The sequence below is a fragment of the Mastacembelus armatus genome, chromosome 10 (assembly GCF_900324485.2).
Source record: "Mastacembelus armatus chromosome 10, fMasArm1.2, whole genome shotgun sequence".
Lineage (NCBI taxonomy): Eukaryota > Metazoa > Chordata > Actinopteri > Synbranchiformes > Mastacembelidae > Mastacembelus > Mastacembelus armatus.
In genome coordinates, this window is record NC_046642.1 from 13,637,952 (window position 1) to 13,892,799 (window position 254,848).

At 40.6% G+C, this 254,848-nt stretch overlaps 19 protein-coding genes and 3 long non-coding RNA genes across 33 annotated transcripts in view; 12 read left to right on the forward strand and 10 right to left on the reverse strand.

Annotated features, from left to right (window-relative positions):
* Nucleotides 1-1,615, forward strand: part of LOC113144774 (uncharacterized) — a 7,995-nt gene extending 6,380 nt beyond the window's left edge. The window contains exons 2-4 of the mRNA XM_026330998.1: nucleotides 589-771; nucleotides 959-1,216; nucleotides 1,368-1,615. Coding sequence (XP_026186783.1) covers nucleotides 589-771; nucleotides 959-1,216; nucleotides 1,368-1,555 — 629 coding nt within the window. The 3' untranslated portion in view covers nucleotides 1,556-1,615. The remainder of the gene's footprint in view (nucleotides 1-588; nucleotides 772-958; nucleotides 1,217-1,367) is intronic.
* Nucleotides 1,616-9,368: 7,753 nt separating this feature from the next.
* Nucleotides 9,369-11,189, reverse strand: LOC113144047 (uncharacterized). The gene is made up of 3 exons (XR_003297127.2): nucleotides 10,676-11,189; nucleotides 10,321-10,432; nucleotides 9,369-9,431 (listed from the first exon to the last, which is right to left on the reverse strand). It is a non-coding gene; the product is annotated as an uncharacterized LOC113144047 (long non-coding RNA).
* Nucleotides 11,190-14,461: 3,272 nt separating this feature from the next.
* Nucleotides 14,462-18,195, forward strand: LOC113144046 (uncharacterized). The gene is made up of 4 exons (XR_003297126.2): nucleotides 14,462-14,640; nucleotides 17,367-17,553; nucleotides 17,737-17,994; nucleotides 18,078-18,195. It is a non-coding gene; the product is annotated as an uncharacterized LOC113144046 (long non-coding RNA).
* Nucleotides 18,196-30,949: 12,754 nt separating this feature from the next.
* On the forward strand, nucleotides 30,950-36,984 carry LOC113144044 (T-cell surface antigen CD2). 3 transcript variants are annotated; one of them, XM_026329715.2, is made up of 6 exons: nucleotides 30,950-31,181; nucleotides 31,775-32,092; nucleotides 32,276-32,533; nucleotides 32,617-32,811; nucleotides 32,937-33,053; nucleotides 33,201-36,984. In XM_026329715.2, the coding sequence occupies exons 1-6, from the start codon at nucleotides 31,133-31,135 to the stop codon at nucleotides 33,371-33,373; spliced, it is 1,110 nt and encodes a 369-aa protein (XP_026185500.1). In that variant the 5' UTR covers nucleotides 30,950-31,132; the 3' UTR covers nucleotides 33,374-36,984. The 3 variants fall into 3 exon arrangements, with proteins under 3 accessions (XP_026185500.1, XP_026185502.1, XP_026185501.1); XM_026329716.2 differs by having other exon boundaries at nucleotides 30,951-31,181; nucleotides 32,617-32,727; XM_026329717.2 differs by lacking the exon at nucleotides 32,617-32,811.
* An 89-nt stretch (nucleotides 36,985-37,073) lies between these two features.
* On the reverse strand, nucleotides 37,074-41,211 carry cdx1a (caudal type homeobox 1a). Its single transcript, XM_026329718.2, has 4 exons — nucleotides 41,165-41,211; nucleotides 40,605-41,100; nucleotides 39,465-39,613; nucleotides 37,074-37,779 (listed from the first exon to the last, which is right to left on the reverse strand). The coding sequence occupies exons 2-4, from the start codon at nucleotides 40,945-40,947 to the stop codon at nucleotides 37,594-37,596; spliced, it is 678 nt and encodes a 225-aa protein (XP_026185503.1). The 5' UTR covers nucleotides 40,948-41,100; nucleotides 41,165-41,211; the 3' UTR covers nucleotides 37,074-37,593.
* A 3,391-nt stretch (nucleotides 41,212-44,602) lies between these two features.
* On the forward strand, nucleotides 44,603-68,174 carry pdgfrb (platelet-derived growth factor receptor, beta polypeptide). Its single transcript, XM_026330305.2, has 23 exons — nucleotides 44,603-45,032; nucleotides 53,723-53,797; nucleotides 54,174-54,473; nucleotides 54,843-55,100; nucleotides 55,768-55,904; nucleotides 56,385-56,550; nucleotides 57,370-57,550; nucleotides 58,462-58,577; nucleotides 58,798-58,921; nucleotides 59,062-59,270; nucleotides 59,751-59,845; nucleotides 59,967-60,099; nucleotides 60,767-60,871; nucleotides 61,192-61,302; nucleotides 62,025-62,181; nucleotides 62,294-62,460; nucleotides 62,934-63,046; nucleotides 63,245-63,367; nucleotides 63,524-63,635; nucleotides 64,337-64,436; nucleotides 64,528-64,633; nucleotides 65,459-65,745; nucleotides 66,636-68,174. The coding sequence occupies exons 2-23, from the start codon at nucleotides 53,749-53,751 to the stop codon at nucleotides 66,781-66,783; spliced, it is 3,297 nt and encodes a 1,098-aa protein (XP_026186090.1). The 5' UTR covers nucleotides 44,603-45,032; nucleotides 53,723-53,748; the 3' UTR covers nucleotides 66,784-68,174.
* A 455-nt stretch (nucleotides 68,175-68,629) lies between these two features.
* Nucleotides 68,630-79,560, forward strand: csf1ra (colony stimulating factor 1 receptor, a). 3 transcript variants are annotated; one of them, XM_026330322.1, is made up of 22 exons: nucleotides 68,630-68,792; nucleotides 69,145-69,234; nucleotides 71,066-71,350; nucleotides 71,537-71,824; nucleotides 71,916-72,052; nucleotides 72,484-72,649; nucleotides 72,762-72,963; nucleotides 73,333-73,448; nucleotides 73,630-73,741; nucleotides 73,895-74,094; nucleotides 74,308-74,399; nucleotides 74,485-74,611; nucleotides 74,803-74,907; nucleotides 75,038-75,148; nucleotides 75,287-75,446; nucleotides 75,539-75,621; nucleotides 75,753-75,856; nucleotides 76,118-76,240; nucleotides 76,352-76,463; nucleotides 76,555-76,654; nucleotides 77,642-77,753; nucleotides 78,084-79,560. In XM_026330322.1, exons 2-22 carry the CDS (start codon nucleotides 69,183-69,185, stop codon nucleotides 78,264-78,266), a joined length of 2,970 nt encoding a protein of 989 aa, XP_026186107.1. In that variant the 5' UTR covers nucleotides 68,630-68,792; nucleotides 69,145-69,182; the 3' UTR covers nucleotides 78,267-79,560. The 3 variants fall into 3 exon arrangements, with proteins under 3 accessions (XP_026186107.1, XP_026186106.1, XP_026186109.1); XM_026330321.1 differs by having other exon boundaries at nucleotides 69,165-69,234; XM_026330324.1 differs by having other exon boundaries at nucleotides 69,165-69,234; nucleotides 78,120-79,560.
* A 2,720-nt stretch (nucleotides 79,561-82,280) lies between these two features.
* hmgxb3 (HMG box domain containing 3) lies at nucleotides 82,281-91,489 on the reverse strand. 2 transcript variants are annotated; one of them, XM_026330890.1, is made up of 21 exons: nucleotides 91,304-91,489; nucleotides 90,691-90,853; nucleotides 90,342-90,516; nucleotides 89,297-89,800; nucleotides 89,074-89,181; nucleotides 88,790-88,924; nucleotides 88,437-88,690; nucleotides 87,951-88,054; nucleotides 87,779-87,859; nucleotides 87,448-87,521; nucleotides 87,251-87,358; nucleotides 86,974-87,114; nucleotides 86,262-86,575; nucleotides 85,942-86,069; nucleotides 85,550-85,681; nucleotides 85,243-85,427; nucleotides 84,924-85,146; nucleotides 84,404-84,537; nucleotides 84,120-84,239; nucleotides 83,805-84,014; nucleotides 82,281-83,582 (listed from the first exon to the last, which is right to left on the reverse strand). In XM_026330890.1, the coding sequence occupies exons 2-21, from the start codon at nucleotides 90,831-90,833 to the stop codon at nucleotides 82,944-82,946; spliced, it is 3,912 nt and encodes a 1,303-aa protein (XP_026186675.1). In that variant the 5' UTR covers nucleotides 90,834-90,853; nucleotides 91,304-91,489; the 3' UTR covers nucleotides 82,281-82,943. The 2 variants fall into 2 exon arrangements, with proteins under 2 accessions (XP_026186675.1, XP_026186676.1); XM_026330891.1 differs by lacking the exon at nucleotides 91,304-91,489 and adding an exon at nucleotides 91,023-91,181.
* A 1,150-nt stretch (nucleotides 91,490-92,639) lies between these two features.
* On the forward strand, nucleotides 92,640-93,924 carry LOC113144067 (SLC35A4 upstream open reading frame protein-like). Its single transcript, XM_026329772.1, has 3 exons — nucleotides 92,640-92,696; nucleotides 93,013-93,111; nucleotides 93,297-93,924. The coding sequence occupies exons 1-3, from the start codon at nucleotides 92,682-92,684 to the stop codon at nucleotides 93,492-93,494; spliced, it is 312 nt and encodes a 103-aa protein (XP_026185557.1). The 5' UTR covers nucleotides 92,640-92,681; the 3' UTR covers nucleotides 93,495-93,924.
* Nucleotides 93,925-93,927: 3 nt separating this feature from the next.
* Nucleotides 93,928-95,224, forward strand: LOC113144065 (probable UDP-sugar transporter protein SLC35A4). Its single transcript, XM_026329769.1, has one exon. The coding sequence runs from the start codon at nucleotides 93,967-93,969 to the stop codon at nucleotides 94,942-94,944; it is 978 nt and encodes a 325-aa protein (XP_026185554.1). The 5' UTR covers nucleotides 93,928-93,966; the 3' UTR covers nucleotides 94,945-95,224.
* On the reverse strand, nucleotides 95,142-102,168 carry LOC113144064 (chromosome-associated kinesin KIF4A). Of its 2 annotated transcripts, XM_026329768.2 has the most exons (18): nucleotides 100,003-102,168; nucleotides 99,835-99,889; nucleotides 99,689-99,756; nucleotides 99,562-99,612; nucleotides 99,325-99,453; nucleotides 99,169-99,243; nucleotides 99,007-99,089; nucleotides 98,752-98,862; nucleotides 98,389-98,523; nucleotides 97,641-97,777; nucleotides 97,351-97,562; nucleotides 97,197-97,262; nucleotides 96,992-97,112; nucleotides 96,789-96,913; nucleotides 96,503-96,622; nucleotides 96,139-96,306; nucleotides 95,521-95,671; nucleotides 95,142-95,385 (listed from the first exon to the last, which is right to left on the reverse strand). In XM_026329768.2, the coding sequence occupies exons 1-18, from the start codon at nucleotides 100,027-100,029 to the stop codon at nucleotides 95,312-95,314; spliced, it is 1,908 nt and encodes a 635-aa protein (XP_026185553.1). In that variant the 5' UTR covers nucleotides 100,030-102,168; the 3' UTR covers nucleotides 95,142-95,311. The 2 variants fall into 2 exon arrangements, with proteins under 2 accessions (XP_026185553.1, XP_026185552.1); XM_026329767.2 differs by having other exon boundaries at nucleotides 95,143-95,385; nucleotides 96,789-97,112; nucleotides 98,401-98,523.
* A 156-nt stretch (nucleotides 102,169-102,324) lies between these two features.
* cd74a (CD74 molecule, major histocompatibility complex, class II invariant chain a) lies at nucleotides 102,325-107,089 on the reverse strand. The gene is made up of 9 exons (XM_026329770.2): nucleotides 106,870-107,089; nucleotides 105,544-105,713; nucleotides 104,918-105,018; nucleotides 104,723-104,779; nucleotides 104,546-104,629; nucleotides 104,372-104,450; nucleotides 103,575-103,784; nucleotides 103,396-103,449; nucleotides 102,325-103,270 (listed from the first exon to the last, which is right to left on the reverse strand). Exons 1-9 carry the CDS (start codon nucleotides 106,956-106,958, stop codon nucleotides 103,263-103,265), a joined length of 852 nt encoding a protein of 283 aa, XP_026185555.1. The 5' UTR covers nucleotides 106,959-107,089; the 3' UTR covers nucleotides 102,325-103,262.
* Nucleotides 107,090-108,038: 949 nt separating this feature from the next.
* ndst1a (N-deacetylase/N-sulfotransferase (heparan glucosaminyl) 1a) lies at nucleotides 108,039-146,931 on the reverse strand. 2 transcript variants are annotated; one of them, XM_026330406.1, is made up of 15 exons: nucleotides 146,748-146,931; nucleotides 120,003-121,023; nucleotides 118,172-118,654; nucleotides 117,339-117,426; nucleotides 116,833-116,987; nucleotides 115,860-116,045; nucleotides 114,584-114,712; nucleotides 113,432-113,614; nucleotides 112,952-113,048; nucleotides 112,598-112,721; nucleotides 111,296-111,470; nucleotides 110,971-111,141; nucleotides 110,544-110,653; nucleotides 110,119-110,221; nucleotides 108,039-110,002 (listed from the first exon to the last, which is right to left on the reverse strand). In XM_026330406.1, the coding sequence occupies exons 2-15, from the start codon at nucleotides 120,546-120,548 to the stop codon at nucleotides 109,883-109,885; spliced, it is 2,670 nt and encodes an 889-aa protein (XP_026186191.1). In that variant the 5' UTR covers nucleotides 120,549-121,023; nucleotides 146,748-146,931; the 3' UTR covers nucleotides 108,039-109,882. The 2 variants fall into 2 exon arrangements, with proteins under 2 accessions (XP_026186191.1, XP_026186192.1); XM_026330407.1 differs by lacking the exon at nucleotides 146,748-146,931 and adding an exon at nucleotides 123,747-123,823.
* A 1,973-nt stretch (nucleotides 146,932-148,904) lies between these two features.
* Nucleotides 148,905-153,541, forward strand: rbm22 (RNA binding motif protein 22). The gene is made up of 11 exons (XM_026330532.2): nucleotides 148,905-149,008; nucleotides 150,067-150,120; nucleotides 150,204-150,233; nucleotides 150,342-150,474; nucleotides 150,596-150,696; nucleotides 150,828-151,000; nucleotides 151,165-151,365; nucleotides 151,523-151,687; nucleotides 152,037-152,125; nucleotides 152,361-152,489; nucleotides 152,734-153,541. The coding sequence occupies exons 1-11, from the start codon at nucleotides 148,955-148,957 to the stop codon at nucleotides 152,886-152,888; spliced, it is 1,284 nt and encodes a 427-aa protein (XP_026186317.1). The 5' UTR covers nucleotides 148,905-148,954; the 3' UTR covers nucleotides 152,889-153,541.
* Nucleotides 153,395-158,338, reverse strand: LOC113144461 (myozenin-2). 2 transcript variants are annotated; one of them, XM_026330534.2, is made up of 6 exons: nucleotides 158,181-158,338; nucleotides 157,647-157,734; nucleotides 156,449-156,612; nucleotides 155,758-155,839; nucleotides 154,891-155,074; nucleotides 153,395-154,077 (listed from the first exon to the last, which is right to left on the reverse strand). In XM_026330534.2, the coding sequence occupies exons 2-6, from the start codon at nucleotides 157,720-157,722 to the stop codon at nucleotides 153,894-153,896; spliced, it is 690 nt and encodes a 229-aa protein (XP_026186319.1). In that variant the 5' UTR covers nucleotides 157,723-157,734; nucleotides 158,181-158,338; the 3' UTR covers nucleotides 153,395-153,893. The 2 variants fall into 2 exon arrangements, with proteins under 2 accessions (XP_026186319.1, XP_026186318.1); XM_026330533.2 differs by having other exon boundaries at nucleotides 155,686-155,839.
* Nucleotides 158,339-159,936: 1,598 nt separating this feature from the next.
* Nucleotides 159,937-169,261, forward strand: LOC113144775 (soluble guanylate cyclase 88E-like). The gene is made up of 18 exons (XM_026330999.1): nucleotides 159,937-160,056; nucleotides 160,245-160,385; nucleotides 160,977-161,116; nucleotides 161,270-161,404; nucleotides 162,140-162,263; nucleotides 162,343-162,462; nucleotides 163,783-163,867; nucleotides 164,693-164,779; nucleotides 165,356-165,473; nucleotides 166,066-166,195; nucleotides 166,377-166,523; nucleotides 166,961-167,107; nucleotides 167,193-167,349; nucleotides 167,447-167,556; nucleotides 167,729-167,818; nucleotides 168,537-168,695; nucleotides 168,799-168,936; nucleotides 169,109-169,261. The coding sequence occupies exons 1-18, from the start codon at nucleotides 159,937-159,939 to the stop codon at nucleotides 169,259-169,261; spliced, it is 2,301 nt and encodes a 766-aa protein (XP_026186784.1).
* A 3,974-nt stretch (nucleotides 169,262-173,235) lies between these two features.
* Nucleotides 173,236-175,867, reverse strand: arl3l1 (ADP ribosylation factor like GTPase 3, like 1). Its single transcript, XM_026329601.1, has 5 exons — nucleotides 175,533-175,867; nucleotides 174,253-174,369; nucleotides 173,855-173,905; nucleotides 173,523-173,708; nucleotides 173,236-173,367 (listed from the first exon to the last, which is right to left on the reverse strand). The coding sequence occupies exons 1-5, from the start codon at nucleotides 175,734-175,736 to the stop codon at nucleotides 173,320-173,322; spliced, it is 606 nt and encodes a 201-aa protein (XP_026185386.1). The 5' UTR covers nucleotides 175,737-175,867; the 3' UTR covers nucleotides 173,236-173,319.
* A 1,272-nt stretch (nucleotides 175,868-177,139) lies between these two features.
* Nucleotides 177,140-180,341, reverse strand: LOC113143977 (uncharacterized). Its single transcript, XM_026329600.1, has 8 exons — nucleotides 180,282-180,341; nucleotides 180,112-180,159; nucleotides 179,951-180,013; nucleotides 179,763-179,807; nucleotides 179,436-179,459; nucleotides 179,039-179,296; nucleotides 178,770-178,868; nucleotides 177,140-177,800 (listed from the first exon to the last, which is right to left on the reverse strand). Exons 2-8 carry the CDS (start codon nucleotides 180,155-180,157, stop codon nucleotides 177,721-177,723), a joined length of 615 nt encoding a protein of 204 aa, XP_026185385.1. The 5' UTR covers nucleotides 180,158-180,159; nucleotides 180,282-180,341; the 3' UTR covers nucleotides 177,140-177,720.
* A 2,526-nt stretch (nucleotides 180,342-182,867) lies between these two features.
* rgs14b (regulator of G protein signaling 14b) lies at nucleotides 182,868-192,059 on the forward strand. Its single transcript, XM_026329599.1, is given in 16 exon segments — nucleotides 182,868-183,006; nucleotides 185,167-185,188; nucleotides 185,349-185,500; nucleotides 185,623-185,715; nucleotides 186,249-186,392; nucleotides 186,477-186,653; nucleotides 186,735-186,813; nucleotides 186,944-187,044; nucleotides 187,262-187,480; nucleotides 187,726-187,802; nucleotides 188,159-188,285; nucleotides 188,897-188,978; nucleotides 189,743-189,795; nucleotides 190,449-190,545; nucleotides 190,955-191,157; nucleotides 191,159-192,059. Coding segments are annotated over 16 exon segments (1,734 nt in total). The 5' UTR covers nucleotides 182,868-182,961; the 3' UTR covers nucleotides 191,222-192,059.
* A 5,479-nt stretch (nucleotides 192,060-197,538) lies between these two features.
* Nucleotides 197,539-198,091, forward strand: LOC113143979 (uncharacterized). Its single transcript, XR_003297123.1, has 2 exons — nucleotides 197,539-197,597; nucleotides 197,703-198,091. It is a non-coding gene; the product is annotated as an uncharacterized LOC113143979 (long non-coding RNA).
* A 1,673-nt stretch (nucleotides 198,092-199,764) lies between these two features.
* On the forward strand, nucleotides 199,765-226,937 carry slc34a1b (solute carrier family 34 member 1b). 4 transcript variants are annotated; one of them, XM_026329597.1, is made up of 13 exons: nucleotides 199,765-199,903; nucleotides 200,981-201,054; nucleotides 201,155-201,337; nucleotides 201,785-201,931; nucleotides 202,211-202,354; nucleotides 204,124-204,235; nucleotides 204,745-204,940; nucleotides 205,266-205,361; nucleotides 205,506-205,572; nucleotides 205,754-205,921; nucleotides 206,071-206,187; nucleotides 208,727-208,851; nucleotides 225,976-226,937. In XM_026329597.1, the coding sequence occupies exons 2-13, from the start codon at nucleotides 200,994-200,996 to the stop codon at nucleotides 225,985-225,987; spliced, it is 1,428 nt and encodes a 475-aa protein (XP_026185382.1). In that variant the 5' UTR covers nucleotides 199,765-199,903; nucleotides 200,981-200,993; the 3' UTR covers nucleotides 225,988-226,937. The 4 variants fall into 4 exon arrangements, with proteins under 4 accessions (XP_026185382.1, XP_026185380.1, XP_026185379.1 ...); XM_026329595.1 differs by lacking the exon at nucleotides 225,976-226,937 and adding an exon at nucleotides 211,390-214,912; XM_026329594.1 differs by lacking the exon at nucleotides 225,976-226,937 and adding an exon at nucleotides 209,391-211,180.
* An 18,343-nt stretch (nucleotides 226,938-245,280) lies between these two features.
* adra2db (adrenergic, alpha-2D-, receptor b) lies at nucleotides 245,281-247,771 on the reverse strand. Its single transcript, XM_026331296.1, has one exon. It carries the CDS (start codon nucleotides 247,360-247,362, stop codon nucleotides 246,091-246,093), a length of 1,272 nt encoding a protein of 423 aa, XP_026187081.1. The 5' UTR covers nucleotides 247,363-247,771; the 3' UTR covers nucleotides 245,281-246,090.
* Between the last annotated feature and the right edge of the window lie 7,077 nt (nucleotides 247,772-254,848).

Consider the following 254,848-nt stretch of genomic DNA (forward strand, 5'->3'; position numbering starts at 1 on the left):
CCTCTCCGCCACATTCCTCCCGGCTACTCCGGTAACAGTTTCTCTTGGACTATCTATGAATTCAATGACTCTCAGCCCCGTTTTCTGTTGTACGAAGTGACGTCTTGGTGAAGGACTATTTGCTGTGTTTTGCCCTCCAATTCCTGCTTGGAGTTTTGTTTGGAGGTGTTTTGTTTTTCTCCGTTGCCCCGGAATTCTGACCAAGAATACACCGCACCGTGAGATTCTGCTCTGCGGACCAAGACCCGGTTTCATCCTCCTACCAACCTAGACCCCCGTGGAGTTACCAGGCGCGGGCCTAGGCATAAACCAGCCTCCTGTTGACTACGTCCGGATTCTCCCTTCCATTCTCCATGGTCATCATCACAGCCTTCAACTCCCTCATTGGTTATTGTAAATAAACTCTCGTTCAGTACTTAAGTGTGTGGCATTTTTTGGGTCCTCTGATTCTCCGTACCTGACATGCAGGTGAACTGATTATTGAAATATTCTAAATATCTTCATCATGTTCTGCATATTTTGAAATGAACTTTCCATCATTGGTCAAAGGTCTGTGTAATTCTCACATGCACAACTGTCTATTTCCAGGAGTGCAAACCTGTGATGGCAGGAAGAATGGAGCTCAGTGTTATGGAGCTTTGGGAGAAACAGTGGTCCTCCAGCTGATGAACGACACCTCAGGAATATTTAGATTCGATTGCACAAAGAACAAGACAAATATACTTAGATGGGACCAGACCAAGATTGTGTATAATCTGATAGAAGACCATTGAAGGTGAATAAGTTTTTTATCCTACTGAGGAATTGAGTAATATTGATAGACCATGTACATCTCATTATCTACATATATCTCACATATAACTATGTTCTTTGCCTGCCCTGTTCTGTGTCAGAAACTGTGAAGAATGACAGAGATTGTGTTATGATGAGAAAAGTCATCTGAGTGTGTTTCCTTCAGCTCCTGTGTCCTCTGTCCGGCTGGTCTCTGAGTGTCTGTCCCAGGGACTGAAGAAGGTGTCCTGCTCCTCTGAGGGAGGGGACAGTCCTCAGTACAGCTGGACTTTGGATGGACACACACTGACAGACACTGAGCTTCTCTCTGGAAATAATGAGACCAACGTCATCGTTCTGAACCAAAACGTCTCAGGACGTCTGGTCTGCTCAGTCAGGAATCACGTCAGTCGTGTTTCCAAAGAAGAGACGATTTCTACCTGTGGTGAGTGAGAAGATGAAGAGACAACAGCTTCATGATGTTGACACTGATGATGCCGATCACTTTATACATCATTCATATCCAGTTATGTCCAAATATATTATTTAAATAATAAACAATAAAAACAATAATATTTATGTTTTTATCCAAACAGATTTCTCTCTGCTCATATGTGGTGTGAAAGCAGCAGTGGCAGTTGTTTCATTTGTTGGGATTGTCGTCTACTTCACTTGGAAGAAAAAGAAATCCCAGAGAGCTGAAGGCTCCACTGTCCCTCCAAAGATGGAAAATCCAGACAGGTCTGTTTTGATGGTTGAAGTGAATTCTGAATATGAACTTTAACTTCCTGAAACTTACACATGTATGAACATTTGGTTTAGAGTAAAAGATTCTACAAATTCATTATAAAACAGCTTCTGCCTATTGTGTTCACAGCTTTGCAACTCTCTATGAAAATATCCCTATAAAAATGCTGTGAGTGTTTTCTGTGTTGGTGTCACTGTGGAAGCTCTAAGGTTATGCAGTGTAAACCTGTATTCACAGGAAGAGCTGTGTGACTCTTTTCCTGCAGTGACTTGGTGAATGTGGGATCACAGTGTCAGACGCCTGCAGCTCCAGCTTTAATCATAGAACAGAGATCACATTTACAGTAAATGTCCAGCTGATATATTGTACAATAGTTTTTCTGTCATTACAGCTGAATGAAATCATAGAGCCTTAAAGAAACATTTAAAGGTGTTGGGTAAATTCTTTTAATTCTCAGAGGATGAACTTCGGTAAGATTATATAGAAGTTTTACTTGCAAGGAGTAACAGTCACACAGCACCTTGGTACAGCATGAGGATCACTGGCTGCTTGCTGCCTAACTCATCAGTTTTCATGGAAATACAAAAGGGAGGTGATTTCTCACAGAAAGACATCTGGGCCCTTATCAAATAGTTAACGCAAGCTGGGCTCACTGAGAGCAACAATTATGTTTCCACAATACACAATAGGCCCTATTCAGAAGTGTTTCAGTTACTAAAGTAAGGTGGATCAGGTCATAGGAGGGTAAACATTTTAATTTCTCTAACACATCCCTCCTGTTTATGCTCAGCATAACTACTATATGAAAATGTTTAGCAGATCATTAATGATTATTATTCTGGTAAAAGACACAGAAAGATCAGAATTATTACTATTATAGGAAAAACAGTAAAATCATAAATCATAACTATGATCAAACAAACAAACAAGATCACAATCACAAATCTAAAATGTTTAGCATGCTAAATATAACTTGTAGAAGTGTCATAAATGTCATAACTTTCTGTCTTTATGGGCAAACAGTCATCACAACAGCACTTCCTGTAGGAATTTTCAGTGTTGGAGTCATTTGTGCCTTACAGTTCAGAAGTTAAGACAAATTTATCATAGTCAGTGAAAGTCACAGTCAGGTCTTCCTTCATTGGCTCTGGAGGAGTTTCAGGGTCCTGGTCATCCTGTGAAATGGACTGATACATTGTTTGTTATTGCTGTATCAATAAGGTGTTAGCAATGGCCTCTAATACATGAATGCAACAGCAACCACAGGTAACCAAAATAGCAGTGATCACAGCCATTGAGATGAGTACGGACTGGATCAGACCGCTCCATTTACCAAACATTCCCTCCAGCCAAGAAGTGAAGTTGTTGTCAATACCAGCATTCTCAGCGAGCTCTTCAGATAAGGCTTGGAGTCCTTGTAAAGCTCGAGTGACAGATCCATCTGGGGAAGTGTTGTTAGGAATAAAGGTACAACAGGTAGATCCAAACATTCTACAAACACCTCCCTCCTTAGCCAGTAACATGTCTAATGTCATCCGGTTCTGCCAGATCATAAGACTAGTTTTACCTAACTGCTGTGCTAAACCTCTGACAGCATCTCTAGTGTAGTTAATGAATCTCTGCTGGTTATAATACAAATAATTTATCCAGTTAACATTTTTATTAATGGTTAACCACCAAAACAGAAAAGATTCAAACCCTGCTGCAACTTGGTTTCTAGCTTTATACTCGTCGGGGACTCCTCTGGGCTCTGATGGCATCAATATAGACACTGTTATCAAAACTGCCGGCTGCTGCAGTGTCTCTTTTCACACGGTGTGGGCTGTCTAGGGAAGAACCAGACAGTGGCAACACATAAAATGGCATCACCAATTGTATAAGAGCACAGGTTCCCTGCCAATCAGGTGGGAGCACTGGTCTCAATTGGTTTCCCCCACAATACCACCACAGGTCGGCACGTGCAGTAACATGGTCCGTGAACCAGGAAGGGTCATAGCCTGCCCCAGGAGTGGTCACATTGGTGGTAGAGCTGCACCAGTGGAGATACCGACCTTTCTCCCTGAAGTGGAATTTCTCAAAAACAGGTATGATTAGTACTATAAGGTGTAAAGAAAGTTATACTAAGAGCAGAAATAGGTGGCGTCAAATAATGCAAAGACATTGTTTACTGGCTGGATGGCAGGTGGAAGTAAACAGCTGCAGTGTGCAGTTCAAGCCTGTTGGATCATTGTGTGGATCAAGTCTTATCAGTGTAACCTACATATTTTAGTGACACAAATATACTTGTCTGCTCATGTCAGCTGTTCCTGTCACACATTACCACAGTTAACTACTTTACAAAAATCAAACTGGACAGTTTGAGTCTCATTGGCCCAAAAGATAAAAGTGGACACATCATTAGCTCTCTTTGTCCTAGGTTTGGTTTTGGTGTTGTTCATGGCATTACCTGGCTGTAAAATCTGTGGTCAGCGATATGACAGTCAATATACTTATATCAGTGTCACCCCACAAAATAGTCTAAAGGGGTGCCAGGGTCGATATATTGGACCCTCCATGGCAAAATGTACTTCTGAGCAGTCTTCTCCCCAGGTCACTCTACTCCTCACTCACCTAATTCCCCTGGGTGTGGTTGGTTTCTTCACTGGTTTGAGATGAGTGGTCCCTATTGGTCCCACCCCCCTTTGTAGCCAGACTTCACCACAGGTTAGTTGGAGTTTAGAGTGAGTCCCTGCTGGTTTGACAGAATTACTCAGACAGTACTTTTAACTCTTTACAGTGTGTTAAATGAATCCAGGAAGGTCTTTCAACAATTCTCACAACCATGAGTATAGACTGCAGTACTTCCCAGCACCAAGAAAACCAATACTTCCTCTTGATGATTTTTACAAAGACCCAGTCTCCTGGTTTCACTCTAGAGTCAGGTTCAGGCTCAGGACCCTCCTGTTGTGCATTAATACAACATTGACAACATTTTTATTATTCAACATTTTCGCCATGTAATCAACAATGGTCTCAGTCATGTGAGCATCATCCTTAATGAATGGTTTTAACTGAGGTAGATGGTAACACTGCAGTAAGATGTTTAATTACCTGGTTTTCAAAATGTTTACCATTATTACAATAGATTTTCTCTGTAATTCCAAATCTGGGAATAATAGTAGTTTTAGTTTTTTAGTCAGTGTTTTATCTACTCTTAGTGCATCAGGATGCTTTGCTGGAAACACTTCAATCCATTTAGTTAATGCATCAATGATCACTAAACAGTATTTCTTTCCCTCACAGTTATTTAGTTCAATAAAAACCATGCAAATGTGTTGAAAGAATATTCAGGTAGTGGAAACTTTTCACTATTTCTTGTCACAATCTGTCCTTGTGGATTATTTTTTCACATATTTCACATTGTTAATTTTTTTAGAGTAGTTTGTAAAACCATATGTTGTAAACACTGTTTACTAATCTACCATCCCTCCTGCTGACGTATGCACATTAGCATGCGTCAGTACAGCTTCATATCTAAATAAACTTTTAGCTAACACTACTTTTCATCTTTATGTAATTTACACTTTTCTCTTTGTTTTTGTTGTTACTCATGAGTCTTTTCATTTCTAAGGTTCACTGTTCTGCATGTCTTTAAGTATCTGCTCATCAGGATGTTCAACTGTAACTGTAGCTTGTAAAGGCAGTGGTTTCTGTGCTGCTGATTTAGCAACTTCGTCAGCTTTACAATTACCAAAAGAAATCATGTCTATTCCTCACATTTGTGTCACACTTACAATTAGTAACCTCTTTAGGCAGCTGCACAGCATCTAACAGCTGGAAAAGAAAGTCTTTGTGTGTGATGGTCTTACCAAATGATGTAATCATTCCTCTGTTCTTCCACTGCTGAGCAAACACATGTACAGTTGAAAATCCATAATTGCTGTCAGTGTAGATATTAACTACTTCTCCTTTTCCTAATATCCTCCTGAGACCCAGCCCACTGCCTTGTGTCCCTTGTAGTGGACAGTTTGTTCACATCCAAACGGTCCTATGGTCCACTACAGTGGACATGTTATAAAATTAAAAATAAAAATAAATTTTAAAAAGTCTAAATTGTAACATGTTTTTTAAACCAAAAATAGGTAGGAAATTACAAAAAACAAGAAATTGGAATACACTTATTTTCCTTGGGTCTCAGGAGGATATAGAAGTTTATGTTAAGGTAATACATTTCACTGCCTGCAATGATAAATGAGATGGTAGTGATTCAGCTTTAAAACATCTTTAAGGGTTACAACAGTATCTCCTGTAGAATTAGATCAGTCTGAGTTTTTTTTTTTTACAAGATCCATCTACAAACATTGTCATTTCAGCATCTTTATAAGGTGTGTCAGTTTGGTCAACCCTGGGCAACACTCTATTCTCAGTTACAGCAATACAATCGTGGCTCACCATCCTCAGCTATAGGCATTAATGTAGCAGGATTAAAGGTTGTACATAACTCACTAATGAAATGTGGCTGTGAAAGCAATGTAGTCATGCAGGATAAATGTCTAGCTGGTGACATGTATGCTAATCTTGTTTTGCAACAACAGGACAGAGACTGCATGTGGAACCTTTAGTGTCAGAGGATGGAAACAACATGTTTGCTGAAGCTTGGACTGTCATGGAGGCTGCAATAACAGCTTGAATACACACAGGCATTGGTCTTGGATCCAATTGGGCAGAATAATAAGCAATAGGCCTGTTTTGTCAGCACTGAAGTCATGTGACCTACAACTAGTTTGCTCTTACTCACTCTGTGTCCCTGTTCTGCTAGAAACTTAAGCAGAGCTATGGTGTCTGTTTTGCATTGTTCTTGTGTTTCAGACCATATCAAAATTTCATTTACATACAAATATGTATTTGACTTCTTGCAGGAGGTGAAAACTTAGCTAAGTTAGCAGACATTACTTGGGAAAAGATGGTAGGAGACTCACAATAACCCTGTGGAATCCACGTCCAAGTCCATCTTTTACCCGAAAACTCAAATGCAAATCAGAATTATCATTGTTTGTCAACTTCAATAGAGAAAAATGCATTTGCCAAATCAATGACAGTGAACCACTTTGAGCTGGGCTCGACGTCATTCAGCAGGGTGTGTGGGTCTGGTACCAGTGGAGCTCTAGGTATCACTGCTCTATTTACAGCTTGTAGGTCCTGCACCATCCTCCAGCCGGTGGATGGGGCAGACTTTTTAACAGGAAACAGAGGTGTGTTGCATGGTGAATCTGGACATTCTCTGATAATGCCTGCTTTTAGTAATGAGTCAAATACTGGTTTAATTCCTTCAGCAGCCTCAGGTTGTAGTGGATATTGTCTTTAAAAGGGCCTGAAGGTTCCTTTTGGTGTTATTTTAACTGGTTCTACTCCTTTGATTTTCCCTACATCTGCTGCTCCTGTAGACCATAAATATGAGGGAATTTCCTTTAATTGATCTTCTTCCTCTGTTGTTAGAGTGAACACTTCTACTCATTCTTTTACACTTAGATGTTTAGCTTTTGTTGTGATTGTACACCAGTTCAACTTTTTGCTATATGTGTCTACAGAGCGGTTGTAGAAAACATGAGGGTCACCTGGGACTGGCTCCCAGGCCGTCCCCACCTCCTCAGCCCTGGTTACAAATGCTCCTAAATCTTTCCTGCATCTTTTACTAAAATGTGTTCTTTTGTAGTCAGTCTGAGTTTGTCTGGTGGATTGTTAAGAACTAACCTACAAGCTCCTGTGTCACACAGGAATTTTATTTTAACTCATTGCAACAACAATGTTACTTTTGGTTTTTCTTCATACAGCATGAGTTCAGTTACTACTTCTAAGCTCAAAATGTTAGCTTCAGTCAGATGTGTGTCTCATATCTCTTTATTCTGTTCAGTGTGTGTATTTTGCATCTGACCTTTTTTGCTGTCTAGTCATGCAGAGTATCCTGCTCCTCCCTCCTGGTGCTCAGGGCGTGTCTTTCTCTGTGGGCAGCTCTTGGCCCAGTGTCCTGCTTTTCCACAGACGTAGCAGTAGTCAGGATTAACTATCTGCTGTCTGCCAGGTCTCCGGCCACCACCTTGTCCCCGCCCCGGCCATCAAGCCATAGCTTGTCCCCCTGAAAATAACACTCAGAAACCATTTCATTATCACAGTCAGTGAAAAACACTTCAGCTGTTTTTCTAACTTTCTTTTGTGCTTTTGCTCTTTGTTGGAGAACAGTGGCCACACGCACAGCATAATTTTTTGTATCTGTCAGGGCACAAGTTTGCCAGCCAATCTGATGCTTTTGAATAAATCCTGAAATTTCAGGTTTGAAGCCTTTAATGAAGGCATTTCTTAACTGCTGTGCATAAGGCCCATCCCCATTCTGTGCAGCACCTTCAGGTACTGATATTCCACTGTGAGTGTTAAACACCTGTTTCAGTCTGTTAAAATAAGCCAGCACTCCCTCACTGTCTTCAGCATAAGGAGGTTGAAGGAGCTGTGGGAGGAAATATTGCTCCACCAACAGCACCCTCTGCTCCCTGGGCGTACGAAGGAAGCTGAGCCGGTGGTGGATTATTAGGATGAGGTCTACAGCATGACATTGTTCATCTGCAAATTCAACAGTTTGCCCTAAATACTATGTTGGTGAAGAGGCTTTTAACTCTGTTTCTTTTTGCTCCTGTCTCTCTTCTTTCTTTCTCTCTCTCCCTCGCTGTCTCTGCCTCCTTTAACCATTCTCTGATCCTTCTGATTTCCCTTAGTCTTACTCTTTATGTCCTTTACTAAGTTTCTACAGTCCTCACAGTTTAACTTCCCCAAAAGACCATATTTATTTTTCCATTTTTCTAATTTTTCTATATTTCTTAGGATCCTTTTGATGCATCAAATTTTTGTTACCGGTGACTAGTTCTTCTAATTTAGTGTTCTTATTACCCATTTTATTATTATTACTTTTTTTATATTCAGTTACTATTTGTTTTTAACTCACTACTACTCATTTATTTATTAGTATTATAATTATTGTAGGCCTACACTTATTATTTTAACAGGCTCCTTATCCCCCCCTTTTTTGTTTTTTAAATTATTTTAATTACTGTTATTGTTTAGTTACTGATCTGATTGGAGGAGATGGAGCAGCTGATTAACTCACTTTATGTCACATTATTATTTATATGCTTTTACTATATATATATATTTTTTTAATGGTACCAATATTCTGTTTTGGCCTTATGCTCAAAAGCACTATCGACACACACCGGGGCTCCTTTTTGTTCCGGGTCCCCCACAGACCACGGGGGGAGTTTACTTTGGGTCTCCCACAGACCACGGGGTTAGTTTACTTTGGGTCCCCCACAGACCACGGGTTCATCCTGAGTTTCTGATTTCCTGAAAGCCCTGCTCGGATTTACCCGAATAAGTTTGACCCAGTGTCCCGGAGGCCACACAAATTTTGGTTTTGTTTGAATTTCAGCACTCAAGTCAAGTCAATGATATTTTTAGTCAGTGATCCATTTTGTAAATCACCAACCTCTCAGCCTGATATGAGACCGCAATTCACTGAGACTCTACTCAGCTTGCGTGACCCGAAGGACCCAGGACCACCCGGGGCTCCCAGAGAGCCAGAAACTCCTAGGGACTCCCTACACACGGTTTTGTTTGGGCTCTAATTCCCTGAGACTCTAACTCAGGTGACGGTTTTGTTCGAATTAGACCCACTGAGACTGTACTCAGTTTTACCAAATTAAAATTCTCTTACCTTACAGGAGTCCGTCTCTGGTCTCTCTTTTCAAAATTCAATCGCGTCACTCCTCTCCCCTCACAGCAGATCCTAGCCTCTCAATGCTCCAAACTGTTCCCTTATGGGACCGGGGCGGAGGGCTTTCAGTCAGGAGTCTTAAGACTCCCCCGTGCACGGTTTTTAGGTCCAAACCTGGAAGGAAGGGGAGATATTGCGATCCCGGACAAGCCCCCAAGGTGTTAGGTAAATTCTTTTAACAAATAGACTCAGAGGACGAACTTCAGTAAGATTATATAGAAGTTTTACTTGCAAGGAGTAACAGTCACACAGCACCTTAGTACAGCATGAGGGTCACTGGCTGCTTGCAGCCCAACACATCAGTTTTCATGGAAATACAAAAATGAGGTGATTTCTCACAGAAAGACATCTGGGCCCTTATCAAATAGTCAAGGTTAGAGCAAGCTGTGCTCACTGAGAGCAAAATTATATTTCTACAATACACAATAGGCCCTATTCAGAAGTGTTTCAGTTATACTAAAGTAAGGTGGATTAGGTCATAGGAGGGTAAACATTTTAATTTCTCTAACAAAAGGTTAATATTGTGTTTATGTTGTCAGTGTTCTAGTGTGTTACTTATTTTATCCTAAAGTAAAATGTGACATTTTAAACAGAAATGGTAAAGAAATGTAACATTCATCATACACTGTAGCTGGAAATTATTGTATTAGAGGTCATCAGTGTCCAGTTATGTCCAAATATATATATATATATATATATATTTTCTTACATAAGATGAAAGATTTACTGTTTGTTTATGGGCTGAAAATACATTTTCTCCCTGTTTTTAAGGATTTTCTGAACATTATTTATGATTTCATTCTGCATTAATCATTATCTGAAAGCTGCATTGTCACAAAGGTGAAAACAGGGATGAATTCTTAAATAAGTTGAGATTGTTCTCACTTTTGTTACCAGTCTGCAGCCTGGATGTCATTATAAATATTTTTAAAATGCAATTTTGCAAAAGCATGTTATGTTTTTTTAACATTAGTGTAGTGAGGCCCAAACAGTAATTTCATACCATTGAAACAATGAGGCCAACGTCATCATTGTGAATCCAAACGTCTCAGGACGTCTGGTCTGCTCAGTCAGGAATCACGTCAGTCGTGTTTCCAAAGAAGAGACATTTCTACCTGTGCAGGTGAGACAGAACAGCACTATAAAACACATTGATATTGATCATTATAACACTGATAATTATGAGCACACTAATCTTCCTTATCCAAGGGGATTCACATATTACAATCAGTAACACCCTGTGTCACGAGTGTGTTACAGAGGAGACTTCATCCACAAATTACACCAAAGGATTTGAAAAGAAAAGGGCTTTATTTTAATACTGAAAATAATAATGAACAGATGACCAGTGGAAGTACATGAAGGGCTAGTTCAGACATGAGACCAACATCCATCAGCATACAGATCAGGAGCCACTTTTCTCCGACGTATCTGTGAGCGGGATCTCCGTTGCAATCTCCAAGTCTTAAAAAAGCCGACTCCTGTCGGAACAAAAAGGGGCACTGCGCTCCCTGCTCCGGGGATAAGCAATCCGTCCAGGTAACAGGTCAAAAACAGTGTACAAACAAAAGGGTACTTCCCTGGTTTAGTTGAGTCTTTGAGGGGAGTGATGGCGGAAAGAAGTCTTAGTCGCTCCTCGGCGACTGGAAAAACATGACGTCCTTCAACGTGTGCAGAAAAAGGAAAGTCACAGTCGCTCCTCCGACGACTGGCATACACGCGTTTCCTCACTACGTCCTTGACAAAAACTAACCGTGGGTAACGGGGAGGTTGCTCGACAGACAACCTGGCGCCCGTCTAAGGCACCGCCAGGTGTATAAGAACCCCTGCGGAGCCAACTAGGCGCAGGTGAAAACAATCAAATCAAAGTACTGAAAAGAAAACGAAAACAACAAAAACCAGTTCCCGTCATGATCCTTCAAAGTAAAATCAAAACGGAAGTCCCGACTGCGGATCATGACACCCTGTAATTCAATAAAGCTTCATCTTCACACACTGTATGATCAATGGGACACGTATTAGCTGATTCTCCATCTACATGTGTATAAGAGATAAATGGCATCATAGTTTCCCTTAAAATGAACTTTGCTCTCATTGTGCTAACATGACCTCTGGTTGTGGCTCTTGTCTGAACAGATCATGCTCTGCTCATATGGGGTTTGCGTACAGCAGTGGTAATTCTTTCACTTGGTGGGATTGGCATCTTTTTTTATTGGAGGAAGAGAAAATATGAAAAAGCTGCAAAGGAGTGTTTAGAAAACTTCCTTCCATGGTCGAGGCGAGGACATCATCTGATTTGTAATATTTTTCTAATGTTGTGATGTTTATTGTCAATGTGAATATCAAAGAGAGCAACTCTTTGTTACAGTGTAAACTCAGAGTAAAGGTTATGTATTGTACCGTTAATGCAGTATGCTACAGTCTGGAAATAGTAACATTTTATTCTTCGGTGCAGTAGAATTAACGTGCACGTCACTAACACAGTGATTCTGGATCTCCTCTTTTTTTCAACAATACAAACATGGATGTGACGAGAAAATTCCATCAAACATTTACAAAGAAACAGTGACTTAGTGAAGGATTCATGAAGAGTCAGATATATACACTACTGTTCAAAAGTTTGGGGTCACCCAGACAATTTTGTGTTTTCCAAAAAATGTCACACTTTTATTTACCACATGAGTTGTAAAATGAATAGAAAATATAGTCAAGACATTGACAAGGTTGGAAATAATATTTATTTGAAATAATATTTTTTTTCCTTCAAACTTTGCTTTCGTCAAAGAATCCTCCATTTGCAGCAATTACAGCATTGCAGACCTTTGGCATTCTAGCTGTTCATTTTTTGAGGTAATCTGGAGAAATTTCACCCCACACTTCTTGAAGCCCCTCCCACAAGTTGGACTGGCACTTCTTGCGTACCATACGGTCAAGCTGCTCCCACAACAGCTCAATGGGGTTTAGATCTGGTGACTGCACTGGCCACTCCATTACAGATAGAAGACCAGCTGTCTGCTTCTTCTCTAAATAGTTCTTGCACAATTTGGAGGTGTGCTTTGGGTCATTGTCCTGTTGTAGGATGAAATTGGCTCCAATCAAGCGCTGTCCACAGGGTATGGCATGTCGTTGCATAATGGAGTGATAGCCTTCCTTATTCAAAATCCCTTTTACCCTGAACAAATCTCCCACCTTACCAGCACCAAAGCAACCCCAGACCATCACGTTACCCCCACCTTGCTTGACAGATGGTGTCAGGCACTCTTCCAGCATCTTCTTCTGTGTGATCTAAACACCTCAAACTTCGATTTGTCCATCCATAACTTTTTTCCAATCTTCCTCTGTCCAATGTCTGTGTTCTTTTGCCCATATTAATCTTTTTCTTTTATTGGCCAGTCTCAGATATGGCTTTTTCTCTGCCACTCTGCCCTGAAGGCCAGCATCCCGGAGTCGCCTCTTCACTGTAGATGTTGACACTGGCGTTTTGCGGGTACTATTTAATGAAGCTGCCAATTGAGGACCTGTGAGGCGTCTATTTCTCAAGCTAGAGACTCTAATGTACTTATCTTCTTGCTCAGTTGTGCAGCGGGGCCTCCCACTTCTCTTTCTACTCTGGTTAGAGCCTGTTTGTGCTGTTCTCTGAAGGGAGTAGTACACACCGTTGTAGGAAATCTTCAGTTTTTTGGAAATTTCTCGCATGGAATTGCCTTTATTTCTAAGAACAAGAATAGACTGTCGAGTTTCACATGAAAGTTGTCTTTTTCTGGCCATTTTGAGCGTTTTTATCGACCCCACAAATGTGATGCTCCAGATACTCAACCTGCTCAAAGGAAGGTCAGTTTTATTGCTTCTCTAACCAGCTAAACTCTTTTCAGCTGTGCTAACATGATTGCACAAGTGTTTTCTAATCATCCATTAGCCTTCTGACACAATGAGCAAACACATTGTACCATTAGAACACTGGAATGATAGTTGCTGGAAATGGGCCTCTATACACCTATGTAGATATTGCACCAAAAACCAGACATTTGCAGCTAGAATAGTCATTTACCACATTAACACTGTATAGAGTGTATTTCTGACTAGTTTAAAGTTATCTTCATTGAAAAAAAACAGTTTTTCTTTCAAAAATAAGGAAATTTCTAAGTGACCCCAAACTTTTGAACGGTAGTGTATATATAAAAACAGTAGATGAACAAGGCAAAGACCAACCTCATGAAAACTGTTGATTTCCAGTCTAAATTTTCATGTATTTCCTAGAGGAAGTGTTGAGACTGCACTTTTTCTGAAAGAACACATGAAAATGATCAGTGCACTGCTGTTGTTATAGCTGCCTTATATTACAAGATATTTGTTGTATACTTACTTGTTATGTGAATAATATTTTTTTTGGTATTGCTTTAAACAATTAATTAAATTTCACAAAAAAAAGAACAACAAAATGCATTGAATACTTAATGTGCTAATAGTGTCAACTAAACTGTTTGACATATGTGATTGAAAGATTCATGATTTATTTCTCACCTCACCATAATTGGAAATAAGGTCCCAGACTGCTGATGTAAACAGCTTTACTAGTTTTCTGGTGTCATGTTTTAAATTCTAAAATCATCAGTCAACCATTCATGTGCTTTAAATTTGACTGAATTACACTTTCAGCCTCATTCACAGTAGCAGGTGTGAAGTTTCCCATTAAAAATGTAGAATACTTTCATGCTAAAGTCAAAACAAGGGAAAATCATAACTGAGGTGTAAAAACAAATGACTCCTATTTGTAGGAGTAATGTGTTGCATTGTATGGCTGTTACTCCCCCTGCAGGATTCAGTGAAACACTTTGTACCTGGGCCTCTAATAAACATTCATGTGCCAGAAACATTTGACTGGACCTTTTCTTTCCTCAGTGAAGTGATGAACTTCAGCTGCTGGGTGGGAGGTGGACATTGTCTCTCCTCCTGTTAAGCACAAATAAGCAGTTTACATGTAGGATTATCTGTGTACAAAAGTAAAAAATCCCATAGAACAATTGAACAGTAATGAAAAAACCAAAGAACTGAGGAAGTAAAAACAACAGGGGGTTGATGGTGGGCTGGGTTTATGTTTCTTGGCTTCTGTAATCTTTGGTCGTGACTGTGTTGGACTCACTTCCTTGTTCACTTCACACATATTTACTGCTGAAAGACATATATGAGTGTTCAGGGTAAGACTTATGTGCTTCCTATTAAGTGAAGGTGTTTGAAAGCTGCTGACTGGGTAAACAGGCTGAAAAGTGAGGAGACATGGAAGCTGTGGTTGGACTGTTGGTGATGCTCCTAGGAGTCTCTCATGGTGAGCTGGTTCACTGTTTCAAATGTTACTTTGGGATTTGGGATCGTGTGAATGAGAAGTTTGGAGCTAAACAGTCAATATTGATTATTTCATGCAGCCACAGGATAAGTTCTAATCAATAATTCAGGCTGCTCAACAGTTTTGACCAAACTGATCAGTTAATAAATGTAAAAGTCTAAATCAGCCTAGAAGTAGTATTTCATTCATTTGTGTTATGTTCTTGGTCTGTCCATTTGAAATGAATGAGTATAAAACAAATCACATTGTTTAAAATGTTTCATTGTTCAAACATACAACACTCTGTGGGTTAAATTAGAAATTGTGGGTTCTGGACTAAATAAATACAAATCAGATTATTAATCACATCAGAAATTATTTTGACATGTTACCTTGAGAACATAAAATTAAAACATGAAAATACTTTAAGTTTATTTGGCCAATAGCACAACTCAAACATACTCAATTAAAACTGAGATAATATGTCTCACTGAAAATGAGTCAGTCACAGGAAGTTTATCAAATTGACCAAAGTGAGGATATAAATATATATAAGTTCAAACAGGAAGAAGTTAATGTAAGTTCCTGTTATTGGTATGAGGATGGACATTATGTTTTTGCATATGTTGAATACATTTTCTTTTTGGATAAATTATTTTCAGATGAGGTCAACAATAAATTAATCATAAAGAGCAGTCAGAAGTTTTTTTTTAAATGAGTAGTAGATCAATCAACACAGAAAACTGTCATGAGCTGGTGTTGGAGCGGATGTTGGAGCAGAGGTGCGGGACAGAAGGTAGGACCCAAATGCAGGAAAACAAAGGTTTATTATTCTTCCTGGGGTTTCCAGGGCAAAATAACATAAACCACACAGGGAAACGGATGGGATGGTAAAACTAGGAAATGACCGGATGGGAACGGTCATCATAAACTAACATACGTAAAAACTACAGCTAACAAATTACAACTAATGCTTCAGCAGGGAACAAAGAAAGTGAGGAGGTATATATAGGGAGAACACGAGATAATAAGAAACATAATTGACACAGGTGAAACTAATGAACACAAATTGCAAACGTGAAGCTGCTGGGGACCAGTGCAAGGGGAAAAGGAAGTCTTTAAACAATAAAGGTCGCCCGGCAGGAAGTTCCAAAGGGGAGTCATGACAGATAACAGTGAGAAAGGAAGAAAGAAGAATTTGCTCTTCTCTGAAACAGCATTTATACATGAGATGGATGTGAGGAACTTTATGGGAGAAACGTAATTGCAGCAACATGCCAAAAAGCCTGTGCTGTTGGTGATGTTTGATCTCACAGCGGCTTTTGACACTGTGGACCATTCAGTGCTCCTTTCTCGACTAGAACAACACGTTGGCCTCCGTGGAACAGTTCTGCAGTGGTTCCGCTCCTACTTAACCGATAGGACTTTTACTGTGATGATTAATGCCCACTCCTCCCCACCAGCCCCCTTGTCTTCAAGGGTGCCACAGGGGTCCATTCTGGGGCCACTGTTATTTTCTCTGTACATGCTGCCGCTTGGTTTTATTATTGCCAAACACCATCTCTCATTCCACCTTTATGCAGATGACCTCCAGGTCTATCTGCCTGTGGTACACAACGACAGATCTGCACTGGACTCTTTATTTAGTTGCATCTCAGACATTAAACAGTGGTTGGCCCAAAATTTCCTTCACCTTAATGAAAGTAAAAGTGAGTGTATTTTGTTTGGCCCCCCAGGATCCTACCGCAACACTGATCTCAGTGCTCTGACACTGCATGTTAGTCAATCTGTGAGGAACTTGGGAGTGATTTTTGATAACGAGCTGAAATTGGACAAACAAATAAATGCTGTGGTCAAAGCCAGCCTTTTCCAGCTGCGTCTTCTGGTCAAAGTGAAACCCTTTCTATCTCGCAGTGATCTGGAGAAAGCTGTTCATGCTTTTATTAGTTCACGCATTGACTTCTGTAATGCACTGTACTTTGGGATTACACAGTCCCTAGTTAATCGATTACGATTGGTGCAAAATGCAGCTGCACGCCTTTTAACGTGCTCGTCTAGATCTAATCACATCACTCCCATTCTTTACTCTCTTCATTGGCTACCAGTTCGCTACCGCATCCAGTTTAAAATTTTGACTTTTGTTTTTAAAGCTCTTAATGATCTCGCTCCTCCTTATCTATCGGAGATTTTAACCCTCCACCGCCCCAGTAGGGCTCTTCGTCTGGCATCTCAGACTGTACTGGAGGTCCCTAGATCCCGGTATAAAAAGTGGGGTGATCGTGCATTCGCTGTTGCTGCTCCCAAACTGTGGAATACTCTGCCCCTGGAGCTGCGAGCACTCACTGACCTGTCTCTTTTTAAGTCCGGACTAAAGACTTATTTGTTCAAGCTAGCCTTTAGCTCTTAGTAGTACAACTTATTACACAAAAGTATGTTATGTCTCTTTCTGCTTATTGCATTTTATTATTGTTTACTTGATGTACAGCACTTTGGTCTTCCTTGTGTTGTTGTAAAGTGCTTTATAAATAAACTTTGATTGATTGATTGATTGATGATGAAAACCCTGAGTGAAATATTCAAACCTATGAATAATGTTTTTATAGCTGCAGGTGAACTGATTATTGAAATATTCTAAATACCTTCATCATGTTCTATGTGTTTTTAAATGAACTTTCCACCATTGGTCAAAGGTCTGTGTAATTCTCACATGCACAACTGTCTATTTCCAGGAGTGCAAACCTGTGATGGCAGGAAGAATGGAGCTCAGTGTTATGGAGCTTTGGGAGAAACAGTGGTCCTCCAGCTGATGAACGACACCTCAGGAATATTTAGATTCGATTGCACAAAGAACAAGACAAATATACTTAGATGGGACCAGACCAAGATTGTGTATAATCTGATAGAAGACCATTGAAGGTGAATAAGTTTTTTATCCTACTGAGGAATTGAGTAATATTGATAGACCATGTTCATCTCATTATCTCCATATATCTCACATATAACTATGTTCTTTGCCTGCCCTGCTCTGTGTCAGAAACTGTGAAGAATGACAGAGATTGTGTTATGATGAGAAAAGTCATCTGAGTGTGTTTCCTTCAGCTCCTGTGTCCTCTGTCCGGCTGGTCTCTGAGTGTCTGTCCCAGGGACAGAAGAAGGTGTCCTGCTCCTCTGAGGGAGGGGACAGTCCTCAGTACAGCTGGACTCTGGATGGACACACACTGACAGACACTGAGCTTCTCTCTGGAAATAATGAGGCCAACGTCATCGTTCTGAACCAAGACGTCTCAGGACGTCTGGTCTGCTCAGTCAGGAATCACGTCAGTCGTGTTTCCAAAGAAGAGACGATTTCTACCTGTGGTGAGTGAGAAGATGAAGAGACAACAGCTTCATGATGTTGACACTGATGTACAGTGATGGTTGGTCTGTTTCTTTGCCCGTAGCCTTCATTGACTGCACCTTATCCAATGGGACACACATATCACAGTGGGTGTTTAGAGACACTAACACACTGTGTATTGAGCCAACAACAGTTCCTACAGACACTACTGTCGGCAAGGAGACCAACATCACAGAGTCATTTAAACCTACCACTAATTCCACACCCTTCAATCAAACAGAGGCCCCATGGTCCAGTAGTAAGTGCAAACTAACACAGCTGCAGCAGATTTACTAAAGTAATTCTCCTTTTTGTCTCCATAAAAACACTTAATATGCTTCTGCTTTTTTCTTCTCTCGTTTTTCAATGAGTAGTAGTTAATTTTCACTAACATCATTGCTGTTAACCTCCTAGGACCTGGCGTCCACATACGTGGACATCACATTTTTCATTGTCTGCACCATAATACTTAACTCTGTGTAACTGAAGCCTGTTGTACACAAATTACAAGTGCTTTATGTTCAAAGATAATATCTGGTTGTTATATTTATTGGTTCTGCCTAACCCCAAATAGCTAGAAGAAATCTAAAATGCAAGCCAAACCAAAGCTCAGGTCTTAGGAGGTTAATGAAAACTAACACAGCTGTGACAACCTTACCTCATGGTGAAGGTTGTCACAGCTCTGTTAGTTCATCAAACTGCTCTCACCAGTTAGTAGCTGTTGTGGTGGGGGCACGGGTGTGGGCAAAGAGGGGGGTGGTTCTGGGATGCTGGAACACACCGCTGAGCCTTCTTGGTGTTGTGGGCCCAACTCAATGAAACACCATTTGACGAGAGGGTGCCCACCTGATGACCCTGTGGACTTGCCTCCACTCTCGCACCCGCACAGGAGCTACAGGGGGAGTAACACTAGGGTTAGTTGTGGATGTAGTGTATGAGAGGGTGGTTACAACAGGGTAGTGTAGGGGAGGGCATTGCTGTAGGGCCCTCGAGATATATGACGGCATGGCCTGATAACCTCCTCTTTGGGGACACATGGCAAGACAGGGAGCTTCCATCAGAATGCTCACCATTTCTTGGCACATTCCAACATGTATTACTAACTACCTGTGATTTTTGTATATTATTAGTTCATTTATTAATGTTTTTATCCAAACAGATTTCTCTCTGCTCATATGTGGTGTGAAAGCAGCAGTGGCAGTTGTTTCATTTGTTGGGATTGTCGTCTACTTCACTTGGAAGAAAAAGAAATCCCAGAGAGCTGAAGGCTCCACTGTCCCTCCAAAGATGGAAAATCCAGACAGCTCTGTTTTGATGGTTGAAGTGAATTCTGGATATGAACTTTAACTTCCTGAAACTTACACATGTATGAACATTTGGTTTAGAGTAAAAAGATTCTACAAATTCATTATAAAACAGCTTCTGCCTATTGTGTTCACAGCTTTGCAGCTCTCTATGAAAACATCCCTATAAAAATGCTGTGAGTGTTTTCTGTGTTGGTGTCACTGTGGAAGCTCTAAGGTTATGTAGTGTAAACCTGTATTCACAGGAAGAGCTGTGTGACTCTTTTCCTGCAGTGACTTGGTGAATGTGGGATCACAGTGTCAGACGCCTGCAGCTCCAGCTTTAATCAAAGAACAGAGATCACATTTATAGTGAATGTCCAGTTGATATATTGTACAATAGTTTTTCTGTCATTACAGCTGAATGAAATCATAGAGCCTTAAGGAAACATTTAAAGGTTAATATTGTGTTTGTGTTGTCAGTGTTCTAGTGTGTTACTTATTTTATCCTAAAGTAAAATGTGACATTTTAAACAGAAATGATAAAGAAATGTAACATTCATCATATACTGTAGCTGGAAATTATTGTATTAGAGGTCATCAGTGTCCAGCTATGTCCAAATATATATATATTTTTTCTTACATAAGATGAAAGATTTACTGTTTGTTTAAGGGCTGAAAATACATTTCTCCCTGTTTTTAAGGATTTTCTGAACATTATTTTCTGAATATTATTTATGATTTCATTCTGCATTAATCATTATCTGAAAGCTGCATTGTCACAAAGGTGAAAACAGGGATGAATTCTTAAATAAATAAGTTGAGATTGTTCTCACTTTTGTTACCAGTCTGCAGCCTGGATGTCATTATAAATATTTTTAAAATGCAATTTTGCAAAAGCATGTTATGTTTTTTAACAATAGTGTAGTGAGGCCCAAACAGTAATTTTATACCATTGAAACAATGAGGCCAACGTCATCATCGTGAATCCAAACGTCTCAGGACGTCTGGTCTGCTCAGTCAGGAATCACGTCAGTCGTGTTTCCAAAGAAGAGACATTTCTACCTGTGCAGGTGAGACAGAACAGCACTATAAAACACATTGATATTGATCATTATAACACTGATAATTATGAGCACACTAATCTTCCTTATCCAAGGGGATTCACATATTACAATCAGTAACACCCTGAAATTCAATAAAGCTTCATCTTCACACACTGTACGATCAATGGGACACATATTAGCTGATTCTCCATCTACATGTGTATAAGAGATAAATGGCATCATAGTTTCCCTTAAAATGAACTTTGCTCTCGTTGTGCTAACATGACCTCTGGTTGTGCCTCTTGTCTGAACAGATCATGCTCTGCTCATATGGGGTTTGCGTACAGCAGTGGTAATTCTTTCACTCGTGGGATTGACATCTTTTTTTATTGGAGGAAGAGAAAATATGAAAAAGCTGCAAAGGAGTGTTTAGAAAACTTCCTTCCAATGGTCGAGGCGAGGACATCATCTGATTTGTAATATTTTTCTAATGTTGTGATTTTTATTGTCAATGTGAATATCAAAGAGAGCAACTCTTTGTTACTGTGTAAACTCAGAGTAAAGGTTATGTATTGTACCGTTAATGCAGTATGCTACAGTCTGGAAATAGTAACATTTTATTCTTCGGTGCAGTAGAATTAACGTGCACATCACTAACACAGTGATTCTGGATCTCCTTTTTTTTTCAACAATACAAATATGGATGTGACGAGAAAATTCAGTCAAACATTTACAAAGAAACAGTGACTCAGTGAAGGATTCATGAAGAGTAGATGAAAAACAGTAGATGAACAATCCAAAAGACCAACCTCATGAAAACTGTTGATTTCCAGTCTAGATTTTCATGTATTTCCTAGAGGAAGTGTTGAGACTGCACGTTTTCTGAATGAACACATGGAATTGATCAGTGCACTGCTGTCGTTACAGAGTAGTAAGCTACCATGGCCCACATATCTGCCTTTTATTACAAGATATTTGTTGTATATTCACATATTATGTAAACAATATTGTTTTCTGGTATTGTTTTAAGCACTTAATTAAATTTCGCAACAAAAACAATATCAAAATGCATTGACTACTGAATGTGCTGATAGTGACAACTAAACTGTTTGACATATGTGATTGAAAGATTCATGATTTATTTCTCAACTCACCATAATTGGAAATAAGGTCCCAGACTGCTGATGTAAACAAAGCTTTCCAAAAAAAACAAATGCTTTACTTGTTTTCTGGTGTCATGTTTAAAATTCTAAAATCATCAGTCAATCATTCATGTGCTTTAAATTTGACTGAATTACACTTTCAGCCTCATTCACAGTAGCAGGTGTGAAGTTTCCCCTTAAAAATGTAGAATATTTTCATGCTAAAGTCAAAACAAGGGAAAATCATAACTGAGGTGTAAAAACAAATGACTCCTATTTGTAGGAGTAATGTGTTGCATTGTATGGCTGTTACTCCCCCTGCAGGATTCAGTGAAACACTTTGTACCTGGGCCTCTAATAAACATTCATGTGCCAGAAACATTTGACTGGACCTTTTCTTTCCTCAGTGAAGTGATGAACTTCACCTGCTGGGTGGGAGGTGGACATTGTCTCTCCTCCTGTTAAGTACAAATAAGCAGTTTACATGTAGGATTATCTTCCTCAGTGCTAGTTTGATGTCAGACTACAGATGAGTTCTTTGAATAAATCATCGCTCTTCTGTGTCTGAAAAGATCCTTATGCCTGTCAATAACTTTGGCACTGATGACATGTTATTCAGAGGATTTTATTTGGTTTCTGTTGTCCTGATTAGTTTTACTATCATGGAAGATGAAACATCATAATTAGAGGTGTTGTTGTTAGAGGTAATGTTCTTCCTTAATTCTTAATGGAAATAGGTATATGTACCATTTTCACCATAAAATGAATATTATGAGCTTTATAAAATGGTCATTGACTGGACAGTTGCTAGGATCCTAGGTTTCTGTTTCCTGTTTGTCCTTTATTTTGGTGCCTTAGTTCCTCCTGTCCCCAGGTTAACCCCAGGTAGCTTTGTTTCGTTAGTATGATTACTTTCACCTCTGTCCTTGGTTCTGTGTATATATGTCCACTGCATTCCTTTGTTCTTTGTCAGAGCATTGCCCGGGTAACGTGACGTGTGTATAGCCTGTTAAATGTATGTGATGATTGATGCTTTCTGTCTGCCTCTCTGCCTGTCTGCCTCTCTGCCTGCCCGCAGAGTGGCATAGATAATTATGATTTGTACCTGAACCCGAGGGAGAATAAAACTTGTTCGTGTCCAGCACTTGGGTGCTCACCTCTCCTTCCTCATCACACACCACACCAAAACCTTAACAGACAGTACTGAGTATAGTAATAGAGTCATATTTGTACAGTAATAGTGTATGTACAAAAGTAAATAATCCCATAGAAAAATTGAACAGTAATGAAAAAACCAAAGAACTGAGGAAGTAAAAACAACAGGGGGTTGATGGTGGGCTGGGTTTGTGTTTCTTGGCTTCTGTAATCTTTGGTCGTGACTGTGTTGGACTCACTTCCTTGTTCACTTCACACATATTTACTGCTGAAAGACATATATGAGTGTTCAGGGTAAGACTTATGTGCTTCCTATTAAGTGAAGGTGTTTGAAAGCTGCTGACTGGGTAAACAGGCTGAAAAGTGAGCAGACATGGAAGCTGTGGTTGGACTGTTGGTGATGCTCCTAGGAGTCTCTCATGGTGAGCTGGTTCACTGTTTGAAATGTTACTTTGGGATTTTGGATCATGTGAATGAGAAGTTTGGAGCTAAACAGTCAATATTGATTATTTCATGCAGCCACAGGATAAGTTCTAATCAATAATTCAGGCTGCTCAACAGTTTTGACCAAACTGATCAGTTAATAAATGTAAAAAGTCTAAATCAGCCTAGAAGTAGTATTTCATTCATTTGTGTCATATGCTTGGTCTGTCCATTTGAAATGAATGAGTATAAAACAAATCACATTGTTTAAAATGTTTCATTGTTCAAACATACAACACTTTGTGGGTTAAGTTAGAAATTGTGGGTTCTGGACTAAATAAATACAAATCAGATTATTAATCACATCAGAAATTATTTTGACACGTTACATTGAGAACATAAAATTAAAACGTGAAAATACTTTATGTTTATTTGGCCAATAGCACAACTCAAACATACTCAATTAAAACTGAGATAATATGTTTTACTGAAAATGAGTCAGTCACAGGAAGTTTAGCAAACTGACCAAAGGGAGGGTATACATATATATATATAAGTTCAAACAGGAAGAAGTTAATGTAAGTTCCTGTTATTGGTATGAGGATGGACATTATGTTTTTGCATATGTTGAATACATTTTCTTTTTGGATAAATTATTTTCAGATGAGGTCAACAATAAATTAATCATAAAGAGCAGTCAGAAGTTTATTTCTTCAAATGAGTAGTAGATCAATCAACACAGAACAGTGAGAACGAAAGAAAGAAGAATTTGCTCTTCTCTGAAACAGCCTTTATACATGAGATGGATGTGACGAACTTTATGGGAGAAACTTAATTGCAGCAACATGATGAAAACCCTGAGTGAAATATTCAAACCTATGAATAATGTTTTTATAGCTGCAGGTGAACTGATTATTGAAATATTCTAAATATCTTCATCATGTTCTGCGTATTTTAAAATGAACTTTCTACCATTGGTCAAAGGTCTGTGTAATTCTCACATGCACAACTGTCTATTTCCAGGAGTGCAAACCTGTGATGGCAGGAAGAATGAAGTTCAGTGTTATGGAGCTTTGGGAGGAACAGTGGTCCTCCAGCTGATGGACGACGCCTCAAGAATACATAGATTCTTTTGGACAAAGTACCATACAAATATACTTACATAGAACCGGAACAAGATTGTGTATAATCTGATAGAAGACAGATCCTTGTTTACCCCCATTAATGGAAGATTTAGGATCAATAACCTGATCAGTACTGACAGTGGTCAATATGTTCTTGTAATCTTTGATTCAAGTGGAAAGCTATCAGAGCAGCGGACTCTACAGTTGACCATTGAAGGTGAATAACTTTTTTATCCTACTGAGGAATTGAGTAATATTGATAGACCATGTACATCTCATTACTGTACCAAGCAATTTCACATTTCACACTCCACTGTGCCCTGAGACTCTTGATTGCATCACCGACAAGATGGCGACCGACAAGATGGCGATCGACACAACCAGCCAGGCTCCTACAACGCCACCAACACCAAGAGCAACAACAACAACGCCAACACTACCTGACAATACCAACTCGGACAATGCCAATCTACTACTCCGTCTAGCAAACAATGAAATCACCAAATTAAAGCAGGAAATACGCCGCCTCTCTCACGATCTCCAACAGAAAGACTCCATACTGACTAGCTTCAGGGACGTTGCCCTCGAGCAGTCGAGGAAGATCTCCACACTTACCTTCACTCTCCAGGACACTGCCCCATGGGACCCGTCAACCTGTCCTCGACCCTCCTCCTCTTCTACACCATGTCTTCGGTCCTCCTGGACCGAGGTTGCGGTTCGTGGGCGGAAAAGATATCACCACGGGTCTCCGCGTCCCTCTCTAGACCTCTCCAATCCATTTGCACCTCTGTCTTCTGCCACCCCGGACCTACATACGGCCTCATCCGCTAACCACGTACCGGATCGTTCCGCTCCGGTTTCCCAACAACCCCCGTCACCCGCCAATGTCGTTCAGCGCCGTCACCTGCTCTCGCTCCCCTCTGACGACACCCGCCGCCCCCGCCTTAGTCCAAGTGCTCCTCGCGGAGCCCGTTGCCACGGCGGAAAACAGTCTCCATCCCGCTCAGCTACTACATCAGTGCGCCGTAGGATCCTTCGCGAGGCCGTGCTCAGGCACACTCACGGGCTCCCTAGCTACGGACCAACCGAACTGCCGCCTCCACCTTCCACCTCAGCACCCGATGTCGCCTCCCCGCCAGTCAGCAAGACGACACGACTCAAACGGCCAACTACTGGCGTCTTCTCCACGCCCCCTTTTCCCCCCAACCACGTTAATCATCGGAGACTCAATTATAAGGAATGTACGCTTTTTCAACGCCACTACTCACTGTCTCCCTGGAGCTATGGCCTCTGACATCTTGGCCATGCTTCCTGGATTACTGCCAACACTTCCGTCTTCCATCTCTAGAGTGATTGTTCATATTGGAACTTGTGACACGTCACTCCACCGGTCTGAACTGACTAAAAAGGATTTTATCTCTCTCCTCCACCTCCTAAGCAACTGTGGTAAGACTATTTTCATGTCTGGTCCCATCCCCACGTTTGGAAGAGGCTCTGGCCGCTTCAGTAGAATCCTCAGTCTCAACACTTGGATCAAGTCTGTCTCCCTGTCCTACAATCTCCAATTCATTGACAACTTCAACCTCTTCTGGAACCGACCTGCCTTCTTTGCAGGAGATGGTCTGCATCCTAACCGCCTGGGCTCCCATATACTTTCCACCAACATTCAACATGCAGTTCACTGTACCCCACACACTAACACTGGACAATCTGTCCATTCTGTCCCACATGCCTGACTATCTGACTCCATACTACCAATCCCCTCCATCTGGTCATCCTCCCGACCTCAGCCTAGAAAATCAGGTATACGCCAGATCAACCACTCTGTACTAGCTAACATCCCCAGAATCATGGACTCGACACCTTTCCACAACACTCATTTTGGGCTTCTTAACGTTCGCTCCCTCTCTCAAAAAGCATCCCTCATCTTTGACATTATTCTTAAACACAATCTCGACATCCTGTGCTTAACTGAAACCTGGCAGCAGCCCAACGACTTCACTGAACTTAATCAATCTATTCCTCCTGGCTTCACATATCTCACCCATCCACGCCTCTCGGGACGCGGTGGCGGCCTCGCCATACTGTACAACCTTAAATACAAAATATCCATCCACCCCACTATCACCTTCCAGTCCTTTGAAGCTCTCATAGCACGTATTCATGGTCACACACCAACCTTCTTGGCCACTATCTACCGCCCACCAAAACCTAACCCGACCTTCTTGGACGAACTGTCTGACCTCTTAGCTGACCTCATCTCTCTGTCAGCCAACATAATTCTTCTTGGTGATTTTAACATCCACTTCGACAATCCCAACAACACCGCTACAAAAGACCTAATTTCCTGTCTGGACAGCTTTGGGCTCCAACAATACATCACCTCCCCAACACATTCTCTAGGCCACACCCTCGACTTAGTCTGCTGCTCTGGCGTCACAGTTCAGTCATGTTCTACCCTCGACACCTTCTTCTCCGACCACAAACTAGTCTGCTTTAACTCCAAACTACCTCTCTTCAAAACCCACCTCTCCCGCACCATCACCTTCCGTAACTTAAAGAACATCGACCTCCCCTCCTTCACTGCTGCTCTCAACAACCTTTCATGTACTAATTACACACCGTCCCTCTCCAACATGTTATCCAATTTCAACTGTGAGCTACGAAATCTACTCAACACCTTCGCCCCACTCAAAACTAGATCTGTATCCTTTACGCACTCTGCTCCATGGTACACACCCGAACTCCGCCTCCTCAAAACCCAAGCCCGCCGCCTTGAACGTCTCTTCAAAAAAACCGGTTCATCCACCCACAAGGACTTATACCTAAACCACATACTGAAGTACAAGCAAACCATTACTCAAACAAAATCTGACTTCTATGCCTCGCTTATTGTATCCGCCTCTGGCTCCACGCGTTCCCTCTTCTCCACTGTCAAAAATTTATTGGGCCCTCCCGATACTCCTCTCTTCCCCTCACTCTCCACCACCTTGTGCAATAACTTCCTGGATTTCTTCTCATCAAAAATCGAAAATATACACCAGCAATTTCCCCCCATTTGTGACACTGCGAACTGCCTCCACTGTACCCTTCCCTCTCTACCAGTATCCTCCCTGCTTTCGAGTTTTATCATTCCACCCACCACGGTTATCTCTTCCCTGATCCTCAAATCCAAACCCTCAACCTGCAAACTTGACCCCCTACCAACCAACCTCGTCAAGCTCTGTCTCCCCTCTCTCCTTCCTCATCTTACCCACATTATTCACACTTCCCTCAGTTCTGGCATCGTACCCCCATCACTCAAGACAGCCATCATCTCACCAATTCTAAAAAAACCTGGTCTCGATCCTGCCGACCTTAACAACTTCCGCCCTATCTCCAATCTCCCGTTCCTCTCCAAAATCCTGGAAAAAGTTGTTCACCACCAGGTCCATACCCACCTTTCCGCCAATAGCCTATACGAACACTTTCAATCTGGTTTCCGCCAACTTCACAGCACTGAAACTGCCCTGGTCAAAATCACCAACGACCTCCTAGTAGCCGCAGACTCTGGCCTTGTCTCCATCCTCATCCTCCTTGACCTAACTGCAGCTTTTGACACCATCTCACACAATATTCTCCTCCATCGCCTTGCTTCCATCGGCATAGCCGGCTCGGTCCTCTCATGGTTCACCTCCTACCTATCTGACCGCACCCAGTCCGTCCATCTCCAGAACTTCCACTCCCAGCCCTCTACTGTCAGTTGTGGCGTGCCTCAGGGCTCTGTCCTGGGGCCCCTCCTCTTTATTATTTATCTCCTTCCTCTCGGAAATATCCTTAGGCTACATAACATCAATTTCCACTGTTATGCAGACGACACCCAGCTCTACCTCTCTGCTGCTCCATCTTCTACCCTCCCCCCTCCCTCCCTCCTTACCTGCTTACATAATATCAAATCCTGGTTCACCCATAACTTTTTGAAACTCAACCCTGACAAAACTGAAATTCTCCTCGTGGGCACCAGATCCACCCTTTCTAAAACCAGCACCTTCTCCATTCAAATTGACAACAATACTGTCCCCCCCTCCCCCCAAGTTAAAAGCCTGGGTGTCATCCTAGACGGTACTCTCTCCTTCACTCAGCATATCAATACCACTACCCGGTCGGCCTACTCCCATCTCCGTAACATAAACCGCATCCGTTCCTCACTCACCATCGATAGCACGGCAATACTCATTAACGCCTTTGTCAACTCTCGTTTGGATTACTGTGACTCACTCCTCACTGGTCTACCTCTCAAATCACTTCGCAAACTTCAACTTGTCCAGAACTCTGCTGCCCGAATCATCACCAGAACTCCATCCTCACATCATATCACCCCTGTCCTTAAACAACTTCACTGGCTCCCTGTGTCCTTCCGTATAAACTATAAAATCCTCCTTCTCACCTACAAAGCCCTCCACTCTATTGCCCCACCATACATCACTGATCTACTTCATATCTATTCTCCGCCTCGTCCTCTCCGCTCCTCCAGTTCCACTCTCCTCTGCACCCCTACAGTGCGCCTGGCCACCATGGGCGCTAGATCCTTCAGCCACACTGCGCCCCGCCTTTGGAACATTCTCCCTCATCGCATCCGGTCGTCTCCGGACTTATCAACTTTTAAATCATCACTCAAAACATATCTGTTCCGTATAGCGTTTTCCACCTAACTCTCTTAACTTCTCAAAGCAGCCCGTGATGTCCTACCACCCTCTGCCTATTTCATATTGTCTCATACTGTTTCATATTTGTTGTTCTGTCATCTGGGTTTCTGTATTTCAATTTACTTTTACTGTACTTCGCCCACTTCCTAGATAATCCACGCTTTTGCCTTTACATTCTCTCCCGCCGTTTATGCATTCTTGTTACTGTTGTTTTAATGCACTCTATGTATTTCATGCTGTATGCTTCCTTTTCTATCTGTAAGGTGACCTTGAGACTTTGAAAGGCGCCATGAAATAAAATGTATTATTATTTATTATTATTATTTATAAACTGGCAGTCCTGTGTCATGTATTATGAGATAAAGAACCCTATTCATTTTCAATGTTAGTAGTTTTGATGTTTCTTGCTGCTGAGACATTACTGTACGCTACTGTGTCATTTATTAAGAAAAATTTGGATTAAGTAAAAAAATGTTTGTCGTACATCATATAGTTGAGATTTTGAGAGTAAAATCCACCTGTTCATTGCTGCAAATACAGTGTCAGAAGTCTTAATATTTTTTGGTATTTGCCTTTGAATTGCCAGTAGAGGGCGACAGAAGATAACAGGAAAACGAGAGAAGGCGAGAAATTTAACTGCTGGGCTTCAAACCAGGAACATTACAGAGAAACATAATGAGCTTCAGGCCACAATCAGACACAGGCACAGTACGAAGATGCATATTTGGCGACATGTATATTTATTTCCACTACAGCTCGACAGGTTGAAGAGGTGAAGTGCTGAAAATAATGTTTCAAATTTCAGATGTAGCTGCAGCTGTGAAGGCCGCCCATAATCTAGAGTCTCAACTGTGCTAAACTGGCTTATAACCAGGTCTAAGTACACGTATACAGCCCAGGTGTTGATCGTTTATCATCCCCAAATCTCCAGAAGTGTTTCAAGTGGCAACTGGACTTGGTTGAGACTCATTTTTCACCTATGACCTGAGAAACCATATAATAGGATTGTTTTATCTCTAATAAAGATAATGTGGTTTTAGTTGTGAAAATGTCTTCGAAGCCTCAACAAATCCAGTCGTCAACTATCAGTTTTATGATCTACTATGACCTGGATTACTGGGAATCTGAACAGAAATATGTAGAAGTCTCAGTCCAGGATATATTTACAATTATCATGATTATTATTATTTATACCTTATTGACATATTAACCTGGAAGAAAACAAAACTATTCATCTGACTGTAGATTGTTATGAACAAATAGAAACATGTTTTGAGATCTTATAAATATAATATTGTAAATACTGTAAAATAAATAAATAAATAAAGGCAGTAATACATTAAATGATCAATAATAATGTATGAAGCTGTTTGATAGCCTCTATTTGAAAATGACATTATGTAAAATTACAGAATAATGACTTTTATCATTGCATCATCACTGTAGTATTGATATATTCAAAATCACATTTTAAAAACAACATTTATTCAACTGTTTTATTAGATCATGATCTTTAGTTTTCAATTAATTTCCTTTAATGTTTTCTATATTTATTTGATATTTCTCCCTCTGTAGCTTTAAAACAGAATTGGACAATATTGTCCATTATATCAATGTAATGTACAAAATTATAGAGATCTTTAACTTAATTTTAATATTTTTAAAAACTCTTCACAGTTTAATCCAGAAATAAATACACAGTTTAGTGACTAAATAATTTCAATAAACTCAATAGTTTTGGGGCCGTGTGGGAGGTTGAGCCAGAGTCTACGGCTGTGACTTTTGGTGAAACATCACTTGTTATTCTACATTTAGCAATTAGAAATACGAGCCATGATATAATATATGTTTATTTTGACACAAATGAGATGTAGAGACAAGAGGTGTCAAAGTGTCACTTGGAAATTGGAATTGGAAAATCCTTTGGTAACATTGGAAATCAAACATCTTGGAAACATCAATGATCAGTCTTTATTCCTTTTTCAGTATGAAGGACAGATGCTTCCTTCTCTCCCACTCAGCCCATCATGCACACTAAGGCCTTCGTGTTGTTGGCTAAAGGGGAAGTGAAGCTGATATCACTTCCTTTTCTCCTCTCTGCTGTGCCTGGCCAATATTTTCACACATTCACATCTGAGACTGATATCACGACACATTTCGGCCTGTTCACAGCAGGATGCACATGTTTCTTCTCTTTTTGGGTGAAATACTGAGGCTTGACTGAAAGCTGCAGGGTCACAGAGGCTCAACTGTGGGGAGACATGGAAGCTGTGGTTGGACTTTTCGTGATGCTACTCGGAGTCAGTCATGGTGAGCTGGATTGTGATCGACTATAGTCAAATCTTTTCTCTACTCAGCTGTAAGCACCAGTTGAACAACTATGACTCATTATAAACTAAAACTAAAAAAAACATTTCAGTTATTCTGTATAACATGATAATCATTTAATACATTTTCCTATAATACAGCAGGACACATATAGTTTAGTATCTTTGGCAAACTTTGGTTGTAATGTGATTTAAAACAAGTTTCTGTGTCTTTGAACAAATTTTGTACAGCAGCATGATTTTGTAATAACATGAAATACGACATGACAGAGTGAGAGTGAGGCAGCATGAACAGCAGCATGAACAGCAGCATTAATCGTGTTAGCTGAACCTGTTCTGGTGTTTTGTAATCACAGACCTGTGTAACATTTCAGCTACACAACAACAAATTCCTGTTTGCTCAATGAGATTTGATAAAGACCCAGTTGCAGTAAATCCATGATCTCTATTGGGGATCAGTATTTTCACATGTTTAATACATGACCATGGTCATTCAGATAAATTAAATTAATATTGCAAAATTTATATTAATATGGTTATGATTTTCTTTTAAAATATATTTTTATGAATTTCCAGGAGTGCAAACCTGTGATGGCAGGAAGAATGAAGCTCAGTGTTATGGAGCTTTGGGAGGAACAGTGGTCCCCCAGCTGATGGACGACGCCTCAGGAATATTTAGATTCACCTGGTCAAAGAACAAGACAAATATACTTAAATGGAACCGGACCACGATTGTGTATAATCTGATAGAAAACAGATCGTTGTTTACTCCCATTAATGGAACATTTAGGATCAATAACCTGATCAGTACTGACAGTGGTCAATATGATCTTCAAATCTTTGATTCAAATGGAAAGCTATCAGAGCAGCGGACTCTACAGTTGACCATTGAAGGTGAATAACTTTTTTATCCTACTGAGGAATTGAGTAATATTGATAGACCATGTTCATCTCATTATCTCCATATATCTCACATATAACTATGTTCTTTGCCTGCCCTGTTCTGTGTCAGAAACTGTGAAGAATGACAGAGATTGTGTTATGATGAGAAAAGTCATCTGAGTGTGTTTCCTTCAGCTCCTGTGTCCTCTGTCCGGCTGGTCTCTGAGTGTCTGTCCCAGGGACAGAAGAAGGTGTCCTGCTCCTCTGAGGGAGGGGACAGTCCTCAGTACAGCTGGACTCTGGATGGACACACACTGAGAGACACTGAGCTTCTCTCTGGAAATAATGAGACCAACGTCATTGTTCTGAACCAAAACGTCTCAGGACGTCTGGTCTGCTCAGTCAGGAATCACGTCAGTCGTGTTTCCAAAGAAGAGACGATTTCTACCTGTGGTGAGTGAGAAGATGAAGAGACAACAGCTTCATGATGTTGACACTGATGTACAGTGATGGTTGGTCTGTTTCTTTGCCCATAGTCTTCATTAACTGCACCTTATCCAATGGGACACACATATCACAGTGGGTGTTTAAAGACACTAACACACTGTGTATTGAGCCAACAACAGGTCCTACAGACACTACAGTGGGTAAGGAGACCGACATCACAGAGTCATTTAAACCTACCACTAATTTCACATCCTTCAATCAAACAAAGACCCCAGGGTCCATTAGTAAGTGCAAACTAACACAGCTGCAGTAGATTTATTAAAGTAATTCCCCTTTTTGTCTGCATAAAAACACTTAATAGTGCTTCTTACTTTAAAGATCTCTCTGTCTCTTCTGTCTTTTATTATAGATGGAAAAGGCGTTTTGCCCATAGTAGGTGGTGTATTCTCAGCACTGCTAATTTTCTTACTGATTGGAGTGGCAGTCTTCTATATTCAGAAGAAACCCCAAAACAACAAACCTCAAGGTAAAAAACAAAACAATCCTTTTTTCCCAACCTACTGCATTCACCGTTTGGTGCTGTTGGTCTATAAATGGATTAAACGATGAGAATATCTTGTCATGTTGTGTTAAATGTGATGTATCTGTGTCACTTCTTTCTTCTGCACTGCAGGGCAAGACGATGAGCAGGAATTAACGTATGCTGACGTCAGGGTTATGCAGCGAAATGAGAGGCAGGTGAGGACAGAGGAGCAGGTGGAATATGGCCAAGTCAGGTTTTCGGAGCGACCTCAGCAAACTGCGGCAGATGCTTGTGTGTACGCCCAGGTCCGCAGAGGCAGGTGATTCAGAGTGGTTGTTTCCAAAGACTGCACCTCTGAAAGCAGAAGTTGGTCAAGATCAATTTATTCTGATTTCCCATAAAAAAATTCAAGTCACAAAAGCTCAGAATTATTCTAGCTTTCTTTACTTTTACTGTTCTTCTGGGTTATGAACAGGCATCCAATCATAGACGACCTTTAGGCTTAACATTACCAACTGCCTCAGGACATTACACTTCCACTATTTGAATTTATTGGGTTTTACAGATTATTGAATCTTGTCTTTCCATCATTTTTACCATCTTTACATGACAAAGTACTTATTTTTACTATTTGTGAATTTGTGAATATGTTTCTTTCATCATTAAAATATTAGAAGATTGTAATGATGTTTATAGTATATATAGTTTTATTACTTTACAATGATTTTAATACATCGTCAGTTCTCTGAGGTGTAGCTGACTTTAGAAAAAGTCCTGTCAATACATTTATGGTTGTTAGTCAGCTCATGTTAATATGTAGTGTAATTTTTACCTTGTGAACTATTTTAACTATGTTTAAGGGATGTTTCCATTTACTTCAATGAAAAGTATTTATTAAGCAGCTGTGGATGCATTAATAGAGGGTCAGAGTATTCAAAGGTCATCACAGTGTGTATATTGCAAAAATGGATTTTTTTTTTAACAGTATGATACAGCATTAGATTGTTTGTTAGATTTGAATTTGATCTTCTTTTGCTTTTCTTGCCGGGAGATTAATTTATAGAGAAGTGTTGTGTCTCTCGGAAAATTTGTAATAAGCAAGAATTTGTTTCCGTGATGAAAACACTTCTTCTTTTTCCTAGACTCTAGCTTTGTTAACCTGAGTGTTCACACCATTTGTGTCAGTTAAAGCTGATATATCTTAACTGCAATTTAAAAAACCTGAGTATCATTTTAATCATCAATAAGTTAATGTTATTGCTAAACCTAAACATATGTGTTCATTTTAGTAGGCGCAGACATAAATAACATACAATAACTAAATGAATTAAATTTAAGAATTGCCTGCAACTACAACAAATGCTATTGCTTCTGACACTTGAACTGGCTACACTTCTGCTTTTTCCACTTAGTGTTTCCAAATACAGCAGCAAAGGAGGAACGTCTTTTAAAAGAATGTTTGTCTCCTTCACTGAAACAAAAGTTAAACTGAGAAGGACAAATGTAGTGACCCTGCAGAACCCAGTAAACTCAGCTTTAATTATAGGAAAAGGAGACTTGCAATGAAAAAGTTTGCACCCGCTTACTTTGAAATGGCAAAAGGACTATTAGAATGTTTTTCATCAACATAATATTGAATGGACATTCAGCCAGTTCATATGTGCTAATCATCATCAGATGGTACAAAAAGAAAGTTATATAGTTAAAAATTATAACAGTAGTAATGTTTTCAGCCCCTTTGATAATTTATTTAAAAATTTACTTTAATTCAATTTTGGGGAAGAAATGTGTACTAATTAAAAATTGTGTTTTTGCCTTTTTTTTTGCCATTTCAAAGTAAGGGAATGCAAATGTTTTTCACTCATGTATAACTATAACTGTTCATATTCAGAGAGCATGAGAGGTGTTTATCTTATAACCATCAAGTTGTTTTCTATATTTAGTATGAAGCATTTCCTGTCTTTACACGAACAGAAAAATAGCCAGATATAATGGAGACTCAGGTGTAAGACTTAAATCTTATTGATGAATGATAATTTTTTAGGCTCCAACTTTCAAGTTTGGAGAAGAAACATTATGGATTTATTTGTATCAGAAAGTCAGTTAAATAAAGTCCAGCAGACTATTTACTGGCTATTTTTGGATCTTATATTAACCAGTAGCTAAAAATTACACAAAAAATGATAAAAAAAACTAAATTTCTCAAGTGAAAATTAATTGTAGAAACTTACAGTATGTAATTTATAGCCATTGATAATAGTCATGCATTGTTATGCTGTGTAAAGCACAAGCTGGTGCAGTGAAGGAAATATATCCACTGCAGCTATCACTGTACCGAGCTGACCCTTAGACACAGAGAATGTACAAAGTGAAGCGCATATATTTTTATATTGTCAGCTATAAACAGATGCAGGTTAAAGCTAAATATAATCATGTGCCAACAGCTTTTTTTGGTTTGGGTGTGACATGCATGATCAAACCTTTGATCATCAGGCACGACACGCTTACTTTTCAACTTTGGAAACAGCATAAGAGCTATTTGTAGAAATGTTCTTCTCTTATGCTCTGCAATACCTTCAACACCCCTTATTTTGCATGTATCTTCTGTTTTAAGTGAAATATATAAGACAAGTTTAATTATGTACATGTTTGGTTTGATTTGATAGTTTGGGGTTAAAGGTTGACAGCCATGGTGAACCACTCAGCTGATTCACAGTGCCATAAACCTGCTGTTTATGGCCCATAATAGTCGTAGTGTCCTTAAACAACCACCTGAGATCCTTTTTCAGTTGAACCCTCTTGCTGAAAAGTACTTGAACTTCTGGCTGACATGATCTTCTGAGCAAATAATTGACAACACAGGAGAAGTGTCATTAAGCTGTTAAAATATTTTAATAGCCTTTTGCCATTTGATCAGTCAGCCAGTGCTACTTTGTACAATGCAATAACTGTAGGGCATCAAATTGCTCAGTTTTCAGGTAAAAAACTTTTCAAATGTAAATAGCAGAAAATTCAGAGATATGATATTAGTCCACCTGAACCACAACAGCACCTGCTTGGTTGAAACACAATTAAACATTTATTGTTTCCTCATAAAAAGCAGGCGGTTTTATCGTTGCCGTGACACTTTCATGTGACGGTACTTTGCCGTGCCAAAGCTGTTAAACTGTAAAACCCAGACTTTTGACTGGTGCCTCTTCTTTTGGATATTTATTTATATTTTTCTTTGAATCAAGGTTTTTTTTCAGGTGACTTATAATTTAATATTAAACAAATCTGCAGAATAAAGAAAATGCTTTAGTTTTAAACTTGTTGCATGTAATGTATTGGTTACTGTACGTAATACTGTTGCCAATTTGTGGAAAGGGTGCAAAAGACTGAAACACACAGAGCCACAATTTGTGAGTGTGATCAGTACTGAGTTGCGCAGAGCTTGTGTGTACAGTGGTTAATTCTGAAAACATTTTATGGTTTGTAAAGCTTTGGCTTGTTCTCATTGGGACTAGATTTACATTGCTCCATTTGCCACTTTCCTTCCTCTTCTTCCTCTTCTTCAACCTTATGTAAAAACAGGAACATTGAATGAGTCTACACGCATAGTGCACATGGAAACATTTCACAAATGATTAACTCTATATACAAGAAAGAGGAGAGAGATGGTTTTTTTTTTTAGTCACCAAATACTTTTCCATGAGAAGACGTCACTGAATGTCTGTTTAATGACTGTAGATCCTGAGTCATGTGGTTGAGCTGTCTGCAGCTGTTTGTCAGGATGTGGCTAAATACTGCCATCTGAACAGCTTATTTGGTGGTAATTTTAAACGTGTTTGCTTTCAGTACCTTGCTGTTACCGTGGTGTTGTAGATTAAAATATGCTTTTTTTTTTTCATGTCATATTACATGTCTGGTGAAAAATAAATGCCTCCTGACAAAATGTGTGAAATCTCTCTACTTTTACTTAATACTGTTTCACCGTTTTGCGTAGTCACCCCTGCAATTTCAAAACATAACTGTTTTCTCCAGGTTCAGTCTAGACCTAAACTTCAAATTCACTTACCTAAAAATAAACAGATGTGTGGTTTTTTTGACATTCTGATAGAATCTGCATTAGTCATTTTTATTAATATGCTTGTGTGATTTTGAGGCGTATTTCTTCATACTGTTACAACAAAGAGGAGGTACATACCGAAGAAGATAGCGTGCACACTGTCACACTACTGAACACATTATCAACCAAAAGATTTTGACATAACTGCGTTAAAAATGAAGAACCTTCATCCAGTTCAGTGGGTTTGCTACATGCCAGTGATGAGTCTAAGGCAAAGTGTGCCGTATGTTGTACAGACTGTAAAGCACCTCAAAGCTCATTGCTGATGTATGACATCTACCTATATATAAATAAAATCTGACATGACTTCAAGTGATCATAATATATGTAGTGCTTGTCACTGTGTCGATCATCTTTTTTTCATTCAGTGGTAAACTTATAAAAACTAAACACTATGTACACTTCAGATACTGCATCAGTCCATGTGAAATCCACCTAGTACTCCTCCGATATAGTATCAGACAGAACGTTGCTGCTGGGGCTGGCGGTGATGTGGGGGTCAGTGGGAACACCCAGTACAGGCAGAGTGGGTGTAGTGGTGGAGGCCTGCTGGGAATTCTGCAGCCTCTTCCTGTTGATCTTCCTCTCTTTGGCACGTCTGTTCTGAAACCAGATCTTCACCTGTAAACCAGACAAAACAAAAGAATTATCAATTAGGCAAAGGCTCTTATCAGATGTATAATATAATATTATATATAACATATAATATTAGTAAAAAGAGAAAGTGATCACCAATGAACCCTGATCATATTTCCCCTTCCTGTGTTTTGCATAGTCATTATCTCAGAAAAGGCGTCGGTCTTAAGGTTAAACTAATGATTTAGCTTTTTATCTGAATTTAATTTGCTCTGCCCCATCTTCTGATTATGTGTAGCAAATTTCTCAGAAGTACTTTAGGTGCTGCAACCACTGCACTCAACTGCGGCTTTAACAAGCTATATGAGTAGATGGAAAGAAACAACCACAATAATAATTATAGCATCATGAGAGCGTGACTGGCGGTTTTTTACCATTAACCATTAACGCTACTTATGTGAAATGAAATAGAAGTTTGGCCCCGTAACATTATACTTTATGGACGTTTTCTTCAATAAAGCTGCTTTCTCCAAATGGAATTGATTTGATGTGTGGTGTATTAATACTAAATGTACATGACTTGTTTGTCCATTTTGACCATGAAAATAACAAAAATAGACAATCATCCTATTACATGGAGCGAAGTTACTGAACGAATTTGTGTATTTTTAGGAACTGCGCTTACTTTTCATTACAACTAAAGATTTAACAGAAAACATATAAAAACAAACACATAAAAATACAGGCTAACGTTCTCCTAACTCTTACTCTTCATCAGCCCCCAAAGTGGCGGAGAGACAGGACGTCTTTTGTCTTTACAAAAGCAATGTAACCTTGTTGGCTTTGCAGCAAACTGTCCTGTCAATCGCTTCTCGTTATGTACTTCTTTATGAATAAATATATCTGTCGAGGCACCAGGCTTTCGTTATAGATGAAGTAACAGATTCTGTCTTTCTGATGAATTGTTTATTTAAGTGATAAAGCATGTTCTTGCTCAATCTAGTACATTCTGTACATTCGCTGTCACAACCTTACTTGGGCTGGTGTAACCATGAACAGTAGCAGTTCCCAATTTTTTATAATTGCAACAGTGGCTGCTTCTCAGCAAGACTTTCACAGTTCGATGGTAAAATAAAACATCTTACTAGCTTTAACTGGCACTTCTGACTGTATCTTACAGCCCTCCTCTCCGCACAGATGTAGTCGAATGCTCAGGGAATAATCTAGTTTGTTTTCAAAAGTTTTGTGCTCAGACGTTGCATAATGTCACTTTAAGTGATTGTGATGATACAACCCCACAGACTCATGGAAGGAGTCTGTGCAAAGGTCGGTACTAAAATAAAAGATATTTTTTTAACACTGACACAAACCAAAACCAAAAATAACAACATCAGGTGGATGTCAACAACACCATCATGACGTTAGCCATCGTTTATCAGGCCGAAGGCTCTGGTGAAAGACATTACATGACAACCCTCACAACTCATCCTACCTAGGTTGACGAGGCTGGTCTCTAAGACAACTATGAAATCTAGATATAAAAAATAACCTTAGCACCATTTTAAAATAGATAAAGACTTTCTACTGATGTTAAGAGTTAGGGACTTTTTCCTTTATGTATCACCTGCTTTTTTCAGTTTTGTCCCTTTGATTCTTGCTTGTCCTAAAAACAAAACTACAGACACCTGCTACACTTCCTGTCTTTCGTCTGCCTCCTCCTTACATCTCACCTGTCTCTCAGAGAGGCTCAGTGCCAGTGACAGCTCAGTCTTCCTCCTCATGGTGATGTAGCGGTTGTACTGAAACTCCTTCTCCAGCTCCAAACGTTGGTGGTCAGTGTACACCACCCTGTACTTGTCCTTAGTCCGAGTCTTTGCTCCTGAATGACAGAAAAAAAACAAAAAACAACAGTGAATTAATAAAACGATCAATACACTTTCAAATAACTGACTGAGGAAAAAGCTCTTGCTCACACTTGTAATGCAAGAATGATTTTTATGCTGGTTTGTCAAATGCAGTGTGAGTCATGACCAAACAGACGACTAATGTGAAGACTTCTGGTGCCATGTTCAAGTTCAGGCGCCACTTAAAGCCTCATCAACTCTATTAATCACACTAACTATAACTAATGTAAAGACTCCCCACTGCATTGCGTCAGTAGTTCTCCAGAGGTGTTTACATAGGTGTTTACACAGGCAGCTATTCATTTACACGCGTGTTCTCACACACATACACACACATACGGTACACACACACATTTAGGAAGAAGTGAGCCACATTTATTGATCTAAAATCTCGACTATGTTAGAGCATCGATCAGCTCAGGCCGACACACTCACAGGGACGCTCCCTAAACGTCAGCAGGGCCTGAGGGGTTTTTAAAGTTTGACTTCTGCAGACTTCCTGCCTTATCAGTTTGTCACTCTCGTACACCCACCCAGTGGACAGAGAGGGTGGGGAGAGACACACTTCCTGGCCACCACTGTTAGCTTTGCATTGACATCTTACAATATGCTGGAGGAAAAGGAGAGGCATAAATAAATAAATAAATAAATAACTTTGTGTGTGCAGTCTGGTTTAATGTTGAAATTGTTCTTGTCTGAGTATGTGTTTTAGCTTTACTGTCATTTGTACACACTTAGGGATTAGTTTGTTTAGTTTGTCATGTGACTGCACCAACAACCAACAATGATGATTATTTCTGCATCACCATGGGTGTCATCTAGACAACACAGATGCATGAAACGTTTAACTACATCTCTACATGGATTATTTGAGCCCAAAGCATTATTTCTTCATACCATACAGCCTGTACATGGTGACCTCTAAGGCTGAATCCAGTATTTGTGTTTTTGATGTTAGTCCCCCACCTGAAACGGGATATCTGATGGATTCGTTAGGTCTCCTCCTCGAGCTGAATTGTTCCTGCGCAGAGATAAAGTTGTACGGGGTGAACGACCCTCCTCCAGAGGCGAGGGGTGTGCCGCTCAGCTCAGTAGAGGTGAAGCTGACCTGCGCGGCGCTGGGGCTCGACCCCGGGAAGCTGTAGGGGTACTCCTCCCGCGGTGCATAAACCGAGTTCCAGGCACTCGTCGACGGGTCACCGAGTCCCGGGACGTGATGATAGCCGGTGAAGTCATAGGGAGGAATGTACTGACCGTTCAGTGACAGTGTCTGAGCCGGGTGTCTGGCCGACTGTGAGTTGGGGTACATACCGGTGTCCTCGTCGACAGGTAGGGTGACGCAGGTGAATCAAACTTCCTGGTGCATGTTAGGCCTCCGCGTCTTTTCCAAGTTGGCTCTGGCGCTCTGTCTCCACTTCAGTCTAAGGTCCAGGCTGACTCCCGGGCTACCTGTGCAGTCAGACTACACACCTTTATAGATTTACTGCCAAGGAGTTCAAAAGTATCATCATGACGTCACGTTTTACCTGAGACCCAGATGCCTTCTGGTCTTGGGCAATAACCCTAATTTACCCAGTCTGCCATGGTGGATCATTTTGATAAGGGCGTCATATAAGGCGTCATATAAACTATATAGGTGCGCGTGTGCACGTGCACAGGGCGCATGTGATCTATGCAAAAGACGTTTATTAAAACCAATACCACAAAATATTCAAAATGTCACTCAAGCACATAGTCTTGTCTTATCAGCAGGGCAGGAGAGGTCATGAGTGTGAGTTGCCCAGCATCTCCCCAGTCATGCAACACTGCTCCAGATTTGACAGCATTTTTTTAATTGAGCACCTTGTTTTCTCTAGATGTTACATATACATTAGGGCTGAAACGCTGCGTACATTAAGACCCTTAAAAATTGAATAAGTGATTTACTTTTATCCCTTGAAAATGGTCATGATTAAAATAGTTAGACCAGAGTAGCTTAATATAAGAAATGCAACACATGCAATGTGTGGGCAACACTTGAATATGTCATTGTTTCAATGTCACACAGCCCTTGAAATGCCTAAAAATATTATTCAGATGATGACCTCTTCAACTGTAAGCTTTCAGCCTGTATAGTTCCTAAAAACTGAAGTCAGTTAGATTCGATCGTGGCCTAAAGCACTGCCGGACAAAAGTGTACCGACTTTATTTTAAACAAAAGGTAAGTTTTCATAAAACAGTTTGATTTAAGTAAAATATTTTCTTTCTTTCTTTCTTTTTTGTTGTTGTTGCTATATTCCTTGATATAATTGGCCAAAATGGACTGTGTGATAATGAAAGTAGTGAAGATAAGGAGAAGTTTATTTTGTCTCTGCCTAAAATAACCAGATGATGGCAGCAAAAACCTGAATATGGCAGGTGATTTACCAAGTCTAGATTCCTTCTAAGATACAAACTCACAGTTTCCAAACATACAGTATGATCCTTTGGTATAAGTTCAGATTTCCATATAACTTGCTGTTTGCCGTATAACTTCTGTTCAGGAAATCATGCGGTGAGCTGCATATTGTACTCACCAGTCTTCATCTGAATCTGCCCAAACATTCATAAAAGATTCATGCTACTCAGAATATACATTATGAGATATAGCAGCTGTTAGCATGAAACAGGCTGGTGATAATGGATAGAAAAGTGCTACAGGCCCTAACATTAAAGCAAGTGCAGCACAACCACTGAACACACATTGTAAAACCTTAAAATACATTCGATCATAACCATTGGTTGGCATAATATAAAAGACTGTGGTTTTAACGCTTAGATGATACATTAGAGTATTAATCTGCAAAATAAACTGTACTGTGCAATCTATCTGAACTACGTGACCTTAAACCAGTACAACAGTATCACATCAGACAAATAAAATAGCAGATCTAGCTTTTGCTTTTTCTTGAATATTCTTGTTTTATTTTTCTGCGGTGTTGAAAAATGATAATTCACTTCGAAGTATGAGAGACATCCTGTTTTTGTGTCTCATTATGAATCAAGCCAAGATCCATATAGCCTGTATCAGTACAGCTCACAATGGATTTGATTCCAGATCAGATACTTTATGGTTTCATCCAGCTTCATTCATCAGAGGATGGGAGAGTTGGGTTCAGCTTCAGGTCCACTCATCAGACCCGAAGCTCCCTCTTCTCTCCTGGGGGCCTCGCTGAGCCCAAAGAGATAACTTCTAGCCTTATCCAAAACACAGCAAGAGACAAACTTGCGAACCTCCACAGAGAGTGGTTGTACTAGTTGCACTCCAGCTATGGCAACAATCCAGATCAGCAGAGAGAGAAACCACTCAGGCTGAATAGGCAGGGCATTGTTACAGTGATATGACTTGGAGTCCACTTTGTTGAGCAGTTTACCACTCAGGGTTCCTATCTATAGCTTACTTTTTATTTGAATTTATTTATTGTTCTTATATTTACATTACATATTATTATTACATCACATATTGCTTTTAATATTTCTGTTGTTGCGAAGCACATTGCTGCATAAAGAAACGTCACTGACATACTACACTCTGTCAAGCTGTTTGAATAAAGGATAACAGACGTATAAAGCAACAGAAACCTTGTGCGTTCTCTTTCTTCGATGTTGTGACATGCTAAAATTGCAAAGGACAACAAAAAGCAATGTCCGCATCAGACACGTCTGTCTTCGCCCTTAAACAGATATTTAGATATTTCCACCCAGTGTGTCCTGTTAGAGCCGTGGTTCACTGCAGGATGTTTAAACAGAGTGTGTCTTATCTCCAGTTGATAAAGGGCCGTGTATGGAGGAGTATTTGCATATATAAACACGAGGTGTATTATTGCTGCATTATTGTATGTTATCTCTTGTGTCTGCATTTTAATTGGCATCACAAGGACCAAAACATCCAAGATTAGATTCATGGGGTTAAAAATTGGTGGATTTGGAATAGATTTATTGCACAGAGGTGTTAATTACATGGATAGACTTATATAGATGTTAAGGTGGCACGGTTCTGTGTGGTGTTACTTCCCTCCTATCTAATAACCATGCCTTCGTTGGGTCTCTAATTACTGCTAGTAGGGCTTTTATATTTGCCCCCACAATTAGAGGAGAACATGGTTACTGTCCAATTTAGCCCCCCCCCGTCTGCCCTGAGCCCTTATTAGAGAGAAAAGCCCTTCGTCAGCTGCAGGGTTGTGATATGAATTTCAAGCCATTCACTCATATCCTGGGAAAGGATGAAATTAGGAAGAGAGCCAATATAGAAGACAGACGCTCTGAATGGTGTGTGTATGCACGTGTTTGAAAGAGAGACTGAAAGAGGAGAAAAGAAACAGACGGAGGCAAACAGAGGGAGGTGTTGGGTTATTTTCTGTGGGATATATGGAAATAAAAAAGGAAATTAAAAAGAAAGCTGGAACAGAGGTTCACTCAAGCTAAAACTATCCTGTCTTTAACTTCCTTTACACCTGATTCCAGCAGTGTGATTGTGTAACTGAGGTTATTTTGCTGAGAAGCTGAGACTTCCATGTTTGTTTCCAAAGCAGGTCACCATGAGCTCTGCCAAAAACTTCTTTTTTTCCAGTCTGGACCTCTCACTCACTCTCTCTCTCTCTCTCCTCCTCTCTCTCTCTTCCTTTTTATTGTGTTTGTTGTTTTATGGAGGGGTTAGATGCGGTCCAGATTGCTGTTGCCAATAGAGACCGACTCAGTTCACCTCCAGTTTCTCGCCACTCCATTCATAAACAAATCACTCCAGCTTGGGAGCTCTGAGCTGGTACCTAAGAACAACAAGCAGAATTCGATCTGTGTTTTGAAGTTTTCTCCCTGTGCCTTTTCTTTTACTCACTTCACTCCTTTTTTTTTTTTTTTTTTTTTTTTTTAAAAACATCCCTCTCTTGCTTTTTGCTCAACTCCCCTTCAGTATTCCCTCCCTCCTCTTCCTCTCTGCTCACTCACAGCTTCAGCAGGGCCGGACCGCTGACACTCGCCCCTTGTGATCCTGTCGGGGAAGGAGTGTGTATGTGTGTGTGCAATTCTCCATAGGGAACAATTTTTTTTTTAAATGTAGCGCACACTTAGGGAGCGGTGGGCAGTCTTTCTCAGAGTGTGAGAGAGGAGAGAGAGGAGACCCCCATGGTGCTGTGATTTGACTAAACAAACAGACGGCCTCAGAGCGGTACCTCCTCCAACGGACTCCTGGGACAGCAGAGATTAACCTCAGACTATGAACATCTGAGGGATCTATACCTCTGAAGCAGCCAGCCCCTGTAGAGACAACCAGCTGGAACTCTTTCCTCTGATTTCAGAAGGAGGAAACCAACTGCTGGCCAGCAACCTCTGTGGACACAGTGGGAAGATCTGTCTGTGTCTTCTAGGATCACTCTGAAGGTAAGAGGTCTTCTTCCTTCTCTGTCATGGTCAAGGATTCTAGTTTTATTCACGGCAGCTTTTGGCCGAAGTGAAGATGTACTGTATAAAGCTGTACAAATTCTCTAATCCTCAGTGGGACACATGCAGAATTTCATAGCTGTCTGTGTCAGAGAGGATGCACTTCATCCTTACAAGGCTGTTAAACCAAACTGACTGTAGGTTTCTTTAATTTACTCTGATAAAAGGATTTGATTTAATACCTGAAGACACAATAATGTCTGGTTTTAACACTGAAGCCAGTTTTGCTGATGTGATGTTCCCAGTTAATGACGATGTGCCTCTGTTGGTGGTATTTGTTCCTCACATGTTTTGAATGTGTACCCAACAGGAATTACAATGTCAGAGAGTGTAAGTAGCCTGTTCAAATACCAGCATGGTCATGGCTTGCACCTCTGTACATAGACACCTTTTCACTCTTTGCATAGTGCAACTTTAACAATGTTTGTCTTCTCACTGAGAGAACCAGTTTGGCGAGGGATCCCGGGGTCCCACACACTGAGCTTTATAGTACAAGCTGTTTGTATGTGCTCCACTTTGTGCTTCACTGCTAAAGGACTTGTTTTTACAGCCCTCTTCAGTCACCCTGAGTGAACCGACGGTCCTCGCCGCTAAAAACCACCCTTTTTTTTTTTCTTCCCCTGCGAATGACCCTAACAGAATCAATCTTCTCTGCATAGCTACGTAGAGAAGCTAATTGAAAAGCCATGGCCGTGCAGTGATAGCAGACCTGTCGCCAGCATCCTCTTTAGCAGCGATGGATTATGTTTTAGAGATAACACACACCAGTTTGAATTTATTGTTTTATGCCCTAGTCTTTCTTTTTTTCTAATGTGAATTCAGTTTTTCAGTTTGTTGAATCATCTCCTCGCCCTTCATCGCAAGAGAAGGTTTTACTACATGGAATGAGTTACTTCATAGTAATGTTATTTCACTGTGGCGGAGACACATGTGGCATGCCTGTGTTTTCACTCCAATCCTCCATATGTTAAGCACCTGAAAGCTTTCCCATTTCCTTGCCATGTATGGCTACTGTGTTGGTTGGCTTAACTGCACATATTTCTTCGGTTTACAGATGATCTTTTTGATATGAGAGCATCTGAATTAACATCAATGTTGGCATGTGTTGTTGTGTCTGCCGCTCATACTCATCTACTGTCAGGAGTTTCCTTTTGAAGTTTTTTGATCTTCTCTGGCCCTGTGGATATTTTGGTCCGGGCATTTTCTTGTACTGTTATTGCAGATGAGCTGTCAGAAAATCGCATTCATGTCATACTTTTACCGTCAACAGCAATAGATTGCGTTGCATTCATTTCATAGTTTTACCATCTGGATGTTTCTAGTGGAAGGTTTTACAGCACTCGTGGTAGATTCACTTTGACAAATTGTTATAGCACAGGTTTTAAAAACATAATGACGTTTCATTTATCTCTTAACCAGCGGGGATTTTTCACCCCATGCGTCAGGGTGCTGGTATGTACTGCAGCAGAGCTCTTCTCCCCAGGCCTGATGCAGCACGGCCCAGTTGACTCTGTTCTCCCGGCCCAGACTTAATCCTTCACCATCAGCTGTTTCCTCCTCTCCGGACTCCCTGCATGCCAGCCGCTCTGAGAAAATGTGCTTCACATTATGACCATGCAGAAAACATGCCAGGAGTCTGATTCAGCTCACATATGCTCCATAGCACCGATATGTAACAGTTCAGATCAGCAGCAAGTTTGGAAACACACTGATCCCAGTCTGTCCTCTTCTGTGTTTTATCATCAGTGAGGTGAACACACAGCTGCCTTTGGAGACAAATATGACATTCTTTATATCAGGATTGAATATACAGTAAAAAAAAAAAAAAAAAGTTTTTTTGAGCCATCAGTCACCTTAGGCCATGATGATTTTTTATGCTTATTGATGAGCATGTGTTTTATGTTTAAATAATTTAAATGTAGCAGCCTCTGACTCATTCAGAGTGATCACTTACTGTCTGATTCATTGTCATGTTTTGGAAATGAGCTGTTGCTTCTTTGTAAGGTTCATGCCCTTCGTCGCTTCGTTAATGTTATGCTTATACACTATACTTGAGCCATATAGTTTTAATGAAGAGCGCTAAGTGGCACTGCTAAACAGCATCCTGCATGGCTGTCCATCCATCTGGCCTCCCCCTCATTCCCTTCTTCTTCCCCTCCCACCCACGCACACAGTGCTGACAGGCAGCTGCATCTCATCTTCAGCCATAGAGCACAGCCACTCGTGCAGCACGGCTCCTCGTGGAAATGGCTTTTTTAATATTTGTAATACCAGACTTTAAGGAAATCAGCCTAAAAATGCAAAGAAAGGTGTCATTTTCGCACATGTAGCAGAGAAGCTATCTAAACACATGGTTAAATAGGCCAGCAATGTAAAAAACACTGTGAATACTGTTTTACATTGTATTTTTTGCTCTGTAGTATTATAACTTTACTTGAGCAAATCTGAATCCATCTTCCAACCCTGTATAACTATAATAGAATGATTTTATAACCTTCTCTCTTAATTTACTTCTTAAGGAAAAATAGAGATTTTCCGTAGGAAGTTTTAGTCTCCATCACATTCTTTTACAGCACCACACTTTCTCTCCAGGGTTTGTGCTTTAGTCCAACAAAAACATGCTGAAATTGGTGATATAGTGCAGCTAGACTGGAGGACAAAGAAAAAAAGCATGTTGCTTTTGCAAGATAATGGAAAATGGAGACTTATTTGGATTTCTCTGTTTTAGAAAACAATACTTTTTTCTACAAATGTTAAAACGTAACTCTATTTAAAAGATATTTTAGCAAGCATGCAAAAACTGCACAAATACTAAAAATGCTGTAATTATCATCCAGATTGATCCTTGATCTCTGGAACTGTTATCCTTCCTTTTAGTTTTATTGTTTTTAGGGAAATGAGAGAAGATTAAAGCCAATCTGTCCTAATAGTGTTCAGCTGTTTCTGCTTCTATTTTTTTTTTTTTTTTTTTTTGTTTTGGGTGTGGGTGTGTTAGAGTCGAGGGAATTGGAAGTGTGTGTAGGCATCCTCAGTTTCTCACAGAGCAGGTTATATCCACAAGCGTTCATGAGATGGTCGGTGTGCAGGAAAAAAGCTGGGGTGGGTCGGACCATAGAAGAAAAACCTGGGAGGATGTAGTGCAGCTTATAGCAGCAAATATATCTGATATCCCTGAATTATCTATGAGCAGAAACACATTGCATCGGCTCAGACTAGGGAAAAACACACAAAATTGCAGCCTAAGTAGCAGCATCCAAAAGATTTACTGCTCAAGAAAATGGGAAAAATTGACATGACTTCAATACAACAACAACTATTCATGACAACTGCTTTAGTTTTTGCTATCTTTTCTTTCATTTACGTTGCCAAATGAGTAGAAAATTAGATCATTAAACCGATATCAAACACTAGCCACATCTAAGGCTATCATTCTACAACCACTGGTTTTACCCAGAAGCCCTTCACATCCCCCTTCCACTACTACAAACAGCATTTACAACCCTGTTTGAAAGCGCGCAAACCAAAATCCACAGTTTTCCAAACATGTGTTGCCTCAGCATGAGTACAGGGTCATTTTGGTTGCTGAGGAAAGACCTCACAATCACTGTGAAAACAAAACCAGAGAGAAATTTCTGAACAGGAATAACAGTAGGGGGATTTTTTTTTTTCTTTATTACAGCAGAATTTGATAATGCAAATACTGCAAATTCGAGATGGCTTCAGCGAAGCTTCAAGTTCTTAGCTTACAGGAAACAAGCTGCTTTTTTGCCGATACTGAAAATTTGAAAGTCTCCTGTCCAGCTGTGTTAATGCAAAATCTAGCTGGGCTTCAAAGTAAGTCAGCCAGAAATCTCGACAAACTGTTTCTGTCAGCCAAATCACAATAACCTCTCTCCACCCTCAGTCTGCCCCAAAACATAGTTACTCAACACAAAGTTTCTAGAGTGGTGAAATGCAGTATGCAGGGTGTTTTTGTGATTGCGTGTATAAATATCCTACATATGTTGTTTGACAGTGAATTAGTGTCCTACTTTAAATTTGCCTACAGGAATATATCTGCTAAAATAAACACTTTTTAAAATTTTACAATAAATCAAATAAAGACATGTAATGCAAAGGGGGCACACACGTAGTGACAAACACACAAGAGATTATTGCTCAGCCCTGTGGTTGACCTCAGCTCTCCAGAACATTTTAGTGGCTCAAAACTCATTGTGTTGTTGTTCTGCACCATAACTTTATTGTTTTCATCAGTGTTGTTTTCAAAAAAAAAAAAAAAAAAATCACTGCATGCTACCTGCTCATAATCACTCTGCTCTAGTAATATAGAGTAAGTGTATTAATCATGTTGAGGGATGATGGGTTTGCCTGGGCAGGGTAAACAGTGTATTGTGGGTCTTGTGTGCAGCACCAGAAGGTCTTCCTCAAAGGGGTTAGTCTGTCCAAGACAAGTGATAAAAATGGAGGTTTGTTTTAACAAAGACACACTGGGTCATTTTCTTCCCACAGACCTCGCCAGATTCCCGCCATTTAGAGACATCTCACAAAAGCTGACATCCTTCTAAAACACGAAACTAAAAAAAGATCAATATGGCACACACAGTTATTTTGCGCTGTAGCTGTTCCCGTGCCATGATTTAGTACATGTCCTAATAAAGTGATAAGTGGTGTCGGTGATAGCTCGTATTCTGTCTTTTCTGAAGTTTTAATTGTTTGCATTGGAAAGAAGTGACTTTAAATTTAAGATGTTTGTTTTGTAGATCACAACTTCCTGTATAGTTCAGCAGAGTAAACATCACTGTCTGTGATGTAAGACTGTATGTGTGCTCCCTCTGCTGTCCCACTCTGTCCTTTGATGTGGTATTTCCCATAAACTGTTTTCTGTATGTCTGCGTGCTCCCTTTGGTGTTTTTTTCCACTGTCTGGTGCTCTCTGTGGTGTGTCAATACTTTGTCATGCTTTGTTGTTGGTCTGATTGGTCTGCTCTTGCAGGGTGATTGGTTTTTTGTTGTTTTTTTTTTTTTGCTGATTTGTTTTTCTCTTTCTATTCTCCGTGTTCTTGTTTTTCTCGTTTGTGATTATGAGTTTACATTTTTTTGGGCTTTGCAGTCTGTTATTTAAAGCACTTCTTCTCTTGGTAGAAGTTTCATTATGTGCAACTGGTCAGCTACTCATTGTGGCATCTCTTATATTCATGAGTATTTGGTTAGTGGTTGTGTTGGTTTGCTGTGTCATTGATGCATCACTTGCTTACACCCACACAAGGACAGAAAATTTCCCTGTTCAGGAAGCCAGAGCTCTCCAGCTGCACCTGGGGGAGCTTTTTGGACATCTTTCTCTCTTTTGTTACATTTGCTCTTTTTTTCCCCCCCTTTTTCCATGTATAACCTTCCCCCCCCTTGGGACATACTCAAGCAAACACTTGACTGCGAATGTGGCTCAGAAAGCAGTTCCCACCTCATCGAGGGCTGCTTCATCACTGCCAGATGTTTAAATAAAACATGCAGCTACAGTATATATAGATAATCCCAGAAGTGGCATTACAGGCTGCTGAGGGACTTGAGTTTGCACGCTCGAGTCGTATCCTCAGGCTGTGCGTGGGCCGCGTGCATCCCGCTGAGGTTGATTTTAGCATTCTTCCTCAAAAGCTGGTGACACTCTGAGTGTAGCCGGGTTGTTTATGAAAACCGGGAAGGGTCAATCAGGCACCTAATTCCCAGCATCTGTGGGAAAACTCTTATGATGGGATAGCAGTTTATCCCTTACAGTGATTATTGTGCCATCACTTACATAAACACTTTTTTTTTTCCAGACCCCTGCAATTATTGTGGGACTGCAGTATTCCATTTCAATGATTTAAAAGACAATAATAAACATCTGGGTTAGAAAAATATTTTGCAGCTCCACAAAGTCATCCTAATGGCCAGATCTCATCCTAAGACTGAGAACCACTTGACTCAACTTGATATTGTGGATGTTTCTTACAGTAAGTGGTTTTGAACACCACTCCATACTGTCTCTATGGTTCAAACAAAGAGCAATGTTGTGGTTGTGGGGGTCAAACTGCTACCAAGTGTTTTTCTATGAAGCGGGAAAGAGTCTTCTGCCAAACATTCTTGTCAGATTGACTTGTGCCCTGATCTTTTAAACGCTTCATAACGTTGTTTGGTCGCTTCTTGCACTGGGACAGAAATTGGCATGAAAACAGGGAAATTTTTGACAGCACTCAGAATTACCCCTAAGTGTCCCCTCACACCAAGACTCCTATTTTGATGTTACTGTTTCTGCTTTCTGAAGCAGGCTCCTGGCTCCTTTTGGTCCTCTGATCCTCCTTCGCTCATCCCATTATGAGGGTCAGATTCCTTTTGAGTCTCTTACTGCCCGTCTGTCAACAAAAAACCTCATCATGTTGCAGTAGCCAAACATTATTTTTCCTTCTTTTTCAAAGACCCAGAAATGAAATTTGCACACACCTAGATTTTTATTCAACAAAGAATGTTTTCTAATGTAAATTCACATCCTGCAGTTGCTCTAGTACCAGTTTTTGTATTTTCTTTTAGCAGTGGCCAAACACATTCAGATCTGTTAGTTCTCATGCTGCCAAGTGACACATATCCTTGGCGTCACTGTTTTTGGCTGTTGTCCCTCAAAGTCACCATCACTGACACTGAGGTTACTTGTACCCGTAATCGCTGATGTATGGCTTCCTCAGTGGACGGTCACTTGTTGCTGTTTGCTGGGGCCCCGGGGGAAGAGGTGACCCCTCCGCTCCCGCCGACATCATCAGCAGGGTCCCCAGTGTATCAGTGGTCCTGGGAAAGTTTTAGAGCAATACTGTGGGAATGTGAACTATACATGGACACCAGTGACAGAAAGGGGAACAGTGGGGAGAGGGCTATGTATGTGTGCGTGTTTGCATGTGGAGATAGTGTGTGGAAGGTGATGGAGGGGGGTTGCGGTGTGATAGAACGTGTGTCTGTGTGTTTAGTGGGAGTTTTTGCATTATGCTGGCATGCAGCGGGGCATTATGTGCCAACAAGATTCTTTAGACATGCGTGTGTGACATGGAAAAGTCTTTTTCTCTCTGCCTCTCTTCACCCCCTTTTCCCTTTTTATTAGAAACAGAAGGCGGGGGAGGAAATGGACCAGTCATGTTTTGAAAGCAACTCAAGAGCTTTTCGTTTTGGGAACGGAAGTGCCAAAGGCAGTTAATTTAGGGAGACAACGTGTATCTGGTTTGAGTAACAGGCTTTGGGTTAGTCATGGAACGTTTTGTAACTCGCCACCACTGCCAAATTGATCCAGCCCATTTTCTCCTCTTAACACCAGGATACACAGCAATAAAACAAGTTCAGTAATTTTGGCACATTTTCATAGATCCTCATAGGAGTGAAGTGGCCAAACATCTTCAATTATTAAATTACAAAGTTCTCTGAAGTTAAAGAGCACATAGCGAAATCTAATCTTCAAACCACATGTTGAGTTACACAATGCATATAGAGAATTCACCCTCTTAAAATAGAGATTGTAAAATTGGATTGCATTATCAAGTTAGTGGGGTAGCATACATTTCACAATTTTTCCACTGGCTCCGTCCTTCGCTTCCTCCTCCACCCTCGCTCTTCCCAAGGCTCACTCTTCCGCCCTCTCTCTCTTTCCCACCCTCTCGCAAACAGGCCTGTGATCCATTCTTAACTGTTTCCAGACATCTGTGTGCTGCAGGCCCTAACCCCCCCATCCCAAACATATCAACAAACCACTCGTCCCCTGCTCAATCTTTTCCTCCACCCTCTTACTCTGCAGTCAAATTACTGATAGAACATTTTAAAGGCTTGTCTAGTGGCTAAAGTTGGTAGTGGGAGGCTCATAAGGATTTGCTACCTTCGATATCAATACCTGCTGAATTAATTTTGTGATGTTACATTGGTCTGAAACGTGATATCCCATTAGCATCACAAAACCATAGCGACCCCCCAAACTCACTCCTGTGTCAGCAGCTTGTGCAAATGCCTTCATTTTTACTTTTGTTTACACCAAAACCAATTAATGGCTCAGCATGGCACCAGAATAGCTTGGACGCATTGCATTGTTGCCAGCGAGCGTGTTACAAAGCCGCACACAGTGACCCGTTTGTTAGTGGGCAGAATGCTGGTGAACCAGGAACACAAAGAGCCAGACATTGTCGCTCTGTCCGGGTGCAGTGAGGCATCAAATACCTCCAGAGTGAACAGCATCTGCACCTCAGATTCTGTGTACAAGCCAGAAACCATTTGAAAAAAAAAAAAAAAAGCATCTTGACTATAAATGATATGCTTTTTGGGTTTTTTTAAATTTTTTTTTCCTTTTTGTATGACTAGGGCATAGTTTTGTGTCGTTTCAATGATTGGAAGCAGATTGTTTTGACATGCAATGTGATTTAATTCTCGCTTAACCTGACCTGCTGGGTATTCTGAGGTCAGGATTCAATCCATTTTGATATAAGGACTGTCTCCCATGGACAGGACATTGGAGTTTTGTGCTGATTAGGCTGGTGTCAAACTAGGTGCTCCAGCTGGTTTGTTTATTTTGGCGGATTTTTATTTTTATCTGGACTTTAAACAAAAAATGTCATCCTATTTTTTTTCTTTCAGAACGAAGTGGATTGAGGGCTTCCACCATGAGGAGGGTGATGGCACCCATGTTCCACCTGACAGTCACAGTGACAGGTCAGAACTCACTTTCAAACAATGAAAATCTGTAAACAAGTGATTTTGCAGGGAAGTGAAGAGTGTGACACATTTGAAAAAGTATATAAAGTATTTAACATCTAATTAAAATCACACTGCTAAACTTTTTTTTAAGATGCCTCTTATTAGTTTCCCAGCCTGTGACATACTTTTAGAGTAAATGCAACAAAGGAATTCAAAATGACCTCTCATCTTAAATACATACTATATATACACAATTATTCTGACATATATCTTTTCCAGACAACTCATATCCTTCATCTAATAAAGATAAAACTGGTCTGATTTAACCTTTGACCTCATGCTTCTGTCTTCCTGACCTCCAACCTGACCTTTTACCATGTTGCATCAACAGCTCTCCTGTGTATCTGCACTGAGATGTGTTGCCTGGAGATCACACCTGAGCACAAAGAGTTCATCCTGGACCAGGGCTCTTCTCTCAACCTTACCTGCTCCGGCTCTGGAAATGTGACCTGGGAGTTTAAAATGGGTGACCAACCATTCTTCCAAGTCCAAAATGATTGTCTGAGCAACCAAATTGACGCCTCATCATGTGTTCTGACCTTGTGGAACGTGAGCTGGAGTGACACCGGGGTATATCAGTGCACTGACAGTCACACTGGAGAAACTAAAGAGCTAGCAGTGTTTGTCCCAGGTGAGCTCTGGTTTGCGTGCCCTTCATTTAAAAAGCTGCAAGACATAAACATCGAAATTTAAATGGACTTGCTGTTTAGCCCCATACTATATAATAATTCTCTGCAAGTACTGAGAATGTAGTATGTTAATTGTATGAATTTAAATTTACTCAAAACGTTGCTCTAGATGGTCACGAAAATCAAAAAGAACAAAATAAATTGTGGTATTACTCAGCTGCTAAAAATGTTTTAAAACTGTGAATGGTGGTTAGCTCCAAAGAGGTCTTAGAAAACAAAAAATTAGCAATATTAATGGCAATAATAATAAAGTATAAAGAAATGTAAACAGTGAACAAAATCAAACATGTCCACTGAACTCCCTGTTCCAGACCCTGATGTTTGGTTCATAGAGAGCTTCCATGGCATGGTCTCTAAGACCAGTGAGGAAAGCATCGTGCCCTGCATGGTCACCAACCCCAAGATCAATGTCACCCTGTATGAGGGGGTCAATCACTTGCCCGTCAGGGGGCTGTATGTTCCCAGTGAGGGGTACAAGGCACGACTGGACTACATCACCTACGTGTGTCGTGGAGAACTAAATGGGGAAGTGAAAGAGTCTCAAATATTCAGCGTCTACAGCATTACCGGTAGGTGTTCTGGTTGGAGAAGCAGCTCCTCCCAAATTAAAAAATCTGCTCATTATCACCTCACCCCCATGTGTACTGAAACTCCAGAGAAGCCACAAGCACACACTGAGCTGGCCCCTTTAATTTATTCTCAGCCTACACCCAAACTATTAAAGTTAATGAGCCTGTCTTTTTAAACTATTAATAAAAATGACAAAAAAAATGTCCATCACATTTGTACAAACAGCATAAGCAGCATAATTTCAAATTTTCTAGCCAAAACATCAGCACAAAAGTATAATTCGTTCCCATAATATCACTAATACTGTACTCACCTTACAAATTTCTAGTGGAAGAGTTGCAGCTGAGGAGATAATGAGGTAAACACTGTATTTTGGGACATTATTTATTTATTCTTTGGCTTGAGAGAACTTTACTGAAGAAACTGTTGGCAGATCATCTTACAGTTATGTGAACCTGTAAACTTCTGTTTGCTGAGATGGAGCAACAGGAGCCAGCTACGAAGATCAGTTTTGGCTAATATTAGGGAAATTGGACCAAAATACATATTTCATACAGGTTTATTTTTTAACAGTTTATTGATTACTTAGTCACGACCGTTCCACATATGTTTTTTATAAATCATATCACCACCTCTTCCTTCTCACCCCCATATTCTTCTTTCCAGTCCCAATAGCCGAGGCCATTGACCCCTACATCAATGTGTCAAAGTCCGTTCTGAAAAAGGGCGAACCGCTGACAGTAAACTGCACAGTGCACGGATTGGAGCTAGTGACTTTTCACTGGGATATTCCCAACAGCGAGGTGAGTGGGAGTGGAGCAGAACAAACGCTTTTATTCAGCTTTCCCTTCGTGATCACACTCGGGCCTCATGAACGAGCCCAAATTGCATCAAGATGTAGAGACACACCTCAGTTTTTATCCCCTGGGGAACTGTACTCAAAACACATGGTGTTTGTATTGTAGTATGTAGTTTGAAATGTGGAAACTTCAGCTATTGTTCATCTTCAACTGTAATTTGTTGGCAAACTTTCAGATATAGAGTTTTCCGAAAAAGTAAAATGTAAAATGAGTAATTTAAGGATGTAGCCTTACCCAGTTTTATGGGTGAATCTGTCATGTAGTTTTTGCTTAGGATCATGCAATGTTTCCCAACTTTTTCCAGTGTTTGGTACCTGGGGTTTATAAAATAACTAAACTCACGAAGCGTCACTCAAACTGTGATCATGGTTATTTTGATTATAAATGCCCCATTCGGATATCCATGTTGTTTCTGTCTCCAAGATTGTTAAAGTCGACATGCTGACAGACACCCTCACCAACACGGACGTGCGCTCCTACCTGATCTTCCCTCACGCCACAGTGGCCCATAGCGGAAACTATGTCTGCCATGTGCACGAGAACGTCCAAGACCAGACTGCCTCTGCCAGCATCAACATCACTGTGCTCGGTGAGACGGACCCACGCATTCACACATACGCATGCAAACTAAAACAAACTGATGTTGGGACAGATTATTATTGTGTTTCGCTGACTGCGAGATGACTGCTTATTATGTAAACCTTTGCAAGTCCAGGTGAAAGAGGTGCTTCTTTTAAAGGAAACAAAGATCAGTTCCATTTATTTCTGTTCAAAGTGTGAAATAAACTTTGACATGGTGTGGATGCCTTGAGTGGTACCTTGAAAAACAGAACCTCACACCTGGGAGCCAGTCTGAATTTAGACTTTTTTTAAAATAAATTTCACGTTCACAAGACGTTTTCCTTTGACCCGTTTTGACCCTTAACATACTGTAGGTCAGCATCTAAGCAACTAATTCAGTGGGTTGAGAGCCAATGAAAATAGAGTTCACCATACTGTAATTTTCTTTCTTACATTAAAGGTGTTTGGGTCTATGAATGCTTATTCTATCTGCAGTGAGGTGTGTTATGTTTATGAAATCCTTGAATAAGTTGAACCACCATACTCCTAGGAGACTAGGACGATTTAGTAGTGCTTCCTGGACATCTTAGTGGAAAAAACTGCTACTGTCTGACCACAGGAGTCAAGCAATGAACAGCAGTGGTACATTACACTGTCTCTAGCCTCTTGTCCAGTGAGGTAAAATACAAAAAGTTATTAAACACCTAAGAAATGTATAAAGTGTATAAATTTGTAGTTAATTAAAGGTTTTAAATTCAAAGCAAAAAGTATATTTTTATTCTTTTTGTCCGTATAATTAGTTGGTATTGATATGTAAAATATGTTGTTTTTTTTTTTTCTTCCTCAGAGCAAGGTTTTGTGGACGTGAAGCCTACTCACCAGCAAAACATTTCAGCCAGGTTGCAAGAGAACGTGGAGCTGAGAGTAGAGATTGAGGCCTACCCTCCCCCTCAGGTCAGCTGGAGCAAAGACGGCGCCACCATCAAGGGAGACAAAATCATCTCAGCTAGACAAGAGCAGGAGATCAGGTGAGACATCCAAGTACAATCTTTGACTGTCTTCCTATCCTAAAAAAAAAAAAAAAAGCTGTAAATACCATAATGGATTTGAACACCTCTTCGGCCTAGATACATTTAAGCAATTAGCACCAGACCTCCGTTAGGGCGAAAACCTCTAGAGGCATCTCGCCTGTGTCAGTCATCACCCTGATAAGGCCTCCACAGAGAGAAACACAATACCCTCTAGAGGGCAGGATTCCATCATTCATCACACAGGAACCATAAACACAAGATACCTGTCACAACTCACGAATGTCTGGGTGCCAAACAGAGTTTTAATTGCAAGATCATGTTTTCACATTTTTTTCAGCACATGTTGAAAATCAAGAAGATGAAGTGACATATTACCCATAAGCCCGAGTCTCTCCAGACCCTTCACCACAAACAAAGCAAAACATTTATGTGCTTAACTTAACCCCCACCCTAACAGTCATCTTTAACACTAAACAGACATATAGTGTTATACTTATAATATAACAAGGTGGTTGGATAAAAAAGGACACCAACACAAAAAATATGAATCAAAAAATAAAGTTGCAAAGATTATTTGATAATTAACAAATTCAGTTGATTTTAGACAGTCCATTTGTAAACAAATAGCAGGAGCTTATCAATTCCAGGCACATTCCCTGAAGGATATACTTAAGAAACACCCAGGCTCTTTATTATTTTTTGTTAAATATCCTACATCTAGTTCCCTGGAAATCTAGAAATTTCATCACCAAATCTGCAACACGTTAAATGCATGGAACATGAGCACAGTACATCCTCCAGTATCTTTATTGTACGACTCTCTCTCTCAATTGTACGAAGACTTTGGAAGCCTAAACACATGGAGGAAAACAGCAGTGAATCCTTTTGTGTATATTCTTCTACTTCAGGTACATCACTACTCTCACCTTGGTGAGGGTGAAGACAGAGCAGACAGGCCTCTACACTGTCCTTGTTTCCAATGGAGATGACTCAAAGGAAGTGACCTTTGACCTGGAGGTCCTAGGTGAGAGACTGTCTTAATAAATGTAATGTCACAGTATTCAGGGTGTATTTGTACACTTTCAGCCCTTAGGCCTCATTGTAGGTCTTGAAACTTACAGTAGACTAACTAAAGACTAACTAGACTAACTAAAAACAACCTTTTTGCACAGGAAATGTCAACGACAGACTCGTGTTGTTATTCATTTCAGTAATGATAAATGACCACTGCACTCCCTGTGTAGTTTCCTCTCAGATTAAAGACCTGACTGACCACCACCTCCCAGGGGGCAGACACTTGGTGACCTGTGTAGCTGAGGGGGTCCCAACCCCAACTATACAGTGGTACAGCTGTGACAGCATGCCCAAGTAGGTGAACTATTCACACAGTGAACACTAGGGGGGCTGTCAGTACACAAAACTTTGAAATTCTGTGCATCTAATTTGACTTTGCACCGCACTACTTTAACTGAAGTAACTCAAACCTCTGATCTCATGTCCTGCTGCAGGTGTAGCAACCAGACGCTTTGGAAGCGGCTGATACCTGAGCCAGATCAGCTAAACATTCAAACCAACGTGAACTACAGTGAGACCCGTAAAACCAGTCAGGTGTGGAGCCAAGTGACCTTCCACAAGCCCCAGCAGGTCACAGTTCGCTGTGAGACCAGCAACGAAGCCGGATCAGTCGACAGAAGAGACGTCAAACTGGTGTCCAGCCGTAGGTGTCATGTGAAGCATGTCCTATTGTTGTTTTTTTATATTTCCCAATAAGGCCGTGTCTAAAGGGGTGTTAAAACTATAAAACATGTATGTTTACTTACGAATGTGCAGTGTATCACTTCAGTGTAAAATAATTAAAACATAATAATAAAATACAGAACTCTCATATTTGGGCTAAACTAAACTAAAATGTGGTGGTCTGGCAAAAACACATCATTAATGTCTAAAAAGTTTATATTTCAGAGACAGAGTGTGTTTTGATGACAAGAAACAATTTTCTCTTTTAAAGCTTGAAATATCAGTCTAACTGTAACTTTATTTGGAAAAACCATATCAATATGTATATGAAGTGCAGTTGTGTGGGTTTTTCTCAGTTTCTCAGGACTATGTGTGTGTGTGTGTGAATTTCTTTCCTTAAATGTTTGAAATTACTACATTATCTTCATTCTAATGTTCTATATTGTTTTGCCTGTTGCAGCGCTGTTTTCCCAGGTGGCTGTACTGGCTGCTGTTTTAGCTCTAGTGGTCATCATTATCCTGTCTTTCATCATCCTCATCGCTGTGTGGAGAAAGGTAAGATGGACACATTCAGACGGGGCACAAGTGTTGTGTAATTACATAGAGAATGAAAATATGACCTGTGGAAGACGTTGTCTTGGTGAAGCAGTTTCTCTGTTTTTCTCTGTGTTCTCAGAAACCTCGCTATGAGATCAGGTGGAAGGTGATAGAGTCTGTGAGCCAGGATGGTCATGAGTATATCTATGTGGACCCCATCCACCTGCCTTATGACCTGGCCTGGGAAATGCCACGAGACAACCTGGTGCTGGGTGGGTCTTTAGACAGAAATGACACGGCTGATGATGTGAGGAGGTGTTGCTGATGTGAACCTGTGAAACACTGTATGTGGTAACAGCTGTGTGCATAGTAATCATGTTACAAAAAAAAAGACGCGCAGTACAACATAATTACATACATAAATACATGAACAAAAATAAATAAAACTTAATTAATGAATTTGATCAAAATTAAAGGTGTAGTGTGTAAAATGCAAAAAGATTTAGAGGCAGACCTTTAATCAGAAGTCTGCCTGTTGCTTAGTCAAGTGCAGACAAATTAGACTGCGTGTCTTGCCCGGTGACTTCAGTGCCGTGGGTGGTTTGGATGGTTTGAGTCATCTGGGGATAGTCGACACTAGAATACTAAATGAAGTTTGTGAACCTTTCCTCCTTGGACCTGATTCCACCTCATTTTTAAAGCTCCTTTTTAACTTTTGTGTCTGATGGCCTGCTGTTGGTAGTCAGTTTGACCTCTACTAAAGAAAAATAAACTTAACCATCTGTTTTAACCTGCTGTAAGACAATTACTAAGCTTACTTTCACTAGGAAGACAGTTGTTTAGGGTAATATTTTAATGAGCAGAAATGTCCACCCTGTCTGAGGTTGAATGTGTGGTCTATTCAGACTCTGTCCTACTAAACCCTTCTTTGTGTTTCAGGTCGGACTCTTGGATCAGGAGCCTTTGGCAGGGTGGTCGAGGCAACTGCTTATGGTCTCACTCATTCCCAGTCGAGAACAAAAGTGGCAGTAAAAATGCTGAAATGTAAGACACAATGTAAAAACACCGTAGAGCGCCATGTGTGTGCTTGTGTGAACAATGCAGGGACCACATTGGAGTCTATAGCTGTCAAATATTGTGGCACCAGTGCCATATTCATGTGAGCATGGAGAGAGCAGGCACCTGCTGAGCTTTAGTTTAGTTGCCAGCCTGGTTGGCGTTTCAGCCAACAGGTCACTGAGCAGTTTGGCAAGGACACAATGTGTCCTGGTCTCAGTAGCTTTAGTTCTCCTGTTCTCATATCTACCTCACACTGTCCTGCTTTTATATATTTCTCCCTTTTGTTTTGCGTTCTCTCCATCCAGCCACAGCCAGGAGGAGTGAGACTCAGGCCTTGATGTCGGAGCTGAAGATCATGAGCCACCTGGGTCCTCACCTCAACATCGTAAACTTACTAGGAGCTTGCACCAAACACGGTACGCATCTCAGCGAGCGCCACGATGTATGTACCCAAACACTAAGCCGAGGTGCTAATCTGACAACTTGTCGTCCACAGATATTCGTTTTGTTTATTTTTCACTGCAAACTCTTAGAGTAGATCTTCCATTACTGTGTCTTTAAAAGAAAAAAGGAAACTTGCAAAACAATGCTATGACATGTCAATGCCCTTGTTGGAAAGAAAATGATTTCCCTCATTTGTGGTTCATTGAGGTTAATGTCCGAAGTGTCCAAACTAAAAACTGGATAAATGTATTCACTTTACAGCTATAAAGGTCAGCATAGTGCATAATGAGATAAATACATGACAGGAAGTTTCTTTTTCTAATAACGTTTCCATTTCCAGTGTGTAGAAAAAAGAAAAATGAGTAGAATGGTCACAGCCCGCTTTATATGATTAAATAAAAATATGCCCCACACATCCTATTTGTACTTTCAGTGCATAAGAGAGGAAAACAAGTCATTTGTGATTTCATGCAAAGGGTGAAAACATATCATGTGGTTTCATAGTTTGCTGTAGTTGTGCACCACAGATGTAAACATGTTGTGTAAAAGCTGATAAGTTCTATTTCAATTACAAAATGCTTTTCCTTTCATGAAGTGTTAAGCAGCTGCCTGTACAACACCCAATTATATATGGTAATTTATTAATTAGTGTTTCTTGGTTTGCTGATCCCAATATGTGATTTTCACCAATCAGGCCCTCTGTACCTGGTGACAGAGTACTGTCGCTACGGTGACCTGGTGGACTACCTGCACAGGAACAAGCACACTTTCCTGCAGTACTACGCCGAGAAGAACCAAGACAGCGGCTGCCTCATCTCAGGAGGAAGCACTCCCCTCAGCCAGAGAAAAGGGTGAGAAAAACAAACTGTGGTGTCGCGTGCACAGTTACCATGAGGGTTCAATATCCTGAGTTATGTCCGTGAAGTGTGTTACATTTTTTTCTCTCTTCACATATACCTCCAGATATGTGTCCTTTGGAAGCGAGAGTGACGGAGGCTACATGGACATGAGTAAAGATGAGCCGTCAGTCTACGTGCCCATGCAGGAGCAGACAGACACCATCAAGTATGCAGACATCCAGCCCTCTCCTTACGAGTCGCAGTACCAGCAAGACATCTATCAGGAACAAGGTTTGATTTCAGCCATGCATGTGTCCGTGATGTTGTTAGTCTGTAGACCCTCTTGAGTATTGACAGTAATTTATTTTCCAATGTTTTGAATGAAATGAAGCAGGAAAATATTGAGCACGTTAAACACAGAAAACAAAACACAATATGATGTGGGGCCACTCAGTAACTAGTTGTCAGCTGCAGCCATAAATAGATGTAATTAAGTGTAAAAGGTTTCAGCGTCCAGTGGTCTTAAGGTTCATGTAGAGATGAATAGTTTTAGCCTCATGAATCAGTGATTGCAGTTTGCCTTTTGTTCAAAGCCCAGAGAATGTACAGAAATATGCTACAACAAATGAATGTCAGTCAGACCATGCAGTCACAGGACAGCTGGCGCTTCCCAACAATAACAAGACCATGACCACATCTTCTTTCATTAGGTGTTTCTCACCTCCTTATTTATGTTGAAAGTCTCACCTTGTCATCGTGTTCAGGTGGCAGCAGATTGGACCTGGTCATCAGTGACTCTCCCACTCTCACCTATGATGATCTTCTGGGCTTCAGTTACCAGGTGGCGAAGGGGATGGAGTTCCTCGCCTCTAAGAATGTAGGTGCAATACTCTTATGAACATGTAACATGTTTGTTCAAATTGTTCCAAAACTATGCACACACACACACACACACACATAAGCCTGGTTCATGTAGAGGAATAGTGATGCATTTTAAATATGTGATTTGTTTAGTCTCTAGAAATGTAGGATGTAAAAAAAAAACAAAAACCAATTCAATCTTATTTCACGACAGTGCGTCCACCGTGACCTCGCTGCCAGGAACGTGTTGATCTGTGAGGGGAAATTGGTGAAGATCTGTGACTTCGGTCTGGCCAGAGACATCATGCATGACTCTAACTACATCTCTAAAGGCAGCGTAAGTGGCATAGATAGATAGATAGATAGATAGATAGATAGATAGATAGATAGATAGTTACTGGAAAAGCATCTGTAAGTGAGTCCATGTTGCCTGTTTAACTTTTCTCAATAGGTCTTTATTTTCTCACATGGATTGCTTGTTTTTTTCATTCAGACCTTCCTGCCCCTGAAGTGGATGGCACCAGAAAGTATTTTCCATAATTTGTACACCACCCTGAGCGATGTGTGGTCATACGGCATTCTTCTTTGGGAGATTTTCACACTAGGTCAGTTCACACACACACACACACTTAAACAAATAACCATAAACACACAAAACGTCAGAATGAAAAATCAAAGCTGGTTTGTGTACGTGAAGATATGTATGCCTGAAGATATGGAAGAGTGTGCAAATTTCAAATTCCATGTCTGATTACATATCAGTTTGTTTGAAGACTCATGTGAGGTCTAAATCTTATTAGGGACAGTCAACCTTTGAAATTAGCGTTTCCTTGATCAGCATATTATGAGCGTTTCTTTTAATCCCCCTCTCCATGAGTTTTAGAAACTACCATGAAAGTAAAAGCATCAGTTTATAGCTTCTGCAGTGTAGGCCTGAGTGTTGGAAAACAAACTCACAATCCAGCCTCTGTAAGTGATAACCAAAGATTCTCTGTGCTTCACTACATCATTAGGACATCTATTGGACTTTTCAGACCCGTTTCCCTTACAAACATGGCTCAGGACAAACATTTCATTTCACAAGACGCGATTCAAATAATCAGTCAGTGTTGTTGTGTTATTCTAGGAAAATGATGAATAATGAATTTAATACGGGAAAAATGTTGTTGCTTAAGACAATATTATTCAGTGTGCAGACTTAGTTTATCTAGGTTAAATTTATTTGTGATTTAGATCTAGTTGAGATTCCTATGATGAATTTTGATTTCTAGGTTAGCTGTTGAATTCTTTGAAATGCTTTTTGCAGGAGGAACTCCCTACCCTGATTTGCCCATGAATGAGTTATTCTACAGCGCTTTGAAGAGAGGCTACCGAATGGCCAAACCAGCCCACGCCTTGGATGAAATGTGAGTCTCACCTTGCTGACTTGAAAATAAGTCTTCTTTGCTGACATATGGAACAAGACAAAAAACTAATTTTATGTTGTTTATATTCTAGCTATGATATTATGAGGAAGTGCTGGGATGAGAAGTTTGAGAAGAGGCCTGAGTTCTCCTTTCTGGTGCACAGTGTGGGGAATATGCTGACAGACAGTTATAAAAAGGTACTTTATTTATACATCGCCACTGGCTGCAGGCCGACTGAGCTCACTTATTTATGTTAAACTGTTAGTTTGGAGAACCCACAGCCTGTTCCTGATAGTCAAATGTTACTTTATGTTTGGACAAAATAATATAATCATTCACTCATTCACTCACTTATAGTCATCCTTTCTCTTTCTGGTTGGAGGCCTGGAAATCACACAGACACTTACAGATCTTACTCAACATGTACATTTACACAAGTATTGTACTGAAATGAAAGGTGGCAATTCTGGATAACAACTAATTAAATTTAATTTTGTGGTATTACTACTTTTACTTACCTTTTTATTTCCAGCACCGGTAGATGATGCTTTGCTCTATACATACCACCATTTTAGAGTGTGTGTGCGAAGTATAAATGTTGAAAAAGTGACTGAATAAATAAACACTTAAGTAAAAAAAAGGAAAAAAAAAGCTCAAATTTGAGATTTTAGAAACAGGAATTTTGGACAGAACACTTTCATGTTAATTCATGATCTCTCTTTCATGTTAATAAAACAGTAATATATTAAATAAAACCCAAAGCCTCGCAGGGACTGTGTGGAGTCTGTTTTGGAGCCATAATATACTGCAACAACATATTAACTTACTAAACTGTCCAGGTTTGTTCAGCAGAGACAAAAGCTTTTAAGATAATTACAGTTAATTTAATGGAAACACTAAATCACTAAATCACTCCTCTCTGACACTTAACTCTTTTCATCTGCACTGTTCTTCCAGCTCTACAGACAGTACCCTACTTTTTATTCCAATAAGATAACCAAACTATTGTTCCCTAACAACAGAGATACAACCAAGTCAGCGAGAACTTCATGAAGAGTGACCACCCGGCAGTTGCCCGCACCAAACCCCAGCTCACCTCGCCCTTTCCAATCGCCAACCCGGCATTTGGCTCTCCGATCACCTTGCCCTTCCCTGGGGTCCCCTACGACCAGAGCCTGAATCACGGAAGCCAGGCACAAGAGACAAACACAGAGGAAGTCGTACCGCCATACAACGAATACATAATTCCAATCCCTGACCCTAAGCCGGAGGATGTTTTCATTAATGCGCCATCGGAAAGCCCTGCAAGGTACAGAAATGCTGAAGATGCTGCAGATATGTTTCAAAGAAAGATGAGGGTATATTTGCTTAACAGAAGTAGTTTTTTTTTTTTTTCCCACCACACACCCACTCTCCAGATGTTGAGCTGAGACAATGGCTGCATTATGGAGGTGGACATGGAGACATGTTTTTATAGCATAGATAAACACGCAGCAAAGTTGACTGTAAAGCAGCAAAGTCAGTTTTAAAGGCCAAATAAATGTTTGACCATAGAAAATCCAGGTATATTCACATAGAAAATGAAAGAGTTGCCTTTTCATAACTTATCATTAACTAGGTTTCAGTTTCTGTTTTGTGTGCTGTAACCATCATTCAGTTTAGGAGTGATTCCAGATGTGTGTTTTGAATTTTGGCAATGGGGCGATTATTTTTGCTTACATTCAGATCTTTACTGTAACTGTTCCCTTTGTACGTTGTAGTTTGGGTTTGAGGACTCTGTTCATCTAGGATCTCTAACCGATGCCCACAAAGACCACCTGCATAGGCAGAGTAGTCCCAACGTCTAAATAAGAAAGATATAAATTATAGAAATGAAAACAATGCAATGTCTCTCAATGGTTTATATGTTGAGTTTTAGCTCTTCCAATAGGCCAGCTGATGTTATTTTTTAAGTTTATTTAGGATTTTAGGCAAATGCACCTTAACATTCTAAAAAAGTAGTGCCTCTTTTATCTTGCATCTGGCATTTAAAGCAAAATATGGACCATTTTTTGAAATATGATCAAAAGGTGGAAAATCTATTACCTCTGAAAGATTAAAAAACCTAGGAGGATCAGCACCACTGTTATGTTTTGCTCTGTAAGTCGTACGTGACTAAGAGCACAGTGTAAATTTGTGTTTTGTTTTTCCTGCACTTAGCTCTCTGGCTCTGGGGGAGGAGACTGACTCCATGTCTCAGGACACAGCTGAGACACTTCCAGAGGAGGACAGGGTGGAGGAGACCAGTGAAAGAGATGCTCTGCTGGGCTCTTCTGGGACACCTGAGGTAGAGGACAGTTTCCTGTAACCACATGTAGGAAACCTCACAAATCAGAGCCCATTTAAGGGGATTTGTTTTTTTTTTAATGCCTGAAAATGGGATTGTGACTAAACTAGAATGTAGCAAACTTGAGACTGAGAAGGCAATCTTTGCATTTCCACTGAGCACTCTAAAGGGTTTGCCCTTCTTTCAGTTTTTCTTTCACAATTAATACTGTGCCTGTGAAACTACAGTACAAAATCATTGTACTTATCGTAATATAAATATGGTACTCTCCTCACACTCCTATAGAATCAGTTTACAGTACGTAGAGATGCCAGAGACTTATAAGCCCTTAGGAGATGTTTGCTTTATTGTTTATCATTTATGGTTTAGACATATGTCCCCTTTTTGCTCATATCATGTTATGCCACATTTACTTTTCACCAGTGTAGACGTTTGAAAAGTAGGTGATTTTCAGTTGAAATATTATTGGGTATTACTAATATTACTTTAGGTACTAAAGCACCATAATACATGGGAAATGGGCTATGGAATTAAAAATTTTCTGTTGGATTTTCACCTGACTGTGTGTGACCAATAATAATCATAGTATGTAGTGTCATAATTTTCTAAAATGTTTCTCCCAGGATATGAATTGCAGACAAACACTGTTTTACTTTTAAGATTTGTCTTTTTTTTTTTTTTTTTTGTTAGTTTTATGTTTCTCATTTTTGGGGGGGGGGGAGAATTATATGAAATGTAGGTTATATATCATTTGTGAATTTTGTATAGCGACTTTTTTGAATACTTGTTTTATGTAGGCTTATTTCATAGAGTTGTGCCAGATTTGCACTTTATGTAGAAAAATGTGGATATTCATTGTGGAGATATGTATTTACACTCTGTGGGAGCTAGAAAGGCATAAGTAAGTCATCAAGAAAATTCATCAATCAAGAAATTTGTCCGTCGACTTAAATATGTGCCTTATTATGACACAGAGCTTCTGCGATAACAGATGAACTCAAGTGAAAATAATAAATACAGCATATCACTGCCTTAGCACAAGATTGGCACACATTAGTGCCGTTGTGTAGACTGATTTGTGTCTTGCTAATATGAAGGGCTACTGTACTCTAAGAAACATAGATAGCCATATGTGTACATGTAAAAATGATGCTTTTATTCTTCTGTTGCATTGTTTAACATCCACTTACACAATGTTTCAACATTCAGTATTTAGTCTTAACATTTAAAGCAGCACATTTTTTTCTATTTTCTGTAGCAGTCGTTACACAGTTTAAAATGCACAAAATCACTGTATCACATGCTATGGTACCAAAGCTCTTCTTAACGTTTACATATGTATTTTTTATATATGTGTCATTTTATATGTTGTAAATGTGACAATAAATGTGCATTACCGTAGTATTACTGGACACACAACTTTTTTTTATTGATGATGTGACTTTACTGGCTGTCAGTGGCTGCCTGACTGTATCTTGTATATATTATCTGACACCCCCAACAGCTCTCTACACAAAAAAACATCCGGGTTGAAAATAATTCTTGAATGAAACATTCACTAATTTCTGTTTGATAATCTTTTTCTAATTAATTATAGAAGAAGCTACTCTCCTGCCTGAAATCTGACTCAGAACAGATCCACACAGACATAATGGCTCTCCTTTGATCCGGACATGGTTTGATAGTGATGAAGGTGATTAGTCTCACTTCTATGGGTGTCTTGAGAGAATTGGACCCATTTGTTGGCAGATTAGCATTGGCGCATTAATTTGTTAAGCGTGATATGTTGGTCTGCCTCCCCCCTCCACCCCCGCCCGCATACACCAGACATTTCCCTCCGCCTTCCTCCACTCACTGCCTGAAAGACTTCATGTTTGCTGTGTGACTTCTGGGGTTAAGAGAGTAAACAAGTAGAGGGGAGAAGAAGGGCAGAGGTGAAGACAAAGAGAAGATCCGAGTTTTGTGCGTTTTTTTGGGAAAAGATCAAACACTGTTATTTTGTCCCTCCAGTTAAACTGAGGCATCTCCAGGTGAGTACATTTTTTTTATAAGACATTTTGACGCTTCCATGAAGCAGGACACTTCAGCTGTAGTTTGAAGTGCAGTGATTTGTTCGTTTTTAATAATTTATTAATCATAAAATGCTTCTTCATACATACATTCTTCATAGTCTGTTTTCCAGACTATTACTACTATTACTGAGGAGATAAGAACATAAACACTGAAGTAGAAAAGTTATTCAGCACAGATTCATATTTATGGGCAAAATTGTTCCGACCACTCAGAAAAAGGGAAGTTATTCAGGGAGATGAGTAATAGCACAACTTCTGAGGTCTTTTTTTTTTTTTTTTTTTTTCTCTCTTCAATGGCACAAAACAAAAGAAGAGAAGATCAAACTAAAGGCTTGGAGTTGATCCAGGATGCAGATCTACCTTGCTCTGCTGCTGGGGACTGTGGCCTCGGGTGCTTCAGGTAGGGGCCTGACAAACACTGACTCTCAGACATACAACACTGAGGTCTAGTTGTTTTGCGACTGTAGACATAAATTTGAATCCACAACAATGTTTCATTATTTTTGAACAATGTGAAGTTGAAAATCTGTAACATTGGGTATGTACTGTGAAATCTATGGTTTGGTTAATATCCAGTTAAATCAAAGTTCAATGTTAAACTCCAGTAAGATGCTACTACTAACAAATTATTTATATAGTACTATAAAAAGATCTACTCATGAGTCCTCAAACCCAGAAGATGTATGATGCTTGTATGATTTTAACATTTTGCAAAAAAACTTCTGGTCAGTGCAAAGAAGCTAAGAAACGCCATACTTCTCTATCTGTTGTGTCTAATCAGCAGACTTGTCTGCTGCATCATGAGCTAATTTGAGGTCATTCTACAATATTTTCTTCCTCTTTTCTGGATGAGTAGGTCCTGTGAAACCTATGTGCATATGTGTATTGTCCACTGAACATCAAATTATAAATTCCTGTAGTTGTATTTGAGCACATAAAAGAATCAGTTGTTTGGTTTAATTATAGCTGAGTGAATTAGTTTTGCTTTCTGGTATGTTACTGTATAAAGTGTAATAAGAGTCATTTTGAGATTGGGGGAATATTTCATTTAAAGCACTGAACAGGGAGTTTGGTGTTCGAAACTAAAATGCTGATTTCCAACTATGCATTCCCAGTCTGTCTGCAGTATCTTGGGTGTGAAAAGTAAAAAAATGCTGAACATGGAATCTCAGTTCTGCTTCAAGCTTCCAAACACACGGCACAAACATCTCAATGGCATAAAAGTGGAGTTTCATTACTGTTTAAGAGAAAACTGCAGATTAACAGAACAGGCTCTCTAAGTGGCTCTGGTTTCAATGTGTTTCAAAAAAACAGTTTGAACCCCAAACAACCCCTAAGAATATCCAAATCCCATCAAAGAGACCACTGTTCAGTACTAAAAGTTGCTTTAGCACTCCCTGAGGGTTGGGCTGTTTTTTTTTTGTTTTTTATTTTTTTATTTTATTACTTTTTATTTAGTTAGTTTTTTTGGTCATAGATTTGCCATTTTTCATGGTTAAAATTCAACAATACATACCTTCAGAGATTTGAAATATTCCATCCTTAGTGTTTATGTGAAAGGCAGAAGTGGAGGGATGTTATTCAGGTTTGAGTCTTCAGTCCATCCATCCATCCATCCATTATCTATACCCGCTTATTCCTTAACCAGGGTCACAGGGATCTGCTGGAGCCTATCCCAGCTCTCTTTGGGTGAAAGGCAGGGGTCCACCCTGGACAGGTCACCAGTCCATCACAGGGCCACATAGAGACAAACAACCTCACACACTCACACTCACTCCTATGGGCAATTTAGAGTCACCAATCAACCTGACATACATGTTTTTGGACTGTGGGAGGAATCCAGAGTACCTGGAGAAAACCCACACAAGCACAGGGAGAACATGCAAACTCCACACAGAAAGGCTGGGTTGCGAACCCATGACCTTCTCAACCACTCAGCCACCATGCTGCCAGTCTTCATTCTATTTCCTTAATTCACAAGATTATTTCTAAAATAAAGACAAATCCTGGAGCAGCTGAGACACTTCTGTGCCCTCAGATGTCTTTGACCAACGCAGAAACAAAATTTTCAACTTTCAAGCAGTAACAACAAAACAGGGCAAAATTACTGTCTGAGACTTTCTGCTACAAATTCTATTCTTTTGTCTCATTTCTTCTCTCTCTTTTTATCAAATGCCATAAAAATCAATAAATGCCTAAATTAATTGATATTTTATCTCCATTATCAACAGAATGGAGGCGTCCGGTGATCAAATTCAACTCTGAGGTTGTAGAGAGTCCTGAGGTGGTGGTCAAACCTGGGTCCCCTCTCAATCTGAAGTGTGAGGGTGATGGGCCTGTGAACTGGCAAACCAGACTGGCCAAGCACAGGCGCTATGTGTCCAAGGGCAACGTGAACGTCCGCACTTTAAAGGTGGAGCGTCCCACTGCAGAATTCACTGGAACATACAAGTGTTTTTATACTGTGGGGTCTCAGCATCAAGACCTGACCTCCTCAGTGCATGTGTATGTAAAAGGTGAGCTCCGATACACGAGACTCCTGCTGTTTTGTGTACAGAACAGTGGGACAAGCTTCTTTAGTCCTTGACTGGATCATTGTTGAAATTATCTGATTAGATTCCCTTCATTTTCCTCTGCAATTCATTTCCATGTTATTCAGTTGTTCTTTGCTCTGATAAATTCTCATCGTCTCTTTCTTCTAGATTTAACCCGTCTGTTCTGGACAAGCAGCACATCCCTGCGGGTGGTGAAGAAAGAAGGTGAGGACTATCTCCTGCCCTGTCTGCTGACCGACCCAGCAGCCACAGACTTTGGCCTCCGCATGGACAATGGCACCACTGTGCCACCGGGGATGAACTTCACCATTTATTGGCACCAGGGCATTCTCATCCACAACCTCCACCCCAGCTTCAATGCTGACTATGTCTGCACAGCCAAGCTCAACGGAGTCGAAAAGACCTCCAAGATCTTTTCCATCAATGTCATTCAAAGTAGGACAACTTGGCTGAAGCTGTCGTTGAATTCTTTGAAGTGATAATTGCATATATTTTGACCCTCCTCTTCGCTTTCCTCTCGCTCTAGAGCTTCGTTTCCCTCCATATGTCTTCTTGGAGACAGATGAATATGTGCGCATTGTTGGGGAGGAACTCATGATTTATTGCACCACACACAACCCCAACTTTAACTACAACGTCACCTGGAAATACTCCACCAAGTCGGTCTGTATGAGGCATATAGTTTTATTAACTGTGGGACTGATTGGGAATTTTGTTGTGGCAAAATGTAAAGAGCAGGCAGAGTGAGGTACACAGGATGGCAAGTTTAATCAGCATGTAGCAGGATCACAGACAGAACCTGTCGCCCATAGGCGGATCCAATTTGATTGACAAAGCCTGCAGTGAGTCACATGTAAATCAGGCTTACACAACATGTACACAGGTGAATGTATATTGGTCCAGAATCTAATTAGCAAGTCCCTGTGACTACTTCTTTTCCCTGCTGAAAGACAGAAAGACGTGTCATGTTAGCACATCAAAAGTTTTTTGTTGAGTTCGCACAGCTGTCTGTGATGGAACAAAGGTGGCAAATTGTATCTATATGAAAATTTCAATTTTCATTTTCAATTTTAACACTTTTTGTGTGTTTGCAGAAACCAGTCATCGAGGAGAAGGTTCGCTCCAGTGGAGAAAATCGCCTGGACATACAGAGCATCCTGACCATCCATGCTGTGGACCTTGCAGACACTGGGAACATTTCCTGCATTGGTACAAATGAAGCAGGGGTGAACAGTTCAACCACGTACCTGCTGGTTGTGGGTAAGCCACAGAGATAATCACACTCGCCGTGACTGATACGGAAAAGCTTGGAGCGATTACTGAGCACCACTTAATGACAGTGAACTGAAACTTTCTTGGTTTTGTTTTATAGATAAGCCTTACATCCGACTGTTGCCCCAGCTGTCCCCTAAACTGGCCCACCAGAATCTTTCAGTCGAGGTGAATGAGGGAGAAGACCTGGAGCTCAACGTGCTCGTCGAAGCGTACCCCCACATTACAGAGCACAGGTGGCACACGCCAACATCTCCCAACATGCCAACACAGGAGCGCAAATTCATCCGATACAACAACAGGTACAAGACTAAGTCCTGAGCTGGTGTGGTCCAAACAACAGTGGTATCAAGTGAAAGCTCCTCTCTTATATGCTAATAAGTAAATACAATTAAAAATAATCAGAAATAACAGGAAGGATATGAAAAATGCTGATGGTGCATTATGGGTGAATTTGACAGGGAACACACAGGTCATAACATTTCCTTGGGTCTTGAAACTGTTGCTAGAGGGAAGAATGGGTTTGTCTTTTTCATTTGTTGACGCGCCAGTCTATGATACATAGAAACCATCTGAATTCAAACCGCAGAATTAGTCACATCTGAGTCTGTGGACATTCCTCTTTTTTTTCTCAGTTCAAAGATCCTTTTTGGTATTTTTTTTTTTTTTAGATACCATGCAAGTCTGCAACTGAGGAGAATGAATGCGCAGGAGCAGGGCCAGTACACCTTCTATGCCAGGAGTGATTTGACCAATGCATCCATCACATTTCATGTCCAAATGTATCGTAAGTGATTCTCGAAATCAAAATAAACTCATTAAACTCAATAAACTCATGGCCTAAATAGTCTTTTTTACAGTGTCCTAAAAAAATACATGTTTCTTTGTAGATGTGACAGCAGAATAATCTGAAGACAATTTAACAAACCTGATCATAAACTCTCTTCTTATTTTTTTATCACTGACAGAGAGACCTGTTGCTGTGGTGAGATGGGAAAATGTAACCACACTGACTTGCACCTCATTTGGCTATCCTGCTCCCAGAATCATCTGGTACCAATGTTTTGGAATACGCTCTACGTAAGTCTGACTCCACAGGGAATAGTGTTTCAAAAAAGTCCTTAGTTTTGTGCATTGCAATGTAAATTGAAGCCAGTGTTAATATTTTAGTACTAATGTTCCTGTAATGTTATGTCATTTGTCTAACTGTCTCTGTGTATTACAATGAGGCAGGTGCAATGAAAACACCACAGGGCAACAGATGGCGATCTCTCTCCAGGCTGCCACAGTCGAGGTCCAGAGGGAGGAGTACGGGGCTGTGGAGGTGGAGAGCGTCCTCACAGTAGGACTGTCCAGCCAGAGGATGACGGTGGAGTGTGTGGCCTTCAACATTGTTGGCGTCAGCAGTGACACTTTTGCCATGGACGTTTCTGGTGAGCATTTTATCACATCCAAGGATTCGATCATATTTTGCTCTTTTGGTCGGTTAATAACTTTAGTGTTATGAGTCTAAGTCTATTGTACAGACAGTTTGTATGATCAGAATATCGTATCATTTTTGGATGTTTTTTTAAACATATTTAAAAATCTGAAATCACATTAAACATGTATTGTGTGTTTACGCTGAACTTTATCTGACTGGGCAGACCACCTTTTCACCTCCACTCTGACCGGAGCAGCAGGAATTCTGGCCATCCTCCTTGTGCTACTGGTTTTTCTGTTTTACAAATATAAGCAGGTATGGTACATTCACATTCTTAAAGTAAATATTTGAAGATTTGTTGTTTGCTTTTAGTATCAGTCTCTCGTGCTTTTGTTTTCAGAAACCCAGGTATGAGATCCGTTGGAAGATCATTGAGGCTAGTGATGGAAACAACTATACCTTCATTGACCCCACTCAGCTTCCTTACAATGAGAAGTGGGAGTTCCCAAGAGACAAGCTGAAGCTAGGTTTGACTGAAATGCTCTTTAATGCTCACATTAATCATTGCATTAGAAAAAGATTAAAAAATATAAATACTACAATAGGTACAATTCTATGTATAACATAATAATATTAATAAATTATTCCATGATGAGATCAATAGCAACAACTACCAGGTTTAGGTTATACTCAGTGCTAATATTTTGGGTCCCACTAGGGAAGATCTTGGGTGCTGGAGCTTTTGGAAAGGTTGTTGAGGCCACAGCCTATGGTCTGGGAAATGAAGAAAATGTGACCCGTGTGGCTGTGAAAATGTTAAAAGGTGAGATGATGTTTGTTAGTCGGAGTCTCTGGAAAATCTCAAAAGCTTCACATGAAAAGTACATCTGATATTAGCTCTGAGTAAACAGCAGAATGGTGGCATGCTGACAGTCTGTATTGTGTTTCTACAGCCAGTGCCCATTCAGATGAGAGAGAGGCCCTGATGTCTGAGCTGAAGATCCTGAGCCACCTGGGACACCACAAGAACATTGTTAATCTACTGGGAGCCTGCACCTACGGAGGTCGGGTGTCATCTTCTGTTTGTTTTTGAAAGTTTTTTTAATCATCCAGTTGATGGAAAATCTCAAGTAAATCAGTCATTTTCAGGCAGATACACATTCTTTGTTGAAAGGTTCATAACCCGGTGTGTACCTCATCAGGGCCGGTGCTTGTGATCACAGAGTACTGCAGCTGCGGCGACCTCCTGAACTTCCTTCGTCAGGGAGAGACATTTCTGAACTTCGTTACGACCACTCCTGACTTCACAGAGAAATCAATTGACTACAAGAACATCTACAATCAAAAAAGTTTCATTCGGAGGTACATCTCCAAACTATATGTGTGTTTAGTGAAAAACATTGTCTGTTGGCATCTCACTGTGTCTTTCTCTTCTTGTTTGTTTTCATCCACAGTGACAGTGGGATCTCCAGTGAGTCCTCAAGCAGTTATTTGGAGATGAGATCCAGTCAGCTGCCAAATGTGGAATCATCACGGGGTATAATCCTTTCCTAATAAAACCTGGTCTAAGTTACATAGGTTCAGTCATTATGCAGCAGCATGGTAATAAAACTTTAGTTCCTGGCCTTGGGTGCTACTGACATTCAAATCTGTCCCATTCGTGTTTAGACTCCGTGTGTGAGGAGACTGGTGACTGGCCACTGGACATTGAAGACCTGCAGAGATTTTCCTTTCAAGTGGCTCAGGGCCTGGACTTTTTGGCTAGCAAAAACGTAAGTGATTTTACCGAGCATCTAAATGTGCCAATATCTAAAAGAAAACACTTCTGTGACAGTTCCAAGCTGCAGATGCTGTATTGCCTCTAAACAGGGGAAATTGCTTAAACAACAAGCAAAATAAACAAGCGACATATGACATGTATTTCTTATTACATTTCTTATGTATTTGAAAATAATTCAATGTTATTCCATCTATTGACCTTTTTTATTGTACAAGACTTGCCAGTCAAAGACAAAGTGTGCATGTGCGTGCAGTGTATTCACAGGGACGTGGCCGCTAGGAATGTCCTCTTGACTGACCGAAGGGTGGCCAAGATTTGTGACTTTGGCCTGGCCCGTGACATCATGAATGACTCCAGCTACGTGGTGAAGGGCAATGTAAGCTCTTGAGTAGAGTAGAGCCAATTTTCTTAACAAAAATCTTAACAAAAAAAAAAAACAAAAAACAAAAAAAAACACCTTCTGTTCCATTGATATTGTTTTTTGAAGGCACGTCTGCCGGTGAAGTGGATGGCTCCAGAGAGCATCTTTGACTGCATCTACACTGTCCAGAGTGACGTCTGGTCCTATGGCATCCTCCTGTGGGAGATCTTCTCTTTAGGTCAGAACCACAGGCATATGTCCCCTATGTTTCTTTACATTTAATTCACGACTGTCCTGTTACATTTTCAGTATATATGTTTACCCATTAGGCAAGAGCCCCTACCCCAGCATGGCTGTGGACTCCAGGTTCTACAAGATGGTGAAGCGCGGCTACCAGATGTCCCAACCAGACTTTGCTCCGACTGAGATGTAAGCGCAGCAGCACGAAGCCTGATTCATCCAAGCACGGATCACTGCTGCACTTTGCAGCCAGTGCGTCTGTTTTACTTAGTGTCACCTGATTATCAGTGGGATTTTACTGGAGTACCAAGTGACTATCAGCTGGATTTTTAGAAATGAGTCATCAGCAATTCTTGCTGTTTTATCAGTTAGTAAAATGTTATAACTCAACTTATCAGACTGATAGGGAAAAATAGTGGTGAGACTGTGCCAAGTGGTGAAACAAGCATTGAATAGTAACATTTAAGCTGATAAAAAGACTAATTTATAAAAAATGAGTCACTCATACAATCAGATAGTTCTAACAGCATGCTTCCCATCATCACAACCAAACAAAGGGCCCCTTTTTTTTTTTTTTTCACCCTATCTTACATCTGAAATAACTGACACACGAGGTAACCTCATGAAGTACTTCCATTATGCCTCGTTTTAATTTACTTGCTTTGGGTTATCTTCTAAAACCTGAACTCCAAACTTAACAAGCCCAAACTTAGCAAGCAGCTGAAATGAGATAATAAAGAGAGCGTTTTTCGCAGTCTCACAGGGGCCTAACATCTGTGTGTGCTGATTTGGCATGGCTGTCACACCACCCAGAATAACTGTGCTGTGAAAAAGGGAGGGGGCTGAATCTGAGTCAGGGCCTAATCATCTGTTGTTCTGCTGTGAGTCAGGCCTCAGTTCTGCCTGTTAGCCACATGATCACCAAGCTAGGAAGCCATGTAACTGATATTTTATGGCAGCCAAATGAGACTAGAGGGGCAGGGGTTCTTATGAACAAGCCTCTCTTATCAAACTGCGTCACAGCCTCCATAAGCCTCTCATTATTTGCCTAATTTGGCTTTATACAGTTATTAGATTTTACCACAAAAGTTGAACAGCTTGCAGTGAGAACTGGGTGCATGGCCTTGTTTCTAAGTCTTTGAACATGTGAATTTGTCTTAACTGTTCATGTTTCAGCTACATGATCATGAAGATGTGCTGGAACCTGGAACCTACACAGCGTCCAACGTTCAGCAAAATAAGTCAGATGATCAAAAGGTTACTTGGGGACCAGCATGAGCAGGAACAGGTAAGTTAGTGTTGAAGCAGCAATTTTGGTGAAACCTGCGTTACTTCACCAAAACCTTCCATGGAGCAATGTGATGTGCAATGAGCAATGTGACCCCCCAGCAAAGCTGTCCTGCTTTGCTCCCCTACAACAAATCAATTCAATGAATTGGATTTTGCAATAAAACTTTACATGGTTGTATTTCTAAAAATAGATACATCTTTTTAAAGTGCTACCATTTATAACAAAAAGATATTAAACAAGGAAGCAGTAAGGATGCTGTACAGTATGTATGTTGTAATGCAAGACTTCTTTCTCTTTAACCAACTCAAATGAAGCAATAAATTGCAGATCAAGTCTCACCATCTCAATGATGTCACTACACAGCTAATCTACCAGAATGTGGAGCAGCAGGTCACCGAGGGAGAGGAGTGTGGTGAGCCCCTGTGCTGTGACAGCCCATCTGACCAGACTTGTGACCACGAGGAAGAGGAGGTGCCTCTGATGAAGACCAACAACTACCAGTTCTGTTGAAAGTCCTAGCCACCAATCAACCAGTTAATCAATCACACATCAACAAGCCTAAGTTAAGTGGGATGAGCTGTTGTGCAGTGGCCAAGGCGCCGTGGCTTGTTCCAACCTGATGGACAGTTGCAGAGAGTCGCCTTCACAGCTATTTTTTTTTTGCCTGTCATGTCTGCTCGCCAGAGTGACAGCAGCTGCGCCATATGACTCGCTTCTTTGCAGACCATGACTAGAAATTGCCACGTCTAACACTGGGTGCAGACACGAAAGGAGGAAACGTCAACAAACCACAAGCATCCAAAGCTGTTTCTTATCCTAAACATTTGCTCCCCTCAGAAACTGTTTATCACTCACACAGTTCTATATCACAGTTATAAAACTTTCCTCCTTTCCTTTGTGAGTATTCTTAACTATATATTGTACACTATATTGTACTGTTTTATTACTGCCTCTTCAGTCTGAGTGTCTTGTTTATGTGGAGATTTTAGTCACTTTGGTCAGCAGGTTCACTTCCTTTTGCATCAGTTTATTGCATTTATGGTTTCTCAGAGGAAGCAAACCACAACACACTGGATACAAAGCTGTGCGTGTTTATGCGATGCAGACAATGTAGCTTTTATTCTCTGATCACCTGAAAAGAACATTCAAACAGTGCAAACTAATGCTTTTTGCTGCTCTAAATCTACCATGGAGAAGGCGAAGAATGGCCATGCTGTTATCCTCATCGTGCACCGGTCATAGTCTTATTTCTTGCGACACTGAACAGTAGCTATGTAGTAGTGGCAACATGTGATTCTTCCATTTTGGTCTAATTGATTAACCAGTATTATTTAGGGCACAGCTGAAATGAGGAGGGATATCTGTGGATCTGTGATGGAGCAGATGTACAATGTGAAAGCTTTTGTTTGTGTGTGTATGTGTGTGTGTGGTAAAGTTTAATCCCATTCCTTCCTATATGTAGCAGTCAGCCAACACTGCCAAAGGTATGAAGATTTCACAGTGATATTTAATAAGCTATGTGAGAGCTACAGACTGCAAATTCATGTGACTTCAGGCATATCAAATGTTCTCAAATGTTCTTCCATTCGTATGGAACACGGGTGAAATGTCTAATAATGTATATATATCTCCTGATGTAAATCAAGAATTATCTTTATTTTCGCTGAAATATTGTAGAGTCGTACATCAGTATTTCATGTGTTGTGTGTTTTTTATGCACATGAGACAATCAATGCAAAAGCTGTAAATCAAATCACTGAAAAAAAAACTATGAATTGAATAAAACATTTCAGTGTAAACTAGAGATTCAGACATTTCTAATATAAATTTATCTCTCTCATACATGCTACATGCTTGAGACATGCTGAGAGAAAATGTAGGGCCTTTGTGGTCTTCTCTCTTCACTTCCTGTTTTTTATTGGATAATGTCCAATCTGCATTTCCTCTCGGGCATTTACCAAAGTCAGTATTGCACAACTGAAACCTTTGTGGGGAAGTTTTTATCCCATCGCTAAGTGGACAAGAAGTGAAAATGTTTTTTTCTCTTTTAAGGAATTAGTATTTTTATTCTATTTTCTTCTGTATGTTTTTTTAATATGCTACTATGTTGAGGACTCTGAATACTAATCATACCTTTTAATATAGGACATCACTCTCCATTAGTGTTTAATTGGCTAACAAACCTTTGTGGGCGTGGCTAAATAAAACAAATTGACTAACTAGTGAATGAATCCAGCCTGTTGAAACAGATTTGGCTGATATTCACAGACCTGGATGGTAAATGAGTCAGTACAGTTTTGTTATAGTTCACGACCAGGAGGCACTAAAGTAAAAATAATAATTATTTGGGTGCAAATCACTACGCTTCCCACTAGAAGCATTGTTTTTAATTGCATAGGAATATTTTAAGAAATATTTCTACAGTTTCCACAGAGATAATAGAGAATTACTGATAATTAAAGTGGGTGTCATGAGTAAACAATCCCTTCAGAAAATGATTTATTACACAGGCTTTACTGCAGAAATTCAATGAATCACAACAATACAATGATATTATGTTAATCTAATAAAAGAAAATAATTACTGATGAAATGCTAAAAGGTGGAGAGTCAGCCTCCTGCTGGTGCAGCTGTGGTTCTCTGTCCACGGTGCTGAAAGTCTCCTACAGCCTTTCACTGCTGGCTTGATCCATGCAATCTTTAGGGTATCTGAGCTGAAGATTCACTGTTATAGACACAGCTGGCTGATTAACTCAAGCCAAGAACAAGCATCAAGTCACTTTACACCACTAGCACCACCATTGCTAAAATATCTGAGGTCACTAAGTTTATTCAGTGGCCTTGTTGTTTTAAAGAGCTGAGGATATATTGATATTTATATTCCACAATTATACACAGTGTAAATCTTTATTTGTTCTTTGTTCTTAGATTTGATAGTTTTTAGGAAAAACAGATGTTCTGGCCTATTTTTGGCTTCAATTTATACTCTGTGTTGACTTGGCATTACCCATATCAAGCAATCTAGTTAGAACACTATTAGTTTTGGCAGTTATATTATGATTAATGTTAAAATATATTCTGTAACTTAAACCTGTAGAAAGACAGAGAGAGAGAGAGAATGTGTTCTTCATAACTTTATTTGTGATCCTCTGCTGCCCCCTGGTAGATTAACTGAAAATCTCAATTAGATTTTTATTTGTGAGTTCACTTTCCTATTCCACTTGGTGTTCCTTTACACACAATTCTTGTAGCTCCACAGTCTTTATGACTTTGCTTTAGGGAAAAATGTTGTATTGTGATGCTGAACTGGGGATATTACAGGAAGTTCAAAAATCAAAAACCATAAAATCAAATAAAATACGCAAGATTGTGAGTGTATTGAAAAACAATATAGCTGTTAGGCGGACAAATACAATCATGATCTAAGATCTGATTAAACTTTAGTACTGAGCTTTAGACAGAGTAACTAAGTACTCATATTAATACAACATAAACAATGTATGTGCCACACTTTACTGCATATTTATGTTTCTCCACCTCAAGTAATTTCCAGCCCCATTCAAACAATCTGGAGCTCTTTCAACCTGGTGTTTAATATAACTGTAATGGGAAAATGAGTTTCAATGATAGATTACTCTTACTGATTATGGTTTTTATTGTTTCTTACTATATTCTTGGTTTTTCAGGTTTCACAGGTTTTCATTTACAGGTTGATTCACAGAGCTCACCAAGGCTCATGTGTTTTTCATAATCATATTTGATGTTTATGTTCTTCCTGACCTAGTATAGTAAGACACTAAGGGACACAGTGTTCTCAATGATGTTGGTGAGGAGTACTTGGGAGAAAGGTTCCTTAAGACACCAGGTGTGAGGAAGGGAAGAGTATAAGGGAGCACGCTCAGGATGGAGGGTTAACCGTCGAATGAGAATATAGTTTTAGAATATAGCCTTATTAGGGAATCACTTTGTACAACAATAAGGAAGTACAGACTTAATTATCTGATTATGTGAATGATTATTTGCATTTACTTTGCATGTCTGTATAAGTAGCGGCCTCAGCGTAATAGGAGCTGAGCAACAGGGGAACAACTGGGGAAGATTGATCGATTGTGTTCTATTCTGGTTTGCTCCTTTCTTGCGAGAAATATATTCTGAAAAGACAATCGGTCTGCACTCTCTTTGTTGCTCATCCAATGGGTTTTACCACAACAATAACCATGATGTGTTTCTATTTGCATCACATGATTTGTATGGGAATAATACTAATTTTGTTATCTAGATGAAGACAAAACAACTTAAACTGTATTAGCATATGTAGTAGCCTACACTACACTACAGTTTTGTGGATGTACATTGTATGTTCAGCTATAAAAGTTTATATAGTCACAGTCCCATTAAAAAAAAAAGCATTGTGATTATTTCATCACAGAAATATTGCTCTTCCATAAGTTTATGGAAGCGCATGTGAGGGTGCGACCGCATTATAGAGTAGTAATGTTAACATTTTTACCACAAAACTGACCAGTTACAATTTTCTTTATATTTATTTTTTATATCTGTAGTTTAATTTACATTTAACTTAATTTCTAAAACAGTTCATGGCAGCTCCACTAAATATCTTCATTTCAGTCCCCAAGACTGATTGCTGATTGGTTTACCAGTTAATAAATGCATCCTTGAATCTTGAATGAATCTCCACTAGAAGATACTGCAATCAAAACTAAAACAAAAGCATAATGTCCACCCTCCTTATTACAATACAGTACAATCAAAAAATGCATATCTTATTAATTTTCAGCGAACACCTGTCCAAAAGGCAACAAGTGGCAGGTGAGAGGTACAAGTGGAAAACATAAAGTTAAAATGTCTCTGGACATAAAAGGGCAATAAAAACACCTCACCATCCATGGTTAAATATCTCACCTTTCTCTTCTCTCACCTCCTTTTTCACTACTTTTCACTCTTGGATCTATATTGCTTAAAAAGAAAAAGCACAAATGATTCTCCCATTCTTTTAGTTATTTGCATCGAACATATTTTAACCTCTACAAATACTGATGCATACTTACTGTCACATTCAATGTCATTTAGAGATGGCTAAAGAAACTGACTTGCAAGCTATGATCTGAAATTTATGTTTTAGTGTATTTACAGTAAACACTATTGATCACTCTACAACCTTGTTGTTTTATGTCCCTGCCTGTGGATTCATCTGGTCTGAACTTTCAGGCTGAGCAGCTTCATATGTCTCTGTCCCTCCGGCTTGTGTCTGTCCTTCCGTCTCACTTCCTTCATCTCCCACTTTTACTGTGCTGATCTGTGCCACGCCCAACAGGTACAGTGCATCCCTAATCACCACCTCTCCAGGCTGGCAGGCCTTCACCACCTGGTTGACCTGCTGGCTCACAATGTCCCTACTGCTGAGGAAATCTACCAGACGGTTGTACAGGTAGTAATAAGCTGTGTTGTTGAAAACAATAGGTTGCCGCCGTGCACAGTTCACTGAAGAACAGTCCTCAGACCTCTCTGTGGAGTCTTTTTCAGCTCTGACTGTCTGTTCTTTCTCTTCAGCCTCTTCCTGTTTCTCCTCTTCCCTCTTTTTCTCCAGCTCAGCTACCATGCTGACATAGGGCTCCAGGTCTCTGCAGAGGGACATTGAGTGGTGCTCTAAAGGAGAGGCTGAACACTCCAGGGACTGCTGCATTCCAGGAGGGTGAATCAGCCAGCAAGAAGATGATTTAGTGATGGGATGGAGCTGCTGGTTCTCCGCTAACAAGGACAGGTCAGCACTGCATGGCTGGTTTTGCAGCCCAGCACAAGATACAAACTGAAAAACAAAATGAGAGGTTTTCTGAGACAGCAATATACATTTATATGTGAATTACAAATTTATAGAAAATGGAATGTTGTACAGCTTCAACAAATGTGTAATTGCGTGTATATTAACGTTAAATTTCATACTGGGATTTGAATTATTTTCATTTTAAATTCTCTGCAGGTAAGAGATGACTCTATTGACAGATGGCTGAATTTTATTTCAAACACCCACCACTGGCTTTTCAAAGGGGTCAGAGAAGCAGCCTTGGTTCCTGCCCCACATCTGAGTTGCCAGTTCTGGATACTGCATGTCAGTACAGAGCGCCACCTGACGGGCACAGTCACTAACATAGACTGGAGGCCAGTAGCGAGAGGACAGCAGCAGGTCTACGTGGTCTCGAGCTGTCTCTCCTCTTACCAAGTACTTTGAGCCGCACACCACCTGCACAGAAGTATGACACAGCAAAAGAAAAAATAAATAGCACACACATTTGAGCTTTTAAAAACACTGTCTTGTAAATATGCCTAATATGGCTGTTGTTTTTACCTTGTGAGGGCAGACCTTAGACAACTTGCCAGCGGTGAGATGTGGAGGGGGCTGGGGGGCAGTGGAGAGGCCACTATGAACAACCGTGTACAAGGAGACCAGAGAGGCCAGCAGTTCATTCTAGCAGTGAGGCAGACAAAAAAAAAAGAAACATTTATTTAAACAAACGTCCACACAGATATGACCATGTCAGAGTGAATGTGCGCGCGCGCGCACACACACACACACACACACACACACAAACACGCACACGCACACGCACACACACACACACACACACACACCTTGGTGGAGCCAGGGGTGATGGTTGCCCCGCAACGTTCAAGTATTGTTCTCAGCTCATCCTCACTGTGATCCTTAATCTTGTCTAATCTAAGCTGACCATCATGAATAAGACGCACCAAAACTGATGGATCTCCTGAAACAGACGAGGAAAACAAGGGAAATTAAAATATGTTATGGCCCACATAAGCCACAGCCACCAAGACAAAGCAAATATTTATGATGTATAAAGACTATAAATAATCAGAAATGCATGGTACATTAACACATAACACCAACAATACAATTAGCTGCATCACATGTGTGGCATTCATCTAATCTTATCTACCCAAAAAAAACAGAAAGTGTGTAATTTGTGAAGCTACATATATGTGATAGGTGACATGTGACATATCAGAGGTAGTACTACTTCTCGTCTTAATTATCATTTTCATCCTTGTCACAGGATTAGTTCATATTCAGATTCAGATTCAGATTCAGATTCAGATTCAGATTCAGTAGTAGTTTAAAAGAATCAGGTACCTGAAGGCTGCTGTGCATGTGAGAGGACCTTGTCCTTTTCTGTGTTGATAACAGTGGGACTCCTCATCAAAGGAGGGATGAAGGGAGCAATGATGGAAGCATCCACCCGTGTAATAGGGATGTCTGTGGGGAAAGCGGCCTGCTCAATAGCCTCACTCTCCATGGTCAGCCAGAAATCATCCATGTGTACTTCATCTGAGACGGAAACCTCAGGCCAGGTAAACTATGGAGACAGTGTGGTTCAGGGAACTGTGAGATGCTATTGATGGTGAAGAGCTCTAAGCTATATTTTGGAATCATTCTTCAATAAATATATCACCTCCACATTCTTGAGCTCCAGCACACTGTTGGTGTCTCGCTGTGCAATCTCCAGCTTGGGAGCAACACCACAAATGCCACAGATCATATCGTTGTAATCTCGTACTGTCAGACACTCAAAGGCCCAGTAGCCGCTTAGGAGAAGCTCTTGAATTTGAGAAAACTCCTCTGGACTTAGACTATGGACTAATGCAAAAGTGGAAAACAGTGAGAGTCATGGAAAACGTACTGTAAAAAACATAAGGAACAGTATGGAGAATTAGAAATGAATATCAATTCATGAATGTATAATGGAGTCCATTCTATACCAGGGTGGTTGGGGATGTGGTCCAATGCAGTCATGGCTGCCTGAAATGGAGGGTGGCCCAGCTTGATACTGGCCCTGATCTTCAGGAACAGGTCTATACTCACCAGCAGTCTGTTCCCAACGTTAAATAAGCCTGATAAAAAAAAAAAGTGTGTTTTTTATTCACAGAGAAAAGTAGCCATAGGCCATATCACAGTTCAAACTGTCTTTTAGTGGACAGGATGTCTACAATTCAATAAGCTGAGTTGTGTTTTTGATATACTCTATATATAAAACAATTACAGAGCAGTGGACTATGCAGTGAAATGAAAGTAAAAAAATCTGCAAGGCTGTTGATGTTTGATTAAAGAGTGTTAGAACCGTGTACATGCTGTTGTAAGATGTGCTGTTTACCTGGATGCAGGTCAGTGAAGCTGTGCAGCGCCAGACACTGAACATTGAGACACACCTTGAGCTGTAAAGAAACTGTCTGGAGCAGTGTCTCAGTAAGAAGCCAGCAGTCCTCCTGTCCTGCAACAGTACTAGGATGCAGAGGCACACACATAAGAGCATACATTAGCTAAACAACTGAACTTTGTAATAAACACAGGAGCAAGATACTTCGACAACTAATGAAAACTACAAAAAAAAAACAAAAAAAAAAAACACCTAGACCACCTCCTCTCTTCTACCAGACCTAAACTATCTCTTTTGATCCCAGTTTCCATCTTCACCTTGGACCTCCTTTGAACAGAGGGAAGTTACACAGCACACAGTGAGTAGCTGCTGATTCATAGAACTGAGGCCACTGTGACTCGATCAGTGTTTCCATTTCTCCGTTGTCTCTATGCTCCTGGTCACTAGGCTGGATCCAGACGATCTGGAAGCTGTTGAGCTCCTGGATGAGGAGTAATGTTTCCTGAAGCTCAGTCTCACTTTCAGGGATCTGCACAGAATGGCGCAGCAGCTGAATTGTATTCTGCCGCTGGATGTCCCTCTGAGCTGGACTCAAGGCCTGGTATGGATCTAACAGAGTCCCAGACTGAGCCTTGGGAAAATATCAATAAATAAATAAGAGGGCAATTTATCTATATTAGACAGTATGAAATAGACTGTATAGTGTGATATATAATTGACTAATGGTTAAGATAAAATATATATAAACAAAAATAGAAAGTGAAAGAAGAAACAGGATGTTATGGATGTAAAAGATTACATCATTTCTGCTTGCTTGTAGGCCTTGGAAAAAGTGCAGAGAATAACGACTTGGCTTCAAAGGCCTGTTGTCATCAGTGTTAAGCCTGGATTTATGAATGCTAAGAGTCTACTGCTGAGGGATCTCAGGTTGTGCTGGCGATCATAAAACAGGTCAAGAAGTCAAAGACACAGCTGGAACCTAATCCTACAGTATTTTTATTTTAGAAAAAGGAGGACATAAGCTTTTACCTTTGCTCCCTTGGGATTTTTCTGGGTCAGCTCACAATTACACTTAGGACACACTGCAGGTTTGTGTCTGTTCTTATACATATAGTCACAGGATGGGTTCTTACACCGACCCCGGCCTCGTGCTGTGGATAGCCCCAAGTCCTAAGAATAAAAAAGAGCATAAATCATTCAAATATCAAATAATAATGGACATCCAGAGACAAAATATAAAGAAACCAACATTCAGTGCAATCAAATTAAAGCAAACTGAAGTGTAAAAGGACAGTAGTAGACTCACAAAGCTGGAAACAGTGTGTTGTTTCAAAGGCACGACTGACAGGATATTAACTCTCCTATCTGTCCCTGAAGAGAGAGGCTCACTCCCATCTGCTAGGAAAGGAGAATCCTATGGAAACACAAGCATTCAGTGAGGATGCTAGATGAAATCTGCATCTTTACTGTTCTCTATTTATGTGTTTGTGTGTGTGTGGTTACCTGCTTGGTTGTGGTTGTTGGGACCATGTGACCAAGCTGCTTTAAAGTGCTGGGTTTGAGACCTGAGAAACTCTCTTGGGGCATTGTGGTTATTTAAAAAAAAAAACAACAAATAATAAAAAAAAAAAAACATTTCAACTGACAGCAGAAACCTCAGAAAGTAGCCACTTATACAGATTTATCACTTACCCTTAGCATGACACAGTTATGTATAAGTCAATAATAAGCAGTGAATTAATATAAAATGAAATTATATACATAATCATGCATGATATATAAGTCACATTTAATACAGTAAAATTAAAAAATAAAATTAAATATGATGCAGTACCAGTAGATGATCTGTTGTTGTCTGAAGGTTGAAGCTTTCCTTTGTCGGGTGGGACAGTTACGATCTGGAAAAAAGCACGGCCTAGAAACACAAACAAAAGCAAATATGCAAATCCATATGATGACAGCTTTACACTGACCATACAACAATGTGTTCTGTATGCTTCTCTCACCTGTGTAAGCAGGGAGGATGGGTCTGACAGGTCTCTTCTGAACAGTGGTGTTACTTCTGTCTTGACCTTGGACTATCGTACTTTTAACGCTGTCTTTCAATTGTCTACTCAAAGACAAAGTTGTTGTGTAAGAAACAACATTCTCAAAATCTGCACGGGCTGCTAAAAAATAAACTTCATTTTACATTTAAATACAAATAAACAAAAATCTTGTCAAAACAAAGGAGTGAAACAAGGTATGTGTATGTTACTAAAAATTATATTTAGAACACAGAGCTAACAGATACAGATGCACCTTTTGCACTTAATGTCAGCATTAATGCTCTATTGTGCAAATTGCATACAGTACAGTTTTTACCCAAATATCAGAGTCCACAAGGTTAACATGCTATTAAAGTCAACATCCATAATGCACATTTGAACTGGGTCCTGAGTACTCAGCTCTGTACACACAAGGGACAGCATTAAAACTTCACAGATGCTCACTTTGTGGGTTCCTGTTGCTTGATGCTTCTGCCCTCTGGTGGCTTTCCAGTTGGAACTGCACGCTGTTTTCTGGAGCACTGCTGAGTTCGCCTCTCTCTTTTGTTCTCTGTGTAGTGTTTTTTACTGGCATCAGCATTCTCCTCCTGAGCAGGGGGCGGTGTGGGTTGGCAGCTTTCGATAGCCTTGGTTTCAGCTTTCTGTAGCAACTGCTTTGTCGTTGCTTCGTTCTCATGTGTCTTCATTGCCTTCTTTGCCTAATGCATGAATGCAGCCAAACCACAGGTCACAACTAGAACTTGAATCATTGTACTCCTACAACAAGTTTGTTTGTGCAGATATTGCTTTGTACTTACAATGGGTATCCATTTTCCACCCAAGTGGTTCCCGCATTCAGGGCATGTCGGGGGCTTGTGGCGGGTGACATACACAAATGAACAGCCAGGATTCAGACACCTGCCACGACCTCTCCTGGTGTATGTCTTCACAGACTGCAGAAAAAAGGAAAACAAGTTCAAGTGTCTGTTACTATCACAACCACTAATAAGACTTTTCAAATCTAAATAACAAGATACTTGAATTTCTGTGTACAGACCGCCAGTTTTAGTTCTGACATTTCAGGAACAGTGTGGGTGCTTACCATTTTATATGAAGGTTTGGCACTCTGTTCTACACTGGCGCCTACAGAGACCATCATCACTGGGCCCACAGAGCTGACACCTGCCAAAGATTTAGGCTCCTGCAGGCTCTGAAGTTAGTGAGAAATTACTTCACTGTATTAGTTACGAAACTGTGTTGTGGATAAACAACCAGTTACACCGATTTTTCTTAGGATCAAATTATAATCTCACATATAATCTCACCTGGGCAGGTATGATGGCAACGACTTGGGTAGTTTCCCCTTGCATTTGCTGCACCATTGTACCACCAAAACTACTGCCAGCAACTCCTGTCTCGCTTTCTTTCAGTGTGATTCCGGTTGCTGTAAGGTCATCCAAGCCCTGAGAGACATGGACTTCTGTAGAGACTGGGACATTGGATGTGATGGAGGATGAAGAGGAGGGTGGGATCTCTTGGAGAGTCATGGGACAAGACACCACTGCCATTTCCTCTCCAATGTTGTCCACAACAATGGGCTGCTCAGAAAGTTCCACCTCACTAGCCAACACATCATTTGGAAACTGGGGATCTTGGATGAGGGATACTAAAGGCAAGCCTCCTTCAGCTGGAGGATCCAGAGACTCCATAGCCACCTCTGACTGAAAGCCTGCCAACTGGCGATTTAAGGGGCAGCCTTTAGACAAGTAACTGGCTCTGGGGAGGATTTTGCGGAAGCCTGGCAGATCTTTGGAGGGGCTGATAGATGACTGATGAAAAAAAGCACAATCAAAAAGCTTGTTAATGGGTTTCCATAGAATAATTATGACATTATAGAACACACCAGCAAATTAGGCTGCTGCAGAAATATAACAGGAAAAAGCTCCTTTATTGCTGCTGTAATAATTGAAACTAACATCACTTCATTTGTATTTTATCTGTAGTTATATGAGCCAAACATTCATTACAAATGAAATCAATTCAGTTAACTACATGAGTGCTCAGCTGTGTGTAATCATAAAGGAAAGGCTGTGATATACTCAGCAGCTTATAGCAGAGCCAGCACTCCATAATCAAGAAGCCTTTTCAAAAAGCTTGGGTTGACAGCTCTGTGCCATCATTAATTTACTGGTGTAGCTGGTTTTGCTCTCGTTTTGGCACCAGGAACGATGCAGATTGTCAAAGAACCTAGTATATATCACATAACTAATTTAGTCTAAATGAGCACTTGCATGACAAATGTTCATATTTTGAATGAATCATAACACGTTCACTGATTTGGGAAACAATAAAAATGTCAGTGTAGCTTACTGTACTGATGCCTTCCTTCTCAGACCTGGCCTTCTCCAGATAGTAGCCTTTCTCAGCCACACTGAGCCTTTTCCAGCTCTCACTAATACGCTTGTTGATCTCTGACTGTGGCAAATTAGGGACTTCCTTTTGCAATATCTGGTGAACATCAAAGTAGTACAGCAGGTAGGCAGACCTAAGACAGACAGATTTATGAATTTCATAAGCTAAATCCTTGATTAATAATAATATTTTGATAACAATTACAATATATTTAAATCAGAGAAGCACTTTGTGTCATTATAGTAACTTATATTAACTATGATGAAGTTGTGTGAGATAGTTCTTTGGGCTATGTAGCCAACATTACCTCGGCTTCTTCATTTTCTCAACGCTGTCTTCTTGAGCTTTGCTCTTTCTCTTTTTTGGGGGGGTCAACTGGATTTCATTGTAGCAGATCTCCACTTCCTCAGTCACTTTCACAACCTCATACACCTCCACTTTCTCCATCATTTCCAAAGATCAAGGGAAAACTTGAAAAACAGATTGAGATCAGTTTGTTGTTATGGTTTAATCTTTGTGAAGGATAAATTTAGTGTAGGCCTGTTGTATGAGACTGCATTAGTTTGAGCTAAGCATAAAAGAGAAAAGTGGCAACTGAGTGTATATTTCATAGCATTGCATTTGCATGCATTTACCAACCTATTCTTAAATAACACAATAATGCATGATTATGCAGCGTTATTGTTCCGTGCGTTTATGAAAGCACTTGATTTCTTAAGCTTATTACAGTTCAGTGAATAGTCAAAATACAATATAACTGAAAACCGCCCTGCACCAGACATAGTGGGACAGTACTAAAGCGCTGACATGTTATAAGCTCTGGTCCTTCCCTGCTTCAGGAGGCAGATTTAATGGCGTGTGTTTATACTGCCTGCACAGTCCGGGTTGTCCAATGAAATGCCTTCTTATTGAAGCCTTACCTAACATGGCCCGAGGATCCACAAACTGCTCTGAACAACCTTCAGAAGTCGCCGAAAAAGTCAGGCATTGCGCCAACGGTCAGCGGTGCTGAAATGTGTCCATGCTTCACGTCAAATAAAGGATTTATTGGTGAATAATAGTCAGTAAAGTGGCTTCGTTTTTCTCGTCGACTTGTAAAAAATATGGCGGTTTGTTGCTATGGTTTTCGACCAATCAAATTAAGGAATAAACCTGCAAGGACCAATCACAGAAGACGTTTTTAACACGTGTAAGTGAGGCGTGCGTCCCCTAGATCTTCAGAGTACAGATTGTGGCCACAAGCAGGCGCATTTTCTACATTGTGTTCATCTACAGGCAGCTAAAGTGGTTGGATAATGTTTCATAAACCCACATCAAGTTACAAAGCCAGGTCTGCACGAACTCTTTTTCACGTTATATGCACAACTAACAACATGACAGTGTTTGGCCACAGAGGAAGTAGAAAAAATACTAGCCTACTTAAAAAAATGTAGAATGAAATATTAAATTAAAGTAAATGAAATTAACTAAATTAACTAAATTAAATTAAATTAAATTAAATTAAACTATATGAAGGTATATTAAATATTAAATAAAAAACTTAAATAATGTATTAAATACTCACATTTATAAATTTACCAAACAATATAACACAAATATCAGAATCAGAATCAAAATCAGAATGAGCTTTATTGCCAAGTGAGTGTGCACACACAAACACACAAGGAATTTGTTTAGGTACGGGGGGGTACTCCAGCGCAAAGAGACATAAATACAAATGCTACAAAGGTCAAACAGTAAACATAAATGCTACAGAAATGCTACAAAAAAACTAAAAGAAAAATGCACAGATAACCTGAAAAACAGGATGAAATGGGAACAAATTAGTGTGCAAAAAGCAAAAACGTGCCAGTGTCATAGTATAGATGACATAGATATAACACACATTCAGAATGTTTAGCTGGAAATGGCTTGAAAAGATAAGTAATAAAATTTAAACAGGTTATTTTTTACATTTTCAATCATTTTTCTTCCATGGGTCTATACTCAGCTGTCATCTGACTATTGTGGTCAGGTGTATCTGTTTACTTTATCGTATCGAGAACTTGAATAAAATGTTAACGATATGCAATTCTATGAAAAACAAAAAATAATGAAAAACGAATCTACAATACAATATTTACATTACCTGTGTCTCCATGAAAAAATCAAATTTTAGCTACAAGGCGATAAAATTCCTGCTAAAGACAAAATTACGGGTTCAAACTCACTTTCTCCTTCAGTCCAGACTAATCGAGCGCAGCCTGGTCCAGCATCACAGGCTCATGTGTCGAACACCGATCACCCCAGTGAGCAAAGATGGCGGAGGATAAGGTGAGTGCGCTGCTTTCAACGCTTTGGCCTCAAACTGTGTTAAACATATAAAATCGCATGTTTTGTCAGATACCGTAGCATCTGTCAGCTCTGTGGTTAAAGGTAGTTACCGGGGCGAGGATCGTTTTTAAACGAAACTGATCGACCGTGGAGCCGGTTGAGTTACTGTGTGCTGCTAACTAGCGAACTTAGAGACAACTATTGAGCTGTTAAAGCCAAGATCTTCATCTGTCAGTGACTTTAGATTAGATTTACAGCAACTCTTACGATTCTGACTCTTACCTAATCCCATTGTGAACTGCTGGTTGTGTCCTAGGATCCTTTCAGGCAGTTGAAAGATCTGACACAGCTCAAAAATCAGCTGGCGGAGATCCAGAGGCGCGTGGAGGGCGAGGTGTCTGCAGGAGTCCCTCAGGTGTGTTATTTCCACAGCACAATAAGTTTTCAGATGTCAACCTAATCTAGCAATTTGTTTATTTATAGTGTATTTTCATTTGTGATATTAATGTATGAAATGAGGAGCATTGGCCATTAAAGGCACAGCGTGTAATATTTACATATATATTTATTTTTATTAATTTATTTGTTTCTCTTTTATAGGGAAGCTCGCTGTTGGGATCTCCATTTCTGAAGGGATTTCTGGCCGGCTACGTGGTGGCCAAGCTACGTTCCTCTGCCATCCTGGGAGTGCTGCTGGGAACAATCACTGGCATGTACGCTGCTCAGAACTACCAAGTACCCAACATTGAAAGGACAGTGAAAGACTATATGAACAGTTTGAAAAAAGGACCAAAGTAATTTGTGCTGATGGGTAGCCCTTATAGTCCTATGCCAGGGATATAACAAGATACACCAGTGCAGCTGGTGCTTGTCAGTGGCTTGTGATGGGACACCCTTCAAGATTTCTACATAGACTGGATTGATGATTATAAAGACAGAACTGGAATTTCACTGGGGACTCAAAGAAAGAGACGTTATTTTTGTTACAGAGTCAGTTAACGTTAACACGAGATTTAAGATTTGTACATCACAGTTTATAACTTGTTTTTGAGCTGTTGCCTGGAGCAGCTGTTTATCAGGTGTCACACACGCAGTAATCCGACAGTTTTATTAGATATACATAATACAGATTTAAACAGAGAATGGTGTTGTCTACGTATATTATGATTGGTATTGAAATGGTCGAGCTTTATACCTGTTCATTTTATAAATTGTTATTGTGTATTGAGATTTGTTTGAAATTAATAGTGTTTATGTTGTATCATTGAGGATGATTGTGATCCAGAATGTGGGTGCCAGTTCCCCGTTAAGGAGTAGGAGACAGTGGGTGGAAAAGGTTCAGTGGAGTGTGCTCCTGGGGCTGATGATCCTCATCTATGGCTCTCATGCACCGCTCATCACTCTAACCAAGATAGACGGTCAAGTCCCTTTCAACCCTTCATCATGTGTCGTCATGATTGAGTTTGCTAAACTCCTTATATCTCTGGTGACTCTTGTTCTAACTGGGGGTACATCTGCCTTACACGCTCCTCCATCTGTAGCCCTTGTGGCTCCCTATGCAGTCCCTGCCATACTCTATGCCCTCAACAACAACTTGGTAGTTTTCATGCAAGCTTACATGGACCCAAGCTCATTCCAAGTCCTCTCTAATCTTAAAATTGCTTCCACTGCCCTGCTGTACTCCCTTTGCCTGGGCAAGAGGCTCCGGCCTGCTCAGTGGTTAGCCCTGGGGCTCCTCTTGTGTGCAGGGTTGTGCCACAGCTACAGCAACCTGGATCTAGGGGACCCTGAGAGAGCTGAACCCGTGGAAGGTGTAAAGCTTCATATCACAGCCTGGGGTCTTTTCCTCGTGCTGGTGTACTGCTGTGTTTCAGGGCTGGCAGCGGTTTACACAGAGAGAGTGCTGAAGAGCCAGAGACTGCCCCTCAGCCTACAGAACCTCTACCTCTATGTGTTTGGTGTGGCTATCAATGGTTTGTCTTCGTCTTCCTATGTAGCAAGTGAAAAGAGCTTTCTGGAGGGATACTCTGTGGTGGTTTGGGCCATTATAGCAGGGCAGGCACTTAACGGACTCCTGATGTCTGTGGTTCTAAAGCACGGCAGCGGGATCACCAGACTGTTTGTCATCTCCTGCTCCATGTTGGTTAATGCCCTGTTGTCTTGGGTCATCTTAGGGTTACAGCTCACTCCTTTTTTCCTCCTACCTGTTTTTATGATTGGACTGGCAGCCTATCTTTATTACAGATAATCACCACCAAACTTCTATCCTCATTTAACCCCAAGACAACAGTAAACCTAACTTGTGGTTCCTAGATTTTGAGATTTCACATGCAATTGATTATTTGCCTTCTGTCTGTCTGCCTTCTGGACTACCACATTATGTGTGAAGAGTCATGTCAGCTGGTGCTCAATTTGACAACATGCATAATGTTTCAGAGTTTAATTTTCAAGTGTTGCACTTCTTTTGTGAAGGTATCACAACTCTGCCAAGAACAACTTTTAAAGACAAAATAAAGTGTTATACAGTCTGTTAATTATACTGAATTCATTCTCACTTTTATTTCTCGTCATTTACAGTAAGCACACTGCTCCATATGCATCTTTTACTCATGTATTCATTTTTGTTGGGAAAACATTTCCTCCTTAAGATCACCTCTCACAGCTAGAACGTCCTTTAGCTCTCCCAGAGCTGTAAAATTAAAAGAATAGTTAAATACTGAGTACAGGTAATATCCTCGCTGGCTATTGCTTCCACATTTTGCTTCAGAGTTCTAGTTCTATCTCAACCAGCAAGGCAGTGAGAGGTTAATGAAAATACACTGACCTTTGTGGAGTTGTTTGTTGTCCGCCTGTAGCTGCTGGTTCTGGGCAGACAGGTAGATGGCATCCTGCACAGCCTCCAGCAGTATACTTCTGTACCTGCCCTCTGACATTTTCCTCTGTTCTTCGCTTACCTGACGAAACTCTCTGAAGACCTAGAGAGCAGGAACACAGATCCAACAAACAAAAAAAAAAAAAAAAAAAAAAAAACACACGGTTTAATGCTAGATGCTTCTTTTTTCACACATTTGATCAAGTTTCTGTAACTTCAGCGAACAATGTGGTAATAGTACAATAAAAAAAACATGTATGTTGTGTTAATCGACAATATTATTTTAATTATTTTACTAGTTTTATTACTTTATTTATTTAAACTGATCTAAAAACCTTTATCCAAGTGTCATTCAAGAGCAGACAGCAGTGACCTCTGAGTGTAAAATATTGGTCTGCAGTTATGTCTCCTCTAAATGACCCCCCTTCAAGCAATGAATCATGCATTGAGGAGCCTCTAGGCCGTGATGTGTCAGTGCTGCATTACATTAATCATCACAGCACCACTATTGGTCACTCCTGACTGACTGAGCTTTAAAAAAAAAAAAAAAAAAAAAAAAAAAAACCCAACCTGCAGGCTCTCCTCCCTCAGACACTGCAGCTCTCTTTGGTGCCTGTGATGTTGATCCTGCAGGTCTCTCTCAGCCTGCTGGGCCTCAGTGCGCAGGGCCTCTATCTGCAGCACCAGGATCTGCCTCTCTCTGGTCAGTATCAGCAGCTCTCTCTGGGGGCCTTCTGTCTAGGAGAAGAACAGTTGACACAATAATGAATAATGCAATAAAAATGCAAGGGAATAATATTAAGTTGCAAATGCAGTGGTTTCCCCTGCCCACCATAAATCCAGCCTTGCATTAATTTAAGGTGAGTCAGCATCGTTAGCTAAGATAGATCACAAACAGAATAAAGTCAAACAACAGTGTATCTCATTATCTTACCAGTAGCTGTTCCTGTGCCAAATCTCTTTCCATCTTCTCCACCTCATCCTGAATTAATCTCCCATGATCCTCCTTAAGTTGCCTCCTCCGCTCCTGTGCTATGTTGTACTCCAGCTGAGACTGATCATTAAATTGGCAAAAAAATGGCTTAGTGTGGGCAATTCCTGCACACATAAATCTCATTTATGACTTTTATAGGTATTTCTCCCCTTGTAAACATGCTATCCAATGAAATAGGTATAAAATATTATATTTAAAATGGCGGCAGTTGAACAAAGTGTGTTACTTGTTGACGGAAGTCTGATTTATCTGCAGCAACCCCGCACTTGAGTGCCTCCTCCCTGACAGCCTCCTTCAGCTGCTGGATTCTTGCCACTCTGTTCTGGACTTTCCCTACACTCCCTTTACCCTCTGTGGATATGAGAAAGGCTCCTAACACACTGTCCAAGGTTGTAGCAGTTGGCCTATTTTTGGATGCCAGAATTTTACCTCTAATATGTTCTTCCACTTCCCGTCTCAGCTGATCCTGTAAGGATTTCATTGTGTCTGTACTCTCGTTGCAATCGGTGCTGTGGTCGCTTGAAAGCTGCTTATTGCTATTTAAGGATTTCTGCCAAAAATGCAAAACATTAAACTCATTTTATCATGTTCATCTGTGTTATAATTTTAGTAGCTAAATTACTGAGTGAGAAACCTTTATTTTGAATTTGATCTTCTTTGACTCTTCCCTCCTCTTCTCCCATGACTGCTCCTTTACAATCTGTTCAAAAAGTCACAGAATTCATTTTTGGTGTGAATTCAATCAGTTCTTACAGAAGAGGGTGAGAGAGTCCCATTTAATGAGCTACCTGCAGATTTTGGATCAGCTCTGCCAGCCTGTAAGTGTTGTGAACATCATCTCCCCCTTCTGACATCATTATAGTTCGTAGATCCATGACGTTATCCCTGATCTCTTGCTCAGATGCTCTTGGGTGCCAGCAACCAACAGTGGGCTTAGTTATCAGTCTTCTCACTTTCTGAGCCAAAGCTAAGGCAGACGGGGTCTCATCATCTAGAAGACCTGATGGAAAATCAGAGGCATTTCTAGGGTTAAAGGATAATGGTAAAGCTGGCATGTTTGGACCCAGTAACCACTCACCCTGAGGGTTAATACAGTAGATGAGGACTGTCCTGTTGTTTCCTGTTAAGGCGTCATGTAAAAGGAAAGGGAGGAACTTGTCACTTGTTGTGGCTCCATGTGGGATTTGATCCACAATCTTCACCAGTGGGCTGACTCTGCAGAATATTCAGAGTCCAGCACACACACACACACACCAGTTATATCTTATCTTATCTTATCTTATGCTTTAAATCCACATACTTTACTTTTAATACAAACAGTAAATGATACAATATGTACAAATGCAATGAAACTGTAACTTCAGAAAGCCACTGCCAGTTTTTCCAAATGTTTACCACTTATTTTTTTTTTGTTTTCTAAGGTGTTACTGGAGCTGTTTCGGCACCAGCTTATTTTTATTGTTTCCATCTGTAAGTAGCACCTCTACTGACTGTGTGTATCATATTGTGAGCGAGTAGTGTGCATCAGCAGCACATTCAAAATTCATGTTTCATGTTGTACACATACAAACTGCAATTGTTTTGGGTATTTTGGACACATTTTCAGTTTGAATACACTACATATTTGAAAAGTGGTTTTGAATTAGGGTGCTGTATGGATTTGGCATGCAGAGTGGTTTGTAAATGTTAGAAAAGGGCCACAACTGAGAATGATTCGTGTTAAGTGGTTGTTAAAACAAATACAAAATTCAACTGGAATAAGGTTCTTTCACAGCAGAAGAGCTTAACTTTTAGAAGCAGCAGGCTGCATGTAACAGATAGTTCACTGTGTGACTGACCCTCTGAGGTCAGCTCTGCTGGCTCCTCCTGCCAGGCTGAACAGCTGCAGCCTGCTGCGGCAAACCTCTAAGTCCTCTGGATGATGTTTCCACTCAACAGCCAGTGAGAACAAGGAACTGCATCTGAAGGACACACACCATGAATATGTAGAGAGAATAACAAACTCATTCATTTATAAATCTGAGGAGAGGCCATCATGAATGATGTAGTGTACAACAACCGGACTGGTAAATTTGCCAAATGATAAAATCCAATCATTTGTGCAGTTAGTGTAGTTGTGATCAACTACTGTTATGAATCCCTTCAAAGTAATAGAGTTAATGGATTACACAGCAGTTTATTTGACCTACCTTTTGTAAATGGAGTCTGCACTGGACTTCAGTGTCTCCCTGCATGTTTTATACAGTGTGTAGGCTTCTTCTTCTGAACACACACACACCTCACATAGACCTCCTACAAGACTAAAACAATAATCATTTGGATTTTATTTTATACACTTAAATGTACATCTGAGGTAAAGGTTTTGTTTGGATACTCCATGGCAATGTGTACTTATTGTATATTTACTGTATCTTGTTATATCAGTGGCCATCTTTTGGACTCACTTTCCAAGCACTGGGTGTGTTACAAGTTTTAGAGGCTGTCTACTAGGGCTCAGGAGATCCACAGCACTGCCATCTGGATAAAACTGACATTGAGAAACATTAACCTGCACCACACTGTGTTTTATATGATTTATGCTTAAGGTGTTTTACACAAGGACATACCTGAAGGAACGACATGGAGATGAACAGCTCGTCTTTCACTTGTGATGACATGCAACTAAACAGATTTGCCAGTAGCTAAGACAAAGTCAAGGGTAAGATTAATAGTGAGAAAACAGACGTGACAATATTGAGTGTTGGTTTGGTTTTGGGCTCCACCTGTTTGATGATGCTATGATCAATCAGGGTGCAAATCTTCTCTGTGGAAGCTCCACATATCAGCAGTGCTCCATTATATCCGCTGGATATCGACGCAGTGAGAGGCTGCAGGAGCTCATGGTGGAAATTCTGCAGATTTATATTTTGATTTTTTTATGTTATGGTATAATATTTGCAATACTACAATACAATACAATATTTACTTATTATATCAATAATAATAACGCTTATTTGTACCTGCATGGTGTCAGCAGTCTCAACTTGGTCAAATACGAAGGATTCTGCTTCCTGTGTGAAGAATACATTTTAATAGTGAGAGCTTGAACAGAACAAAAGTGAGAAGTGAGAAAATGTAATTATTTACCTCATTTTTTCCTGATGTGTACCTCACAGCATGTCCATCTTCCCTAGTAACTACACAGTCTTTACCCTCTGAGTGTACAAAAATGACATTTCAAAGCAAATCCCAAGCTACAGCACAGCAAACTTACATTTGTATCCTCACTTTACCTGGGGGTGTAGTAAGTACAACTCCCACCCTTACTATTTCAGCTGCTTCACACATCTGCAGAAACATGGAAATCAAGTCACAGAGATTACAAAACACTGTTCATCTCCTTAAATTCCACTAGAATCTTTCATTATACAGTATCACAGCTGTAAAAATATTGTACTTACAGGTGCATTCACATTGACAGTAGCCATCTCGTGCTTATGTCTACCATAGTCACTGGGTCAGCTGGATTTCATTACACTGGGCTCAATTATTAATGAGACAGAATCTACTTTCATTTGTCTAAGTGATGTGGCTACGGTTACCAAGCTGGACAAAAAGGTTATTGTTGAGGGCTGTTCATGTTAAAATAATTTCCTTCAACCAGCTTTATTGTGCCATTTGCCTACATGGAGCAGAAACACATCAGACTAACATTGCCTAACATTACTAACAAGTATGACTTTGTGAAACTTTTTTCACCATTCTGTGTAAATCATGTCGAACCACAAAGATATTGCAATATTAAATCATGGTGAGCTAAAAAAACAAAAAAAAAAACCATGACAGTGTTATTAGAAACTATAAATTTTACATTTTATGACCAACAATGGTACCAGTAGCTTGAGGCAACCTTTAGAATGGGCCATGAGTTCTGTACAATATATGCAAGACATTGTGCATAATTCATTATAGATTAGTTGTAAGCCATTGATAAGGGCAGATTTGAGGTTGCCAGGTTGTGAAAGTCCCTTTGCCTGGTGTTTTACCCCTTCTATTTGGTAACAGTACAGCTATAAATATTGGTAATCAATCAACAAATAAGAGTTTGGTCCAGAACCTATGCAGCACTTTACCAGAGGGTAAATGGCCATGCAGTCAAATTAGTAATAGTCCAGTCCAAAGGTTGTAATTGTCTCACAAATGATCAGTAACATTAGTAAATCATTTATTGATTAATAATTGAACATATAATTACACTACATAAGCCATTTACAAGGAATGACTTATTAGAAAGTAGAAAGGTAAACATCAACAGAGTAATGATTTGAAAATAATCCAATAAACAAAAAGGTGATTCATGGTGTGTTCCACTGGTTGGTTTACACATCATTCAAGAGACTAATTCATTCAACGAGGTGCCCACAAGTCCACTGGTGTGTCACATGCTTAAATGCTCAGGCAAATTAATCTATGGGTTACTCAGAGCGGGCAGCATGGGGGCTGAGTGGTTAGCACTGTTGCCTCAGAGCAAAATGGTTGGGCCCTTTCTGTGTGGAGTTTGCATGTTCTCCCTGTGCTTGTGTGGGTTTTCTCCAGGTACTCTGGTTTCCTCCCACAGTCCAAAAACATGTATGTCAGGTTGATTGTTGACTCTAAATTGTCTGTACTCATAAATGAAAAAGAAAATCATGAAATTACTGAAAATTAGTCTATTTGAATTAACATTAAAAAAAAGTTAGAGCCAACATTATATCCATTTCAGATACACGCAATTTATCATCTCTAAGCTCCAGCTCCAAAGCCTGGATACAATTCAGACTTTATGGAAATGTGGATTAATTTAATGTTGCATAATGTTGCGAGTCCCAAAGGTCTTAGCACAACAGGTCTCTAATTCAGTGTCATTACAGCCAGGAGGACAACAGCAGCAATTCCTGAAACATCACGATCCAGAGAAGCTTTAGCTTAATACACCAGTTTCAGAGCATCTTCCAAAAGATCCTTCCAAATAGGAAGAGTTAAATAAAATAGTCCTGAAATAGTAAAGCTACAACTCTATAGCTTCAAGTGGTTCTAAAACTACATTAGAAAAATGTGAATTCAAAAATGTATACCCATACCAGTGTTGTTTTGCTATAGATTGCCATCTGCTGCAAGAGCTGTTTACTAAGACGGAAGTGGAAATCTGTGAGTTGATTCTGTGTCTATTCTCAACTGACTTCGATTTTCTTCTTCACTTCACACTTTTTCTCACACCTCTAAAAAAAGAGGAAGATCGGTGTCTAGGACACACAGTGCTTCCTCCGTGTACAACTAATTTGCCAGAAATAATCTTTGAATGTCATCATCACTAGGGGAACAGGACAAATAAAACCTAAATTATTGCTCACAGATATGCCTCTCTCCAGAATATGAGCACATAACATGACCAGCAGCTCCGGGGACTGTGAAAACACTGAGGAATGTCGGCTGGGGCAACTTTTTGTGTCCCAGATGGGGGACGTGACTGTTGAATCACGTACGGGGAGAATGAGTTAAAGAACTAGCAAATTAATATATAGAAATTGAAGCAATTATAGATTCTTGAACAGGAAATGTCTTGAATGACTCAGTCTGGAGACTTTCAGTGAGGGGTGAAGCCTAAAACCGGAAACACCAGAAAATCCAAGTGACTAATGCATCTAATCATCTTGTTTATTCAGGCCTTGTTTAGTCTATAGCTTTAATATTTAATCTTAAAGACAGCATGAATGGAGTTATAACAGGTATAACAGTTAAGATCTTGTTGTTGGGAAAACTTTATTTAGCCTTCTTAACACAAGCATCTTCATAGAAAAATCACTTTTCATAACATTCACATCCCTTTAAAGGGCTGGTCCACTCAAATCACATAAACGACAAAACCCACAACTCTTGTAGTATCTATCCTGCAAACAGTCGTGCTTTTTAGTCAAGTTTTTATTAGTGGTGCACACAGCACTAAATAACATTGAAAAAATGTAAAAGCAGCATTTCTTTCAAGAAACAGCACCCTAATTACTCTGAATAATCCACAGAACTCACTGAGCGCAGTTTTCATTGGAACTACTTCCTGCCTGAAATAGCACCAATGAAAACTGTCACCCATGAGGTCTGTGGATTATCAGAATAACATGGGGCACTGTTTTGGAAAGTAATCTTGGCTGGCCACATTTTTAAATGTATATTTTTCAATGCTGAATGTGCCATAGACCAACTTTCATTGTGTTGAGGTGAAAGCAGATGACATCTTTTCAAGGAACACCAGAACTGCATCCATATTTTGATTCTAGTAAGGGTAAGGGAGAAACTGTTTTTTATTGTTTTGTAATTTGGCTGAACCAACCTTTAAAGCATTCTGCAGAAAAAAAAAAACAATTAACACTCACATATTTTAATGTACTGTAGATATTGTGGTTATCTAGATTAAATTGTCAATGAGAACATCCCAAAATAAGTCTATCCAACATTTATCAAACTTACAAATATTAAAAGCAATACACTGTAACAGGGCTCTGTTGATTTGATTTCAAAGCAGCTAGTAAAGGGAAAAATCAAGAGATTGCATGGCAGGAAAACTGATCAGGAGTTAAACTATTACTGTAAGCAGGTCAGCATCCACCACAAAAGAACTGATTGCTCATGTCTGTAAAGTCTGCTGGATGAAAAGAAACACCTCCCTTCACGCGTTGCTGAATTTTTTTCAGTTATCTGGAAAAAAGAGAAACACAACGAGTGATGATGTGTAACAACAAATACTTAAGAATAAAAACACAGTGAATTTGTAGAAATTATCAAAAATTTAATATTTTGCACAAAAATTTGCAGCCTCTCACCCTCAAAGCTGGTCTTCTGCATCAGCCTGGGTGTGAGCATTGTGCGGCGAGAAACTGAGGGGAAAATTGAATGAGAGAAAAAAAAGAAAATTAAGTTAATTGCGTCATTTATGCCAGCCATGCATGAAAAGCTACAGAGTCAGCTTTGAATCATCACGTCTGTAATCCGTGCCCTCTACCTGCTCTACCCCTCTGACAGTCAGGGTGACCACGCATCTGAGTGCCCTCGATGACTTTGCCATACTCGTCCACACACCAGCAGAAACCGGTGGCGTGCCAGCACTGCATGGGCAGGTAGCGGCCCTGCTCGTCACACTGTGGCTTGTAGGTACCGACCTTGCTGGATCCAGGTGCAGCCTCTAGCTGGCATTTGGTCTTAATCATAGTGGCTGAGGGAAGGAAAAAGTACGGGACATGTTTGGTGTTAATGACTAGTGTCTGTATCATGCAAGTAACAGTATGTTCTTGTCAACAGAGCTGAGTGTAGAAAAATACAGAATTAATTAAATTAATAAAATTACTATGAGATCTTTTAAAATACATTAAATTACTTTCTTGCAAAGACTTGAGATGACAGCTGGTGGTTGTAACCTTTACCAGACATGACAGGGACAATGTTATTCTCATGCCAAAAAGTTAATAAGCATGTTTATTTATGTGTCAAACTACTTCCTTAAGTCTAGAGTTAATCTTTGTTTCACCATCGGTAGTGTAAGAAATGACACATGAACCAGAAAGAAGGTTTTACTCTTGCAAGATGTAACAAAATAATTTCGCACCAAAATAATGAGCATTAGCAAACGTTACCTTATAAACTTCTGAACTTATTTAATCTCTTTTACAGTAACATTGTTATACAGTAGAACAGGCTTATGAGCACCCAAGTAGCTACTGGAAATGTAGGAAATCCAGCATTTACTGTCACAGCACCAGTCAGGATCAGAACATCACATAAAGGAAAGAAAGTTGCTGTTACCTGTCTGAGGTGTGGGGGTTGCAGGCTTCTCCTGGGCCATCTGGAAGATCAGCCAGTAACGCATCCAGGTCTCAAAGCTCTGCAGAGTACAAAGATAAGATACAAGATAATTTAATTTCATTCATTTCTATTTTAGCTTTATTAGTCCCAATTTGAGTGTGTGTGAGGCCTTACGATCCACTCGGTGTCATTGAGCTGCTGCTTGAGTCTCTGGACGTTGGCAGAGAAGGTCTCGTTGAACTCTGGGAGCTGGAACTCCTTCAAAAAAAAAAAAAAAAAAAATTACAGATCAACAACACAACATCAGCAATATGATGATGCAACATGGGATAATGAGTGCAATATAGCTACCTTCATGAGATCCTTCAGCTGTCCCTCCACACTGACAACAGCATTGTCCTGCAGTTTCTGGCAGGAAGGAGTAGAGAAGTGTTTGTTTATATTCATGTCAAACTGTATTGTGATACAATAGTTTAATTCTTACTATGTCACCATCTAGATACAGTTAGCTTAATTTTAACTGGCAACATTGATAAGTGAACTCACTGTCAGGGGTGTCTTGGATGACTTAGAGTCCTCATCCGAAGTGAAGTCCATCAGAAGAGGCAGGCTGTTCATGGGCATGGCCATCCTCACTGGAGCCACAGCTAAAGCAAACAAATATAATTCAATAAATGATTATTTGAAAAACAAAAAATAAAAGTAGAAACTAAAATAAATTACATATTTTCACTCAATGATCATAATTATGGACAAATGTGGACAAAACAGAAAAAAAAAAGATTTATATGCAGGATAAAATATATACTCACACAAATACCTAATATACACTACACTACAAGTACAGGTAAACGTAATCAAACTTAGCCTAAATGGATAATTTACCCTTTGCTAATTCCATTGTGTTAAAGGTTTTATATATATATATATATATATATATATATATCGGCCCATATGACACTCCTCCCTATGAATCACCAGCCAAACTTTCATTTCTCTGTTGGGTCTTCAGAGTTAGTTCCTTAAAGCAAACTCTTGCTTCCTTTCTCATTTCTTCATTCCTATAGCCTCTTCCTCCCCCCTCCTGTCTGACGAAGACTATTACTGATGATGACACATCTCTAGGGGCTACTGCTGTGCCTCATCAACAAGACTTTAATCCCCTCTTTTACCTTTGGATGAGCGGGTCAGCTGTTTGCTCATTCTGTCAGAGTTCTTCTGCAGCGTGTGGATCTGCTGCTTCTGGTTGAAAACCATGTAGGCAGTGAAGACCTGGCTGGCCAGCAGGAGGCATGCCAGGGTCACCAGGCCTGCCACCTTCAAAGCCCGACTGTTGGAGCCCCTTAGAGAGAAAAACAGAAAAAAGATGTCACTTGAAGAGTATAAAGCAGCAGGGGGGTGGGGATAACAACTGTGGAGGAGAGAGACAATAAGACACACATCAAAACTTACAAAGAAAAAGTGGGATTTAAATTTTACAAAAGCCACAGTGATATTCAAGTGAAATGGGGGGATTTCCAAAAAATGCTGTGTTGGGTATTTTTGAAGCATGGGTGACTTGGTTTGATACTGACACGGGGCTGTCCTGCTAACATTAAAAGCCCCATGTATAAACACAGAAGCAAAGAAAGCAAAATTCCACACAGCATCTCTTTCACTTATGATAATATTACCTAAAATAATAAACTGGTTAAAACATAAATAGTGACTTTTTTTTCTGCTGCTCATCAGCCAATAGCATGCATGCATCACTTGTTACTAGGCAGATGCCTTCAACTAGTGTTGTGAGGAAGTGCATACCCAACTACACCGCAACCACATCTTCAGAACATATTTAAGACACATAAACTATGTTATCTTCTAAAAAGGTCCATGGCCACAACAACAACTGCACATTCCTTTATTTAATAAACAGACCTGCTTACTTGAACAATGAACCTTGAATCCATAAACTCTTGTGTACTACTTGTAAACAATGTTTTATATTAGCCTGTTAATTCTAATTTATTCACTAGTATTCTGAAAAGTAAACACATTTATAAGAACAACACAGTCAGTGTTGTGAGAAACACTCAGTTTATTCTCTCATAACTAATTTTAAAGCGCTGGACATCATCATTTAGAGCGTTTCGAATAAAAAATGTATTGGCCAATGTTTTTCTCTGTAGGTAATTATGGACCAATAAAATTGCTGGATTAAATTGCTGCATCATCAGTTACTAGGCAGACGCCTTCTCCTGCTGCAAAGGGAAGCAAGTGTTAGTGCTGGTTACTGAAGATGCTTGAAGCCTGAAGTTGAGGAAAAATCTTTGAATCACATAATTTTGTTCTATAGTATAGTACAAATGCATCCTCTTATTATTGCATAAACTTCTCTGCAAAATTTGAACTGCAGAGGAAAAACATTGAATGTATTTAAGAATAAACATCAGATGAAACTGTATCTTAGCTAATTGTGATCTAGTTAAATGTGATATAATAATAATTGTTCTTCTCACCCTCTGGGTTGTACAGGGGTAACCAGGGCCTCTTCACTGCCTGCCAGACTCCCTGTGTCCAGGGTTGAATCTTCTTGAGAGTGGGCCATCTGTATCAGAAGTTTTCCTCAGCTTCTTCACAGAAACACTGGAAAAAAGTCCGGCAGGACAAGTAGATAAAATGCCTTGAGAATGAGGAAGGACAACCAGACAAGTTCCACAGAAAGGTGAAGGGATGTGGGAAGTCCCTGTCTTTAAAGAGCTGCTGGACGGCTCAGTGGAGCTGTGAGAGGGTGAGAGCTCTGATTGGTCAGAATAAAACACCATCACTTGTTGTTAGAGGCAGACAAGAAGGAGTGTGGACTTTTTGACAACCAGAATTATATTTTATCTACTGTTTTTGCCGATTCCAAACTAAAATGGTTTATTTAGTGAACTTGTCACATTATTACTACTTGCATTATCACTTAAACTGTACCAGCAATTTATAATAATAGACTCTTTTAGTATAATACTTGTGCGGTTCCTTTTTGTGGCATAGTTACAAAGTGCTTGACCATGAAAAGGATTGAATAATAAAGCAAAAAGCAAGAAATACATGTATTACTAATTCTCACATTAACAGTCAACAAATGAAACACTTACCTGCTCTTTTTTTCCTGAAATACTTGTCAGTAATAAGTGTAAGGCGGCGAATTGTGTTAAGTAGTTTGAATTCTATTTATTATTTTTAAAAGCAGCAATTCATCTTTATGTTCGCCACCATTTTCCTCCTAGAACAGCGGAGGATTGTTTGCTTTGGTGATTTTTGGTGTTTTTCACACTCATGCAAATAAACAGATCAAGCATGAACCACATATATACAGTAACTCGACTCTGGGTTATGTTAAAACAGCAGAAAGATCCACTTCAAAAATATATAGTTTTAAGAGTTGAATTTGTTATCTAAAAGACCAATACTTTGTACAAATGTGAGTGATTTAAGTTCTTTGTTTCTCAAAATGAAGTCCCTATGAAGTGAAAGCAAAAGGCAAACCGATCAAGCTGCATAACAGTGATCCAGTTTTCTAGAAATGTCTGCAGAAAGCAGCCACCATCATCCGGCTGGCCTTGAATTCAGAGAGAGCATTAATTCATTTCAATAAAAGGCAGTTTGTCCAAATCCAACTGAAAAGAAAATGGTCCGACAATTGAAAAATACAGTGGTGTTTTATTTGCAAATTAAAAAGCACCGACAATATTAGTTACACTGTAAAAATTATTGACAACAATTACAAATCTTTATCATACAGTCCAGGAGATTAGTACCATCGTTGCTGTTATGTGTTATCACTTAATACTTTATATGGAGAGACTCAGTACCTCTTTACAATAGTTGGCAGTGAGAGGACATGAGAGAAAACAATCTTATGAACACACCTCCACACAATGAAAGTATCCAGGTTTCCCCTCAGTACAGCACTGACATTTCACACTATGGGAATGGACTGACAGGAGAGTGTAAACCCAAACACATTCAATAATTTAGGTCTACTGAGGGTTGCGTATTATGTACATTAAAAAATCAGGAAATAAAAAGAACATGTGCATTGTTATTACATCAGAACATTGTACAAAACTATTGCAGTAAGAGCAGCTTTTTGTTATCTATGCTCGACATCTAGTTGCAGTGGTAACACTTCGACCGACAACCATATGTCTGTATGGGCATACTGTTGGTTTGCCTGGCGACTTTACATGTTTTTCCCAGAGACGGTTTTCCCCTCAAACTTAAACTCCTATAGTAAGTGAAATGAAACAAAATCTAAGACAAAATATACAATTTTGATGATAAAGAAATGCTGAAAAAATGATGCACAATCTTACTCTGTACACTAAATCTCTCAGACCAGAGTGCTTCATGAAACATACAGTAGCTAGCTTATGATCTTCTTCACAGATTGTAGTAGGAGCATTATGTGTGCTTTCCAGTAACCTGTACGCTCAGAATCGGTGTTCACTTGAGTACCTTAAATATTGTGCTTTCAACATTTTTCCTACGGTTCCTGCTTTAGCTGGTTCAGTAGTGATGGAACTGACTAAAGAGGAGAATGAGCCGAACACTTAAACTAACTGTAATGTACATCTGGCCCGTTTGTAAAAACTGAACTAGGATGTTTAGTTTTGGTACATTCTACAATAATGCATTTCCATCAGCATTATAGAAATGTTAAAACAAAATCTAAGAAAACAAAACATAAAACTTTAAAAAAAAAAAAAGACCCTCAAATGTCCATGTGGTAATAGTTTAATGACGATTCTGTCCTGGCACTTTTAATGCGATAACTAGTTTCTACCAAGGCCTATCAAGTAAGGCTGCAACATGCAGCCAGATGTCCCATTCTCTTCTCATACAAACACTTCATTCATATCAAAGGCATTTGCAACCAATGTCGCTTTTCAGTCAGGCTGTCATCCATTTAGTCAATGTTATGTTGCCTCTTGTGTTATGTGCTCCAAATACCAAAGCTCATAGCTCAACATACAAGTGGTACAGTGTGTTCACATCCTTCGTCACTCATTTTCCAGAGCCATTAGTGTGACAAAAATTGACTTTTGTTTTTTTCTTCCTTTGATTTTCAAAAATGAAGTTCATGCCAAGGAGAGAAGGTTTGATTAAGAAGCAGGGATGTGATTATCAATGAGCCTTTCCTTCCTTCTTAGGGATACAGTGGAGACCACCATCAGGGCCTCCATGTACCTTGTTTGTCCTGCAAGAGGGAGTGCCGGCATCTCGCAGGTTAAGGAGAGAGGGGAGCTGCTGGAAGCAACTATGCTCTCTTCTTGTTCACCATCCACTGTTTGCCTGTTAATTTGGGAAGATCACTTTAATTGGAGTTCCAGTCTGGCCCTCTATCCTTACATCCCAGCCCATTTTCAGTTTCTTCCAAAGCTATTTGGGATCTTCAACATTTCAGGCATCTTAACCAGTGTCCTGCAGCAGGTTCGAGCAGTGGTTCAGTGTGTGGAGCTGTGGTTTCCCCCTGTGGTGCTGCTACCTGGTGTGGACCAGCTCTTCCCTAAGCCAGCTGGGTAGTGGCTGACCCATTCTGTAGAGCAGCTTGGACAGCTCAATATTGTGATCCCTATAGTACTCCCTGAGGAACCCCTGCGACTGAAGGAGAGAATTAAATTTAATGGAATAACATCTAAAATATCAAAACAAAACTGAAGCAACACATATATGAAATATCAACATATGGCACAGTGTATCTCTTAAAATGAGCATACCTCGGGGTCCATGTCAGGGTACCTGCGCCCTTTACTCTTTCCCAAACACTTTGTTTTCCCTCCTTCCAACAGCTGACACCAAAAACCTTTCTTAGGGTCAAATCTGTACATTAAAAAAAAAAAAAAGGGAAAAAAATGAAATACACTTTTCAATTCCTCCTACAGTTTTCAAATAATTGAAGAGAAAGATTAGTAGCAAATCAGTTTTCAATAATAAAAGAGGAGCAGGAAATAATTTATACTGGGAGAACAAAACAAAGCAGTAGATCTTTGCCTTGTGTGATCAGCTGCACACCTGGAAATCCTACAGATGGTGAAAAAAGGCCAGTGTCTACCCGCCACAGCAATACAAATCAGTCTACAAATTAATTGTAAACCCAACAGTTGAAAAAATAAATAAATAAATGACAGTCAGAGTGACTCACGCTAAGATCTTGTGGTAGTTGATGATATTGGTGAGGCCTAAAAACTTCTGGATTTTATCCATAACTGACGCAGGCTCAGTCTTCAGCATCTGTCCATCCAAAACCAACAGCTACGTGAAACACAAACAGTACTAAATGTTAGCAGACAAAGAGGAAAGTCATGTATGTACAAGCATTCCCTCAAGCAGATTTAAAGAAATTGCCCATCAAAGAAACATAAAAAAGTAAACAACCTCCTTTGCTACAAAACTTGCTAGAAAAAAAAAAAACAAAAAACTGGCAGTCAATGTGTAATATTTAATATATTCACTGGGGAAGGTTTTAATATTGCATGAGCTAACTTGGCTAGTGAAGAAAACTGAGCACTGGTACTGGTTCTTCTACTGAATAGTGCCCACCGCTATGTGCATGAAAACACCCATGGTACCTGGCTGGGGTGGTAGTAGTTCAGCCAGCGCTCCAGGTGGATGGCATACCAGCCTGGTACCAGACAGCGATTCTGGAGGACCCGCAGTTTGACTGGTGAATCATGGCCTGCTGTGATGACTTCATGGAAGGTGTATTTCAACGCCACCGGGTCATCATGGGCTCTTTGGTGCTGTGTATACACGAAGATGTGAGGAGAGAATCGTTTAAGGACGATATGTTGAAAATCAATTACTGATTATGTAACAATAACAGAGCAGTGAGTAACACTTTTAAGAGTTAACACTTGACATTGCAGGTCATTTAACTGGTTGCCTATGACGGACCTGGTACCAAGAGTAAGCTCTGTCTGCTGGGTTGATGAGGATGGTGATGATCTTGGCTTTGGGCAGGAGAGCCGCAGCCCTCTGAGCAGTCACCTCGGAGTCAAAGTAGTTGGCACTCTTCTCAAAATAGTAGTCTGAACTAGTGTTGGAGGGCAGAGGGAAGTACTCCATATACCTTATGGACAGCAAACACAAACACACAAGTGTTACAAGCAGCCGCAGCTGATCTGGTCCCATTTGCTCTGTGTTGATAATTTCTCTGTGCTGTGTGGGTGATCGGCTGTGTGCAACAGTTTGGCACCTCACGTAGAAAAAAAAAAAAAAACATCTAAGAACACCATACAACATTAATATTTGCGCAGCCCACTCATAATTTCCACTGTGTCAAGTAAATTGGTTGTTGGACTTTTTTCTAAGTGTTATTTGTGTTGCTGGTTTTGCTCTCAGGACTTGTTCACTAATGAGGGGATTTCTTGTGTGGGGTCCTGGCATCATTTGCGTTTTGCATTCTTGATTTCATTTGCAATTGATATAAACATCCCTAACATCTTTGGGACTGACATTTAATGAGAAAGTCACACTAAAATTTGTCACTTCAAGTTATTATACAGTAAATTCAATTGCTATGAACAATATTATGCCTGAATTTCCACATCGACATACAGAAAAAAAACTATTTTAGATACAAAAAGTTCCTGTTTATATTATATTGCAACAAAGTGCTAAAAGCTGTTACAATGAAGGTTTTGTTACAATGAAGGCTACAATGTGGCTAAGGTCAAAGTCAAAAGGTTGGGGTTACAATAATATATCAGAGAACTTTCTGAACATATTGCAAGTTAAAGATGCAGTGTGTAAAATGTAAATGATTTAGTGCATCTAGTGGTGAGACTGCAGAGTGCAACTTTCTCAAAAACCCCTTACAAACTACTCTCTCTTTTCCAGATGCGTGGGAGTGGCAGTCACTTTTAAAACGAAATGTGATTCCCTGTCTAGAACCAGTGTTTGGTTTGTCCATTCTGGGCTACTGTAGAAAAACGGCAGTGCAACATGGCTGCCTTCATGAAAGAAGACCCACTCCCTATACAGATTTAAAAGGCTCATTCTAAGATTAAGAAAATGTAATGGTTGGTATTTTTTTATGATTACACACTGATGACACCATAGTAATGAATACTATATTCTATGTCTGCTGATAGATCACTCTAAATATTAATCCTCAAATGTAGTTGAGGAGTTGCTTATCACTGCTCCAGGACTTCCACATTAGCAAAAACTGAGGTGCCACTGAAGGTTTCTTACCAGTCAATTCCTCTGTGGTAGTTGTGCCCATTGAAGAACTGGATTTCCTCAAAGGTCTCCTTGCTGGGGTAGTTACTGGTCAGGTCAGGGTGCATGCCAAGAAACAGGTAGAGTGCTGTCGTCCCTGATACGTCAAAATAAAAATGAAGCAAAATAAATTAAATAAATAAATAAGAACTGAGAAAATGTGTGGTCAATCATTTATATAGTGAAAGTTAACACACACTGTTAAAATAATCAAAACCTCATTTAAACTAGTAAAACAACAAGAATTCTGCTTTGAACCGAATGACAGAAACTCATATTTGATTTCTAAGTCTGTCCTCTAGGGGGTGTTGAGGTACTGCATCTCACCTGTTTTTTGAGGCCCGATGACAAGCAGTTTGGGGAAACGGTCACATGTTTTCTCTTTGGACCAAATGTCCTTGTGCCTTTTGTCCTCACACGGATCCTGTAGCCAGAAAAATATCAACAGCGCTTTGTTTTGACAGCAGCTCAAACCAAATTGTCACAAATATGCAAAATTACAAAAAACAGATTAACAAAGGAAATGCCTTTAATATAACATCTATCTAGGTGCAGCAAACAATGTATGATTCATCACACATTCATACACTGACTGCAGATGGCATATATGCAAAGTATTAAAGCTATTACTCTGTCATGTCATTTCAGAGCTCATGCTCATGTCACATATTGCAGCATTCGATTAGTGGAATGCAAACTGTGTCAAACTGTGTCACAAAAAAAAAAAAAACACTACCAAATGTAAACTTCAGCTGTAATAAATCTTTCAAAAAATGCATTTTGTCATTATCAGCATCTTTGTCTCACCTGCCAGAGGGGATCCCTCTCAGAGGGGAACAGGCTGAAATACTTCTGGGCCAACTGAACAGGTGGCAGGGTCTGCATCTTCAGGTTAGTCCATGTCTGGACAAACGTCACCAGGCTTTTAAATGTGTACAGGCCGAGGCGATCATTCCCATAGTTGGACAAATGGGTCATGAAGATACTGATCTGTGGACGGGTAGAAACAAGCAGGGTAAGCTTTATTACAGGAGACGAACATAAATGGTTTAAACTGTGTACGCTATTAGAAATACATGCCATGAACTTGACTAGAGCTGAAACAATTAGCTGATTCACTGACGAGTTAACATTTGATGCTTCCTGCATCTCAAATTGTGAGAATTTGATGCTTGCCATGCATCAGAGCAAATTTATTATACTTGGGTTTTGTTGTCCAGATAAAACAAATTACTGAAAAACATAACCCTGAGCTCTGGAGCATTATACTGAATATTTTCTATTATATCCCGACATTTATAGCATGGAACACTGAATTATTTATTCAAGAGAATAATAAGCAACTTAATCTACGATGAAAATAATCATCACCTCCGACCCTAAATCGACTAAAGCATTTGTATGGCTATATAATGTAACAAATTTTCATGTGTCATCAGCATTAGGGCAGCGCTCCTGTCACTGATAAGCGACTTATTAAAATGGATGAAGAACGTTCCTTTCAGGTTTAAACAAATGCCAGAAAAAGATACAGGGAAAGACCAAACAGTAATGAGATAGCTTGAACAAAGGTTGCTTATTCTGCAGTGTGGACAAAGTTTTGTTTTATAAAGTCAGCAATTTAAAAAAAAAAAAAAAAAAAAAAATACAATTACAAAAGTGCAATACAATACAACAGGGTGACATTCAATGAACATATGCTAAAAAAATAAAAAAACTAAAAAAAAAACTTTTTGTAATTGGAAACAAAACATGCTGACAAATACGATGAATTTTTCAAAATGCATTTCAGCCCCAAATAAAAGACGCTTTTCAGACTAGTGTAAAAAGAGATGCACGCATCTCTGAATGAATCACAGACTAGTCATCGTCTGGTCCCTTGTTTAAATTTCAATTTACACCACCAGTTAAATGCTTTTCCAAGACAAAAGCTGTGCTGTGCGGTTGCGTCTGACTCACAGGGTTCAGCAGAACAGTGAGGAACAGTTCTCCCCCATTGATGAGCTTGTCCAGTTCATTTGGACTGCCAGGGTAGTCTTTATAGAAGATGGTGTGTGTGAAAAGACCACATGTCTGCCTGGGCAGCACCTGTAATAAAAACACAATGTTACCAACAAAAAAAAAAAAAGAAAAGAAAAACCACAAAGAAATGCATTCACAAACACAAACACCATCAGCTCTCCGCTGAGAGCGGAGCAGAGCTGTCAGTACTCCAGGCAGCTACCCCACACATTGTTTGCTTTCAATAACATTCATATTATGCAGCTCATCTAGCCAACACAAACTTCTTATTCACTTTGACTCTATATGGAAATTCATGGAAATGCATTTACAGTTGGGAGTGTCTGGGGAACTGAATATCAATCATCAGTAAGCAGCGGGGACTGTCCATTCAGACTGCACTATCTCAAGGACGGGAATAGAGCACTGAGACCACACAGGCCGATTGAGTGCCAGCACTACAAAGGAAATGGACTGAGGCTGCACTGTTTCCTATCAGCACTGAAGGTCAACCTGTGAAAGAAAACAGATAAGTTCTATTCCCCCCCCCCCCCCTCCCTTCTTTTGAACCTTCTTGAATGTAATCTACACAACTTTAATTTAGCTTTCATAATTCTCTGCAGTTCAGCTGTGCCTAGTGCTGTGAAGCTGAATAAAGTGCATTTTCTTTTGGGTGTTGACATTTCAGTGAGTGGTTGTGAGCTGACACTTGCATTGCTGTTGCCAGAGATGTCGGTCTTCGTTATGGTGCTGAGGCCTGTTAGGCAGCACTATTCAGACAGGTGTCTCATGCAAGACTGGTTCACTTGACTACATTATCATCTCCCACTCTGTAGAAGAATACAGCAAGCCCAGCCAAGCTAATGAGGTGATTGGCTTACTTAGGACTTCTGTTGCCTCGGTGATATGTGGTAAATGAAAATGAGATTCTGCTCAGCATCTTTGGGGAAAAGACGTAAAAAAAAAAAAAAAAAAAAAAAAAAAGCACAACCAGAGAGGAAAATGAGATGATGGACAAATGCAGGATGGAGGGTAACTGCTGGCCATGAGAATAAGCACTAAAGAACTGAAGGAGCTGCATATGGAGAGAGAACTAATGACTGCAGAAAAGTATATGTGCATGGAGAAAGAGAATGCTGAAAAGGTAATGGATGCTGAGAAGCTGAGCGGAGGGAAAGCAACAGGCCAGAGGTAACAAGATAATGAGGGTCTTATGAACGAAAAGCGGTCTTACGCTAATGCCGCTGTGGATGAAACCTCGCCGGAAGCGAGCAGGCTTCAGGTGTGGGTACTCCTCTGTGCTGGTCACCTTGATACCCCAGACTTTCTTCCAGGCTTCGTACAACTGTATGTGGACAGGGTAAACGCCTGAGTGGTGAGGTGCCACTGCATAGCCCATGTTAGTGGGGATGCCATGCTCCTGGAGAACAAACACATGTACTAAGAGTTAGAACAACAGAAAATAGAAAATACCAAAGAAAAAAGAACAAGGTTCATCAATACTCCTGAAGATCCCTGATGTCTAAAGTTAAAATGCTTAGGATTTTCATTCAATCAGACCCTTTTTTGTACAATTTATGGTCAGCATTTTTCTGCAACAGCCATTACATTCAGTAATGGCCTCCTGACTGAGTAGTACTTATTATCGGCAGTGGAGCAGTCTGTCATTCCCATGCTGGATTTAGATTGCCTACCTAAGCACTAAGGAGTCTCAGGAAAACAATGCAACATGTCAGCGAGCAAAACGTTATCTCACTGATATCAGCCACACCGTTTACTGTCTTGACACAATATCAGAGCTGTATGAAGTTAATGCTGCTGCGGCAGATATGCATCTAAAAAAAATCCTTCCTAAAAAACATCAGGGGTATGACAGAACAAGGAGCAGCTACAGTGAACTGCTGGATGAAGAGCTGCAGGCGACGGGCTACATACACAAACACATACACACTTTCACACTCCTTAAGCAAAGTAACCAAGTCCACTGCAGCTGAAATCAGACCACTGCTGTAACTGTTATCGACTGACTTCTTTGTTTTTTTTGGCTCCACTGTAAAGAGACAAACCAGTTACACTGAAAAAAAAAAAAAAAAAAAAAAAGAAGCATTAACCCCCTAACATCGTCTGTTTGAACGAGGATGACAGGATAAGCAAGTTCACAGTGCTGACTCAAAGCTGTAATCTGACCTTTTGCCCCTGTGACTCACCATGGCAAATTTCTTGTTGAGCAACATCTGCTCAGCCAGCACAGACTGGTTGTGGAATAGATGCGGCTGCATGTGGCTCCACATGTGAGGAAACCACCAGAACTCCTTCACATAGGAAAGCAGCAGGTCATCTCCCAGGTCCTCCTCATCAGACCCTGGACATAGCGGAGAGGTTGGAGCGGGGAAGGAAGAATGAGAGGGAGGGAGGGAGATCGGGGAGGTTAACAGAAAACAAGGGGTGAAGGGTAAAGAGGAAATGGAGGAGATAACAATGGACAAAGAAACAAGGGTGAAATTAGGCCAGAGATGGAAAAAAAAGGAGGAAATGAAAGTCAGAGAGCAAAGCAAGACAAGGTTCATGTGGGGAAAAATAAAGTCAAGGCATGATGGAGAAATTAAAATAATGAGAATCTAAATTTTACAATCATACTAGTGTTATCTATTTCAGTTTAGTGCTTGCTTGTTCTTATCTCTGCTTGGGTTTACGGCAGCAACCCTCATCTTACCAGCGTGAAAGAATTTCCCTGAGAAGCCCAGATTGAAGGTGAAGTTGGGCACGTGGGTGCGCAGCTCCTTCTGTGTCTCCAGCAGGGCCTGAAACGGTGGGAGGAAAGAAGGGTGAGTCAAAACACGATGCTCTCGTACTGGTGCACGAGTGCATTAATGAAGAAGCGCTAACACACTGGCGCATGCGTGCCTACATACATATTTCATTCTGCAAGTTGCTCTTTCGGTAAATATCCAACATCTACTCCCAGTCGCCTCACGTCTCTCCTTCATTCTGTTTGATACTTTGCTCTCCTCTGATTTGGGAGTTTGTTTCATTTGATCTCCACGCTGGATGAAACTCCCAGCACACACCCTCTCTCACTCGCTCCCATTTCTCCATCTTGTCAGGGTGTGATTTGTTCCTAAAAGCTCGCAGTTGTGCGTTCTGAAGAGGGCCTTGATGCTTCTTCCCTAACTTTTTCTTATACCCTCCTGCCTCCACATGTGAGGGGGGCCTGCACTGCTCTGAGGGGAGGCAAGCAAGGAGCTTTTCAACATTCTTTCTCTGACTCTGGGCCCCTGAAATATTCATTGCTGTGGAGCTTCTGTGACAGTATGAGCAGTGGGGCTTGTCAGCTTTGAGCGGCCTACTGGGACGAACACATTCAAAAGGAGAAGAGGAGCGAGAAGAAGGGGTTTCTGTATGACTGGCGGAGGATAGCAGATGCCAAGTGTGAGGCAATTTTTTATATATATATATTCTACATATCCCTATTGTATACACATACCTATTTTTATTCGGATCATTTTCTTTCAATCTAAACTACAGGCAACCGACTCACAAACTCACCTTTACGTCAGGCACCTTCATGCGTGTGCCCTCTTTGCCCACGAAGATGTCGTCTATGTCCACCAGGATGTAACGCTCTAGCGATAATGAGAGCCTCTTCCCCGTCAGAAAGGCCACAGCATCCACAAACACTAGCTTGTGAAGCCAGAAGACCAAATTGTTGCCAAACAGGACCCTCTGAATACCGTCGTGGAGGCCCAGGTCCTGCACCACCGACGGGAGCAGAGCAGCGTTCTGTCCCATTGATGCAACGCTCTCAGCTGACTGGGTCTTGGCCAGCAACACTGGCTCATATGTAGAGTGGTTGGACTGGAAAACAGTCCAGTCATCCCCAGGGAGAGGACCTGGCAAAGGCTGCCCTGATCGAGTGATATAGAGCAGGGGGGACTTGGGGTTTACCGTGCAGTCCTTTAGCCCCAAGTTCGAGTGAAGAAAGAGCGGGAAGCCTTTCAGCTGTGCACTGAGCAAACTGTTTTCATTGGCCTGATCAACGGAGAGACAGACGAGAGAAATCACTCAGTCATCACACACCAGAGTAATGAAGACAGAAATGCATTGGATGTAATTTCCCAATTTCTCCGATCATGTGTGAAATAAGGAATGTCAGGCTTACTCAAACGTTACGGCACGAGGCAGCATCTACCTGCTATGCTCAATATGCTCAATCTGCTATGCACTGACATTGCAGTCGAAACGAATAACCTCCTGCTGTGTCCCCTAAGATTAAAAGACTAAAGGTTCAGCAACTATTCATTGAAATTTCCCCTCCAACATCTATCATTTACCCAATCCTTTACATCTCTAATGCCATGAATACACAGGTTCTACTTCATCTTGCTCTTTTACTTACATCTTGAAATTTCAGCACCATATGTGTGTGGGTGTTGGTGACAGCATTGTAAAATTAACACTGACATTCACTGGCCGCTGATTTTGCCCATTGGATGGACAAGAAACAGACGCTGGATATTTGTGGCAGATAATGATTTAATTATATATAATCTAACAACAATATAGCACATAAGAGATGGTGCATTTTTTGGATGCTGGCTTTCTTTGCTACAGATCCCATTATGTTATGTGTAAGTCCAATAATAATAACCATTTTAATATTCTGTCTGCCTGCAGAATGCAATACAGCACCACAAACTACATTCTCCAAAATTACTATACAGTTGAATCACCACTTTTTATGTGTTCCTAATAAACTGGTAACTGAGTATATATTTGTCTGACTCTACTGCAAACAGTCTTGTTCAGACAGCAGGGCACTGTTATGTGTACAGGTCATTGGGATGCACACCTTCGCTCTACTTCCTCCTCTCCCAATAGATGGTAAACCCCACTAGGCTTTCATAACCTTCACCTACACCACCTAACATTTCTGCACCACCATCCATGCCTCCACAACTCTTTCTTTATTCTTCCCATGGCTCAGGGATGGTGATTAAAACCATAAGACCTGAAAGCTGGCCTTGGGCAAACGGGCTCAGCCAGGGATTACTGAGAGAAAGAGTAAGAAAGATACAGAGTGAGAAAAGGGATAAGGACTGAATAGCTGGAGAAACTAAAACAAAAGGGAGAACATGACAAAAGAGAAATGAGAGGAAAGTGAAGGAGGCCAGGTTGCATAATAAAGTAAAACAAGAGATAGATAAAACATAAGGGAAAAAGTGCAGTAGGGCCGAGTGATATTGAACCAGGCAGGTCTTTCCAACCCTGTGAATCCCATCTCCTTAGAGACGGTGTAGCCAGATGGACAGGGCAGAAGGTGTGAGTGAGAGGAGGCAGAGCAGGGAGGGAGGCAGGGGAAGTGTGTTGTTGTCCTAACCTTGAAGAAGCCAATGATGCCTACTCCATATTCCACGCAGTATTTGTCCAGCAGCTCTCGGTTCCAGGCATCCAAATTAACATACTTGAGAATGTTCTCGTAAATCACCAGTGTGAAACGCCCTCTCTCTTTGTCTGTTAATGTGGGCATGTCCCCTTTGCCAGGAGAGATCTCAGTCCGGTACTTGAACCGGCCAGACTCCAAAATGGCCACAATCTCCTGACCCAGTTGAGAATACTGACTTTCCACAAACACCAGAACCACAGGATCTGTCCTGGCAACTCCAAGTTCCACCCCGGGGCCCCCTGAGACACTTCGTAAAGGTAGCAGTCGGGACGGAGTGACTCTAGGGTCATCCGAGTCAGCGGATGCTCCCTCGGCTCCGGATACTCCCCCTCCCGATGGCTCCAGCTCCCGCTTGACGCCATAGAGAAAGTAGGCAGAGATACAGACGCTGACAGTGCAGAAGAGGAAGAGAAGAAGGAGGGAGGTCTGTAGAGGCAGGAGACGGACCAGCCGACGGAGGCGTGTCACGCATCCCAGCATCGTCTCACACCACACCACTCTGCCCCACCGGCCCAGCAACAAGCCTTGGGGTCAGTCTCTCTTGGTGTGGGTAGAAAATGGCGTGCAGGGATTATTCACAGCAAAGTCAGTCTTGTTACTGAGCTAAATACAAACGGTGTTAAAGTAGCAGCTGCAGCAGCTACTGGAGAAAATAATGAGACGGTCTCACGGTGGCTCTCCCTCATATTGCAGCGCTGCTTATGTCACCATGGCAGAGATATAGGAGGCCTTGGACCTGGTTCACACTTATGCCTCAGAGAGAGGGCTGGCAGGCCGAGTCACTGGTGAAGACAGATGATGACAGACTCCATCACCTGTCCATCATATGAACCTGCCAACCATGTCCGGGCTCGATTTCTCTCCACTCTTTTGATTGGAGAATGATCTCTTGACGAAACTAAGGTCACGCAGGTCATCTCGCCAGCATCATGCCCACAGGATTGAATCTTCTGACCTAGAAAAACAGCAAGATAGAAGAAAATATGTTAAAACCTGAAAGCTCAGCATGGGTTCCTATAGAACAAAATGACACATCACGTTCTTTTGTTGTGTGGGATTAGAAGTACGTGGGAGATGTGTGTGTGTGTGTGTGTGTGTGTGTGTGTGTGTGTGTGTGTGTGTGTGTGTGTGTGTGTGTGTGTGTGTGTGTGTGTGTGTGTGTGTGTGTGTGTGTGCGCACTGCTGGTGCCAATACTCTGAAAGTTCACTCCTAAGTACCTTCTGTATTCACCTACACAAAACAAAAGCTGGCGATTTCCCCCCGTAACCCCCCCCCCCCCCCCACACACACACACACACAAACACACACCCCAAACACATTCTCCTGACCTCTGTGTATGCAAACAGACAATAAAATAAATAAACGAAAAAAATATCCCCACTCACACAGCCTCCACAATCAATAGGCAGAATGTCAGTGACAACAAAGCCCAGGGGCAAGCCAATGTCCAATTCAGTCCAGTGCGGCTGTGCAACTGCGTAAAAGTGAAACCATCACCTGCGGGGACACTCGCCTTCTATTTTGCTCAAATCCTCTCAGTTTTGAGACCAAAATGGAGCGCAGGAGAAAGGAGAAAAACAAGCTGATGGGAGGGAAGCGATCCAAAAGCAGAGGAGTGGATGACAGTGACAGACAGAACTGGCAACAATAGGATCCTTTGCTCTAGGAGAAAACCTTTTATCACATTCCATATACATTCTCATACCCTCTGAGGACCTATCATAATATACCAGCCCTTTAGTCATTCTCCATCAGGCTAAGTGTGAAAAGTACAAAATGCTGCATGGGAATGGTGTGAGCCAGTCACTTACAAAAAAAAAAAAAAAACATAATTTCTCCATTTAGAGGCCTGGTGGAGAAATGAGATAAAACATCATTACCTTTGCATGAAAACGCTCTGTCCATTAAGCTGGAGAGCTATCGAGATGTACACACACACACACATCCTTTTAACAAACCCTGAGATATCACAGAGCAGAGTCACAACCCTCTCAACTCAAAGTCATTAAACAGTGACCAGCAAACCCAGCAAGACTCATTAGATGCAAATCAGACATATAATGGATTTCACAATGCCATCAAAAGGTTTATTAGAAACACTATAAACGTGGATTTAATTAAAAGGTAAGTAGCATCAAAAATACGATTAGCCATATTACAACTATTCTCCATCTGACAGTGTTACAGTCAATGAAGCATTGATTTTTTTTTTTTTACAGCCTGATGGCAGATAAACTTCAAATCATCCCCTACATAATTTCTAACTGCATAAATATAATCTTTTGATCACTGAAGTTATCATTCATGTACACACTGTACTACAGGCAATAAATAAATAAATAAATAAATCAAGCTCATATACTACCCTTTAATGTAGTCAAGGGCAGCATTTTGGCGAGAATCTCTGCCCTCTCTTGCCTTCCAGCTAAGCTTAGCAGGATGCCTTACATCGCTCTGTGACTGCAGTGGAAGAAATCACACTGCTTTTTCCTCTGAGTCATGTCCAAGCTTCCTCTTCACAGTCGCAGGGAGGCAGAGACTAATGTAAAGAGAGGCCATGAAAAACCAGTGGGTGTGCAGAGAATGCATCGCAGCGGTGCAGACAAAAACCAACAGCCCTGGTCACATTATGCCCACCCCACCCCACCCCTGGTACCTTGTTTGTTCGTTTCTGAGTGAACCAGGGTTCTTGCCACAGCATATCAAAGTATGATTAGCCACAGGAAGCGACTGCTGCCAGAAACAGTGAAGCAGAGAAGAAGAACAGGGACACAACTTTTACACCATGCAGAGGGCCCAGTTTTACAGGCTTGTGTTGCCAAATAAATAAACAGAAACTTCCAATGGTGGTTTTCACAAAATTCTCATTTTTCTTAGAAGAATCTTCAGCTAATTATTTTAATTGCTGATAAATACTGATTAATCGCTATATTAAATTTAAAAATAGCAGCAAATCATCACATTTGAGACGCTGTGACCACCTAGTATTCTCAATTTTGTCAACAGTTAATCAATTATCTGAATTGTGAATGAAAAAGTCTGATGCACTCGTAAACGCACTGCTCCATAGCGCTACTAATGTTCAGAAACTCCACAGGGAAGCTTTACAAATTCTGTTATTGAGGTTAATAATCACCAGCAAGCGACAATACTTTAAAATGGAGCTGAGTTTTTCTTTTTTGTGCGATGAGTCATATTAGACATGTCAGTCAACCATTATCCACTACTTTTAACATTTATTTAACAAGCTTAAATGTGATTTTGCATGCAGCATAATTCCCTTGAAACAAAAAACAAACTAACATACTTTGCAGGGTGCCACGTAAATGATAACAAATTTAGTATTAAGTATCTTTAAACCCTTTCAATAAACATGAACATCATTCTTTAAAGCCAGATTAAATATTTTTAAGTTTTCTGTTGTATACATAGTGGAATTATAATCAATAAATACCTACTGAAGGTTACATGCTGGTATTTTAGTAGGCTTTCATAGTAACGTAACACAGTGTAGCGCTAGTGGATCACAAGTCAAACTGTAGACGGTAAAAGGTTAATAATGCAATCATGGTTTCAAACATATATCACTCAGCCACACAAAAACAAGACATTTCCTGTAGGAAATTAATCAGAATGCAGACATTATTTTTGGACCATGTCTACAACAAGACAATAACCTTTTGCCATGACTCTAATTACACTGCTGAAATGGCTTGGGAGCAGATTAAATGGTGAGAACAAAAACAGAGTAGCGGCGCTTCTTGCCCAGTTCGCTGCAGTGATGACCGCCTCCCACTGCTGACCTTCGGTCTGTGATACAAAAAGATACAACTGGAGGAAGGAAGGAGCAGGGCGAGAGAGAAAGGGGGTGGTGGCCTGATAGGGGAAGTGAGAGGGGAACTGACAAATAAAGGGAAAGCTCAAGACCTTGAGTGTGAAGCAGCAAGATCAGGCCAGCAAAACGGAAAGTGCAATACATTAGACCATAATGGAGAAGGTGATATAGCACTGACCAAACTGAATAATGGCTAATGGATTCTCAAATGTCTGCACGCCCATCTCACCTAATGTGTCTACTTTATGTGCCATGTGTACCTTAGAAGAAACCAAGCTACAACCAAGCTACAACTGCAAATGCTGCTATCGTCCTCCTTCCAGAATCAAAGGCGCAAAAATGCAGAGGGGGGGGGGGGGGAGAGAACATGAATATTTCATGTTCAGCAGAAGCTGATGAGATATAGTCAGCAGACACAGCCTTAAGGTAAAGAGTGGGCAAAAGGTGCACAGACCCGAGTGTTTTAGTCTGCCAAAGAGAGTCAGAGTCTTAACTCATGCATAAAGGAGATGCAGATGGAGACTAATGCATATCTGATAACCCTTTCATTCTCAGTGACGGTAAGAGCTCAGACTGAATGTGAACTCTTTAATTGCACACGTGGACTAAAACCTCCCCAAATGGTGGCAGATAGACCAAAGCAGCATGAAATGGGAGATATTGAGGAATATCAGTGAAAAGTGAGACAAAAGCAGAGGAAATGATGAGATGATAAAACCTAGGGGGGGGGGGGAGTCAGACTGGGGGAAATGAGGGAGAAATTCACCCCTGGGGGGGAACCATCAATCTTAAGGTTTGAACACATCAATTCAATTATTTGCCCAGTTCTTCTATCTTGACAGAAATGAAGTGGAGGCATAAACATTAGCAGGTGATGGTTGAGAGGACAGACTCACGCTTTTCTTCAAAGTGGGTGGTCACTCAAACCTGCTTGCAGTAACATCATGGGAACCAAGCCAGAACAATACTGTTAGATTAATGAGAGACGACGAGGAACAGGGGGATGGAGCCTGGTCCTCAGCTGCAACAACTCTCTGGATAAACAACTCTAAGGCTGGCCATATGTAGCCTCACACGTCCTGGCCCCTCTCTCCCCTCTCTACCTTCCCTCCCCAACACGGCTGCTGCACTTCTTTTAAAGTGTGAATAAGACTATGAGTCCCAGGGCTTATGAGGAGAGTTGGTACATTAACGTTGTCAACCAGAGTCTGACTACCCGTAGGTGAGGCTCTCAAAAAAAAACAACAACCTACTTTTAAAAAGCAGAGCTGAATTTTCCGAGCCCCACTGTGCCCCTTTCTCCCCCTGCTGCCCCTTTCCCTGATCTGTCCGCTTGCTGCTGACTGACAGAAATAAACGATGACCCTCTGTGTTCAATCACTACAGGCCTTGGCAACCACACGTTCTCCATGGAAACACAGTAGTTACGTTGTTGTTCAGAGGCATGGAAACTGTGTAGAAGGGAAGAGAGAGAGAGGGCGGTAATCCATAAGACACTCATCAAAAGGCTACTGTTGTCACTTTTCTGCCTGTGCATTGATGTGCAAGTACCAAAGTGTCTCAATCACAGTGGACACGGGCCCCAGAGACTCATTAGAAGAGCTACAATCCAAATCATCCCACTACAAAGCACGGACATTTTGTCTGTATTTATTCCTGAACAAATATTACTGAGCTTTTGTGCAAACACTCAAGCCTTAACAACACAAAAACAAGTTTGGGCCGACTATCTGAATTGTTTCAGCAGGGTCTGGGTCAAGGGTAAATGGGTAAGAATGATGCCAATATAATCCCTAATCTGTAATCCTGTTAATCTCGACAATGCAAACAGCACCAAATGTGCTTATGCCAGCTCTGTTACTGTTGCGAGATGCCTTGAAGGGATTAAGAAACAGGACAATAGAGCGAGGAAGGCGAGTGAGGTCAAAACGCTTGGTCCATTTACTTCTAAGTCTTGTTTTCAGATGGTGCACATGTTACATTTTGTGGTGTTTACACGAACCAGAGGCAACAAACCCAAAATCTACAGCTCTGAGGTTTTGCGACCACCGTCGGATAGACCACTGTGTTAGAATTCTTCACCACAACCACTAAGAAGCAAAGCGAAAGCAAATTTCTGCATTTGCATTCAGCCTCCAACATTTCTTGCGAGAGATTAAACTTCAAAAAGCGAGTATTTTCATATTGCTTTTGAAGCACATATAAAGCAACAAACAGGCACATGAAGGAAGCAATGACTCGCCTTCTTAAAGAGGTTACATTTAAAATCCGCAGTTGCATTTTTTATTTTTCCCTTTAAGCCAGTCTTGGCATTCATCAATACAGAATCAATCAATTTGAAATTTGAATTCCATTTTATGCCTCCATTGTGGCTCCTTGTGATTTAAGGGCCAGGCCACGAAATAACGGGAAACGCGAAGCTGTATCCTCGCTTTAGCTTCCGCCTCCTACCCTTCAGCCAATCTGAATGCACAAGCAGACAGCTTCATTTTGGCTGCAAACATTTACACCGACACTTCTCTCTTGCTCTGTCTCATCAATTCATTTCATGCCACTGCGTGAAGGACAGAGAACTCGGGAGGGAAATGTAGTTGTGCCTTCTAATTCTCTAGAAAGTGACTTTCAGACCATTTCCCCTACCAAACCATGCGGCTGAATTATCACATCATTTTTCAGCACCTCAATTTACTGTCCCTGAGACTGAGGCAATTTCACAGAAGAAAAATGCTTTTCCTCAATTTGCCCGTGCCCCTCCAATTGCAAAGCCCTACTTGAAGACCTCGATCCCCAGCACTGTTGTAATTGAAATGATTGCAATGTTATTTGATGGCACAGTAATGGGACAAAGAGGCAGAGACTCATCTTCGAATTCAGACGAGGGAGTGCAATCATTTCCAAAAAGCAATTATAACCAGAATGGGAGGACACCAAAAGTGTGTTCAGTGTCAAATATAGAGAATTGGGGCATTTCTGTACCACTGCACCACAGAGCCTAACCCTGACTTCCATTAGAGGGATCATGTCAAACCCCATCAATACAGATATCATCCTCCATGAAGATAACCTGAGCCAGTACAGGCATAATGATATGATTACACGTTCATGTTGTGTGGGGATGATGACCAAGATGAATAAAAACAGGGTGGAGAATAAACTACATGGCACTTCCCAAGTCCTTTTCATCGCAGACAGATCTTCAAACCTCCCATCTTCTTCACATTCAAGCTGGAGCAGTAGAAACTGGGGAGGGGGGGCTTAGAGCGGCAGGAAGTGTAAAATGGATTACCTCACAGTGGGAAAAGCAGTGTAGATGAGGGAGTGCTGTGAGAGCCATGGGAAAACTGTGGCGGAGTGGAGACAAAGAAAGGAAGGGTCATTAGGGAATGGTGGAGCTGAGATGTGAAATGGAGACTTTCCTCAGTGGTATTAATCCCCTGGGCGGAGGGGTAGAGTGGTGACAGCGGAAACAACACCTTCATCAATAGTCCCGATCGCCTCCACACTGCACAATAAAAGAACTGCACACACACGCGCACACACACACCACAACTCTCCTGCTGATAACCACCAGCAGCTCACTACCACAGTATATCTATTTATAGACACTCCGTGCCCCATTTACAGGCACTGGGACACTGGATCTGTACAATAAAAAAAATACAGTTGAGAACATGGAAGACATCAGTTCTATAATACAGACCTTTGTTAACAGCTGAGAGGAAATGAAGTGTAGCACAGTGATCAGAAAAGACACAGAAAACAGCGAAGTTGAAACGCCATTAAAACAGACTGTCAAACTACTGTTCGCAAATGACAACAGATCTAAACAGCGAAGATGTCATGTTTGAATTAACTTCAGTCTAATATATGTGATTACAGATGCACATCAAAGAGAATGGAATGATTTAGCCAATTAGGAAGTGAAATATTTGACCCTGCATATTTCATCTTTGAGTGACATTGCAGACTATTAGTCAGCAGCCACAGGAGAGGAGTTCCTACAGTGTGTGCTGCTGAAACACATAATGATTTCCTTCATTCATCTTTTTTTGAGGGTTTGACATTGTGGATATAGATGTCCTACTGGGTTGAAATTACACCAGTGACATGTTTGTGTGTGGAAATTACAGAAAGAACCTGAAGCAAATCCCCCCCCCCCCCCCCCCCGTCCTTCCCTCACAAAAAGGAAAACATACACTTTCGGGAAAAGTGGGAGCTCACTCTATTGGGTTTCTGAGGGGAGAAATAGGCTTGTAGTGCCTCGGAGAGCCAACACGCAGGACAGGGAGGTAGTGGCAGAGGGAAGAAGGGGGTGATCATTTATCATTTTTGTCAGTCCTGGTGGAAAACGGAGGTGGGGCAGGGGGACTTTCATATAAATTGAGTGTAGGTGGAATCAATGTAGCGTTCTTGGTGAGAGCAGGGAGGGGTGAGGGATCTAGATCAATGCTGGTGGGAGTGTCTGTTTGTTCCCATTGTTTATCTACTGTCATCTCAGAACGCTGCTGAAGGACAAGGGAGCATGGCGGGCAGCACAATGTCTCCATTGGGACTGTGGATTCATAATGGTTCTCCCCTTATACCGACAATAGACATCACTCAGAGGTGAAAGTCATACTGCTCCTGGATAAGGCACATCTGTGAATCTGTGTGTGTGTGTGTGTGTGTGAGAGAGAGAGAGGGAGCGTGGGCGTTTAGGGGGTTTGGAGCGAATTGGGTAAGTAAGTTGAGATAACAGTGCTTGTCAGTGTGGTTGCATGCTGGAGGGTTGGCCGATCAAATCAACTGCCGATTCAGTGGCGAAAAACCCTCACCAGAGCTCCACAGAATCTCTGACGCGAGTGCAGCGGTTTCATTAAGACTTTTACACCTTCAGCGGAACAGCAATAACAGATCCGCTGACCCGGTGTGAACCACAGATGCTATCAAACAACAACAACAATGCTCATGATGGCTGCAGATGCATAAAAGCAAACGATCAAACTAATAATAAAATCCCCAGGCATGCTGTAACACAGACTGTGGTGCACACATAAACAATATAACTGTATAATCTGTGCAATCAATCAATGTGGGAGAGACTGAGGGAAAACAGCCCAATGGAGGATGTATCCTGCGTCCTAATAGGGATAAGAAACAAAACCTCCGGATGACTTGATGATTCAAGAGTGAATTTCAAATATCATTGCCAAGGAACTCCTGTGCCTTCGCACACCCTCCTGTCACCCCCCCCCCAATTTTTTTTTTACACCTCTCTCTTCCATCTTCTCTTCTTTCATGCCCAGATAAGCAACAGCCCGCACTGATTTGACTGATTCTCGCAGCAGAAACACGTTCCCATGGGAATATCATGGTGCAGAAGAATAGCTGACACAAGAGATGAGATTCAGTTGTGCTGCCCATATTTTTGCCTCCGAGATCAAACAGATAGGATTTTTCCTCCTGCATGAAGAAGTGCTCCTAATCATCTGCTTGCTTTTCAAAGCACAATCAGGAACCACGGAGAAATGAATGGAGGTGGAAATTTGTCTAGAGGGCCATACTCAGTATGTTTTACATAAACAAATAGTATGTACTTGACACGTGTCCCCATCATGTTAACTGTAGGAACTAAATGCTTGAAAACTCCAACCGCAGAGAAATGCCCAGTCTCATGATCTCCCTAAAGTCATGAATCCTATTACAAATCTTGTGTGTTTTTTAAACCTAGGCTCAGCTCCAGCTGTCTTCTCTCTCATACTTTCTGCCTCAGTCGTGGTTTTTAAAACATAGCCAGTTAAGCTCTGCTATGCTCCCCAGATTTCCAACGTGGCAGTATTCAAACCACTTGGATGGTTTCTTTACTTTTTATTACACTCATTCGAAAGGAAACAGCCCTGAAACATACTTTTGTAAACAAAAAAATATATATAAGAGGCTCAATTTAGATGCATTTCCCTAATAGGGTTAATAATGGGTAAGGACTGGGTATGCATTAGTTCTAAATGTAGTATCATAGGTTACTACTAAAGACAAGAAGTGGTTAAAAAAACCAAAAAAAACCAAAAACAATATCAATATTTGACCAAATAAGTAACCTAATGAGTGCACTACATTTTCCAGAGTTGCATGATAAATTGAATGGGCAGAAACTGTGTATAATTAAGGTTGTTCAGTAATGCTGAATATACCTCTTGAAAATCCAACAGCTGGCAATTTTCTGTCAGAATCTATATTACAAAGGAAACTGGATAAACAGGTGTAAAACGACTAATTAGCCCATGTAGTACAAGGACAAGGTTGTCTTGAAAACTGACTCTGCAATAAAGAACCCCAGCATGAAACCAAAAGCAGTTCTGAAGAATCTACAGGGTTTCATGGCTGGGAGATGGGAGGCACTGTGCATTCAACAACTGTTGCCTGGGTGATTCACCACTCAGTTTTATAGCAGGCTGGCAAAGAAAAGCCACTGTAAAGAAAAAAAAAACAAAAAAAAAACTGACATGACATCTCAGCTAGTGTTTGCCAGAAGGCATGTGGGAGAATCTGAAACAAAGTTGGAGTATAATTCATAGTGTGATGAGACCAAACTGAAGTTTTCTGGCAATGCTAAAAGATTTGCTTGGTGTTAACCAAACACTGTATATTACCAGAAAGTCATGCTCCACCATAACCACCAAAGTCTGGTGTTTGCAGTATCATGGTCTTGAGATACTTCGTAGCAGAAAGATGTCGAAGCAGAGGGTGAAATATATGCAGGGAGGGAGGGGGGGGAAAAAACAAACAAAAAACCTCGTGCAGTTTGACAGAAAAGAGAGGGATGGTGGTTCAACAAGACGTCTATTCCAAACACATGCCAAAAGCTACACTGAAGTGACAGCACACCAATGGCAGCGCGCCATCTATGCACGCACAGTGCATGCATGACGTTGGCAGCTCAACTCCTACTGCCAACTACCAGTTCTGTAACAGGTCTATATGCACTGATACTGAAAACGTACATATAACTGCAGCCAAGCTTAAACTACTATTAAATAGAAAATGAAATCAGATCATTCCAAATAAATGTTTTATCTATTTGTACCTATTTTAAGTTCAAAGAAATATCATTTAAAGTAGTAAAACTATGACACCTAAAAAAAAATGGAAGGTGAATACTTTTTTTTTTTTTTTTTTAAGACACTGAACCTGCCTTGTCTCCTATCCCCCCTGCCTTAAGTCTTCTCACAGTGCACAGTGAGTGACATCACTGCTTTAGTCTTTATTCTGCCGCTGGTCGAGATTCTGTCGAGTTCAGCCCCTTGCTAAAGCACTCTACCTGTCCCCAGCCAAGCTGCATTTCCCCTTCCTCCGCATCCTGAAGCAGAGGGTGAGACATGTGTGGGTGTCACAGAGCTGACAGGTCTATCTGGGCTCTGTCTACTGTGCAGGCCCATTTCCCCTCTTCACTACTGCCTCCACAGCTGCTGTGTATCCTACCATCATTCACACTCACACTCACACTCACACACGCACACACATGCGCGCACACACACACACGCGCGCGCACGCGCACGCGCACACACACACACACACACACACACACACACACACACACACACACACACACACACACACACACACACAAAGATCAGTTTACAGAAGGGGGGGGTAGCTGGAGCCTCTGAACAGGGTCAAGCCTCCACTGGGCACTGGTGTATGTCCTGCATGGTGTATGTCCTGAAACACAAAAGTCGGAAATCAAAAGAATATTTTATTTATTTATTTTTTTAAGAGAGGGAAACAAGCCAAGGGAGTGTAGAAGTGAGAACGGGGGAAAGAGGGGTGTATGTATATTTATGTGGAAAAGAGAGCTATGCTTTTTCCTGTCAGTGCAAGGAAAGTCTGTCAGAGTTATGGATTAAATGCCACTGTGGAGCATGGTACACACACACAAAACCATACGGCCTGACAGTTTAATGGTGTGTTTATGTATGTGTATATGCGTGTTGCTGTGTGCATGTGGCTTGGTGATGGGCTTTGGGTGCAAACACCAAACATCTAAAAAGGCAGACTGCCACATAGTGTGTTAGCCATGTAAAAAAAACAAACAAAAAACAAAAAAAAAAAAAAACAAATCTAAAATCTGTCTCTTGCCACCCATCCATAACAGGCCAGCAGCTGCCAGAGTCAATGCAGTTCAGGCTCATACTGTCACCATAAACCCTATGTAACACATTTCTCATTTGATACGCCTCTCAGCCATGTGCTCTCCTGAGCACCCAAACAGCCATTTCCACTCTCTCAGAAATGCACACAATCAATTTGCACGTGCACGCACACACACACACACACACACACACACACACACAAAAACACACACTGGTGGTGTTTTTTATTTTGTTGCCCCCCCCCCTTCCTGCCGGCTGTAACAGGTGTGGTGATGGAAGTGGGGGTAGGAAGTAGTAAGCTGAGATCCACTCTTTCTCCACTCTTGCCAAAACATCCCCAGTCCCCTTGCTATCCTTCACCTCCTGAAGGGAAACTTCCAATCAGTCCAGCAGATCAATGCACTCAAGACTCAGGATATGAGGCTCTAAAGCTAACTAGAAGCACTTAAAGAGAGGGGGGGGGGTCTGTATTGATTACAAAGGGTTAATGAAACCATGTGTGCTGGATATGCTTTTTTTGACATTGGAAACCCTAGATACAAATTGGCAACACACATACAACTTAACTACTACAAAAGATTTAATATGAACATATGTGTGTTTGGCACTTAAAATATATGCAAAGGTAAAATAAGTCTGAGTGGAAAAAAATTACAACAGCTCCTCAGTCAAAGTGGACCAGGGTGCCACAGTTAATCAGTGCAGGCTGAACTAGAAGACCAGAAAGGAAGCAAACTAGTAAATCTTTTATCTGGACTGCAGGTAAAAATACTGAGCATGATAAGATCCAGGAAGCCATGACATCTTTGCTCCAATATCAATTATTCAGCATCATCTTTTCTAACCCTTTAATTATACATCAATGTTAGAATAACAAAGGCTAGGGATGCTCAGTGTGTTCCTGTGGACAAAGGCCACAACAATGAAACCGGATGGCGGGGAGGCTTTAGCCTTTAGGTAAGGGTTGGAGGAAGACGGAAGCAAAAACGCCTTTGGGCTGCTTTCCCCTGCTGTCAAGCTGTCATTTATGATGTGTCCGCCTCACCCAGTGTGTGATTGGAGATCAAAGGGTTAACTGAAACTCTGGCCTATAGCCCTGTGCTTACATTATTCAACAGCTTGTTACAACAGCCTGTTCCCTGATCTCACACACAGGGAGACAGAGCTGGAAACTCCAGGAAGGGGAACACTGGGGACAAATAACCGGATTAAGAAAAAAGGATGGAAGAGCGACTGCGTGTCTGGAGAGAAGAAAGACAGGACAGAATGAGGGGTGGACCTGAGGGATGTTGAAAAAAAAAAAAAAAAAAAAAAAAAGGTGAAGTGCACTGAATGGGATGAAAAGAAGTATTGAGAAAAAGAGTAGGATGAGAATGTGATGAAAGATGGCCAGAGAGCACAGGTGGATGAAACAGACAGAAGAGGAGAGGGGAGCTCTCCATCCAAATCTGCCTGTTGCCAGGGGAGTTTGATCAGAACCGCTAAATATGGATATTTAACCTTTGACCACAAACCTAATCTGTTAGCCCAGCTCCACATTTTGCCTGAGGAAAGTAGAGTTTATGAAACTGGTATTTCTAGGATTTTCACTGCGCTCAATGACACAGTCCATTTACTTACATCTCAAATAACATGAAACATAACGGTAATGGAAGGCGTTTTGTGTTTTCCCTGACAGAAACGTTCAAATCCATCCCTTTCTTCCACTTCTCATTCAAAGAGACACCTGAATATCAGCTGGTAGAGTGTTCAAAACAAGTAACACAGTGTTATCGAATGGCTTCAGACTCTCCTGAAATAATACTAGCATGCGCAAAACAACAAAGAAAAACAACATCCATCAGATGAGCAGTGAATTGACAGCAACCATGTTTTGGGAGAGCCCTGTTTATAGTCTGAGACTCGCGCCGCTGCTCAGCGAGCTGGCTCCTTTGTTCATTAATTGATTGGCCTCCCCTGCTGGGCCTTAGTAACTAGGTTACACAGATCCATGAAAAGAAGAGGACTGCCCCCCTCCCCCCCAAGTCCCTCCGGTGGAAAGCGGAGGATAGAGAGACAGGGCAGGAACCCGAGTGTTAATATAACTAATGGAGTGAGGACGACAGTAACTTTATTGAAATCACCCTCATCTAATTAGAGCAAGGAGCTGATGAGAGCAAAGAGGGACGAAAAGGAAGGCTGGATTGCATTACCCAAGGGTGACGTCACCATAGCATCGACAGAATGGGTGAGGCTGAGGAAAGGTGAGGTGACGGCTGAACGAGAGAGAGAGACCTCGTGAGGTTCATTATCCATCTGTCACACACAGATCTTTCTCACAGTCACACTGTCAGGGACTTGTAACTGTTAACTTTCATCTTTTCTTCTCCCTGCAAAGGATGGAGCATATGCACTAATATAACAGAGACAGGTTAGGGAAAGAGCAGAAGTTATGAACCTCACTTCTAGGTCACCGAGATGTTTGTTTGATCTGAAGTACAAGGCCCCTAGTACAATGCCACTAACTCTCTAAAACAAGGGAGAAAGCTCGGTGGACAAAAACACGACGTACTGACTTTGCTTTACAGGCCGCATAAGCTGCCATTATAAGTTAAAGTTTTGCCATTATATAATGAGGTCAGAAATAAAGAGAGATCAGGGTAAAATTGCCCTTTAACATCCTTAAAATAATTTAAAAATAAACAGAAAAAAGCCAATAAATAACAGATTCCCTTCCTACAATTCTACTTTTTTTTTTTTTAATTTAACAAACTTAGTGGCCAAACAGTTGGTCTATGTATAGTATGAAATTGACTAATGTGACTTCAGGGAGCTCATCGCAGATCGATTATGTACAATGTGTGCAGACAATTTAGTTAATTAGTTTTGGTCAGAATGCGACCAAGTCTAGAGCCTGAAGCACTTGGACTGGAAAAAAGTCTGGCATCCTGCCGTCAGCAGCACAAGTGGCCTGACCTCAGACAAGCCACCACGTCCAACGAAACCATAACCACCAACCAAGGTCTTTGTGAAATAAGAAGTTAAAGATAGATCTGTTTCGGAGAATCCTGTGTGTTTCCATGTTTTTTTTTTTGTTTTTTTTTTTCGTTTTTTAGTGGAACAGATGACACAACCAATTATAGAAGATGAATTTAAATATTTATTTATAAGCAATGCAAATGTATCAGTATAAAACTGCCCCTGCGAAGAAGGACTACTATGATCCTTAATTCAGTTTTAAAGGGGCACGAAAAGCTCCTTCCAAGTAGCTGACCCATCAGCTGACAGGAGTGAGATCCTTGTACCCACAGAGATGGACAGAGGTGGACTTGATAGTGGGCAATCTCCTAAACAGTGACACCATGAGCCAGATGAAAACCGGCAGTATTTGTGCTACTGGCAGTCAATATGTGGATATTTGGTTAGAGGTCAGAATCCAACACAAAATCAAACAAGGTCCCCAAGGACCTTTGGAGAAAAACAAAAAAAAAAAACAAACAAAAAAAAAAGAACACCAATCAGAGTATGACTCTGCAGAATTTTTTGCTGTACTTCTAAATGCAAGTGGGGAAGAGCAGTTTGCAATGTAATGCAAACTTGTAATACGAGCTCCATTAAGGATTGCACAGCTGACCACTCTTCACAAAAGATGACTTCCAGGTCACATGAGGGCAGTGCACTGGAGATGAGGTTAATATTGCTGCCACAGGTAGTCAGAAGGAGAGAGAAAGAAGCAGAAAAAAAAAACAAGACGCCCAAAGTATTTTACTTCTCTTTATTTAGACTCTAATTTACCAACATTGCAAACTTTGAGGATGAAACAGTCCACCTACTCAAGACAGCCCCTTTAATGGTGTTGTCTTTAAAGCCTTTATCACTAATTCATTAGTTCTGATTTTCCAGCAGTACAGGTTTAAGCTTTGTCTTCAGTCTAATTGAGAGCAGGAGGCTCCAGGCCCTAATCAGTCAAACCTACTAACAGCTTTCCTCAGGGGAGGCTGAAGTCAGAAACAGCATTATTGTACCAGTAGGTAATTTTCTATGTGTGCAACTTCAAATTACTTTAATTTCATACTCCTCAAGATACTGACTTGTGGAGTGGGTAAAATGTCAGGCATTAATGCATGCTGAGGTTTCCCACAGTTGTCCCTTGTCAGAAAGTGGATGCTGTCATTAAGCAGCCTGACATTTGAAGAATATGCCACATATTCAAGACTGGTTTTTGAAGTAACTTTCAGAACGTATTCAATCAATAAATAACTTTCAAAAGGGCAAAAAAAGACATTTTCTTTTTTGTGCACTATTACTCGCTCCATCTTGCTTCAGCCACCCCCCCTCCCGACACATGGATGCATACACAAGTCTAATTAGCTGCGTCGTATCCCTTGATGACTTCACCATTTCCTCTCACTGGGAAGATTAACCACCACAACACTAATATAAGCCTCCACATCAACACAATTAGGTGAAGAGTGAAATGTGGAGCATGTCATCACAGTTCCCCAGCTTCGTTAGGACACGAGCAAGTCAACAGCAAGACAGTCAGGCCACTGCATCCGCAGTCTGAGGAGGACCAGGCGTACTTAGTGACCTGGCTTGCTGCCATGGGATGTGGTTAGAACATACTTGAGAAAATACAATATGACCAGGTTTATTGTTGGAAGAGGAGGTTATTAAAATGGGGCTCAAAGGCCACTTTAACTCAAAGGCTTACCTGCTGATTAGAGAGATGTAGTAATGATTAAAAACCTACTCCTGGTTTTTAAAAAAAGATAAGCTGGGCTATACTTACAACTCATTTCTGTTGTATTTATGTGAATCTTCCAGGTGAGGGTTAGACCATTATACTGTACCTTAGTTATTAGAACAGATCCTGCCAACAGCCCAAATGTTTTGACTTAGTGCGATATTGAGTGATGAATAGCAAATCAAATAATGCCAAGCCAAGCTTTGTCATGCAAGTTCTTCCCAAGTTGTCTTAGGAGGTTAAAGCTCAGGAAAGTCAGGAAAGTCAGGAAAGCATGCATACAGTTTGACATGAAGCCTGCTGAAGACAGCCTATTGTTTCAAATTGTTTCCAGACGCTCTATACTTGTTCTGTTGCATTTTCTGGCCACGATTTGTCATTCTTTCAGTCAATCTAGGGTCATCCCATTAGTTCCCGTCAGCCAAGTTACCACCCAATGTATCCTTTGTGAGCAAATACACCTCCCGGGACCTTGGGGGTGAAAATTGTTTTCTCTTCTGTTAGAAGAAAACTTTCAGCAACTACTGGAAATTATTCTGTGTGGAGAGTGATGCATTATTCTGAAATGCTAAGAAAAACAGCTTGTTTATGCCAAGATTACATTTCTAGAAAGAGAAACCCTCAGATGCACAATGTTCCACCGCAATCAAGATGATATATTACAAAATATGGCCTCTTGTGCTAATGATGTAATTAATTAAAAGCACAATTCCATTTAAATTGAAACCAAGAGTAACAGCCCCGTCATTAAAGCTCAAAACACTGAATTGGAACTTGCTGGAGCTCACTCATTAACACAAAGTACACCAGACAACAACTCAGCCTGACCTCCTCATATTTCCCACTGCCATTCTGCTCACATCATAGAGTTTATATTACATACAGGGTGTTATATAAAGCTTAAACAACTGATTGATACCAGCTGACACTTGGGTACACCGTGATTAAACTTATAATATAGACTACCCACTGCTGATTACCTGAATCAGGTGCGTTCAGCCAATCAGAAACTGCAAGGGCAGTGATAGTGGACAAGCAGGACAGTGGATCTCGAGGACCGGAACTGCAGACCCCTGATGTAGACTCTCAAAGGTAATACATAAATCTGAACATTAGAAGGTCCAAATGCTCCAAATTCAAATCAGACTCTCTTTTAAGGTGAACCTGCGCTGTCTCGTGTATTGTTTGTACAGCGTAGTGACAGATGCCACTGTGATGAGTCCTGCTATGTCCACCGATATTAAAAATATCTGGCTTCTGAAAAAAAAAAAAAAAAAAAAAAATTGTTGCATGATGATCCTTTGATCCTTGCATGATGTTTTCATCCAGGCTTTCAGACCACCTAAAGGTTCACCGGCTGGGAAAAGTTCTTTTACTGCACGGAGAACAGACACGGACAGGAAGACAGAGATATCCTTATGATCGGATATGCTGTCATCTAACATTAGAGCACACAGCAGATATTTACAGCCTTCTGGAAACATCTGTAGGCTCACAGAGGACTGTCAGGCAGGCAGGGTAAACAACATGCTTACTAGCATCTCACACCCACAATGCTAACCAGGCCCGTCAATCACATCTACTGGCTGTGATTCAGACGTGGATGAAAGAAGTCTGGTACAACAACCCGGCAAGCGGCTACACCACATGGAAAAAAAAAAAAACAAAAAAACATGGTAATTTATTGCAAAAGACAAAGTAGACTTTAAGCCTCAAAGAAACAAGCAAAACAATAAATGCTCAGCTAATGAAGATGCTTTCTTCAAAGAACTGTAGCAGATCATTTAGTGATAGCTTGAGCAGGGAGTTCAAAAAAAAATAAGGCGACACAAAGAAGAGAGAGATGAGAAATGTGCCACTGAGCAGATGCGTACAGAGCAGACAAGAAAACACGCAATGGGAAAAAAACAAGGGAGCTAGAAAAGAGGAAATCTAACAAAAGACAACAGAACATTGTCGGAACACAGTGGAGCCGAGCACAACACACCAGAACAGGCTGTAATTGTGTTGTGCAGGACTGACCCCGGCGCATCCCAGCAGGCATTGCATGATGAATGGGCCTGGTGATGACTACATCCCACAACCCTCCTCCTCCACCTCACATGCTCTTTTCTCTCCCACTCTTCTCTGTCACCAGTATTAGTCCTCCTTCTGTCCCCTCCCTTCGCTTCCCCTCCTTTCCCCAAAACCGCACTCTATTCAGCTGCTGCCATCCCACAAGATTAATTTGCATTCAGTGCACTTAGTCCTAGTATTGTGCTCTGACACAATGACATATTACAGTGCACAGCACACCTATTAAACATATAGTCTAGCTTAAGGGACGATGCCTTTTTTTTTTTTCCTTTTTTGCAAGATAGTTATGAGAGGGTACAAGTTTGTAGAGCAAGAAGCATGAGGGTACAGCATGAACACACAGACTCTGACACGCGTGTCACGGCGGAATCATTACAGGAACAGTTAGATAACCTCGATTAATGATTCACTAGACCCAAACTAATAAACTGGGTCAGATTGTGTTAACAGTGGTAGCAAGAGCAGTGAGTCCTTCAGGTAAAGACTGCACGAGAAGGAATAGCAGCCGTGAGCAAGAAAAAGAAAATTAAAGAGGTTTAAAAAAAAAAAAAAAAAAGTGATAAAGGTGTTGGTGTTACTCTACTACATCTACTACAGACCCTGAGGAAAGCAACAGTAATGCATGGGAAATGGGCTTTTTCCTCCAGCTTTCTTTGCTCCTGTTCTCCTTTTACTGTTCCACCGTGCCCATGTCCAAGGGGAACAAAAAGAAAAAAAAAAGGGGGAGACCAAATTTAATTTGCTCCACCATCGCTAGCCTTCACCCTGCACGCCTAGGGGCGAATGAAATGGATTCTGGAATTTAAAAAGATGAGATGAAATAAAGAAATAAAACAGGGTACTCAAGAGAAGGCGTCAGAGACAATAGCACACAGGGTGCAGGCACCAAGAAATAAGAGCAGAGTTTGGATGGGTGCGGTGAGCCGAGTGTTATGTGGGCCAGATATTAACTGTATGGTTACCATAAACCAGCTTAGAGACGAGGCCACAGAGTTACTAAAAAAAATAATCAGATCAGGGTGCTGAAAGCAACCACTGCTGACAGTGCGATGTACAAACACTGAGGTGGCTGAGGGGTTAATAATCCATTACCTCACCCTGCTGCACTCCCTGGAGCTGTGGGGATGGTGGTGTGTGTGAGTCTTCCTCAGAGCCTAAAGCACACCTTTGGGCTGTTACTCAACAGAGGAGCTCAGTGCTGTGACATCACCACAGAGATGAGCCCGTATGCAGGAGGCAAGTGGGAGACAAGGGCACAGAGGATGGAGACTGGGGAAGCTGGAGTCTATGTGGGAGTCACATTACTCCCCTCAAGCTCTTCTCTACCTGTCACATAAACACTTTGAGGACTCAACAGTAAAGCCAGAGCCCTGACATCTTCAAACACCTGCTTTGCTGCTGTAGATCAGAGGCATCAGAAGAACAAAGGCAAGAAAAAGGGAAAAAAGATGAACCTAAAAAGCTCTGACCAAGCTTGCTCAGTGTGCAGCCTCAACATTGTGTTGTGGGATGTCTTGAATTTCATTATCAGATTCTTGACTCAAGTTCATCCACTGTTCAGTCCCACAGAGGAAAAAAAAAAGGGAGGGGGTACCCACCCCGGCCCATTGAGAGCCAATGAGCTCTGGTCGAGCTGCAGCAAAGAGTTGGGGCCATTACGAAGAGAAAACAAACACAGACCTCTGGCCAGGCACACACAGTCCTGCCCAGACACCTGTGTCCCATTCACCAAACATATCCGGCCACTTAACAGTTCACAGAGGGGGTAGGGTGTTGTTTGTGTTTGCAGGCTTGCACACCCCACTATGGTTCCTTCAGTTTAGCTTCGTAAGCCAAACAGCCGCCCAGCCTGTTCATAAGGACCAAATGCATTCAGCTGTAGCGCGTCACGCTGAGAGCAGCCAGCCGTTACGCCACCTGACCATCATAAGTGACTTCCTTCAAACCTGCACCCTCTAAATAAAACTGGTCAAAACTCTGCAAAACAATGCTCATTCAATCCGCTGTCATTTGCAGTCTCTGGCTGTCCTCCTGTCTAGGTGCCCCAGCTGCGTCTGGACTGACCTCCAGGTTGCCAACACCTGTCTTGCACAGACAGGGACAGGCACACACACACACCCCTACCACCCAGGATGGATGAGAGACAGCAGGCTGTGCAGGCGCGGCACCGCCTCGGATCAGTGGAGGGGTACACTTCGAGCTGCCAGCAGCTAAACCTCAGGGTCGGTACCATTACAATTCTTTCCACCACAGCAGTTCAAAATGAAGAAGAGGTATGCCATCAGCTGTGGTCAGTTTGCTTTGGTGGATCCTTAATACAATACAATGCAATATAATGAATTGAAATGTGGATGACCCATAACCCTGGCAATGCACTCATAGTTTCCACCCAAAGATTAGAACAGATAGCAGGGTTGAGCTATTCAGACACAGCAGAGGCCATTTGAATGCCATAATGCTTTGTTTGCAGGCAAGCCAAATGCACTCGCAGACGGAGCCGAATGGACACCAGATGACTTGCTGTGGTGTGGTGGCATGGTCTGCTTTGAGGCCAAGAGACAGGGGAGACAGTATAAGAGAACAGAGGCACTGAGCACCAGATGCCCAGCTGAAGTTTACTCAGACCTGCTGTCATGGTGGGATGCTATAATGCTCTGGTGTGGTCTGCTCTTAGGCATCAGCACAATGAACACACAGTGTGAGTCACAGCCGCGGCTGTTTTCATGTTGTACTGTTGTCTTGGATAACAACACTCTCCATCAAAGGCTTTTACAAAGGAAAACGGAAACCTCTGTGTTACCTTGTGTAGGTGTACACTCCTCATTTTCCTCACAGTATCGCTGCTGTTTATTAAACGCTCCAAACACAAACCAACAGGTAAACACAAAACATGTGTTTCTTGACAGCATCAGGTCGCAGCTGTGACCTTGTTTAAGCTTCAAGAACAGTCAAAACAGTGCAAGCGAAGATAGCACGAACTGTTACTAAGACAAGCATGCCGACAATACACCTCACAGCTACATCTTATTAAAACTAATGCAAATCTAATACAACAGCTCTTGAATTACTGCTATCTTACTGCTAAGAAGATGAATTTGAATTTTAACCGTGTGTTCCTCATTCTCGTGCAAAGACCTCGCACTTCCCATTTAACCGTGCTGTGTCCTATGTAAAACAACACTGTATACAATACCTTGAGGCATGACTGCATGACTGTGGGTGTGCACATCAGTTCGACAGTAGGTGAGAGCATGTGTGTGGCATGTCTGTGGTGCAGCCAGACCCAGGCGAGGTCACCAGACAACTGGATAAACATACAGACTCCCCACCCCTCCACCTGTCTGTCCTCTGTGCTCACGTCTGAGAGTTTTTAGCACCATGCCGTGAGGCCGATGTGTGACGTAATGTGTGTGACTAACTTTTAAACAGACTAACATTTACACATACACTGGGAGAACAGCCTTCCACACAGATTTCCTGTTTTCCAGCGACAGCAGAAAAACCTTGATCCCAACCGAACGTGATTAATATAAACGTTACATATGTCTCAAAGCAGCAAAAACATACATATCTCTAAAATGATTCTAAAAAAAACAAACAAAAAAAAAACAAAGACTTCTGAATGGCTAAATGGACAAAGGAGAAAAAAAAAATCTAATCATATCTGATGACTGATAGCACTTACGATGAGGAAGGGGTTAGAATATCCCACAGTGAAGTGGTGCGTTCCCATTACTGCAACTCTCCATCTCCGAAAATGGCTTCATTAACAGGCCAGTGCAGAGAGCTCCCTTGCCGAGCGTACGAGCAAACCGTACCCCGAGGGTCCGCTGGAATGGCTGAGGTGAAGTCCATTAACACCCGACAGCTTGTTTTTTGACCACTAAATAAAACGGTATTTTTCTGTGTCTGCAGTATAAATAGCCTAGAGCTTAGGAGCACACATTTGTGTGGCTGAAAACTCGCCTTGAAGAAGAAAAATAAACCCATAGATTGGGTTGCTGACACTGTACTGGCTGTTGATCTAGGCACAGGTGAATTTGTAAAGTCCCATAAGAAGAGCAACGTCACGTAGTTCTCTAGTACTCATGGATCTGGAAAACAGCTTCATGCCATAGCTTGTCTAAAGATTAGCCAAGCAGGCTCTAATGCCTTTTTTTTCACAAAGTCACAAGTAATTTAAGTGTGGATTCTGATTCAGTATAACTGTCTCTCTAATCAGAGTACAACAGAGATAATATACTAAAGCTGAGTGAATGTTTTCCTACTACACTGTTTATAGTAGTTTGTTCAGGATCAGAGTATCACTTAAAACCTACCTTAACGCTGGTAAGGGTCAGGATGTGGTAAGAACAAGAGCCAGAAAAACCAGGCTGTTTTCTGCCAGGTATGAACCCATGTCTCACATAACCTGTCCTGCTCCTCTGGCATACTTCCTGATCCCTCAGGGAACAAGTTGCTGGCTACCTCTGAGCCTGTGACATAGCTCTTCTTTCCCAGCACTTACGCTCCAATCATGTGTCATCTGATGAAACACTACACCCTAGTCACCATTATTCGTCTGGATACAGGAGCCTCTGGAATGTATTAGATTCCTGCCTCAGGGGGTGAGCACCTTGGAAACATGGGCCCAGCTCCACCAGCCAGTCTCTCCCACTGTCCCCCTTCCCCTCTGTGTCTCCATCTATCACGCCACTTAAAATTTCACTGGAGGTCTGCTTGATATATACTGCCTCGTCGCCCATCTGACTTGTGCTCACATTTCTGACGTATGTCTCAGAATAAAAGGGACGTGGAAGGGACAGTTGAATGTTTCGGGACCTTTCGCTGTCTGTCTGTTGTCTCCGTTAAATCAGAGCCCCAGCTAAAAGAGTAAACGTCACAATGAATCCTATCTCCCCCAGCCCCCCACCCGCCCGCCCAGTCACTGGTGATGCTGGGTCGCTTCAATGCTTGAAAGTAAGCACTTGAGTTCAACAATTAATTTAACTTTGAAAACTAATTTGTCCTCGGGTGTAACAATGGTACAACCACTCTCGACCTATCTCCCGTCTCCAGAGAGCAACAGCTAGGCCATGCCTGTAGTAGGCCTGAAGCATTGAGTATTTCTGAGTCACTGGCCTGCGTAATTCAGTCTGGGGAATTATGACAGTGGAAAATCATTTCCCTGGGTCGGGGATAGGAGGCCATGGCTAATCGTTCAGTAATCTGATCTGCCTGCATACTGTAGCATTCAGCCACGCCGCTACTCTAGCCAGCAAGTCACACATGTGGACACCTCTGGTGCCTGCCAACAATCTGATGGAGGCTTGTGCTATTCAAAAACAACTCTCCAGGTTTTCCTGAGGATTACAGATGGCTATCGGATCATTTGCTAATACTCGGTTGTGCTGTGCTGTTTGAAATGTATTTACTCTGCTCCTGCTCTCCAATAACCCTCACGATACCACAACCCAAGCCAAAAAAAATAAATAAATGCTATGACTAGAATTCCAGGCAGAAAAAGGTACTTTAATACAAACTACAGTAGTGCAATCTGCCTCTTGGCTTCACAGCTAAGTCTAAATGCTTGACTTAATGAGGAACCATCTAGGTTTGTCTGTCAAACAGCAGGCTATTTTGTGTAGACTTCAAATTGTAGATTCCAGTGTCTAGTGGAGCAGTGGTGTTGTAGTAGTATATGAATAATAACCACAAGGAGTAGTGGTGTGGCACAAAGCAGTGCTTATAGCCAGCAGAGAGCGTTGGGGAAGCTTGAGTTTTGGAAAGATGCCACTTTAAAGTGAGGTCTGCCCCCCACCCCCCCACCCCACACACACACACACACACACACACACACACACACACACACTGAGTTTAGCTAGAAGGAGTACTGACATGGAAAAATACAAGAGCTGGCATGCTGTTGGGCACTGCAGTTCCCTATAGTTACCTTGTGTAGCATTAAATGGGACCTTAGACTTAGTGCAGTACAATTAAAATTTACAACCACCTCTACGTTAAGATAAGTAGCAAAAAAGCAGCAAGCTGGCTATGTTTCTCTCACAGTTTCCCATTCAAGCCTAAAACGATGAATTTTCCTGTGATCATGTCTCATTCTGATAATCAGCCAAACGTTGCCTAATGACGTGATCTGTCACATGCTGCCATGGCTGCACTATTTTATCACCATCTATGTGTAGGCACTGTAAGCCAGTTGCTGCATTTTCACAGGCATCTCCGAGTGAGGAGATGCTGATATATGATCAAATGGCTGCGGCAGCAGTGGCAGCCTTCATCAACTGAAAGCGCTAGATCACAGCATGTTTGGCAGCCAGTGGGAGCAGTCAGATGGAGGGTTAGAACAACCAGACAAACAGTTGGCACAGATAAACAGAACACAACTTAAGATTCGGCTCGCCACAAATTTGACAAATGACAGCAACCACAGACTTTTTTTTTTAATATATAGTCTAATCTGCAAATGGAATAATCCCTACCATCTTTTTTTTTCCCCCCCCCCCAGTGTGGCACATGTGATAAACAACAAATCGTGTGGGAATAGCAGAAATGTGAGGCACTGGTCAAAAACCATCTCATGACAAATAAAATCAAAAAGGACAGCGCTTTTTAGTTAGAAGAATGTCCTCTGCAGCTGAAGCTGAATGCAGGGAAAGTCCTTAAGACTCTGCCAAACACAGTCGGAGCGTGAGTCATTCTCCTTCAGAAACCTCTTACTCACATAGGTGCATGCTTACACGCGCGCGTACACCCCGAGGCAACAGATTTCAGGCACGTCTGGACTGCCCCTTTTTTCTAGAGAGTCAAGTGTGTATAGTATTTAATAGATGCAGCTATCAGACAGTTGCTCCATGTTACAGCACAAAGCAGTCAAATCACAGGACCTTATTGGGGGACGGGGGTACACTACACTATACTACACTACACTGTACTACACTGTATGACTGGTGCATTGTGTGACATGTAAACAAATGTAAACTAGTAAAACTACATGCATCTAGTTAGACAGTGAAGCCCAACCTATAGTAGGTATTTGTAAAGTCAAAGTGAACATTGAAGGCAGCATCATTTTTTTGTTTGTTTTGTTTGTTTTTGCCTCCATAAACACAATGCAGGGTTAGGAGAATATATTAGTAAATACATTAGTAGATATTAGTGATTATCTATTTAATCAGCCTGAAGAGGTTTCCTACATGAAGCTACCTAATAATCTGATAGATCACCTGTCATCCATGCTGTTAATTAAACCAAGTTGTGCGAAAATCGTTAAGGCTACTGTTGCATCCCCGCGGTGATCCAGATTAGGTGGCAGACAGTCATATCGACCTTTAATTAATATTTGCGCACAGAATCGTTTGGCCTCGTCACTGCAAGAGACACGGCAGACAAACATCTGTGGGTAAAGGAGCTATACGCTGTTGCCGAATTGTTAAAGCTCAGTCGAGGCGAGCACCTGGTAATGCTCCACACATCGTGTCTGCTGCTGCTGCTGCTGCTGCTGCAAAGTTACAAAAACAAGTTAGTCGGTTGTGGCTGGTCCCGGGGCTGCATTACGGGATCCGGCTGGATAAAGGAATTCCGATATGAAATCGTGGAGCAGACACGCCGGGCACAGATCTATCCTGAGCACAAACTTCGACCCGACCCGCTTCAACAATAACGTTAGCCTTGCCTTTCTCTGCTGCCATACGGACGGGCTGAAAGCTGCACCGAGCCCTCCACGAAAGCACAAGGGCTTTATGTTTCCAGGCTCGGGGAGAATCAGGCCGAAAAAACTGGCCTCAGTCTCCGTCTGCGCCAGACAACGCTCACACCAGCCCGGCCTGGGAGAGCGAGCGGCGGGGCTCTCCGGCCGCGCAACAACGCGTGCGAAAACACCGCGACGAGACTTCCTTCGTGTCGATGTACTCACCTTTTCCGAGTCTAGGTGGATCTGGGACGACACAGACCGGCTGGGATGACTGTGGGATCGAAGCACACTGGGCGCATATCGTCGACGTCGTCTCTGTTCGCCGTCGGCCGTGATGTGGAAGAGGCTCGGCGGACTCGGCTGGGAGAAATCGGGAAATCTGAGAATGCTCCTCTCTTTCTGCAGCTGTGTGCAACCGGCAGTGGCCCATAACTGTCGGCAGGCGGCGCCGGCACAGCACCTTTTTTTTTTGTCTGATATGCGCATACATGCATACTAGACAACTCAACGAAATCACTGTGCGATGATAGTCGTGCAGGGGTTTATCTGCATCAGCGCTCCTTAACAGCTACAGTATTTTGGCCTTGATGTGATGTGTGGTAGTCACAATCTTAACTGTACAGTAATACTGGGGTCGTCCTGAAAGTTTTTATTATTCCTGTTTATTAGCAACATGAGCTCAGGGGTCATCATCATGATTTTGATTAGTCACCACACCATGCAGGGCCCATCAAATTTATCTTTTTATAAACTGAATAACTAGTGGGGTAAACAAAGGTCTTCTAATTTAAATCCTAAAATCACACTAATATTCCAATAATATTCAAATATTACTTACTTACATATAATACTCACCATACAGCTACAGCTCCTCTAATGACATGGACCTTTGCTCTAATAATGGGCTATACCTTTATTCAGTGTTTATTTTAGGGGGGTGTCTTTAATACCTATGAGTGATTATGTTTATGGTGTTGATTCAAGGAATAAATAACAAACATCAGTGACTTTGATATATGCAAAAACGACTTACAGGACAACAAATAGCCCATAAATGAACAAAAAATACATATCTGGTTATAAATAAACACCATTACTGAAATGTACCTTAATGAGAAGTAATGGCTTGATGTAATAGGATACAAAATCCACCATCAGAACCGTGGACACTGCTCAAAGATTTATTTATTTATTTATTTTCAAATGGGCAAATAGTATTTTCTTAATGGAGCTCGAAAACGTTTATTGCAGTAGCTGTTTTTGTAGCATGTAGTAAGTGATCACACCTTTACATTTTCTGACCATGTGATGCACGAAGTTGGTGATTTTGATTATAAATCCCAGACAAAGCAATCCTTCAAAACAGCTTTGGCTGTCTCATCACATGACAGAGGAGACAGGATCACACGACTTATTAAAAGAAAGAAGGCGATTCCCAGAAGATTTTTTTTTTTTTTTTTTGTCTATGTGTGTGTCCTGCTACGCACAGGGCAAGAGACAGACTGTGCATCTGAGGGAAACAAAAAGAGCAGGTCAGTAGAGATTTAGGTTCAATCATCTTTCATGGAAATATGATCACAGCAGCAATTGTTGATCAATCAGTGTCACTTAGATAATGAGTCAGTGAATCACACTCAGACATCAACAGGCAAAAGAAGAGAGCAGAAATGTTTTTCAATTGTCACTACTTTTGCAGCACACTTTCCTTTCTGACTCCTTGAATGGCAGCTGCACTGTGAGAGTGGCAGCTCCTCAGGCAGGTACTTTATAATCCCTCTCCTCTGACTCCTTTGACTTCACCCTGACCTTAAATAAACATTAGAGGCTTAATGCCTATCTGTAATCGCACACATCCTTTGGCGCCGCTAATTGGAGTTTCACACAGCAAAGACACCCTGACCTGCATCGGGACAGTTGGATAAACTGTAAGTGGGCCTCACAATTGGCTTATATAAGGACACACACACACACACACACACACACATACATACACACACACACACACACACCCACACCCACACCCATCAGTCAGTCAGTCAGTCCATCTGTCTCCCGCTCCCACACAAACATGGTGGAATAAGTACTCACATCCTTCACTTACATAAAACCAGTCCTACTGCAATGTAAAAATAGTAAAAGAATATTAAGTCCATCTGAATGTAAATTAAACAAATAGGCCTAGTAGCAATAAAATGACTTTTTATGCAAGATGACTCCTCTATAATGTGTTTTTACCGATGCATAAACTGCCCAGACCTGTTTCTATAGCCAAAGGATTATTAGTACTTCGCTGTATTAATGTTTGTTTCTCGTTTACTTCTTTCTGTTATTGAAGCTGTTTAGGGCGACACCCTAAGGTGAGCCAGGGCTCTTGGCGCGGTGCATTGTGGTCTGATAGCTCTTGGCCCGTTTGGCTCACACTCTGCAAAATGGCGACGTCCCTGGGATCCAACACTTACAACAGACAGAACTGGGAAGACGCGGTACGTTTAATCCGCGTTATAGTTCACGGAGCAGAGGGGTTTGATTAAACCACAACTATTTCCACTTCATTTCAGGAGCTAGCGGGGACTTGAAACCTACAGGCCTTTGCCGTTTACACCGCAGGTTTGCTTGATAGCTAGTGAATTTAGCATTCCGTTAGCAAGTAGCATACGCGTGGCTGCTATCTTCTTAGCATATCAGCCTTAGCCTCGGCGTTAACACAAATTAACAGTATTATTGTGTCCTCTGGATACAGCGGTGTTGAGCTACAGAGAGTCGACGATAACATCTGGAGCTGGGGTTAAACAGACCAGCCTTAAACATGTAGCTGTAATGTTAATGTAGCTATCTATGCTAATCATGGCTACTAGCGCTAACAAATAAAACCAAGGCAGTCCTTTCTCCTTTCTCTGTGTTCCGTCTGCTGGGAATGTCAGAACAGCAGTGCTCTCGGTTAATAAACTATTTTAGTCCTATAAATAAGTGTGTACTCATTGTGATTTATAATAATAGTATTTTTACGTCACGCTCGTTCTACCTGCTAACATTACTTAGCTTGAGCTTATTTGATGCTAACGTTAGATGTTAGAGGTTTCCTGCCAAATCTGACTCATGAGGCCACTGCATTTGTGCAGCCCCTAGGATTTCCGTAACTCTGCTATATATGATAATGAACCCGTTTCCTGTTTTGAATCATGGCACTGCGGCCAGTGTTGGTTTTATCGAGACACTGCAATATAAATCTTTCGAGCCTAGACTATGTAGTTGATGCTTGTGTCTCGGGAGCTGCTTATATTTAGGCCTTTGGCTGGTGCTTTGTCACCAGGATGGATTCATGCAGGTCATTTTGAGGAGCTAGCACTTGGACTGAAACAGCATCCTTCAACAGATGGCAAAGTAGAAGGGTGCCACTCTCATGCAGTCACTGTGTAGAAAGTGAAACAAAGAATTCAGGTCAAGTTGCTGCTTCAGAAAACTGACAGGAGACTTTTGGATGAATAACAAAAATTTTGCTTGGATTTCACCGAAAAAAAATCTGATTTCCATTGTCTTGCAGGATTTCCCAATTCTCTGCCAGACATGTTTGGGAGAAAATCCTTACATTCGAATGGTAAGTGAGAATTGTGGTGTCATATTGAATTGGGCCTTATTTTCTAATACTATTAATAAAACAAATTGTCCTTTACGTTACAGACCAAGGAGAAGTATGGGAAAGAATGCAAGGTTTGTGTTGCAGCAATTCTCTAAATGATGCTGTGTGGCACACATTGTAGTTTATAACACTGTGTTTCACATAGGAGTATTTATGCATGTATTTTTTTTGCCTGGCAGATCTGTGCTCGGCCTTTTACTGTCTTCCGGTGGTGTCCGGGGACACGAATGCGATTCAAGAAGACAGAGGTCTGTCAGACCTGCAGTAAAATGAAGAATGTTTGTCAGACGTGTCTGTTGGACCTCGAGTATGGTGAGTCTCTGCAACAGATTCTTGTAGGGTAATAATGTGGCTGTACAGTATGTTGTTTGAATTCTTGTTGAAGCATTTTGTTATCTGAGTTTAAGCCTTTTCCCACACCTGTGTTTTACAGGTTTGCCCATCCAAGTTCGAGACACTGGACTCGCCATTAAAGATGAGGTTCCTAGGTCAGATGTGAACAAAGAGTACTACACACAGAACATGGAGAGAGAGGTATAGTTGTTTTCTTTCTGTATACATTTTATATAGTTTGCTTACTGGGAAACCCTAACACTATATTTTGTCCTTAGGTTCTAATACCTTAAATAGTGAGAGCCTGCTAAAACAGTCTGTTTTGTTTTCAGATAGCCAATTCTGATGGCACAAGGCCCGTCGGCCAGTTAGGTAAGGCCACCAGCTCTAGTGATATGTTGCTGAAACTGGCCCGAACCACGCCATACTACAAGAGGAACCGGCCACACATCTGCTCCTTCTGGGTGAAGGGAGAGTGCAAGAGAGGGGAGGAGTGTCCCTACAGGTGAGTGACATCTCTGCAAAAAGGCTACAGGTGCAGGTCTTAGGGGTCAAAAACTACTGTCAGTTTCAGTATTGTGTTCAATCATTGTGTTCAGTCTGCCCCTAGATTTGTTAGATTTGTATTGAGAACATTTTTTTCCCATTATGTTTCTCTTTTTCACACAGGCACGAGAAGCCCACAGATCCCGATGACCCTCTAGCCGACCAGAACATAAAGGACCGTTACTACGGCATCAATGACCCAGTAGCTGACAAGCTGCTGAAACGGGCCTCAACAATGCCCCGACTAGATCCACCAGATGACAAGTCTATCACTACCCTCTACATAGGAGGCCTGGGCGATACTGTCACAGATGGGGATCTCAAGTAAGGATTTATTTTCATAACAAACTGTTGAACAGTTTGTCATTGACAGCATATCCAATGTATTTTCAATATAACATTTCCTTTTATTTTCTTACACCTGTTATAATTTCAACCTGTTATATCTAGTATTTTATTTTCAACATTTGTCTTATTACAGGAGCCACTTTTACCAGTTTGGTGAGATTCGCACCATCACCATAGTTCAAAGGCAGCAGTGTGCCTTCATTCAGTTTGCCACACGGCAGGCTGCAGAAATGGCAGCTGAGAAGTCCTTCAACAAACTTATAATTAATGGAAGGAGGCTCACTGTCAAGTGGGGAAGGTAAGAAGCTGACCAGCCCGGTAAACGCTGAGTATTACGGTGTCATGCACTGTGGATGGAACCCAAAGAAAGCTTCTGTAATCTGATGATGTTGTTTAGCTTCCATACTGCCCCACTAAGTGGAGCTACTAAGGAGGACAGGTGAAAATTTATAGTACTTAACATCACAGTAAACTGCCTGTGGTGATGACTGCGGATATGCCAGGCGCAGTATATTACAACCGCAGAGAAGTTAGACACTTGGCATTATCTCTTTCAGACACAGTTCTGCTGTTGCATACCATTCAGTTGTATTTAGTGAAGTAAGTAATGTAAATTAGATGTTAATTTACATGGTTTGTCTTTTTAGGTCTCAGGCGGCAAGAGGGAAGGAGGGCATCAAAGATGGTGTCAGTGAGATGGGTACCAGACTTGATCCAGTACCTGGACTGCCTGGAGGTGAGTCTGAAAACTCTGGAAGTAGTGGGATTTGTGTGTGTATACAAAGTAACATTGTCATGTGAGTCTAATGTGGTCTTTAATGTCTATAGCCTGTCTTTGGTTGTTGTTTCTTCCTGTTTTGTCATATGTGGTAGAAACTTTTCATTGGGATTTATAGTGGGAATTAAAATTGGAATAAAAACATTGCTAAAATATATTTGTCATGTTGTCTTTAAAACTCTTTGTGTTATAGCTCTTCCACCACCACCAGCTTTAGATGAAGAAGCTCCTGCAAACTACTTCAACCTGGACCCTAGCACTTCTCCAGCTGTCATGAACATTGCTCTCCCCCCACCTCCAGGCATTAACCCACCTCCTCCAGGTAAAACCATAACTTTGATCACACAGCTGCAGCTTCTGTCAGCACTGTAAAAAGTTATCAAGTATTATCCCATTAACACTATTTGAATATTAATTTGTTATTTTGATCTGCTGTTATAAATTAACACAAATCTGTGCAAAGTTGTTAAGAAGAATTTATTTATCATTTAGCATGGTGTACAAGATTTAAAGACAGTGAGAGACAATAGATGAATAATGCCGTATTCTTTCTTTTCATCCACCAGGTTTCGGCCCACCAATGTTTCATCCCATGGGTCCCATGGCTCCACCTATGCCGCCTCCAATGAGTATGAGACCTCCTGGTCAAATTCACTATCCCTCCCAGGACCCTCAGCGCATGGGGGCTCATGCTGCACATGGCTCACGCCATGGAGATTAGCTGCTCGAGTGAAATCTTACTGTGATAACGAGTCATTCTTTTCCCTATGTAAAACACGGTCAGGATGCTTTCACTTCTGATGCTGTCAGTAGGCCTGAAACCTGCAGACTGCTTCTGACAGAAAGAAACTGCATAGGCAGTTATTCCTGACAGGACAACATCTGATTTATCCACCTCCAGTGCAATGAAATGAGCTGAGTGAGCACAATCTGTGTCTGGAGAGACAACAACCAGAATAGTGCAAGAAGGTTTCAGTTAAATACCAGAACAGCATCTAAACAGTAGAACATAACATACCTAAAAAAAAAACTTCAAATATGAGACCAATGTGATCAAGGTCATAAGTTTTTTTTTTTTCTGTTTTTTTTGTTTGTTTGTTTGTTTGTTTGTTTTTTTTTACAGGCTCCTGTGGTTGGAGCCACTGTACATACAAAAATGTGTACTTGAGGTTGAATTTGTTTTTGTCCAATCCTGTAATGTGTCATATGGAGTCAAATTCTGGGAAGTGTTTTTAAACCTGTCAATTTTCAGTTTTGTTTACTTTTTTTTTTTTTTGTAATTGACACAATCTTAATATTTCACAGAATATCTTAGTTATTGTAAGGCTTCCTTTAAATGTTTTCTCCTGTCATTAAAATGACTGTCATTGATAACCTTGGAGTGCATATTATTCATTATGTAACAATTTGCTGTTATGTGTGCTTAGTGCAGAAAAGATGTGAAGCCAGAGTGTGAAAAGACTAAGTGAGAAGAGGGGGTGTCAGACACTGCTATAAGAGAGGAAAAGAAAGAATGGGCAGAACTGATCAGCCGATGTCAATACTGTACTGGACTCTACTGTGGTAATTAACTAATTCCAGCATTCATAGTTTACCTCAGCTGGTCAAACCATTTATATTTTATGCTTGAGTGTGTTTTCCATCTCCCCTGTGCCCACAGATTAACATAGGGAGGAGAAGAGCAAGCATAGGTCAGTGCTTCAGTCTTTAGCTTGTCAACCCTTTTTCATAGTTCATTAGATTCAGGGCAATAATCAATTCCCCATCCCCTGGGTGCTCTGTTGAAGTTGGGTCGGTGACACATGCGATCCAGGGCGATGCCAGGCAGGTTCTGAGATTCTATTGCCTCAAAGTCAATCACTGGTATCACTCGCTTGCTGGTCATACCCCCCCCAAATGGCATGGCAGATCTGAGGGAAAAAAAAAAAGTCTTTACTAAATAGGCTGAACGCATTGCATTTCATGTTCCTGGCAAAGCATGACCTGGGTATCATAATGGCTAACACTTCTTCCCATAAAGAGGAGGGGTGGGGAAATTTGGATGATACATGATATCTAGTCTGGTCATTTCTGATTTTAACCTGAGGTCCTGTTAAGAGCAGTGAACCACCAGAGATTCAATATGAAGCTGGCTGTGTGATGGACCTCTTCAACTTGTGAGGCTGCTCTGACCATTAGTTGAGAATAGATTTAATACAGCATAATCTTCAAGGTGTAATCAAATCCCTCCATGGGAGGTCCAGTTTCAGACTGACTAGCAGAAACAATTTGACTGACAGCAGTAACTGACCCAGGCTTTGTCTTTATATATTCTCCATTTCTCCATGTGCCCAAACTTATCCTTTTCCCCACCTTACTGTTACACAGTTCCTTGTGTGAGAAACATGATTCCCTTTCGTGCGCAATCTGTTGTGGGGGCATTAGAAGCTCGCAGTGCCTCAGTGGATCGTCTTTCAAGAGCTTGGGTTCAAAATAGCCATCAACACAGCCACACTCCAAGGAGCGTGCAAACCATGGACTGCATTAATTTTCAATCTGTGGAAACATGGAGTGGAGCCGAGGGAAGATGATGGCCATGGATAAAACAGTTAGGTTGTGTGTGTGTCTATTTGAAGATGGGTAGGTCACAACGCCTGTGCTTCCAGCTGGACAGGATGTAAATATTCATGATGTTTTGGGTGAAGTGGGGTAGTGACTGGTAAGAGATGGAAAAGTGGAATTACCTGTTGAAGCACCTGTAGTTCGCAAGCTGTACCCTTTGTGGGACCTGGGGAAGCTGGGTATTGAGGGTGCTCAGGAGCTCTTGGTTCTTTCCCAGAGCTTCCCTCCATGGGGAGCAGTAGGATTTGGGGATTACTGTTGTGTTGAACTTTTCATGAGGAATTTCCTTCAGAGGACCAGAATATCCTGACACAAACAAAAATCTAATATCAGCACATAAAATATGACAACCCTTGTGGGTAAAGAGAGAGCAGTGTTACTTTAAAATAGAGTAATTTATGTTTTAAATTCAAAGTAAGCAAGATAAAGTCCCCTGTGTGAAAAAATGGATAATCCTTGAGTTTTCAAACTAATTACAAAGCCCATTTGATAACTTCAAAAAAAAGCAAGCCCGAACAAAGCGCTAACAGATCTAATATACATATAAATCTCTTTGATGTCACTCCTGTCAACATTATGAACTACAGTAATTAGATCTCAGTGTGAATCCCTGATAATAAACAGAGCTCAGTTCACAGCCAGCCAGACTGTAAGCAGTGCTTTGTGTCAGGCCAAATGCACAAGAGCACTCAGCGAAGATGCTCACAGGTAATTGTTCTCTACAAACTGTCAACTCTCCTAGCACTGATAATAATAAAACTAATTTATTTGCTCAGTACATTTCCACATGGAAGCTAAATGCTAACAGATCACAGTGAGATACAGTGTTCATGCATTGCTCAAGCATTGCAGTGAATTAGTCCTTGTGCTTGGGGCAATCTGTGGCAATCCTTCCTTCACCGTGTATTACCATTTACCTGGAGCGAGGACATCAGGACTGCCCTTCTTTGCTACAGTCTTCTGTAGGTTCATGGCCAGGCTATGCTTACCAGGGATGGAGAAAGCCTGGTTCTCTTTTCCTCCCTGTGGCTCTGGTATGGTCTGCGAGGGAGGAATGGCCTCGAGATGGGCCTGAAGGGACAAAATTAGGATTCTGTGAATGTTTCTAACCCACAAATATTGTAACACACTTCAGAACTACACTACTACTGGCCCTAGTACTGCTAGGTGTAGTAAAAAAAAAAAAAAAAAAAATACGTAACAGCATTTTTGGTTTTTGAGCCAAGTTTAAAGAACATATTATTCTGATCTTGTCAATTTTTTCAGTTCATCTGTTGTTGGTTTGCCAACTTTATGGAAATGCAATTTTAAATTGCTTCAGTACCCTAGCTCGTCTGAAAATGCACAGTTTGTGATGTATGTCACTGTCTGCTTAGAACACATTTTTGTTAAAATGTTGTTCATTCAAGCGGGAAAAACTTCATGACTAGGATGGAATGCCACATTTTGCAAATGGCGTAATTGTGCTGAGATGGTTAATGCCTGTTGTTGTTCACTAAAAAGTTGAGACTCCTGAGAGACTAAAAAAGAATCATCATTGGCTGATCATCCAGCCCACCAAGAAGCTGGTATTAGACATAAACTACATTAGAAACAAGGATTCAGAATGTTAGGTATGTAGGGTGACCTTATTACAGTGGGTTCTAGTTGTGGGTTCTATAATGCCTGTTGATTTCTTACATTGTGGGTGTTGTAAGGACCATTGACGGGGTTCTCCACTGTGAACCTGTCAACTCTCTTCTGTCTCTCCTGGAACATGCGAGAGCCTCGATTAGAGGGAAGGTGGAGCTCCTCTATCATTATCTCTCTTGGAACGCTGATCTTCTTCCCCAGGTTCAGATCCCCTGGCACAGTGACAGACAGAGGTGTGTTAAAAAGTGATTACAGTTAATATCTCTATGCATATCCAAAATAGCACTCTCTTCTCTCCCCTGTAAGAGTAATAAGTCAGATTGCCGCATGGTTTTGTGCTGTGTGGCATGACGTCTGGTGATGCTGACCCTGCATGAATCATGACATGTAACGGATGGTGCAAAGGCAATGATAGCAGCAACATCCAGACAGTTGGAAAAAGGAGGAAAGGAATAGACTAATAAGGACCTTTGGCAATGTCTTCTCTGATCTCCTTGTTTCTGTCACCTCTAGACAGCTGAGGGAAACCGATATCAAAAAGCCAGAGCATGTACAGCATCTCTAAGTTGGTATCTGTGCAGCTTTTGCTGAGGGTCTCTTCTCGTGTTATATCAAGGCACAGTCAAGGGTCTGAAATAGCCTAGAGATGATGTCAAGGGGTATGTAATGTTTGTTGTTGTCCAGGGTTGCAATGGGTAACTGGGCATATAAATAGGATCTTTGGATGAAAGACTAATGTAAGAGCGGATGGTTCTCCTTCTTGTACATGACAAGTGTCTGGGCATATGCCACCCTTGAGGAGCTGCCTTTGATCGGCATGTGTAAAATTCAGTGGTGGGAGTTATATTTTGCTGAGTTTAGGGGACTTGGTTTCAAAGCATAGCTGGGGGACTCTGCTGGAAAACAAACAGAGTGACTGGGTTGGTCCCTGCTGGAATATTTAGAGAATTTCAACAACAAACTGGCACTCCAGGGATTTGGGTGTACCACACTCAATATGTCTCCAGGCAGTGAGCTAACAGACTTTGATGTTTGACTCAGTCGCAGCTGACATCCCTGGTCGTGATCACACAGTTTAAATATGTGTGTGTGTAAATACCCAAAAATTCTTGCTGCAATATGGAAACCAATATATAAACTCATATGTGTAGTTTAACTTACCAGTTTATGTCCACATATATCAATTCTGTGTCACAAAATCACGGCATACACTGGAACAAAATCAAAACGTCCACAGTACACTTACCACCTCTGACTTCGTTAGCTAGAGCCCTGGCTTGCAACATCCTCAGTTTAGCCACATCATCCACACCGGCCTGCATCGTTATCAACCTCTATAGATGGACAAAGACATTTTCATAAGTATTACTAAACTGTAGTTTTTGCTATGACATTGCAAGTTAATATATCTTAATATAATGTTGCAACTCACCTTCTAAAACATAGCTATGTCAAGTTTTAAGTTATGTTGAGTATGTTTTGCCTTCGGGGGGTCCAAGCAATGCATTAAATGAAAATTTGATTAAATGTTTAAAATAAACTTATGAATATACCTGTGAACTGTTATATAACTAGAATAATCAATAGTGTCACTCCATTGCAAATCCAGTATGCATCCTCACATAATGATGCATTTCCAAGGAAATAAGTTTCTCATTTACAGTTTATTAAAGGACTTCAACATTAAACAATCCTTTCAGTCAGATTGTAAGCAGTGCCTTATGTCGCTGCTTATTTTAAACCTCGTAAAGGTCTATGCCCCTCTTGCTTCAGTCCTTACCTGTGTCTCCTGCCTGTTTGTAAGGTGGATTTCTGTCTGGTTGATCCTTTACTGCAGCTCGGATGCTTCCGTGCTCCAGCTCGACACTCCTCAGCAGAGAAGTAATAGTCTGTATAAAACTCATCCCAGGGAGCCTTGGGTGGTTACCTCACAGGGTTTATTTTAGCTGACGGGTAAGAGAGTGAGGATGGATGGAGGGAGTGTTTGGGGGGAAGGGATATAAAAGGGTGATGAAGGGGAAGAGGCACACATAAAGATTTACATCCTGACCTCAACCTTTGATCATAAAACTCTGTTTCCCACTGTATATGTGTGTGTGCATTATAACAGCTGCTGTCCAGACAGGCACAGCTATATGAAAGGCCATATCCATCCTCTCCATAACATAAACATAGACACATACACACAACTCTCTCTTTTTTCAGCTGTCTTGTGAAGTCCCCTGTAATTGCTGTTCTATATATTAGTTGCACAGCCACCATTGTTTCTTGCACATAGACAGTTTAATGGGAGCAGCTATTAAATGGATGTTGCAGTGATCAGAGGTTGTGATTCTGTTTTCTAGCTTGGGGTCAAAGGTTAAACTCTGTGGCAGGTCGTGCTTCTATTTTTGATGATGTGAGACCTTTAAAGTTCTTTACTTTCACAGGGATTCTGGATACTTCTCAGCGTAATGAATAAGAATATAATGTTTTCATTTATTTGCTGGCTTACCAACTGCTGGGAAACTGTTGTGATTTCTGCATAAAACCCTTTTTTTTCTTCTGCTACAAGCTATGCCCTTTAACTTTATAGTTGGTTGCTGTTTTTGAGCTCTTTGTGGAGCAGTTTTTCCCCACAAATTGATTCATTGAGCTCAACAGGGGTCTAGAGGGAAAAACATTTTCTTTATCCCCGTTGAGATTGGATATTGATTTCGCACCTGCCCTGCTACACAATACCACTATCCCCCAGTGGAAAGCCTAGCAGCCTTTGAAATAAAATGTGGAGTCATCCTGAGTCACAGAAAATCATCAGCAGATATATAATGGAAGCTGAATAGTTGCCTCCCATTAAGAGTTTATTTAAGACTGTTTATCTGAGAGGGAAAAAAGCTCTTTGGTTTTATGAAAAGAAACCCCTAGGTTAGTAACTTTCATTTAACGTAGAACATTTCAAGTTTTGGTATGGCTCCATATCACACAGAGCCAGTTTATTCAAACCTACTACTTATATCAGTTATTTACAAATAGAGTTCATGTGACAAATGTCTCTTAATAATGATTTATTTACTTGATAAAAACGAGGTAATGAAAACAGACATCTTGTGATCGGCGTCATCTGTGTTTGAGAGGTGGTTTCTGCAGCGTGTTTATGTCACATAGAGAGAGATGCGTAGCCATCAGGCGCTGACACAAGAACAACAGAGGCTCATTCAAAACTCAAGGGCTTGTTTATTTAGGGCACCTTTAAAACCATTAGACCTGTCGGCCTTCAGATGAAATTTTACTTGGCTGGCTAGTCTAAGAAAGTTCAAAACCTGCCAGGTAAGGTTAAGTGCAGGAGAAAGAAAGAGCAGCAATATACACTATATGGCTTTTTATAGCTTCATGCTGAAAGCTTGATGCATTAAAATTCAGCTGCTAGCACTGAAAAAGTAATCATTCTGAACTTTTCTCATTCACTTGCAGGTGCCTTTGGGAGGACTGTTGGGAGTCAATCAGCTGGGGAGCTGTCTTGACGGTGCTCAGTTTGAGCTTCAATCCAGGGAGACATAATGTACGGGCTGCTCTGTGAGAGTCTTCATGACTTCATCAAGGAGTCGTATGGGGATGATGTGTGGAAACTAGTCAGAGAGAGAGCAGATGTCAGGTTACACTCCTTTGTCACCCACCAGGTACACTGTCTGTGCTCCTGACATGGATAATATGACACGAAACTGTTTATATGGATGGAATAATAATACCTGTGACATTTATGCTGTGTCCAGTTCGACTTATATGCAATGTTAACTGTTACTCTGACTGACTATGTCTGGCACTTGATAGTCCTGATGTCAATAAATTAAAGTGATAATGTCTGCAGGTTTACAGTGAGAGTGTGATACCCCGTATTGCAAAGGCAGCCAGTGGAGTGACCGGCACCCCCTACAATGAGCTGATGAACTCCTGGGGTGTCTACTTCCTTGGATTTGTTGGGAAGTACGGCTATGACAGGATCCTTAAGGTGAGAAAAGATCTCAGACTCAAAGACTATCAGAAGTGTGTTGTATTTTAGTAAAGAATCAAGAAAATTATTAGTTATACAAATATGTGTCCTTAGCACTTACATTGTGAATACTATAAAGATAGGTTTTTAAGTTTTAGGCATTTGTTTTTCCTGGTATCCAGCATATCTTATTGTGGGCTTTTTTTTATGGCATTTCCATTCAAAATCTGGTAACTTCAGCAAGTTTTAAAATATCGTAAAGACACTACAGCTACTACAGTGTTTTACAGTAGTATTCTTTCATGAAGCTGCAAGACTCACAAAAGATGGATTATAAAACAAGACTCATAGTCATAGTAGCATAAAGTAGGAACTTTTTTGGTAGCCACTTGCTGTAAACATGCTCAGTTCTAAAGTTTTTAAAATGACTTACCCTCAGGTGCAAATCAAGTTTTCCACCAGAGCCACAGTAGACACTATATAACAGAGTAGTTTTAGGAATAACCTGACATTTTTGTTTGAAATCAGTGAAATGTCCCTTTATAAATACTATCAAAATGGTACAGCTTATCTTAGACATTACCTGTCACTCTTTGTCCCTGCTTTCAGGTGTTGGGCCGTCATGTACGTGACTTTGTCAATGGCCTTGACAACCTCCATGAATACCTGCGCTTCAGCTACCCCAAAGTGCAGCCGCCAACTTTCTTTTGCCAGGAGGAGTCTGCCACTGGAGTCACCCTTCATTACAGGTCTGAGACGAGGAGGAGGAGGGTGGGAGATGGGGAGATTGATACGCTATCAGGCACCAGACATAAAAACAGGAGAACAGAGAAAAACAATTGTAAAGTGTGCCATTAATCTCTTTAGAAAGATATTGACTTTTCTTCCTCTGTGACCTGCAGGAGTAAACGTAAAGGCTACCTGCACTACGCCATGGGTCAGCTAAGGCAGATGGGGAAACAGTTCTATGACACTGATATACATGTGGAGGTGCTGTCAGAGCAGATGGTCGGAGACTACTCCCATGTCACCATGAGGTACATACACACAAACACAAACACAAACACACACACATACACACACATAGAGCAACAGCAAATATTAGACCAACCATTTATTATTTACTATCCCATTACAATCATCTCATGATCCTTTAGAGTTAAAGTATGCTGTATCTGACTGGAGGCGTCCCACCCTCTAAGTTGGGACCCACAGATCTAAACTATCTACATGTGTATTAAAGTAAAAGTATAAGCATATTAGCAAACCACAAACACAAAATACTTATTTATTTATGTACTAGTCTACCAATCTAATGAAGGAATAAATATACTAATATTACAGTTAAGGGGACATTACTTTGCACAAAGCAAAGAACCCAAAATTGCACGAAACCTTTAATACTTTACTTTAATAGTTACTGTAATAGTATTATTACAGTTCTGCATTGGTATTTTTACTTACAGGTTCTTACAGGAGCGGGTCTCTTTTCACAGAGGCAGCCATGTTGCACTGCCATGTTTCTGCAGTAGCTCTAGACCAGGAATTATGGTTTGTTTTAAAGGTGCATGTTTTCAAAGGTGACATCCACCATACCGTCCCTTGACCAGGGGTGGTGTGTGAAGGGCTGTAAAAAACGTTGAATTCCGCAGTCTCACCGCTAGATGCCGCTAAATCTTTCATATTTTACACATGGCACCTTTAAGTTATAATCTTTAAACACTGTCTATCATAGTTTAGTCAGTTTTGAACTCTGAACTGTGTCCATACAGACTGAACTTCGACAACTCAGCCTATCGATACATTATGAAAGAGGACGAGGAGGAGCAGGAGATCCTGCCCATTACCTCAGACTTCTTTTTTGAGGTCTTCCCCTTTAACATTGTCTTCAGACAGGTAATCCTATTAAGTTACCCTCCTTACATCCCAGAGACATTTAATTAATTGAAAGGTCACTAATTGTTTGATTTCTTAGGACATGGTGGTGCATAATGTTGGTTCAGGTCTGGCTACAGTCTTCCCTGATCTGGATGGAAAGAAGATTAATGATGCTTTCTTGCTGGCTCGCCCCCTGGTGGAGTTCACCTGGAACATGGTAAGACATCACTTTAGAGGCTACTTATACAGTGGCCAGAACAGTCTGTGAACTCTCTGGGATTTCCTTTGTTTCTGCGTTATTTGTTCACAACATGTGATCTGATGTTTATCTAAGCCAAATTTAAAGATAAACACAGTGTGCTTCAGCTAGTAACAGACAATTGTAATGTTTTGTGTTTCTGTAATGAATACACCCAATAAATATTCTCAGTGCTGGTGGAAAAATATCATCTCTTGGATTTAGTGACTGGTTGAACATCCTTTGGCAGCAATAGCATCAAATAAGTGTCATGATGAACTTGGGAATTCCTTTTCCCCTCACTGATGGCAGCTGTCCAGACCTCGAGGCAACAAAACAGCCTCAGAAACGATGCTCCCTTCACAAGCACTTCACTGTTGGGATGATGTTTTCAAGTTGCTATGCAGTGGCCCTTTTATGACACTCAATGCTGCATGTTTTTAAATAATTCAACCTTAGTTCACCAGTCCACAAAACATTGTCCTAGTAGTGTTGTGGAGTCTTAGGGTGATATTTGGAAAACTTCCTGCACACAGTTATTTTTTCGGAACGTTATCCTCCGTGGACATCATGCTCCATGTGCCCATGCATCTCATGATTTGCGTAATGTAGACTCATGAAAGGGATTTTAACCAGCTCAGATGATTCCTTTAAGCCTTTAGCAATTACTCTGGGTTTCTTTTTCATCTCACTGTACATTCTGCACTTGGCTTTTGGAGTCATCGTAACTGGGCACCCACTTCCAGGGAGAGCAGCCAGAGTACTAAATCACCTCCATTTATAGACACATTTGTATCTGTGGATTGAATCTGTAACTCTTCGAGATGGAGTCTGAATAAACCTTTCCAGCTTTGTATGAAGCAGCAGTTAATGTATATATGTTTTTTGCAAGGCAAGGTTCACATCAGCAGACGCTTCTTGTGAATAGCAAACTATAGAAATGTTTCTTTGAGTCAAAATAGCTGTGACTAACACCCCCAGATGTGTTTAAATGATTGGACTTGTGGGTTGCTAACTCGTGACTGCAGTGAGCTTTTGTTGATGTCATTAGCTGAGAGGGTCAGATATTGTTTCAGCCTACACTATGAATGTTTATGAGATGCATTCGGTATGGGCAATAACAATACAATGACTTGTGTGTTATTAGTTAAAACATCTGATCATGTATTAAGACAAATGTGTACATAAATTGAAATTGTATCACACTTACTGCCTATTCTGCAGTGAAACAATATGTATCTTTAAATGTCAGCTATACACAGTTGGCTAATGAGTGCTGATTTAGTAATCTGTACACAGATCATCTCCCACCCCAACAACCTGTTTGAGATCATGTCCAAGGAGCCTGTCAAGAGAGAGAGGAACCTTCACAACCGAGTCCAGAGTAAGAGTGGGAGCCATGTAAACACTCGCAGGGGTGTGTGTCCTCTGGGCAAGGACTCGAGTGATTTGTGGTCAGATCCATTCCACTACAGACATAACAGACACTCAATTTAAGGTTCATTAACTGGTTAAGCCCTAGGATTGTTTTTTGAACTTCCGCATGAAGAAACATATCCAAATTCAATTCGAAGACAAAATGAATCACCTTGGGACATTTCGGAGAGATCTGAATTAGAAAAAAAATGTCCAACACCAGGTCAGAGTGGTAGTTGAAAAACTGCAGCAAAAACATTTCCTTCTGCCTATTCAAAACTCGAAATTACTGAGTGAAAAACACACTTAAAATGAGTCAGTTGACACTGATGCTATTGAACGTGTTGTAAAAGTTCTGAATTGTATCGCTGCTAAATTTGATGCAGTAGAATGGAAGCACTTCATTGCAGTACTATTCACCTTAGCCATTTATAAAACTTTGGAGAGTGTGCTACCCCTGCCAAGCTTCTTAAAATGGTGTCAACTGGTTGCAATTTAGTAACACGTGGACTATGGTTGGGTTTCACTTGCTGGACTAGTGTAGAAATCATTTAAAAAATGAGCAAATGTGCAGTAATGTGCAGGATGTCTGTACTTTAGTTGTCACATCATCAATCGACTTTGAAAACACAGCTGTTGATTAAAGCTTCAAAGTTAGAAGGTGTTGCATCTACAGAAATATAACTGTTTGATGTATTAGTTCAACTTAAAATGAGTGTATTTAGTGGAACTGTTTGGCAAGAGTAGAGTGTTTTTATTGTTCCACTAATTTACAATTTTTTTTCCCCCACAGATTCTGACTATGAAAATGCTAATCGCTCTGCTGACGTAGATGTGGAGCTCATGGCTTTCCAGTCCATCATTGGGGATGATTATAAAGGTCATACCTTTCTGTTATCTAAAAACACACACAGCAAAACACGAGCACAGACTGGCTCATTGACATAATAAAAATTACTAAAGCAATAAACCAATTAAAATACAACAGCAATAAGATGGAAAACAGCTATCGCGGCTCTATAAAGATACCATAAATCTGCCTACCAGCACCTCTAAGGCTTACTAATTAACATATTTTTCATTTGTTTAAATTATCCAAAGCTGCAGTGAAAAAGAGACGTTTTAGTATCTCAGGAGGGGATTATGTGCAGGATTTGGTATTGACTGAGAGCAATAACTTTTTAAGGTCTGGTTTTCACTGTGTATCTGCCAGACAACCAGCAGATGCTTGAGGAAGTCCATAAAATACAGTCCAAAACCTGCCTCAAGCCAGCATTATCATTACCATTAGACAGAGCCAGGTTATTGTAACTATTCCATAAAAGTGTAAAACTGCCCAAATCCATTAGGATGATATTGTTAACACAGATTTGTAAGTATCTACTGATGAAATTGAACCTCACTCACATCTCTAAAAGTTTTTCTTGCTCGCATTTGAATGTGCTTCCTCTTTTAGATGGTAACAGCGCTAATGCAATGGAGAGCTGGGGCGATGGGAGCCGCTGCCTGAAACTAAAAGGACAAATGAGATACATGCCAGAGTGGGAGTCCATCATCTTCCTGGGAACCCCTGTGTTAGGCCCAAACACACACACACACACACACACAAACAGGCATGCACAAACACACACAACCCTATAGACACAGATTTTTATTAAATGCCACCGCTGAAAAGTAAAACACTGCAAGAACTAAACTGAATTACGAGGCTAGAAATAAAAGCCTGGGCAGCGAATCAAATCAGGGACCCATTCTAACAACACTTACTATGCATGAAATGAGCTGCTAATTACCTTGTAATCAGACAGTGCAGCTCTTGTGAGCCTAATGGGAACCCATTTGCAACTGAGAGTGTTTTCCACAGAGTACATTAGCAAAACATCTTCCCCTCTTCTCCAATGTTTTGTTTTGTAAGCAAATGACCTTATGCCTCTATTGATAAAACTGCTCTAATGTTGTATGCCATATTATGCTGCTTACATTATTTATACCTTAGAAAACTATAAATAATATAATTTGTTTGCCCACTGCAGTTTGTTTACCTATTTCAGTTGTTATTTCCAAATGGAATATTTTTCAGATCATGTTATTAACATTGTTAATATAATTAATTTAAATTTCTATCTCTCTCTCTCTCTCTCTGTATGTGTGTGTATGTGTGTACAGGATGGAGAGTCTGAGTGCCATGTTTAAGACCGGCCTGTACATCAATGATCTAAGCATGCATGACTCCAGCAGAGATCTGGTGCTGGCGGGGACTCAGCAGTCAGAGGAGCTAAAGCGAGCTCTCATACAGGTTCCCCGAGCCAAAGTGCAGCTGCATTTTATATGTGCCATCGGCTCACTTGTCACTTTGCATTATGCAAAGCTACTGTGAAGCCCTTCTTTCAGTCTAGTGGCCCCAGATCACCTACCACCTGCAGATCTGAGATGAAAGAAACACATGAAAACAGTGTTTTTCTGCCTAATTCCCACAGGAGCAAAAGAAGTCCAGCAAGCTGGAGGAGAGCATGAAGATGCTGGACTATGAGATGAAAAAAACCGATGACCTTCTCTATAGAATGATTCCCAAACCAGTGGCCAAACGGCTGCGCAAAGGAGAGCCTGCTGTAAACACTTGTGAGGTCAGAATTGTAAACATGTTATATACAGTACATGCTGTTGTTTGTCTATTAAATGCCTAAAACAACAGAGCAACAGTTTTAGTCTTTAAACATTTGCTGCTGATGAGATAAGATAAGATAAGATAAGATGAGATAAGATGAGATAAGATGAGATAAGATAAGATAAGATAAGATAAGATGAGATAAGATGAGATAAGATAAGATAAGATAAGATGAGATAAGATGAGATAAGATAAGATAAGATAACATAAGAAAAACATTATTAATCTTGTCATTAGGTACTTACTGAACAGTGATCAACAAAACACACATTTTACCATAGTGAAATCTGACTCAGAAATACATGACTGCCTGACTCCTCACATCTTTGTGTGTGTGTGTGTGCGCAGTATTATCAGCCTTCCTGCTCATCATCTTTCTTATCTCTTTTCTCCCAGGTGTTCCCAGATGTGACCATTCTCTTCAGTGATGTAGTGGGATTTACTCGCATTTGTAGTCACATAACTCCAATGCAGGTGGTCTCCATGCTCAACACGATGTACACGCTGTTTGACACACTCAGCGAGAAGCATCGTGTCTTCAAGGTTTGTGTTTATGCATTTCTAAAGTATAATGCATTCTACACATAAGTGTTGCCGTAAAAGTTCCTGCTGTTTCTCTTCTTTCCAGGTTGAGACTATAGGAGATGCCTACATGGTGGTTGCTGGGGCTCCAGAAAAGACTAAGTACCATGCTCACAACATCTGTGACATGGCCCTAGACATGGTGCGCTCTATAGATCACCTGAAAGACCCATCTAATGGCAACAACATTCAGATTCGTGTGGGTGGGTAGTGTGTGTGTGTGTGTGTGTGTGTGTGGACCAGTTAGTGTGTTTATATCAGTATCGGACTGAGTTAGCATAGATGGTGTTCTGGTTGCAGGGATCCACTCTGGGATGGTGGTGGCGGGCGTAGTAGGCCATAAGATGCCACGTTACGGGCTGCATGGTGACACGGTCCACACAGCGTCTGCCATGGAGAGCAATGGAAAGGTGGCAAAAATCATGAGTGGAAGAACAATGACAGAGCTGCAAAGCAATAAATAAGAAATAATACTACAAAAACAAAGCTTATGTTTAGTATAGAGAAGTCAAGTCAGTATATTCATAAAACAAGTGATACCTCGGCTTTTGTGTTGTGATATCTTTGCTCTGTCTCAACCAGGAGATGCACATTCAGCTCAGCAGTGCCACCTACGAACACCTGAAAGGAAGTCACTTCATTTTTGAAAGGCGGGGCATTATTACTATCAAGGTCAGGGGTCAAAACTCATGAACTACAATAAGTATGACAACTTGTATGTAATTATAATTTGTTTTAGATCATATGAGTAAAACACAGTTTAATTGAATTCAAATAGCTTTATTATTCCCCAGGAGGGCAATTAAAATATATGCAGGAAAGCCCACACATATGTGCAAAAATGGTGCTTAAAGGCATAAAGTGCATATCTCCAGCCAAAAGTAAATGCACGTTATCTCCACACAGTGTATAACTTACCTAGGACTCAATACTCAGGCTGTAATATGTGTTAATGGAGGATTTGTGTATCAGAAAGCAGACATTAAAAAACATTTCTGAATCTAGGAAAATATATAAAATAAACTCACAATGTTTTGGCTCTGGGGAATCATCACACTTAGCATTCAGAATCGGTAATTGCAACTTGCTTGTTGATTTGCCAGTCTATTTTATCAGTGCGTCTGACTTTGAGGCTGTAAATTTAGTGATAATGCCAGTAAGATGATTCCCAGAGGTTTCTAAGGCAGCTGATTACAGCGGCCAATCTCAAGAAAGCAAACGCGACTCATTTTTCATTAGGGAAATTTAAGTTTTTAAAATCTGCCACCCCTCGATAACGGAAATTGTGCCTATGAGCACTAGTCTTTGAAATTTCTCGTGTATGTCAGGCATCTTTATGTCCAAATCAGAATCTCTCTTTTGCTTTCTTCGTTTCTTCATTTATTTTTAGGGAAATGTTGAAATTGAGACCTACTGGCTAAAAGGAAAGAGGGACAAAGATGGGAATGCTCAGGCAGCGTGTCCACAGTTTGAGACCCAGACCATCAGTAAGGCAATCAGCAAGGCCACCATCTCAGGGCCTGAGGCCACAGGGGATGAGGAGGGGCTGGTAAAAATTCAGATTAGATATTCTTGAATGGTGCACACTCTCATTTGCTTCACTGCTCTCATCATCATTTCTAATTCCTTGCGTCTCCTGTCTTTGGCCCCAGGTTTTCCCTCTGGTGGCAGGAGAGGACGAGGATGATGTCAAGTCGATTCACTCTCACCGTATCAAGATGGAGATTTCAGGCCATTCTCTAGAGGAGTCAATGGAGGAATGTCGGGTGGAGGAGATGTCCATTCATAAGGTGAGAGGGGAACATCTGGTGCCAGGATTTCTAGCTTGCAGAACTTTTAATAGCTCTGGTTTAACCACAGTGTCTTGTTCATGATTTGCTTCCTAGGTTATATTAGCTATTAGCTTTGTTTTGCACTTGCTGTTCTGTTATCAAGTGATAAAATGAAGTGTCCCATCCCCAGTCCCACTATAAGGATGCTTTGCAGGACGGCCTCCAGGACTCTCACCTAGAACTGGATTCACCTGAGTCGGATGGCAGAGACTCTGTCATGGAGTCCCGTGACAGCTCTTGTGACTCCCGCTGCTCCAAGAGCACCATGTGCTCTGTGTCATGAACCACAACATTGTAATGTTCTTTTTAACAGATGCTAGTTCATACCATAAAGGCACTAACTGGTTTCTAAATCGCTCTTTCCATTACCAACTAAAAGCATTGTGTGTTAGGCAAAAAGGCACATAGGAAAACAGTATTGCTCTTATATTCATGTTATTTCTTGGTCATGCCATGACTGATGACATTGGGTTTGTACATGAACTAGACTGTAATGCTTGAAATCTCTACTGGCTTTGTGTTGTTTTATATTGCACAGCAAACTCATGAGTGCTTATATAGCTGACAATCCAGAAATCAGTCACCAGCCATCAGTATCAGTTTCACACTTTTATCATTCAAAGCACAGGATTAGGGCTCAGGGTCAGGGTGCTGTATACTAATACACACTTTCTAAGTTACTGCCTCACAGTAGTCATCTAAAAGAAAAAGTCATCATTGAAAAGTTGGCTATATACTCATCGTTTAACATGAAGTATTTTAGTCTCATAAAGTGTTTCAGTTCCATGTGATCCAGCTGGACACTAGCTCAGTAATTTCCTTTGTTCTCTTGAACCTATAGAGATGACATCTTGTCTTGTCCTGTGAGAAAAGAAATAAAACTGGATCTCCTTCCCTCATTCTCCTGTCTCCTTCATCTTGCATGTTTGATTTTGAGATCTATATCAGCCCTGTCGAATATGCAGCCACTACACAATGTAAATGCTTGTCAGCTCAGTGAAAATAAAGAGAAATGACTGCTAAGCCGCATCTGCCTTGGCTTGTTATTGTTTGTCTTGTCACTCAAAGCCATTGGTATTCTGACTGACATTAACATTTGCATTTTGTTTCACACTTTTTACTGAACACATTTATCAATATATATGGCTGTATGGATTTGTTTTTATTGTATCTATGCGCTCACATCACATGCATGCATGTGCACCTGCATCTTACCTAAACTCCAGTGAAAGTAGAAAGCCTTTTTTAATTTAGCTTCAAATGCATCATTGGTAAACTTTAGAATATTGCGTTGTATTATGTGTTGTATAGTGCTCCTGTTACAGGCACAAATCAAATTAATGTGGAGTTAATCCAGTTTCTACAATCTCATACTTTGATTTGAAAGACGATGTAATTCCAGTCTTTTAGGTACTGCAACACACGTACATGTCTGCTACTAAAGCAAGAACAGTGTAATCCTACCATAAATACACTGATGAGCAGTCAAATATTATGTCGGTCCAGTGTCCCAGTTAGATAACATTTCCCACTGACTGGTTATCGGAGGAACTGCACTTATAGGTGGCGTCCTCACGATCTACACTGCACCTGTTGTCTTTGTGTGAGTCTTTAGGCGTTGGACCAATGGAGCAATGGAAACAGAAGGTATAGAAGAAGGCCAGCAGGAGAAGGAAGCAAACCACACAAAAAATAATGACAATAAGGATGGTGTGCACTTGCAACTCCTCCCATGGGAGCAGTGTGGTGGTGGTCAGGAGACTGAAGGTCGTTGGGGTAGCAGTTAAACTGGGCTGAGTAGTCACTGCAGGCAACTGTGGCTTCATTTGGTTGACTTCAGGCATTATGGGAGGATGTGTGTCCGTTTTTGGCCTGGGGATGCTTTGTTGCTGCCGTAAGGAGAAAGACACCATTTAATTTGGTTTACCACATGCACAGATTCCTTACACTCAGTAATAAGATGCAGTGTCATTATTAAGATACAAAATAAGACAATCATGTCTAATGATAAATCTGCCCATTTTTATTGAAAGTAATAAAAAGCAATAGCATTAAAGAATAAATTTCAGTATGTTTTTAACATATGTTTTGCCCAAATCATCAACAAACATCAGTCTACACTTTATATTTAGAAGCAGTAGGTTAATTAGTTTTCTCTTAGTCATACAAACATAGACATGCCTTTTGTTCTTACCTGTGGTGTTCCAGTCTCTTTCTGTGCAGTAGTGAGGGTTTCTTTTGATGAGCAGAGCTTGGAAAAATGAAAGAAACGGACGACACGAGAGGGAGGGCTGGACCGAAGAAGAGAGGCAGCTGGTGGACCACGAATAACAGCGACGGTTGCCATGGCAACAGCTGTCAGGAGCCACTTGCATGGAAGTGACATCGTATCATCTTAAGAACGCATATTAACTACTAACGGAAGATGAAGTGCAGTGAGCCTGAAATGGGCAACAGAACTAAAGCTTCACTTCGTACTCCACGGCCTTTAGATATTTTAAGTCTGTAATTTTGAAACTTTGCTGGAAAAACAGTGTCTTCACAATCACGTGAGCTTTGAAACAGCAAATTAGAGTGTGTAGGGTCACTTATTTGAAAAAACAAAACAAAGAAAAACAAAAGCAGAGCCTCCTCATCAGCCCTGATTAATCAGGCTCTCCAACACTGCCACCTGTTGGTGCTTAAAGGGGCTCTGAATAAAACATTGCAGAATGCAAACTCATCTCCCCACCAGCGCAGCTCCGGTGCCATCTGGTCTCTGTCAAACAGGCACAAAGATCCTTTAGTACAAGTTGTAATTGGCCCCACACCCCCTGCTGCGCTCTCTCTACAGGAGTAGTTGTCTAAAAAATGTTTTAGGACTTGCTCCAAATTTTAGTTGCCATGGAGATGACTCAAATACGTTAATATTCATTCATTTTGTTAACACTTTTAGCCAATAAGCCAGAAAAGCTGTTTACCCCAGAATCACTCATAAATACCAGACAAAAGAAAAGAAAAAAAAAGATTATTAACGTAATTTTGTATAGAGGAAGACACAGAACAAAACCTGCCAGCTGATGCGATTTTAGAGTGGTTTCAGATGGGTAATTACAGCTCCAGAGAATAGGTACAAAAGATCCATTAAATCCAACTGCAGCTGAGTCGAGCCAAAATGGCTGAATGAAGGACATGGCCTACACCAAGGTCAGTCTAAAGGACAAATACGTGAAGAAAGACCACAGGACACTGTGTGTGGGCTGTGTGTGGGCCTCCAGCCTTGCGGCGTTCCTTAAACCCGGGAAAAATGAACCAGATGTGATTATTACATGGATAATAATCAATGATCTCAAAAAGCTTTCTCTGTGGATCTCAACAGACAGAGCGAGCCAAGATTTTACCTCAAAGTTACTCACACAAAGTAGAGTATCTGTACCTCTGCTGGGAGGAGGCATCCTGACAAGCTCCAACAGACTTATTGCTGCGAGACAGACTGCATGCAACATAATAGTCCCAGAATTAACATATAAAACAAACATTTTGAGAAAAAGTGTTCCTGCTGAAAATTAGTCAGCCTCTCTGCGTGTAATTCCCTGCACTGTTTGTTCTGCTCTGAAAGATTTGATATCTTGCTCTGCCTCGTGAGTGCATAATTGTAACCCCTCTTCCCTCTCACTTTTACTTTTCAATTAGACTCTGTCTCACTCTACAGTATAAATGCTTGTGATTGTGATGCAGAAACAAAGCGAGGTGACAGATGAGGAAGAGCGGATCAGTTTGTTGTTGTTCCTCTTGTCACTCATGAAAGCTTTGGCATTTACAGACGTGTGTTTACTATGTTGCACTGACAGTTTTTAAAGCAATTATTGAACCATTATTGCTTGTGCTTGTATGTATGAGTGTCTGGAGAATGTGAGTATGAGAAAGCAAAATAGGAGAAGAGACTAATTATTTTACTGTCAAAATCTCAAAACACATATTTTACACTCACGCTAAACTGGTGTCTATGTACCTGACAAACCCCCGATAGATTTACATGGCTAAACACTGAAGAAAGCACACAGCTTCACCAGACAAGGATCCTTGGGATAAAAGGAACAAAAACATACATTTGAAGGACAGAACAATGATGAGTAAGTGCCTAATACATTTGCTGTAGCAAAAGAAAAAAAGCTACATCTGTGCAATTTCTATAAAAATGACACAAACTGTAAATAAAAAATTATTATTCAAATCTGTGATGGGAGCAGGATCTGTCATAAGTGAAGTGTGATGATATTAAAACGTGAAAGTGAAATATGCCTTTAATTATTCCTTATGGCTCTCAGTCTGACTCTAGTCTGTGTTGTTTGGGATGTTGCTTCACTTCTTCTTATTCACGATGTTGTTGCAAATCCAATTCATGCCATCCTGTTGGGGAAAGCAAAATAAAACTTCCTGAATCAGGTGCATAGTCGGGTTCAGGCTGATTTACAGTACAAAATTGTACAGCAGGAAGGCAGGGAGCACTTTTATATGGTTAATTAGGTTCTATCTGAAGGAGAAATCAATAAATGAGTGCTGACCTGAACTCCCTCTCCAGACACAGCTGAGCAGGCCTGAATCTGCCACTCACGGTCCCGGTATGTATGTAAGTTGAGTCCCACAGCAATCTCACTGGCTGGTGATGCTGTGGCCAGATCCTGTTTATTGGCAAAGATGAGGACCGGAACCCCCTTTAGATTCTCCTCATCGATCAGCTCCGACAGCTCCTGCACAAACACGCACGTTAGATATTAAATCAGATATAAAATTCTTTTGTTATGTTTTTTAAAACATACTGAAAATTTACTTTAAAGTAGTTAAAGTAGTTTTACTACTGTTACATGCATAAATGAAAACTATGCATCAAGCTCACCAGGCCCGTCTCCTCAAACCGCTTCTTGTCTGCACTGTCAATAACATAAATCTGAAAGAGCAAACACACAAAGGTGACGCACAGAGATGTTTCTTTTCTATTTGTGCATGTGTAAACCTGAAACAATTTCTTTTGATATAATACTCCTGCTCAAGTCAGTTATCTACTAAGACACCATTATCACATCCTTTTCAAAAAGGTTGCATAACATTTTAGTATTAGTAACGAGACAACATTATGTATCTGTAACTGCGTTGGAAATAATATGGCAATTTATGTATTTTATTGCATTTAGTGACTAGCAACAACTTTAAACATGCTAATGGAGATTCAAATAAAGAACAAACCAATTGTCTCTGAGGGGACTATTCAGTCTGACTTGACTTAAGTTGACTCACCAACAGGTCTGTGTTTTCTAGGTACTTTTTCCAGAAAGGCCTGATCTTCCTTTGTCCTCCAATGTCCCAGACATTGAGTTTCATGCCATGAGAGGCAACGCTCTTTATGTTGAAGCCCTGAAGTGTAACAGAAAGCTGGAGTCACTACGCTGCGCACCACTGCCTTCAGTTTAACATCGATCCAGTGCGCAGCACCTGGAAAGCTTCACAAATGGTTATGAAGCAATTCATTAAGCAGCAGTGTACTACAACACAGGTGTGTGTATTAAATGAATTACTCTCAGTATTCTCATTACATGTCAGCAGGAGTGCGACATGCTGTAGGTGTTTATAAGGAAATGGCCACTGTGTTAATCCAGTCTTTTTTCATAACACAGCTCTTTTCTGTTTCAGTTGCATAACAACGTTATCCTGACGGCCAACTGAGGAGCAAATCTGAGGATAAGGCTGGAAGGATCAAGTGTAGTTTAGGTGTTTATGTGTCATGTCTGATTTAGCGCCGTGGTAGCTACTGTCATATGATACTGGACTGCATCCTCTCTATGTGGCGCCTGATGAACTGTCGTACGTGTCCTGGACCCGGCAGCACATCTGCTCTATGTTTTGTCTTGTGAGAATAACATGGTCTTAGATAATGATATTAGAGGTTAGATAATCACATTGGAAGAGGCTGATAAAAAATTGTTGAGAGCATGCAAATCAGGAAGGTCACATAAAGCCATGGTTTATCTCCTTATAAAAAGTTGTTTACCATAATGTATAATAGGATTATTTGTCATCTCTAGATCATTACTTTATTGATTAATGGTTAAAGTGTGTAGTGTAAGACCAAGCATTTCATTTTACAGAAAAGCAAAGGTCAGTGGAATCTCATTTGTTTCAGCAAGTACTGGTCCAGCTGGTCTCACAAGATTAGGTTCAATCCCACTGCCTTGTATAATGGGGGTGGGTTACAGTGCCATGTAACTACACAGGCCTTTTGAAACATTTGAGTTAAACGATAGAATCAATCATTGTAAAAAAAAAAGGCAGACAAATTACACTGGACTTTAGAGAGTGAAGGAATACTTCTAGCAGATGCATCCTGTTTATCTGAAATACACACAATAATGAGCATCAGGCATTAGGAATTACAAAGAGGCTCAGATGTTCATGGTACAATGAAATAATTTAAATGAATGGCTTTTTTTTTTTTTTTTTTGGTTATGCCATATGGTATGTAACTTTCCTCAAGGTCGTGATGTGTGGATGTGTGAGTTTTAAAATAAAGCATCCCTCACCTGTGTTGGCGTGATGGTGTTCACATCCTCAGAGGCGAGGCTTTTCAGAAGGGTGGTCTTACCAGCATTGTCCAACCCCAGAAGCACTATCCTGACCTCCTGTTCTGTGGATCCCTTCAGTTTCTCGATAACAGAGAGTAAGCCCTGCATACAAGTAGAGAGTTCAGTAGAGGAATAGGAAAAAGACCATATCATCCAGGTCATAAACTGACTGCAGCATTCACAGAATCATTAAGTACTTGAAGAATATACTTATGTGTGCTAGTCAAAAAGTCCTGACCTGACATTTGACATCTGAAATTTCAGTTTTACATAGAAACTATATTATGTTTCAATTTATAATTCCAAAGACTGTGAGCAATACAGTGATAAATAAAAATATTACTGACCAGAAAGAAATCACACAGTGGGCTGAGCTATCTGTGACATTTTGTTCTTTGAGAACTAGGACATTATAATGAGAAAAAGTACAAAATATTCTTTCCTTTTCCCAACTGGTACAATACTAGATTGATAAGCTCAGGAACATCGAAAATAATACAAGAAGGTAAATAAAAAGACAAAGTTTTCGAAGACGCTATACACCAGAATACTGCTGAAACCCTCACTGACATATTTCTGCTTTGATAGGAAAGAACACACAGTACATGTGTGCGCACCCTGCTCCACCCATCCACCAACCAATCTCCAGCCCCCAGCCTGTGAGAATTAATGTTACTTCATTTAGAAAAATAGCGCCGTTGATTAGCACTCCATTCATATAACGGTGCACCATTTAATGTGATTAGTCTGAAGCAAGGTTGCACAACCATAGACTGCTGACAAAAGAGGCGGTGTGGCTTTAAATATTTGATTGAAGTTGATCAATACTGCAGTGTATGTGTGATTAACTATAATTAAAGGGCATTATCACTTCCATTTAGATGCCTAATCATCGTTATATTATAGGCGAACACTTTGGCAAACAAAGAAATTTAGATAATCCAAACATTATTGAGCGCTGCATCCACTTACATAGTGTACAATACTTTTATACTTGATTTATACCTGGTGGTTATTACAATGAGAAACATGAGGAATCCTACAATATCAAACAAATATCAAACAGTTCACATTTGCTTTTGTAAATCCAGTTATTCTTGATCAGGTCACTTACCTTTTGAGCTTCTCCCATGGTGCCGTGCTCCCTGTGCCTTGGCTGGAGGGCTACAGCTACATTCTCCAGTGAAGCTCACACAGGTGTGTTAGCTATCCAGTTTAGCCAGATTAACTATCCAAAAAAGGTACCAGAAGCCTCTGTCTTTTTCCTCTTCCTCACACTAAACTTTTTGTGGGTTAGGTGTTATGCACGTATGTGATAGTAATGTCTACCTGGGCGCCAATTGCTCCTCACTGTCACCGTGGTGTTAGCAAGCAGGAAGAGGGGGAGGGTGGATGGGAGCAGGATTAGGAGGCCAGAATTAGCCCTAGTCGTCTATGTGAAGGCCACCCCAATTCCACCCTCCCCCTTCCTCTGTCCGTCCCTCCATCTCCACTTTGCAGTGGCTTTACCTGGATTATCCCTTAGCCACCTGCTATAGGAGGAAACTGAATAAACAGTCCTTCCTGATGCACTCACACACATGGATGTTAGTTATGAGGAGGGAAAAAATAAAGCTCAGACATATTGCCATATGGCTGAGGAGAAAATGCTGTTAATGCAGAAATACAAATACACTCGGGGCAGCATGAGGCTTCACAGTATGTATAGATCTTATAAACCTCAAAGGATTATATCATGTTGAAATTTAGTATTCATGTGCTCATGCGTCAACCCTCAAATCCCACATCCATCCCTAGCTTGGAGAGCAGCGGAAAGCATTATCATCACATATATCCATTACATGTCAGCTGCTACAAAGCCAGGCTGTGTAGTGCCTTCCTCTGAGTAGAGCATTCAGTGGGATTAGTTTTTAGCACGTCTATCTTGCGTCTGGATTAATACATTTCAAGGTTCTTTTACTCTACTGAAGAGGCCTTCTCTTCAGTAGAGTGTGGTTAAATGGTTAAGATGAAATGGGCAGTGCATAAGCTTGTAACCTCACACACCTCTGATCACACACAATTCAGTTTTATTTCTACATCAAATATAACAGGAGGAAATTATAAAGACAATATCAGTAATCGTTTTGTATGCTTTTTTTTTTTGTTAGAGCCTTCTCTGCGTAAATGGACCTGGGCCACCGCCCTGTTCAGCCAGTTCCCTCTGCCTCCTTTCTCTGTATTTAGCTGCAGAGAAAAACAGGATGTGTGTCACACTTGGTAACGTACATAAGAATTCTTATCTGTATGTGTAACATTAACAATCTGCAAAATTGAATGTTTCACAACTTGACTTTGATGAGACAATTAAAATCACACTCATGTCTGCACTGTTGTGTTGTGGCTGTGGCTCAGGAGGTAGAGTGGGTTGTCCCCTAACTGTACAGTTGGTGGTTTGATCCCCGGCTTTTCGAGCCCGCATATTTTGGGCAAAACACTCCAATCGGTGTGAGTGTGGATGATTGTATGTATCAGTGTGTGTGTGTGTGTGTGTGTGTGTGTGTAAATGAAGAGAATGGGAAAATATTCTAAAGTGCTTTGAATGTGTAGAAAAGTGCAATTTAAATACAAGTTCATTCACCATTAGGAGGAAAGTGTATCTTTGTCCAAAAGCAAGAAATTGCACATACCAGCACCTCGAAAGTTCACCAACTATGCATTATATCTAATTTATGCCGGTTATGTGCTGGTGTATTTCATGGCTCTAGTGCAGCAGGAGCAAAACTAACTGGCTTGTGGTTCCAGTTTTGTATTAAATGTCTATACATAACTCAACTTCTGCTTAAAGAGTGGGGGAGTATGTTTCCACAATGTAAAAATTGGCTATTCTGTTCATTTTTGTACAGTCCTGATGTTAGAATTGCAAATGTAACTTTTTGCTAAACTTTCTACATCTGCCCATTAAATATAAAACTACAAAACTACAGTTGTATCTATATTTTCATCTAACCTGTCATCTCTCTTTAAATATATTGTCTTCTCACTTTAAATTCATTCTTTATACACTAGGTAGTAATGGAGATCTACAATATCATGATCACTTGCATGTAAGAGGATATATTTGAGAGAAAGAAAAGAAGACGTGCTTTGGGCATTATCCGTCTTTGTAAGGCCTATTTGTCCACTAGAACAGACAAGCCTGACCCGAGTTCTTACCGTTGTCTCTTTTCAGCTTAAACTTCATAACCAGCCCCATAATTGTGACCAGGAGCAAAGCTGAGACACCGCAGATCACCAGGAGGACCATACTTTGATCTGGATGAGGACACACAAGACAATTATAGAGGTAGAAACACAAACAGAATATGAAGAAACATCCTATCATGGATCACTGAGGTGTTTAAGCAGTTCATTATTCATATGCTATGAGTCATTAAAGGTTTCTGCTGTAAAATCTGTTTAAAAGCATGGAGACGTCTACTTACTGTTTACAGTGACCTTGTGTGGTGAAGAGACGTAACTGCCGCACGAGCTATTCACATAGCAGGTGTACTGGCCTGCCCCGGATGTCAACACTTTTGGGAGATGCAGCTCACTTTTGTTTTGGCTTTCTAGGATTTCCACCCCATCCTTCTTCCACCCAAATATCAGAGTCACATTAGGAAGGTCACAGTCACACGTTAGAGTGATGTCATCACCTTCATTTACATTGGATCCAGTGCTCTTGATAGAAACCTGAAAGTCTGATAAGCACAAGACATATATTTAGGAGGAAGGAAGCAAATGTGCAATGTTAGGTAATAGTTTACATGTCAGCTGCTACAAAGCCAGGCTGTGCCAGGTATGTGCTACAGAGAAGTATAATGCATAGGGTATAATTACCTTTTGTGCAGTTTGATGGAATATCTGGGGACGATGGTAAATGAGGAAAAAAACATAAGTAGAGCCTGTCAGCAAAATAAAATATTGTGTAAAGTTCTAAGAATAATAATTGCACTACTCCTTAACATCTTCAGGAATGCACAAACATCTAGGATTTTTTTGATTTTATCTTATGTTTGCTATATTTGCTTGGTCCACATGCTATTATCACACACCACTGATAATTACAACGCCATACGGAAAAGTCACAGCAATTACTCTGCCATATGTAAAAGTCATGGGATTTATCTAATCATGAACAAGTGAGAAAAAAAGGAGGGCATTAACCGTTAATGCATGAAGCTTCTTCACCGCAGTGGACAGCACAAGAACCTATAGGGAAAACAGAGTTGGTGAGAATAGGATTAAAAACATTTTCCTTTGGATCTTGTCTTGTTAATTTACATTAGGTGATAGCAGATGCAGTATACAATGCCAGATTTTGGTCATCATCATAATTATTATTATTATTTTACCTGCCACTCCAGTAATGTTACATTTCAGACATTGGACAGGAATGCAGACAGAGCCAACACCAACTAAAAAAACAGAGTAGATTTCTAAAGCTGAACAGGAATATAAATAGAAGATTAGAAATGTGAGTGTATATAAATAAAATAGTAAAATGGTATCTTACCTATTAGGAAATGGGCAAGCAAAAAATTCAGAGATATCTCAGTCATTGCTTTGGGATTAGAATACATTGAAAGAGAGAATACATGAAAATAAGCCAACATCATTTAAAAAAAGAAATAGAAAGAAATCCTAAAAAAATGCTCATAATTCATTTTAATTTTTTAAATTTACCCTGTTTTGAAGGTGACGGATGCCCTGCTCTGCTTTGCCTGAGCGAAAGTTCTTTGCATCTGAAAGGTACGGCTGAAATGATCATAAACACTGATACCAATGCAAATTGGTATCCAGGAATTTAAAAGAAAAAACACTGCTGCTTTTTGTATGTTTGCTGGTGAGAGTGTTGGTAAAAATACCGCTGCTGTTGCTGTGTACTTTAAGAGGAGACCTGGTAAACGATAAGGGTTTTTACAGTGGTTACAGCTAAAACGAGAAGTGACAAAAACTAAAGCAGAAATAGAAATAGGAGACAAAACTTTGCTTATATTGACACATCATACTGTATAACATGACAAATGTCAGGGTTATCTTAGAATCTTAGAAATATATTAATGTCTTTTACTGAACTTTGTTTTTGCATGGCCTTTCATACAGTTTTTATTCACACAGCGGCCAGTAGAGAGCGCTGCTGTCATCCAACTTGTTTCTTGAGGTTTATCTCATTCAGCGTCATGGGAGGCTTGAACCATCTCACCATGCACCAGGAAAGAGGCAGGGTGCTCTTTAATACAAAAGCCATGGCTCAGAAGTAAAACTGCTAAAAGCAGTTTGGAGGCTTATCTAACCAGTTCAGACAAATGTTTATTTGTCTGGACTGCTAAACACACAACGTCCACATGGAAATAACTGGTTGGTGGATTCAAATCACCCCCTAGCCTCCTTACCACACTTTCATCCTAGTTAATGTACAATGTTGATACCCAGGCTCAATAGCCGCTGTGTTCTCTCGTTGCTGATTTGTGTTTTATGTTCCTGCAGCTGCACTGGGAAACATGGGGACCAAGTTGTTCTGTCTCACTGTAAACATTTTGTTGTTGACAGGGACATAATAAAAGGGCAGATTTTTAATTTTTAATTCAACCTCAGCCTTTTAAAGAGAGCACTGTACTGTTGTCAGTCTACTATTGAAAAATGGACCACTGACGTTAGTTCTCATTCAACCTTTATCTTATTTTCAACTTTGCAATCTATTTTTTTTTTCATTTTCAGTTTTTACATTGATCTTGACCTAGATCAGTGGAGACTATTTCCAGTAGCTGCTTCAGTCATAGAGCCCCTGATGTTTAACTTCAGTTTGTCAGCTATTCAGGATAACTATGGAAGTCCATTTCCACCACTGGGATGAAAATTGAAATGCTAGTTACCATAGTAACTAAATCTCCATACCAAAGTTGCATTAGGACGTTCAGTTCAGTAACATTACATTTATTAAAACACTTTCCCCTTCTTATTTGATATTTTAAATGCAATGAGCTTGCATTCTAACAGTGTGGTGCTCATGTTGTCTCCCATGGACTTATCATTCTCGTCTTATTTCTTCTTGAAAATCCTGTACTGATGCCACAGTGTGAGCATGAAACAAGGCCCAAATAGCCTAAAGGCGATACATTTTTGTAAACCGCTTTGCTAAGTGGTACCTGCTTTGCCCTACTTGCTTCTACTTTGCATAACAGCTTCGATATCAAAAGTAGAAAGAGAACTGCTGACACAGTTTCTCCAGAGAAATGATGTGCTCCCTTAATTAAAGTGTCCAGTTTCACCTGTGTGCATATCAGGACTCATTGAAGGTGATCAGAGCTGGTAATTGACTCTGACCTTGTGCTGGATTTTATTTTTATTTTTTTCATCCATAGTGTGTCTGTTTTCCTGAAGATGATCACTTTCAGAGGACTTTATCGCCGGTTCTCCTGCCTGGCAAAAACTGCAGCAAAAAAGCACTACAGGAAATATGACACATGGTGCAGGATGATGGCAGTTACTAAGGTGAGGGTCATTTCACACGCACAGACACACAACCTAAGTGAAGATCAAATGCATGCTTAAAAGTGTGTCAGTCACAATAAAGAAGTTGTACTTGTCACATACTTTGCATTGGAGGAAACATGCTTAAAGTCTCACACACATTTCTATTTGTAGTGTAATTATGCTGCTCAATTTCTATATCTAAAACAAAGAATACTCATTATGATGAACTTTGGATGCTCTGCGTTTCAAAACCGTGATAACATACCCCCCCCCCCCGGTCAAAATAGTGATAATGAATTTGGATTTTAAAAGCTTAAAACTGACTGAAGTAACTATCTTAGTTTGATGTTTGGTGAGTACCAGCAATTTTACTTAATTTCCTGAAAGTATAGTTTAGCTACAAGTGACAAAGCACTTTGAAAAACCTTCCGATTTTATGCTCCATGATTTCCAAGAAGAAGAAAAACTTAACTCCGACTGAAAAGAGAAGAAAAAACATGTGTTTAAGAACTTGTCAGATACGACAGACTTGCTGTCTAGATTGTATTGGTGATAGGTTGTAAGCTGTGTCAAGTAGCTCAAACACTGACTACATCAAAAGCAAAATAAGTGCCAGTATTGTCTGTGTTTCCACATCATACAGTAGAGTTTCTCAAGACATAGACTGAGAACAGTTTGATAATAGTAACCATACTTCCTCTTTTGTGGCTTGTTGCTATGGCAAGACTTCCTTTCCAGGAAGGAAGTGACAGGAAGACCCAAGTGATGAGTTTTTCTTTGTGTGTGTATGAAGAGTGCACATCATGTTTGGGTGGAGCACTTTATTGTGTCCCTTGACAGTGTGCACATCGCTTAAGACTTCTGCTTGTAGTCTGGTGTCTGGGCCGCCATGGCGAAGAACTGCAATGCTCTAGGGATTCCTGCTGGCCACATGGTGAGTCAGAAACAGTTGTTTTGAGAGTATATAGCTTCTGTAGCTGTAATTTCCAGACTGTGAGCATGTTTCTGTTTCTGAGGAATAAATATTATAATGAACAACAGTGTCTTTTTGTAAGACTTCTGCAGTCTGCCTTTTCAACCATGCTGATAGTAGTAACCTGACATCAGGGTCACCAAAATTAGAGCAGTTTACATGTGCTGGCTTGTATTATCCATCTCCAGTCATCAGCAATGCCAGAACCAATCAGGTTGTGAAGGCTGTGTAGCTGCAGTTAGTTGCTACTGAAAACAGACTGGGCCTGCCTGAGTCAGAAGCGGAAACCAAGCCATTCATGTTTGCCAATCTGTCGAGTGTAGGCTGAGTTGGCTTTGGTCTGCTTTTTGTGAGACCATTGCGTTTCTTGACTTGGTTTAAGTTTCTTAAAGGTGTGAAAGTGTATATAAAGCTGTATTTTGTTCAGGCAGAGAAGACTTGGACGTTGGTATGGTTTAAACAGACTCGGTGTTTTGCATTTTGTGGTATTGCCACTATTCCTGTTTTTGATCACAAAAGACGCTCACACACACAGTCTGTTTTCATTATTTGTATCTCCTTAAAAGGATTTGCAGAGAATTATAATCCTTCGGCATTGTCTCTGTTGCAGCGTATGAAACTGAGAGATGTAAGGCGATGGTGAATCGTGTGTTTTCACTGCAGTTTGTGAAAAACTGTGGCTGAAGTGTGTCTTGGCTTCTGAGAAATGTGACCTGATTTGCTGATATGTTTGTGCTTTTGGTGCCAGAACTTGAGCAGTGGAGCAAACAAGTGAAGAGGTGGAGTTACAGTAAAACATTCACCTGCAGAAACAGCCAGCCCATGTCACCCTTATATGGTCAAAGTCTGTCAGATATCCAGACCAGCTGTCTTTGAGCTGTTCTCAAGAACAGAATTACGAGAACACATTTGCTTTTGCATGCACTAAAATTTAGTCCAAAAAAAAAAAGTTTGTATTTTTTAGTCACACACTACATTTAATACATCTGAGCTAGATTTAGCACCTTGTACCTGGATGTTTGTTTCACATCACTGGATGCTGTGAATAAAAATGTTTTTTTTTTTTTTTTTTTGCTTACAATATGATATGTACCTTTCTTGGTCAATCTTCAGGTTTATTTTCATAAAGTTAGATCCATCATACACTCCAAGGCAGGACAAACCTACTTACATATACACATCACACCCACAGGTCTGTGGATTGTGGGAGGAAACCAGAGCACGCAGAGGAAACCCAGTCAGTCGAAAGCAACATGTCCCCGCATACATGGGATAAAAACCCAGAACATTTTTGGCTGGAAGCCAATATTAAGTAATATTTATTAAGTAATATTTCAGATTTACTGGATTGGTGAGCAGAAAAGCTTATATTTTTTTGTTCTTGGAACTGAACCTCTAGGATTTCACTTGATTTAATGTAAAACACACACTGTTAACCTGCTGATCCCCTTATCTGAAACACCCTCCTGGGGGCTTTGGTCAGTATTTTCTTTCCTTGATGCCCGATTGATGCCTGACATAAACACAATTCTCAGCACTGGATTTTGTGCAAAGGGTTTGCAGAATTCAAAATCGTACTGTTTAAACCGAAAGAGACGTAACCTTTGCAAATAAATGTGAATTTGTAAAAGCTCAAAGTTGAATGAGAGCTGTGTCACAACCACTTCCTGTGAAAACAGCTTTGGCTGATTGCACTACACTGTTATGTGGGAGAAAAAACAAAAAACAAAAAGCAAAAACAAGGCAGCTGGTGTTCGTTTCACTTACCACTTGTGTGCTTTCAATGCATATGCTGAAAACTTTATCTTTAGATACCATAGATTGTAATGCCATTTGTGTAGCTATGACTTATTAACATTTTTAGCCATGTGGTTTAAATCTGTAATTTTCAAAATGATGATATATACAGCGTATAAAATTTAAATACAGTTATTTGATTTTTATAATTTTTTTTTTTTGGTCAAGAGATTGAACTGAAAGTTTAATTTAACTACTATATGAGTTATCCAATAATATCATAGACATTTAGTCAGAAAGGTGAATTTAATCTTATCAGATGTTTTAATTTGTTTTAATGTTGTTGTAAATATCCCTGCCTTCTTTCTCTCTCTTTCTTCACAGAGCCAGGCAGTATCTGATGGAGGTAAGTCAATGTGAACACACCGACAGTCATCTGCATGTCACAGTCCTACAATCTGAACGTGTCTGTGCTTGACAGAAGAAAATATCTGATTCAGTCTCATTCTTGGGTTATGATTTTCTGTGTTGATAAATGGGCGTGTTGGTGTCTGCTTATGTTATAGAGTTGAACATGTCTACACGAGCCTGTGGAGGCAGCAGTTCCAGCCTTCCAGGGACTCCGAGTGGAGAGTCTGGCCCCGCCAACAGTGTGATGAGTTGGGCCGTCTCATTTGAGAACCTACTGGAGGACCCCTGTGGGGTCCGCTACTTTACAGTAAGTCACTCTCAACACATATACTAGTGCTGTATAATTTAATTCATTAGTTAATGCTCTCTAACAATCCTAACATTTCAACCATGATTGTCCACACAGTGTGTATGTGTGTTTTTCCACAGTCCTTTTTGAAGTCTGAGGTGAGTGAGGAGAACATTGTGTTCTGGCAAGCTTGTGAAAGGTTCAAAAAGATTCAAGCCACCAAGATGGATGAGGTATAATAGCAATTTTTACCTCTTTATATGGAGAATTAACCTGCCTATTATTTATTTATTATTTTTCAAAAATATGCTTTATTGTGATCGCCCTGAAACTTATTTTGTCATTATAGAAATATTTTTCAATTATTAAATTCTATTGGTAAGGAAAAAAGTGCAGAAATCGACAGGGTTGCTGGCTCTCCACACATCAGCCAAGGTTCTTTATTTGCTCAGCTCTGTACAAAATGAATTTCCTTTTAATGAGTTATTGATTGTATGACTTGCAGTGTGAATACCTGGAAAGGGCTGATTTAATTCTTGGTATAGGAAGCACCTAACATTTACTGAGCAGGGAGACTAAGCCAAGGAATAGAATATACACACACTGACTGTTCATTAGCTGGTTATTGAAAGCTAAATGCTCAGATGGCAAACAAACAGGAACTTTTTTTTTTTTTTAGTGGGGTGTTTTCTTGTTCATGTCTCAGTATGTTAGAAACAACAATGAGTAAACACGGTGATTCAATCTGAGGATGTTGTTTTTTCAGCTGAAAGCAGCTGCTTACTCCATCTACAACACCTACCTGTCTGACAGCGCTCCATGCTCAGTTAACATTGATGACACCGCCAAGATAGAGGAGAAAGACCTGGAACAGCCCACACCTGACATGTTTAACAAGGCTCAAGCACAGGTCTGTTTTATAGTCTATACTCATATTTGTTAAATAATACATTATTGGCTGGATGTGCATATCACTCATCCTGCTTTGTTTCAGATATTTAAGCTGATGAAGATGGACAGCTACAGGCGCTTTGTGCGCTCTCCTCTCTACCAGCGTTGCACTTTGGCATGCGTGGAAAGCAAACTATTACCTCAGCTCTCTAATGAGCCAGCCCGCATAGGATCCTGGGAGGATGTGGCCACCAGAAGCCCCACATTTGGTGGCAAAAAGGTAGATGGACTGTGAGAAAATGGATGGAGACAACAGGAAAGGGAAAAAGTGTGTGTGATAATTGTTTTCTGTCTGAAACAGAACAAGAAAGACTCTAACAGCTTACCAAGTGGGAAGAGCGCCTCAGAGAAGCAGCGTCCGGAAAGAGGGTCCTGGGGAGGTAGTGCCTGTCAAATGTCAGCTCAAATGTCAAATTAGGCCTTGAGCGTAGTGTAGTATATACAGTGACTTTTTACTAATTCTGTCCAACTCTATTCTTTTCTATTTCTTCCAATACCAATACATACTAGATGCATACAAGACCCAGGGTTTAGTTTCCAGGAAAGAGTCCCAAATGTCAGTCAAGTCAACCAGCAATGTGGAGCTCCACTCCCTCTACAGGCAGATGGAGGTCAGTACTTTTGTAAAGGGAGGGAATCTGAACTGTATCTGCTTTTGATTTACCAGAAATCCTTTTTAATTTATAGTCGAATAGGATTAGCACGCACATTAATGACTGAATAGAGTCAACAAACTGATAAAAATCACATTTTAGAGGAAAATCTGCCAAATGACTATCAATTTGAATTGTACATTTCTGTTTACTCTCGTCTTCGTTTGTGATGTAGAATGGCCGGTCGAGTCCACGATCTCCAGAAAAGGGTGGGGAAGTTGGGAGTCGGATAGGGGTAGAGGGGGGCTACTGCTGTGTCTACCTACCTGATGGCAGTGCCTCCTTGGCCCCCACACGTAACGGCCAACCCATCAAAGACATGCTGGCTAGCCTGTGTGAAAAGAGAGGCTTCCCACTGAAGGATGTGATCATCTACCTTCATGGCAAGGACAAGGTGCACACTTAACTGCTCTGTCTCGCCAGCCAAAGCTTCAAATCAAGAAATATCTTCTGCGCTGTACTGTTAACATTGTTTTGCAACAGGCAGCAAGACAAAGAAGGCTACCCTCTTCCTGTTCAACATCCTCTCGATCTCTCAGTATCTGATCTCCTCTCATGCCCTGTATTCCTTTCTGAAACTTATATTGAAGTATTGAGTTGACATCAGTTTAATTTGTCATCATTGCTTTCTTTCTACAGCAGCCCTTATCTCTGGACCAGGACTGCTCCGTGCTGAGAGATCAGCAGGTCTCTTTAGAGCTCAGGGTGACGTTTGCGTGAGTCAGCTATGGCACTTTTTACACTCCTTGACAGCCTAGCAGGGTTTCACAGCCACATTTTATCTACTGCGTTACTACTACTACTCAACATATTAGAGGGAGGTCCTTGTGTTTACAGTAGACGCAGAGATTGGGCAAAGATCATTTTTAATCATCGGTTTCAGTGAATAAGTCATTGGATAAGTTGCCAAATTAAGTCAAATTTAGATTTCCTGCTATGACATCATAGGCTGGCAGGTGTCTCTTTGACTACAGGCTCTGCACAGTCTTAATGATACTAATCAGCTGTTTTGTTGCATGCCAGTTTTGTCTTACTGCGTGAGGGAGGTTATCAAAATACATGTGTGTTTCAGACTGGAGATTGCCTTCACTGGTAAGACTGTGGGAATTGTGGCCAAGTCTAGTAAGACGCTGCAGGATGCTCTGTCTGTGGTGATGCAGAAGCACCAGCTCAAGCCTCAAGAGGCTGTGGTAACCATGGTAAGTGTGACCCACATCATCATATGCAGCCTGTGCTTGAATTTGTATTCAGATGAGTAAATGCTTAGCCTGCTATTTACGTCCATTCAGAGTTGGTTATTTATTTTTGGTTAAGTAATCTCTCAAACCTGTTCAAGCATATTAAAATGTAAAGTACTAGATGGACGCGTAATGACATGGGCAGAGTTGAGGTTGTAACTAACATCTCTCTGTAATAAAGTTATATTTCTGTGATTTAAACTCACATTATTGACTCTCCTGTACTTTCCATTGCTGCAGACTCACATTTTCTAATACACTACTTGTTACAAATCCTACCTACAGCTGCCACTGACAGGCAACATTTCCTATGTTTATGTGCAAGTTAATATTGGTAATGTAATGTTAATGTAATTATTGAAAACTATGGTATTTTGTTAGTGGAATAACTTATAAGATGGCACCATCTCACTAATGCATTAATGAATTATTTTTATTTAGCATATTGCAGTATGGTATATTTTCTGTGAGGTCTTGATGCTTCACTCCAAAAAAACATTGCAACTGATTGTGTCAGCATCAGTCTGACTGCATTGCTTATTTAGTTATTTATTTATTTTTGTCCTTTTTAGGTTGGAAGTGATGAGCCTGTGAACATGAGCGGCAATGTGTTCAGACTGGCCAATAAAACGCTGCGGCTCGATAACTCCAAAGGTTAATATGTTTCGACCTTTTTAAAAATCCAGTGTTTCACTAAATTGTGAATAATAAAGATTCATGTTGACATGATTTAATAACTACACTGCTCTCTCAACAGCACAAGCTGAACGCACAAGGCGAAAAGAAATCTACCTGGCCGCAGAGTAAATTAAATGACAGGCATATACCGTCTCTCCATCCACACTTAGTTTGGTTAGCTCTGCCTTCTTATTCATTTGGGTTTTTTTTTTAATGGGTCCTAGAAAGTTTTTCTGAAGAGTTTTTCTCTCAGATGCTTTTACTGTAGCTCCTGAGGGAGAGAGTCTTTTTACTGTCCAATTCGGTGCCTGTTTTTGTTGGTGTTCCTCTTTCAGGACTGTGGATTCTTTGTGTGTCTCTTTTAGTCCTTTAAGTTCTTTTCTATAGGGTTGAAATGACTAAGTCCATTTGGTCTGTTGAGTACTGTGTCACTTTGAGTTCACTCACCTCATTACCCAACTGCTGAGAGACCAGAACCAACTTCACTTTGGATCAGTGCTCCCAGCTTCAGCTCCACACGCCGCATTTAGGAAGAGGGAAATGGATTCGATTAGAGTAGCTGTATCCCAGGAGGACCAGTATAATGCTCGTCGAGAATGTTTTATCTGGCTGATGTCAGTGTTTTAATGCAATGGGGAAGTTAACTTCTATAGCACCGGCAGCAGACCTTTGTCTTTTGTACTGGTAGTAGTAGAACTGTTGGGAACTGATTTGTATTGTGTGTCTGTGTGTTTGAACAGGAAGAGACCAGGCCAGCATTTCCAAGGGCGGTGGTTCTGCCGCAGCCACACAGGTGAGGCAGTGTTAATGGATCACTAAACTTCAAACAGAAAACTTGTCATTATAAAGAAACTTCAACATATTGTTTTGTTGCTTAAACAGGTTGGCTTATTAGTTTGGAATCATATATACAGTTTTAGATGTTTTTGGTTTTAATGATCTAAATATGAATATAATGGTGCTATTTCAAGACCAGTGCTGCATTCTGGGACACAACCTTGGCCTTCAAATGATAATCATAAAAATCTTGTTTAGACAGACATGTATTTGGCTGCGTAGGTAATATAGATCTTTTTTTTTTCTCTCTCTTATATAGGGAAATACTATTGAGGATGTTTTTGTGCCTATGAAATGCAACACATTTTTGGGGGATTATTAACAGAAAGAGAATGCAGATGCTATTGATACTATTATTTTCTTTACAACATACGGTATAAAGCAGAAAATTCACAGACAACAGCACTTATGGTATATGTCTCAGGATAAATATAGTGCACAATAGAGTAACTGTTGTTTTGTTTAGAAGTCCAAGGCTGACACCCACCAAATTCCTTAAAAAGCATTAACATTTATCTCTGTTGAAATGTTTATTTTTTTGTGTGGTTTGTCTGGGGTTTAAAACCTGTGGAAAAGTATTTCATATATTGGAATCCGTTTTGTTCCCAGGCAGGAGCAGTGGGTGGAGGTGGTCTGGACACTCGACCATTACAGACAGACAGACCCAAGACTCAGCCCAAGCCCAGTAAGAACCGCGACATGGATGGTAGGACTTCTCAGCAGTAACTAGAAGGGTCGGTCATATCACACGAAACATCTCAGCGGATGGTATTACAAAATAGTAGAATTACTGTTTTCTGGATGACTGAGCTATTTCCATCTGCTGAGGAAGACTGTGTGGACTAAGTGGTCTGACAGTAGTTACCAATACACACAATGGAATGTACCAAAAAGAATGGCACATTAAATGTGTACTGCAATATAAAGTTGCATGATTTGGTCCATATAACCCAACCCTAGTATCTAGCCAGGACAGCAGTTTGATGAGGACTAAAACAAATGTTTTATGACAGTATTTTAATTTTAAAGATTTATTGTTCAGAAATAAGCTGAGACCAGTTATTGCCTACCTATTACCAGTTAATGTCAAAGTTAACATCCTCTTTCCACATCAGGGTTTCTGGACATACTGACAAAGGCTCAGTGCTACAGGGCTGATGACCAGCGAGGCCTTCTGACAAAAGAGCAGCTGGAGGTCCCTCTGTTCCTGCAGCTGCCCTCAGACCAGGAGAAGGACTCGGAGCAAGCTGAGCCCAGTGCATCCAGCTCTTCTACTGAAGAAGCCAAAGAAGAATTGGCGGACCAAACGTCATCACCCTCAAGTTCAGCTGGAGCAGCAGTGGAAACCCCTGTCTCTGCTGAGTCACAGTCCAAAGACCTAAGGGAAACAGCAGTTTGAAAGACTTTGATGTGTAAAATGCACATGGACATGATGGAAAAACTACACCCTCACACATCATGTTGCCAATCATGTGAAAAGACAAAAATTAGTCAAGTCAAGCACTTTTTACACTTGTTTACAAATAAGCTCTGCGACAACAGTGTGCCACCATCTCTGCTCCTGCTAATTGGCCTCTTGAGGCAATAGAGAATGAAGATAGATCATGGCAAGCATTCATAGTGTCATTTCAAAACACTACACATCCTTATGGGAAAATGTTTGCTATGGATTGTGTAACGCACCCAAAAAATATATAATGAGACTTTACTCATTTATGAGATTTTACTCAGTGTTTGCCCATGTTCTGTGCATGAAATGAATGTTTAAATAGCTTTTTCCTGATTTAATGCTGTACAGTTGGAGATGCAGTTCACGTTTGGTTTCTCCCAGTCTCACGCTGCACTCATTCCCTACTTTAAACCTTAAGCCACAAGATGTTTATTCACAGGATCTAGTGACCATCCAGAAGGTTTTTCAAGTGTTTTGCACAATTGTTTTCTTTTTTTTCATTTAAGATAATTAATATTTTTAATTGTTGGTTTTATTCTGTGTGCTTGCTTGCTATTTTCCAGCGTGTGTTTATGGTACTTAAATGCTTGAGTTTTCTGCAATGGCACTTTTGAGAAGCCCTGGTCAAGTCCTGTCTACCTGTCCCCTCCATCTCAGGGTTCAGCTAATTAAATAACAGTGGCACATTACTGAGAGAGAATCAGATGTGATAATCAAAAATATCCCAGCGAATGTTTTTGTAGAATTAAAAGTATTTTATGATGAAATCTCATCTTTTCTGACACCATTTGTTTCAGCTTTCAGCCCTCAGGGAGGAAATATTTTTGGATGAATCACTGAGGTCAGTTTCTGTCTTGACAATTGCTACGTGATTTGGTTTTTGAATGTAGTGCAGTCAAACCTGACTGCCCCAGTGGGGCGGCTGTGTGACTCATTCAGCATAAGTCTGATCTGTAATTGTGTAGGTGTCATTTGCAACTAGCTGTGTTTATATTATACATTTATGCTGTATTTATTGCTGTATCCCTCTAAAATGTTGTCATGTAACGATGTCATTTTTGCACAGTGACGGGGATCAATGCAGTGCTGCGATTGGCTCCTTATAAAGGCTTTGTAGCCAATGACCTGCCCCATCTGTCTATAGACTTGTTGCTGGAAGGTGTTTTCCAGTTGAGATCCCTGGGAGGACTATTATGGGATGTGTTCGACTATGATATGCCTTACAAAACAAATCTGATGAGTCATAGGTTCATCCACATTGGTGACACCGGCAGCATGCATATTTCAAAGTATGTGAGACTATGAATGCCTGATTCGCCCTCCTTGCCTACATCAAGTTGCAGATCTAATTGTCACTGAAGCAATTAACCTGAGACTTTGAGCTGTATCTCTAAGCATTAATGTGCAGTCTTCAATACCTGCTTTCTACCCGTCTCGCCCACTGCTCCTTACTGCCAGGATGGAGACATTAGCATACAGATTGTATGATCGGCACACCTGGTGTTGTATATGAGCGTGCATGTTTGTGTGTTCATCCATGCATGAGTGGTGCGTCGGCGGAGCTATGAATGGGCAGAGAGGGGTGTGTTCTCGAGACACCATAGCAGCAGTGAGATGAGGACTGCCATCTACTCCACTGCACGTCTGCTGTACTGAGGGAAGGAAAAATCAGAAAGAGGGGCAAAAAGGAGGTGAGTGTATGGATTTCCAGCAGGATTTCATTTATTCTGGGAGGCATAGGGGGGCGATTGCAGTACTTGTTCCATCAGTAGGCATCTGCCCTATTTCCCCCTCTTTCACTCCTATTGTTCATTCATTCCTCCTGTCTGTCACTCACTGCATTTTTGTGCTTGATGAAATGCCTTAAGCTTCCTTGTAAAAAAAAAAAAAACAAAAAAAACCCTCTTCTCCTTATTCATAAAAAAAGCTTACATTTCTGTCTAGATTGAGTGCCTGTCTTATCTCGTATCTCTGTTTTGGTTTGCTACTTTTTTTTGATAGAGTCTTCTATGTTGGAAGTGTTGTCTATGTTTAGAATATCTAGAAGTGTTTGTTCTGTGTACTCGGTCCTGTGCTAATGATAGCTCTTCATGGCACTCACCATGCCTTTGAGAGCCCTGCAGAGGAAAACATAAGTGATGGAAAACAAAACCCATCCATCACGTCAATGCTTGCACATTACGGTGTATTGAAACATTTTACTCAGATAGTAAAGGACAGGCTATGTGCTTGGTGTGTTAAATAATGCAAATGATAGTGGATTCATTAGCACTGACTGAGTTACCAGATGATACACAGATGGCTGAGCAGTGGTTGAGGCTGAGAGCAGCTGCATTGGGTGACTCCTGAGTAATCCAGCTGGGGGAAGTGTGTCTCACCTGAGCGTAACAGAACAGACAGCCCATCATGATCAATTACAGGGCATAATGTCCTTGCCACTGTAGCCTTCTTAATAAGATCTCTGCCAGACTGCCTGTGCAGTTACCGGCCACATGCTCATGTTGGAGGTTCCAAACACTTCATGTGTGTGTTTCATGTATGTGCCTCTATGATTATAGATTATCTTAGTACGTGAGCTTCTGTGATTAGCACGTTCACCAACAGAGGTACAGTCCCAAGGCCAAGGCATTGATTTTATCTCTCCGACTGGAGTCATTCAGTCTCTAGCAGGTCGTCTTCTGACAGATGAGCCATCCATCATTGGTGAAATGCAAGAGTGATGGTGCAGATGCAACTTGAGTGACCCATCCTCTTTGATATCGTTCTTACTCTTTGGAAACTCTTTCACACACTGTGAAATTAAGCTCAAAAGGCTCTTGTCATGTTGTGCTTCTCATTTGGGAAGTTAATTAGTGTTAACCCAACTTCCAAAGCTAGGTCAATATTGATCCCTTCTGGTGCTATGCATTCAAACCTCTGCAAGAGATTTTGTTCTCATGTGATACAAATGTTCACATTAGCATTTCATTCAGGATCATAAAGGCCAAATACTCTATTAGATTTTTCTACTTTATATTCATCAACCTCCTCTTGCAGTCTTTCAGTCAAAGAGAGAGAAGAAAAGGGGTTGAATAGAGAAACATTTTTTGTATGCCCATCCTTGCAGAAAGAGTTCTTGAGCAGCTTATAAGGTGAAAGTCACACTTTCTTTTGTGCGGCATGCCCCTGTTTACGTAATAATGTATGAGCATTTTGTGAATTTGTGCATGCATGTTCTTGCCACTGTAAGGTATAGTGTTTTTGAATGTGTCACTGGCCTGTTCTTAGTTTGCTCATGTGGATTAATAGATAGAGAAATGTTTCTCAAAGCCACAGGGCTTTTCTACCTCTACTGCAAAGGAGATTCACTTCCACCAGCTTCAGTTCAGTTCAGCCAGTCTTCCATTCCCATTCCTTTGCTTTGTCGACAAAGGAGGGATTTCTCGTCTACTCAAAGACAGGCAGACACTGACGGAAGAAAGTGGGGGTTGGGGGGTGGGGTGGGGACGAGCAGACAAATCATTCTCATTTAGGTCATTTCCCTCAGTGAGCTAGTCTGAGAGAGCACTCAGGACTCAGTGAATGCCTGTCCCGCCATCAAGACTGAGATTGTCCTGCTCTGTCCCTCAATGACCTGTAATGCACATTTTAGAGTAAGTGCATAGAGTACAACATAATAGTAACGTAACAGGCCTTGTATGAAAGAAGTTGAGAACACTTCACTGGGTCAGTCAAATATTGCATTTATTCCAACTGGGACTTTGTAGCACTTCCATGCCCACTGACATCAACTATCACACAGGGTGAGTGAGCTCCTGTCGATAGGTTTCCATTTATTCTTTATGAACCCCGGGTTGATGCTTCCTGTAGAGTCAGGAGCTGAGCTCGAGATCAGTGTGGTAGACACTTCACTTTAAGTTTAGTCGGATTTGCAAGCAACTTTCTACTTTTTATTTGATCTACATATGTTACTGTCTCACCAGACCAGATTTCAAGAAAGAAATAATTTCATCATAAGTAATAAAATGCACAGGATTGCTCACTCATTCATAAGAAAAATCATATTTTCTATATTAGATTCTTTCAGTGAAGGATGAAGACCTACATGAACAAACTATTTAATCCAAGACAGTTTTGGTTATTTCACTGGGATTTTTGTTTTTCTGCCCAACTGTTTTGAAATCAGGATTTAGTGACATTTGAATTAAAAATTTATATAACAGTTGGTGGGTTGTTTAGTCGCCGTCAGTCAAATCTCATAGAACCACCTTCGCATAGCCCTGATGTCAAAAATAAGGTGAGTTAAGCTCCCACTGAACTACAGGTAAAGATTTTTGTTTTACTTTGATCATGGCTAATTTAGTCACGAAAAGTTAACCATAAAGAGAAATACTGAAGATGTGATGGGAAGTTTTAAGAGCTGTAAGTTGCTTTCAGGCATATTATATTGGGTATATTAGTTATATTAGATGTTAATGCTTAAAAATATGCAAGCAAATATTTAAAAACAAATAGCAAACACATGCAACTGGCATTACTATATGTGATATTTACATTTTTGGCAATTGTTAATTACAATAAATCAATAGCTGAATGTACATTTGCAGTACTTGGTACTATCCAGTATTTGGTGTTTCTGTTTCTTGTGGCATGCCTTAGCAGAAGCTCTTGTTCTCAGTTATCTTGTAGCTGATCAATACCACAAAATATAGCTGCAAGTTTCTCTAAGTACTGTACCTTCTAGTGACAAGAATGGACCTTCAAGATTAGTTCACTCATATTATTACTTTATTAAAAGCAGTATCACTGAGCCACATTTTCCGGAAATCTCCCATGTTACCTCCATTTAATGTGGTGGCAGGCGTTGATGTGGTAAGTGTTCAGATGACAGAAAGAAGCAGTCATCCACAGGCAGTACTGAGATGTTTGAGCTATAAAAGTCGCTCTCTTGTAAATGTATCCAGACCCAGAGGTGTTTTGTCCCTGGCCAGCAGGGGCTCCTGACACCAGCTGTGGGTCTGGCTGTGACTGCCGACTGGTGTTCACTGTGGCCTTTCACTGCTGCAGGAAGTGTTTTTCTGTGTGGGAGTGTTTATCTTTGCAGCTCTGCTCTTGTTCTTCGTTCTTTTATTAAATGTTTATTAGGTTTCTTGACAATATGTTTGATTTTCCTATGTTTGCTATTTTCGAATACTTATTTAATTATCTTTCTTTTTAACAGCTGTAAGGACAGTCTGAATATTCATCCTCATACTGGTCAATCTAAAACCTAATATCCAGCAGATTATGGAGCATCTGTAGTTTTGGGACTCACACAGGGCCTGAACTTGATAACATTCATCTACTGACTACTAATGTTATATGTAAGCTTAGGAATTATCGTTCATAAGTAAAGCCATTCTAATAGCAGTGGCTGCTTCTGTGATGATAATAAAAACTTTAAGTTAAATTAATTTGCATTGAATTAGTCTCTGTTTTTCCTTCTGTCTCCACAAAAACGAAATGAAAAACAATAATGGAGGCAGCAGAGTGTGCATACCACTGTGATAACTGGTACCAAATGCTAGGATAAATCCACTGAAGAGAATCTTACAGCAAAACATTCAGATCAAGTGGTGCTGTACCAACAGTGGGTTCCACAGTCAGAGTCGCCATCTAGTGAAACGAAACAATAATTGCAGGCTTGATAGCTCGTGTGATCTCTGATTGACTAGTGCTCATCAGGCGTCTCAGGATGACAAGGTTAAGCAGGGATTAGAATAACACTTTGTTCATTTACAACCTAATCAATCATTCTTTATGGGTAGTACCTGTGAAGTGTGTTACTGATGTTGCCATATTGTTGTGTTGAACCATTATAGTTGCATAAAAACTAACAGAAAATTCTCATTTTTCTCTCCTTTGTTTTTAGTACAACCAGAAACTATCCAGACGGCCTCATCCATCTTAAAACTCCATTAGCATTGAATTTCTCCAGAGGAAAACAAATCTTCAAGCCAGCTATGGAGCAGAAGACAAATGAGGTGTGTGAAAGCCAAATACGAAAAGCATTTAAGCCATTTCTGCCATGTCTAATACGAGCCCTCATCTCTCCAGGGTCCAACCACCACTTCTCCTCAGAAGCACATGAAGAACAGGTCCAAATCCATAGATGAGATGCAACAGTCGAAAAAGGCGAGTGACAGCCTGACATACACTGCACATCCTAGTATTTCATCTGTTGCTTGTTTTGTTAATAATCGGATCTAATCTGACTGTGCTATCTTATCTCATAGGCCTTTTCATCACAAAAATCACTCCCAGGCAGACCAGAGCTGGACAGAGTGAAGGTGAGCTTTATATGTGTCCATTGTCATATACCAGTAGATGTTTGTATGGAGTAGATTTATGTCTAAACAGTAAGAGATTTACTGTTTTGTCTCTCTGTGTTACAGGAGTGTCCTGATGCCTCTGACACCCCTTCATCCTCCACTGAAGAACTAAAATGATAAATAAAAGGATGAGTCGGACAGTAAAATTACCATCAAGATACAAGATCGTCATAAACACGTCAAGCATAAAATGTACATACGTATGTACACTGGAAAACATACACAATTACTGATAATAGTAATTTAGATTAGAATAACATGAAAGCAACGAAGGGATGAATTGAAAGAAAATGTATGAAATGAGAGATTTGAACACACACACACACACGTACTGAGACAATCGCATGTAAAGAAATGGGCGTCCGTGATAATGCATTTTCATTGTACTGGGAGTGTCATATACATACCAAAACTGAATGTGTATTAAAAATAAAGTGATGCTGTTGAGTGAGTCCATCTGCTCTTATTGACATCAAAAATGACTAACAAAAGATATTCACAACTGAGCTGCCAGAACAAGTTCATCTCTGGCACATTTCCTTAAAAAAAGTACTTACATGATTAGTTTCTTATTAGTTGCCAATTCATTTTTTTGTAGCTCGACTAAGGGATTCATTAACAGATTGTTTCAGTCATAGCCTGGAGAGCTTTTGTTTTGGGAAACCACGCTGCTTCAGTTCAATATTCATGTCATCAAGTTAAATAAAAACATAAAAATTAGAAGTAGTGACAGTGTGAAGCCTTGCCATGGCATTGCAAGCAAATGTCTTGAAATACAGTTGAAAAGCTGGCAAACAGCAATCTCGAGTTACAACAGATATCTTCTAAATCCAAATCTTATGGGACATGAATGTGCATTAATCATCTGCGCTATGCCTAGGGATAATTAACTGCTATGTTTCACTGATCCGCTTCAATTAAATAACAGTCTGAGAGCTTACTGAAAGCATCATATGGCATTCCTCAGTGTATGATTATCACAGGATAGCACAGCTGACCGAGGGGCATAACAAGACTAACGCTGTGCACCTAGAGCACATTGACTGGCAGGTGTTCTGAGTGGCAGGATGGTTTGTGTCAACCTGGTGGCCTCTGTTTGGTTTGTGCCCAGGCTTGATTGGTGCAGCAACCGCCTCCTGGCTTGCACATCTGGAGAGGGGATTAGCAGCAACATGGAGGGTTTTTACCAAAAGCTCTGGAACCACGCCATTGCTATGTGTGTGTGTGTGCGTGTGTGTGTGTGTGTACTGTAAGTGATTGCACGTGTGCCCATATGTGCGGGGACATGTCGGTTTCACTTTTCCACTGCTTAATGCCACACCAAATCTCCAGGATTTCTCTCGTTGCCACCTCTGATAGCAGGGGCATTGGTGCCGCTGGCTGCACAACAACAAAGCTGTTATCTCTCTCTCTCTCTGGCTCCCTGTTCTCATAACAACACAGTCTAGGGCGTTATTAAGTTCTGCTTCTCTGAACCTCTGAGTTCATGGATGCAAGCCTGAGGTCAGCAGGTTTGTCAGACTTGGTTGAGAGCACTGCTGATATGACAGAACCGTAAGCTGGTCTAATTATTAACAATTAACCCTCCTATGGTGATGAGGACACTGCCTGTGGGTAGCAGGGTTTGTAAGTAAAAGTGTATTAGGAGGATCTCTGAAAATCTTCCTGATAGTTCATTTCCAATCACAACATGCCTGATCTCGAGTCCTGGCGAAGTACCTAAGCACTTGAACAGCCTGCACAAATCAAGCAAGATTGCACAGTACGTGCCTGAAATACTTTCACTGATGTATCTCATGGAAGAAAGGATCATTTAATACCCATTTAATCTTTGCCAGGCTACAGCATTTGGTGAAAGCAGCTATGTGGCAATATGTGCCGACTACAGAAGACAGCGTAGACGTTATACATTTACCACTAGATGTCAGATTTCTCCTGCTCTTTCACACCGAACTAAGAGAACCCTAAACAACAGCAATCATTAATCATATCGGGTCCTCTTCATCTAGGAATCTTTATCTGGTCCCAAATCAGGTGAAAAGTAGACGGTTGAGCAAACACCATTCATCACCTGATACACATGCTTTCCCAACTTATAGCTCATTAAGTTGTGTTACTGATTAACAGTGAAGTCTCGCAGGGGATCCACAAGGGATGAGTGTTCCTCCTGATATTTCCAGACCTGGTAGCTTATTTAAAGATGCTCTACACTTCAGTTTGGTACTTTCCTTTCCAGGGAGGTCATCCAGACTGTTTCAGACAAGGTAAGATAAAACTAAACAATTTCTTTATGGGCTAATACCATGTGTTAAAAACACATCATCAAATCTAAAAACAAGTCATTTATTTCAAAATGAACTCTAAAACAAATGAAAGCTGCACCTTGTACATTTTTCAGAAGTTAGCCTTCACTTCAAAATGTACTAAATGTTTAATTAATCCTTTCATTTTTGTACTTTAAGTAAAATACGCATTTTGGTGAAGGATAAATTACACTGACATCTATATGAGTCACAGTGGCAGACATAAAGTACCTGATAGTAAGACTGGCATACAGATGAGCACCAGTAGATTAAAGGATAACATTCAAATGTACAGAAGTACATTTAGAGTTTATTCAGCTGCAATCTATGGAACTTGTCTCACATACTCCCACATACAGATAGATGCACATATGCTAACCTCTGTGCACATCAGAACCTGCAGGGAGGATGCCACACACAATGAGAATAATGCAGTGTCTGTAATTACTGTAATTTCAGCTGCTGTAATTACTGAACTCACTTCCATCCTATTTGCTTTTAAGAGACACATTAGTAGTCCCTCTTCCACTGGAGTCCCCAAAATATGGCGAAGTGGCTGACATGAAAAGGGGGGAAAGGAAAAACGGTCTCTTTAAAACCAAGAGCTTGAAAACCTTTGAAGAGTCGCTGCTCTATAGACAGTGGAGAGTCCCTTTAAGAGCTGATTTGCAGCTGCAGGAAACGGAGAATAAGACAAGTTACATGGATATTGATGTTTCCTTATTGATTCTGACAAGGCGTTCATTTGTTGAGAGGCGAGAAGATGCCTCATGGCATATGTGATTTGAGTGTGCAATTTGACAATGAATCAAGGACAGTTGCCAAGTCCGAACAATGTGGGCTGCTTTTGTTCTCTTCTAATTACTTGTCTGTTGATCTCAGTAGTGAGGTATGAAGTGGGCTGAAATACAGACATGTTGGTCTCCTTTGGTTTCTTATTGCTGCTGCAAGTGGCTGATAAACACACTGTCTCTCACATTTGCTCCCTTTATAATGGTATCATCCTGTGATTTTAATTACCTCCATGTCTCCACGCAGCATTTAAAGCACCATGTCCTCTCGATCTATAACAATAGTGGCCTTTGGAAGGAGCGCAGAACTTGGCTACAGTGGTAACTTATTAGTTTCAATTCCCATCACTCTGTTTTATGATTCAGAGCTCATCCTCACCACCTGAGTGTGTCCTTTTTTTTTTGTTGTTGTTGTTATCAGGGATGAGGATGCATGGCACTCAGCTCTCCTCACAGGCCAAACTCCCGCAGGAGGAGGACAGAGAGTCTGGCATTGGCTCCACCACTGATCTCAGCAGCGGCTTTGAGGGCTACAACCAACATACCAATCACCACTCCAACCACCCTTCACTCAGGGAGGCAGACAGACTCCCCAGAGAGAAAGGTAGAAAAGCGTGCGTGAACAGGAAAATTGCACGTTCATTGTCAGGGTTGGTGGTGGGGTGAATCTCTTTGAAAGGCAAATAGCACAACAACAGCAGAGGCTGACCCACATGCTCATTAGATAAGGACATGCTCAAAAGACACACAGAGCCAGTGGGATCATGCAGTCTGGGCAAAAGCAAAGTCCTGCTGTCACTCAGTTGTATTTGGCTGCATATGGTAATGTAGAACATGGATGTCAGATGGCTTTGCTCCCTCCATCCCTATGTATGATACTGAGGTCAGTACTGATCCCAAACCCAAAAATCTGAGTTTTAATCTAATGGGTGTAAAAATATACACTTACTGTGTTATCAGTGATCAGTTTAAAACTAGGTTGCATTTTCACTTGAAATTCAGGACACACTGTGAGACTAACCCCTCTCTCCCTGGCTGTTATTTTGAACAGATAGCTCTCCCCAAACCACCTCAGCAACTTCGAACAAGATCAAGCAGCTCCTTATCAATCTATCCAAGATCCCTCTCCTCTTCATTCTCCTCTTCCTCTTCGTCTGCTCTCTGGACACTCTGAGCTCAGCTTTCCAGTTAGCAGGGGGTAAGTACTCTAACCCTAACCCTTCGGCAGTTTGATAGTGACTCAGCCAGTTGAGGTTTGGTCCGGCTGTATAATTTTCTGCAAAGCTTTATCTGCTGACCTTTTTGGATTTGGGGAAACAAAGAGTTTGACTCTTCTTTAATATTGCTCTTGGCAAAACTGTCATGTCTGACACCGGTATATGTGTGTGTGCGTGTTTGTGTGTGTGTGTGTGTGTGTGTGTGTGTGTGTGTGTGTGTGTGTGTGTGTACTGTATATGTGGGTGGCATACTTAACCAGGTAAAGTGGCAGGGGACATTTTCCAGGACAATGTGGTGCTGTCTAACCCTGTGGCGGGGCTGGTGGTGGGGATCTTAGTTACTGTGCTGGTTCAGAGCTCATCAACCTCCACCTCTATTGTTGTCAGTCTGGTGGCCTCCGGATGTGAGTAGGCACATAAAATTGTGTGTAAATGTGTGTAAACCAGCATCATGTAGCATCAGTCCTTTTAAATATTAAATAAGACTCTGTAATGAAAAGACATACAGGCTGACCTAATTCACTGTGATATACATTGTGTATGTGTGTGTGTGTGTGTGTGTGTGTGAGTGTGTGTTCTGTACTGTAAACGCTGAATGCCTGTGTGTCTCTGCAGTCTATTGTTTTGCAAGCAAAGATATTAAACAGAAAAACAGTAATATAGCAATGAAAACAGAAAAGCCCCAAAATTCCCATGGTGCATCTGGCAATAATAAATAGATTACGATTCTAATCCTAGTTTTCTGGCTCCAAGCCCACTTATATACTGTGTTCCCTATGGAGGATATAGTAGATTCCACTGGTTGATTTTTTTGGTTAGCATTAACAAATTGCAAATCACAAATTAGCCAATACATTATATATTAATAATATATTATTATTACTGTATGTTATTATTATTATTCATCTAGGCAGATGAATCGATATTAGAATAGATGGAGATTTAGCTCTGTATATTTACACATTCATTAGTGCGCTGCAGCATGAATAGCAACCCCAAAAAGTACATTATCATATCTTGTGACATAGATCAAAGCATAAAGATGGAAGAAACCCAGTGGGACGCTCAGTCCCAGACTTTCTTACTATAGATAAAGTTTTCAAAATGCGTTACAAATATATATTTTAATATTTATTATTCCTAATTTTTATCGTTTATAGCTAACACTCTAAAACAGGAGTATTAGTTTCTCTGTTGGGGATTATCAGACTTTTGGCTGCAGATTAACACACCTTTGGGGGCTCTTTATTTTCAGTAGCAGGACAAAGTGCTGTATTTGGGATAGATTCAAAATAAACTTCTACAGTGCAGCTCACTGATGTGTTGTGGGTGATGTCATTGACATTATCTCTTAAATTTAATTCAAATTATTCACATTTGCATAATCATTCTGTTGCGTGATTACTACAACGCACTGACTGATCCGATCTGAAATCATCATTTCAAGATTGTCATGTTGTGATGGCTAACTGAGAATTATTGTAAAACATTACACATCCTGTAATCTCCCACCATTTCAGTCGGTCTACAGTTTATTATGCCTCATAACACCAATATATAGCCAGGTCTATACAGGCTCTGAGGTTTCCCTGATATCAGTATGCAAGAATGCTGCTCACCTTCCAAAGCTTTTGTGTAAGACTTAGTAGAAAGATTATACATAATTATTAAAGAGAGAAAGCGATGCAAAGGCATGGATGTGTTCCTGTATGAGGGCGTGCATGTGTATGCATGTCCTCTAGGTCATCATCATTAGAGACATCCTTAACGATAAACCTCACTGCACAGTGTAAAGTCTAAGCTGCCTTCACTCAATTGCAAATTAAAAGCACCTTTCATCTCCATTAAAACAAATGTTGGATTCTGAAATGTGGACAGTCATATGTAGTAATTATCTGCATAATGCAACGCTCACCACAATACAGGGAGACATTTACACTGTTTTTGTTTAACTACTGCCCTGTGATGGACTGGTGACCTGTCCAGGGTGTACCCTTGCCTTTCACCCAAAGAGAGCTGGGATAGGCTCCAGCAGATCAATGTGACCCTAAATAGGAATAAATGGGTATAGATGATGGTTGAATGAATGAATGACTGTTAAACTACCTATGCATACTGAATCATCACTATAACTTTGAAGTAAAACATATATGTCTTTGTGGCCCCGCCTCAGTGTTAGAAGTGAGATCAGCTGTTCCAGTCATCATGGGGTCCAATATTGGGACTTCAGTCACAAACACCATAGTTGCCATGATGCAAGCAGCCGAGAGGACTGAGTTTCAGCGGTAAGTGAAGAAAGGTGGAAGGGCAGAGAATGAGTGTTTGAAGAGAGTTTGAAGAGCAGGGGAAGAAAAAAGTGGAATGGATAAGTGAAGAGGGTGAGTGCAGAGATGGAGGAGGGAAAGTGTTAAAAGTGCAGGGGAGAAAGCAGAGGAGGGTGAAGCAAAAGCAATGACAGCTGTTTGCTGCCTCTTTGCTTCAGCCTCCATTTAAGTGCAATTTCTACAACAGTGACAATAATGGCACCAATCCACACTGATCCCACACCAGTAACCCTTTGGCATGAAAAGATACGGCACTGAACAGATGGCATGTTACTTAATCTGTGTCTGGTAGAATAAATATAATTTATTAATCCTTCATAATATACTTCCACACTGAGTCAAAACTAAAATGCTCGTTACATCACACACATCCAGAAAAGTTGAGCCATGAAAAGCAGCTTAACAAGCAATCATTCTGAGTAGATGATCGTGCAGATGGCTGACCTTAAAATTATTGTGCCACACTGCAGGGCCTTCGCTGGGGCAACAATACACGACTGCTTCAACTGGCTGTCAGTCCTGGTCCTGTTGCCGCTGGAAGTGGTGAGCGGCCTCATGACCCGGCTGTCGCACCTACTGATCACCAGGTTGAGTCTCCAACCTGGGGAGGAAGCACCTGAGCTGCTCAAGGTCATCACCGAGCCAGTCACCAGGCTCATCATACAGGTAACTCCAGTCAGCATTTTTCCAATTGCTTGAATGCTGTAATCCACTCCCTCACGGCAACTGTTCGATTGTTGGTGAACAACTACAACTAAGCGTGTGTGTGTGTGTGTGTGTGTGTGTGTGTGTGTGTGTGTGTGTGTGTGTTTTGTCTTTTCAAAACTATAAATACAAATGCACAAACCTAAGGAATAAACACCACATTTATCTCCTCTGACATGCCCAGAGCTTTGAATACATAGCGAAGAGTTTAATGTCTTTTTAGCCACTGCTCTTAAATTAACTTGCTAAACTTGAAAGCTGAAAATATTTTTCTTTTCATCCTCAGCTAGACAAGTGTGTGATCACAGGGATTGCCATGGGAAATGAGGACATGAGGAACAGGAGCCTGGTGAAAGAATGGTGCCACACTGACCATGCTATGGTAATAACTCATCTCCACCGCTGTCTCCTACACGTGCAGACACATTGTGTCACACAGTGGCGCCAGTATATCCTGTCACTGCTGCCAGTGAAAGCTGCGCTGCTAATTTGTGTTTTCATCACAGCTGTTTCTTTCTTACTATAGTCTACCAACAATGTGAGCAATGAAAACTGCGGCCCCACTCTCGGCTTGTCCCAGCCATCACTGAAGTGTGAGTTCAAGCTCTAAAATATCTAAAGCCGTGCTGATTTGTACCTTGAGTCTGGAATCTATAGGTTTTTTTTAAAGTATGCATTATTTTTTCAGTAACCTAAAGTAGCCTAAAGGATAAAATGAAACTGGGTGTTTGTGGCATGATGATGATGGTTGATTGTTGGTCCTGTCTTCTGCAGGTAGTCATTTATTTGTTTCTACCCAGTTATCAGACCTCAGTGTGGGTCTGATCCTCCTGGCAGGCTCCATGGCTGTCCTCTGCACCTGTCTGCTGCTGGTGGTCAAGCTGCTCAACTCTCTTCTCAAAGGCCAAGTAGCAAAGGTCATTCATAAAGTCATCAACACAGGTGGGCATGTCTTGAAGCTGCTGGAGCTTTTATTCATTTTATCAACATGTAACAGATTAACATGCGGAGTACAGTGTGTAAATGAGTGAAAGCTTTGGAGCTGCTTTCGACTATTTATACGATTTGTTTTTCTTCTGCATCACAACCAGACCTGCCATATCCATTTGGGTGGCTGGCAGGATACATGGCCATGTTGGTGGGTGCAGGGGTGACATTTGTGGTCCAGAGTAGCTCTGTCTTTACTTCAGCCATGACTCCCCTGGTAGGTAAGTAATACATTATTTTACAGCCGTAACTCAAAGACTAGAAATGGTGACCTGTCCAGGGTGTACCCCTGCCTTTCACCCAAAGAAAGCTGGGATTGGCTCCAGCAGATGCCTGTGACCCTAAACAGGAACGAGCGGGTATAGATAATGGATGGATGGATGGATGTTATGAAATTCCCATTACGAGATCTAGTTAGAGGCACATGTGCACAACCTTTCTTTTTCATATAAAATATCTTCCTTACTGCTGTCCACCACCCACCTCAGTGAATTCAGGAGGCTGAGCCAGACAACATTTTGAAACATCCACAACCATAAAATCCTGAATAATTTCAATTTAGCCTTGAAGCTGTCTTCGCCTCTGTCTCAGTCTGAAACCTGTGGCAGTATTGCATGGATTTTACAGTATTATGCTTTGTAATACTGAGACCTTTGAGCGTCATCATTGGGTTACATTTGTAATACTTTGGTTTACGACCAAAAACAAGAGAATGTAACACATTGCTATGAGTTTCAGTTTTTTTTGTGTGTAGTTCTGCTAAGTGCACCTCCTAGCTGCAAAACCAAGATGGAAAACATGCTAAACAACATCTTCTTTCATGTTTGAGCTGTCTTTGTGAGCATAATATTATGCTGACATTAGACATTTAGTTCAAAGTTCAACCGCCCAGAGCCACTTGGATGACTGCAGACTTTTAATCTTGTTTTTAATCTTCAGCTCAATTTGATTACCAATAGATTAATCACAGTCATGGTCAATTCATGAAAAGATTTATTTTCACAAATAGTGAACAAAATATGGTTTTATTAAGCTCTATTCTTTCATACCACACCCACTTCTCCCTGTCAAATTTGACTTTGCTGCCCGTTTTTGTTGCTCATCTCCAGCTTGTGCTGGGTGATCAAAGAAAAAGTGCCGTTTATTATCCAGGTCGCTCCCCAGCATCAGTCCAGACTGAAGGTTTGACTGCTGTTATGACCTCCTTTCATTTGGTGCAGGCCTTCTGGGTTATTATCTCCTTAATATCTTATTAAACTATCAACCTAACTGGGCTGAGTTATCAGATCTTATCCTTGGGTGGGCCAGCACTGTGAAGAGGTTGCTATCACTCATGTTACAGCCTTGGTCTCATTTGAGGTTTGAAATCACAGCCACTGCGTACGTATTGTAAGTGTACTTAAATGATCTCATGTGTTTTATGTGTAATAATAAATATTTAAATTATTATTATTATTGTTAATAAAATGTGGCTCCTCGATGATTGAAAACAACAACCTTTAAACAGACTACAGTAATAAATTAACAGTGCACAGACCAAAGGTTTACTTTAGATTGATTTAGTCATGCATTTAAAGATTAATTCATATCCTGGTGTTGTCCCACCAACGTGAAAATACCTCCAGTTTCCTTGTTGATTCGTTTCCAATTTGCCAGCTGGATGGACCCAAAGAAGGACATGAAGCTTGCTTATTTCCAATGACTGGGTCTTGTGAAGTTTGTAAGAACACGTTGTATAACCAGCACTATATGCCGCTGGCTAAATGAAGCATGTAAAATCAAATCACTGATGACTGAGTCATCATCCTGCTACACAGTGATAAATGTGAAATGATATTAATTTCTCAGTTACTATGAACACAGAGGATGATTTCCAATACACAGATACACATAACAGATAAGTTATGTATGCAACTTTACCTCTTTTCAACCCTCATTAAAATGTCAAAAAACATTTTATTGAAAAGAAACAGGAAAATAACAGAGAACAAACATTTATGTACTGTAGATACTATAGCAGAGTTGTCCTACTTTTGGTTATCTGTTTTCTGTCAAGCAGCCACACATTTGACAGTCATTAGTCGTTAGTCATCTTATCTGGCAAAGAAGCCTTAATGATTCCACTGGTGCTATTTAAAAACATTGACTTTGTTCATTTTAAACACCAAGAACAAATTATTCTATATTTTGTCTATTTATCTGAGATTTAATTTAACTCAAATACTTAAGTATTTGAGTTAAATTAAGTAAGTATTTATTTGTTATGTTTTATTATAAGTTTTATTTATTATAAGTATTTATTTATTTATAAGTTAAGTATTTAAGAGTACTTAATACTCAAAGTTCAACAGTTTTTTAAACCTCATGGACAATGGCTTAGTAAGGTTCATTGGTTCATCATACTGTGGCGACATATAGTTTCATATTTATAAAAGCAGCAAATTCAGATTTTATCAAAAACTCAACTCAACTCAGAATTGAATTCTATTATTTACAATATAAGTAAGTGTCATTTAATTGTTAAGCCTGTATTGGGATAATTTATAAGATAAAGTTTAGCATTGCTGTCTTTGACTTTTATCTTGACAGCTGTTGACTGTAATGCATTTAACACAAAAGTGGTGTCGTGTATATTTAAAAGCAGTGGATGCTCTGCAAATATTTCAACATGAAGATTCCAGGAACAATTACTTTTCCTGGTTAAACATCTTTATTTGATTTCACTGTTTCCTTCGAACATGTTTCTGTTCTTTCCCTCAGGTATTGGTGTGATAAGTTTGGAGCGGGCCTATCCTCTCACCCTTGGGTCCAACATTGGCACCACTGCCACGGCCCTGCTGGCAGCCCTGGCCAGTCCTGGGAACAAACTAGCAGCTGCCATACAGGTAGGAAGTTGCATCAGATACACCAGCACTTTTAAAACTGAAGGAAAATGTCAAAAAGCGGTACCACCATGATTCTCCTCAATGGAGGAAAAGATATACTCATTAATATATTTCTTATTGCCTCTCAGAGAGGAGAATGAACACAGATGGTGAAGGAGCCATATCTACACATATTTTTTTCACTTACACAAACAAAAATATACAGGGACTTTTTTTTTTTTTTTTTTTTTTTTTTTTTACAGATGGGAGATTATATGAATGTTTGTGACTATATTTATAGATATGGATTCATAGTGTACATAAATGTGTTAGCAAGAGCTTTGGAAGCAGCTACGTGGATGCTCCAGGAAAAAAACGTCTTCTCTGGAACATGAAACTGTTCAAATTAAAACCATATCCTGTTAGTGGATTATGTTATGGTATGAATGTTACATGACAAACAATCTGGTCATATAACTCTTTTTAAAGATGTATTGACTGTGATGAATTACATCTTTCAGCGCTCATATATTTACTTTATATCTTATCATTGTACTTAGATTGCTCTGTGTCACCTCTTCTTCAACGTTTTTGGTATTCTGCTGTGGTATCCTCTTCCATGCATGCGTCTTCCCATAAGGATGGCTCGTGTCCTGGGTGAGCGCACTGCCAAGTACCGCTGGTTTGCGGTCTTGTACCTCCTCGTTTGCTTCTTACTCCTTCCCTCGCTGGTGCTTGGCCTCTCACTAGCTGGCTGGCAGGTGATGGCCGGTGTTGGGGCTCCCTTCCTGGGTGTCACCATTTTTATCACCATGGTGAATGTGATGCAGACCCGCAGCCCCCGTCACCTGCCCGCCAAGCTCCAGACTTGGGACTTCCTGCCCCAGTGGATGCACTCTCTCAAGCCGCTCGATCGCCTTATCACCAAGGCAACTGCCTGGTGCAGCTTGGTATGCAAGGAGGGGGAAGGAGAGGAAGACGAGGAGCACATCTCGACACGAATGTCCTCTGTCGACCCAAAAGAAGAGTCTGCCCACAGTAAGGCACAGCTGGCATATGAGAACCCAGTCCTGGAATACCTGGATGAGAGCAGACCAGGAGTACGGGTTCTTAAATTAAAAGGGTTAGAGAGGTGCAACAGCACTCCGCTGTAGTTAAATAACAGTGGGCTATTTTATACTCCATTTTGACAATATTGTGGGAAGAATAGGATTAAGAAAAGCCATGTTATATTGCTTTTGAAATAGTACCATTTCTGTTTATTGATTGACTGATATCTTCCCAAAGCCAGACTAAGTAGCTCAGGCTCTGTATGAGATTTTAGTTCAGAAAACATCAACCAAAAATCGACAAACAGTCATCTTTGGACTATGATTCACATTCTGATGCACTGCGCCATCTCTCAAAGCACATTATGAAGATATTAAAATAATCTCCCTTCAAGGCCCATGAGTTGTTCTGGAGCTTTCCATACCTTCATATAAAAATCATTAGCAGTTAGTGAGATTGTCCAGTAATGACAGCGATGAAGATATTCACATTTCCAATTTTGCTGAGCTCTTTAAAAACTTGTCGTCCATGTTCAACTTTTGTCTAAGTATGCAGCCCTGCTTTCAGGCAGGATTTCAAATATTCAAAAATCCGTGTTGCATTTATTTTGTGAGGAAGGAAATTTGCTCAAAACATTTACACCACATGATACACACAACACAGGGGTAGACTGACCAGCAAACAATATTTAGGCTGCAAATGTATTTGCAGACTAGATCCTGTGGATAACCCACAAGAAATAAGACCAGTGATCAGGTAGCCACCGTACTTGGTGATTGTCCAGTCATTAAACGGAAGTATAAAACTAGTCACTGTGGGCCTGTGTGGAAAAGCTCATCTATTTGTCTTAGTGCCAAGAACAGACAGAAAGAAAAGGAAATCAGCACTGTTTAAAGTGTCTAATGACAAAACGATCTTATTACCAAATAAATACACAAATGTTTGATTGTTATGTTAAAATGCCATGTACTCAGAAGTGTTCGTGGGCAACTGAAAACACACATTCACTAAAAAGGATTCAAAGAATCATCGATATTATTTACAAAGGAGTGTATCAATGTGTTGTAGGCCGTGTGTGTGTGTGTGTGTGTGTACTGTAGTGTTTGTGTGTGCCTGCTTGTCTAAGTGGGTGAGCATGTACACTTGGGAGGTGTTGTTGAATGTGTGAATATGTGCTGTTGTCTCAGCTGCATTGTAACAATGGATCGTGCCTTCAAGAAATGTTGACACTAAAGTCTGTTGATGTAATGAGAAAATAAAATCAGAAACTTACAGTTTCATTTTCAGGGTGACAGAGAAATGAACAGCATTTTGCAAACAATTCTACCGCCGTCTCTTTTGCTTGGTATATAGAACTGTAAAAAAAAACCAAAAAAAACAGACACTTCATTCATTCTTGTGTGTCTTACACAAGAGCCCTTTTCAGTAGGAAGATATGGCCCCTCTTTTTACGGTTCAAAGACCTTGCTAATCTGCAAACTTACTCTCTACAACACTTTTTTGTTTCAGCAAACTCAGCCTCATCTCATCATACCCCTCTGATCCTGCTGTGCTCTTTAATGTCTTGGTGTTTTAAATGAGATCCGACCGCCTCCATCACCAGACACGGCAGTCTGGACTGGGTTTGCATCACCTTGTTGAATCTAATATGAACCTTGGAGGCAATCGAGAACAGACAGAGAATAAAGGGAAAGAGAGACGGGAATAATACGCTACCATGACGCTCTCGGCTGCATGCGCTCACAGAAACACACACATTGCACAGCACTATGAGAGCTCATGAGAGCTGATACAAGTGCTGATTGTCACTTGTGTGGGTGCAGTTTGGATCAATGCTGAAGTCAAGAAGGCTTGGGTCATGGTCCTGTTGAGCCCTCATGTCACAGTGAGGCCTAGGAGCTGCCATGGTTCGCTTTCCTCATTGTTATTGTTCAATCTCCACATTATTAGATAAGAAGTAGCACATTTTATTCACACTGATTCACAGTTCTCACTCCTAAATGCCCTTTTTCCCCACTTTCCTAGGATCTGTGAGGTAACTACTGTTTCCATTTTTTCCCAGTGTGATCATTGTTAGTGGAATCTGTTACTTCCCAACTCACCGGTATTTGTTTACTGCCCATTGTTCTCCAGGTGGTGTGAAGTTGTGTGTGTCAGTGGGGGTTGTTGTTGTGCACAGTTCACAGATGATGTCCCATCACAGATCAAAAAGCAATTTCTGTCATTTAAGCAGAACGTGCTTCATGTGGGACAAAAGTCACAGTGCATTCTTCATTAACTAATTTCATGACCCCTGTCAACCCCTAAACACTCAGATTTTGCTTCCAAGGCATTTTGCTTCACTACCCTGAATGCTGATCCAGCAATAATCTATCAGCAATTATTACTTGCTGTGTTAAATGCTGTCAGAGCATTCCTCAAAGGGATTACAATGTACTACTCAAAATAATCATTCTCAGTCAATGTTAAACAACTGATGAGTTTGGTGGTAAAATGTCACAGCCTCTCTACTGTCACCATAATGAAAATATATAAAAAATATATAAAAGCTTTTATCTTTGGGTTGCCATGTTTACATAAAACATCCTAAACCTCCTACAGCAATAATGACAAGCTTTAGTTATCTTAACTTAAGCTTAAGTTTGAAAGCTAAGTAGAAGCCTTAGTCATTCTGCTATTGTGCTGTATGTTTAATGGCACTTAATGATAAAAAACAATGCCGACCTCTCTATGGCACTGAGCAAAATGTAGCTTGTTTGTTGAACTTGCAATCACATACATACAATATTAGCAGAATTTAAGTTATGCAGTAATGCAAAAGTAATTTACTTTAAGGTTTTCACTTACTGCAGTAAAATAATTGTAAATTAACTGACATCATAGCTGCAAACAAAATGCTGCAACAAAGCTCAACCAGATGTGGAATGACTTGGATTCATATGTTAACATGTGCAGCTCAGCCATTCATTGAAGGGAGAGATTCATGCACCTTCCACAAATACATTTATGACAAAGTGTTAACCACAGTAACAGAACTAAGAAATTTCCATTATAAGAAAACATTCTTTTATGGCTGCTGGCTGTAAAGTGTTGTATGGACCTGTAGAGACAACATGCTTACCCTTAAACCTGCAAAAACTGCTCCCCGCATTTGTCAGTTTACATATATTATACCCAGGGTCAAATTTAAGTATGCACATTATAATGTCCATGCTGTGCTTGTCGTGTTTTGTGTGTTTGCATTTATTCTTCTAATAAGTTATGGATGTGCTTAAAGGAGCACAGATGATGCATTCGAATGAGAACCTTTCTTTCCAGTGCAGTATCCTTATATGAAGATACAGCAACATGCCTGCCATACTAACGCAGAACCAGGGCCGCATTAGCAGTGGCAGAATGAGTCGAAATGTATTTTAAAGTGTGGTGAAGTGTGAAGCCCTAAGTGGGAGCATTAGGAGAGGTGTGTCAGCCACAGCTGCTAAGGTAGGTTGTTAACCAGTGATAGTGGAGAAAAAGCATCGCAGGGCAGTCCAGGCCAGTTCTCACTGTCACAACTACTGAGACTAATGTTGATTGTTAGAAAATGCTCAGAATTTAAATGAAACTCACACACTATTGGAGCCTAATTATTACTGAGACCTTTGCCATTTAATTGGAAGCATTAAATACCTGCTTTATTACAAGAGCTGCTCTATTTTTTGACTGTACAATTTGTATGCAGACAGAAAAGTGGGGGAAATTACCTTGGGACAGTACAGAGCAATCCAATATTCAACATGTAAAGTGAAATCAAAATTCATTCACGAAGACTGAAAAGGTCTTATCCCTCACCTACAAATCATTTCAAAAGGTTTGAAAAGTTCTCATCATGAATTAGATAAATAAATAAATGAGCCACTGGTGTTAGGAGGCATGCAAAAAAGAAAAACTGATGTAAATCAACCACATAAAGCCGTTTTCAGAATTTTTAGCCGTTCTCTTTATCTGCACTGCTCCTACATAATTACCTCTTTACCAGCACAGGCACATTTGTATTGAAGTGACTGAAATAGAGGAGAGAGAGCGATGGAGTCTTCTGGGCAAAACACACTCTCTGGTGTGTGGTTGGTTTGAAACCTGTGCGATAAAGCATTCTGTGTTGCCGCCGTCACTGTGTGCAGGGTGGTGGTGAATGTTATTACAGCCCGTTAGATACTACTGATGCTGACTAATGCAATCACACTTCATTTCACTTACTGTACCGAGACTGAATGTGCAATTTATTCTTGTTTAAACAGGAAGTTGAACAGTATTATTATTCTTATTTGTGACCATTATTTTAAACTGCAGCATTATGTTAATGCCTACAGTTTTCAAGCTGTTTTGATAAACAGGTTTGTTGAAATGATGAAAAACAACATAACAAATACACCAAGCAACTGTGTCTTTGTGTCTGTGTTTATGTCGGGAATTGTGCTAACCCATGAGCTATGTGCAATTTGAGCTGTGTTGGGAAATAAGACCAAGTCCGAGTTCACAATAAACCTCACATACTATGTTGATATATTCCATTAATTCCAGTATTTATTTGGTCAGGATCTCTATGACCAGAGTTCACATATGCCAACATTGTGCAACCACGATTGTGGTGCAAACGGCCTCCTTCCCCCTGGTTCCTCTAAAACAAAACTCTAACCTCTTCCCCTCTGCCATTCTCCCATACACTGAGTGACCCACAGGATGTTAGTGTATGTGAAAGAGGAGCAAAATATCTGATAAAACACACAACTTCATTTTAGATGATTCCCTTTGCACTAAGAGCCACGCCGCAGGGCTTTTTGGGGGCCATTATATATCTTACATCTAAAACAAGCATTAGCCATTGTGTTATATCTTTATATGTTTCATACAGTGTTATAGCAAATGTAATGTTATCTGATCTAATACACATACACACACATCCGTCACTGGTCTAAGCTGTGCCGTGAACTCATTCACCCGTGTATTCATGAAATGGTTGAGTGGCATTGTATTAACCCTCTAATTAAAAGTGAGTACAGCTTAGAGTCTGCCAGTTAATATTAACCCTGTCCCTCTTGCTGCAGAAATTCCTTACACTGATCGGTTAAAGATCAGTGATCACGGAGTACAAAGGTTGATATCTGATATAAAAACCTTTCTGGGATTTTAATAAATCTGAACAAAACCAAAACACGTCTGATGTCACTCCCGTTTAAAATGGAAAAGAGCCTCAATTCTTTAACATTATGCCTATATCTGCTATAAGCCAAAACACACTTCTCCTGCTAATGTTTTATTGTGTATATTGTATTGTACTGTATTGTATTGCAGTTTCCATGTAATCAAAGATGAAGGTGCTGTGGAAGTTTGTCATGGGATAAAGTGAAATTAAAATAATCTCCTATGGGATCTGAGGTTAATCCAGTAGAAATAAATGAACAGAACTGCAGTCCATGGAGATGTACTTAATATTGTTTGGCAGTTTATGTTGAGCCATGACTCTGCCATCTGAAGCTTTTTCAGAAAAATGTCTGCCCCTAACATCAGTTTGGGATCCCAACACTGGTGACACTGATGATAGTCAGGTCAGTGTCTGGGATTCTGTGTAAAGTCAGACACACAGCAGGAGTTGGACAATACAGCAAAGGGAACACAATCCAGCAGCCAGTTAGCCTCAATGAGACAAGTGAACATAAACTCTGGTTTATTTTTTTGTCTTCGGACGAACAACAGCCTCTGACTGCAGCACAAGAAAGAATTAGCTGATGGAAGCCATGCTAACTAAACATAGCTGATCCAACAGGCCTGTCCTGCAGTGGTTTTTACTGTGTGCTGTTTATTTTTGTCAGCTTGGACAAGCTGGAAACTCCTTAAAGACAAACAGAAAGACTCAACCACTGCCAAGAGGCTTTAAAGCAGCCTGTTTGTGTCTGCTAATAAAAAGCCTGATGATGTGTGATATGTGTTTACAATGTGTCATAATTACAATTAGAATTTTACATATGTCCTGTGACCCTGGTTGGGAATAAGCGGGTATAGATGATGGATGGCTGGATGGATGGATATGGGGCAGCTCAATGGTTAGCACTATTGCCTCACAGCAAGAAGGTTCCTGGTTCGAAACCCAAAACTAGCTGTTGGCCTTTCTGTGTGGAGTCTGCATGTTCTCCCTGTGCTTGTGTGGGTTTTCTCCAGGTACTCTCGTTTCCTCCCACAGTCCAAAAACATGTATGTCAGGTTGATTGGTGACTCTAAATTGAGTGTGTGAGGTTGTTTGTCTCTATGTGGCCCTGTAATGGACTGGTGACCTGTCCAGGGTGTACCTTTGCCTTTCACCCAAAGAGAGCTGGGATAGGCTCCAGCAGATCCCCATGGACCTAAACAGGAATAAGCAGGAATAGATAAAAGATGGTTTTGGAATGTCAGCCATTAATTAGTGAAGTAGTTAAGTGTTGTCTCAAACCACTGGAATGCTGAAATGTCTGTATGTTTTATGAATCAGAGTTGACCTGGCTGTTATCACAACATATAGAGCAGAGTCACAGATGTGTTGTAGTGTTGAGCTATAACACCACTGTTATAGCTATGACCTTTTCAACTAGACTTATCTCAACACTGTAGGAATGACAGCTTGTAATAGTTCTGGTGATAGCCACGAAGCACTTGTCCTCCCTTCTCCCTTCTGTCTCTATGGATATTGCTTTCTGATATGGGGAACACTTTATGTTTCAATACACATCTGTTCACTAAAACAAAACACTAAAAATGGCTGTGATATAATAACGAGCATTGTCTGCAGCAAGAACAGAAATCTTGGTAAAACTATAATTTTCACATTAGGACTGTCCACCTTGAGATAAAAGATAGAAATGAGTACCTGGTGTTGAAGGCTAAAAATAAAAGACTGCAAAATCACAATCATACCTCTTTTTTTTTTAAGTTAATGTAATGTACCCTGCTATTTTTTTTAGTCAGAAGTTGTTTTCATTTTTGTAAACAGATCCAGGTTATCACATGTAGTCCTCAGCTGTGTGATCCAGGGCCTTGTACCTTCATCTGGTGTCGTGACCAGGAGTCACGGATGAATTTTCCTGAGCTCACTGGCCTTTTTTTGGATAGCTCTCTGTACACAATCAGGCATACCAAAACATGGAAACACACAACACAGAACAAATGATCCATTAAATTGCTGAAGGAAGCAGGACAATGTGTTTATCCTCATGATCTGATACAGAAATAAATAGCCACTTTATCACAACAGTTTCTAACACACATTGCCACTAATTCATTTTGTTAAAGTGCAAACACACACAGATACAAAGATCTATCCTATAGCAATGGTCAAATTTCTAAAAGGGCAATAAATAATTATTGCTACATGTTTAATTCAATGAGAATATTAAAACCATGCCTGGTGCAGAAAACACGTCTGGTCTCTGAAAAATATGACTGGTCTCTGAAAAATATGTCTGGCCCTGAAAAATATGTCTGGCCTTTGAAAAATACGTCTGGTCACGGAAAAATACGTCTGGTCTCTGATAGAAATGTCTGGCTCTGAAAAATATTTCTGGCCCTTAAAAAATACTTCCAGACCTGAAAAATACTTATGTTCTTTAAAAACATACCCCTGGCCCTGAAAAATACGTCTGGCCATGAAATACACGTCTGGGCTCTGAAAAAGACCTCTGGTCTTTAAAACCTGTTTTTTACCCCGCCCCTTTTTTTGCACACGGCCTAAAAACACATACCCAAATTAAACTAGCTGTTGTCCTCACGTTTTAAGGTTATTTTGATGACCTTGGTGTCATTTAAAGGAAAAGCTTTCCAGTTTATTATCTCACGCTGTAAAATATGAAATATGACTCCCCTTCCTCCCGTTGCTGCGCCCACTGCGTGTCCAGCGCTGTCAGAGAGACGGTCCAGTAGCGGTGTGGACCATGTAAATCCCCCCTCCCCTTCGCTCGCAATACAGAATGACACGTCGTTGGAAAGGGCTTTTCATTGGCTACAACATACGTCAGTCATCATTGACAAACAATGCGACTGGCTGATTTTACTGTCATTAGAATTTGTTCTCACCCCTGACTGGGTTTCGCTCTGAGTCGTAATTTTGTTTTTCGTACGTACTTATGCCGTAAAACGTAGCGTACAAGTTTGATTGAGGGTTCATGTGATTAACAGAAGCTTGATATGTGCAGCTGTAGTGAATAAACGGCGAAATCAACCGTAAAACGAATCGGATTAAAACTCCTCCATGAGGAGGACGATGGTTTTATGGATTTACTCAGGGATAATACGTCTTTTGGACTAAAACATGGATGCACTATGTTCCCTGGATTCTAACGAAAAAAATGCTATGCAACACTTGCTGTTTCAGTACGTGTGGATTTGTATACACCAGGGAAGGTAAGAAGTGGCGTTTGTCCATCATTTGTACTCTTGTTAAACATTAAGAAACTGTCGTCGTTGTGATAATTTAATCATAAATTGCTTTCAAATGATATATAGTTTGTCAGACTTTATTCAAATTTGTCCGATGATCATTGGGAATACATCTGGAAATACAGCTCAAATACAGTTTTCAGTCCACCCCTGGGTCCGGGGTTAGCAGTTGGTTGTTAAAAAATATGTCTGACCTCTGAAAAGTAGGTCTGGGCTCTGAAAAGTATGTCTGGTCTCTCAAAAATGCATCAAGACCTGAAAAATACATCTGGTCTCTGAAAAATACGTCTGGGCTCTGGCTCAGCAGACCAGGGCGATGGCAGGAGAGTGCCAGGCTCTGGCTGGAGAGTGGCGCTCAGCTTCGGAGGCTCATCCGGCTGAGGCTCCGGCAGGCCTCTCACTTGAGTCTCCGGCAAGCCCTTCGCCTCAGTCAATGCCATTCCCCTGAGTTTCCGGCTAGCTCTTCACCTCAGACCTCAGTTCTCCCAAGGGGCCATCAGCCAGAGCCTACAGGGCCACAACAGGCAGAGCCTCCTGAAACTCAGGCGAAGGGCTAGGTAGAGACTCAGGTGCGAGGCTGGCCGCAGACTGAGGTGAAAGGCTAGCCAGAAACTGAGGCGAAGGGCTTGCCGAAGGCAAGCCTTGAATAGGAGGCTGAATAGGAGGAACCTCAGTGGGGACTGCGTCATCAGCACACTGAGGTTCTGGGGTCTGTCCCTTCGGACGCAGTCCCCACTGAGGTCCCTCCTATTCAGCCTCCAATTCCAGGCTTGCCTCTGAGGTCCTATGGAGCCAAGGTCGCCAAGCATTGAGCCTTGAGCTCCTGCCAAGCTCCTGTCAGTGACTGAGGAGCTGGCGTTGACAGCTGGTAGTTGATTCAGGTGGTTCAGGCAATCAGCAAGGTGGTAACTATGGAGAGGTAACTGGGGAATCCAGGGTAGCCAGTGGTGAGGCAAGAAAAGCAGGCAGAGAAGCCTGGGAAGCCGGCGGGGGGGCAGCACAGCCCTGAGGCGGAACCTATGGGGACCTCCATTAAGGAGTGTACTGAGGCAATGAGGGCTAGCATCTGGTCTGCCCTCTGCTTAGTCACGTAGCTGGGAGGGTGCGTGAAGCACCTCGTTAACCCAGTGCAAAACTCCAGTACCTCACTGTATTCATGGGCATTCTGGATGATGTCACTCAAGATGCCCAGGAGATCGGAGATCAGTCTGTCTTCCTTAGTCATGTCCGCTTGGTCCTTTCTTGGCCAGATTATTCTGTTATGTGCGGCCGAAGAAGAGAGCAGGACCCAACTGCAAACTAATGCAAACATAAAGTAAGCACTCACGTTAAGTTCTAACCACAACCAAAATCCGGCAGTGAACAAAGGAAAGGGGCTGGTATAAATAGTCTCAGGAAAAGAGTCCAGTCAGGCACAGGTGAAACTAATGAACCCCAAGCTATCTAGCAGTATGCCGGGCTGCACAGGAAATTAGAAATCAAAATAAAGGTCCAGGGGAGGAAGTCCAACCCTGGACCATGACAAGATGATTTGATGCAATGCACTCACTGATGCTTTGTTGATTTTAAAAAAAAAAATTCTAGCAGATGGTATAATTTTACCACAGTTACATGTGTCATATTTAGTCAATTAAGAGAAGTTACGAAATAGTGTTTAGGTCTTTTAGGTATAGAGTTCTAATTCTGTACTAAAACCTAGCCAGGCCTAGTAACACGTGAAATTGCCTTGGACTGGTTCTGCTCAAATATGTAGAAATAAGATGTCTACGTGATGATTTTATATTGCTATCAGAGAACTGTTTTCACTGTACAGTATATCCTTCCCACTTTTTTTTTTTTATCATCATAACATCTCATTTGTGGAGTTCAGACATCTGGGAGATGAAGGTCTTCACAGTGCAAGGAGCCAGTTGAGGTGGTTCTGGCACCTGATCAGGACGGCTCACGGCTCAGTGAAGTTTAAGTTTTGTGGAAAGGCTCAATTGGTAGAAGAACAAGGGAAGACCCAGAACACAGATATATTTGTGACTTTCCAGTGACTTCAGCAAGCTGGTCATGCTACGTGCCAGGACTGGGGTTAAATACACATAATGAAACAGCCAGGACTGAACTTTGACATTTGCTTTTTGTTTAAAATCAGTGTGCAGAGGTTTTTAGAGCATTTCAATGAAAACTGAGACTGATCCACACCAGTAAAGCTGCAGGCTGGGGCTGGGCAGCTGAAGGAACTGAAACTCAAATAAGTGTATTTCTCCAAAATGTTGAACTATTCCAATAAGTTCTGATTGTATTTTTAAAATTATTTGTGATTTTGCCATAAAGTAATAGTCAGAATTATATTTTCATGTACTGTCATATTGACATATTTCTTATGTATGTTGATCCTCTCTTTACATGCCTTATTTCAGTTTTCCATCATATAAAAATCAGCAGGTTTATTACCAAGTCCAAATATTATTTTCCAGATTACTACTTGAAACATTATAGTTTCCTTCTACTGAAAATCACTCTGCCTTTCCTTTAAAAAATACTATAATAACAGATCACAGAGGTGATCTCTTGTGTTACTCTACTCTAAAGCTGAAATGTTGCACTGGTGGAACTTGAAATTGCCAAGATATAATTTCAGTATATATATTAGTATATATTAGGCATTAAATGAGTAAGTGTTGGTTTTTTTTTTGTTGCCTGTTTTCATATACGTGCTGAGTTGATGGGTAAAGGTTAGTTCTATGTAGCTTCAAAAACATGTAAATTCACCATTAAGCTGCATTAGCGTGTCCTATTTTTACTACATTTGGAGAGAAGATAGTCATACTCCATTTAAATGACCAAGTGCTGAAGAGTAATGGAATTATTATTGACAATTTAAGTGCTCTTTGGCCTTAACTCTCATCGCTTTCTACTGGCTTAAGTGTTGTTTTTTCCAGCAGCATGTGAAGTGCTGTTATATCATCCAGTGTCTGTCAGCGGCTCTACAAGGAGAGTGCTCTTCATTCAAATAGATCAGAGGTTAGACCACATGTTTTTGATCTTTAAAAGTCAAGTGTCTCTGTCTGCTCGTCGCACTCACTTCATCTAGATAGAGAGAAAGCTAGTGAGGTTGGCAAGTGGCGTAGAAACACAAAGTTGGTTTAGTTGGAAATTAGACTCGGGTAAGATAAATGATTAAAGGCAAGGAAAAAAACAATAACACAGAATTTAATCAGTTTATGCGTCATTTCTTTTGTGTGACACATATCACTGTAAAAATCAACGTCAATCAAGCCCTGTTTGTGATTTCGCCTCCACTTCATTACAAATGAAGACAGACTGCCGCTGCCTTTGTGTCTACGAATTTCCATGCAGATATGCAAACAGACAGATGGAGAGAGAGATTTGAGTTTTCGTCAGTCCAAGTATGTTGCTTTTTTTGGGTCCCCCTCTCCCTGTTGTTGACAGTTTGTTGGCGGCTCTGGTTAGACAGGGAATTTAATTAGTTTTGCCAAAAAAGAGCAACCCAGATGTCATAGGAGGAGGTTTTCCATTGGGACCTCATGCTGAGATATGCATGTGAGTGGAAATTATTATACTCACCTAAAAATATCTTGCAAATTAATTTTCTCAAAACATTTCCCACTGTTGGTGTGACAATTCGAACATTAGTCTGGCAAATTGTAATGAGCAATAAAGAATATAACTGTGGCGTCTGTGCATGACTTTGAGCAGTATAAAAGACCCTTGATTTAACAGTATAGATTTGTATGTACGTGTTGACAACAACTGTCCAGAAATGTATAAAAATAAGACATTTATTTCATTTCAACTTCATTTTATTTGGGATTCATTTATTTGGGAGTAACTTTTGACCTGCGCAATTATTGGACCTGCACAAACTATTAGTGCTATCCGTCAACTCCAGCAGGTTTACTGACTCAGACCAAAATGCATCTTTTTTTCTACTTCAGGAACATCATGTCCTGCTGTGCAGCTCACTGTGGTTTTGCTTTCGCCCCAGGCTAAAAAAACAGAGATGAAATTGCATAATTTGTGTTCCTGAGTTTGCTTTTTTAAGGTGTGTGAATTCCACTTTCACAGTAGTACAGCCACACGCCATGGGTTGTTTTACCCTGAATGTCACCAGTGTGGAGAGACCCATGAGACTGTTTTCAATCTCTTTTAAATGCCATTTTGATAGAAGCATATTAATCTGCCATGGAGACCAGAGACAAATATGAGTTGTGGACCCTTTGTTGATCCCCTTTTTGTTTTCAATAACGTTGACAGCATGGCAGTGCAAGTTGAACCCAAATCAGTACTGCAATACTGCTGATGTGTGTCAGTTAGATTGTGGTAAGTGTAATAAACACTAATATATTTAGAAATATACATAATGTCGATATTGTTGATTTAGTAGGCAAGAAACAGCCTTAAAATTAGATACACATGTAAAAGCTGACAATGATTTAACTTTATGTGGTCTTAAATTGGTGCATTTAGTGTTTTTATTTTACCATGACCATAATCATTACATAACCTTAACTGTGAGATTGATATTGTAATCATGATGAAAATGGTCCCCTAACCTTAGCAAAACAATAATTTTACCCAAATGTTAATCTTTCTTTAAAGCCAATCAGTGTGTCGTGTTTGAACCTTACTAAGGCTTAAACATAGCATTGTCTCAAAACAGATGTATGCGTCCACAAGTGATTCATAACAAATATCAGATGTTGTCTTTTAATTTGGAAGACTTTTTTATTATTTAATTATTTAACTTATGATCCATGGCAACTTCCTGTTTCAAGCTTTTATTTTGATAAACTTTTGCTTTTGTTTTCACATTTGCTCCAGCTTTACCAAACTAATTACCTGCCCTGATTATATTAACCTGTTTCCCCGTAGTCTAATAAGTGCCTCGTCAGCAGCTCTGTATGTGCAGTGCCAGTGTGCCAGCGTCTCACCTATACTGTTGGTTTGCTGAGAAATCCCAGTCTTGCTCACCTGTGTCTCAGCCCAGCTGTTACTTTCGATTCCCCCTTGTCTCTGCTTTGTTTTGTACTTTGCCTGTGTATTGCTTGAGTTTTTTCATTAGTTATGCCATCCTAAGACTTGTGTGCTTTGTGTGCACTTTCAGACTCTAGTGTTTTACAGTCCTACTATTCTAATTAAAGACCTGCCTGTCAGAAGGTGTTGTCACCTAATTCCTGTGGAGAGTACGACTGGTGAATTTAGCTCTCCTATGTCAGTTGCTGAACTTTTGTATTTTTGCCCCAAGGTTTTAGACAGAGTTTTGTTGGAGAGCTGTTGTTTTTCTGTCTAGCTTATTGTGAATAGGCCTATCTGCCTGAGCTTTACATTTCTTCATATCCCCTGAGTTAAGTGTAACGTCCCTCTTGTTTATGCTCACATTTGTTCCTTGCCACATTCTGCCTCAGTGTCAGCCACAGTATATATATTTTTTTAAGGTAGAGACCTGTGTTACTATTAAAGCCCCGTGATTCCTTATTACACATATTTTGCTTTGTTTTTTGCATTTGGGTCAAGCCTTCAGAAGTTGGTCATCCAGACCTAGAATCAATACTTGGCAAGAAGCTAAATACAATTTGGGCATATACATAACTCTAGTTTTAAAAAATTAATCTTGGTTTGTGCTAGTTGGCTGAGCAAGTGTGTGCAAATTTTAGGCCAATTACCCCGCAGAGAAAAGCGGTCAAGCTTTTAGTGTACACCTGAGGGCTCCTCCTGTGATCATGAATCTTGGTTTATGCCCCGTATCCTTTACTCAAACACTGGAATTCTCATCAGGGAAGCTGCTGTTGAGGATAGTGAGATCATATCCTTAGTAATTATTCTAGGACTGGGCCCATTTATATCCTATAGTCCAATGCCAGTGCTTTTCAATAAACAAATGAATCAGTATTTCCCCACTCCTGCCAGTACAGAGATGGCAGCATTTAAACCTTTATTTAAAAAAAAAAAAAAAAAAAAAAATCAAAAACCAGAGATTCAATGTTTTGGCCAGGGGTGTTTTTCTGGAACCAAATGGCTCATGAGCTCTGATTCTGGATGGTAATTAAAAATAGATGAGGCAGGTTGTGAAAACACTGGTCAAAGAAAGAGGGGGCCTTTTTAAAAATGTATCCTTTGTTTCAAGTGGCAAGGTGAGTCCTAGGGATAGATGAAGGTACAATCAGTAAAATCCACCAACTTCAATCACCTCACACAACTTTTCTTTCCTGTTCCACTCCCACTCATTTCCCAGGACGTTTTTATCAAGTCCCCAAGATCAGAGCTGGAAATTAAAAACTCAGACTTTGAATGTTCACAATGAATGTTTGCAGTTAAACTATTATGTCAGATTAGATTTAGAAGCCTCTGTGAATCTTTCAAGGTATTATTTTGGTTTCCTTCACGGCAGATAAACACTGATGCTCATGTCGTGACAATCAAGAAATTGTAGAAATCTGAAATTGTTGGCATATGCGTGAAACCTTTGATGAAAATTAATTGCCTGCCTCTTTGATACTCATCATCCGTCCATGGTGAAATGGATAGTGGTGATGGCGGTGGATGGGTCGTGGGGGAGGGTCAGAGGTTGCCATGACAATCCCAATGGAGTCATTTCCAGTTTGCGGTCAGCACTGAACAGTCACTGTGAATATGTATGAAACTGCACAACAGACACAGACTAAGAGCAGCCTCACTGATACTTGCGTGCACTCAGTGGGTCTGTGTCTTGGTGAGTAGCAGCGATTATTTTCACACGTACTCATGATGACATCCTATGTCTCCTCTCCTCACAGCCAGCACCCCTTCATTCCCCCTCCTTTCTGGGTTGAAGTAGACACACAATGAGCAATGAATCCATTTTAATTGACAGGTTCCTGTTGCACTGTGGCCTGGTGATGTGCAATGGGTAATGCATGAGGGATCTACCTGGTTTGGTTTCCAATGAGGAATGCCACTGTCAGGTACTAATGGCGTGAGAGTAAATGTGTGTTTATGTGTGTGTGCATTTGTGCGAACATGCATATACTCACCTAACCCGGCTTTAAATGAGTACTGGCAGAGCTAAATGTCCATCAGATGACAGCTTGCATGTCTGTGTGTATTTATGTACTCATTTAGCTCGGATTGCGCACTTCAGTGGGCACCAGTCATGAACAACTCTGCATACGGAAACACACCGGTTTGTTTCTGAAAATGGTCAGTTTCCAAATCAAGCTCTTAATCAGTGGAAAACAGAGCGCAGATCAGATAAGTGTACATTTGAGTGAGACATTTATCTGATGTCAAACAGCAAATGAATCAAATGAAGTCCCTCTTGCCTGAATAAGTAAAAAGGGGAATGAAAAGAAAAGATAATGGTGGAGGAGCGTAAGAATCAAAAATGATGTATGGAAAATGGGAGTAATGAACATTTCTCTTAAATGTGTGTTGCTGATCCAGTCTCATGTTGTAAAATTAATTCTCTCCCAAAGGATTATATTTCTGCAACACATTGTACTTCTGGGCTGTGCCTTAGAGTAAAGGCAGAGATAAAGAGGATGATTTGCATGAAGCAAAAACATAAAACATTCATGTAATAATGACAGGATGATAGGCAGAAAAGAATGAGGACGCAGAGCCCATCCCTTGTGTTATTTTGATCAATTTTGTATTTTCTTGCAGGTTTGGAGATAATCACACTTCCGTTTTGATGAGATACTGCTTCTTCTGCACATTTTTTTTTTTTTTTTTACCTTCCTGCATTCCCAGTGACACACAGCAGCTCTGTATGTGCAGTGCCAGTGTGTCATCTAAGCCACTAGTAACTCTGCAGGCTGACATTACAATAACAGAGACAATGGTTTTCACACATCATAAACAGCATCTTAGTTGGAAGATAAGTGGGGGTTTATTGAGTTGTGTGCTTTGAGCTTGCAGTAGAGCGCTGATAGAGATATCAGAAAGAGATTTATGAAATTGTACCAAGAAGAGGATCTGCAGAGCTAGAGCTGAGAAACGCTTTAAAGAAGAAAGATAGTGAGGTCAGTGGTGGTGAGATTTTAATAATACACACTGTGATCATGCTTTCCACAAAATGAGTTTTCTTTCAGAGGTGAGAACATTGATTGCCATGGGGGATTTTATTTTTTTATTGTGTTTGTTTTTATTCAATATGTCAAATGATATTTGTATATCAACTCATTTCTTTCATCTGTCACTTGTCACATTCGACAACAAACAGAAATCCTCTAATACAGAAGGAAATAATTCTATTTGTCCAGAGTTTTGATCGCATGAATATTTCAAACTATGGGAGCTGTGTAATGATTTGTTTTGAGATGGATTAATTTAACCACAGTTACAATGTTGAATCACACATGGTCAATTTAGATCTAGTGACTCAAGCATGTCTATCACATGAAATTGATGCATGATGAAATTACAGGCTCTTTGCAGCACGTTCGACTCGGTGCATTTATTACACGGTGGTCGTCTTGAGCTGCAATGTAATGTGCAGGTTCATCAGGTAGGCGTTTCAGAGTCAGAGGGTGTACTCAGTGTTCACTTAGACTTTTGAAAAGTCATCTGTAAACTTTTTATGCGATGGGGGCAATAAAGTCCAGAAAATTGCCATGTCAAGCTTCGCCATGCCTTTAGACCTGCTGTGTTTAAAATTTTGTTCATGTGTCTCATTGCTGATAAGTGGAAGATTTGGGAAAAAGCTAAATTGTATCACTACAGTTGAGTTTTGCTTTATTTTAAAAGAACAAGAAGAACAGAGAAATCTTAAAGCTTTTTGGCTTGATGTACTGTTGAGTGGCTTATATAATATTGTCAGACAGACTTTTACAAGCCTGAGCACTGATTACAGCATAGACATTTTATACCATATATAAACAATGATGAAGTAAACTAAAATTATGATGTGCACATCACAAAGTAATCTGCTAACAAAAGCTCTTGCACATGTTTGATTGGCCAATGCAAAAGCTGAGCCTGGATCAACCTTTTTTTTTTTTTTTGCTCATCAGCCCCACATACTTTTGTCGAAGCTGACAGTGTGAGCACCCCTGCTGCGCCAACACAGTGGCCTCTTTGAAAAGAATGAGGGGGCTGCGTATTTTCACAAAGTGCTAATCATGATATGTCATGACAGTTGTTCTTTATACTATAAACCATATCCTGATAATTGTCTTTCATTGCCAGCATGTTTTGCAAGTTGCTCCCTGCTTTTCCCTGAATCATTGGTGGGTGTATTTAGACATCACTGACCACACTGAGCAGTGACGTCAGAGCTAACTTACTGCACCCTGAATACGCATTCAACCATTGAAGGTCTGGGAAAACATGATTTTCACCATGTGTTAGATTACTAAGTCCAGTTCACCAGGAAGCAGGACACAAACACACACACAAAAAAAAATAAAACTAAAATGAGTCACTGTGCAGTTGCAATAAACGTCCAAATAGTTCTGTCCAAATAAGTGTGGAGGTCACACTGACATCATCCACAGCATAACCCATTTCAGAAGACGAAAACGTCAGCAAAGCCATTAGACTTTTGTTGTCATGGCTTCATGATAGAGGTGAAGTCAGTGGGGGGCAAGTGGAAATTGACACATAACTGAAACAGACTGAGTTAATGCTGAGTGCATTTGAGTTATTTTTTTACTCTATCATAGATTTAAAATATCTGTATAAACACTCGTGCCATTTGTTAAAAAAAGGAAATAGGATTTCAGGACAGAGAAGGTGCTGCTTTTCACATGACCGTGGAATAAATATCATCTCATCAGATGATCTTGCTAATGAGTATACCACTGGTAGTAATGAGCAACTCGTGTGTGTTTCCGTTGTAAGAATGAATACAGCGAAGCAGTGCACTTACTGTACAACAAGACTGTTGTCCCCTGAAAAAGCTTTTTCACTGTCAGTGTTACTGTTTGACAATTTTACCTCGTATGGTGAGTTATTTGTGCAGAGCTGATTGATTCAAGCTTCATGGCATACCAGTCGCAAATTAAAATTGTGGGTTAAAATGACACCAATAATCAAAACACAGTGTGGATTTATGCTGCCAACTGAGAAAATTAAATTATTCCCCTATCATTGTCACATGGGACTTAAAGAAACAATATCCCATTAGAAAAAAAAAAACAACAGAACAGGCTTAAAACCTGACACCCAATCCATCTCTGAATATGGCACAGGAACATACACACACATGCTTGTTTTGTTCTCCATCGCTACCTCCTCCTCCCTGTCATCCCTCTCCCAGGAGCAGCTGTCATCAGTGGTTCAGCACATCTGCGTCTGTAGGACGTGCATCCATTGGTCCATTGAAACATGATGTGATCATTTTGACCTTTTCAGCTTCATTGGACAAGCTTTGGTAGGCTAAAGATTAAAAGCACATGATTATGTTACACCTTTCTCTTTTTCTGGGTGAAATCACCTGTTCTGGTTAGAAACATAAGATAAAATAACTTTCTTATCTTTCTTATCTATTCTACATTCAATAGCAGATACTGTAGAGAGTGCGCATTTTGAATATTTTGGATTAGTATCAAATTTGAATGTAATTGGTGGGTTTTTTTCTTGCATATTGTATTGTACTGTACTGTATTATATTGCATTGTATCCCTTTAAATTATTGCATCCCCAACAGTGGAGGAGATATAATGTGTCTGGGTAGTCGGCCGCTTTGCGCTCTTAGTGACCCGGCCTGCCTTTAACCAAGAGGCTATAATTTATATTTTTTCCCATGGCACACACAGCAAACATGCCCATTCTTCCCCTCTGAACTGTATGAACCACACACAGCAGACACTGGGCAGCAGCCCAGAGGCTCTAGCAGCATTAGCATGTCCATGTGGGAGTGCTGTCAGGATGAGGAGGAAGCCTGTGCCCTGATCTAAGCCCCTCTCTCCTCTCTCTGCTGTGCTCCACTTTGTATCTTCACTCACCAACAAGTCAAGTGAGAATTGAGAGTTTTAAAAGAAAGTTTCTAAAATACCTGTGGAAGACATCAATCAATTCCTGACATTATTTTTAGTGGCATACATCTATGTGCTAATTTTATAAGAACTGACAAGGGCCTCCACTGTGGATTATGACCTGTGTCTGTCTGAAAGGTTCATGGAGGAAGCATTATGCATGAAGTGAAAAGATCTCAGAAGAAAGAGGCTAAAACCAGACCAAACCCTATGCACAGTAGTGGCAACTATCAATCACTCACATCACATTTGTAAAAGAGATATTTGTGGTGTAGGGTTAAAGTGTCAGTATCAGAAAACACTAAGTGTCATATTTTAAGTCAGTGTATTTTGTCATTTAGTTTAGATACAAAGTGTAAGGCGAAAACAACAAATGCTAGTAAGTCAGTCTCCCAGAAATAAATAATGAACTCGCAGTGGCTGAGGTTTGAGCAGGTGCAGGCTCAGTTTGAGTACTGAGCAAAAACAAAGAGCCTGCTCAACATCACCAAGAACTAAACACCAAAAGACCTGTAATTTGTGACATGCCCATATATGGCATCGGACTGGGTGAGTGAAACACAGGAACATCTGGAGATGGTTTAGGGCTGATGAGGATATCTTTTGGAGGGTCAGTTAAGCATCTCGTCAATGAGCACAGAAGAAGCCAGAGGCGAGACTTCCAATATTCAGAGAGCTAAATGAAGAAGTCCTCTTGGAGCAACATATCATATTGTGTTTCATTCAGTTCAACACTCCCTTTAACAGTGAAACGACTGCACGTAGACATCATTAACCATGACAGAGACAGAGCTGGTTGTGTCTGCAGGTCTTTAAGATTAAAGCGCTTGTTCACTGGAGAGAAATGCGTGAAGACAGATGTGCTGCAGACGTTCAGTTGTTGATCTTCAGAGTCTCGTGGCAACATGCAGTTGCAACTGGAAGCTTCATGCTAATTGAATGCAGATGTCTCAATGCATGAAGTTATGTTTCAGGTCAAACTATGGTCTCACACATGAATGATATGGCTCAAACCACTTCAGTCAATGCTGAAAACAATAATAATAATTATAATACCAGGGCAACATGGTGGCTTAGTGGATAGCACTGTTGCTTCACAGCAAGAAGGCTCCTGATTTGAAACCCAGCAGGGGCCTTTCTGTGTGGAGTTTGCATGTTCTCCCTGTGCTTGTGTGGGTTTTCTCCAGGTACTCTGGTTTCCTCCCACAGTCCAAAAACATGTATGTCAGGTTGATTGGTGACTCTAAATTGCCCATAGGAGTGAGTGTGAGTGTGTGAGGTTGTTTGTCTCTATGTGGCCCTGTGATGGACTGGTGACCTGTCCAGGGTGTACCCCTGCCTTTCACCCAAAGAGAGCTGGGATAGGCTCCAGCAGATCCCTGTGACCCTAAATAGGAATAAGTGGGTATAGATGATGGATGGATGGATAATAATATCATAAAAGACTTAAAGAAAAGGTTCACAACATTTCAAGTTAAAACAAAATGGACTTGTTTTCGCCTGTTGTAGTTATTAGTCCTGTAATTACAGTCCCCTAAAAAATCCCTTCCTGCCAGTGCTATGGCTTATTGATTGGATGAACTTTTTTATTTTTGGATCTCCTTTCCTTTCATTTAGAACAGTCATGACGTTAAGTATGTGGTTTTGAGGGAAATGTCTTAATGTCTCAACATCTTTTAGGTGGATTGGAGTGAGGTTTGGCCCACACAAACTGATACCCCATCTGAAAATGAATTATAATCCCTGAATTTTCATGTAACACCATACCTGCACCTGCACCATACATTCCTATCAGTCAAAATGTGCTTGAAAGACTGCAAACAGTAACTACAAATAGTCTCCTAGCTGTTTTAGGACACACATCCATTAAGAAGGGCTTAATTCTTAATTTTTTCAGCACTCTTGTGCATCACAGTCACACAGTTTTATACATTCATACTGCAGTGTTATAGTTGGTTGTTGAGCAGCTATACTCTATCACAGCATTTTTTGTAGCTAACCAGAATTCATGGTTTCCTTCCAACCAAATGCTACAGCAGCTGTGTCCATTAATTCAACTCCATTCTCTCGCTGGTTATTGTAGAACTAGTGTTGAGTTGACAGAGAAAACCTTATTTATTCATTCATTTTCCCCAGTTTTCTCTAGTATTTTGTTTTTTTTTTAGTGGGAATGCAGTGAGAGTTAGAGGCAAAACCTGCAGTATGGTGCAGAATTATTTTAGCAGTTACTTCAACCTGTGCTCCACTGTGTCACTGTGTATCTGACTAACCCCCTCTATCTATCTCAGCATCACAACATTGTATGTGAAGACCACAACAGGGCTATGGGTCTTTTTTTTTTTCTGTCAATTGAAAAATGTTTTTAGATTGGTATATGTCAAACAATAAGATGCCTCCCCCCACCTTATTCTTCAATAGATTTCAGCATCTATATCTGCAGGAAAATTCAATCTGGGACAGCTCCTCAAACTGTAACAGCCCTATGTTTGGAGGATTTTGAACTGAATCTGGACACCAAGGATAAAATGCTATGAATTTCTACAGCGCTGTCATTGTCAAACATTGTAGTCTAAGCTACCTGAGTATTGCATAATTCATAGGTTGAGCATAGACACCCATCACTGTAATAAGCCAGTGTGACACGAATCCTCATCCCCGTCAGCAAAGAACAGGATGATATGTAAAATAAAATCAGCCCAGTGAAGAGTACAGTGTGCTGTAGATGGCCATGGTGAATGTAAACACAGAAGCATATCCTTATAAACTCAGAATATGAAATTGTGTTTCACTCAGAGAAATCGAACTGTGACACCATCAACATGTAAGTGACACCATCAACATGTAAGTTAGTAATCTTGGTCCGTTGACCCGCTTAACGTTTTTATCTGGACTGAAATATCTTCACAAATATTTGATATATCGTCATATAAATTTGTACAATCATTCCTGGTCGACAGACAATAAAGTTTACTGACTTTGGTGATCGCTACTTTTCCTCTAGTGTCACCATGAGGTTGATATTTTAAATTTTACTGAAATGTCTACAACTTTTGATAGATTGTTGGTTGGTTGATAAAATTTAGGAGGACACAATTTAAAAACAAAATAGATTTTAAAGGACAAAAACAGTATTTGACCCAATGGGGGCATTTTAATTAAAGGTCAGAGCTCCTAACTGATGTTTGACAAACCACCACAAACCCTGATACACACATTCAGCTTCTACAAATTAAAATGGATCAGCCTAATGAGAACACATTAACTAAAGGTCACATTTTTAAACTCAGCATGATACTCTAGACTGCATTGGTGAGATTTTAACAAAACAGCAGAGGATGACATACTTTGGAGCTACTGTGATATGTTTTTCAAAAAAAAAGGGGGGCTTGAGGCTTTTGGCAGTGTGAAAATTAGAGGTCATACATTTGCGTCATACACAGTATTATTTGCCAGACACTTGCAATTTTAAAAATACAATACTGTGTTTAATGTCACAGTTTCTGTGTGTAACATGGAGGGAGCTATAATTGTATTTCATTGTGCAATCCTGCATAGTGTAATGACAGTAAAGCTGAACCTTGACCTTGACCTCTGAAACCTGACTAATCTATCATGATCCTTACTGCCATGCTAGTGACTCTGACAGCCTGTACTGGATTTATACAGTATATACCTGTCTGAACTCAATGTCATATGGTTATATAGCATCAGTGGTGAGAGAGCAGGCAGGTATTGTCTACTTAACTCTTTTTCTGTTTCACAACAATTTGTTTTGTGTCCCCTTGCTATGATGGGCAGTTTTTCTATCTGCCTTCTATAAACTATAAACCCTGAACCCTGATTTCCAAGCTGATGGAGAGCACACCTTAAAGGTTCAATGTGTAATATTTAGAGCAATCTATTTGCAGAAATGGAATATAGTATGTGTAAATGTGTTGTTATCAATGGAAAATACCAACCATTGAATTTTCTTAATCTTAGAATGAGAATTTTAAATCTATTTAGCGAGTGGGTCCACTTTCACAGAGGCAGCCATAATGGGCTGCCATGTTTCTACAGTATCTCAGAACGGAAAAACACTGGTTCATGTGTTTTCTTTTAAAAGCAGCAACCACTGTGCCTTCTCCCACAACTGGAAACTGGGCGGTGTGGTGAACACGTCGTACCATTTAAAACTACTTCTAAATACCATAAAACATTCATTAGGCACAGCAGTTTTTGGAACTAAATGCTAATGTCAGCATGCTAACATTTAGTGTAATGTAATATTGTTAGCATTAGCATATTAACATCTACCAATACAAGGGATGTTGATGGGAATTTCATTTGTATTGCAGTTAGTTTTTTATTAATGAAAATACTGGACAAATACAAAAATCAGATGTGATGGTGGTGCCTTAGGAAAAGTCAACACAGTAGGTTTCATCTTCTGGATACTATGATTGTTCAAAAAACAAGATTTTATAATCTAGACAAAAGTTTCGGACTGACATTTTCATCCATAGAGCCATCCAACTAGTATCACTAAAGAGCATACACAGAGCAGTGAGCTGTTCCTCACATGTTTATTTGAATATAATAATCTAAAATATCCATCCATCTATTTTCTATACCCGCTGATTCCTAACCAGGGTCACAGAGATCTTCTGGAGCCTATTCCAGCTCTCTTTCAGGTGGAAGGCAGGGGTACACCCTGGACAGGCCACCAGTCTATTACAGGGCCACATATAGACACACAAAGACAAACAACCTCACACACTCACATTCACTCCTATGGGCAATTTGCTGTGTTGCTGTGAGGCACCAGTACTAACCACATATCCACCATGCTGCCTCAATCTAAATAATATTAAATAATAATAGGGGTCATTTTTAAACATCACATAGCTGCAAAATCTAAAAGGACTAAAAAAGTTGAATATCTGTTTTCTCTCTTGTATTCATGCACCACCTGACCTTAAGGGTATCTATTTATTTTACCTGTCTAGGCATCTGAGTGTGCTGGCAGCACTGTATCATTCTCTCTATATTTTTGTTTCCCCCCATCTTTTCACCTTGCTGTCTCGGCTCTGAAATAAGCTCTGTTTCACCATCTGCCTGCTAATCGGAGCACGGAGGCTGTCCACTCCCAACACCTGTTCCCCCTTAATGGATCTTGGTTCCCAGTACCAGCAGAGATGCTGCCCACTCATTTAGCTAGCAGTCAGCAAAGCACCTACATTTACTTCGCAAAAAACATGACAAGGTTATTGTCACCCACGTCTGTAGGTTACCCCAGTGCAGGAAAGATAATCTGCGCATTGTGATTAGATATGTAAAGTACTCAAGCACTATGGAGCTTTCCTTATTCTTTGGTGTGTTGCTGTAAATTGTTGCATGCATGGTCTACAGTGTAGAGTCTTATTTTATAAGACCATCTTTTAGGATTGTACTCATCAGAGCAGCTGATGAGTAAACTCTAAAAATTGTGCATAAAAAAAGATTGACTCATTTCCTTCAGTCAGGCCTAAATGTATATATGCATATGTTATATACATATATAGATTCACATTGTATTGTATCAAAACTACTTTTAGCTATAGCTATAATGCCATAGTTAGAAGTAGTTAATTTAATTAAGTCGTTTTAATTAACTGAGAAGAACTGGTTATATTCCCTTAAGAGGCAATACAAACACCAGTCCACATGGTGAAAAAACAAAAGGTCTATCCACAAGCTTCATAAAAACTTCATTCATGTGCTCCTAAGCATGAAAATGTCTGTAGGGATCAAGGAGCATGTGGGGTTAAGAGACTCCCACTCATTCTTTTTACAAAACTCTTTCACACCCCATGAGCTTAATTAGCCCATGGGGTGTTCATCACTGGTGCTCTGTGACATAAGCCCCAACCATAATTGCTCATTAGCAATGTGCCAGTAGGCCTATATCCAATATGGTTCATCTAGAATAGCACTGCTCAGTCCATTAACGAAACCAGAGTGCAACAGCTTAAGACATGCTGTCGGCTTTTGTCGTGTGCCGGACATCCTTTACTACACATAAACATTAACTACAAGATAAGATTCATTTCAGATCCCAAAAGGAAGAAGAGAAAGAATACTGTGACCTCGGCGTTAAACTCTTGTGTGTAGACTGCAGTCTGGGGTTATATTGAAAGTTAAAGTTTTGACATAGCAGCAGACGAAACATGACGTGACGGCATAAAATCTTTAGAGTTGAATAAAAACTGTGACCTTGGTGAAACATCAAATTTGTAACAGGTTGGGTCAGGACTCCTCTGACATGACATGGATGGTTAAAAGGCTCTTTACTCACAGGGTAGACAGGCTTACAGTCTATAAAATGCAGGCTGTCAAAGGACAGTAAAACAGGCAGACAGAATGTGAGTTAAAAACAGTAGGTTAGAAACACGTTCAACCACATTCAAAAATATGAAGAACACTAAAGATAATTTTATACGTCTTAAAATATTCCTTCTTCATTGTTTTATGCATGAATTTGGAAAAACTATTATCTACAGGCCATTTTTTCACAAGAATTCACAAGACATTCCGACATGTCACAGTAGTGTAGGTGTAAATAATAAAATGAATTGTTTCTGCATTCATTCAGCAGTTTCAGGGTCCTGGTGTTGTGCATGCCGGCTCGTCATCATACTGTACTGGTTTAATAGTTAGAATGGAGCATGTTGTTAATGATATCGCCACCTCTGTTTCCCCAACTATGAAAAGTCAATATGTCTCAAAGAGTTGGCAACATTGGGTAAAAAGTCAAAAGTCAAAAAACCTCAAACCTTACAAAGGAAGTAAATTCCCAAATCGGCTATACTGGAGTAAGTATGGCAGCAAACATCAACGGATGGTGACCACAAACAAATCTCACACTGTGTCCCAAATTTAGGGTTTGGATTCTCTGATGTCCATATTTCTAGAGTGGTAACAGGCCCACAAGGCCTGTCCCATTTCTCTGAGAGAAAAATGCGTTTAACCTAAATTTGAGGACATAGCAGTCAGTATCTTATAACCCACTGTGTCAACAAATACAGTCAGAAATATTACGAGCAGGTTCTAAATCTATGTTGGCCTTGAACAGGGCAGAAAACACAAACTGCTGCCTCCTGATTCAGAGTTTTAGTGATGAAAAATGCTGGTTTGTCAAACAATAGGATAAATAATAGAATTGTAGTAAGAATATGTAGTAAACAATAGAATAAAATGAAATTCGAGGATATTTTACTTCCTATATTGGACCTCTTGTGCAGATCCAATGCAGTGTCACTATTTAAATAATTATAATTCAGCACAATTCCTGACTTTGTATTAGAGACATGCTGGGCGTTTTTCTCATTGCAGAAAGGCTGAGGTCTGTGTAACTGAAAATGTGTTGAGATACTGATAGATGGATAACCTTCAGTGGTCTTTTTAGAACCAAAAATGACTTGACAAAAGCAACATTTTTCAAAGATTATATCAATGAGTCAAATTTGATTAAAAAAGAAAAGTCAAGCAGAGCATAATAATACCAAGCTCACATATAATAAAAAGAGGCTAAGTGTGACTTTGTGATGAAATGAAAAAAAAGTTTTCTTTCATTTTTATTTTTTTTTTTGCTTTTTTATGCAGCACTTCAGAGAGACAGGCACAGTCACTGCTTTATACAAAGTGCCCAGCCTTCAGCAGTCTCTTCCTCCACTAGATACCTCAGCATCTCCTCTGGATCAGAAAGACTGATGTGCTTTCAAACCGGCCTCCAAAGAGAGATAACCGTAAAACTATATGATACTTCTTTCATCCTTTAGAGTCTGTCACTGACAACACCTGAAAATACCTGCTGTCTGTGTATTTCTATATTTGCTGAAGTCTGTCTGTGAAGCGCTGTTCATCTGCAAATTCCCTTCATAACCTTCAAATACAAAATATTTATCTGCTAAAAGTTTACTACTTGAACTGCAGCGATGCAGCTGGAGATAAAACTCCTCGCAGAGAGAGTGCCCAACTGCAAGGCAATGAATCTTATTATCTGCACCTTGATAAAAGTCTGCGGTCTGGGTCAGAGTTTAAATTCTATTAATGGCTGGCTGGTCAGTGTGAAAGAATTACTTGTGTTACATCAATACTCTATTACTTTACTACAGACTGGGCTTTTTGTGTGCGAAATATTCTCCTTTTAAAGATGTTATGATAAGGTAAGGCTTGCTGATATTTTAATAAGAAAAAGCAAATCATAAAGTGCAGAAATGATTAAGTGAGTAATGAGCTCACACAACTGTTTATAATAATTTCCATATCCGATCCTGTAAAAATATGGAGCAAAATAGTCCTGGAATGTAAATCTGACAAAATACTCAAAACAAACTTTATTTTGTAAAAAAGATAGTTGAACGGAGGGATAAGCAAAGAGAGATGGGAGCAAATATATGCAGTAGAAAGGAGTCGAAGGTCATGAAAATAAACATTCCCCTTGTTTGGACTGGTTTGTGTTGTTCTCTCCGTGGGAGATTAGCCCTGCTCCTTAGGGTGTCGTCAGCTAATGTTTCATTACCTCTGTATTTTCCTTCTTGTTTTATTTTGATGCCACAGTGGAATTGTGACAATCTCTGTTATGTATGAGGGGCCACTATCTCGCACAGATGTTCCCTCCTCAGCAATCGCCTTCAATCAGCTCCTCAATTTGATTTATTACTTCCTGCTGTACTTAGGATTGCTGAATTTCACTACAGTGTCATCACAGCTACAATTTGAAACTCCAGTTCCTCTGGTGCTTGGGAGCACTGACCGCAAGGCCTAGCTGTGGGGTCTAAAATAGTTTTCAGCCAGTGTGTGTAATGAAGGGGACATAGGGATGGAAAAGAAAGTGGTTCTTCTGTATAAGCTTGACTGGTTGTGAGCAGGTTTCAGGCCTGTACGAGCATATTGTCTCAGAATGAAGGTTGTGTGGACATGATCTGAGTGATTCCTGGCCCCTCAGGAAATGATGGTTGGGAGCAGCACTTGTATAACTGTTTCCCAGCCTGGCCTCTGGATTGGCATGGTTAAAACATCACATAACCTCTATCTTAAGTGAGTGTATGAAGACATAACGGCCATAACAGCCTTCAAATCCCACCTCTCCCGCACCATCACCTTCCGTAACTTAAAGAACATCGACCTCCCCTCCTTCACTGCTGCTCTCAACAAACTTTCATGTACTAATTATTCACCGTCCCTCTCCAACATGTTATCCAATTTCAACCGTGAGCTACGAAATCTACTCGACACCTTCGCCCCACTCAAAACTAGATCTGTATCCTTTACGCACTCTGCTCCATGGTACACCCCCGAACTCCGCCTCCTCAAAACCCAAGCCCGTCGCCTTGAACGTCTCTTCAAAAAAACAGGTTCATCCACCCACAAGGACTTATACCTAAACCACATACTGAAGTACAAGCAAACCATTACTCAAACAAAATCTGACTTCTATGCCTCTCTTATTGTATCCGCCTCTGGCTCCACGCGTTCCCTCTTCTCCACTGTCAAAAATTTATTGGGCCCTCCCGATACTCCTCTCTTCCCCTCACTCTCCACCACCTTGTGCAATAACTTCCTGGATTTCTTCTCATCAAAAATCGAAAATATACACCAGCAATTTCCCCCCATCTGTGACACTGCGAACTGCCTCCACTGTACCTTACCCTGTCTATCAGTATCCTCCCTGCTTTCGAGTTTTATCATTCCAGCCACCACGGTTATCTCTTCCCTGATCCTCAAATCCAAACCCTCAACCTGCAAACTTGACCCCCTACCAACCAACCTCGTCAAGCTCTGTCTCCCCTCTCTCCTTCCTCATGTTACCCACATTATTCACACTTCCCTCAGTTCTGGTATCGTACCCCCATCACTCAAGACAGCCATCATCACACCAATCCTAAAAAAACCTGGTCTCGATCCTGCGAACCTTAACAACTTCCGCCCTATCTCCAATCTCCCGTTCCTCTCTAAAATTCTTGAAAAAGTTGTCCACCACCAGGTCCATACCCACCTTGCCGCCAATAGCCTATACGAACACTTTCAATCTGGTTTCCGCCAACTTCACAGCACTGAAACTGCCCTGGTCAAAATCACCAACGACCTCCTAGTAGCCGCAGACTCTGGCCTTGTCTCCATCCTCATCCTCCTTGACCTAACTGCAGCTTTTGACACCATCTCACACAATATTCTCCTCCATCGCCTTGCTTCCATCGGCATAGCCGGCTCGGTCCTCTCATGGTTCACCTCCTACCTCTCTGACCGCACCCAGTCCGTCCATCTCCAGAACTTCCACTCTCAGCCCTCTACTGTCAGTTGTGGCGTGCCCCAGGGCTCTGTCCTGGGGCCCCTCCTCTTCATTATTTATCTCCTTCCTCTCGGACATATCTTTAGGCAACATAACATCAATTTCCACTGTTATGCAGACGACACCCAGCTCTACCTCTCTGCTGCTCCATCTTCTGCCCTCCCCCCTCCCTCCCTCCTTACCTGCTTACATAATATCAAATCCTGGTTCACCCATAACTTTTTGAAACTCAACCCCGACAAAACTGAAATTCTCCTCGTGGGCACCAAATCCACCCTTTCTAAAACCAGCACCTTCTCCATTCTAATTGACAACAATACTGTCCTCCCCTCCCCCCAAGTTAAAAGCCTGGGTGTCATCCTAGACAGTACTCTCTCCTTCACTCAGCATATCAATACCACTACCCGGTCGGCCTACTCCCATCTCCGTAACATAAACCGCATCCGTTCTTCACTCACCATCGATAGCACGGCGATACTCGTTAATGCCTTTGTCACCTCTCGTTTGGACTACTGTAACTCACTCCTCACTGGTCTACCTCTCAAATCACTTCATAAACTACAACTTGTCCAGAACTTTGCTGCCCGAATCATCACCAGAACTCCATTCTCACATCATATTACCCCTGTCCTTAAACAACTTCACTGGCTCCCTGTGTCCTTCCGTATAAACTATAAAATCCTCCTCCTCACCTACAAAGCCCTCCACTCTATTGCCCCACCATACATCACTGATCTACTTCATATCTATTCTCCGCCTCGTACTCTCCGCTCCTCCAGTTCCACTCTCCTCTGCACCCCTACAGTGCGCCTGGCCACCATGGGCGCTAGATCCTTCAGCCACACTGCGCCCCGCCTTTGGAACATTCTCCCTCATCGCATCCGGTCGTCTCCGGACTTATCAACTTTTAAATCATCACTCAAAACGTATCTGTTCCGTATAGCGTTTTCCACCTAATTCTCTTAACTTCCCAAAGCAGCCCGTGATGTTCTACCACCCTCTGCCTATTTCATATTGTCTCATATTGTTTCATATTTGTTGTTCTGTCATCTGGGTTTTTGTGTTTCAATTTGCTTTTGCTGTACATCGCCCACTTCCTGGATGCTCTGCACTTTTGCCTTTACATTCTGGCCCTCTGTTTATGCATTGTTGTTATTGTTGTTTTAATGCACTCTATGTATTTCATGCTGTATGCTTCCTTTTTCTCTCTGTAAGGTGACCTTGAGAGTTTGAAAGGCGCCATGAAATAAAATTTATTATTATTATTATTATTATTATTATATCTCTGCTGGGTGACTGTTTTGTGGATTGACTATCCGGCCTCATTAGGGCCGTGTTTAGCTCGGGGTCTTTGAGAGCGAGGTCAGGGCTGGGGGAGGCTTTCTCCACCCTTCCCACATCTTCACTTCCTGTCCCAACAGCTGGCTCTTCATCTTCTAGGAAAGTGTTAGTTTATCATTTCACAGCCTTCAGTTTAGGTGGAAGGTTTGTGTCAAGAAACGAGAGCAGATGTACAAACAAACCAAAACAAAATGCTCTTTGCATCTGTCGGTGTCACTAACCGTTCATACTAGAATGTTTGTGTTGCTATTAATTAACACTTCTTTTTCATTCTTGAATTGATTTGGATATGTGTTCTATGTTAACTACATGACCATCTTGCACTGAATGAGAATGGGCGAACAAGCAAATGGTTTAAAGTGTTTTGAGTGTGAAAAAATGTTCCCAACTACCCACAAATTCTCAGAGTAATTCAATCCTACATTTAGGGGCAGATGTAAAAGCATGTTATCATCTTCTTACTACAGCTTAGAAGAAAATAAACATCCTATCTCTTCTAGGATTAGAAGAGCTGGTGAGCTGTATAATGTAGTAATAGTTTCCAGCTAATGGCAAGAAGGCTGCCACACATACACATATTTTACAGAAAGGATTACACGAAGACCAAGCACTTTTGACAGCTCTTATCTGTCTTAGTGAAGCAAACTGCTCCATGCAAAACATGAACCTGCTCTGTTTTTGTTTTGTTTTGTTTATGTGATTTTTTAAAATTTATTTTTTTATTTTTTTATTTATTTATTTTTAATCCAAGCTTTAGGCAGTCTGTTATTTGCTTTGAAATAGTCCTGGTTTCTGTATTTTATTCCCTGTTCAGCATCATCTTTAAAGTTGAAGATTCTTAACAGTACGATCACAGCATCACAGCAATGTCAGTTTGGGTTTGCAGTGTAATAAAAATGTAATGAGGCATTCTCTAAAAATAAAGATAGATAAGAAGAAGATGAGACGGGATAAGATACGACAAGACAAGATAACGTAAGATAAAATAAAATAAAATAAGATGAACTTTATTCATCCCCAATGGGAAATTCAGGTGTAAAGTGTATGAGGTGCAGTTTCAAAGCTTTGTTACATTGTATAACTAGCTCTTTGCCGGCACTGCATTGAAAACCCTTTAATTACATCCTCAGCATTTATGTCCATTCTTCCTACCCACTGAAACAGGGCCAGAACAGAGTATGTGCACTGAAGGGTTTTGGTCAGTTGTGAAGAACAGCAGTGCTGAGAAAAATACAAGCTGATGAAGCCTGTTATAGTTGCCCTCCTTATCGTTATTTCTAATATTCATTCTCCCTCGGCTGAGAACATTATTTGGCTTAGAGTTACTGTTGCTTGTGCCAGGCTGGATAATATTTTGAGCTGTAAACACTTTGGTTCTTTGATAGCCAGCATTTTTAACAACTGTTTCTTTGTGCCACATGCTGGTGATAGATTTGCATTTGTGTATTTGTCATTTTTTATTATGGACAACAACATGGTAACAGAGAGCGATAGAAAGTGTTATAAAAAAGGTAGGAGCAACCTTCAAAGACAAGAGGAATCCTGTGATTTTAGAGACAAATGATTTTAACTGTGTCAAAAGGTTTGAAACTGTTTAGAAAGTGACCGTAAATATACTAATATCTTTACATAATGCTATATTTTCGGTGCTCCTTTTGTGAAACAGTTACCTACCTTTCCGTAATGGTAAGACCAGTCCACATCCTGTTTTTGGATATCAGAGTCCCCGCAAATCACAGGTCATAGGTATATTTTTATTAGTGTAGCTGCTCTCCTACGGAGTGTGTGTAATGGGCAAACCCATGGCAGAGTGCAGGAGGTATGTGTGTGTTTATAGATGACAGTAGAAATAGAAAACGAAAGGGAAGTGAGATGCACTATGGTCCAGCAGGATGTGGCATCACTTTAGATGTCTGCCTCAGCACAGGAAAGTAGGAAGTAGTGGAAAGCACCAAGAAGAGCATCTTCCAGCAGATGCTGTGAGAGAAATACAGTGCACTAACTTGCCTAGACAACAAATCAGCTGCTGTTGTTTAAAATTTAAATATCGCCTGTGAACGTCTGATAGGAAAAAAAAGACAATTTAATCTCACAGACTGCTGAGGAAGCATGTTCTCTTTAAGAAATAGTGTGTGTGGGGATGAGTACAATATCTCCCTCTGATTTCCTTCAGACACCCCAAGTCATTCATTAGTTGTGTTCAACGGGGCAATATATTAGAATGGCCTGGAGACACTGAGCTCAGTTCCACCCTGGCTTCAACGTGACTCCCTCTGATTTATACTGATGAAAACCTGGCTCTTCTTCTCCAGATACGCAGCTTCCTGGGATTGATGCAAGTTTTGGCCTTGCTCACCTCCAACCCTTATCTTGTTAGGAAGAATTGAAAAAGCAGTTACCTACAGAGGCCACATTGTGTCTGACAAACAAGGTAATGCACCAGAAGGCAACAAGCAACTGCTCTCTTCATCGTTCTCTCCCTCACATCCTAAAAGCCTCCTTCTTTCTCCACTGCACCCATCTTGGGACTCATTTTGGCAGCCGGCTCTGACCCTACGCTCTTCCTTCCCTTTAAAAGTGGCCCAAAAAAACTTTCCCTTCAGCATCCCACACCAGGAAATGTTTTGGCTCTGTTGCTCTCATTAAGACCTTAGCAGAGGATCTGGGAGGTTGAGGGTGGCCGCTTCTCTTCGAGAACTAGTCTCCAACTTTGTTTACAGTTTGGGAAAACTGAAAGGCTTTCTAGGGCATACTGGAGAGGCCTGTAAATCAGCAGCGTGCAAAGAGCTTTAATTTGGACTAGAAATAAAAATGCAATTAGCGGACAGTTTACTCAGTAATTAGTGAAGGATAGTGAGGAATCTGTGTTTAGTCTTGTGTGAACGTTTGAAGTGAAAATGATGATAATACAACATGCCATGCTGCTTTACGTCTCTCAGTTTGTCTGTAAGAGAAGATGTAACATAGATGAAGTGTATGAGGAGTCATGCCTGAAGAGATTACACATGCCTGAAAGTAACAGAAAAGACTTCAGCTAATTAAAAGCATTGTGCTCCATTCTTGCTGCAATGGAGACAGTTGATTAGAAAGATAATTGAATTGGGAAGCGAGGTTTAACACGGGAATTGCATGTCTTGTCAAGTAGTAATGAATATATAATTAGGAAGAAAATTATATGTGCGTGTTCATGTAATTATTTCCTTCACAGGTAATGCAACATACATTTAGAGTTATAACCTTGCTCCTTGCAGGGATCAAGTTAAATCTATCATGTGTCCAATAAGTTTCACACATCCCAGTACATATGTTGGGATGTGATGAAGATACCAAGCTAAATTTACCAACTCTTGTAAGTGCAACTGAGTCCTGACATTTCATTTGTATAAAGAATTCGTGAGTCCCTTTGAGATAATGTTTCCTCCACCTCTCTCCGACTAATTTTGTTCATGAATAAAATGGTGCCGCACATTAAGAGAAAAGAAAATATGCAGACACCTTTATTCCCTTGATGGTTTTTTTAACAACATCCATGGATATGAGCTCGCGTCACAAAAGTCGCTTCATTACACATTTTTAAAAATTCCTTTTAAGCAATGGCCTCTCTTCAAACAGGGTTATTTTCTTTGGCGAGGCACCAGTTCGCTGTAGGAGTGCTTTGAAGAAATTCCTAAAAAGATATAAATAGTGTATTTATCCCAACCGCCACCCAGCACACAATAGGCTGATACGGAACTGGTCAGTTTTCCTCTCACTAACCCGAGTTTTCCCAGAGAAGCACAGGTCTTCATACGCAAGGCCCATCATGTAGTCAATATATCACATACTGTGTATATCCCATAAACCTGCCACAGTCAGGGGTTGTATGAAAAATACCCTCAGCCTGGAGTTTAATCCCATTTCCTTTTCATGTATGTAACTTGTAGCAGTGTTTTGTATTGTGTTGTCACTGTGCATATTTTTGTTTTCATCTAACATCATGTTATGAATAATTTCTATAGTTGGAGTCACAATTTGTAGGATGTTTCCTACTGTATGATAATACAGCTTTGTAAAGCAAAGAAGTACAGCACAGTGCAATATTTGTGTCAGGGATGCTATTTTTAAGATATAATAGGGCAGGACTATATTTTTATTTTATTTTGAAATATTTTTATTTTATTTTATATGATTATTACTGTAACAGTTAATCAAATGTCCTTGATTTTCTGTTTATTATCTTGCCAGAAACTTTTCACTAGAATGAAAAATGAAAGAGACATTTATAGGACAACATAACCCAGATTTACACTCCTGTTTCATGACACTGAAATTGGGCTGTATATAAAGAATGAATTCTCACAAGGTTTAAATATTTACTGAAACACTGAGTTATTGAAATAGAATACACAGATTTATCCAATAGATATTGCACACGCTGGCCTCAGCTTGGCCATTGTTCTAGTGTGAGGTGGTGTGATGGTGCGGTGGGGGTGTGAGATTAGACTTACGTAAGTTTGGGGGTTCACTGATAAGAAATGGCTTACAGCTTTGGATCTTTAACTGCAGCACAAAAAGAAAGATGTATGAAGTAACCTACACTTAGACGGGATTTCATTTCATTTTTTTCCATAACACACAAGCAATAGTCCCTTTCCTGCCCATCCCCTGCTCATATCTTATAAATGCTGGAGATTAATCTTGTGTTTATCTCAGCACAAAGCATTGACTATAAACCAGCCTCCAGCACTTGAATTTCACTCTGAACTAGGTCTTTCCTCGTGCTTGCTGCAGTATAAAAGATTGATCCAATGCAGGGACTTCGTGTTGAAAGGTACAGATTTGCAGGTCTTTTTATGCAGTGACCTTTATATTAAAGCAGCATTGCTAATGTGGCATAATCCTATATCTCATTATTAAATAAGGGAACATGATTGATGCTTACATCAGTTTTACAACACTGCAAAATATTTCTTTGTTTTGCTCCACTTTACTTTTTATTAATAGACATTTACATGTGTAGACAACACTCTTTTTTCAGTATGGTAGTTACATTAAAATGAGAATGTGAAATGCTCAGCCTAAAAAATTTTGTTTCTAAATTATATTTCCTTCCAAGCATTGTTGAGTGAGAGGGGCAAAACAAATTTGGCCCAGGAACCGTTTCACTGTTTATGTGCGTTTAGAAGTTCTGCACACGATTTTCTTGAATGCTTTTCTGAAATCCCTGTTAAAGATTGTGTATATTATGGGGTTCACAGAACTGTTGCAATAGCCAATCCAGAAAAAAAGATTGAAAAGTGCGCCAGGGATGTAGCAGCTGTCTCTGCAGATAGCATGCAGGCTGTAAGTAAAGAAGAAGGGGAACCAACAAAGCACAAACACCCCCATCACTACCGCCAGCACAAAGGTGAAACGTTTCTCCCGCATCTGGGCCACTTTGGTTTTGTTGGCCGCGGCCAGCTGTTGTCGCCCAGGTGGATTCTTCTGCTCTGGGTAGAGTTGTAACGCCCGGGCCGATGCCCAGGACAGGCGGCAGTTCTGTGGCGGGCAACAGTCCGACCCCTCCACCTTCCTCCGCTTGGTGAAGCGATGATTGCGAGGTTTAGTATCCGACGGGCAGCAGCTCTCCTCCAGGTCGATGTCATCTAGTTCGCCTTGCCTCTGTTGGTTGCTGCCCGAGCTTTGGCTACTAGGGCTCTCCAGCTCAAACCGGTCCTTCCTGACGAAGCAGGTCTCTGACTGAGAGGGCTGCCTCTCCAGGCCGTTCTTGGCCACGAACACGGTGGAGGAGCGCTGCTTGGCCACTTTATAGATCTTACAGTAAACCAGAATCATGATAAGACCAGGAGCAAAAAAGGACACAAGGCAGGACGAGAGGATGTACCAGGTCTCATCGTTCAGCAGACACTCCCGTTCATCATGTTTGGTCATGAGAAGAGGAGGGAAGGATATGATAGCAGATATTATCCACACTACGGCAATCATGGACTTGATGCGCTTAGGTGTTCTCTTCAGGTTGTAGCTGACCGCCTTTGTGACGGACCAGTAGCGGTCCAGGCTGATGGCGCACAGGTGCACGATGGATGAAGTGCAGAACAACACGTCCAGTGCCAGATAGAACGCGCACCAAGTACTCCCAAAGTACCAGAAGCCCATAACCTCATTGGCGAGTGAGAAGGGGATGACCAGCGTGGCCACCAGGATGTCCGCTGATGCCAGAGACACAAGAAAAAGGTTCTGGGGCGCACGGAGAGCCCGGCTGGTCAGCACTGCTACAATTACCAAAACATTGCCGACAATGGTTACCGAAATGATCACACTAACCACCAGGATGATGAGCGCAGTGGCTGCCTGCGTGTGTGGTAAGGCAAGCGGCGCGCCAGTAGTGTTCTCATCGTTTGAAACGTTTTCCACCAGCGGGTTTAACTGGGTTAAATCCATTCTGGCGTCAGTTTTTCTTTTCGTATCATGTTTGTTAGTCTGCAACCCTTTTCTTCCCAAAACAGCTCAGGCTGAGTTCGCTGTGGTGTCTTCCACTATGGCATGGAGAGATGTTGCGCGTAACGCTCTTGGTCAGTACAAACAGAGTGTAGCCCACAGCGCCCGCACAAATGTATCGTCCTTAAATAGCAAACCCTTCATCACAGATCCGTCCCGATGTCCCGATTCGTGCACCGAGTTTCGCAAATGAAAGAAGAGCAAAGTTATCCATCCAAAGCGATAAACGTTGCTGCTCCTATGTCACCTCCCCGTGCGTAATGCTGCTCTTGTGTTTTTGGTGAACAGCATCGTTTTGGAGACCCACGGGAGATGCACACTGCTGCTGAAATGAATACCCATATAGGACTGAGGTGACATCACTCCGAGGACCAACCCATCTTTAAACTTCAAGGAGAGAGCGAGAGAAGAGAGAGAGCGCACTGTTCAGACAGTTGAATTTGAGATCTCTCTTAAACTGCAAGTCCTTCTCTTTGTTCGAGCCCTTGAGCTTGTTGCGTTTCATTTCATACGCGCACACCTCAATATTTTCTTATTTTCGTGCGTTTCCTTGTGTTGCATGTACAATAGTGATGGAGAAATAACACCAGTCTTGTATTGTTCAGCAAAACGGAAGCTTCCCATTGTAAGGATTTCAAATGAGGATTTTACAATGATATTTTCATGTTACTCACAGAGCTATGACTAGTTCAGGATGTCATGGTCATTAAGAGTCACTTATAGACACGGATGTACAACAGCACAGTCGGAAATTTCTGTGAACTTTATCTGCCCTGCAGGGCCACCAATTAGACAGCGACACTCTTTAAAGTAGCACCTCTTTAATGCAATAGATTAAAGATTGATTGACAGAATTGCACATTTTTATGGTCCACCTCTCTGATGAAGGCCTAGACATCTTTGCATGCACTCTCACTCCTTTCTATTATTCACACACAGTGATTTGGAATTGTTCCATGTTGGCACAATGGAGGTAACTATAGTACCTGTTGCATGTGTTTGCCCTGGTGGTTCAGTTATATAACATGCATGTAGTGGTGTTAGGCAGCCAGTCATTTAGCCAGAGGATATTTACCAGTCAGACGTGATACAAAAAGATGCACACGCATAGCTGGTGCAGGGTCACTGAAATAAAACTAAGTAAAAATGCTGCTGAGCTGATGAACAGCCTGTAGCTCTGGCCGACAGACACACTTCACTAATTTTGGATTTCAAAAAACTCTATTTATAAAGTAAATACATCTGCTGGAAGTCTGTCAGTATGGGATTTGCAGTCCGGCTAAAGCTGTTCAATGGATGCCAACATTAATGTTGGTGTATGTGTGTGCAACTGTGTTCATCCTCGAAAATGAGTTGTCTGGAGGCTTACTAAGAACATCCTTTAGAGGTTGCAGTGAGATGAAACACAGATGGAGTTACTGTAGATTTAGAGGAGGAGGTGGAGGAGTATTCAGACTACCTATCTTATTTCCTTCCCTGTCCCCACTCTCACTTGCTCAGATCTTATTCCTCAGGATAAGCATAAAAAACAGTCAAGGTCAGCTAAAGGGTGACTGTCACTATATATCAGTGGACTGTAGACATTCTCATTAGGGTCTATACCTGCTGCATAAAACAAGAAAAAAAAAAAAGCCCTGACCTCCGTAACCAGCATCCAGCAACACAAATATGATCTTTACCAGCAGAAAAAAAGTTTCATTTTGTCTGACTGTACAACCTGAGGGGGATCCAAGAAATTACATATAATTATAATTATAACAAATGAGCATGTCTTGTTATGCAATCCTTTGATGGAAGATGCAATTACACACATTTGTTCAGTTTTATTGCTTTTCATCTGATCTGCAAGCGTTTCTGAACATTAAAGGGACATTGACTGATTTATGGATTTGTTTCAGAGCAAAGGACCGACCAAACTAAGCCCAAAAGGCTTGCCAGATGTTTACATTATGACAATTATACTACTTACACTTTCAAAGTTGTTTTGCACAGTGCAACAGAAAATCTTACAATAATTTCTGCACCTGTAACTATAACCATGGCAAAAACAAAAATTATGTAACACTTCAGATCTTTTCTACTTGCAGGTGTTGCCAAAATTGATTCAAAGCTGCAACAAAATGATGCTTTTCTTTCTATTTTCTTTCTTCAGAAAATATTACAAACAACTGTTATATGTGAAAGAGCAAACCTACTGAACAACACTCTTGTCTTTTTTAATTTAAAATTTGACAAAGTTTACAGTTGCATAATTTTATCAGAAAGTCAATGGACAAAGTTTTCAGTATGCTTTGAGGCAATGCATGAGTCATTTGCACCATGTTCACACATCTCTACACCTCATCCATATCATGTATAACAAATGTGCATATTGTTTATATGTGCTGCATATATTATATGTCCCCCAAAACATAGAAATATATAATAGAAAATTAGAAAATATACATGTGAAAAAATGCACGCATGCAAATATATGCATACCTATTGTATTTATAGTATATACAGTTGCTCTTTATTACATACAGTAATCTTGATATAACAAGTATGTTGAGGCTATTTTTATTAACATAGAAACAAATATTTAGTGATCTTATGAAAAGCAAATGTCAAAAATAATTATGCACTTCCAGCCTTCCGTACTTTTCTATTTTGAGTAACACAACAATACCCAGCATCCTGTCACTTGGAATCCAGTTTCCTGTTATGATGCAGTCATCAAACGGGGGGTTGAATATACATATAAAGCTTTGCAGTGTCTTAAAGCCGTTCTCATAATCACACACTAATCACTCAGCAGCCAATTATTCCAATGATTTCATGTTCTAGTTGCGAGTTTGAGCCATCCATGAACAGTCACAGCTAATGAGCTATTTAGCATTTTACAGGTTGCATATCTTTGCGACACATATGACCCCTGTGATGCAGATGCCAAATTGATCTACTGTCACATTTTGAAAAATTATAAACCAAAGAAGCCTAGGGAGTAGCACAAACATTTACCAGCTTACTGGCTCTAATCTCGCCAACTAATCAATCATTAGATCCACATGGTGATTTGACAACTTCTCCTGCTCCCATCAGGTAATGTTATGACTGATGGAGTTTTAGTGATAATTACAATCCTGAGTAATTATTTACCAGCTTAGTTATGATTAGTAACACATTCACTGCACACCATTATACTGCCAAAGAAATATTTTATCATAAGCTCCACACACACTTTCCCTGACTTTCCAGGGAGATAGTTGAGGTGATTGCAGAAAATTAATAGGAGGTCACGCATGATGATGCTGGCGGCACTGTTCACTGGAGTTACGAACATGTATATAAAAGTGAAGGTCTCCGAGAGGGCTGTCGTACAGAAGCGACTAATGGCTGTGTTTCCCTCGGTGCCTAAATCCTCTTAGCTTCCTGTTTTCTTGTAAGGAGGCAGTTTAGGCTGGATGTGAGCAGAACCCACTGCTGTGTTATGTAACATTCCAGGAATAAATGGCTCGAGGTGGTGTGTGAAAATCTCTGAGTGCAGGTGATTTGTTATAGTAAACATTTTCCTCAGGGAATTCAGCCTGCAGAAATTCAGCCATGACCCTGTATTACTTAAATGGTGTATATGCATAATTTGTGTGTGTGTGTGTGTGTGTGCCTGTTACAGGACCCTTGGCTCTTCTTGATGTGTATACTTGTGTTAGATAACATAAGAGAGTGGGAGAGGGACTCAGTGTATGTGTGTGTGTCTGTCACAGCCACACTGTGATTCACATGTTCTTTTTTCAGAGATTGCACATCTTTGCACATCTCCCACCTTCTTCGCATGTTGCTATTGCTGTCAGTAGGCTTGGCAGGTCTGGATGAATACATAGCTATTGACCTTTGTTGTGTCCCAAATAAACAAGCTTTCCCTCAGATTTTTCCACAGCTTGGGACAACTGCACTGGAATTTGAGAGCATACACAGGTTAATGAAGCCTTGAAGGTCACACAAGTCAGCACATTCCCTGATTGATGTTTCTTCTCATAGTATAAGAAATTTCAGAAAAAGTTTGGGATAGCTTTTCATCAGGAACATTTTCAGGCTCAAAGGGCAGCAAACATATCATCAATTATATAATTGAATAAGACATTATACATTATGTTTATATATCTGTTTTAATCATTTTAAATACATGATGCAATTACAGTAGATAATTAAAATGACTTTGAAATCATGCAAACTAGAAACGAATCAACTTGTTTCATCAGCTGCTTGTTGAATCAGAATGAGGTATAAAGAACTTAATCTCTGATTAAAAAAAAGTAATGTCTGGGTACACATTCACACCAGGAAGATGCTTTTAAAATTCGCTTAGAGATCTTAGAGAATTGGCTTCCTGCAAAAACATGTCTGTGAATCAGATCCTCAATCTTGTTATAAGGTTGAAAAAATGCATTTGTGGCTGGTGGCTCATGTTTGGTTGGGGTGTCTGGTTTGATGTGGTTAACTGCCTTGTGAGGAAAAAGATGCTACAAGTGGACATAAGAGCCTTGAGCAAAGCAGACCGTCTTTAATCTTTGTTGTCTTTTATCGAGGAAAGGTTCACTTCATTAGGGTAAGTAAGGTATGGTAAGTCGTTCCATCTAATATCATTTTTAAACTTAAAAAAAGTCAGTTATTGGATTCATTTTGGTGAAGTGGAGCAGTAAGTCAAAACTCAGAGCACTTTATTATTCCGTCATTAGCAGTGAGTAGTGAGTGCTCTGCTAATGTGACTTCATTAATTTAATTTGTGGATGAGCTATAATTATTTGAGATCAGGAGGTGGTGTAATACTAATTACACAATTGTTCAGTGAATGACATGTAGAAAAAAAAAAACTTTGCTATACTTTAATCCTCACACTGAGAGGATTAAAGTATAGCCTGAGAACAGGCCAAAGAAAAGACGTGTTGACACCAAAATGAAATCTGTTCTTTGTACTTTTGTGAGAAATATAGTCATTAAATAAGTGTTAGAAAATTATATATTTTGACCTGCCGGTGGCGCTATAAGACAAATGAGAAGATTCATCCATCCATCATCGATACCCACTTATTCCTTAACCAGGGTCACATGGATCTGCTGGAGCCTATCCCAGCTCTCTTTGGGTGAAAGACAGGGGTCCACCCTGGACAGGTCACCAGTCCATCACAGGGCCACATAGAGACAAACAACCTCACACACTCACACTCACTCCTATGGGCAATTTAGAGTCACCAATCAACCTGACATACATGTTTTTGGACTGTGGGAGGAAACCAGAGTACCTGGAGAAAACCCACACAAGCACAGGGAGAACATGCAAACTCCACACAGAAAGGCCGGGTTGCGTCCCCAAAATCTTCTTGCTGTAAGGCAACAGTGCTTCATCCACCATGCTGCTAAATGAGGAGATGGATTTTAATAAAATATGTGGCTAACAGTCTGATTTGACTGCCAGAAACTCTAGATGGCTAGAAAAATGACATAAAAAAACTCCTTTTCATAACATTAGATATTAATACATTTTTTATACAAACCCAGTATTTAAACATTTTTCTTATGATATGACTCAATAGAGAGTAGATGGAACAATAAATAATATATTTTTATTCCCTATGATAGCATGGTTCGCAGAAAGGTACTGTATTTCCATTTAGCTTTAGCACTACTGTGCCCAGGTGCAGACTCACTCATGTGTTAGCACAACAGTAGATTCTGTCTTATTATGAAAGAAATTAATTTACATTAGGTGACTTTGAAATAGGTTATGAGCCTCCAGGTCTCTGTCCTCAACTGTCAGTTATTAAAATGAAGAAATGTTCCTCAAAATAATTCCTGTTAGGTTTTAAACGCCACAATTTACCTCTCTTTTGACTCTGCTGTATACACATACCGGCTCTTGAAAGCACACTGTTAGTATTCAAGGTATCCCTTTGCATCTGTTACCAGGCCAAGTGCTCATTAGAGCGTTCATTTTGAATTTGACTTTGGCCTCGTTCCCTGTTAGTTCTGCGTCAGCCTCCGTAGTGCAATTGTGTCCTTTTATTATCAGAGAAAACATCTATGTTTACTAACCATGACCGTTTTTGTTGGCACACAAAGCTGCTCTCTGAGACTGCACATTATTTACAGGAATAAAAAATGAGAGAAAAGAAAAGGAGACCATTTCTGGTATTTCTAATCATTAGGGTTTATCATGATTGATTGAGTTTTTTCCTATTAGTACAAAGTCATTTTCTATATAAAATCTAAAGATCACCGTAGAACCTTCTACTCCCCCTCTGCCCCCCTTTTTTAATGTATACTTTTTAAACACCAAAATCTACATCACCAAAACAAATTTCTTGTCTGTGAAAGCAGGCTCTGCAATAAATCTCTTCTGATTCTGAGATAAGCCACAAGACAGACTGTTATTACATACAGAACACATACTAGTACATAATGGGCACAACTGGGTTTGTTATTACATATATATATATATATATATATATATATATATATATATATATCTTAAGATATATATGTTATATATTTATGTTACCTTATTTTAAGTCTTTCACCAATATTTATCTAAAGCCATGCTCTATAACAGTAACAAGGAAACAAGAGGAAGCACCACCCATGCTTCACAGACTGTACAGTAGTAGAGTAAGCATCTTAAATATCATACATGGCACACTTTTATGATTTTTGAGTTGTTTACAAAATGGCAGATGCCAAAACACATAGCACCCAGGAGTTCATCTACAGTATGAAGCAGTCCAGTGACACAGCCTGTTGTGACAGATGTCAGCCTCTCAGGTCACAGATTGCAGAGTGAGTCATCGGCTCTGGTCCACCATCAGCCTCCTCTGTATCTGGACCTGGCACGCTCTGCCACTCAAATGAACCTTGTTAGGGAGAAAATGATGTTCCACAGCCACAGAAAATAAAGAACCCAGGTGACTGACGCACTCCTGAATGTGATGGCAATGTGAAGCAAGATGTGTGGCAGACGTGGTCTAAACAGCTTAAGAGCATGACATAGATGTGGACAGCAAAACAGAAAGGTGATGAGGTGGCTCTTAGATCCTTTTCCAACAGCGTCCTTGTGTTACCCATCCCTGTCTAACTTGGTGAGACCTCTCTCACTTGCCATCTCTTTCATGCTCTTGTGGTGACAGCTGACACCTGTTGGTTCTGAAAGCTGCTGTTTTGCTCCGCCCCTCTGTCCTCCTCTACCTGCTGCTCTCTCTCCTCTTGTCACGTTGCATTTCCATGAGACAGGACTGTCTTTGCATTCACCATTGGATAGAGCTGCTTGTGATGTTCATCCCCTTTTACTTTCCATGCTGTTCTGTGGCAATGAACCTTTTGCTCTGGTGCTTATGTCTCTCCATAGTCACATAAGACCACAGGAGAGCACTGCTCGCTAGAATCAGCGTCCAAAACCTTC

Coding starts and splice junctions, on each gene's coding strand:
- adra2db (XM_026331296.1), bottom strand. CDS start 247,362: ATGGATTTAACCCAGTTAAACCCGCTGGTGGAAAACGTTTCAAACGAT.
- hmgxb3 (XM_026330890.1), bottom strand. CDS start 90,833: ATGATGGAGAAAGTGGAGGTGTATGAGGTTGTGAAAGTGACTGAGGAA. Junction 87,522..87,778: donor CAACAACAGATCATCTACTG/GTACTGCATCAT, acceptor CAATGCCCCAAG/AGAGTTTCTCAGGTCTCAAA. Junction 84,015..84,119: donor CTAAGGTCTGCCCTCACAAG/GTAAAAACAACA, acceptor ACTTCTGTGCAG/GTGGTGTGCGGCTCAAAGTA.
- LOC113144064 (XM_026329767.2), bottom strand. CDS start 100,029: ATGGCTACTGTCAATGTGAATGCACCT. Junction 99,890..100,002: donor CTGTCAATGTGAATGCACCT/GTAAGTACAATA, acceptor ATGTTTCTGCAG/ATGTGTGAAGCAGCTGAAAT. Junction 97,563..97,640: donor CTACTGTATTAACCCTCAGG/GTGAGTGGTTAC, acceptor ATTTTCCATCAG/GTCTTCTAGATGATGAGACC.
- LOC113144044 (XM_026329715.2), top strand. CDS start 31,133: ATGGAAGCTGTGGTTGGACTTTTCGTGATGCTACTCGGAGTCAGTCAT. Junction 32,093..32,275: donor TCTACAGTTGACCATTGAAG/GTGAATAACTTT, acceptor TGTTTCCTTCAG/CTCCTGTGTCCTCTGTCCGG. Junction 32,534..32,616: donor AGAGACGATTTCTACCTGTG/GTGAGTGAGAAG, acceptor CTTTGCCCATAG/TCTTCATTAACTGCACCTTA.
- LOC113143977 (XM_026329600.1), bottom strand. CDS start 180,157: ATGACTGAGATATCTCTGAATTTTTTGCTTGCCCATTTCCTAATAG. Junction 179,808..179,950: donor TAACATTACTGGAGTGGCAG/GTAAAATAATAA, acceptor TTTTCCCTATAG/GTTCTTGTGCTGTCCACTGC. Junction 179,297..179,435: donor TCCATCAAACTGCACAAAAG/GTAATTATACCC, acceptor TGTGCTTATCAG/ACTTTCAGGTTTCTATCAAG.
- cd74a (XM_026329770.2), bottom strand. CDS start 106,958: ATGGCCCACTCTCAAGAAGATTCAACCCTGGACACAGGGAGTCTGGCA. Junction 105,714..106,869: donor ACCCCTGTACAACCCAGAGG/GTGAGAAGAACA, acceptor TTTCTCTCTAAG/GGGCTCCAACAGTCGGGCTT. Junction 105,019..105,543: donor GCTGACCCGCTCATCCAAAG/GTAAAAGAGGGG, acceptor TGTTTGCTTTAG/CTGTGGCTCCAGTGAGGATG.
- arl3l1 (XM_026329601.1), bottom strand. CDS start 175,736: ATGACCTGGATGATATGGTCTTTTTCCTATTCCTCTACTGAACTCTCT. Junction 173,709..173,854: donor GGTTTGAGGAGACGGGCCTG/GTGAGCTTGATG, acceptor GTGTTTGTGCAG/GAGCTGTCGGAGCTGATCGA. Junction 173,368..173,522: donor TGTCTGGAGAGGGAGTTCAG/GTCAGCACTCAT, acceptor TTTCCCCAACAG/GATGGCATGAATTGGATTTG.
- LOC113144461 (XM_026330533.2), bottom strand. CDS start 157,722: ATGCAGGCCGGTGTGGATGATGTGGCTAAACTGAGGATGTTGCAAGCC. Junction 156,613..157,646: donor AGCTAACGAAGTCAGAGGTG/GTAAGTGTACTG, acceptor TCACTGTGCCAG/GGGATCTGAACCTGGGGAAG. Junction 154,078..154,890: donor AACTACAGGTGCTTCAACAG/GTAATTCCACTT, acceptor TTTTTCCCTCAG/ATCTGCCATGCCATTTGGGG.
- csf1ra (XM_026330322.1), top strand. CDS start 69,183: ATGCAGATCTACCTTGCTCTGCTGCTGGGGACTGTGGCCTCGGGTGCT. Junction 73,449..73,629: donor ATTTCATGTCCAAATGTATC/GTAAGTGATTCT, acceptor TATCACTGACAG/AGAGACCTGTTGCTGTGGTG. Junction 75,857..76,117: donor ACTTTTTGGCTAGCAAAAAC/GTAAGTGATTTT, acceptor ATGTGCGTGCAG/TGTATTCACAGGGACGTGGC.
- slc34a1b (XM_026329594.1), top strand. CDS start 200,994: ATGTCCTCTCGATCTATAACAATAGTGGCCTTTGGAAGGAGCGCAGAA. Junction 204,941..205,265: donor TCACCAGGCTCATCATACAG/GTAACTCCAGTC, acceptor TTTCATCCTCAG/CTAGACAAGTGTGTGATCAC. Junction 205,922..206,070: donor TCATAAAGTCATCAACACAG/GTGGGCATGTCT, acceptor CATCACAACCAG/ACCTGCCATATCCATTTGGG.
- rbm22 (XM_026330532.2), top strand. CDS start 148,955: ATGGCGACGTCCCTGGGATCCAACACTTACAACAGACAGAACTGGGAA. Junction 149,009..150,066: donor GACAGAACTGGGAAGACGCG/GTACGTTTAATC, acceptor ATTGTCTTGCAG/GATTTCCCAATTCTCTGCCA. Junction 150,697..150,827: donor CACAGAACATGGAGAGAGAG/GTATAGTTGTTT, acceptor TTTTGTTTTCAG/ATAGCCAATTCTGATGGCAC.
- cdx1a (XM_026329718.2), bottom strand. CDS start 40,947: ATGTACCCCAACTCACAGTCGGCCAGACACCCGGCTCAGACACTGTCA. Junction 39,614..40,604: donor CATCAGATATCCCGTTTCAG/GTGGGGGACTAA, acceptor TCTGTCATTCAG/GAGCAAAGACTCGGACTAAG. Junction 37,780..39,464: donor TGAGCCTCTCTGAGAGACAG/GTGAGATGTAAG, acceptor TCTGGTTTACAG/GTGAAGATCTGGTTTCAGAA.
- LOC113144775 (XM_026330999.1), top strand. CDS start 159,937: ATGTACGGGCTGCTCTGTGAGAGTCTTCATGACTTCATCAAGGAGTCG. Junction 162,463..163,782: donor TGGAGTTCACCTGGAACATG/GTAAGACATCAC, acceptor ATCTGTACACAG/ATCATCTCCCACCCCAACAA. Junction 167,350..167,446: donor CAACATTCAGATTCGTGTGG/GTGGGTAGTGTG, acceptor TTCTGGTTGCAG/GGATCCACTCTGGGATGGTG.
- pdgfrb (XM_026330305.2), top strand. CDS start 53,749: ATGAGGAGGGTGATGGCACCCATGTTCCACCTGACAGTCACAGTGACA. Junction 56,551..57,369: donor CATCAACATCACTGTGCTCG/GTGAGACGGACC, acceptor TTTCTTCCTCAG/AGCAAGGTTTTGTGGACGTG. Junction 63,047..63,244: donor AGTTCCTCGCCTCTAAGAAT/GTAGGTGCAATA, acceptor ATTTCACGACAG/TGCGTCCACCGTGACCTCGC.
- ndst1a (XM_026330406.1), bottom strand. CDS start 120,548: ATGCTGGGATGCGTGACACGCCTCCGTCGGCTGGTCCGTCTCCTGCCT. Junction 118,655..120,002: donor GCATCATTGGCTTCTTCAAG/GTTAGGACAACA, acceptor TCCGTTGATCAG/GCCAATGAAAACAGTTTGCT. Junction 111,142..111,295: donor GAGCTTACTCTTGGTACCAG/GTCCGTCATAGG, acceptor GTGTATACACAG/CACCAAAGAGCCCATGATGA.
- LOC113144065 (XM_026329769.1), top strand. CDS start 93,967: ATGATTGTGATCCAGAATGTGGGTGCCAGTTCCCCGTTAAGGAGTAGG.
- LOC113144067 (XM_026329772.1), top strand. Junction 93,112..93,296: donor TGTCTGCAGGAGTCCCTCAG/GTGTGTTATTTC, acceptor TCTCTTTTATAG/GGAAGCTCGCTGTTGGGATC.